Raw genomic sequence first — 288,358 nt, forward strand, 5'->3', positions numbered from 1 at the left:
GATATTCCAACGTGCTAACGTCTCTCTTGTCTGAGTAATGTAGCATCAGACATTTTTTTATCTTACCCCAATTTAATGGGGTGCGGTAAGACTCAAGGGCTGTGTCAGCTTCGCCAACTATCTTGTGTCTTATTGTATGCAGGATAGAAAAATATTTTGGGGTGTTCTTATTCTGTCCGTACATTAATAATATTCTATCTACCGATTTCCGCCATGAACTGAATTCTCCGTTTTTACCCGAAAGTTCTCTTAAACATTTTGCCACATCCGGAACTCTCTCGGATGCGTCCACGTTAACGCTAAAATCTACAGGATGTTCAACTTCTTCTTCAGTTTGTGGGTGTAGTATGGCCGAAACTGTTTCCGATATTAACGAAACGAGTTCTCTTTTTTGATTAGGAGTGAAAGTGGAAGGGATGTTAGGAGGGGAAACGTTAGTGCTGGATGAGTGCAGATTTAATCTCGACAATGTCGATGCTATTTGTTCTTCCTGACTCATTTTGATTCACTACCTTTCTTTTACGTTTGAAAGGTGAAAAATATGAACCTTTCCTTTATAATTTATTAATATTATTTCCAGTATATAAAAAATTTATTTTTAATAATTTCTTCCTTATATTATCTATTTATTAACCAATATTTTATTTAGACTAACTTACATTAATCCTAGCCACTGTCCTTAGATGGTTGATTGCTGGTTAATAGTAAGTTGATGAATGTTGTTGCACCCTTTTTTCTTCCTGAGTTGATGAATGTTGTTGCACCTTTTTTTTGTCTTTTTTGCTCTTAGCTTTATTTGTTGATTTCTTTATTTGATGATTTTAGCCTTTTAAGTTCGTTTAATTTTAGTATTCTTTAAAAATTTTTATTTTTTTTTTATTTTATTTTATTTTTTCTTTAAAAATGTAAAAATTTTTTTTTCTATTCTTATTGATTATGTTAATCTTCTGTTTGGCGGGTCCGTACGGACCGTCCTTTTCTTGAACACGTGTTGTGTTCTTACTACGGGGCCAAACCAGAATTTTTTTTGTTTTAGAAGCCGCGAATATAAATCAATGGACGATTTTTAACTTTCGCGGTCCCTGCTCGGGCGCCACATAAAATAAAACGATGTGTTTTCCTTTGCAGCACTATGTGCTTATGTTGAGCTTTATTACAAAACTGAAAACTTAATTCTATTGCAAGCCACCATCAAGCTTAGCTCGAGCCTTATAATAGCCTAGTCATCAGAATTAAGTTTGCGCGTGTAGCGCATTCCATTGAGCTAAGGTTGCAATAGGAGTCTCAACTGTAAGTTGACTCCTAATTGTGCAGACATTGTAGTCAGCGAATTTATATGAATTTATATTGTGTTAACTTCTATCCACAGGAGTGGAAGACAGCTTCCATCCTTCCCATCGCCAAGCCCAATAAACCTACTTCTCAAATAGAAAATTATAGACCCACATCCTTACTTCCTTGCATGTCCAAAATTCTGGAGAAAATAATATCTGTAAGAGTTATGTGGTTTGCCAAAGCAAACGCTTTTATAAAACCCCAACAATTTGGCTTCCAAAAAGGTTTAGGAGTAACTGACGCTCTGTTATTTTTCGAACACTATGCCTCTACGGCTTTGCCAAACCGAAATCACGTTTCTGTGCTAAGTTTAGACTTTGAAAAAGCATTTGACAGGATTGGACCTCACATGGTACTCAGGGAACTTAAAAAATGGAATGTTGGCGACAAACTATATAATATTGTTACAAAAGTAGTATTAAGTTGTATTTGTATTACTATATGCATCCCTGATTATGAACAATAGCTGTAGGTATATGGAATAGCATTTGTCTTGTTGTAGACATCTGGCGCCACAGCTGTCTGCTTGTCGAAACAATAGACATCTGGCGCCGCACTGTCTGCTTCTCTAGTTAAACAATTGCTGAGTCTGGCGCCGTATAGCCGTATGTTCTGGTAATTTCCAGACGCGATATTCTAGAAGGACACGTCGGCATCAGCGAGAAGTGCGTGGCTATATAAGCCGTGGCAGCGCCAACGTAATCAATCAGTGCTAAGAGTAAACTGCTATAGTGTAGACGAGTTGTGAAATAAAGAGTTGTTGAATTAAATTAAACAGTGTTGATTTTATTTGTCAATCCAGAGATACGAACCTAACAAAGTAAACTAGCAAGAGTAAATTCGTAACAATTGGTGTCAGAAGTGGGATTGTCAAATAATCCAAATTCAAGATGGTTAAATTCGGAGAATTGAGAATTCAGCAATTAAAAAAAGAACTGGAGGAGCGTAATTTGCCGATAAGCGGGCAAAAGGCGGATCTGCAGGCACGATTACGTGAAGCAATGGAAGCGGATGGAATTAATGTGGACGAGTTCGAATTTAATGGGCCAGAAACTTCTACAAAGGTAGAAGAAAAAGTAGAAGAACAACGAACATCATCAAGTGCAGACACGAACATGCTGTTAGTGGCTATTAAGCAAATAATAGCTGAAAATATATCACAAATAACAGAAAATGTAGTGCAAACAGAAAATCGTTTGGCACAGCAAATGACGCAAATAGCTGAAAATACATCACAGTTAGAGTCTCGCCTTACACAACAGATTACGGAAAATACTACGCAACTACAAAAACAAGTGCAAGAGAAATTTTCAAAATTTGAAGACGAATTAAGCACTTTAAAAAATGGCGAAGAAAATTTAAAATCAGAAGTTCTGCAATTAAGTAATCGTGTGCGAGAACTGCAACTACATGGCCCTGCACCATCAACAAATAATCAAAGATTGAAGGCACCCACATTCGATGGAAGTATTCCATTTCAAATTTTCAAACTTCAGTTTGAAAAGACAGCGATGGCCAATAACTGGAATACAGCGGACAAAGTGGCGTCCTTGTTTGTATCATTGAAAGGACCTGCGGCAGAAATTCTTCAGACTATTCCAGACTGTGAACGGGACAACTATGAGGCATTGATGAGTGCGATAGAAAGACGATATGGCAGTGAGCACCGGAAACAAATATACCAGATCGAACTGCAAAATAGGGGTCAGAAAATGAACGAGTCATTGCAAGAGTTCGCAACTGAAATAGAACGACTGGCTCATTTGGCAAATGCAGATGCACCTGTGGATTACATTGAGAGGGTAAAAATTCAATGTTTCATAAATGGAATTCGTGATGTGGACACCAAACGCGCCACATATGCATTGCCAAAAAGAACGTTCGCTGAAACGGTTTCGCACGCCCTCACACAGGAAACAGCTTCCCTACTAAGTAAACCAGCACACAAAGTACAGAGGGTTGAAATGGAACAACCGGCGCTGATGGAAGAAATGTTGAAGACTCTGAAGGCAATTGCTGCACCGCGAGTAAATACAACAGGAAGATGTTTCAACTGTGGAAAAGCGGGTCACTTTGCCCGAAATTGCAATATAAAGGTAAACCCATCAAAATGGAAACAACCAACAGATAACGCCCTCACACAGGAAACAGCTTCTCTACTAAGTAAACCAGCACACAAAGTACAAAGAGTTGAAATGGAACAACCAGCGCTGATGGAAGAAATATTGAAGACTCTGAAGACAATTGGCAAGTGTTTCAGCTGTGGAAAAGCGGGTCACTTTGCCCGAAATTGCAATATAAAAGTAAACCCATCAAAACGGAAACAACCAACAGATAACGAGGACGGAGCATCCACATCTCACAAGTCGTTAAACTAAAACGGAACAGTTCAAAGGGGCGTGAGCTGGTTCCCACAACTATTTGCCCCGCCATCTCGATATCACAAATAGGTCGCCATGACAACAATCTTACTATCAACGGTGTCGTAAATGGACGACTGTCAACGCTTGCTTTGGATACTGGTGCCACACATTCAATTATCCGACCGGATGTGGTAAGAGGAACGGTTGAAAGTAAGAGGGTGATTGTTGACGATAATCAGAGTATTCCACCAAAATCTGAGGCGATTGTATGGGCTAAAGTGAATGGAGGAGGTGGGACTGAAGAATTGTGGATTGTGGAACCAACAAAAATAGATACACCCATATTGGTAGGAAGAACGCTTGTGAAAACTAGAGAAGACGCTACCATTCCGGTGAGAGTAGTGAATGAATTCGACACGCCTATAAGTCTGAAGAAAGGAGCAGTAATTGGACAGTGCCAGAATATAAGTGCAATAGCACGATGCGAACGGTCACAACAGAAGCCTATTATTGAGCCACAGCAGATAAGTCCTACACTCCTAAACAATTTGCTGAACGAACTGCATGGAAATGAAAAATTAAAAGCAGAAAAACTATTAGAAAAATACGCATCCATATTTGTAAACGAAGGAAACAACACAGGAAGAACCGGCATTGTCAAACATCGCATAAATACCGGAGACGCTAAACCAATCCGACAAGCTCCGCGCAGGGTTCCACTAGCAAAACGTGAGGATGCTAACAAAATTATTGAAGACATGCACAAAAACGGTGTAATCGAACCTTAAATAAGTCCATGCAGCTCACCTATCGTCTTAGTTAAAAAGAAAGATGGTAGCACCCGTTTCTGCGTAGATTATAGGAAGTTAAATGATGTCACAAAGAAAGACAGTTATCCTCTACCGAGAATCGACGATACATTAGACACCTTGTCTGGAGCGAAATGGTTTTCTACATTAGATCTACAAAGTGGATATTGGCAAGTCGAGATCGATGAATGTGACCGTGAAAAGACCGCTTTCAGTATGGGCGACGGGTTGTGCGAATTCTCTGTGATGCCATTTGGGTTATGTAATGCGCCTGCAACGTTCGAGCGACTGATGGAACATGTGTTAAAAGGACTCAACTGGAAGACATGTTTGGTGTATCTTGATGACATTATCATCATGGGAAAAAGTTTTGATGATCATCTGAAAAATCTAGAGGAAGTCTTTCAGCGAATAGCATCAGCCGGATTACGCTTGAATCCCAAAAAGTGTTCATTATGGAAGAAGCAGGTCACATATCTCGGACATAAAGTGTCAACTGAGGGGATTCACACCGAGGAAGGAAAAATAAAAGCAGTTAAAGATTGGCCTCGACCCACCAACATTCATGAACTCCGCAGCTTCCTCGGCTTATGCACGTATTACCGCCGTTTTGTACCTGGATTTGCGAACGTGGCTAGAAGTTTACATGATTTAGCAAAGAAGAATCGCCCGTTTGTATGGCAGTTGGAACAAGAAAAAGCGTTTGAGCAGCTTAAAGAACTACTTTGTACGGCGCCGATGTTAGCTTATCCAATACCTGGAAAGAAATTCATCCTGGATACAGATGCGAGCGCTTATGGAATTGGAGGTGTCCTGTCTCAGCTCATCGACGGGCAAGAAAGAGTAATTGGGTATTACAGCAGAGTGCTCGGGAAACCAGAGAAAAACTACTGTGTGACGCGAAAAGAACTACTAGCTGTGGTGGAATGTGTAAAACATTTCCACAAGTATTTGTATGGACAGCGATTCTTGCTGAGGACTGATCATGCAGCATTAAAATGGTTATTACAGTTTAAGAATCCGGAAGGCCAAATTGCACGATGGATCGAAAGATTACAGAATTACGACTTCGAAACGGAACATCGAAAGGGGATTCACCACAAAAATGCGGATGCATTATCACGTCGCCCTTGTCCACTGGAATGTAAACATTGCTCCAAATCAGAAGGAAAAGAAGGTATAATCGACGTGCGATTACTGAATATAGAACCTGAAGATGATTGGACTCCTCACCGCATCAGAATCAATCAGCTGGAGGACCCTGATCTTGCAAAGCTGATAATAGCCAAAGAAAATGGGGTACGACCACCAAAGGAACAAATAAGTAGCGAGAGTCCAACGGCAAAAGCATATTGGGCCCAATGGAACAGCATAAACCTCGTTAATGGATACCTTCATCGTACCTGGGAAAGCGAAGATGGCAAGCAGTCTCGTCTGCTGATCATAGTACCGAAGTCCATGATCCCGAAAGTATTGAAAGAATATCACAATGGACCTAGTGGAGGGCACCTTGGAATTACAAAAACTATAGAGAAGATTAAACAACGGTTCTACTGGATCGGTTGTCGAGATTCCATAGCAGAATGGATAAGTAATTGCGTAGAGTGCATGGCAGCTAAAGGTCCTAAAGCCAAAAGTCGCGGTAGGCTGCAACAGTACAACGTGGGATCACCATTTGAACGAGTCGCAATGGATGTTGCAGGTCCGTTCCCAACCAGTACGGCCGGAAACAAATATCTACTGGTTGTCATGGACTATTTCAGTAAATGGCCAGAAGTATATGCCTTACCAAACCAGGAAGCGAAGACCGTAGCCGAAGCGTTTGTAGAAAATTGGATAACAAGGTTCGGAGTGCCCGTCGAATTACACTCAGATCAAGGCAGGAATTTCGAATCTTCCATGTTCCAAGAAGTCTGTACATTATTGGGCATCCACAAGACACGGACAACAGCGTTACACCCACAATCAGATGGGATGGTAGAGAGATTCAACCGAACGCTCGAAGAACATCTGCGGAAAATCGTTGATAAAGATCAACGGAATTGGGACAAGTGCATCCAGATGTTCCTGCTGGCGTATCGTTCAGCGAAGCACGAGACAACTGGTTACACGCCAGCAAAGATTATTTTCGGATCTGATCTGCGACTCCCTGCTGATCTTAAGTTTGGAACGAATCCTACAGCTGTAAGGAATGATGGAGATTATTGTTCTGCCTTAAAGGAAGAAATGAATGAATTGCATCTAATGGTAAGACAGCATACGCATCTGATGAGCAATAAGATGAAGGACCGGTTCGATCAAGCGGCAAATTTAAAAGGTTTTGAAGAAGGTGATCTGGTCCTGTTGTACAATCCACTTCGAAAGAAAGGCTTGTCCCCGAAACTGCAGACAGCCTGGGAAGGACCCTATATGGTGATGAAACGACTTAATGACGTGGTATACCGCATACAAAGAAATGGAAAAGCACGATGTAAAATGAAAGTAGTACATTTGGAGAGGCTCGCCCCATTTGGTTCAAGGGGATTTGTGCCTAATCGGGACGATTAGGCTTTAGTGGAGGGCAGTGTTACAAAAGTAGTATTAAGTTGTATTTGTATTACTATATGCATCCCTGATTATGAACAATAGCTGTAGGTATATGGAATAGCATTTGTCTTGTTGTAGACATCTGGCGCCACAGCTGTCTGCTTGTCGAAACAATAGACATCTGGCGCCGCACTGTCTGCTTGTCTAGTTAAACAATTGCTGAGTCTGGCGCCGTATAGCCGTATGTTCTGGTAATTTCCAGACGCGATATTCTAGAAGGACACGTCGGCATCAGCGAGAAGTGCGTGGCTATATAAGCCGTGGCAGCGCCAACGTAATCAATCAGTGCTAAGAGTAAACTGCTATAGTGTAGACGAGTTGTGAAATAAAGAGTTGTTGAATTAAATTAAACAGTGTTGATTTTATTTGTCAATCCAGAGATACGAACCTAACAAAGTAAACTAGCAAGAGTAAATTCGTAACAATATAATAAAATCGTCTTTTAACCACCGCAAATTTTTTGTTATTGCCAATAAGCATAAATCCGGCCTACACGATCTGTTTAATAGTATACCACAGGGATCACCTCTTTCTGTTGCGTTATTTACCATTGCGTTCAATGAAATAAGTACAATTATAAGATCAGCTCCACTAGTCAAACACTGCATCTATGCCGATGATGTTTTAATATTCTCTCAAACTCAAGATCTAAACCAAGTTAAACACATATTTTTAAATATATTGAATAAAATAAGTAATTGGTCAAAAATTTCAGGCGCTAATATATCGCCTAGCAAATGTAAAACTTTTCACATATGTCGGAAACAAAAGTGCTCCTTTCCTAATATATTCTTTTCAAACGTTGATCTCCCGCATACTAATAAATTAAGAATCTAAGGACTTATATTCGACAACAAATTAACTTTCAAAGAGCATTGTAAATATGTTAGAGTAAGTCTTTTTTCTAGATTGAATATAAATAAATTCTTATCTTCTAAATACTGCTTAGTACATACAAATACTCTTGTCAATATAACAAAAGCTTTAATATTACCTAAAATTGACTTCGAACTTTGTATTTACGGACATTGCGCTAATACAAACATTAAGATCTTGAACGCACCCTACCACGCCGAAGTCAGAAGAAGCATTCGCGCCTTCCCAATGTCACCAATTAAGGCAATTCCAGCTGAATTCTAGCTGGATTACAACATATATACTACCGGACCATGCGTAACACCATGATGCTTATACCGAGGCTACTTCACTACAGAAATGCATTAATTTTTTCGCAAATCAATTGTTCTATACGAAATCTTAAGACTAATCGTAAGCCGTTTACTATTATGCGTTGCTTAAGTCTAGTTCAACAGCTGAAAATCTTAACCACTTCATCACTTCTTAAAACTTCAGAGTATCCTCCAAGTGCGCTTCCAAATTCATTACTCATCAACATCCTACTTAAGTACCCAAAATATTCTACCAGCAGTAATGAATACAAACAAATGTTTAATGCGGTATTAGAGTCCTTAAATGATGATTGGAACTTGTATTATACGGACGGATCCAAGTCAGACACCAGCACAACGTTTGCTGTGACAAACCAGTTAGGTGTTACTATTATGCTCGGTTCCTTGCCATCCTACTGCTCAGTATTTACTGCCGAAGCAGCCGCAATATTTGAGGCAGTACAATTTGTTTCCCGAATGGGAAATAAATGCATTATATGTACCGACAGTAGATCTGCAATTGAAGTTATATTTAATACCAATAATGCATCTTTAATTTCCACTATTCGTAGCATGCTATTGCAAAGCAATAACTGTATAAAAATAATGTGGGTGCCTAGCCATATCGGAATTCATGGCAACGAAATTGCCGATAAAAAAGCTAAAGAAGCTTCCAAACAACCACTTCACTTCTTTAACTATTTCACCGATAAAGATATACGCAGACTTGTTGAAACATAAGTAAATGAAATCCAAGTAAGAGAACGGAGTAATCACGATCTTCTTCTTCTTTACTGGACCATAAATCTTTCGCAGAACTTTTCTCTTGAAAACTCGCAACGTCGACTCATCGGTTGTTGTCATCTTCCAAGCCTCTGCACCATATAGCAGGACGGGAATTATGAGCGACTTATAGAGTTTGGCTTTTGTTCGTCGAGAGAGGACTTTACTTTTCAATTGCCTACTCAGTCCGAAGTAGCACCTGTTGGCAAGAGTAATCCTGCGTTGGATTTCCAGGCTGACATTGTTGGTGGTGTTTACGCTGGTTCCAAGATAGACGAAATTATCTACAACTTCAAAGCTGTGACTGTCAACAGTGACGTGAGAGCCAAGTCGCGAGTGCGACGACTGTTTGTTTGATGACAGGAGATATTTCGTCTTGCCCTCGTTCACTGCCAGACCCATTTGCTTGAAATCGACGAATAGGTGGTGAGTGTCGATTCTCCTTTCACGGGTCTTTTCCAAGATTTGGCGCATGGTGAATATCTGGTCGGTGGTTGATTTACCAGGTCTAAAACCACACTGATAAGGTCCAATCAGTTTGTTGACGGTGGGCTTTAATCTTTCACACAATACGCTCGATAGAACCTTGTACGCGATGTTGAAGAGGCTTATCCCACGGTAGTTGGCGCAGATTGTGGGGTCTCCTTTTTTATGGATTGGGCATAGCACACTTAAATTCCAATCGTTGGGCATGCTTTCATCCGACCATATTTTGCAAAGAAGCTGATGCATGCTCCTTATCAGTTCTTCGCCGCCGTGTTTGAATAGCTCGGCCGGCAATCCATCGTCCCCTGCCGCTTTGTTATACTTCAGGCGGGCAACTGCTATTCGAACTTCTTCATGGCCGGGTAATGGAACGTCTGCTCCATCGTCGTGTTATGTGTTCACTGCCATTCAGCAGGCTGGAGAAATGTTCCCTCCATAATCTAAGTATGCTCTGGGCTAGATCACCTTTGGGTGTTCTACAGGAGTATGCTCTGGTCTTGAAACCTTCTGTAAGCCGCCGCATTTTTTCGTAGAATTTTCGAGCATTACCCCTGTCGGCCAGCTTATCAAGCTGTTCGTACTCACGCACTTCGGCCTCTTTCTTCTTCTGTCTGCAAATGCGTCTCGCTTCCCTCTTCAACTCTCGGTATCTATCCCATCCCGCACGTGTTGTGGTCGATCGTAACGGTGCGAGGTAGGCAGCCTGTTTTCTCTCCGCAACGACACGGCACTCCCGTCGTACCAGCTGTTCTTTTGCACTTTCCGAAAACCAATGGTTTCGGTTGCAGCTGTACGTAAGGAGTTTGAAATGCCGTCCCACAGTTCCCTTATACCGAGTTGTTGACGAGTGCTCTCAGAGAGCAGGAGTGCAAGCCGAGTGGAAAATATTTCGGCTGTCTGTTGTGATTGCAGCTTCTCGACGTCGAAGCTTCCTTGTGTTTGTTGGCGTGCGTTTTTTGCTGCACAGAGGCGGGTGCGAATTTTGGCTGCAACAATATAGTGGTCCGAGTCGATGTTAGGACCTCGGAGCGCACACACATCTAAAACACCGGAGACGTGTCTTCCGTCTATCACAACATGATCGATCTGGTTGATGGTTTTTCGATCCAGAGACAGCCAGGTAGCTTGATGTATCTTCTTATGCTGGAATCTAGTACAACAGATAACCATATTTCGGGCCCCGGCGAAGTCGATCAGCCTCAACCCATTTGGGGATGTTTCCTCGTGGAGGCTGAATTTACCGACCGTAGTGCCAAAGATACCTTCTTTGCCCACCCTGGCGTTGAAGTCGCCAAGCACGATTTTGACATCGTGGCGGGGGCATCTTTCATAAGTGCGCTCCAAGCACTCATAAAAAGCATCTTTGGTCACATCGTCCTTCTCTTCCGTCGGGGCTTGTGCGCAAATCAGCGATATGTTGAAGAACCTCGCTTTTAATCACGATCACCACTACAAAAAATTTAATCCTGCGAGAACAAAGCCTTTATACCCAGGAAAAGCGACTTGTAAAAATATAAGGACAGTTATAAAACTTCGAATAGGACACACAACTGCTACACATGCTCACATCTTAAATGGCGTAAATAAACCAAATTGCGTGTTCTGCGGATCAAATGATGTCACAGTTATACACCTCCTGGATACCTGCCCGGCACTTCAACGAATCAGAGCTAATGTTTTTTCAAACAAAAAACCTTCTTTATATCTAGAACGGAATGATGACAGTAACATAGAAATCATATCTAAATATATTTCGCTTTGCAAATTAAATATTTAGTTTAGTTACATACATGCACCCATTTACTTTTGCTTTGAAATTTATCTTTTTTATTGTATCTAAATTTACGTTATATAAATCGAGCTCAAATGAGAATATAATAGACTAAGATTTTATAACATAAGCTGAAGGCCCTGGCAGCCAGAGCTTTATATCTATAAGTGGAACGATTATTTATAATTATTTCTCTAGTCACCGACTAAATCTCGTACTGAGCAGTTGAGTTAGCGTCTTTCTCTGAGTTTATAGCTATTCATATAGCTCTCTTTTGGTGTTTTTTTTTGCATCCCGGTCTGCTTACTTAAGTAACGCGATTAATACTTATTTTAAGTGAGAAATATAATCCAATACTTATATAAGTGTATTATAATTTTTCCACTATGCCCCCGGTGGGCTTCCAGTTCGGGGACAACAGGTTTGCTGCGCTGGCCCAAGGTCCCCAACCAAAACGTAAAAAATCGTATCGCCAATAAAAAGTGATGACCCAAAGTATATTGTGATTAAATCCGATGAGAATACTAGACCCCTTTCGAAGGTTCGTGAGCAAAGATATAAACAAAATTAGTGAATTACGCGACGGCAGCTTATTACTGCTAGTGAAAAATAAGCAAGTAGCAGAAAAGTTTATAAAAACGAAATGTCTTTTCAACATTGGCGCTGTTAGCGCTAGCTATCATCAACATCTTAATTGTAACAAAGACACCATTTATGCACCGTTTTTAAACGATGTGCCTGAAAGCGAAATAATAGAAGGACTGAGGTCTTACGAAGTTTCCGCGGTTTATAAGTTCACTCGCAAAGTTGAAGGTGTTATAAAGCCTACTGGTGTTATGCTAATATCATTCAACAGTTATTCCCTTCCAAACAAAATAAACATGGCATGGAGGATGACCTCTGTGCGTCCGTACGTGCCTAATCCAATGCGCTGCAGGTCATGCCAGAAATTGGGTCATACGCAAAAACATTGTAAAGGTTCCCCAACATGCGAAATTTGCAATTTTCCTTCTCCACACGATAATGACTGCATCCGAGTTATGTGAGCGAATTGTTCTGGCGAGCATCGCTCTTCTGACTATACGTGTCCAAAGTATATGCAAACTAAAGAAATTTTAAAAATAAAGACACTAGAAAAGTGCAGTATGCACGAAGCTCTCAAAAAGTAATACTTCCCTCCCTTCCCTCACTGCTAGCTTTGCACATGTGCTTCAACCTACAAAAGAGGTATCCTCTGTAACCACCACACCAACAAAAACTTCAGCCATCAACAATTCCACAAAATCTAAAAATACTCATAGAACTGCCGACAATGACTTGCCTAGTACATCAAAACAAAACGCAGAGGTCACCTCTGCACCCAACTCATCAATAAACTCTTCAACTAGCAAAAATCACTCACCAAACGCCAACAATAAGCATATTTCCATCAATAAGCCTACATCGATCAGTTCTGACTACAACAACGTCTCACATTCAGCTAAAAATATCAGCGACAACTGTACTCAACAAGACTCTCTCTTAAATCCCAAACTTTTCAGTCCAACAACAGCCTCTTTCATATCTAACTTAAACAACTCCTTAAACTCGCTTAAAAAATATACTGACCTCAAAAATACTACTACCAACACTACTGTGCAATCTAATCCACCTAATCACGAAAATCTCTTTCCAACAACAAACATTTCCAACCAGAGATAAAGAGATGTTTAACTCCTCTCTCACTGGAAGTGAGAGAACAATTGCTAAACGTCAAAACCTACTGAACTTTGACAGCTAATCGAGTTCAGTAGGTTTTGACGTTTATCAATTGGAAACGAGCGATGGCCAGATTGAAATCTTACCAAAAAAATATGTAAACGGAGGGATTTGTTGCATCGTTTAAGACCACTTATAAAAATGAAAAACAATGAAAATTAAATAAATTTGTGAAATTTAAAGGTATTTGATGAAAGGTTTTGTAATTTGAGGCGTCATAGTATTGTTTTCAATGGACAATGATTAAAAACATTTAATGATTGAGAGCTAACAGGATTAAATTCTTTTATTGGGTATTGAAAGGTCAAAATTCAGTACTTGTAATATACATTAAAAAGATTTAAATAGTTTCTCCATATAATAAATAACCACTACATAGTAATTTTTATTCGTACCAAATGTTGGGTGTTTTAATTTAAAATGCCCAAAAATTCTTATTTTGTTCGATCTGGCCATAATGGAAAATGTTATAAAAAACGCTTATTTTGAGGCGCTCTCACACTGGAATAAGTTTAACAACCCTTTATCCCTGTTTCCAACGATAATCAATACTCTACTGAACATACTGAACAAATAGAAATTGACTCTGAATAAATACGCTTAGCTTTTACTCTCTTTTGAACTAGTACTCAATTGGTGATACTCAGCTTCAACTGACTGCTCATACGAGTTGAAATTCTAGCTCTCTTCTGTTACCCTCTTTCTTTTTTTCCTACATAGATCTTATGATTCCAATATTGCAATGGAATTTAAATGGCTACACTAATAATTACAATGAGCTTCAATTATTAATACAAGATCATGCCCCAGCCATTATACTCTTAAATGAAACTCACATCTCTTTCAACTTGTCGGCTTTTACTCCTAAGCAGTACATTGGCATCTTTCACGATCTTCCACATAAGAAGAGATATTCCGCACAAAATTAATGCCATTAAATCCAACTTGCTGTCTATGTCAATCGAAATTATCTTAGTTTAAAAAATCACCATTATCTGCACCTATATTGCACCAGACGAACAATTTACCAGTACAGACATCCTGCAATTAATCAACCAAGCTTCTACTCCTTTAATTTTCGCTGGTGATTTTAATGCATGGAGTCCACTATGGGGCTCTCCAATAGCCAACAAGAGGGGCAAATGCATTGAAGACGCTTTACTTTCCTCTAACTTAATATGTTAAATAACGGATCCGCGACACACTCTTCCACTCACTCCACTTTTTCCCATGTAGACCTTACAATGTGCACCGACACACTTGCTACAGAGTGCGAATGGAGTATACTCGATCACCTGCATGGAAGCGATCACTTCCACATTGTACTAAAATTGCACCTAGGTTCAACAACTAAAAACCACAAAATAAATAAGGTATTCAAAACTGATTACGGTGATTGGGAGAAGTTTCAGACACATTGCGAGATAAATGGCAATAATACCCCAATATCTGACAACCCTAACCAAGAAAGTGCGAGTTTAACAAAAATTATTCGTTCAGCAGCGAATGTTAGCATTCCTCATACAAAGCCAACAGCAAGTTCAAAGAGTGTTCCTTGGTGGAATAAAGAAATCGCTGAATTGCGAGCAAAAAAACAGACAGCTTGGTATGAATACAAACGGCTCGATTACTAGTCAACTTAACATCTTTCAGGAAAGCCAATGCTCTTTTCCGTCGTTCTGCGAAACAGGCCAAGCGTGAATGTTTTCAGGATTTCACAAGCAAAATAAATCCTTCGTCTAGTCCTAAGTTAATATGGAACGCTTTAAAAAAACTTTCTGGAGTGCCTAGAAATCTAACCATTCAATGCGTAAAGGGGCCAACAGGTTTGGTAACCAATCCGTCCGAAATTTCCGAGTTATTTGCGAACCACTATTCTGAAACAAGCTCAGATATTTTATTCAGCACACAGTTTCAAACCTCTAAAACCACAACACTGTCCGACACTTCCTACTCTGTCTACCCTCTTTCTTTTTCTGCTAAACAAATAGAAACCAGCATTTCACTGTCTGAATTCGAGTTCGTTGCATCTACCGTTAAGGGTAAGTCCCCGGGGCAAGATAAAATGTCTTATCCAATTATCAGACATATGCCGAAAGTCTCAAGCTCCGATTGGTAAAGCTTTATAACAAAATTTTCAATACTGGTGTCTACCCCCAATTTTTGAAAACGTCCTGTGTTATACCAATACTTAAACCACACAAATCCTCCGATGAACTTGCTAACTATAGGCCGATTTCGCTCCTTCCATGTATGGGCAAAATTTTGGAAATGATCGTGGCAAACCGCTTGATGTGGTATGCTCAGCGAAACAAGTTCATATCACCGAATCAAGTCGCCTACAAAAAAGGTCAAGGCACGTTAGATGCTTTAATCCAACTAGACTACTCCATTACTAACGCTTTGTCCAGCAAAACCCACGTGCCCGTACTATCTCTGGACTTTCACAGAGCTTTCGACAAAATTGGAGCCCATATTATTATTCGACAACTTAGAAAATGGAAAATAGGCCAGAATATGATACGTTTTATTACTAACTTTCTCACAAACAGAAAACTCAAAGTCAACTTAAATGGTTTTCTTTCAGATCTATGCTGACGATGTTCTAATCTACAAGTCTCTGACGTTAATTTAGCTCAATCCTTATTTACTAATAAACTCGCCAGAATTGAGACTTGGTCACTGGAGTCTGGTGCTTCACTTTCTTTAGACAAAACACATATCCTTCATGTATGTAGGAATCAAAATTGCAACGGTATTTCACTTACCCACAACCAAACTAACATCGAATGTAAAACACAGATGAAAATACTAGGGTTAATGTTTGACTCTAAGTATAACTTTAATGCTCACTGTAAATATGTCAGAAACTCGTTAATGACACGATTAAATACTGTTAAATATCTCTCGTCTAAGCATTCATTTATTCATCCGAACACACTAGTTAATGTTGTCAGAGCTTTGCTAACTTCAAAAATAGATTATGGGCTCCCCATCTATGGCAATTGCTCCAAAAGCAGTATCAACCTTTTAATTGCACCATACCATTGCGCAATACGGCGAAGTCTCCGGGCCTTTCCAACCTCGCCAATAAAAACGATAATAGCTGAATCTGGTTTACCAACTATTCAAAATAAAATTATAGATTCTTCGCTCCAAATTCTTGCGAAAACGGCTGGGAACACCAACCCATTACTAAATACAACTATCACCCATGCCACGAAAAACAGAAAAATTCCAAGAATACAATCGGCTATTTCGAGATGCTTAAGTTTCGCCTCAGAAAATAATATTTTACGTAACGCAACATGTAAATTCACAACACGACATCCTCCCTGGCTGATCAATGATAAAATCCTACAGAATAAGCTTATGTTTTTGTCCAAGCAAAACACACCAAACGAAGTCTTTCAACAAACCTATGCTGAACTGGAATCTAATTATACAAATAATGGCTGGAAGTTATTGTTTACGGATGGCTCCAAGTCCATCGATTCCACTTTGGTAGCAGTTGTCACTGCCACAGGAGAAATTATTTGCAATTGGCTTCTCCCCTCAACGAGGGGAAGGATCTGCTATCCTTCATGCAGTCAATCACGCAAAAAAGACTAAAGGAAAGATGCTCATCTGTACAGACAGCAAATCGTGTATGTCTGCAATAACGTCTCCTTCCAATCGCAATCCCATAATAGAAGTTATCAGGGACGCGGTCATTGGTGCCCCTCAGAAAGCCCAAGTAATGTGGATCCCTGGCCATGCTGGTATTACAGGCAACCACTTTGCAGACCTCGCTGCGAAAAATGTAGCATTAACATACTATGTCTCATCCAAGCAAGACATTTCTAACCTTATTAAGCACAAAAGGCATCAAAAAAACGCAAGCGAATGGAAAACATTTAATCATCACTACGCGGTCATAAACCCAGCCAGAAATCGAATAATCTACTCGTCAACAGTTCCAACTAGCGCAATGAAGACATATACTCGATTAAGGATTGGACACACTATCATAACACACGCCCACTTACTATCGGGTAAAAACCCCTCCATTTGCCCCCTTTGCGATGACACCGCTTCTATCAAACACTTACTCATACTCTGTCGGATGCTGCACTCAACAGCCCACAACTCTGGCAACATTGATCTCATAAAACTACTAAGTGAACCTTCAGAAAAAAAACGTTATTATTCTTATTTATTCTTAAAATCCAATGATTTGTTAAAACATATTTAAGCAACTTACATCTTTACTAACCCTTAGCAAATAGAATTTTTTACCTAGTTATAATTACAAGTCGGCTGAAGGCCTCGTAGCCAGTGCTGCGTTTATGTATTTATATAATAAAACTCTTTTTGTTATATGAATTATTATAAATAAAAATAAAATAAATTATTTCTCTTTTAAATAAATAAAATAAATAAAAATAGACAAAAAGATTATAATATGAATTTATAAAACTGTCATCGATGACAATTATTAACTCAAAATATGTGTTGCGTCATGCGACTCTAAATCTAAGAATATTTTTTTAAGAAATAAATTTGTTAAATTATTTGAATACATTCTAAAACGTTTTCCATCATGTAAAATACTTACAATTTTTGTAGCATATAACTATAACCATCATCTACTATCTATTAGAATAATCTATTACCATGAATTACCATGAATTTTTTTTTTTTTTTTTTTTTTAATATTTCATTTTATTTACAATCTGTCGTGTGACAATAAGCAAATTTTATTATATCTAAGATTCAATTTGATGCTAAAATTGCAATTTGTCCCTTAAATACATAAAGGCATTTGAAGTATAAGATTTGTACTATATATGTATCACAATTCACTTAATTTAGTATTATATATACTTTACAAAGTAATTAATTCAGTTAAACTTAAAATCTAAATGGTAAGTCTAAGGGATGTAGCCTTTGCAGTCGGCGAGTATCTTCACTGTTGTCCAGTAGGTTAATGGCATGTATGTTGGGGTGGCAGTTTAGGCGATTAAGATATCTTGAACTGAGTTTCTGAATCTCGCTCTTCACCATATTTATTTCAAGATCTTTGTGTAAGTTAATATTTCTGATGTACCATGGAGCGTTTGCAATCAACCTGAGTGTTTTCGACTGATATCTTTGTATTACTTCTACGTTTGATTTACTTGCAGTTCCCCAGATTTGTATTCCATATGCCCAAATCGGTTTTAGAATGCTTTTATATAGGATCACCTTATTTTTTAGACTAAGTTTTGATTTGGGACCCAGTAGCCAGTACATTTTTCTCGTCTTGATTTTTAACTGATCTCGTTTAATTTTTATATGTTGTTGCCATGTTAGTCTTCTGTCTAAGTGCATCCCGAGGTACTTAGTGCTAGTGCATTCTGGAATAATTGTTTGATTGAGATTGACGCTGGGGCAATCTCCTGCTTTCATGGTGAATGTAACATGCGCTGATTTTCTTTCATTTACCATAATGTTCCGATTTCGAAGCCAAGATTCAACTGCGTTCAGTTGTTTTTGAACAGTTTCAGACGCTTCGTTTGCAGAGAAAGCAGATGCAAGAATGGCGGTGTCGTCCGCATATGTGGCAACAGTTATATTTTCATCGTTTATTATTGGCATATCGGCAGTGAAAATCGTGTACAGCGTTGGGCCTAGCACGCTGCCTTGCGGAACGCCTGCTTTGACTTCGTATATGTCGGAAGTCTCATCATTAAATCTAACGTAAAAATGTCTGCAATCTAGGTATGACCGAAGAAATAGGTAGAATTGAGCTGGTAGTTTCATTTTTATTTTATATAACAACCCCTCATGCCAGACTCTATCGAAGGCTTGTTGAATGTCTAAGAAAACTGCCGAACAATACTGTTTCTCTTCGAGACATTTTAGTATGGTTTTTACGATTCTGTGGCACTGTTCAGGGGTTCCATGTAGTTGCCTGAATCCAAATTGATGGTCTGGGATAACGGATAAGGAATCCAAAACTGGCAACAATCGACGAAGAAATATTCTTTCGAATATTTTAGAGAATATTGTCAGCAAACTTATTGGTCTGTAAGAGGTTATTTCGTTCTCGGGCTTGTTTGGCTTCGGAATCATTATAATTTCGGCACATTTCCATTGCGTAGGAAAGTGACTTAGCCTAAAACCACAATTAAAGATTAAAACTAAGAATAGCAGGCATTTCTTTGGTAATTGTTTGATTGTCCATGCATCAATATTATCTGGGCCAGGCGATTTAGAAATTTTCAACTGTGATACTTCTGATTGTACTTCAGTCAGTTTAACGTAATATATTGGTTTATCCATTTGACATGGATTCTCAAGAAAAGTCTGAACATTTTGGCGCTGATGGTCAGTATTGAGAGCAAAAGGCTTGAAAGTGTTCGCAAGGTGGTTGCCAAAAGCGTCGGCTTTTCTTTTGTCAGATCTACACCAAGAGTTGTTTTCATCTTTTATCGGTACCTGTCGCTTTGGAGGACGTTTCAGGTATTTAGTAGCTTTCCACAGATTGTATTCATCGTTTTTATTTGGATCAGCATTCTTAAGAAATTCTGCAATAGATTCTTCTTTCAGCTCTGCCAACTTGGATTTTAATTCTTTAATTGCTTTGTTTAGCCTGGTTTTGTCAACCGGATTTCTGCTATTCTGCCAGATCCTTCGAAGTCGTCTTTTGTTTTGTACCATCTGCGTTACTTCATCTGAATATGGCACATTGTTGGTAGAGTATGGTTTCGATGAATTAAGAGGAGAAGCTAACGAAGCGGCTTGATGTATTTTTTGGGTGAAGTTTTCCACAGCGTCATCTAAGTCACGTTTTGTTGTTATTTCCATGTTTAGGTTTACGTGGGACTCCAGCCAAATTTGGAAAAATCGTATGTTCGACCTTTTAGTTAAAGAACGCTGCTTTCGGGATGTGACAACCACAGGCATATTCATATTGATAATGAGAGCAGAATGATCTGAGGTCAAATCTTCATTATTCGAAATTTCTAGATGATGTGGGTTTATGCCGGTATAAATTGCGAAGTCAATTAGATCCGGGATTTTGTTGGGATCAGTCGGCCAGTATGTGGGTCTGCCAGCTGATAAAACATTTAAGCTTTTTTGAGAAACACACCTGTACAGTTCGCGGCCTTTGGGATTCGTAAGGCGTGAACCCCACCATGGATGTTTGGCATTAAAATCACCTCCTGCTAAAAATCTGGGACCCATTTTGTCGAAAAACGATTTAAAAGTTTCTTTGCTTATATTGAATCGAGGTGGAAGATATAAAGAAGTTATTACAATCGCTCCACTGCCGGTGTGGATTTTCAAAGAAGCTGCTTGAATTGATGGTACTGAAACTGGCTCTAAAACGATGTGTTTTAGTGATGATTTTATAAGAATTGCCACCATGTGCTTTACCGTCGGGGTGGTTTGAAGTAATGAGATCGAATCCATTAATTTTAAAATAGGACTTAGCGGTAAAGTGGGTTTCTGAAACCAGTAATATATCTATATTGTTAGTTTTTATAAAATATTCAACTTCCAGTCTATGGCTGCTTAGTCCATTGGCATTCCAAATCGCTATTTTTAGACTTAATTGCATAGCTTAGTTAAGAGAGAAGACATCATATTTATTAGTGTTGTGGTTAGCTCAATTTGTTTGGCTATCAATTCTTCAAGTTTGTCAATTTTTTCATGGCGCACTGTGGTTGTAGTAGAACTAAGTTGTCCTCTTGTTACATCAGCATAGCTAACGTTTTTATGGTGAACTTGTGGTTCGGCATTTGTAAGTTTGACCAAGGAAGGCCTTGTCTTATTATTAAGCGAGTCTTTTTTTGACACTAACTCCTGATAAATTCTACAACCTTTGTAATTGGCGGTATGATTTTGAAGGCAATGAAAGCATTTCGGTGGAGTTTCTCTATCTTTTGAACAAAGAGACGAAGGATGGTCTAGTGCACACTTTACACATCTATAAGGCTTTTTGCAATATTGCTTGGTATGGCCGAACTCTTGACAGCGGTGGCATTGTACCAAATCGTTAAATTTTCTAGGTGGCTCAATCTTTACTACGGCATTGCATAAGCGATTTACGTCAAATACTTTTTTATTGTTTGTTGAAGGTTCAAGATCAACAAAGAATATTGACATCGGCAATTTTGAAATTTTGCTTTTTGCATTCACAATATTTCGTACAGTATGCCCGTTTTTTGCTAAGTCATGCTTGATATCCTCGATAGGAGTTGAAAAGTGAATATTTTTTATAACTATTCGATATGGTTTATCTTCTTTCAATTGATATGTATGAAAAGTTATATTATTGGTATCTAAATAGCTAACAAGTTTTCTGTAGCAATCACTGTTTGAGGTCATTACTCTCGCTTGTCCGTCCCTACCTGACTTGTAGGTGAAGTTTTCTTTACCAATAACAATTGAAAAGCTTTTCAACATTTTATTTATATCACTCACTTGAGGTACAAAAATTGGTGGTGGTTTGTGAGAAACTACAGCAGTTAACATTGAGTCCTCTTTTTCCTTAGAATTGTTTTTATTAGTTTGCACGTCCAAATCTAGCACAGAAAACCGGTTTGAGTTGTTTGACCCTTCACTCATCTTTTGTTGTTTTTTAGTTACTTTTGGAGAGTCAATGCTCATACGCTTTCTTGCTTTAGGTAGGTATGTGGTTTGCCAGCCTTCGCTGTCCACACACGTCCCGTCGCTGTCAGTGTCATCGATCATTAGATCAATGTGTTCTTTTTGTTTTGTTGTTTTTTTCTTCTATTTTAGTTCACACGCGTTCGGATTATTAATATTCGCTTGTTTTAGTTAATAAATCCAGAGCTTAGTACGTACGACTGCACTCACTAAGCACACATTAGGAACTGACCATGAATTTAAGATGCTGAATTGAATTAGAACTACATACTTACCCCTTTTTTGTATACATACTTACCTCTAGTCTAAGCCGTTAGGTTAAGATTTAGGCTAACTAATGAACTGTTGGAATAGAGATTATTATTGTATGTATTAAAGACTATAATCGCGAACGGACGTTCTTTCTTTTTAACCGGAATTTTTTAAAACCGAAATTAACACAGGCAATTAGCTTTTAGTTGCGCATACTAGTGAGTCCAACGTGTAGAAAAAACTTCAATCTTAAAAAAGCTTAGGATTTTTTCATGGCGCCCGAGCAGGGACTCAGTGCGTGGCTGTAAAAAATTTTCGAAGAAAGTAATACTTAGCGTATTAATTTAATTTCTAACGCGTGAGCAATTGCCTGTGAATTTTTAATTTATTTCGATTTCGGTCGAGTGCAAGTGATTAAAGTGACAACTAAAAATAAATGTCTGGACAAAGACATTAAAAATAAAAATAAAAATAAAATATATCTATATAGATATACATACATATACATATAAAAACTTCAAAAAAAATTTACATTAAAAATAGCAGTGGTTTGTGGAAAATATATCACTTGTATATACATACATAAGTATATAAAATAATTGCGGAGTGTACACATGCGACATACACTCAAGTGAATAAAAACGAAGTGGTAAAATCAAACATAAAGAAACTAAAATACAAATTAACCTAAACTAAAAATTGAAAAAAGATTGAGAGAAAAATTTTGTGAAGTGTGTGGTGAAAATATAATACATACATATGTACATGACATACGTGCGGTAAAATCACCAATAGTGCGCAAACACAAGAAAATAAAAGGAAAGAAGCAAAACCAAAAGGTGGTGAATTAGGTTAAACAGGCATATTTTTGCAAATACAGTGGAGTGTCGAAATACAAGCAGTGTTAAAATAAAGGCATTTACATTTTTTCTGCTCAGTGGTTACACAGTTAGTGCATGAGATTAATTGCGGTAAAGCAGATTTATTAAAAACGACCGCCAAAAATATAAAGTGCCGTTCCTAAACAAAATAAAAAGAGTGTCGCGAGTGCCGCTAAAAAGTGCCGGAAAAGAGATACAAACCCGTTGAAAGAAAAGTGCCGTAAAACTAAACCCGATAACTTTGGCCGTTAAAACGTTAAACAGCTATTTGGGGTAACATCACGCCGGTACCGAACGGGCTTGCGTCAACACCATCGTCCCTCTGCTGCTGCGTCAACGCCGATTCTCGCCGCTGCCAAGTCAACGTCAACACCATCGTCCCACCGCTGCTGCGTCAACGCGGATTCTCGCCGCTGCCAAGTCAACGTCAACAACACCGTCGTTGCTAACGTCGACGCCAGATCCGTCTCTTCGTGGGAATGAGCTGCAATTGCGTTCTCTGCAAAAGGGAAGTGAACGCAGGCAAACCGCCTATGCATTCACAACAGGTAACGAGTGCGAATCACTGAAAGTTGTGCGAATAAAGAAAAAAACGAAAAGTAAAAAAAAGAGCAAGTGCACACTTTCAGTTTTTGGCTCTCCCTCTTTTCACATTTTTTCACATACGTATATTTTCTTATTGCATATATTTATATTTTAATATTCACATACGTATATATACATACACATGTACATATGCATCTATGCATCTATGCATCTACATAAGTGAAAGAGGGATCGTGGGATTTGCGGTAGCGTTCTTAATTGAACATTAAGGTGCGACATTTTATATCTTGCATACAAAAAATTTTTAAAATTTTAAACGAAATAAAGTTTTACGGTTCTTTGGAAAATTTTCTCGCTTAAAAAAAAAACATTTTCAAGAACGTTCAATTGTGCTATTGCTTATTTTGCATACTTCATAGGTTTGGCTTTCGTATACTTGGGAATCGATATCATTTTTTCTCGTTCTCGTAACCGATTCCAAATATATTTGTTGCCAACCTTTATTGCTATTGGTCTGGCTTTCGTATATTTGGGAATCGCTATACATATATTTTTCTTTTTCGTTATCGATCCCTAATATATCTGTTGCCAACCTGTATAGTTTTTTTTTTCCGGAAATTTAATTTAACAAGCAAAAATGAGCAAGCCAAAGCCAACTATCGCCAACCTCTCTCCGAGTAAGGAGTTGATCGACTTAAAATCATTAAAGCGTCAAAGGACGGTGGCGAAAAGTAGCATTTTGCGAATAAAAACGGGTTTTCTAGAAAAAACGATGTCATTAGATCCAATCGAATTGAAATGTCGTCTTGACATACTAAACTCACATAGTGAGAAATTGATGAAATGCCAAGCTAAAATTGAAGAGATTGATGAAGACGACATGGCCCGAGGGGAGTTAGAGGACATAATTATAGAAACAAAATCTATAATTAAAACAATTTTGGCCAAAAATAGAACATCTATTGCTGAAACATCGTTCGTAACGTCTCACAGCTCAAGGCTCCCAAAAATGAATTTGCCGAAATTTCATGAGTTTGTTTGAGAGTTCGGTTCACAATGATCCAAACATCCCAGATATTGAAAAATTTAACCATCTGGTTAATTGTCTATCTGGGGAGGCTCTAGGCACGGTAAAAGCGTTTCAAATGTCGGATGAAAACTATCCGAAGGCGTTGGCAAGTCTCAAAAAGGTTTATGACAATAAATGTTTGATTTTTTTTAATACGATTTCAAAACTTTTTGAGCTGCCAACTATCCCTAAGCCATCAGCCCCTTCATTGCGCGCGATGATTGATGAGGTGTCGGCTGTATATGACTCATTGCTATCGCTGGGCGATGAGAAACAAATCACAAATGCGATAATTATTCACATAGTCATGACAAAAGTTGACTCTGCCACCCGATCAAAGTGGGAAGAACAGCTGGATTACGACAAGTTACCATTGTGGAAGGATTGTGAAGCTATCTTAAATAGACGGTACCAGCACCTATCAGCTGAAGGCGCATCATCTTCGAGGACGAGACCCATAGCAGCAGCCAGCGCGAACCACGTGAAGCAGCCTCACATGAATGGAACTAAATCTGCTTTAGTTGCAGCGAATACAAAGCAGCCATCATGCCAGCAGTGTAAATCGAAGGACCACTACCTAACAGCTTGCCCCACTTTTAAAACTCTCTCTGTTCAACAGAGATTTGAGTTTGTCAAATCGGTGCCCTTATGCATAAATTGTTTGCGTAAGGGACATACGGTATCCAAATGCAAAGCGGATCGATGTCGCGTGTGTAATCGGTCCCACCACACCTTACTGCACCAGTATCCTGTATCCTTCGCTGCTGAGCCTCATCCGCAACCAACAACAACTACACACGCAATGCATACAATAAGTGTGCCTGATCGGGTGATGTTGGCAACAGCAGTTATTCTGATGAGATCAAGTTGTGGAGAGTACCTGCCCGCAAGAGCCTTGCTGGACTCGGGAAATCAAGTCAACTTTATAACGGAGGATTTGGCCCAAAAACTGCGGATTCGACGCCAAAACAGGACCTTAAATATTATCGGGATTGGAAATTCAAGTACAAAAGTCGGGGCCAAATTAAGCGCATTTGTGAAGTCGCGCGTAAATAATTTTGAATTTTCGGCGGAATTCTGGGTAATGCGATGTATTTCGGCTAATCATCCAGACCATACCATTAATATTAATGGTTGGAAAATTCCGCACAATATTAAATTGGCGGATCCAGAATTCCAAAAATCTCAAAAGATCGATATGTTATTAGGGGCGGAAACCTTTTTCGATTTATTAGCGGCTGGTCAAAATAAAAGTGGCCCTAATCAACCAACGCTACAGAAAACTCTTTTGGGATGGATTGTTTCTGGCAAATATGTCAACAGTCTTAGTCCTCCTCACGAAGTAAATAGCACATTATGCCAAACTGAAGAAGACTTAACGTCAATAGATTCAGTAGTCCAAAAATTCTGGGCTCTGGAGGAACTTCCTTTAGAAACAATTGGCAACAAATTCACACCTGAACAAAATGAATGTGAACAATTTTTCGTCAGTACAACTGAAGTATTACCTTCAGGAAGGCTTCAAGTCAGAATGCCCTTTAAAGCTGACCGTAAGTTACTCGGTCACTCCTATGAAATCGCAGTTCGGCGGTTTCAGGCACTGGAGAGGAAAACATTGAAAGATCCAGAACTTCGTAAAATGTATCTGGACTTCATGAATGAGTATAAAGCGCTGGGTCACATGAGCCCAACAAATAATAAGATCCCGAGTGAACCACACTATTTCATTCCGCATCAGTGTGTTTTGAGGCCCGAAAGCACAACAACAAAATTACGAGTTGTCTTTGATGCGTCGAGTCGTACTTCTTCTCAAATTTCATTAAATGAACTTTTGATGGTAGGTCCAACCATCCAAGAAGAATTATATTCAACTCTTCTTCGTTTTCTCTTACACAAGTATGCACTAACAGCGGACATTACTAAAATGTACCGTCAAATAATTATGCATGAAGAAGACAGAAATTGTCAGCTTATTGTGTGGAGAGAGCATCCTTCTGAGCAAATTCAAATTTTTCGTCTTAACACCGTAACATACGGCACTGCGCCTGCTCCATTTCTCGCAACACGGTGCTTAGAAATGCTCAGTGATGCTAATAAAACTAAATACCCACTCGGTTCATTGGCCATTAAAAGAGACTTTTACGTTGATGACTTATTAACAGGACCTGAAAATTTTGAGTCTCTAGTTCTTATAAGAAGTGAAGTAATTAAAATATTAAACTCGCCCGGATTCACCTTAACAAAGTGGTTTTCGAACCACCCTAAATTTTTCGACAGTAATTATACTGAAAAGTCATTAAGCTTCAATGACAAAAACTCAACTAAAACACTAGGAATCCATTGGTTGCCGAAAGAGGATTTGTTTCGATTTGTTTTGGATGCCAATTTTCATGATCTGCGAGCTACTAAACGAAACATACTATCAGTCTCTGCTCGCCTTTTCGATCCTCTTGGATTATTAGCTCCACTAGTTACCAAAGCAAAAATCTTATTGCAAGAGCTTTGGATCCAAAAACTAGATTGGGATGAGTCGATTCCATTGCGCCTTGATACTAGCTGGCAGAATTTCAAAGCCAACCTACTGCAGCTGTCATCAATTAGCATTCCTCGATACGTAAATCTAGAGTCGAGTGCTATCTGCCAAATACATGGCTTCTCCGACGCTTCAATAAGAGCGTACGGATGCTGCATATATATACGAAGCCAATCTGCTAGTGGTGTCAAATGTATGCTGCTTACTGCAAAATCTAGAGTGGCTCCGCTGAAGACTAAGTCTCTTCCGCGTCTCGAGCTCTCGGCAGAACATCTTCTTGCCAAATTATGGTCACGAATTGCGCCAATGTTGAATCGAAAAATTGAAAAAATTATATTTTGGACATACTCTGAAATCGTATTGCATTGGGTAAAAACGCATCCATCGTCATTACAAACCTTTGTTGCAAATAGAGTGTCTGAAATCCAAGAATGGACTGACAATATAAATTGGCGACATGTGCCAACAAAACAAAATCCTGCGGATCAAGTGTCTCGGGGTTGCAACGTGGATGAATTGAATAATTCAATATGGTTTGGCGGTCCAGAGTTCCTCCTAGAAGACCCCGCTTTATGGCCAATTAACACTCACTTCCAGCTCTCCCCAGACGATGAAGCATTAGAGAAGAAGAAAAATACTTTCACACTAGCCATAAATGTGAAAGAGAATTCACTATTGAACCTTATCGAAAAAATCTCTTCTCATCAAAAATTGCTTCGTGTGGTTGCCTATCTATTACGGTGGATTAGACGACCAAAAATACCTACGGAGGGAAGGGACCTGACATCTGACGAATTACACTGGAGTTTTTTAAAAATTGTTCAGGTGATTCAACATTCGGAATTTGCGAATGAAATCCAAAAACTCACGAAAGACAATGGCGCCCGAGCAGGGACTGATAGTATGTTTCGTTTAGTAGCTCGCAGATCATGAAAATTGGCATCCAAAACAAATCGAAACAAATCCTCTTTCGGCAACCAATGGATTCCTAGTGTTTTAGTTGAGTTTTTGTCATCGAAGCCTTTCAACTGGCAACTTTCCCATTATTTGGGTTTGCAACTTCGGCTTATAATGAAAGCAGTGTGTACAGTTTCTTACGGTTCTACTGCATGCTTCTCTTGCATTGATCAGCCATATGCGTTCTCGAAGCAGCGCAACCAACGCTTTTGCCCCTGCGTGGTGATTTCGAAAGTGCAGGAACCGTAAATAATTAATAACGAAGTGCGAATTCTTATTTAGTAATAATGGGAATTTGGCATCGTATGGGAGAGGTGCATTTAAAAGGCGACCTCCTACTCGGATTAATTTGAATGAAAGGCACCACGCTACCCGCAAACTTGCAAAAACTGAATCCGTTTTTGCATGAGTACTCGGATATGTCGCTTTCATTCAAATTAATCCGAGTAGGAGGTCGCCTTTTAAATGCACCTCGAAGTTGAAGGATCATGATCCTGTCAAGGTGGCCGGTGTTGCGTCATGCGACTCTAAATCTAAGAATATTTTTTATGAAATAAATTTGTTAAATTATTTGAATACATTCTAAAACGTTTTCCATCATGTAAAATACTTACAATTTTTGTAGCATATAATTATAACCATCATCTACTACCTATGTATTAGAATAATCTATTACCATGAATTTAAGATGCTGAATTGAATTAGAACTACATACTTACCCCTTTTTTTGTATACATACTTACCTCTAGTCTAAGCCGTTAGGTTAAGATTTAGGCTAACTAATGAACTGTTGGAATAAAGACTATTATTGTATTAAAGACTATAATCGCAAACGGACGTTCTTTCTTTTTAACCGGAATTTTTTAAAACCGAAATTAACACCGGATTAGCTTTTAGTTGCGCATACTAGTGAGTCCAACGTGTAAAAAAAACTTCAATCTTAAAAAAGCTTAGGATTTTTTCAATATGAAAAAAAAAAAATAAATTAATTATTCAAAAAATTCACACGCAGCAAAATATATTTATAGTTTTCTACCTAGAATTAACGAGGCCCGCACCGGTTAAACATAATAGAGGGATTCTCCTGCTCTTGCAAAACCCTTGCACGGTGCACGAATTGCCAAATTTTCCTCTTCATGCAACGGCGCAACAACAAACACACGCAGAAAATTAATTGCAATGGCTGTAAAATATATCAGACCGAAACCCATGTTTATTTTCGTGCAATGACACGTAAAAATATAATTGCAACCATGTTTTAGCTTTCATTTTACATAAGACATATTTCGTCGTTAAATTGTTGAGAAAGGTAAGTTTTAAAAAGGTTTTAAAATTTCTACTTAAATTATAAAAATTTGTTACAGTTTTTTGTTAAAAATGTATGCAGAAGCTGCGCTAATTCACAATAGTCATTCTCAATAAATTGACCGAATCAGCCATTCATATATCACTAGATTCTGGAATGGGTGCTCTCTTAGCCCTGCATATTGCGGTATAGGATTTTTGAATTTTGTGTCATCGTGCAATCTTGTAAGAGTAAGAGAATCCCCCTAATGACAATTGGATAGAGCGTGAAGACATTGAATTTCGAATGGGCAATGGACTACTTTTTTCTCACTCACTGAACAAAAGTAATTAATAATTCGAATTATACTCAAGTGAAGAAAAGCAACCAGCTAACATGTTTGCAGGGTAAATTCTCCCTTATCATACATAAATTATATGCCAAAAATATTGGTACAATCGAGATATGCAATGATAAAAACTCCTGCAATTCAAATGAATTGCATAAAAAGAAAGTGGGTTTCTTCAATGTTGTTAATATTATTGGAAATCGAACAACACAGTAGAGTACTAATTATTTTTTGAAAGGCACTGTGCTACACATCATTTCCATATCCTTATATTGACATGTTACCTTTATAAATATAAATAGCGAGGTAAGTTCTGAAACAACTGAACGGATTTTAATAAAATTTAAAACACGTTTAGATCCAGCTTGAAAGATAGGATAGTTTATATCTCAATTATATTGAAAAAAAAAACAATATTCTATTATATATTTCTGAGCATAAGTATGTTCACAAAATTTAAAAAATACATAATACTCAGTAAAATGCCAAATGGAAATTCATTAGGGGTATTCTTTTGTTTTTTTCAAGATTGCAGATTGCAAAAATACTATACCTAAATATACAGGGGCACGAGAGCACTCATTGGAGAATCTAGTGATATATGAACGGCTGATTCGGTCAATTTATTGTGAATGACTATTATGCATGGCTATTGTCAATTGGCGCACCTTCTGCATACATTTTTAACAAAAAAAACTGTACAAATCTTTATAATTTAAAGAAAAATTATAAAATGTATTTAAAACTTACCTTCCTCAACAATTTAACGACGTAATATGTCTTTATGTAAAATGAACGCTAAAACAGGGTTGCAATTATATTTTTGCGTGACATTGCACGCAAATATACACGGGTTTTGGTCTGACATATTTTACAGCCATTGCAAATAATTTTCTGCGTGTGTTTTGTTGTGCCGGTACACCAAGAGGGAGTATATGCAATTCTTGCACCGTGCAAGGGTTTTGCAAGAGCAAGAGCATACCTCTATTATTTTTTCATTGACAAATACTTGTTTCAATAATTTTCAAAATAAAACTTAAATACCGTCCCTTGACTTTTTATATCGGCAATAATGTTTTCGCATTTAATCGCACATATTATTTTCAGTATATTGAATAGTTTATTATATTTTTTATAAAATATATCAATGCCACTTAAAATCCTTTTATTAAGAGCAGAGTATGTAAAGATGAAAGGAATATTTGTTTGATAACATCGGACAGCAATTTAACCGGGCCTTGCACCGTGCAAGGGTTTTGCAAGAGCAAGAGCATACCCCTATTAATTTTTCATTGACAAATATTTGTTTCAATAATTTTCAAAATAAAACTTTAATACCGTCCCTTGACTTTTTATATCGGCAATAATGTTTTCGCATTTAATCGCACATAATATTTTCAGTATATTGAATAGTTTATTATATTTTTTATAAAATATATCAATGCCACTTAAAATCCTTTTTATTAAGAGCAGAGTATGTAAAGATGAAAGGAATATTTGTTTGATAACATCGGACAGCAATTTAACCGGGCCTTTGGCTAAAATAAATTGCATATCTACATGCATTGGAATACACAATTATGTATGTTTACGTTGTACTTTATATTTACATATATAGGCTTTTTACTGTGTTGCGCATGTACACTTATAATTGTATACATATACATACATATGTGTGTATAATGGAATGAATATAATGGGGGAAACCATTCTCTATTACAATAAATGGAGAAATCATTCAGTATATGAAGCAGTAATGGTGCTACGTAGTATTCATGTATTTATTCAATTTAATTGAGTAATTTAAATTAAAGAAATGAAAAATAATAACATTTCTTGTAATAGAAACTTTTGCTTATCAAATGTGCCCGAGTAGAAGAGTTTGTACTAACGAAAGTGAAAGGTAATTGCTATGAAAACCCGTTTAAGGAGTCTTAATACTATTTGAAGTGTTATTAACTTCAGGCTGGTCTACATGTACAAAAATTACTGGGCAGAATTTTATTAAAAGGACTTTAGTCCTTTTGTGTGTGTATTAATATTATATTATATGTGCGTTAAAAACAACATCTCGCAAATATTAAGATAATGATTTTTTCCATCTGAAGGTCATAAAAAATAATTTTATAAACGGCTGTACAATAAATATACAAAGTACTGATCTATATGTATATAACCACACAGTAAATCTATGCAGAGCTGTAGGGGTTTTAGCTGATATTTCGTTATATTACCATAGATATTATGAAGCGACTGAAAATCACATTATCTGTGTTGCTCCACGTGCAACATTGATACATACATAATTTTAGATAACTTCACCGCATACACTGTATTGTGTATCTGAACGTAATCTCATTGTGTATGTATGAATAGGGGTATTCTTTTGCTCTTGCAAAACCCTTGCACGGTGCACGAATTGCAGATATTTCCTCTTGGTGCACCGGCACAACAACAAACAACCGAAGAAAATTATTTGCAATGGCTGTAAAACATGGTACAAGGGAGTAGGGAAAGTCCCATTCACCATAGAAAAAGAGCAATTCAAAGTCCTTAACCTACCCCCCAAGTGTACGTTCACATTAAAAACATCATGGCCACCTCTGGTGAATAAGGGTGGCGAGAGGTCAAAACGGGTTGCAGAAAGGGAAAATGCTATAATATTAAATTATAAATTTATAGCACTATATTTGTACATTTATAAATACTATTTTCAATTTTTGTTATAGAGTAAAGTTTTTAGCTGTTATCAAAAAAAATAATTATACCTTCATGATATAGATAAATATGCTGTATATTGGGTTGTCAAAAAAGTCTTATTCGGTATATCGGTATTTTCGCTAGTTGGCGCTGAAAGCGCATAGTTCTAGTTTTATTCGTCGCATCGGGCCATGCTATACCTTTTTGGAAAGATCATTTCACCGCTAACACGTGTTTGATTGATTGTCGTTTTTTTTAAGTCGTTCGTGAGTTATAGCGTCGCAAACATGGAGCAAAATAAAGAAAAAATACTGCATATTTTACAGTACTACTACGATAAAGGCAAAAATGCATCTCAAGCCGCCAATAAAATTTGTGCAGTTTATGGGCCCGATACAGTTTCCATTTCCACCGCACAACAATGGTTTCAACGTTTTCGTTCTGGTGTAGAGGTGGTCGAAGATGCGCCACGCTCCGGAAGGCCTGTCGTCGAAAATTGCGATAAAATCGCTGAATTGGTCGAAAGAGACCGGCATAGTAGTCATCAAACCGTTATAAACCATTTGAAGAAGCTTGGAGTCACTAAGAAGCTCGATGTGTGGGTGCCACACGGATTGATTCAATAAAAATACCGCAAGACTTTTTTGACAACCCAATATTTTTAAGCGTTAACTTATTCATGGACAAATTGGAAATTATATTCGATAATGAGTTGATAATAAGAGATAACTCTTGTGGAAAAGTTTTTTATTACATATCACAATAATTCGTAAAGTAAAACACAATTTTTTATTGTAAGATAAATGAAGAGATAATTATAATAGCCATGATTCTTAAAGAAATTACTTTTTGAATTTGCAATATCTATATAGTAGTAAAAATTAGTTTAAATTAGCTTACGCAACACTATTTTTCCATGCTCATTGCTAAGGAGCTACTGGCACAATAGTAGTTTTATGCAAACATACGTAGTTCTTCCCGATGTTCTATCGGTTTTGGTGAAGCTGGTTCCTCCCACTCTCCCAATTCGGCATCATAATATTGCGCAGCACGATATGGTCGCAATTCCAATGGTACTTGCTCTTCCATGTACAACCCAAATCCTCCAACCACGGTATGTCGAAGGGAACGACATCGGTAATACATTCGCGGACGATAAGTTCCATATGGAGTTCAGCAATAGGTTGGCCAGGACAGATAAGCTCAGTGAACTTGGCTTTCAATAGGAAGGTAGGATCGCAACGCTTGTCTTAACGACGGTATCCCCATCATTTTTCATCTTTGCGCATAGCACGATGAAACCAGTCAATTAATTCGCTCAACTGGTAACGCTTTGGTCTGCAAGGTGGGTGTTGAGTCTTTAGCATTATGTAAATTGAATTTTGCTCAAAACCTACCCAACAGATTGATAAACCTGAACAGCAGTATTGAAGCACGCCATTGAATTTAAAATTGTGTCTCTTTGAGTACTTCACAGCATCGTGTATCGCTTTTTCATCTCTTAAATCATATTAACGAGGCCATGTTTAGTAATTTCGTACTTTTATTGGAATAAAATCCCAGCAGATCTGTTATTTATCGTCCTAAGGGAAATTTGCAAACACTTCTTCAAGATTCCAATAACTAAATAAACCATCGTAAAGGATTGTACCATGAAATAAACTCAAACAAATTGTCTTGCAAAAACCTTCGTTACGATGGCAAAAATATAAATATGGCTGTGAATGAGCATAATCTGCTCCCCACTATTCGGCATGGTTGCTTATTTGTTCGTAACAATTTTCTCTCGTGAACATTTATTAACTTACCACAGTTAAAAAGAGGTATAAATAAAAAACTTAATTTCTCATGTATTTACTCATATTGTTCTGATCTTTAAGAATATATTAAAATAAAACGATTTTCTTTTGAAAATATATTAAAGTTTTATATATAACCAATATTTTTGGGACAACTTTTCCATAAATTTTAAGAAAATAACACAATGCAATCATTTTCCGGTTGAAAGTCGGCCATCTTGGATTTCAATAGAAACTCAACCCCGGACTCCCCTTGACGTTTCTACAGTGGCACCGCTCAGCTGTGGCTTTGTTTACATAACATCAGCTGATAGTTACTCTACTCCTCCTCTCCCGTGCTGTAAAATATGTCCAACCAAAACCCATGTTTATTTTCGTGCAATGACACGAATAAAAATAAGTGCAACCCTGTGCTAGCAGTCATTTTACTAAAATACATATTTTGACGTTAAATTGTTGAGAAAATTAAATTTTAAATAGATTTTATAATTTCTATTTATATGATAAAGATTTGTTACAATTTTTTTGTTAAGAATGAAAGCAGAAGGTGCGCCCATTCACAATAGCCATGCACAATAGTCATTTACAATAAAATGACCGAATCAGCCGTTCATATATCACTAGATTCTGCAATGGGTACTTTCGTGCCCTTGTATATTTCGGTATAGGATTTTTGCAAAATGCAACCTTGAAAAAGCAAGAGAATTTCCCTAATGTTTTCTAAATGTGATCTAATCTAATAAATTAAACTTATATTTATTGTTTTGTCCTAATAAACAAATCTTAGATTACTTCACAACACACACCCAACTGTAGTGTAAAAGAAATTCCGAAAATTGTGGATGTTAATCGGCGTTTGAATAGTGTTGTAAATAATCCTTACAAAAATATAACATTTGTTATAATTTTTTTATTTTTAATTTGTAATTCAAAATTCTGGATTATTTTTTTTTTTATTTTTAAGCCAAAACACAGATTGAAAAGAAAATTTAATACGAAGTATATATTAGGATTAAAATAGTTATAATTTGATTTAGAGTTAACAATTTTTCGCGTTAGCGAATTTCATGTTCCACCATTTTGAAGTAAACTCGCAAATGGCCATCATCTTCAATATGCTAAGCACTGATCCGCAAACCTTTAAAAATGGGATTGAAAATTAAATTTTCAATATTTGTATTAAATAAAAAAAATTAATTTTTCAATTTTACACTTTTTATCCCAACATCAAGTAATGAAAATGCAATTGTTAATCCCAAAATTATTGGATTAGAAAATTCGTATAAATATATTCAACAAATCATAATACTACAATGAATTAAACTTCATGGTTATATATTATATATTTATTTTTTGCAGATCTACATTTCAATGTTACCAACTACGTTACGTATATAAGATCTTACTGCGCTGACAAACTGTTTATGAAGGTTTTTCTGCGGCTGAAACAAATTTGTAGTTTTTTTTAGTAAATTACATCGCGTACTGTTGACACATATTCCAAGTACTTGCGATAAATTCGGTATAAAAAAAGATCTCTATGTAACCCTGCAAAGTGTGTTCAATAAGAAGAAAAAGCAAAAAGGAAACAATCGGTTAAGTGAAAATAAATGGTTTAAAGAGCCACTCCGCTGAAAGTCACATAGACTGCGTTCTTTCAGTGAGAGTGTACTTAAATCATATATCAATTTATAAAAATAAACTGCATAAAATATATTTTATTGCAAAAAATACTTTATTATCATGGATTTTAGATGATGATCGATAAGATTAATATCTTAATGTAGATCGGACATTATGAAATGATGTATGAATATTAAACACATTCAAATGTCGTAATTATGAGTAACCATTAATTGCATAACTTCTACAAAAGACAATAAAAGCGTTTTTTCTTGTGCGATTCACTATAGCAAATAATTTTCCGATAAAATCGCATAGAGTTTAAATTTCTTCAATTTTATATTACTTCAATCAGAATAGGTGCAGTGTAAAACATTCCACCCCATAGTATGGCCTCGGTCGCCGCTTGGCTGCCATTTGCACGGGCGGCGGCCATCGGTTGGGTTCCAATTGCTACACACCCATTACCGCCTCCACCCATACCAAAAGACCGTCGTAAAACTGACGATGAAAAGCTTTTGATTAATGTTTCTGGACGTCGTTTTGAAACATGGCGAAATACGCTTGAAAAGTATCCGGATACGTTACTGGGATCTAATGAACGTGAGTTCTTTTACGACGAGGATTGTAAAGAATATTTCTTTGATAGAGATCCAGATATTTTTCGTCATATACTCAACTATTATCGCACAGGAAAACTTCATTATCCCAAACATGAATGCCTCACGAGTTACGATGAAGAATTGGCATTCTTTGGTATTATGCCTGATGTAATTGGGGATTGTTGTTATGAAGATTACCGTGATCGAAAACGTGAAAATGCTGAACGATTGATGGATGACAAATTGTCAGAGAACGGTGATCAGAATTTGCAACAGTTAACAAATATACGTCAAAAAATGTGGCGCGCATTTGAAAATCCGCACACTTCAACAGCGGCGTTGGTGTTTTACTATGTAACTGGATTTTTTATCGCAGTCTCTGTAATGGCCAATGTTGTGGAGACAGTTCCATGTGGTCATAGACCCGGACGCGCCGGTACTTTGCCGTGTGGTGAACGTTATAAAATCGTATTTTTCTGCCTCGACACCGCCTGCGTTATGATATTTACCGCAGAATATTTGTTACGTCTATTTGCTGCACCCGACCGCTGCAAATTTGTGCGCAGCGTAATGAGTATTATTGATGTTGTTGCTATACTGCCATATTATATTGGATTGGGCATTACTGATAATGATGACGTGAGTGGAGCCTTTGTGACGTTACGAGTTTTCCGTGTTTTTCGAATTTTCAAATTCTCACGACATTCACAAGGCCTACGGATACTTGGCTACACATTAAAGTCGTGTGCTTCAGAATTGGGTTTTCTGGTATTCTCACTGGCAATGGCGATTATCATATTTGCAACGGTTATGTTTTATGCCGAAAAGAACGTCAACGGGACGAACTTCACATCTATTCCGGCTGCATTCTGGTACACTATAGTTACAATGACAACACTGGGGTAAGTAAGCATTAATCTTCATGGTATTTTATACATTTAAAAGTTTGCATTAACTAGTTAAAGTGTATTCCAAACTTCAAACGGAATACTTCCACAACAGGAAATTAGCGGTACCATATTTGTTTAGTATTGTTGTAATCCAATTGCCAGTTTCTTTGCGTTCATATACATGTTTATTTCTCAGCTCAGTTAGGAAAAAATGTTAATATCAATGCAAAATCAGCAGCTTTGGACTTTGAGGATTTAGCCATTTGATGTTGTGTTATAATTTTAATCGTGGTTATCCACTTCCTTTAGTGGTGAATGCTGTGGTTTCTACTATTTTCTTCTGCGCTTTATTCTAGTTATATGGCCGAAGCTTCCTAGACATTAATTTTCATTTGATCCAAAGATGTTTCTTAGGATCTGTTTTTCGAAGATTTGCTTTAGAGTAGCGTCCATGTTTCTGCCCCTAGCACAATGCTGATCGATCGGTTTTGTATAGGGACAGTTTACATTGCCTATTTAGTAGATTTGATTTGAACAGTTTCATTAGAGAAGCGTGTACCTATTGGCAGTTTGTATTCTATTTTCGATATTTAGGCTTCTTGAGTTATCGATGCTAAGTTCAAAGAGCATCGTCATATATATTTTGTTTTATTCATTCATTGATTTTATTTAGCTTATTTCATATTTTCGCGTAAAAAGAAGTGTATTGGCAATGCGGGCGGAAATAGTCAGCTGATATTCAATTCGTTTGAATTCTACAATTTGTAAACGAAATATTATATTACTATATAAATATACTAGCTGACCCCGCAGCCGTTTTCCTGCGTGAAATTATATGTTTTGAAATGAAAAGAAAGTTGAATTTATATTGTGTTGAAAATCACTTATTTGGGATTTTTATAATTTTTTTTTAACGTAGCGCAGCTTGGTGAACAAAATGTTTTTGGTTTCTTTTCTGGTGCGTAAATGTTCAGAGAAGATAGGTTTTGAACTCGTGAACACGCCACGTATATCTGGCCGTGTGAAAAACGCATTTCCAAATTTATCCCACACTCTTCTATCTAACGGGTGATTTTTTTGAGGTTAGGATTTTCATGCATTAGTATTTGACAGATCACGTGGGATTTCAGACATGGTGTCAAAGAGAAAGATGCTCAGTATGCTTTGACATTTCATCATGAATAGACTTACTAACGAGCAACGCTTGCAAATCATTGAATTTTATTACCAAAATCAGTGTTCGGTTCGAAAATTTTTTATCGACAAATTTTGTTCAGCGATGAGGCTCATTTCTGGTTGAATGGCTACGTAAATAAGCAAAATTGCCGCATTTGGGGTGAAGAGCAACCAGAAGCCGTTCAAGAACTGCCCATGCATCCCGAAAAATGCACTGTTTGGTGTGGTTTGTACGCTGGTGGAATCATTGGACCGTATTTTTTCAAAGATGCTGTTGGACGCAACGTTACGGTGAATGGCGATCGCTATCGTTCGATGCTAACAAACTTTTTGTTGCCAAAAATGGAAGAACTGAACTTGGTTGACATGTGGTTTCAACAAGATGGCGCTACATGCCACACAGCTCGCGATTCTATGGCCATTTTGAGGGAAAACTTCGGACAACAATTCATCTCAAGAAATGGACCCGTAAGTTGGCCACCAAGATCATGCGATTTAACGCCTTTAGACTATTTTTTGTGGGGCTACGTCAAGTCTAAAGTCTACAGAAATAAGCCAGCAACTATTCCAGCTTTGGAAGACAACATTTCCGAAGAAATTCGGGCTATTCCGGCCGAAATGCTCGAAAAAGTTGAAATTATCTTCAAAAAGTAAATGTCATGAACCAATCTAACGTTTCAAATAAAGAACCGATGAGATTTTGCAAATTTTATGCGTTTTTTTTTTTAAAAAAGTTATCAAGCTCTTAAAAAATCACCCTTTACTATCCTTGTGGCCTGTTGATTGTCATTTCAAATGCAAATTACCTGGAAACTGAATAGGTTTGAACTGAAATGGCAAATCGTTGGAACTCAAAAGAATTCGTAGAATCAAGCATTCTGCCCCCCTGTATTCGATAGCTGCGTCACAATCAGTCGGGTTCCATTGCACAGTTTCGGCGCATGAAGATTGCGAAACATAATAATGACAGATCCAACTTTGAGACGCAAATGATGCTGCAGCATACCAAGCCTCTCCAAAAAATTTAGAAATTCCACTGGATAATTCACAACTTCGTGTCATTGTCAAGACGATCGGAATTTGCCCACTTCCAATTCTTAACGAATAGAATGTAAAATCTCATCGGCAATGTAATTTTTTTCAAATCCCGTAATTGACGCGAATTTGAAGGCTGATATGTCGAAATGACCATCGCGAAAAGTGTGCGAACTTCAGTGGTATGCGAAGTAGTTATCGAATCGTCCATTGTTTGATTACATTTATTATCATGTTCCAGCAATTGTAATTGCTTGCATGCTTCTCAAAAAGTTACACACACTCTACCATTCACAGTGTGCAATGACTCAAATGAAATTGAACCACGTACATTTATCAATAGCAACCGAAGGTATTAGCAATCGGGTTTCGAACTCGTGAACACGTCACGTATATCGGGCCGTGTGAAAAACACATTTCCAGATTTATCCCACACTCTTCTAGCTACTATCCTTGTGTCCTGTTGATTGTCATTTCAAATGCAATTTACCTGGAAACTGAGTACGTTTGAACTGAAATGTGAAATCGTTAGAACTCAAAGGAATTCGCAGGATCAAGCATTCTGTCCCCTTGTATTTGATAGGTGCGTCACAATCAGTCGGGTTCTATTACACAGTTTCGGCGCATGAAAATGGGAAACATAATAACGACGGATCCTACTTTGAGACGCAAATGATGCGGTGGCATACCAAGCCTGTCCAAAGAATTTAGGAATACCACTGGATAATTCACGGCGTCGTCTTCATAGTCAAGACGATCAATCGATTTGTATGAGCGCAAGTCTCCCGGAATTTGACTTTGAATCTTCCAGTTGAAGTCAACAGCATCGGTATTTTTGGCAGCTAACATTGCGCGTGCTCTTAAGGAATCGTAGTTACGATAATTTGGCCAATGTCCGAACATTTGTGATGAGTTCATCTTTCGTGAATTGATAAAGGGAAGATGGAATTGATATCGAAGTATCAACCGAAATTGAACCATTTCCATTTTTTAGCGAAGACAATGTAAAATGACTTTGACCATGTCGATGCGTATATCGAAAAGTATGCGAACTTCATTTTCATTCCAGTGATTAACGTGTTCCAGTATTTGTAATTGCTGGCTTACTTCTCCAAAACTTGCACACATCGAACCATTCACAGTAAGCAATGACTCAAATAAAGTTGAACCACGTACATTAATCAATAGCAACCGAAGGTAGAAACAATCGTCGTTTTTCGCGTGGATTGTGTAAATTCGACCTAATGCATTAGTTAATAAGACACCTGGATGTCAATCTACTGGTTGGCCTTGATTTCTGTGTAACTATTCGACGATGCATTCCATGTACATATAATATCAAGGCATTTCCGAATAGAGCAATGTTCTCGCAAACGAATCACTGACGCAATTTGAGAAAAAATTCGTCAATGTCAATGTCAATGTTGTTGGAAGTGTTTCCGCTGGCTGTACTGTATTCTCTGGGTTGAAAAACACTCTTTAGCCATTCTCCAAATGAACTGCGAAACGCACAACTGTCGGAAAAGTCGATTGAGTTTTGAATGTGAACTGGACGATAGTGGCGAATATGGTACGATCCATATGTTGTCGACATCGATATTCACTACTCTAAGTTGAATGGTAAATGTCCTGCCATTGTCATCTGATGAGCTACGACGATAGAGTGGATATCCATCATTTCCAGTTTGCGGTTCCGAAAGAAAAGCACGTGGATAGTGTTTCGTGCATTTATTGCAAGTGGGATTGTGGTGTCCGCAAAGTCCATCAAACACCGTAGTTGTTGTTCGAAAAGTCTTGCTGTATTATCGTGATGATCGCTTGCTGATTGACAGCGATCCATAATTCCACACATATGTCATCGCATCCTGGGAGTTTCAGTTCATGTTTCTTGGGCTGCCATATGTTGATGGCAAAAAGAACGCCGATCGATATTAGCGCGATGTCTTCGTTGCTTCGTAACAAATTTCACTTCGTTTGAAACACACATAAAGTTTTCACTGAATAATTTTCAATAATTTTTCCGGAATAAAAAAGTAAGCGACCGAAATTGAACGATTCAAATAATTTACAAATCAAAATATTGAAAAACAAAACAAAAAAGAATTGTATGAAAAGTCACTTTTTGGAAATTTCCAATTTTTCGACTTTTCCTTATGAAAAGTATATGGTTTTTTTTATATCTAACCCTTTCCAGATCCACAGCGAGCAACTTCTGATTTCATGAAGATTGGTTCCGCCGTTTTTGAGCGTTAGCGTTACTAACAAACAAACAATCATTTTTACTTACATATGGTCATATGTATGTATGTATATTAGGGTGATTCAAAAAAAAAAATTTTTGTTTTTTTTTATTGGTACTCAGAAAAATGGGTTCCTAGACACCTCTAAGAAATCCTCTCCAAATATGAGTTTTTAATTGTAACGGGAAGGTCCTCCGCCTAACGGTTTTCTATTTTTTCTTATTATCAGATAGAAAAATTTATATCTCGCTTCCAACTACTTGAAAAAATATCTTGTTAATTAGGTTTTGTAGGAAATTGAATGCTCTAGAATATGGTCTCTTATGATTTTTTCGTAAACCCAACCGTTTAAAAGATATTAACGGTTGAAATTTGACTATTTTTGGAAAAATTCTTTATTTCTTATTAATTTTATAACTCAATGAAAAAAAAATTATTATGAATAGGTTTTTGGAGAGGATTTCTTAGAGGTGTCTAGGAACCTATTTTTCACAGAACCAAACGAAAAAAAAAAATTTTTTTTTTGATCCACCCTAATATGCATTGATGTTTGACGATGAATATCTCGTAAACGCTTAACTTAATCGAAAAATCATAGTAGACCATTTTTATAGAGCAGTAAATTTCCTACAAAACTATGTGTTTCATCATTCATAATAATTTTTTTTCATTGAGTTATAAAATTAATAAGAAATAAAGAATTTTTCCAAAAATAGTCAAATTTCAACCGTTAATATCTTTTAAACGGTTGGGTTTACGAAAAAATCATAAGAGACTATATTTTAGAGCATTCAATTTCCTACAAAACCTAATTAACAAGATATTTTTTCAAGTAGTTGGAAGCGAGATATAAATTTTTCTATCTGATAATAAGAAAAAATAGAAAACCGTTAGGCGGAGGACCTTCCCGTTACAATTAAAAACTCATATTTGGAGATGATTTCTTAGAGGTGTCTAGGAACCCATTTTTCCGAGTACCAATAAAAAAAAACAAAAAATTTTTTTTTTGAATCACCCTAATGTACATATGTATGTATGTATGTATATACAAAATAAAACGTTTGTATGGGAAAAAGAAAAGGGCTGTTTTTAGGGGCTTTCCGGCAACTTTCGTAATTTTTTCTTACATAAGAACCTTCTCCTTATAATAACAAATACAACAAAAAAAAAAATCAGCCAAATCGGTTCAGCCGTTTATGAGTGATGATCTTACAAAGAAAGTGGCATTGATTTTTATATATATAGATTTATTTTGTTCATTTGATGATATTAATACAAAAAATTATAACAAATGTTCATATTTGTATTAATTTTAACTTAAACAAACACACAAAATTTTATAAATTTTGTTTGTTTACATTTTTATCTGTCAAAATAAACTTTTTCGTTATTGCCAACTTCTTTTTTTTTGAAAAATCATAGCTAGTGTGTATAAAAAAACGATGACCTGGCTATGCCTCTAGTTCAACATACAAACAAGCTATTTGCCGTGTTTTATTTAACCATCACAAGCTTATAGCTAAATCATGGACAAATAAAACGCGCTTAGCTTATTCCATATATTCGCTTAAAAATGAATTGAGTTGGTATTGCGAACAAGAAAGATCAGTTGATATAGGTATAGTTGTTAGATATGGCTTAAATTGGTTACCTACCAGGTGCACAATGGACCTAAGTGCGGCTGCATGCGGTCCGGCGGCCAACCAACAAATCATATACATATGTATGTATAGTATATAAATTTGTGTTCAATGATATTTGAACACATTCAGCTTTTAATTAGTAGGATCAGGGACCGGTGTTGTATCTTTGGCAACATATCCAGCCTCCCTAATTTCTCCAAAGTGAGGGGGAACAAAATGCCATTTGATGCCTTTCTTTTCTATAATTCTTTTCAATTCTTTTCCAAAATCTTGCTGTTTCGACAAATTTTGTGCCTTCGTTAATTACAGAGGTGCTAGCGTTGACGTCCTCTTTACTTTTGTCTGCTATGCTTGTACTTTTTTAATTTTGTTATCTCTCCAAGTTTCGCATAGCTTTTCTTCTTTCTTCGTTTTTTTATACTCTTTACTCCCTCTTGCATTGTCTTCGTCATGTGTTCGATTATTTCAGCTTCTATGTATGGATGGAGTCATGTGTAGAAGTTCACGCAAGTGAGGAAAGTTCTCTGATCGCCATTCACTTGGGAGTGGCCAGAAACGATTCTTTTGCATATGACTCAAGCAGCTCACGACTTCCGGTCTTTGACCAAGTATCCTCTGGGTAGCCTAAGAACATCCGTTTGAAGGCGAGCTAACGTGAGAAGGCGAAACATCCCCTGCATAGGGTTGTGCGCTGGGTTTGGGACCCGCCACGTAAAAAAACACCCCCAATGAAAAGGAACAACAAGCCTCGGATGAGTGACCCCCCTTTTGATGACGACCATGGCAAACGAAAGAAGGACTACGAATTGAGGGCATGCACCTGGAATGTTCGCTCCCTTAATTTGGAAGGTGCCGCTGCCCAGCTGGTTGATGTCCCCGTGAAAATAAAGGCTGTCATCACCGCCGTCCAAGAAATGCGATGGACGGGACATGGAGAGATACGAGTAGGTCCTTGTGGCATTTACTACAGTGGCCATATAAAGGAACGCAAGATTGGTGTGGGATTCGCGGTGGGAGAAAGACTCCGTCGCCGAGTACTATTATTCACTCCGGTGAATGAACGTCTATCCACAATCCGCATCAAAGCGAGGTTCTTCAACATATCGCTGATTTGCGCCCACGCTCCGACGGATGAGAAGGACGATGTGACCAAAGATGCCTTTTATGAGTGCTTGGAGCGCACTTATGAGAGATGCCCCGCCACGATGTCGATACCGTGCTTGACGACTTAAACGCCATGGGGGACAAAGAAGGTATCTTTGGCACTACGGTCGGTAAATTCAGCCTCCACGACGAAACATCCCCAATTAGGTTGAGATGATCGACTTCGCCGGGGCCTGAAATATGGTTATATGTAGTACTAGATTCCAGCATAAGAAGATCCATCAAGCTACCCGGCTCGAAAAACTACCAACCAGATCGATAATGTTGTGATAGACGGAAGACACGTCTCCAGTGTTTTAGATGTGCGTGCACTTCGAGGTCCTAACATCGACTCGGACCACTATCTTGTTGCAGCCAAGATTCGCACCCGCCTCTGTGCAGCAAAAAACGCACGCCAACAAGCACAAGGAAAGTTCGACATCGAGAAGCTGCAATCACAACAGACAGCTGAACGATTTTCTAATCGGCTTGTACTCCTGCTCTCAGAAGCACTCGTCAGCAACTCGGTATAAGGAAATTGTGGGACGGTATTTCAAACTCCTTACATACAGCTGCAACCAAAACCATTGGTTTTTGGAAAGTGCAAAAGAACAGCTGGTACGACGAGGAGTGCCGTGTCGCAGCGGAGAGAAAACATATTGCCTACCTCGCAACGTTACGATCGAATACAACACGTGAGGGATGGGACTCTTGTAGAAACCCCAAAGGTGATCTAGTCACAGATGCTCAGAGCATACCTAAATTATGGAGGGAACACTTCTCCAGCTTGCTGAATGGCAGTGAACGCACAACGCCAGGAGAAGGCGACCCGATTCCCCAATCGATGACGATGGAGCCGACGTTCCATTACCCGACCATGAAGAAGTTCGAATAGCAATTGCCCGCCTGAAGAACAACAAAGCGGGAGGGGCTGACGTATTGCCGGCCGAGCTATTCAAAACCGGCGGCGAAGAGCTGATAAGGAGCATGCATAAGCTTTTTTGTAAAATATGGTCGGACGAAAGCATGCCCAACGATTAGAATTTAAGTGTGTTATGCCCAATCCATAAAAAAAGGAGACCCCACAATATGCGCCAACTACCGTGGGATAAGCCTCCTTAATTTCGCATATAAGGTTCTATCGAGCGTATTGTGTGAAAGATTAAAGCCCACCGTCAACAAACTGATTGGACCTTATCAGTGTGGTTTTAGACCTGGCAAATCAATAACCGACCAGATATTCACCGTGCGCCAAATCTTGGAAAAGACCATTGAAAGGAGAATCGACACACACCACCTCTTCGTCGATTTCAAAGCTGCTTTCGACAGTACGAAAAGAAGCTGCTTCTATGTCGCGATGTCTGAATTTAGTATCCCCGCAAAACTAATACGGCTGTGTAAACTGACGTTGAGCAACACCAAAAGCTCCGTCAAGATCGGGAACCACCACTCCAAGCAGTTCGATACCAAACGAGGTTTCAGGCAAGGCGACTCCCTATCGTGCGACTACTTCAACCTACTTCTGGAGAAAATAATTCGAGCTGCAGAACTTAATCGAGCAAGTACAATCTTTTATAAGAGCGGACAGCTGCTGGCGTATGCCGATGATGTTGATATCATTGGCCTGAACACCCGCGCCGTTAGTTCTGATTTCTCCAGACTGAACGAGGAAGCAAAGAAAATGGGTCTGGCAGTGAACGAGGGCAACACGAAATATCTCCTGTCATCAAACAAACAGTCGTCGCACTCGCGACTTGGCTCTCACGTCACTGTTGACAGTCATAACTTTGAAGTTGCAGATAATTTTGTCTATTTAGGAAGCAGTATTAACACCATCAACAATGTCGGCCTGGAAATCCAACGCAGGATTACTCTTGCCAACAGGTGCTACTTCGGACTGAGTAGGTAATTGAACAGTAAAGTCCTCTCTCGACGAACAAAAGCCAAACTCTATAAATCACTCATAATTCCCGTCCTGCTATATGGTGCAGAGGCTTGGACGATGTCAACAGCGGATGAGTCGACGTTGCGAGTTTTCGAGAGAAAAATTCTGCGAAAGATTTATGGTCCTTTGCGCGTTGGCCACGGCGAATATCGCATTCGATGGAACGATGAGCTGTACGAGATATACGACGACATTGACATAGTTCAGCGAATTAAAAGACAGCGGCTACGCTGGCTAGGTCATGTTGTCCGGATGGATGAAAACACTCCAGCTCTGAAAGTATTCGACGCAGTACCCGCCGGGGGAAGCAGAGGAAGAGGAAGACCTCCACTCCGTTGGAAGGACCAAGTGGAGAAGGACCTGGCTTCGCTTGGAATATCCAATTGGCGCCACGTAGCGAAAAGAAGAAACGACTGGCGCGCGGTTGTTAACTCGGCTATAATCGCGTAAGCGGTGTCTACGCCAATTAAGAAGAAGAAGAAGATGTATGGATGGTCTTCTTTAACGTTTTTTTTTCCATTACCTGGGGAAACATTTCGGTTATTAGCATCATCGTTGAATGTATTCTGCTTCTCGTTCTACACATTCTTCACTTTCCTTCGGTTCATTGTTTTCAGACATGAAGTCGGGTTCTTCTTCGATTCCAAAACTATTTTCGAGAACCGCTTAGTTTTTTCCTTTTTAAACGGAATTTCTCATACCCAATTTTTTGGTTTGCTAGCATGAAGTCGAGGATCTCAAGTGACTCAAGCATGTCTTCTTCGGCAGTATTTTTTTCCTTTTTTGCTATCTGAATAATATAGTAAATTTCTTTTGCTCCTGCTTTGATTACCGCCACCATTACGCGGAAGGGTGGGCTATTTACGTTTGCCCCTGTGTCCAATTATTCGGAAGATGACTCAATTTTGAGCTGATCCTTAGATCTCTTTCTATGCGGCTTCGAATGTCTGCTGCAATTTCTCGAGTTGTTGACAAAGTAGTTGTGCTTCGTCGCTACATTTCGTGTCATCTCTGTGTGGTTGCAGTGACATTTTTATAGCTCTACAATGTATTCTAAATATTCTTTTTGGTTCCGTGTTGTAAATTTCCTTTTCAAAGATATTTGTTTTTTTTTTTACTTTTTAAACTGCTGAAATACTCCTAGCTAAAGTATCGGTCGTTTTGTCTGTATTTTTAATAATACCACTACTTAAGATTTGCTTTAAGCTTTCTTGGCTCGTTTATACCAAATCCTTTGAATTGCTCTTTTACTTTTTGGGACTTATAATACTTGCGCTAAATCACTTTATACTCGAAGGATTAAGTGTTTTTGTTGCCTGTATGCTTTTTTGTACAGAACCAAATTTTTGGTTTATAAGACTAAATGGTAAAATTCAATAGAATTCTGTCAACAACAACAAAAACAACATACAAAAGATTTACATTAAGTGAGAATATATTCATGTTAATTTTATTCACTAAACAGTTTCTAGCGTTAATCTCAAAATATTGTCTCAAATTTGACACCCGATAGTTAGCAGGTCACAAAACTAAAAAAGCTGTCATTTTGAATATACTGAATAGTGATTATCATAGATATTAATCGATTGTCGTTTTTTTTAATTTTGTAAGCTCGAAAACGTTAAAAATAAATATCGTAAATATTATGAAACAAAGTCAACATATATTTCTTTTTTATTGGTAGTTATGTTTTTTAACTATGACACACGACATGGGTTTGTTTTAGCTATTATATCTATTTTATGTTATATGTGATGTGTGTTTTCTTTTAGCTGTAGAAATATATGACTAAGAAGTAAGGAAGAGTGGATTCGCGTGCAACCGAACATTTTATAGTATTGCAACTTTCAGGAATCAAATCAAGGGAAATACCTTAAGATGCAAAATGTCAACCGGAGGATCGAAATCCAAACAATTTTATATACATATACATACTATATATAACTGACAGACACATGAGGTTTGTTAGACAAATGAAAACCATTATATGTAGTATTTGGAAGTTGGGGTAGTATCGGCCAAATTTTATATATTTTTACCAATATCACAAACTGTTCACATGACACATACGAGTACTAAAAAATTAATCATATATATTAAAGTCAGTCGGATTTTCGAAAATTCTGATATTAGCTATATGGGGGGTAAGTCAAGTTTTCGCTCAGATTTATTTATTTTACGCACAAAGATACACCTTTATGAGTAAAATATGTATACTCATTACTAATTTTCATTGAGATATCTCACATATTGGCCGATATATGCGGTACAAAGTCATCCGGAAGATCGATTATGTTTATATTACATAGATATATGGGAAGTGAAGTATTGGATCGATTCAACCCATTTTTGACATTCAGACATACCATTATAATAGAAGGTTTATCCCTTAATTTCAGTTATATATCTCAGACATTGACCGATATTTTTTAACAAAAGTCAACTATAGGTACCGGGGTTTAAATATTCGGTACCAAAGGGCGTGAACAGTTTCTGTTGGATTGGAACAATTTTGATAATAAAGTGGCATACACTAAGGGCATTATTGGTGCAAAGTTTGATCCCGTTATATTAATTACTTGCTGACCAATCAAAGGGAATTTAAAATTGTGACATATGAGAAGTAGGCGTGGTTATTGTCCGATTTCGCTAATTTTCACAACGTGACATGAGTACAACATGTCATGTACCAATTTTTTTCGAAATCGGTTAGTTGGGATCCGAGATACGGGATTTCACCAAAAAGTGGGCGGGGCCGCGCCCATCGTCCAATTTTCACAGCGGCTTCTATGAAGCTTTCTCATACCATCCTGTCTGAAAATGTTTACGTCTCTGAGGCATTTAGTTATTGATTTAACGCGCTTTTAGTAGTTTTTAACAATACCGTTATATGGGGAGTGAACGGGGCTTTCAACCGATTTCGTCCATTTTCACAAAATTGGTAGAAGTTCTTATAATATTTGTGTTGAGCGAGGTTGGTTGTTGTAGCTTAAGTGGTTTAGGAGATGTATATAATAAACTTATTAGAGGGCGGAGCAAAGCCCCCAGCTACTGCGATTCCCTGTGCAAAATATGAGCTTTGTATCTTAATTTAGTGGTTAGTTGAGACACTTTATATGATTTCGGTTAATGGCGATTTGTTTGGGTGGAAGTGGTCCGATTACACCAGTCCAATTACAGCTTGCACGGGCAGACAGACATTCAATGGGATTTCAACTTTTCTAGTCACCCTGATCATTTATATATATGTAATTCTAAGGATGGAGTCATGTGTAGAAGTTCACGCAAGTGAGGAAAGTTCTCTGATCGCCATTCACTTGGGAGTGGCCAGAAACGATTCTTTTACATATGACTCAAGCAGCTCATGACTTCCGGTCTTTGACCAAGTATCCTCTGAATAGCCTAAGAACATCCGTCTCAAGGCGAGATAAAGTGAGAAAGCGAAACATCCTGCAAAAACAGCCTCGGATGAGAGACCCTCCTTTTGATGACGACCATGGCAAACGAATTAAGGACTAAGATTTGAGAACGTGCACCTGGAATGTTCGCTCCCTTAATTTGGAAGGTGCCGCTGCCCAGCTGGTTGATGTCCCCGTGAAAATAAAGGCTGTCATCACCGCCGTCCAAGAAATGCGATGGACGGGACATGGAGAGATACGAGTAGGTCCTTGTGGCATTTACTACAGTGGCCATATAAAGGAACGCAAGATTGGTGTGGGATTCGCGGTGGGAGAAAGACTCCATCGCCGAGTACTATTATTCACTCCGGTGAATGAACGTCTATCCACAATCCGCATCAAAGCGAGGTTCTTCAACATATCGCTGATTTGCGCCCACGCTCCGACGGATGAGAAGGACGATGTGACCAAAGATGCCTTTTATGAGTGCTTGGAGCGCACTTATGAGAGATGCCCCGCCACGATGTCGATACCGTGCTTGACGACTTAAACGCCATGGGGGACAAAGAAGGTATCTTTGGCACTACGGTCGGTAAATTCAGCCTCCACGACGAAACATCCCCAATTAGGTTGAGATGATCGACTTCGCCGGGGCCTGAAATATGGTTATATGTAGTACTAGATTCCAGCATAAGAAGATCCATCAAGCTACCCGGCTCGAAAAACTACCAACCAGATCGATAATGTTGTGATAGACGGAAGACACGTCTCCAGTGTTTTAGATGTGCGTGCGCTTCGAGGTCCTAACATCGACTCGGACCACTATCTTGTTGCAGCCAAGATTCGCACCCGCCTCTGTGCAGCAAAAAACGCACGCCAACAAGCACAAGGAAAGTTCGACATCGAGAAGCTGCAATCACAACAGACAGCTGAACGATTTTCTAATCGGCTTGTACTCCTGCTCTCAGAAGCACTCGTCAGCAACTCGGTATAAGGAAATTGTGGGACGGTATTTCAAACTCCTTACATACAGCTGCAACCAAAACCATTGGTTTTTGGAAAGTGCAAAAGAACAGCTGGTACGACGAGGAGTGCCGTGTCGCAGCGGAGAGAAAACATATTGCCTACCTCGCAACGTTACGATCGAATACAACACGTGAGGGATGGGACTCTTGTAGAAACCCCAAAGGTGATCTAGTCACAGATGCTCAGAGCATACCTAAATTATGGAGGGAACACTTCTCCAGCTTGCTGAATGGCAGTGAACGCACAACGCCAGGAGAAGGCGACCCGATTCCCCAATCGATGACGATGGAGCCGACGTTCCATTACCCGACCATGAAGAAGTTCGAATAGCAATTGCCCGCCTGAAGAACAACAAAGCGGGAGGGGCTGACGTATTGCCGGCCGAGCTATTCAAAACCGGCGGCGAAGAGCTGATAAGGAGCATGCATAAGCTTTTTTGTAAAATATGGTCGGACGAAAGCATGCCCAACGATTAGAATTTAAGTGTGTTATGCCCAATCCATAAAAAAAGGAGACCCCACAATATGCGCCAACTACCGTGGGATAAGCCTCCTTAATTTCGCATATAAGGTTCTATCGAGCGTATTGTGTGAAAGATTAAAGCCCACCGTCAACAAACTGATTGGACCTTATCAGTGTGGTTTTAGACCTGGCAAATCAATAACCGACCAGATATTCACCGTGCGCCAAATCTTGGAAAAGACCCTTGAAAGGAGAATCGACACACACCACCTCTTCGTCGATTTCAAAGCTGCTTTCGACAGTACGAAAAGAAGCTGCTTCTATGTCGCGATGTCTGAATTTAGTATCCCCGCAAAACTAATACGGCTGTGTAAACTGACGTTGAGCAACACCAAAAGCTCCGTCAAGATCGGGAACCACCACTCCAAGCAGTTCGATACCAAACGAGGTTTCAGGCAAGGCGACTCCCTATCGTGCGACTACTTCAACCTACTTCTGGAGAAAATAATTCGAGCTGCAGAACTTAATCGAGCAAGTACAATCTTTTATAAGAGCGGACAGCTGCTGGCGTATGCCGATGATGTTGATATCATTGGCCTGAACACCCGCGCCGTTAGTTCTGATTTCTCCAGACTGAACGAGGAAGCAAAGAAAATGGGTCTGGCAGTGAACGAGGGCAACACGAAATATCTCCTGTCATCAAACAAACAGTCGTCGCACTCGCGACTTGGCTCTCACGTCACTGTTGACAGTCATAACTTTGAAGTTGCAGATAATTTTGTCTATTTAGGAATTAACACCATCAACAATGTCGGCCTGGAAATCCAACGCAGGATTACTCTTGCCAACAGGTGCTACTTCGGACTGAGTAGGTAATTGAACAGTAAAGTCCTCTCTCGACGAACAAAAGCCAAACTCTATAAATCACTCATAATTCCCGTCCTGCTATATGGTGCAGAGGCTTGGACGATGTCAACAGCGGATGAGTCGACGTTGCGCGAGTTATATCGTCACATCAACCCTAAATAATAATTATAAATTACTAATAATAATTTTTCCCTTTAAATTTAAAATATTAAAGTCAGCAGAACAAAACATTGCAACAATTGTTTAATACTTATTTCCTGTTTACCAACTTTTATACAATTATTATTGTTTTAATTTTTGCTGTATTTTTCTTGACTCATCAAATTTCTTTTACTGACTTACCTTCATGTTAAATTAATCTATATATATATAGACGAAAGTCGTGTTAGTTACATCACTTATAACTCAAGAACGGCAGAACAGATTTGGCTGAAAATTGGTAGGGAGGTAGCTTAGAGCCAGGAGACGGACATAGGATACTTTTTATCTCTTTATGTCAAAATTTAATACAACTCATAAATACAAAAATTATATTTCAAATCATAAGCATTTGTTCAAAATTCATGTTTGTAGGAATCATTTCAATATTTCATTTCTTCAAAAAAAAAAATAAAATAAAAACAACCTTACATCTTCGTCTATATAAATATGTATGTATGTAAAAATGAATCGCCAAAATGTATGTACGCTCATAACTTTAATACGACTGAACGAAATTTGATAATTCTTTTTTTAGAATATTCGTTTAGGTTCAGGGATTATTCGAATAATTGCCGGAAAACCCCTAAAAACAATCCTTTTCTTTTTCTCATACAAACGAATGAATGTTTGTTCGTTAGTAACGCTAAGAGAACGGCTGAACCAATATTGATGAAATTTTAAGAGGTTGTTCGTTGTGGATTAAGGAAGGTTTAGAAATAAAAACATCTTATACTTTTCATGAAAAGTCGGCAAATTGGATAATTCCAAAAAGTAACTTTTTTCCAAAAACATTTTTTTTTTCAATTTCTGTTTTGTTTTTCAATATTTTGATTTGGAAACTATTTGAATAGTTCAGTCTCGATCGCTTGCTTTTTTATTCCAGCTATTCAAGAGAAAAATTATTACTATTACGATTTACGATGCTTTACGACAGGTTGTGAATTGAACAATTGAAAATTATTCAGCGAAAACTTCACGTGTGAAAGATCCAGTATTATATGAAGTGGTGGAAAGCAATATGGTTCAAAGTTATATGGTTCATGGATCGGATTGCGGACACTACAATCCCTTTTTGGTTTATATGTCTAACAATAAATGCACGAAACACTATCCGCTTGCTTTTCTTTCGGAATCGCAAACTGGAAATGATGGATATCCACTCCATCGTCGTAGCTCATCAGACGACCATACAACTTAGAGTAGTGAATATCGAAGTTGACAACATATGGATCGTACTATATTCTCCACTGTTGTCTAATTCACATTCTAAACTCATATCAATGTTTAGTATTGCAGTTTGGTGTAATCTATAAAATACGTTTGTAAGTACGTCACCAAGGGAAGCAACATGGCGCTTAATGGTCTTAAACGATACGGTCCATACGTGAACTGCAATAAAGCGCTTTGTAGGATATTTACTTTTGCAATTCATGAACGGTTTCCGATTGTTGTGTGTCTCGCAGTTAATATGGAGATTGGCCAAAGAGTTTATTTCAGCCCAGAGAATACATTACAGCCGGTGGTAACACCGCCAACAACAAAACTAACATTGACGAGTTTTTTTCTCAACTTTCGTCAGTGATCCGCTTACGAGAACATTGCTCTATTTGAAAATACCTTGCATTCATGGAATGCATCGTCGAAGAAATAGTTACGCTGAAAGCAAGACCGAACAGTAGATGGACATTCAGGTGTGTTCTCAACTAATGCATTAGGATGAATTTACACAACCCACCCAAAAAACGATGATTGCTTCTACCTTCGGTTGCTACTGATTAATGTACGCGGCGTATTGCGTACTGTGAATGGTATGGTGTGTGCAATTACAATTGCTGGAACACGATAATCAGTGGAAACAAATGTTGGACGATGCGATAGCTACTTCGAATGCCACTGAAGTTCCCACACTTTTCGCGATAATCATTTCACCATATCAGCCTTTAAATCCGCGTCAATTATGAGATACGAACAAAAATGACATTGTCGAAGACATTTTACATCGTATTCGCTAAAAATTGGAAATGGGTCAATTCCGGTTGATGCTTCCGGTGGTTTGATATCAATTCCATCTGCGGTTTATCAATTCACGAAAGATGAACTCATCACCAATCTTCGGACATTGGCCAAATTATCTTAACTTCCTTAAATGCACGCGCAATATTAACTGCCAAAAAATACAGATGTTCTTGACTTAAACTGGAAGATTCAAAGTCAAATTCCGCTCATACAAATCGACCGATCGTCTTTCCATTGAAGACGTCGCCGTGAATTATCCAGTGGAGTTTCCAAATTCTTTGGAGAGGCTTGGTATGCCACCGCATCATTTGCGTCTCAAAGTTTGATCTGTCGTTATTATGTTTTGCAATCTGCAAGCGCCGAAACTATGTAATGGAACCCGACTGATGGTGACGCAGCTATCGAATACAAAGGGCTGAATGCTTGATTCAACGAATTTCTTTGAGTTCCAACGATTTGCCATTTCAGTTTCCAGCGAAAATTGCATTTGAGATGACACTCAACAGGACACAAGGATAGTCGCATAGTGTGTGCAATAAGTTTGGAAATTCTATGTTTTTCACACGGCTAGATATACGTGGCGTGCACACGAGTTGGAAAGCCATCTTTTCTGTACACCGGAACAGAAACCAAAAAATTTTGTTTATCAAGCTGCGTTACATTGAAAAAAAAAATGAAATGATAAATTCAACTTTCTTTTCATTTCAAAACACATAATTTCACGCAGGACAACGGCTGCGGGGCCAGCTAGTTTAAAAATAAAGAGCATTACTGGTGTAACCTTCAAGAAGATAAAGTGTTTTAGTTGGTGCAATTACCGAAGGAACGTTATAATTTAAATGGCGCAGTCGGAAAGCCAACGGTTCGGGTTGAAACTTAACTAAAAGTGCTATCAAAATAATATCTTTGTTAATAATTAAATCCTTGGACCACATAAGGGACCGCCTGTTCAAAAAGTCGAAGGAATATCGGACGGAGAACACATATCAAGAGCATATTGGTATAAGGCTACAAGGAAAATAAGTGGAAATACTCGAGAACCGTTGGAAAAAGCACCTAAATTACTAATGCGTACAATTCTCATAGGGAAAAAAAAATTTTATTTTTGAAGAAAAGTTAACATATGTACATACATATATTGCGAAAATAGATGAAATTAAAAAAAAAATTTAAATAAAAATATATTAATTCAAAAGAAAAAATGTTCAACCATTTATTTATAAGCACTTGGAAAGATCATTAAAAAATATAATCTTTACAACTTAAAAGAAAATATAACATACATTGTCAAAATAAATAAAATTAAAAAGGGAGAAGTGGAAAAGTTAAATAAAAAATATATTACATATACATAATAAAAAAAATCGAATTAAATTATTTTTGTGTAGGCATTATTTGATTCCAAATTCCTATCAATCGGAACCAAATTATCTTATGAAAATAAAACAAGTTATTATTTTTGATGAGTAATAAATCTAGATATATTCCATATCCTAAAAGTTTTAAGATTTTTAAGTCAAGAAGCCTACCCGTTATATCTGAGGACATTACATTAAATTTTAATATGCTTTCAAATACAGAAGTTCCAAGTATATCAGGGACTCAAACGACAACTAATACATAGTAACAACATGAATAATTTCGACATTTTTAACTCACTTAGAATTCCAGATGCAATCAAGGACCTACCCAGATTTGATGGTAATCCAAGATAGCTCCACGAATTCATTAGTAATGTGGAAGAAATACTTCTTCACATTAGAGCAGCATATAACACTCCTCATGGACTAATCCTCTTGAGGGCCATAAGAAATATAATAGATGGTCAAGCCAACGAAGTCTTAAACATGTATGGCACATCCCTCAATTGGGATGAGATCAGAGGAAACTTGATATCGCATTATTCAGATAAAAGGACAGAAACATCCCTAATTAGAGATCTTCATTGTTTAAAACAATACGGCAAACCGATTGAAAAATATTACAGCGAAATAATGGAAATCCAATCAGCCTAATTTATCTATCCATGAGTCCGATACTAATGTAATTAATGCAAAGAGAAATCTATTTTCTGAAATGTGCCTAAACTCATTTTTGCCGGGTTTACGGTAACCTATGGGATCTACGATTAGAGCAATGAGACCAGAATCATTGCCGATTGATCGTAATTTGTTACTCCAAAATTCCCAAGTACTCCGCGAGAATTTTTTAAATTTTAAACCCAGCCAACGCTTCGATAATTTTTCGAGACAAACAATTTGGAGGCAATCACAGCCTCCACCAGAACCTATGGATACCGGTAGTGGACTTTCAAAATTTGAAAAGGGCACAAACAAATTTAAAACTAGCCCAAGCATTCAATTTAGTAGGATAATAAATTGGAATGAAATGAATAATATTAACGAATTTAGAAGTCTTCGAAAAGAAAGCTCTATCTCATGTCTTGACCACGCTATCAAGATAAACCTGGACCAATATGAAAATTACAATATTGACGATAATCAGGATTTTTTACAGTTAGCCTCAAGAAATAAACTGAATATATAGACTGCAATAAACATGGTAGTATTTTACCCTATATCAGTATAAGCTCTCCATTTGGCAGACAATTAAGATTTCTAATAGATACCGGAGCTTCTTCTTCATTTATAAACCCGGAATTTATAAATCTCTTAGATATAAAGAAATGTATTCCAATTACTATCTTACATAAATATATAATTGACAAGCAAGTGACATTACCTATTTTCAAAGAAATTAGGAAAACAGGAACTCTTACATTTTTAGTTTTTAAATTCCATGATTATTTTGACGGACTGTTCGGCTTAGATTTTCTGACAAAAATTAAAGCTAAAATTGATTTTGAAAATAAAATACTAATTACAAATAACTTTACAGTACCTCTTAAAATGAAACCAAATTTTTCCTCTCATAAATTCACAATAGAGGCAAATTCGAAACAAATCGTAAAAGTGCCAGTTGATTCTAAGGAAGGAGATATTATGATAAATACAATAACTTTGGACAACGGCTTATTTATTTCTCCAGGCATATACTTTGCGAAAGACTGGTTTAGTACAATAGAAGTAGTTAAACCCACGGGCAATGACCAAACAATTTTCCTAGAGCAACCCTTGAAAACAAGCCCGTTTGATTCAGAAAACTTCGTCGAACTTAATAACTTTAATATGCATTGAAATCAAACAGTGAAAGAATTGCAAATTTATCTGACTTACTCCGAATGGAACATCTGAATGGCGAAGAAAGGCACAAACTTTTGAAACTATGTACTAAATATAGTGATATCTTTTATAAAGAGGAGAGTTGACGTTTGCAAATGAAATAAAACACAGAATATTCCTATTCATACTAGGTCTTACAGGTATCCTTTCGTTCACAAAGAGGAAGTTCGGAGACAGATATCAGAGATGTTGGAGCAAGGGATTATTAGGCCGAGCCTTTCCCCATGAAGCTCTCCAGTATGGATTGTTCAAAAAAAGAAGGACGCATCGGGGAAGACAAAATGGAGACTGGTCATTGACTACAGGAAGCTGAACGAGAAAAACGTCTCGGACAGGTACCCACTCCCGAACATATCTGAGATCTTGGATAAACTGGGCAAATGCCTTTACTTTTCGACTTTGGACTTAGCAAGTGGCTTCCATTAAACTACGAATACGTAAGAATGCCTTTTGGCTTAAAAAACGCACCCTCAACTTTCCAGAGGGTTATGGATAATGTCCTAAATGATTTGGTTGGAAAAATCTGTCTAGTGTATTTAGATGACATTATTATATTTTCGACGTCCCTCCAGGAACATATTGAGAATCTAGAAAAAGTCCTTCTAAAGTTAAGATGTTCAAATTTTAAGGTCGAGATGGACAAATCAGAGTTTATGCGAAAAGAAATTGCTTTTTTAGGACACGTAGTTACGACGGAAGGCATAAAACCGCATCCGACAAAAATAGAAGCTATCCAGACCAATCCAATACCACGCACTAATCGTGAAATAAAATCGTTCATAGGCCTACTTAGTTATTATAGGAAGTTTATCCCGAACCTGGCAAGACTTGCAAAACCAATGACAGAATGCTTAAAAAAGGGCAGAAGCATAACATTAAATGCCAGATATCTAGCTTTCGAAACATGCAAGAACACTTTAATGAACGATCCAATACTGCAATACCCTGATTTCACAAAGCCATTTTTACTCACAACAGACGCAAGTAACATTGCGCTTGGAGCAGTCCTTTCTCAAGGTCACATAGGTAGTGAAAAACCTATTTGCTACGCAAGTAGGACTCTTTCTGAGAGTGAGATTAACTATTCCACTATTGAGAAAGAGCTTTTAGCCATAGTGTGGGCAACCAAATATTTCCGCCCATATCTCTTCGGTCGGTAATTACTAACCACAGACCACTTACATGGATAATGTATAGATCGTATACAAAAAAGGAAAATTTAACAGTAACGCAGATGCATTGAGCAGGATAAAATAAGACCATGATAAAACCGCTGATATAAATTTGTGTGATTCGGACGAACTGTCTACAATACATTCATGTAAGGAAAATGTGAATGATGGCATACGAATTTCAGGAAAACCTTTAAATGAATTCAACTTGCAACTTTTATTAGAAAGATCTGACAAAAAAACCAGTACGACTGTTGAAACCATCTTTAGCAACAAACAACGTAGAACTATAAGAGAAAAAGAGTTTTCTCAAGACACAATAGCTCAGATTTTCAAAAAATTTAAACTAACTGCCATCTTCTCCGATGAACCAACTTTCAGAACTATTCAACTGATATTCTCAAAATACTTTTCAAATGGAAAACAATTTCGTATCGTCCGATGCACTAAATTCCTATCAGATGTAACTGATAATGATAAACAAGTTGAACTAATGCGTACCTGTCATGAAAATAGGAACCATAGAGGAATTACCGAAATTTATGAATACTTAAAGAGACAACATTATTTTCCCCTTATGCAATCTATAATAAATAAAACTTTAAATAATTGTGAAATTTGCAATACACTCAAATACGACAGACACCCACCAAAATTAAAATTCCAAGTTACAGAAACACCAAACGAACCTCTTCAAATTTTGCACATTGACATATAAATATATAAAAATCACGTGTCACGTTGTTTGTTTGCGATGGACTCCTAAACTACTGAACCGATTTTAATGAAATTTTTAGCACTGTGTGCAGTTTGGTCCAACTTGAAAGATAGGATAGTTTATAACTCTCCTTATAGTCGCATTATTTATTTATTGCAAATTATTTGTTTATTATTAGCGAAGAGCTATCCACCAGTTGGTGGCGCTAACAGCGGTATTGAGTGCGGTTTGAAGTTTATATTATTTGTGGTAAAGTTATACGAGTCTATGACTTCCAAAAAAAAATAAAAATTGGGCGGGGCGAAGTTCGCCGGGTCAGCTAGTCTATATATATAACGGGTGATTTTTTTGAGGTTAGGATTTTCATGCATTAGTATTTGACAGATCACGTGGGATTTCAGACATGGTGTCAAAGAGAAAGATGCTCAGTATGCTTTGACATTTCATCATGAATAGACTTACTAACGAGCAACGCTTGCAAATCATTGAATTTTATTACCAAAATCAGTGTTCGGTTCGAAATGTGTTATTATCGACAAATTTTGTTCAGCGATGAGGCTCATTTCTGGTTGAATGGCTACGTAAATAAGCAAAATTGCCGCATTTGGGGTGAAGAGCAACCAGAAGCCGTTCAAGAACTGCCCATGCATCCCGAAAAATGCACTGTTTGGTGTGGTTTGTACGCTGGTGGAATCATTGGACCGTATTTTTTCAAAGATGCTGTTGGACGCAACGTTACGGTGAATGGCGATCGCTATCGTTCGATGCTAACAAACTTTTTGTTGCCAAAAATGGAAGAACTGAACTTGGTTGACATGTGGTTTCAACAAGATGGCGCTACATGCCACACAGCTCGCGATTCTATGGCCATTTTGAGGGAAAACTTCGGACAACAATTCATCTCAAGAAATGGACCCGTAAGTTGGCCACCAAGATCATGCGATTTAACGCCTTTAGACTATTTTTTGTGGGGCTACGTCAAGTCTAAAGTCTACAGAAATAAGCCAGCAACTATTCCAGCTTTGGAAGACAACATTTCCGAAGAAATTCGGGCTATTCCGGCCGAAATGCTCGAAAAAGTTGCCCAAAATTGGACTTTCCGAATGGACCACCTAAGACGCAGCCGCGGTCAACATTTAAATGAAATTATCTTCAAAAAGTAAATGTCATGAACCAATCTAACGTTTCAAATAAAGAACCGATGAGATTTTGCAAATTTTATGCATTTTTTTTTTTAAAAAAGTTATCAAGCTCTTAAAAAATCAGCCTTTATAAAAATAAGTCCGTATATGTACGTCGCCGAACTAATCATAAACGCGTCTTGCGATTTCAACCAAACTTACACACTACGTAGGCAGTGGTCCATATATGGTTTATATGAAGTTTGGTTGCAATCCGATAACGCATGTGTGTGCGGTGCGTATGTGAAGTGAGTGTGTTTTTGCCGCAGGCTTTTTTTGTACCGCATACAGCATTCATTAGTATTGAATACATTTTGGTCGTTTGTGTATTGGAGACCATCGCACGGAGTGATGCAAATAGCAATTTGCTTTTCTCTTTGGACGTCATTGGGGATTGATCTTATCATAATCGATTTTTGAAAATATTAATTTCTTCGCATTTTTTGGTGAGTATTTTGATAAAAATAAATTAATTTTCGTTCTAATCATCGTTTTAATTTGAATATTTTGTTAAACAAAATTTAAAAAAAAAAACAATTATTACTGAGATAAAAATCGATTGTTTTGCTAAACAAGTGTTCTGATTGTTACAAGTGACATAATCACAAATTTGATATTTTGTGAAAAAAATTAAAATTAAAAAATTGAGTGGTTTTTTTTTGCTTAATGTCCGATCAGTGAGCTAAAAATTACTTGGATTTTTTGGCCAATTTTTAATTGAATTTTGTCACATTTTCAGCAGATTTTCGTGTCTTTTCGTCACTTTGTGGTGCTTTTCGAGTGCAGACGATCTCGAACGTTTCATTTTCGCTTCCGAACGGTAAGATAAAAATTATTTCGATTTTTGGGCAATTTTTAATTGAATTTTAACACATTTTCAGCTTTTCGAGTCCAGAATTTGCTCGATTTCATCAATTTATTTTTAATTTAGTTTCTTCTAAAAATGCCACGAAGAGCAAGAGCTGACATTGGACGTCGGTCGCGTAGAACGCAAAATAGATCAAACGAAAGGGAAAATCAATTGCAAGAACAGCGAGAACTAGAGATTGCAAATACAAGGGAACGTGTTGCAAGATCGGGTTCAGATCGTAGACCGACAAGTATTAATCAAAATGTTCAAAGGCGTGCCGCACAAATCTACGTTAATGTTGTTTGTTGTTGTTGGTGCTGGATTTAGATATAATCACGCAATTGATTACAGTTTGCATAAGTTTGTGGTTATGCACATAGAATTATGATGCGACAAAATCAGGAAAATCATATTTTGAAATGTTGGAGACTCTTTCACCAATATGTCGTAGACATGTATGCGATCAGAAGAGTATATACATCTCCCCGATGCAATCAATAATGATGGAAATGTTGACAATGTTGGGCAAGTTGTTATATTACCAGCAAGTTACACAGGCAGTCCAAGGCACATGCATGAATATGCACAAGATGCCATTTGCTATGTTCGTTTGTATGGTCGACCAGATTTGTTTATTACATTTACATGTAATCCACAATGGGACGAAATCAAGCAATATTTATATGAAGGGCAATCTTCTACAGACCGTCATGACATAACTGGACGAGTATTTAGACGGAAGCTGAAGTCATTGATGGATTTTATTGTTAAATGTACTGTATTGGATGTATTCGGTGGAATGGCAAAAGAGAGGATTACCACATGACCATATTTTGGTATGGTTAGTCAACAAAATAACAAGCGATCAAATAGATGACATCATCTCAGCAGAAATTCCTGATCAGGAAATCGATCCAGGTTTATTTGATGTTTTCATAAAAAGTTTGATTCATAGACCATGTGGTGTTATAAAGGGTGATTTTTTAAGAGCTTGATAACTTTTTTAAAAAAAAAAATGCATAAAATTTGCAAAATCTCATCGGTTCTTTATTTGAAACGTTAGATTGGTTCATGACATTTACTTTTTGAAGATAATTTCATTTAAATGTTGACCGCGGCTGCGTCTTAGGTGGTCCATTCGGAAAGTCCAATTTTGGGCAACTTTTTCGAGCATTTCGGCCGGAATAGCCCGAATTTCTTCGGAAATGTTGTCTTCCAAAGCTGGAATAGTTGCTGGCTTATTTCTGTAGACTTTAGACTTGACGTAGCCCCACAAAAAATAGTCTAAAGGCGTTAAATCGCATGATCTTGGTGGCCAACTTACGGGTCCATTTCTTGAGATGAATTGTTGTCCGAAGTTTTCCCTCAAAATGGCCATAGAATCGCGAGCTGTGTGGCATGTAGCGCCATCTTGTTGAAACCACATGTCAACCAAGTTCAGTTCTTCCATTTTTGGCAACAAAAAGTTTGTTAGCATCGAACGATAGCGATCGCCATTCACCGTAACGTTGCGTCCAACAGCATCTTTGAAAAAATACGGTCCAATGATTCCACCAGCGTACAAACCACACCAAACAGTGCATTTTTCGGGATGCATGGGCAGTTCTTGAACGGCTTCTGGTTGCTCTTCACCCCAAATGCGGCAATTTTGCTTATTTACGTAGCCATTCAACCAGAAATGAGAAATGATATGTAGACCATAAATCGGACGTAAAGCGCGAAACACATTTCGAACCGAACACTGATTTTGGTAATAAAATTCAATGATTTGCAAGCGTTGCTCGTTAGTAAGTCTATTCATGATGAAATGTCAAAGCATACTGAGCATCTTTCTCTTTGACACCATGTCTGAAATCCCACGTGATCTGTCAAATACTAATGCATGAAAATCCTAACCTCAAAAAAATCACCCGTTAAATATTAATTGGCCATGTATGAAAGGTGGGAAATGCACGAAGCGGTATCCCAGAGATTTGATTTCCGAGGCAATTAATGGAAAAGACGGTTTCCCACTGTATCGTCGACGCTCAACAGATAATAATGGCAAATCAATAAATCTACGAGTCAATAATCTAGATATTACAGTTCATAATAGGTGGGTTGTCCCCTTTTCGCCAATACTATCAAAAGCATTCAAAGCTCATATCAATGTAGAATATTGCAATTCTGCTAAATCGATTTAATATATCTGCAAGTATGTAAATAAAGGCAGCGTCATGGCTGTGTTTGGTGTTGCAGAGAACCGAAATGATGAAATAACACAATATCAAATGGGAAGGTATATCCGTAGCAATGAGGTAGTTTGGAGAATATTATCGTTCCTAATTCATGATCGAAATCCGACAGTTATTCATTTGTCAGCACATGTGCAAAAGGGACAACGTGTATATTTCACAGTTGATACTGCACAGCAATTTGTAGAGCGACCACCATCAATTGTTTCGAATTGTGTTAAAATGATCAATTTGCTAAAACATTGCTTTATTCACAAGTACCAACATATTACACTTGTAATGCATCTGGAAAGAAGTGGAACAGACGTAAGCAAGGAAGACCAGTTCAAGGTTATGGTGGCATTTTTGAAAGTGATGTTATTGGACGTCTCTGCACAGTGCATCCCAGTCATGATGAATGTTTTTATTTGCGTCTATTGATTCATGTTCGTGGGCCTACATCTTTTTGGAGTTTGAAAAGAGGTAACGGTGTCACACTTTTCGTCAAGCATGTCAGGAATTGCATTTACTGGAAGATGATAATCACTGGGATGCGACACTTAGGGATGCATCAGCAACAGGTTCTCCTCATCAAATACGAACATTATTTGCTATTATTATTGCAACATGTTTTCCATCTGATCCACTGCAATTATGGGAAAATTTTAACGATTTTATGACCGAAGACATTTTGCATCGAATGCGCCGAATTGCAGGAAATAACTATTTAATGATTACACTTGAAATGTTTAATGAGGCATTGATTATCATTGAAGATATTTGTTTGGTAATTGCAAATAAAGCATTGACACAATTGGGTTTGGCAGCTCCACATCGACCAATGCATGATGCATTCAATCAAGAAATAAACCGTGAAAAATAATATGATTTGAATGAGTTGACCACATTTATAAACTTGAATTTGCGTAAACTGAATCCAGAACAGAGACACGCATGTCATACCATAATGGAATCAGTACGAAACGAAACTGGAGGAATGTTTTTTTTAGACGCTCCAGGAGGAACTGGAAAAACATTTCAGATTTCCTTGCTATTAGCGACTATAAGATCACGGAGTAATATAGCATTGGCACTTGCATCATCTGGAATAGCAGCGACGTTATTAGATGGTGGTCGGACAGCCCATTCTGCACTTAAATTACCACTGAATATGAATGTAAATGAAAACCCCACCTGTAATGTTTCCAAAAATTCGGGAATGGACAAAGTCTGCAACAATGCAAATTAAAAGTGTGGAATGAATGTACAATGACCCATAAGAAATCAGTGGAAGCGTTAGACAGGACATTGCAAGACTTGCGTAGTAATGATCAACAGATATTTGGTGGCGCTTTGATTCTGTTGACTGGTGATTTTCGTCAGACATTGCCTGTGATTCCCCGTCCAACACCAGCAGATGAATTAAAAGCATGTTCAAAGTCATCTTATTTATGGAGACATGTACAAATACTGAATTTGACTACAAATGTGCGAGTACAAATTCAAAACGATCCAACGGCCGACACATTTTCAAGGCAACTGTTGGCAATAGGCAATGTTCCACTTGCTGTTGATCGTGAAACTGGCTTAATCACTTTTGTAATATTGCATAGACCATGAAGAATTGCTGTCAAGTGTTTTTCCAAATATTGCAGAAAGTTATCGCAATCATAATTGGTTGGCTGAAAGAGCTATACTGGCCGCTAAAAATAAAGACGTTGGTCAAACGAATGCAGACATTTTAACCCATGTTCCTGGCGTGGTTGTAACATATCAATCAGTTGGCACGGTTACGAATCAAGACGACGCTGTTAATTATCCGACAGAATTTTTGAATTCATTGGATTTACCCGGATTTCCACCTCATCGTTTACAATTGAAAGTGGGTGCTTCCATTATTATGCTTCGAAATATAAATCAACCACGATTATGCAATGGAACAAGATTAGCGGTTAAAAAGGTCATGAACAATTTGATCGAAGCAACAATTTTAAAGGGGAAGTTTAAAACAAGATGTATTGATTCCACGCATTCCAATGCTTCCATCAGATTTACCTTTTGAATTCAAAAGACTACATTTTCCACTACTTCTTGCATTTGCTATTACAATAAATAAAGCGCAAGGGCAATCGTTGGAATTCTGTGGAATTGATTTAGAATATCCTTGCTTTTCACACGGCCAGTTATATGTTTCGTGCTTACGTGTTGGCAAGCCTTCAGTTCTCTTTATCTACACAACAGCTCATGGCAAAACCAAAAATGTTTCTACGAAAGAGCTCTAAGATAGTTTAAGTGATACATACTCTAAGATTGTAAGAAACTAGAATTAAAAGTTGAATAATAGGGAACAAAACCAACTGTATTAAAAACAAGTGTGTTTATTTTCTTATTTTGTTTTGCCGTGCGAAGCAGGCACCGGGCCCGCTAGTATACTATAAATACTCGTAGTAAATGTATTTTGACCATCATCGATAAATTTTCTAAACATTACCATCAAGAACAAGCGTTTGTGTGCTCAAAGCTTTAAAAACATTTATGAACCTTGCGGGAATACCTAAGAAAATTGTTTGTGATCAGGGTACCGAATTTACATCTAACATTTTTAAAGATTTTTGTAGACAATATGAAATTATACTTCATTTCACATCATTTCAACAATCCAGTAGCAGCTCTCCAGTAGAACGACTTCATTCAACCCTAACTGAAATATACAGAATTATAATGACAACCAGAAAATCCAAGAAAATGGAATTAGATCACGAAGAGATATTAGATGAGACGTCTATAACTTACAATAATACAATCCATTCATCTACCAAATTTACACCATATGAGTTATTCTTTGGAAGACCGTATAACTTATCAAGAGACATAAAATACGACAACAAACACGAATTTTTAGTTAAGTTAAATGAATTTAAAGAAAAACTATACCCCATTGTTAAAGAAAGAGTTATGAAAGCTAAATTAAAAAATATTAGTCGTCTTAATAAATCTAGGAAACCTCCAGAGTGTAGGAACAAAGAAGAGGATATATATAGAAAAGAATGTAGGAGAAACAAAATAACTGCACGATTCTCAAAACATAAAGTATTAAAAGATAATGACGTTACTTCACAAACTACTAAAGACAAAAAATTACACAAATCAAAAATTAAACTGAGACCACGAAAATAATAAACAATTATTTACTTTTAGAATAGCCTTTGCTTATGAACAAGTCTTGGAAATACAAAATTTTGACAAAGACCAGAAAATGATAGCCCTGAAGATTGGACACGCGAGAACGATTGAAAGTTATTTCAATTTCATTCATATAATAGACTTGGACAATTATAATTCGCAAACTTCAAAATTAATTACTACCGTAGACAAATTTAAAAAAATAGCCTTTTAAAAGATGCTGCTAAAATTTGTAAGCTGAAACTTAAGGGACTCGAAAACAAACTACAGACATTAAATCCATATAAACGTACAAAACAAGGACTATTCAACGGCTTAGGTTCTGTAATAAAATATGTAACTGGGAACATGGACGCAAATGACGCTACTCGTATGACTATAAATAAACAAACACAGGAACTCCAGGACACAACATTAAATTCAAAAATAATAGAGGAAAATAAAAAAAGTTTGAATATAACAATCAGGAAAGCATTACAAAATTTTTAGAAAAACTCTCAGCAGAAACTACTAATCATATTCTAAAAGAAGATAATGCGCTATTAGAAATCCAATACATGAATCAGCTTAATTATAATATAGACTTATTATTGAACCATATCTCTGACATAATAGAAGCTGTAATGCTCGCAAAGCTTGGTATAGTATCAAAGCTTATTCTTCATCCAGATGAATTGGATGAAATAAGACACCATTTTAAGCCCCAGATTATTGACTTAGTTTCGGACGGACACCTTTACGAACTTCTGGAACTCCAAGCATTTTATAATAATAGCAACCTAATTTTTAATATAAAACTACCAAGTTTGGCTAAAAGTACGAATTCGCTTTTCCATCTTATTCCTCTTCCTATGAATAATACGAAAGTAATTAAAACAAAACCATACGTAAGTTACAATAACCACGAGCTCCAGTACTCAACAGAGATTTGCCCAAAAATTGAGAACGTGTATTACTGCAAGAGGTCAAATGACTTCGAAAACACCAATAATTCAACTTGTATCGGTAGAATCTTGAATAATAAAAGACCAATATGTCCTGTGAACGATGTGGGGCCCACATCGAATATATTCCAACCGGAAGATAATTATATAATGATTATCAATGTAAAGCGACAACCGATAACCTCTGATTGTGGGCAAAACTTCACAATTGAAGGAACCTCCTTTCTCACTACACGAATTGTTCCGTCACGATAGCGGGAACAACATATAAAGACAACCCTTCAACCCTAAATTGTATTCATATTCATAAATTACTAATAATAATTTTTCCCTTTAAATTTAAAATATTAAAGTCAGCAGAACAAAACATTGCAACAATTGTGTACTAATTAATACTTACTTCCTGTTTACCAACTTTTATACAATTATTATTGTTTTAATTTTTACTGTATTTTTCTTGACTCATCAAATTTCTTTTACTTATTTGCCTTCATGTTAAATTAATTTAAAAATAAAGATCATTATTGGTGTAACCTTCAAGAAGATAAAGTGTTTTATTTGGTGCAATTAACGAAGGAACGTAATAATATAACTCGAGTTTTCGAGAGAAAAGCTCTGCGAAAGATTTATGGTCCTTTGCACCTTGGCCACGGCGAATATCGCATTCGACGGAACGATGAGCTGTACGAGATATACGACGACATTGACATAACTAGTTCAGCGAATTAAAAGACAGCGGCTACGCTGGCTAGGTCATGTTGTCCGGATGGATGAAAACACTCCAGCTCTGAAAGTATTCGACGCAGTACCCGCCGGGGGAAGCAGAGGAAGAGGAAGACCTCCACTCCGTTGGAAGGACCAAGTGGAGAAGGACATGGCTTCGCTTGGAATATCCAATTGGCGCCACGTAGCGAATAAAAAACGGCTGGCGCGCGGTTATTAACTCGGCTATAATCGCATAAGCGGTGTCTACGCCAATTAAGAAGAAGAAGAATTCTATATCTATCTCGATTAATTTTAGGTGATACGTACAACAGTTAGGTGAACAAAACTACAATACTTTGTAGCAACTGGTTGCAAAAGTATAAAAATATATTTTTGAGTTGCTCAGTAGATTTATAATTCTAAGTGTAGTTTTATATTCTTGCAACAGGTTCTTCTTGAGGCGTAGACACCGCTAACGCGAATATAGCCGAGTTTACAGTTCTTTTCGCTACGTGGCGCCAATTGGATATTCCAATCGAAGCTAGGTTCTTCTCCACCTAGTCCTTCCAACGGAGTGGGTATCTTCTTCTTCCTCGGCGGGTACTGCGTCGAATACTTTTAGAGCTGGAGTGTTTTCGTTCATTCGGACGACATGACCTAGCCAGCGTAGCCGCTGTCTTTTAATTCGCTGTACTATGTCAATGTCGTCGTATATCTCATACAGCTCATCGTTCCATCGAAAGCGATATTCGCCATGGCCAACGCACAAAAGACCATAAATCATTCGCCAAACCTCTCCGTCGAAAACTCGTAACGCCAACTCATCAGTTGTTGTCATCGTACAAGCCTCTGCACAATATAGCAGGGCAGGAATTATGAGTTGCTTATAGAGTTTGGTTTTTGTTCATCGAGAGAGGACTTGCGACTGTTGTTTGATGACAGGAGATATTTCGTCTTGCCTTCGTACACTGCTAGACCAATTAGCTTTGCTTCCATGTCCAGTCTGGAAACAGCAGAACTAACGCCGCGAGTGTTGAGGCCAATAATATCAATAACATTGGCGTACGCCGGCAGGTTAAGTGGTCCGAATGGATGAAAACACTCCAGCTGCGAGGGTATTCGACGTGGTACCTGACGTGGGAAGCAGAGAAAGAAGACGAAAGACCAGCGAAGAAGGATCTGGCTATACTTGGAATCTCAATTTGGCCTCAAACAGCGGGAAGGAAAAACAACTGTGACGCTGTTGTAAATTCGGCTATATCCGTGTAAGCGGTGTCTATTTAAACCGTTCTAGTTGGTTAAAATATGTGAAATTTTAGTGAAATAAAATGGAATTTTTTTTAATTATTTATCTTCGAGCAAGTTAGTATCACATATCTCATTTGAAAATGTTTTTATATAATTTTATGTAACGCGAACTTAAATATAGCAACACAATTTAGTTCTAAGTTAATAGTCTTTAATATTAGTCACGAATAATTAACTTTTTTATTGAAATTTTCTCGCACTTTCTTTGATTAATCAATGTTTAATCTTTCGCAACATTTTTATACCCTTACAACATGAAACTGAATGAAACTTGTTAAGTGCGTTCCTTATTATAACTGAATTTGCGAGTTAGTAGGTGGGCGTAATCGGAACTCAATGTACATATCTCCTTATCTGCTAAAGCTACAATATCCGAATTCGCCAAACACAAATATTATAGGCACTCCTACCAACAGTTTGAAAATGGATGAAATCCGTTCTCCGCTCACTCCCCATATAACGGTACTGTTAAAACTACTAAATACGGCGGCCACATTGCTTTTTACATCCGAAATGGTATGAGAGGCTTTTACGGGAGCCGGTGTGAAATTTGGACTATGAGGGTGTCCCCGCCCACATTTTGGCGAAATTCCATATCTCGGGACCCTACCATCCTATATATGTATATATATATATTATATTCCTATGTTACAGTCTGTTAAGCTAGCAGAAGGAAATGGCTACGCCGAGATCCTCAAGAATATCCGTAGCAAGGTTAACCTAAGATGAAAATCAAAGGGATCCGCAAAACAAGTGCTGGGGCTTTACAACTGGAGCTGGAGAAGGGACAATCCACAAAAGCCAGTTTCTGCGAAGCACTCAAGACGACTCTCCGAGAATTCGCAACCGTGGGTGACCTTAAATCAAAAGCCGCAATAAAGATTAGAGACCTCGACTCCCTTTCAACAAAAGAGAAAGTAGCAGAGGCTGTAAAAAAAGTGCTACAGGTCTCCATCGAAGACCTGAAGATAAGCATGGCAGCACCTAACACAAGCGAGCAGGTCAGGGCATATACTCGTACATATAACGCTCGATGAGGATAAGACTGCCATATTGATGCGACAGGCACGCATAAAAATCGGCCGGGTAAGCTGCAGGCTGAGACTGAAAGAAACCCCAAAAAGATGCTTTCGCTGCTTTGGACCAGGGCACTTAACCTGGGACTGCAAAGGGCCCGATAGAAGAGGATAAGGTGTTTGCATAAAATGCGGCCAACCAGGTTACAAAATGAAAGAGTGAACAAAGCCTCCATCATGCAGCCTCTGCGTGGAGGCTAAACAGTTGTCATATCCCGGGTTCCGCAAAATGTATGGTATATAGGTAATACCAAAACAAATGAATATCTTACAGGCCAATATGCATAGATGCAAGGCTGCTGATGCGCTACTCTCGCAAATGGTGATGGCGAACGCCTACGAGTTAATCATCATAAGTGAGCAATACAAAAAGAAAGAGAGAGGTACCTGCTGGAAGATAGCAGCTCGACTGCCGTTATATGGCTACCACCAGGGAATAACGCCATCACTGTAGACAAAGGGAAAGGCAATGGCTTTGTCTGGGCCAAAGGCGACCTTTTTACAGTAATTAGCTGCTACTTGCAGGACACAGCCAGGTCTATAGAAGGCCAACTAATTATCGCCGGAGACCTGAATTCCTAAGCCATAGAGTGGGGGACGCAAGCACGGACTCGAGAGGAAAGCGCATTCTAGAAATGGCTGCGCACCTAAGTCTAATAGTGCTCAACACGGGAAACGCAACCACACCAGACATTACTCTATCATCAGAACGCTTAGCAGGCTCAATAAAGAAATGGAAATTCCTGGAGGACTACACTGGCAGCGATCACCAGTACATTTCCTTCACTATCGATACAGGAACAAACGCTGACCAGCACAGGAAAAAGACTGCAACGCGGAAGTGGAAAATTTTAAAGATAAATACTTCGAAATTGATCTCCGCAATAGACGACCAAAACCCATCTAGCAGTTCCCCAGAAAACGCAAGAAAAATTGTCGAGCACACAATGCTTAATATAACAAGAGCCTGTAAAAAATCAATGCCTAAGGCCTCCCACAGCAAACATAAGGCAGCAGTCTACTGGTGGACTGAAAATATCGCCTAACTCAGACGCACATGCCTCCGCCTTCGCAGATCTTACACGAGATCCAGGCGCAGAGGAGCCACACCCGAAGAAGCCGGGCAATATAAAGCTTCAAAAAAGGAGCTGTAGCACGGAATCGACGACAGCAAAAAGAAAAAATGGGAGGAACTACGCGAGGATATAAAAAGAAACCCCTGGGGACTCGGATATAAATTAGTTATGAAGAAACTCGGCGCTCGAGCAAAACCACCTGTGAAAATGGATCACGCACTACTCCCCACACACGAAAGCAGGGCTAGTAATCCAGAACAAACACCAAGAGATGCGCAAATCCCCCCGTCCACCCTTGAAGTGCTGCAGCTAGCCACTGGCAAGCTCAAGGCCAACAAATCACCTGGCCCGGACGGGATCCCAGCAGAAATTCTCAAAATAATCCCCGCAGAGCGCCCAGCAGTACTACTGAACATGTTCACCGCCTGCCTTGAAAGCGGAATATTCCTTGAACCATGGAAAAAGCAACGGCTGGTGCTAATCAGTAAGGGAAAAGGGACCCCCATTCGCCCTCAGCATACCGTCCACTATGCATGCTTGATACAGCGGGAAAGCTATACGAAAGCCTAATAAAACCCAGACTCGAAGCGGCTATTAACGAAGCTGGAGTACTGTCCCCTAGACAACATGGCTTCAGACCCGGCAGATCAACTATAGAAGCCATAAAATGCGTCATTGAAAGCGTAGAAGCAGCGCAGCGTAGATGGCATAAATATAAGAGAATAGTGTTACTGGCGACTCTAGATGTCAGAAAAAAAGCCTTCAACAGTGCTAGATGGGTGGACATGATCGATGCTCTCGAAAAGATCTTCAAGATACGCGACTACCTCAGCAACAGAAAACTGCTGTATGAAACTAAAGAAGGGTCGCGAAAGATAGCGGTTACGTCAGGAGCAGCACAAGGATCCATTATAGGCCCAGACTTATAGAAAATTAGCTACGACGCTATATTAAAACTAGAAATGCCAGAGGAATCATATTTAATTGGCTACGCGGACGACATCGCGGCAGTAATTACAGCAAGGGATACAGAAGAAGCGCGAAGAAAGCTTAATCAGGTCATGATACGGACGCAAACATAGCTCGACACACACAACCTCCAGCTCGCTACGGAGAAAACAGAGCTGCTGCTGTTAACAAACAAGCACCTACCTCTCGAGATAAGCATGCACACAACTACGAATATTCTTAGGACACAGAGAGCAGTAAACTACCTAGGCGTAAGACTGGACCGCAGACTAACCTTCTGGGTACAAATCCAGTACGCCGCAGGAAGGGCAGCGAAGATAACCTCTCAACTGAGCCGATTAATGGCCAACATACGAGGCCCCAGCCAAGAAAAGAGAAAGCTCCTAATGTCGACGACAATCAGCGTCTTATTATACGGAGCCGAGATCTGGGCAGACGCACTTAAAAAGGAAAACCGGCGTAAGGTAATGGCCAGAGTGCACCGCATCGCAGCCCTCAGAGTTGCAGCAGCCTACCGGACAGTATCAGGCGATGCAATATTAGTTATAAGCGGTAATGCCCCAAGTAGCACATACCGCTGCTGTGACGATAGCACCGATGATGCGGAAGGCATCTTCCATCCCCTCACCCACAAAAAAAAATGTTACAGTGTGTAAATGGGCGAAATTGGACTACAATCACGCATACTTTCCATATGGCACAATTTAAATTCCATTTGATTTTTCCCACGTTCCAGTACACAAATCAGTAATTAATTAATGTAACGAGATAAAGCCAATTCCATTAAAGTAAGCTACCTTATGACCAAAAATTCAAATCCAACAAAAACTGTTAAAGCCCCAAGGTATCGAATATGCGGAGGCCAGTACCTATTTTGTCTTTTGACCGATAATATCAGTCAATGTATGGGATGTACAATTGAAACTCAGAGATAATCTTTTCCTGGCCATATAATTCTATGTATCAAAAATGGTTTGGATCGGGTCAGAACTTCTCTGACCTCCCATATATGTACTTAATATGAAGATTTTCGAACTTCTGGATGACACTTTACTGCATATACGAGTATCGGCCAATATTTGAGTTTTTTAAATGAAGTTTACAGAGATTGGGTGAAAACTTGACCTAACCCCCATATAACTAATATCAGGTTTTTCGAACATTCGACTGACTTTACTCTACACTATGTATGTGAGGTACTTTAATGAAACCCAGGCAATATTTTTTTAGTACCTGGCATGATAATAGTTAATAGATAAAGTCGGGTCAATACTACCCCAACTCCTATATATAACGTAAAATGATTTTTGTTTTTCTAACAAAACTTATGTTGAATATGTAGGTGTATAAGTTATATAAAGTAATGGTATATATAAAATTGCTTGGATTCCGATCCTGTGGCTGACGGTTTACGTCTTCTCGTATTTCTCTTTCTTTCCGGTGAGCTGCAAAAGTACAAAATGTTCGGGTATACACGCCTGAAGGCTATGACTCTTGCGAGTTGCAAGAATTTAAAACGTTTGGTAAAAGTGGTCATACACGACACACATGTGCGTTCGATTGGTATGTGTGCGATTGCGGTTTACTGGTGTGTGGGTTTGTGCGCATGCCGATCCATGTTCGCGAAAATGTTTGATTTTTTACGATCGGTGGTCACATATGTATGTCGTGTAAAACAAGAAGTTCTATGTTATGATGCAGTTTAAGAAATGTTTTTGTAATACAAAATGGTTTTATAAAAATTGGGCGTCTAACAACCGCAATGTTTATCTTCTATCCATTTTGATTGACAATATTATAAATATAACAATCAGCTGTTTACGAGAGTTTAAAATTCTCATAGCTGCCGTCTATCACCTACAAATTTGGATCTGATTAAGAGCGCAGTTAATCTGGATTAACACTGCCGTCTGTTAAAGATATAATTTTATTTTATATGTACATATGTATATGTATAAACACATACTAGTTAGAAATCTGCTTTGTAAGCATTGTCACACATGGGGTTGTTTTTAACTTTATGACTGAATGTATATTAGGTTGGCCGTTATTTCCCAAATTTATTTTTGAGTCTACAGCGCCCTCAAAATTTTTAGTAAATGCCCTAAAAAAATTATGAAACCCATATGAGCTCTTAATATTGATAATAACCCGCGCCGCAACGACGATTTATTTCCCATTAAATAACATGGGGTTTTCGTACTTTTTGCAATTAATTTTTTCTTTGCGAAACCAATTGATACATTGCTGCGGCACCGAGTTATTTTTGTAGAAAATTGAACGTTCTACAAAAAGTTTCTCTGAAAATTTTCAAAAAAATCACTTCCGTCAAAGTTATTCAAGGTCAAAGTTAAGCTAAAAATGTTTTTTTTTTAACAAAAAAATTATCATTATTTACATCAATATTGATTGTTTATTGCCGAAAAGCTTTTGGTATTGCTCAACGTCACTTTGTTTAGCCGTATTAATTTTGCGGGGATACCAAATTTCGTCGTCGCGGGATGAAGGCTGCTTCTTTTCGTGCTGTCAAAAGCAGTTTTGAAATCGACGAAGAGGTGGTGTGTGTCAATTCTCTTTTCATGGGTCTTTTCCAAAATTTGGCGCGTGGTGAATATCTGGTCGGTTGTTGATTTTCCGGGCTAAAGCCACATTGATAAAGTGCAATCAGTTTGTTGACGGTGGGCTTTAATCTTTCACACAATACGCTAGACAGATTGTAGAGTCTCCCTTTTAGTGAGTCGGGCAGAGCACACTTAAGTTCCAATCGTTGAACATGCTTTCGTCCGACCATATTTTAGAAAGAAGAAGAAGCTGATGCATGCTCTTTATCAGCTCTTCGCCGTCGTGTTTGAATAGCTCTTTCTTTTTCTGTCTGCAAATCTCGTCTCGATTCCCTCTTCAATTCTCGGTGTCTATCCCATCCCGCACATATTGTGAGGAAGGCAGTTTGTTTTCTCTTCGCTGCGACACGGCACTCCTCGTTGTACCACCTGTCCTTTTGCGGATAAAGCCAGATAGCTCGATGTATTTTCTTGTGCTGCAATCTAGTACTACAGATAACCATATTTCGGGCCCCTGCGAAGTCCGTGGAGGCTGAATTTATCGACTGTTGTGGCAAAGATACCTTCTTTGCTCACCCTGGCGTTAAATCGCCAAGCACGATTTTGACATCGTGGCATCTTCAGGTACGCTAACCGCAATTTGGTGAAAACCGTTATGTCTGTTAAAGCCAGTTAAAAAACCTGCGGTTAAAAATAATACTAAGCAGACATTGTGAAAACGGACCTTAAACTTATAAATATTATTTACTTGTATACTGCGGCGCACATACTAAGTGTTGCAACTTGGCACTAAAGCACATGATCATAACGGGTGATTTTTTTGAGGTTAGGATTTTCATGCATTAGTATTTGACAGATCACGTGGGATTTCAGACATGGTGTCAAAGAGAAAGATGCTCAGTATGCTTTGACATTTCATCATGAATAGACTTACTAACGAGCAACGCTTGCAAATCATTGAATTTTATTACCAAAATCAGTGTTCGGTTCGAAATGTGTTTATCGACAAATTTTGTTCAGCGATGAGGCTCATTTCTGGTTGAATGGCTACGTAAATAAGCAAAATTGCCGTATTTGGGGTGAAGAGCAACCAGAAGCCGTTCAAGAACTGCCCATGCATCCCGAAAAATGCACTGTTTGGTGTGGTTTGTACGCTGGTGGAATCATTGGACCGTATTTTTTCAAAGATGCTGTTGGACGCAACGTTACGGTGAATGGCGATCGCTATCGTTCGATGCTAACAAACTTTTTGTTGCCAAAAATGGAAGAACTGAACTTGGTTGACATGTGGTTTCAACAAGATGGCGCTACATGCCACACAGCTCGCGATTCTATGGCCATTTTGAGGGAAAACTTCGGACAACAATTCATCTCAAGAAATGGACCCGTAAGTTGGCCACCAAGATCATGCGATTTAACGCCTTTAGACTATTTTTTGTGGGGCTACGTCAAGTCTAAAGTCTACAGAAATAAGCCAGCAACTATTCCAGCTTTGGAAGACAACATTTCCGAAGAAATTCGGGCTATTCCGGCCGAAATGCTCGAAAAAGTTGCCCAAAATTGGACTTTCCGAATGGACCACCTAAGACGCAGCCGCGGTCAACATTTAAATGAAATTATCTTCAAAAAGTAAATGTCATGAACCAATCTAACGTTTCAAATAAAGAACCGATGAGATTTTGCAAATTTTATGCGTTTTTTTTTTTTAAAAAGTTATCAAGCTCTTAAAAAATCACCCTTTATTATGAACAGAAACCTCAAAATACTTAATATTTCTGACGTCAATAGAAAGTTTACAAAAGTACGATAAGTGATGGAAACATATTTTTAGTACTTGCTCAAGGATGTTATTGCAGAAGAATGACAAACATTTTCATCTCAATGCTGCGTTGTAAAAATATGTTTTCATCACTTATTGCTTATTGTTAGTTATTGATGTACATCTAAAAGAGTTCATTAATGTTCGTAAGAAAATTTTAGAAAAATATAGAAGGAAGGCTAAGGAAATACACATCAATTTTTATTAATCTTCAGCAAGGAACACAACTTAATAAAGTTTAGGAAAAATATTTAGACTTGAGAACATTATCTCTGTCTTGTCTAGGATTACTAAAGATTTTTTAATTAGGTCGTAGGGAACTTCCCACCTCGAGAAAGCTATATTCTCTTCTTCCCGAATAACTTTCGTGTATGTATATCGTAAGCTTTCATAAATTATTTGTAGCATATCACTACACTATACTATACTAGACAAAATAAAATGGTTAAAAAAAAAAACAATATTTCATATCTTTGCAGTTATGGTGACATGGTGCCTGAAACTATTGCTGGAAAAATCGTTGGTGGCGTTTGTTCTCTCAGTGGAGTTCTTGTGATCGCTTTACCTGTTCCCGTTATTGTTTCAAATTTTAGTAGAATATATCATCAGAACCAGAGAGCTGATAAGCGAAAAGCACAGCGGGTAAGAACATATATAATTAAAACGGTCTGAAGAAGAACTGAATTTCCTGAATTCATTTTATTATTTTAACAATCCGGAGATTCGCATGATGCTATATTAACCTGTTGCAAGAAAAATACTAGTTTTGTTCACATAACAGTTATTTGTAACACCTAAAACTTATCGATATGGATATTGATGAGACGAATTGAATTTCGAATGACTGTCCCTCCGAACCTATGTATGTACGTTGTTGTTGTTGTAGCGGCAGAATTCTGCCGAGTTGACATTCCTTGGCCGGATAAAAATCCGGGTCCGTTCCGGTTACGTAGACCCGACCGTCGTGGGAACGGTTGTACGTATGTCTACATCTGCAGTTCAAACGTTTCTAAAAACTGCGCGTATCCCCTCCCCACATATAACACAATTTGAAATCATATCAAATTCTTTCGTTAAATTTGACTAACAGACAAATAGTGTCTTTAAACCATCCCATGTTCAAAAATAGGACCTTAAACTTTCAAGTTCCCTGGTGCCGAATAAGTAGACCTCAGTGGTTATGGCTAAAGTTTTTCCGAAAATATCGGTTACTCTATAAAATACATTAATAAAGTCCAAAGAACATAGTTTCTTTGTAATAAAATTTACTTGCATAGAAAATGATTAACTTGGGGTCAAAATGTGTCGTAGCTCTCATATACCTTATATGTATAAGAATTTCCAAACTTCCGGAATTTTTTTTTTTAAATATATTTTAGGTTAGGTCGTAGAACCTCGTAGATCAACGAAGCTTTTTGAGCTTACAAGTAATTTGTTACGGTGGCTTGGGCAAAAAGCGTCCTATAAAGTTCTGCTTCCGCGCGTGTCCACGTTGGATAATGTCCAGTCAGAACCTTCTACGGTTCACTCCGCACTTCAGTTTCAGTGTTCGAACGCAAGAGGATTACGGAGTACCGATACTAGGGGGTCCTCTCCGTATCAAGCTTATCCGCTCTGCAAATACGGAAGAAGCGTGAAAGACGACATAATGGTGTGATAGCTTGAAGCTGGAGTTGATGGAAAACTCCCGGCAGAAGACTCCATCTCCTACCCTTCTTCTTAACTTCGATTCACTCCTTAAAAAAACTCACTGCTCATTTTCTCCAACGATTTTCTCTCAAGGATAAGCATCAAGAGGAGAGTATCGTCAGAGATTTTGAAACAGCGCCATCTTCGTGGTGGCACCATTTTCTTTACGTAGTGTCAATATATTCGCCCACTCCACCGCAACCGTTCAGTCACAAAGGAGACTATAGATGATATGCTTGAGATTAGCTTCGAACTCATATTTATCAAGAGTTCCAATCAGCCCCTTTGGCCGTGCGTCGTTGAAGGCTCCCGCAATATCATAAAAGGTCTTTATGTGTTTAACAATACCTGAAATGTGAATTGTAAATTGCGAATATTTAAATGCTCAGTTACACCAAAATTTAGAAATTTCTTGCTTGTTTTTAGTTAATTTAGATGGTGGATGTAAATGCATTTCAAAATATTGAAAACACGATGTTTTTAGGTTTTACTTGTATAACTTGTATCTCTATTCAATATTAAACTTGAAAACAACACATACATCATTATACTTTTTATCTACAGAAAGCCCGTTTGGCTAGGATAAGAATTGCTAAGGCATCTTCGGGTGCGGCATTTGTTAGTAAGAAGAAAGCTGCAGAAGCTCGTTGGGCCGCACAAGAGTCAGGAATTGAATTGGATGATAACTATAGGGATGAGGACATATTCGAACTGCAACACCATCATCTTTTGCGATGTCTTGAAAAAACAACTGTAAGTAACTTTATATTTACTATATGTTAAAACATATTCTCTGTATTCAGATATTATTTTTAAAGTTATAAAACACTACATGAGAATGATAAAACATTATTAGTAACCCGTTCGTAAAACTTATAATAGAATAATTATACTACTCATCAAATCTAATAGAAAAATTTGAGAGAGGGTACTTGAGGTGAGCCGATTTCGAATTTAAATTAAAAAAATTTCCATCACATACACATTTTGTGTTACAGAGTAAATATTTGACTTTCGCTACTGATTACTTCGCTGATAAGGAACCAACAGTATTCTCCCTTCATTGCCGGATCCCATATGTCTTTAATATCGGTGCTCATTGTTACGATGTCCTGGTGGAACCTTTCTCCTTGTTAAGCGATAACCGAACCCAAATGTTCGGGAAAGAAGATTAGATTTCAAGTGACACTCCATAGTAAATTTTGCAACAGTGCACGAGTAAATCTTTTACAAATTTTTCGTAAGTTCATATTTCTTTGTTTCCTAAAAACATAAATAAGGACTTAATGCTTTATAAAATGTCTCATCCTTTTGTACTTGGGCTCGCCAAGCTTAATATGTTAAGTATATTTATGCATCTCCGTCTTTAACTAAATTTTTCATCAATCCAAGCATAATGTGTAACGAAGGTATCAAAACTTTTTCTGATCAACGAAAGGTTCTCCTCTTTAGCCTTGCCTGGAATAAATAGATCTCTCTGAGGCCACCCTTTACTTTCTCATGGTTTGCTGTTGCTCTACTGTCCCGAAACACAGAAGCTTAATAAATCTATCCTAAAGTACTAGTTACAATCCTGTGACTTTTAAATCACCACATATTATATTTGCCATTTGTAAGCATATTAAATATAAATTATAGAGGGAACACTTCTCCAGCCTGCTGAATGGCAGTGAACGCACAACACCAAGAGAAGGCGAACCCGTTACCCCAATCGATGACGATGGAGCAGGCGTTCCATTGCCCGACCATGAAGAAGTTCGAATAGCAATTGCCCGCCTGAAGAACAACAAAGTGGCAGGGGCCGATGGATTGCCGGCCGAGCTATTCAAACACGGCGGCGAAGAACTGATTAGGAGCATGCATCAGCTTCTTTGCAAAATATGGTCGGATGAGAGCATGCCCAACGATTGGAATTTAAGTGTGCTATGCCCAATCCATAAAAAAGGAGACCCCACAATCTGCGCCAACTACCGTGGGATAATCCTCCTCAACATCGCGTACATGGTTCTATCGAGCGTATTGTGTGAAAGATTAAAGCCCACCGTCAACAAACTGATTGGACCTTATCAGTGTGGCTTCAGACCTGGTAAATCAACAACCGACCAGATATTCACCATGCGCCAAATCTTGGAAAAGACCCGTGAAAGGAGAATCGACACTCACCACCTATTCGTCGATTTCAAAGTTGCTTTCAACAGCATGAAAAGGAGCTGCCTTTATGCCGCGATGTCTGAATTTTGTATCTCCGCAAAACTAATACGGCTGTGTAAACTGACGTTGAGCAACACGAAAAGCGTTTTGGCTCCCACGTCACTGTTGACAGTCATAACTTTGAAGTTGTAGATAATTTCGTCTATTTAGGAACCAGCATTAACACCACCAACAATGTCAGACTGGAAATTCGGACTGAGTAGGCAACTGAAAAGTAAAGTCCTCTCTCGACGAACAAAAGCCAAACTCTATAAGTCGCTCATAATTCCCGTCCTGCTATATGGTGCAGAGGCTTGGACGATGACAACAACCGATGAGTCGACGTTGCGAGTTTTCGAGAGAAAAGTTCTGCGAAAGATTTATGGTCCTTTGCGCGTTGGCCACCGCGAATATCGCATTCGATGGAACGATGAGCTGTACGAGATATACGACGACATTGACATAGTTCAGCGAATTAAAACACAGCGGCTACGCTGGCTAGGTCATGTTGCCCGGATGGATGAAAACACTCCAGCTCTGAAAGTATTCGTCGCAGTACCCGCCGCGGGAAGCAGAGGAAGAGGAAGACCTCCACTCCGTTGGAAGGACCAAGTGGAGAAGGACCTGGCTTCGCTTGGAATATCCAATTGGCGCCACGTAGCGAAGAGAAGAAACGACTGGCGCGCTGTTGTTGACTCGGCTATAATCGCGTAAGCGGTGTCTACGCCAGTAAAGAAGAAGAAGCATAATAGTTTATTGAATTTAAAGTCTGTGACATACCATCGTATGTTTCTTTCATGTCGATTGCATGCGCAAAAGGAATAGAGGGCCTTTTGTTGTCATTATGAAGAAAAACCACCTTCAAACTTATTTTTGAAAATTCTATGAGTAAATTCCAGTCTTCCACTTTTATGCGCAAAGCTCGATCTTTTCATAACACCAATTGGACTAGCCCAAGCACAAATTGTATCTTGCATGGTGAAAAGAGAGGATAGCTCCTGGTTACGGGTTTCCAAGAATTCCAATAGCCATCGTTCACTCCTTTGCACCATATTGCAGGTAGGATAGGATGATGAGTGTCTTCTAGAGTTTGGTCTTTGATCGTCGAGAGAGCAATTTACTTATCAATTGCCTACTCAGACCTGTTGGAAAGAGTTATTCTGCGTTGGATATCGAAGTTATGACTGTCGACAGTGACCTGAAAGCCTAGTCGCGAGTGCGAGGGCTGTTTGTTTGATGACAGGAGCTATTTCGTCTTGCCTTCATTCTCTACTAGTCTCATTTGCATGGCTTCTTTATCCATTCTGGAAAAAGCAAAACTAACGGCGCAGATGTTGAGGTCAATGATATTAATATCATCGGCGCCAGAAGCTGTACACTGTTATAGAAGATTGTACTTGCTCGATTCACCTATACAGCTCGGATTATCTTCTCCAGGAGTAGATTGAAAAAGTCGCATCATAGACAGTCGCCTTTTCGAAACCTCCTTCGGTATCGAAAGGCTCATGGAGGTTTTTCGCCATCCTGACGTAGCTTTTGGTAGTGCTCAACGTCAGTTTACACAGCCGTATTAGTTTTGCGGAGATACAAAATTCAGATATAGCGACATAAGGGCAGATGGTCAGTTGTTGATTTTCCAGGCCACACTGATAAAGTCCAATCAGTTTGTTGACGGTGAACCTTAATCTTTCGCATTATATGCTCGTTAGAACCTTATACGCGATGCTTAGAAGACTTATCCCACGGTAGTTTGTTTTTGTGGATTGGAAAGAGCACACTTAAATTTCAATCGTTGGACATGCTGGTGCATGCTGCTTATCAATTCTTCGCCGGCGTATTTGAATAGCTCAGCCAGCAACCCACCGGGGCCCACCGTTCGTTTTTGTTCTTCGGACGAATAATTGCTATTCGATTCTCTTCATGGTCGGTGTACAAATGAGCATCCTCCCCCGGGCATCCACACACGCAACACTGACACGCACCTTCATCACACCCACGTCACAAACCAGCAAAACTTACATTCCACACCACACACCAGCTGATTCCACACACAAGCGCAAAGAAAAGGGGACCAAAAGGACAACTGCAACTCACTTCGCTTTTTTTCATTCTCCGCAGCAACAAGTACGCGTGGGCGCGCCATATTTTTTAATAACGTTTCATCATCCTCGACTTTTCATTTTATATATATTCAGTCGGAGTTGCGCGTGTGCGAACATCTTTAAACGGCGTGTGTGCCAAACCTCAGTTTTCCAACATTTATATATATATCCAGTCGGAGTTGCGCGTGTGCGAACATCTTTAAACCTCCAGTTTTCCAACATTTTTATATATCCAGTTTCATCCTAAGTCGGAATCCTCAGCCGACACTCATTTTGTAAAGTGTTTAAAATTGTACCTAAGATAAATACAAACGCAATATAATTATTTCCTTGTGCATATGCGTGCACTAGTGTAGATTCCATTTTTTTCATTTTGTTTCTAAGAAATTTGAGGTGCCTTGGAAAAAGTGAGGTTGTGGTTTTTTTTATGGTCCTTCGAGACAAAACGAACGGCACTTTGGTGAAACGGTACAATATATATATACATATCTATATATATATGCATATACATATATGTAAAACAACAACAAAAAGTTTTACATATGAAAGTGAAATTTAAATGGTGAATTCACACCAATCTACATATGAGAAAACAAAAAGTGTGGTGAAAGAACCAAGAAAAAAAAAAGGGTGCACAAGTGCAGTGAAATAATATATACATACATACTAAATCTAAAAGTAAAAGTGCACAAAATTGTGTGATACCCTAATTAATAAATAATATTAATAAAAGTCAACCAAAGTGGGTGCAAACTAAAACTAAATAAAATTCGGGCGCGAAATTATAACAAACAAATAAATAACAACAAAATACAAATAAAACAAAAGTGGAAAAAAAAAAAAAAAAAAGAACCATCAACACAGCAAGCGGAACGCCGGCGTTGGAAGGAATTCCCATCGAGACAAGCCAGGAAACGCACCACGGTTAAACCAAAATAAATTCCCAAAGTCCCTGAGGAAAATCAGGGTGAGTGTATCCATTTCACTTTTGATTCTATTTATTATATGTATATATGTATGTAGCGTTGCGCAAACGGTCAATTTAATAGAACCGCTAGAAATTAAACCCGTTTTATAAAAACGGTTTGGAAAAATTTCTAAATCGGCGGCAAATTTAAGTACCGGTAGAATCCAATACGGTACATAATATATATGTATATATGTATCCACAGTATATATATATATATATATATTTAAATATATTTAACTAAACAATAATTATTCCTTGCTTTTTACACTTACCTTCGTGTATACAATACACACAATTCCCACAGAGAAAAAATTCAATATTTTCAATTTATTTTCAAATTATTCTGGCAATACCGCTCCAGCTCATTAACTGTGAGAGGGACACTTGCCAATTATACGAACAATACCTCTTCAGCTTATTAAGCTGTGAGAGGAATTGCTTCCAAAAAGTAAGCAAAAATCGCAAGAAGAATACAGCATAAAAGGGAATAAGTACAAACATACATATATACATATCCTCAAGCGGATTATATACATTATATAACTAAAATTGATATATATACATACGTACCATATATACATATACATACATATATATTATACATTAGCGCTTTTGCGCATATTTCTGAACGCGAGTACACAATCGCGAAATATTTCGATATTGCCTTATATTCTCACATGCGTATACCTATAAAAATAGGATACAAATAATCAAGAGATATTGGGAAAATATATTTGGGTGCGGAAAATCAAAAGAATTTTGGTTCAGAAATTAAATATTGCAATCTAATTACATACCTTTGTACATACATACACACATATATTGAAAGTCCAATTTTGGCGATTTCTAGCATTTATCTTGTTCCTTGTCACACAAGAACAAGCATAATTGCACATATTTTATTTAACGCATACTATATGCACATAAAATCCACAAGTATGTACAAAGGATATTGACCCAGTTTCAGTGCGCACTGATACAAGGGCATACGAATAAATCCAAAAAAAAAAAAAAAAAAAAAAAAAAACTAAATAATAATATTTCGAAAATAAATAAAAAGAAAAAATTTCGACAAACGATATAAATACAATCGATACACGCATTATTGTATTCTTTTGCGGAAATAAAAGCTCTTATTTTTTGAAAAGAGCGTTCGGTAACATACTACATATTTTAATAATCCAATATTTCGGCAATATTAACTCTTATTTATTAAAAAGAGTATTCGGTGACACAAATTTCAATTATAATAAAATATACTTATATATTTTATTAAATACAATTTTCTGAATGGACACAGATTCAAAAGAATCAAAAGCAGAATTCTTAAAAATTCCCAAAATGGTTAATGATGACAAAAGTCCATGTACACCTGCAGAAGCTACACGCTCAAAGCAAGGTGTTACAAAGCAAAAAAGGGGGAAAGACATTTCGTATATTAAATTCATTTCTGAGAGTGATAGCTTAATTAAATACTGCACTCGATTTGCATCTTCACCGATTCAGGACAACTCTGAATCGGTACTAGAAATTAAAAATAAATCTATTGACAATTTTTGGACACGCCTCCAAGCTGCATACGACGCAATAGTAGAAACTGATGATTCAGATCTACCTGAAAATTTCAAATCCTCGGCTTACGCCAAATACGAAAACTGCTTAGACCGCTATGAAGACACAAAAGCAATGATATCAGATCAATTAAAGCTTATGAAGGCAATTGCACCTACTCCCCACAGTAGAGTAGAGTTACCACAATTGCAAGCCCAAGAGGCAAGTTCAGGCATTCATCTCAAAGTGCCAGCGTGTGATACGGAAATATTTCATGGAGGTTATGAACAATGGCCGTCCTTCCGGGACATGTTTACAGCCGTGTACATAAACCATCCCAAATTGTCACAAGCGCAAAAATTGTATCACCTCCGATACAAAACTAAAGGTCAAGCAGGCGTAATAGTCAAGCAGTTCGCATTGAATGACGACAATTTTAATTTAGCTTGGGAAGCTTTAAGACAAAGATATGAAATTGAGAGAATATTAGTTGACAAGCAAGTGACGATACTTATGAACTTGCCTAAAATTCAAAGAGAAACCAGTGAAGAGTTCATGAAACTAGAATCCACTGTTTCCAACTGTTTGTCGGTTCTATCGACACAAAACATTCCCACTCACAATTGGGATCCTATTCTGGTAAACATATGTACCGCCGCCTTGCCAGAAAAATCATTACTTTTGTGGGAGCAATCGCTCTCATCAAGAAGAAAATGCCCAACGTGGCAGCAGATGAAAGATTTCTTAACTACCCAATACGAAATTGCGGAAAGGGTAGACAAAAAAGTAGTCAGAACTAAAAACGTTCAACAAGACTTAAATCGAAGCTTCAATAGACCCCAAGCCGGAAGCAACAATAATTTAAACAGAAGCTTTTTCAAAGCACAATCGTTCACATCTGAACAAAGTAAATTCACGTCATGCGAACTATGTTCTGGAGGGCATAAGTTAAAAGCTTGCGAAAAATTTAAAAAAATGAATGTCACTGAAAGGAACAACTTTGTCAGGTCAAAAAGACTCTGTACAAACTGCTTGTCCCACTCACACAATCTTAATACTTGCGAAAGCAAATTTAATTGCGTATATTGCCACAAAAGGCATCACTCTATGTTACATCTCAATAACTTTCCCAACTCATCTCATAGCAGCGCTTTTTCAAAAAAAGCCACGGGTTTAGTTGCAACAGCAACTCCCGAAACAAAACCTCAAGAAAATTGCCAAGAGACACCATGTTGTTCAAAGGCATTAAAAACTCAAACGCTACACAGCGAAAATCATAGTAGAGTACTACTACCCACAGCAGTTGTCTCCATCGAACATCGAGGAGAACTGTTCAAACTAACAGCCCTAATAGACCAAGGATCGCAACGATCATTCATAGCGTCTAGGGCACAAAATAGGCTAAAACTGCCAACAAAACATGCCAACTATGAAATTACGGGAATGGGCGGACGAGTAGTACAAAACTCACATAAATATGCCCCATTACCCTAATTTCCCCCCAAGCGGATAAGCGCATTCAAGCAAATGCTATTGTCTTACCGCAACTAACTAACATGCTGCCAAGCTATCAAATAAATAGCAAGCAGTGGGATAAGATTTCACATCTCACTCTAGCAGATCCCAACTGCAACACCCCCGCTCAAATAGACCTTCTATTAGGCAGCGATCTCATATCGCAAATTATACTAGAAGGTGTTGAAAAAATTTCGAAAACACTACTGGCGCAAAATACCATTTTCGGATGGGTCCTAAGTGGACTAGTTGCGGAACCAGTCACAGCCATGACAACTCAAGTTGAGGAAATCTCCAACGAGTACCTCAATACACAATTGAGAAAGTTTTGGGAGGTAGAAGAACTCCCCCCCGTTCCAATTTCAACACCAGAAGATCAGTATTGTGAAGACTTTTACAAAGCCACAACTACTCGATCAGCTAATGGTCGGTATGTCGTACGACTACCAATAAAACAACAATTTCCAGACACACTCGCCTTAGGTCACTCTCGCACCTCTGCAATACAGCAGTTTCTAAGTATGGAGAAAAGCCTACTTAAAAAAGGTGAGCTTAAACAAGTTTATGATGGTGTCGTGGAAGAATACCTTCATTTAGATCACATGGAGGAAATAAGCCCATGTGAAAAAATCATAAAAGGCAAATATTACTCTTTCTACTTGCCACATCATGCAGTAGTAAAGCCTGAGAAGAAAACAACAAAAGTTCGAGTGGTCTTCAATGCATCACGATCCACGAGCTCAGGTAATTCCCTAAATGATATTCTATTTACGGGACCCACACTCCAACCAGATTTAATGCTCCTCATATTGAACTGGCGTATATACAAATACGTGTTCAATGGGGATGTCGAAAAGATGTATCGACAAATACTGGTTCATAAAGATGATCAAGATTTTCAGCGGATTATTTTCCGAAAATCCGCCAATAGTCCGCTACGCGACTTTAAATTGAAAACCGTTACCTTTGGCGTAAACTGTGCCCCTTATCTTGCCATTCGTACACTACACGAACTGGCAGAAGACACAAAGCCAGAATTTCCACTGGCAACACAAGTCTTAAAAACGCAAACGTATGTAGACGATATCCTGTCTGGAAGCCACAGTCTTCCACAAGCATACGAGACCTTATCACAGGTAATACATGCCCTCAATACCGCAGGGTTTCCTTTAAAAAAGATTACTGCCAATCACCCAAATATTTTAAAAAATATTCCTAAAGACCATTTGTTGGATACTAATTTCCTTATATTTGAAAAGGATAGTACAACAAAAACACTGGGCATCCAATGGAATGCGATATCGGACCAGTTTTCATACACGACTGAGTCCATATCCGCATTATCCGCCATTACAAAACGCCAAATTCTCTCCTCGGTGGCAAAACTTTTTGACCCCGCAGGATGGCTTTCGCCAATTATGATACAAGCGAAAATCTTGATCCAAGAATTATGGCTAGACGGAACCGACTGGGACGAACAAGTGAAACCTATTCGGTTAGAAAGATGGTCCCAGTTCGCTAATAACTTGAACGACATCTCAAAGATACAAGTTCCACGGTGGGTCAACTATTCCCCCGAATACAACGTGGAACTACACGGCTTCTGCGACGCCTCTGAAAAGGCATATTGTGCCACTATATATGTGCGTACACAAACCGATGTCGCAACTACAAGCCACTTATTAGCGGCAAAAGCAAAAGTTGCGCCTCTAAAAACGCTAAGTCTTCCACGACTTGAACTCTGTGGCGCTCTGCTACTAGCAAAGCTAGCTTCAATGGTGCAGACCCACTTACAAATGGCGAAATACAGACTATATTTATGGTCCGATTCCGAGATAGTTCTAGCCTGGTTAGGAAAACCACCACATGCGTGGAAAACTTATATTTCTAACCGAACGTCTGAAATACTTGACCTAGTAGGATCAGTCACTTGGCGTCACGTAGCCAGTGCCGACAATCCTGCTGATCTAGGTACAAGAGGATGCAAACCTCTGCATCTCGCCACCTCTACCCTCTGGTGGAATGGCCCCCAATGGTTAACAGAATCTCCCGATTCTTGGCCACAATCGCCCATGCGCAACGTACTCGCCCCAGAAAGTCGTAAAATCGACACTTATCATGCAACACTGGATGACATTGACATCCTTGAACGATTTTCATCGTTCCCCCGAGCCCTCCGGGTAGTTGCCTATATGCTCAAGTTTTTAGAGCGGCTTAAACTTAAAGTTAAAGGAGCAACTTATCTCCATTGCGATAAATTGACGCACCAAGACTTACAAAAAGCAAAGGTCGCTCTTATCGCATCAACCCAAACGCGCTATTTCAGCCGCGATATAGAATTACTAAGAGAATCGAAACCTATCGATAAAAAGAGCTCACTCTTAGTCCTAAACCCATTTCTAGATACGAAGGGTTTACTTCGTGCGAATGGTCGGCTTGCTAATTCAAGCCTAACGTACAATGAACGCCACCCTATAATCATACCAGAGAGGTGTCCGTTTGCCACTTTATTTATTAGATATATCCACATACTAATGCTCCACGCCGAACATCGCCTCATGCAACATATGGTCCGCCAAGAGCTGTACATACCCCGACTGAAGCCCCAAATAAAGAAATGCATTTTCATGTGCAAAATCTGCACTATGCATAAGCAGAAAATGCGATCGCAGATTATGGCAGCACTTCCACCTGAACGCTGCAATTTTGCTCTGCCTTTCACCACTACAGGTGTAGATTTTGCTGGGCCTTTTATGATAAAGGCATCCATGCTAAGGTCTCCTACCCTCATGAAAGGCTATGTGGCTGTTTTTGTCTGTTTCACGACAAAAGCAGTACACCTTGAGCTATGTACGAATCTGACGACGGAGGCTTTTCTTGCGGCTTTTGCTCGTTTCGTCGGACGACGAGGTTTTCCATCAAAGATCATGAGCGATAATGGTAAAACATTTATCGGAGCGCAAAGAGCTACCGAAAAACAGTTTGTGGACTTCACCAGACAAGTCTCACCGGAAATTGTCCAAAAATACGCTCCCCAAGGTATCAATTGGCAGTTTATCCCCCCAAGCGCCCCTCACATGGGCGGCTTATGGGAGTCAGCTGTAAAAAGCTTCAAATCTCATTTCAAGAAGCTAGCTGGCAACTATAAATTCAATTATGAAGAGTTCACGACACTCTTAACTAGAATTGAAGCCGTTCTTAACTCACGGCCTCTCGCTGCACTCTCGCAAGACCCCTCAGATTTTACTGCCCTCACGCCAGGGCATTTTCTTAAAGGAGCGCCCATTCTGGCCACACCTGAGCCAGGCATGGAGTCGCTTTCCTTATTAAACCGTTGGGAAAGAATTAAGATTCTCCATCACGACTTCAGTCGCCGATGGAAAGATGATTATTCAAAGGACCTCCACAGAAGGTACCGATGGAAAATCACCGAAAATGCGCCTAAGCTTGGAGATTGTGTCTTAATCAATGACGATTGTCTCCCCCCTACCGAATGGCGGCTTGGCCGCATAGAGAAGCTCTACCACGGCTCCGACGGTCATATTCGCGTAGTCGATCTCCGTACACAATCGGGAACGCTAACTAGACCGCTCGTTAAATTATGCTTTTTGCCAACCGCAGATAAAATCCAAACGTAACCGCAACCAATAAACAAAGAAATAAAGAAAAAAAAAAAAAAAATTTGTATGTATATGTATATATAATAGTAAACGCACCCACTATGTCGATCCCTACGACGACTCAATCCTGCCACATTACGTGCCACCACCGGCCATATGATTATATACACGTATATATATGATAATTAAAAAAAACCCTATTTCTTAACAGGTCAATATGGAAGCCGAGATGCCCAATACTCCAACGCCCTCTGTACGTTCGGCCGTGACTGTTCCGCGCCCTAAAGCTACCCCTGTAGCAGCGCCGCGAACAACCATAGTTCCCGCAGCCCACCGAGAGCTTCCGACAGCTCCGCGTAGAGACACGCAAGCCCGGTCTCCGGAACCAGCACCACTTCAGTGCGCGCTATGTCGCCGCCGACATCGATTGCCACATTGCGGTATATTCAAGGGGATGACGCCTCAGCAACGCCAGCAGGTCGCCCAGGCCCACGGGCATTGCTTAAACTGTCTGGCGCCTACCCATCTAACGCGCGAATGCACCACCGGGTATCAGTGCCAGGTGTGTATGGGTCACCATCACACCATGTTCCACCGCAATGCTGGACCCGACGTTGAGCGTCGTCATCCCCCTCGCGGCAGTACTGCCAGCCGACGACTCCCGCGACCGCAACCGCGAAGGCAAGCCTTCCCGTCGGAAGAGTCCCGCGCCTGGCGCCGTCATCATCATACCACCTCGCATCGGAGGCGCCATCCTAGGCCGCAGGCTCGTCGCAGGACAGGTCTCAGCAACGTTGTTGCAACACTGCAACAACTTCAGAGGTTACTAGGCTGAATACTCGCCTAGGGGGGCCAGGATGTACAAATGAGCATCCTCCCCCGGGCATCCACACACGCAACACTGACACGCACCTTCATCACACCCACGTCACAAACCAGCAAAACTTACATTCCACACCACACACCAGCTGATTCCACACACAAGCGCAAAGAAAAGGGGACCAAAAGGACAACTGCAACTCACTTCGCTTTTTTTCATTCTCCGCAGCAACAAGTACGCGTGGGCGCGCCATATTTTTTAATAACGTTTCATCATCCTCGACATCCAGTCAAAGGTACGCGTGTGCGATCCGTTTTTTGGAACAGCGGTTTCATCATCCTCCAGTTTTTTCATTTTATATATATTCAGTCGGAGTTGCGCGTGTGCGAACATCTTTAAACGGCGTGTGTGCCAAACCTCAGTTTTCCAACATTTATATATATATCCAGTCGGAGTTGCGCGTGTGCGAACATCTTTAAACCTCCAGTTTTCCAACATTTTTATATATCCAGTTTCATCCTAAGTCGGAATCCTCAGCCGACACTCATTTTGTAAAGTGTTTAAAATTGTACCTAAGATAAATACAAACGCAATATAATTATTTCCTTGTGCATATGCGTGCACTAGTGTAGATTCCATTTTTTTCATTTTGTTTCTAAGAAATTTGAGGTGCCTTGGAAAAAGTGAGATTGTGTGCTCCATCGTCATCTTTTGGGTTCACTACCTTCTGGTGTTAAGCTTTCACTACCATTGAGCTGGTTGGAGAAGTGTGCCCTCCATAATTTCAGTATGCTCTGGGCATCAGTCACTAGATCAGCTTGGAGATTCTAGAAGAGTAAGCTCCGGTCTTCAAAGCTCTGTTAGTCGCTGTATCTTTTCGTAGAATTTTCGGGAATTTCTCTTTCGGCCAACTTGTCAAGATCTTCGTACTCACGCATTTCGGCCTCTCTCTTTTTTTGTCCGCAAATGTGTCTCGCTTTTCCTTTAAGACCATGGTTTCTATCCCATCCCGCAGGTGTTGTGATCGATTGTAACGTTGCGAGATAGGCAGTCTGTATTCTCTCCTCTGCGACACGGCATTCCTCATCGCATCAGCTGATCTTTTGCATTTTCCGAAAACTAATGATCTCGTTTGCAGCTGTACGTAAAGAGCTTTAAATGCTATCCCACAGTTCCCTTATACCGAGTTGATGAATAGTGCTCTCAGAAAGCCGGAGTGCAAGCTGTCTGTTGTGATTACAGTTTTTTGCTACGCAAAAGCGGGTGCGATTCTTGGCTGCAACAAGATAGTGTCCGATTGATGTGGTTGGTGGATTTTTTATACGGAGACAGCCATGCAGCTCAATGAATTTTTCTAGTCCGGAATCTATTACTACAGATAACCATATTTCGGCCCTGGCGAAATTGATGAGATTCAACCCATTTAGGGCATGTTTCATCGTGAAGGCTGAATTTAAAAACCATTTTGCCAAAGAAACCTTCCTTGTCCACCCTGCTCTTAAAGTTGCAAAGCTCGATTTTGACATCGTGGCGGGGTCAGCTCTTAAAGGTGCGCTCTAAGCGCCCATAGAGGACATCTTTGGTCACATCGTCTTTCTCTTCCGTCGGGGCGTCGGATTGTGGCTAGACGTTCAACCACCGGGATGAATGCTAGAACTTGGCGACGACCACCACCAATCCCACACCGAATTTGCGCTACTTTATGTGCCCACTGTAGTAAAAACCACAAGGACCTACTCGTCTCTGTACTTGTTCCGTCCATCGCATTTCATGGGCTGCAGGTGATGTCAGCTTTTATTTTTACGAGGACATCAGCCAGCTGGGCAGCGGCACCTTCTCAATTAAGGGACCGGACTTTCCAAGTTGTTAGGAAAGTAAAAAGCGTGTTGACTTGGCGACATTGTCAAACGGAAGAAGAAAGTTTATTTAATAGTGAACTTAGCTCTTATTCATAATGACATTTGAAAGTCTAAGGAATATAAAGGGGGTTTCGTAAGATTATAAATGTAAAATTTAGTTCGTATAAAATAAGAAATAAATTTGAAACAGTAATACAATTTAGTTATGAGTAAGAGAAAATATTTTACTAATAATAAGATGAGAATAAATTTTTTTAAGTAAAATTCATCTGAATTTTGTTTCTGATGCAGACAATGCTTCCGTAAAAATATCGGTTATAATTTTATCGGTGCCAATATGGTATAACTTAATTTGCCCATCTTCAACCTTTTTTTTGATGAAGTTTGATTTGATGTCTACGTGCTTCGTTCTACTTCAATTCTTGTAATCGCAGAATAAGGTCATAAATGTCGAAGCTTCGGGCACTAACTCCTTTTCAAATCGCTTAAGCCAGATTGATTCTTGTGAAGCAGTTACCATTGACATTAATTGGCATAGCAGCATTCTGAAAAGAAAAAATATAGCCAGTTGTTGAGCGACGATCACTTACATCATTTTCAGAGCATTGCAAAAACCAACGATTTCATTAGAGCTACTCTTAAACACTAAGCCCTTTACAATAGTTGCCTTGAGATAGCGCATGACCCGCTTTACTGCAGTCCAATGTGCCTTCCATGGATTCGTGCTGTATCGGCTTAACAAGTTGACAGCAAAGCATATATCCGGCGCGTGACTTGAGCGGCAAAAAGCATACATTAAATAGCTTGCTCATAGGAAACAGTAGCCATTTCCATTTTTTCGTCATTATTAGTTGGGCTCCGCTGAAACGTCCAATTACATCGGCAATGTAGGAAGATTGGTCGATCTTCAGAGTTCCTTCTTTGAGATTTTGCGCTATACGCATACCAAACACCGATGATGCTGAACCCAGATCTTTCATTTTGAAAGTTTTAGAGAGCTTATTTTTTAGTTTGTTCAGCAGCTTTGTATCATTGGATGACATTATCCACGTAAACAGCGACGAATAACATTTTTTTGTCAGCCACAATAAAATATACGGATTGGTTGACGTTGCACTGCTGCAAGCTGAAACTAACTAGCATTGAATTGAGTTTTATGCTCCTGATACGACTAGATTGCTTCAGATTATATAACGATTTTCACATCTTGCAAACGCGACCGGATCCATCATCAAAACCACTCGGTTGAGTCATATAAATCTCTCTCTTAGGGTCGCCATGTAAAAAAGCACTTACAGCATCCATTTGATAAACAGTAAGATTATATTTCATCGCAGGAGCGAGTAAAAAACGAATTCATGTATATCGAACAACTGGTGCGAATGTCTGTTGAATCCTTTCACCACAAGCCTGGCTTTATAACGCACAGGATCTTCGCCTTCATTTACCTCTTTTTTGAAAACCCATTGTGCCGAGATGGCTTTCTTTCCCATAAGCAGGGCTGATAGTTCCCAAGTGATATAATCCTGAGATTAAATTTCTTCACACATTGACGATTGCCAAAGTTTATGTTGTTGCTTTTCCATCGCTTCCTTCACAGTGTTTGAATCTGATGTTACATATTCAGTTACGCAGAGATCATAATTTGGTCGTAACATATTCCGCAATCGCTCAGAGCGACGGACTCCTTCATGGTTCAAATCTGTTACTTCTTCTCGTTCCATTATTGATTCATGATTCTCTTCTGTTTGTAAATGGCTGTTACCTGAAGTTGCACCACTGCCATCTTCTGTGGGTAATTCTTCCACATATTCCACTTCTCAATTGGCAACAGAAGTTGGCTCTGGTAACCATAAATTAACCGTATCTGTCTTTGCATCTCTAGCTGGAGGATTTAAATGAATTTGGTTTTCAAACTAAGTACATCATAGCTAACAATTATATTTTTCGTTACAGGATCATACATTCTGTATGCCTTTGAATCAGTGCTGTAGCCTACGAGAATATATTATCGAGATTTAGATTTTAACTTACTGCGTTTTTCTTCGTGAACCATTGCCTTACAACCAAAGACTTTGATGTGTTTCAAGTTTGGTCTTTTTCCTGAGCACAACTCTTTCGGACTCAGATTATTACCTCCGCTTGGTGTACGATTCAGTAGATATGCCGTTGTTACAGTGGCCTCAACCCAGAATCTGTCCTCCACATTTGCACCTAGGAGCATGTATCTGATTTTTCTGTTAATGTTCTATTTAGCCTCTCTGCAACGCCATTCTGTTCGCGGATGTAGGGTGTCGTTTTCTGATAGATAATACCATATTTCGAAGGATATTTGTCAAACACTTCATTTACATATTCGCGCCCATTGTCCGTTTGGAGAACTTTTTTATATTTCGAACATTGATTCTCCAACTTTGCTTTGAATTTACAAATTCATTGAAAATAGCTGTTTTTAACTTAATTGGGATAACAAACACTTTTTTGGAATAGTCATCCAAAACCGTTAACAAATACCGCGCACCAGAAAAGGAGTTAACATTTAATGGGCCCATTGCATCACTATGCGTTAGTTCCCGAGGTTGTTGAGCACGCTGTCCTTTTGCACTGCTATAAGTTATAGTTGCAACGCCCATCGCTGCATTATCTTGTTGTACACAACTCAGACGATAAAGACCATTTATTTTGCCCGCAGTTCCAATTCTTCTTCTTCTTTACTGGCGTAGACATAGCCGATTATAGCCGATATTCGCGGTGGCCAACGCGCAAAGGACCATAAATCTTTCGCAGAACTTTTCTCTCGAAAACTCGCAACGTCGACTCATCGGTTGTTGTCATCGTCCAAGCCTCTGCACCATATAGCAGGACGGGAATTATGAGCGACTTATAGAGTTTGGCTTTTGTTCGTCGCTCGTGTTGTGGTCGATCGTAACGTTGCGAGGTAGGCAGCCTGTTTTCTCTCCGCTGCGACACGGCACTCCTCGTCGTACCAGCTGTTCTTTTGCACTTTCCGAAAACCAATGGTTTCGGTTGCAGCTGTACGTAAGGAGTTTGAAATGCCGTCCCACAGTTCCCTTATACCCAGTTGTTGACGAGTGCTCTCAGAGAGCAGGAGTGCAAGCCGAGTAGAAAACCGTTCGGCTGTCTGTTGTGATTGCAGCTTCTCGACGTCGAACTTTCCCTGTGTTTGTTGGCGTGCGTTTTTGCAATTAGTTGTTTGTTTAAAGAGGAGCTCTTTCCCATTGTCTGTCATTTGACTCACTGAAAGTAAATTTGCACATAAACTAGGAACGTACTCAGCATTTTTGATAGTTGCGTTAACATTCTTATGTTTGATAGCTTGAGAGAGTTACACATCGCCAGTGCATTCAACATCAATTTTGTTATTGTCAATTACTCTCTTGTTTATCGCGCGTTTTCTATTTGTCATGCATTCGTTGCTTTTTACCATATGTTGAGAACAGCCGGAGTCGACATACCAGTCTTCGTTGTTATGCATATTACGAATAGCATAAAGCGATGAAGCAAAAATGCGTTTCATTACCATTGAGTTTACATACTCTTGTATAGTCTCGTAGTCTGACAGCTTGAGTTGTACCAATTGCCCGCGCGACAAACCTTTACCTTCATAGGCGTCTGTAGTTTTATCTGCAAAGTGACCGAAAATATTTGCCTCTACCAATTTTTCATTAGTATCACGATCAGTCTCAGTTGCAGTGACAGGCAAACCATTCGGACCATTTTTCAGTGGCTCTTTATGACCTAATATGATTTTGCCTGGCATTTCCAAACTTACAAATTTTCATGACCGCGAAGTCGTTCGACGGGTACCGAAAAAACGTTCGACATTATTTAAATTGGAAAATAAATTCCATAGTAAAAGTCAATATATTTAATTAACACGCATAACCTTTTTTAAACGGATTTATTTATTGACTAGTTAAGGGGTTAGGGGTAGTTAGAATTTTCAAAAAATTACTTTTTTTTCCATTTTCGTTAAGTGTAATATCTCAAAAATTTTCTTTGAAAATTTCACGTTGATCCGATAATTAGTTTTTGAGTTATTCGACAAATAACAAAGAGAGCTCAGGCACTTCAAAGCGCTAATGTGAAACTTTAAACGCGTTTTTCTCAAAACTATGTTTTTTGAATCGGTGACAATTGTAACTCGAAAACCGCTCAGTAGATTTTAATGAAATTTATACAGCTTTTCGAATACATAATGAACTCGTGCCCGATCGAAGGATTTTAATTTTTTTCGAAAATTTCGATTTTTTAAGACCAATTAACTGTTGATTTGTTCGCAAAAATTTAGAAAAAAATTTCCTGAGGCCGCCATTTTGTTAATTTTGAAAAAAAAGAATCCTTCGATCAGGCCCGGGATTATCTATTTATAAAACTAATTTTTTTTGTTCGATTGTTTTTAGATGAATCTCCAAGGACTTATGCTTGTCACCGCAAGTACCTTTTATTGGAACAGGGTCAACACAAACAACTATAGCTTTGGAAATTAATTTTTTTTTTTTGAAATTTTGTAAAATAACATAATTTAATAGCAAAAAAAAAATACTGAAAACCCTAATTTTTTCATGCCTCTGACTACCCCTAACCCCTTAAATTTCCTTTTCCTCCTGTTAGGAAACTAAAATTATTTTACGAGAAAACTCGATTTTCGAGTAGAATGGGAATCGAGTTTACCATCCCCACTGGCAGCCATCGCGTGCACATATAATAACCTCCGCACAATAACCACCACAAAAAAAATGATTTTTTTTCCATGTTATTTATATGGAAAACAGAAAATTTGAAAGAGGCACCTCTTAATATTAATATTAAGAGCTCATCTTTTGAGTGACGTTGTTTTTCACATTTTCGAAAGTTTTGAGCCTGTTTTTCAGTTGAAAAAAAAGGTTGCCTCAGAATGACACACCCTAATGTACATATATGTTTGTGTATGTATGTAAACAAAAACCAATGTACCCTGCCAGTAGCTGTGTGATTTTATTTTGTATTTTTGAAGGAAAAAAATTTTCAAATGATTCTTACACGAATGTTGAACACATGCTTATGTTTTGAAATATAATTTTTTTTATTTATGAATTGTTGTGACCTTTAACATAAAACGATAGAAAGTAGCCTTTGCCCGTCCCGAGGTTCAAAGCTACCTCATCCCCAAATTTTAGCGGAATCGGTTTAGCTGTTCTTGAGTTATAAATATAGACATAAATTTCGAAATCGAGGGTGATTTTGCAAAAAAGCCGCCGTTAGGACCTTCTCCAGGACTAAAGGAATACCCATGCAAATCCGTGCTGTGGTTCGGGCGTAATGCGCGGATATACAAAAAAGGCGTTTCATTTTTATATGTATAAGATGAACTTAGCTCCTATTCATATTGACATCTGTAAGTCTAAGGAATATACAGGGTGTTTCAAAAGATTATAAATGTAAAATTTTGCTCTCAACACAAGTGCATTCATGAGGAGCGATGTTTTGCCTTCTCACCCATTCGTAAGCGGCTTGAGCCATATGTAAAAAACCCGTTTCTGGTCACTCCCTTAAGAATGACGCTTAGAGAACTTCCCTCACTTGCGTGAACTTCTACGCATGGCTCCATCCTCCATAATACAACTGACTTACTATAGTGACGGCGATGTAAAAGAAAACAATGTTAAAACAAGTAAAGAAGGGCTAAGTTCGGGTGCAACCGAACATTTTATACTCTTGAAACTTGAAAGAATCAAGGCCAGGGAAATACCTTAAGGTGTAAAACCAATCATATAGGGCAAAGTCAGTCGGATTTTCAGAATCCTCATATTGGTTATATAGGTGTTAGGCTAAGTTTTCGCTCAAATTTACCTATTTTAAGCACAAAGATACACTGTTATGATTAAAATATGCTCTGTTTTTTCATTACCACAACTCACATATTGGCCGATATATGCGGTACGAAGTGAACCGGAAGTTCGAAAACCTTTGCATTATGTATATGGGTGCTAACGGATGTTTTGGTCCTATTCAACCCATTTTTGACATTCAGACATACCATTATAAGAGAAAGTTTATCCCTTAATTTTAGTTATACATCTCAGACATTGACCGATATTTTCTAACAAAAGTCAACTATACGAGTAGGTCTAAATATTTGGTACCAAGAGGCGTGAACAGTTTTTGTTGGATTTGAACGATTTTGGTCATAAGGTGGCACACACCAATAGCATTATTTGTGCAAAGTCTTATCCCGTTATGTTTATTGCTTCTTGATATCTGTCTGGATAGTAAAATGATCAAATTTAAAATTGTGCTATATGGGAAGTACGCTTGCAAGTTCACACCAGCTCTCATAAAAGTCTCTCATACCATCTCGGTGGTAAAATGTAATGTCTCTGGCGTATGCAGTTATTAATTTATCGCGCTTTTAGTAGTTTTTTACATTACCGTTATATGAGGAGTGATCGGGGTTATCTTCCGAATCGGTAAAAGTTCTTAAAAGATTTGTACCCTTGCTACTACGATGTACCAAATACAGCTTTATATTTAGTACTTAGTTTTGGCACTTTATATGTTTTCCGTTAATGGCGATTTGTGGGCGTGGCAGTGGTATTACGTCCATCTACGAACTCGAAATTTTTTTTGTGCTTAGGAACCCACATTCCAAGTTTCATCGAGATATCTCAATTTTTACTGTATTTTAATGCATATAACTTGATTTGATTTTATCAAAAAAACTGTAACTCAAAAATCTTTCGTGTTAGGAAAATTTTTACTATAATTTTCGGTTTTAGCAATTCAAAATTAACAAGAAACAGCTTCCAACATCACAGTCGCAAATTTACCATAAACTCGTGTTATACTTGTATTTTGGCAATTCATTAGTCAGCTGTTAAGAACCAATATTTCAAAGGAATGGTGACGTAATTCTATTACGAGTAAAATTAGATTAGTCTCTCCAGATGACTTCATCCTTTATAAGCAGTTTGTCGACAATACTGCCGCCACCCCAGTTTATCAATATTATGTTTAAGAAAGTAAAACTTTCAAGCAATTCGCTAAAAGAAAATACATAGCTACATTTCCTCTAAACATAGGCAATGTCTTGTCACACTGACATTAGCATTGTTTTAACATAATTCTTCCCAATTTTTTCAACGAATTTATTTGTATATGTAAAAGTTAAGATATTTTGATGAATGGTCGGCGAAGCGCAGTCAGGTTTGAAAAGTCGAAATAAGTGGGAGTAGGTCCGCCCCCTAATATGTTTAACTTGCATATCTCGCAAACCACTAAAGCTTTTAGTCTTTATTATTATACCCTGAACATTGGGTATTATTATACCCAGAATCCAGCTTCCCCATAATATAATACATAAATGATCAGCATTAAGAGCTGTTCGTCTGTCTGTTTGTATGTACGCAAAGTAGTCCCTCAGTTTTTGAGATATCTATCTGAATTTTTCCGTTTCTTCCTTCTTTTTTTCTTCGTCTCTTTTTCAAGAGGCTGATATCGAAAAAACTAAATGATCGTTTGCATTGCTCATAAGGAAAATATGTTCATTTGATTAGATACATTCACGAAGTTTGGCATGTATTATTGTTCAAGGTAACGGTGTAATCTCTGAAGAAATTTTTCTGATCGGACTACTATAGTATATAGCTACATTGAACGGAAAGCTTTTGTACATGACATGATATGTTTTTGAAATTTGGCATATGTATATAATACGTATTACATCTACATAGCTGCTATGCAAACTTACCAATCAAAAATTTAATATTTATGAAGGTTATTCTGGCTTCGGTGCAACCGAATATATATATCTCAAAAGCAAATTTGCATATATATTTCTTGGCAAACTTAATATAGCCGGCTCAGGGTATAAATAGCAAATTACTAGTTTTATATTTTCTTCAAAAAAGAAAATAATGATAATACTTTTGAAGAAAGTTCAGAAATAGGTGTCTATTTTTTAATATTAGCGATTTAATATGAAGTTAATGGTAGAAGCGATAATCGAAATTCAAAAGCCATTACCATAGAAGCAATCGGACTAAGCTAACATGATCGATCAGCTGTAAATTTCGTTCGAGGATTTCGATACCAAAATGTTAAAAAAAAATATCTCGTAATATAAAAAAGTTGTCTATAAATATATGGTAGTGCGATTTGAACAATTTATAAAGTGGTCGTTGACCCCATAGGTTAGGTTTGGTAAGATGTTGAGCCACGCGTAGACCAGCCTTCCCTATTTGCGATACCAGATGGAGTTCCGTTACGAAGTCCATCACTAGTAGTCATCCTTGCACTCAGGTAGATCGTTCCATCGCGTTTTGATATTCTCTACAATGCTTTTGTCCACTATCTCATTGCCCTCAATGCCTTTGTGACCTAAAACCCAGTAGACACTCTCCATTGCTGCTCTGCTTTCCAAGACACTTCTGACCGATATGTGAAACGGAGCTGTTGTTTGGCTATCCACGTAGATGTTGACTCTGTAGTTGTCTGCTAATGAATGAGAGACTATCTCTGCGGTTCTGTCTGTACTATATTGGTGCGGTAGCTAAAAAGGCTGCTTAAATCTGGACAGCATATCCCCACTCCGTTCTTAGACTTCGAGCCATCCATATAAATGTTTAACGTGACGCGTAAAGCTATCACGCCAACCATCTTTTTCTATGTTTGCTCTGAACTCTTTCCATTGGCGTCCGGTAGGTAGATTTCCGTAAGTCTGTCCACCACACTAATCCACAGTAGAGCAGAATTGGTCGTTTATTCGCTGTGTAGTACTTTGTTGCCTGGGCATTTGCCTACATACATACAGTGGCGGACAAAATCTACATACACCCCCTGTTTTCTTTGATGTGAGAGTACAAAAACTTTTTAGAAAAATGTGTTGATACAGTTTTATTCTAATCTTCTTTCTAATAACAATAAACTTAAAAAATCCATTAATTTATATAAAACTACAAATTTATGGAACAAAAACTCAAAAATTGTGTTGACAAAAGTCTACATACAGTACAAAAATATCTTAGTTCAGTGGGAAAACTTTACAAAATGCAAGTTATTAAGACGTTTTAGTATTTAGTTGGGCCCCTATTGGCATCTATAACTGCTTGAAGACCCCGTAGCATTGATTTTGCTAAATTTGTCAACACTGCAGATGGAATGCTGTTCCAAGGTTCCAAAATGCGCTCTTTGAGTATAGCAGTGCTAGAAATTTGGTGGTTTCTAATTCTACGCTCCAAAATCTCCCAGACATGTTCAATAATATTCAAATTTGGCTTTGAGGTGGTGTATTTAATTGCCTGGAAGTATAATAAAGCAACTAGACCTTAACAATTTGCGCCGCATGCATCGGATCGTTATCTTGTTGAAATATCCAACCGGAACCGAGCCCTAAATTATTCGCCAAAGGCTTCAAATTATGCTCCAACAGAGACTTATACTTATAACCTTCCGTTTTACCTTCAATAAAGTCCAACTTTCTAACTCCAGAGGGCCCAACAGCTCCCCAAACCATTACGCTGCCGCCACCGAGCTTAACAATTGATACTACGTTCTTCGGTTCAAGCGTAGCGGTTTTTTGGCGAACTTTAAACGAAGTTTCCGGGTTTTTTCAGAAATAAAAAGTTTCTTCCGCGGTGTTCTACTGTGGAATCCGTTATTGTTTAGAGTTTTTTTTATTGTTCTTGGATGGATACTCTTTTGCGACGTAGTACTTGCTATGTGTTCTACTAAATTTGGAGCATTTATTTTTGGATTTTTGTCTACTTCTTGGAGAATCAGGCTGACGTCTCTACGAGATAGTTTTTTTGGGCGTCCACTGCGTGGTTTATTTTCGTTGGAACCATTATTTTTAAAGTTTTTTACAATTGTATGAACTGTTGCTCGACTTAATTTTAAAATTTTAGAAATTTCATCATAAGGTTTTTTTTCTTTTCTTTGTTTTATCACCAAATTCCTTACATCAATTGATATTTCATTTCGCGGAGCCATTATAGCTATGGAAGTGTTTAAACCACAGCTAAATTCAATAAATGTCCAACAATAAGTATATTGAAATAAAAGAAAAAGGCTAACGGGACCTTACTGTTAATATAACAATGTACAAAGTATGAGATTCGAACTGTATGTAGACTTTTGTCAAAGCAATTTTTCAGTTTTTCTTCCATAAATTTGTTCTTTTATGTTAAATAATGGATTTTTTATAGTTATTTGTTGTTATAATAAATATTAGAATAAAACTGCATAAATACATTTTTCGAAAAACTTTTTGTACTCTCATATCAATGAAAATAGGGGGTGTATGTAGACTTTTGTCCGCCACTGTATACTCGTACATATGTAAGGCATTTTTGGCCTTTGGCAGTTTGCTATTTGAGTTTGCTGTTTAAGACTAACCCAAGGAATAAGGTGCGGTTCTTGGGAGAGAGGTGTGTCTCATATATCGAATTGACCCTCCATGGAGAGCTTTTGGACTTTCTAATGAAAACAAGCAGATCTATATTTCTAGGTTCAATCCAATACATTTCTTGTGTTGTGCAATTCTGGGCGGTATTGAGAATGTTAATATAAATACTGCTACTGCTGTGTAGGCATTTCCCCCTTATCAAGATGCCAATGGCGCCTACATATGCTACTATTTTGGGGGCTTTGCTATCTAAGTCCTTCAACAGTTGATTTACCACTAATGTTCATAGGAGCGGAGATAGCTCTTCACTCTGCGGAGCTCCATTTTGTTCCTATTCTCCTAGAGATCAAGAAGCTTCTGACTCAAAGTTTTATAGCAGGATCAGTATCTTTGACTTAATAATTCAGAATGGATTTCATGCAAACGTTATTAAATACTCCAGAGATGTCTAGGAACACTCCACGGGTGTACTCCTTATACTCCAGGGCATTTTCGATACGCATTTACCTTTAGTGTATTGCACGTATCGTAGCGCTTTGGACAAGCTTCCAGAAGTCTCTGCGGCCCTGATATGTGCATCCAAGATTTTTTCTACTGTTTTCCGCAGGAAGGAAGTTAATCTTAATGGCCTGAACTCTTCCTAGTAGGTCGGGTTGTTTCTACCTGCCTCGAGTACTAAAATTGCATAGGCACATAGCTGAAATTCGGTGAAAGCGCCTTTTACAACATGGCTGGTTTATTCCATTCATATCGGGAGATTTAAAAGGATCGAATGAACGGATTGCCTGTTCTATCTTTTCTCCGCAATGATGTATTTGTTGACAGAATTATTCCGTTCACAGTTAAGCCTAAACGCGTCCACTCGCAACAACTCTTGCGAATTAGACTGGGCGAGGCGGAGCTTTTGGATAATAGTATTCTGAGCCTCGGCACCTTTTTCGTATTTTCAAAGATCCTCCTTCCTCCAGGATTGTCTTTTTGTCCTGCGAATGAACGTTTTGTAAAGTTGTATTAAGAGAATTTATGAAGACAGTTACGCTCCTTTCAAGCTCTTCTTGTTCTATGAATCAAAGTTTTGTAAAGCTGTATTAAGATCATTCTTGAGAAAGGTCACGCCTCTTTCAAGCTCATCTTGTGGGAGCTGACCCATATGGTATAATGGGCATTGTCATCAGCGCCCACCATTAACGCCTGCTTCCTCCTGCTGGATGTAGCCACCAGGCTTCGAAGCTCTCTCGCCCTCGTGTTGATTTTAGCAGATTGCAAGGAGTAAAGGTTCATCATAGACACCCTTTTCAGCTATAACCGGCAAGTTATCAGTGGAAATACCAAAGTTCATATGGAAGTATAGATTTTTGTCCACCAATATGTATGTAGTGTAGTTTTGTAACTTTGGCCCAGCGACTACGTTATCCGATGCTATACATTGTTCCTCAACTAAAGCCTCATCACATCCGCTCTTCTCTTGGTTGAGAAGAACCTTAGCTTAGGAGAGTATATTTTTATGAAGGTTCACCTGGAGTACCTTCAGTTCCCGGTTTTGGACCCTCACAATGCTGAGTAGGTACCTTCTCCACCTCCTATAGAGTAAGGGAGGTCGAAATGATCTCTTCTATGCCGAAATCCAAGGTGTTTTTGTTGCCCAATTTATAAAAGTATAGCGATTCGGAAACGCTGAATCCGAGGCAATGAACCAATTGCGTGTGGCGATGTGTCCAGCTGTTTTTCACGTCCTTTTTTTTTTAGTTTTAACTTACCCTCAAATCAGAGTTGGAACCCTCGGTCACCTGCAGGAGAGCACCAAAGGTCTTCTTCGTTACAGCTCACAGTGCTATTTTGGTTCGAGTCTTCATAGACCGTGGCACCGTGCACTATAATGTTGACTTGGTAGTAGTACTACAACAACCTGCTCCCGTTGCAGTGGAAGAGTGGCCGCTTTCAACACATCTTATTAAGTCACTGTACCCGCCAAAGGTAGCAGCCTCGTCTCCCACCTACGTAGAAACCTCAGCTCACTTCGTTACCTCGTAAATCCCCATATTATCTTTTGACTTTGGGGGTTTCTATTCCTAGCGTTTTATATATACTGTCAATTACCTCATTAGCGATGGCTGTTGCATTCCCCTAAGAAGTCTACCATTAGCGCTGGGGAAATATACCAGGCTTCGATGGATGAAGCTTGCCAGCAATATCATGATTCAGCCAGCTCGAGACTACGACATTACAAACATCGGCAACCATTGCTGAGTCGACATACATGAAAAGGTTGAATTTAAAAAGAAGACGTGCGTGCGCATCGTTGCGATTTTTTTTCAAGTGTTTTTTCTGCGGTTTTTTTTTCGGTGTTCTCTTTTGTACAGTTATTTGTTTACGCGATGTAGCTAGCGGCCGTTGAGTTGTTTGTGCGATCGGCGGGTGCATTTTTGTTGCTAAGGTTAGTGACCGCGAGTGTTTTTTGCGCGGGTACACACTTTTGTGTAATTTTGTGAAAAATCTCGGTGGAATTAGCGGTAAGTAATTTCTATTAGTAGATAATATACGGGCAACGTGGTCATCTACGTTGTTTTTGTTGTGGGAAGCATCGCACGGTTCCAGTGCAGCAACGTGTTGTTGGCATTACTGCTGACTGGACTGCCTGATGGTAGTACTGTGTTTAGCATCTGCTGTTCAGTTGACTCAGTGTCAGGAGGATCTGGACAGGATTGCCCAAGCGGTGCCAGTATCTCTACAGTGTTGGAGATTGCGACTCCTGTGCGGACCAACGGTCAAAACGGTGAACCGTTAAGCCCACGATGCGATTTGGTACAGCTCTACATCGGTCGACTCACGACCGTTACGAGAACTTTGTCCGTCCGGCGGCCAATAGAGTGGCCTTAGTCCGACCCCTGGTTGAAGTTGTAGGCTGAGCCCCGGCGAACACGCAGTAATCGACCGCTTTGGTGATCGCTGTTAAAGAGCGGGCCTGTGCGTGAGACGCATTCTTCAGTATGTTAGATGCACACACCTGGAGAGCAGTTGTTCCGGAATGCTCTCTGTCCATGAGCCATCTGCATCAGTGGTATACCGGAATATTAGTCTGACTGATAAGGAGTCTGGAAGCGAAATGGCTCCTAGACAGAGAAGCTACGGTAATGGATGATTCCACGTCGGGTGGCGAAGGAGAAGTGGCGGGACCTCCGTGAAGGTCCCCACCGCGGCGCAAAGTGCGTACGGGCTCGCCGCGTAGCGAGTGCATAGATGAGAGAGGTGAGAGTGCCAATGTGCCCACCGCTGAGAAAGCGGTTGCTCAACCGTCAAGTACGGTGAGCAAAGAAACGGGCGTCGGGCGTGCTAATGAGGGCGTTACGAAAGTGGGCCCTAGCGACGCGAGAGCCAATAAGGAGGGCAAGGGGATATTTCGTGGGGAGCGGTTGTAGTTGGGAGTGGGACGGTGTGCCATGTTGTGCCTGCTAAAAAGATAACGGGGCAACTAAACGGGTTGGTGATCAATGCCAAAGACTTCGATGCAGGGCCTGCGAATTGGCTGTTGGAGCTTGCCTCAAAATATAAAGCGCAACTGATGACGGTTATTACTGAGAATCCCCGTCTTCGCGGATAGGTAGACGTTCTTAGAGGAAGTTGTGGGAGCTCGGCGTCCTAGATGTCTGACGTAAGAATGGTCAGTCGTTCCTGGAAAGTGGCCCTTGATGGTAGCACTAATGTCGCCCTTGAAGGTACGGACAAGTTGATGTCCGCTATGTTGGAGGCGGGTAGGTGCTAGTGGTTTTCCTTCCAGGTGCGACAGGATAACCCCGTCGCTGGCTGCTTCCGGTGCATGGGTTTTGATCACAGGGTGGCTGAAGTTGGGGCTAGATCAAATGTCTGCCGAAGGTGCGGTCAAGAAGACCACAGAGCTACCGGCTGCATCAATGCACCCCATTGCCGCAACTATGCATTTAAGGGTAGGACAGCTTGGTATCTAATGATGTCAGCTGTCTGCCCGATTTACTGCGGCATTGTTGAGCACGCCCTTGCTAGACACTGATGGGAGGGAGCTTCCAGCTAAACTGTCACGGCTCTTATGCCGTAAAGTGTGAGTTGGGAGGTTGCATGGTTGAGGGTGGGTGTGGTATTGCCATACTCTAGGAGCCCTACGCCACCAATGGTGTGGTACGGGGTCTTTCTGGGGGTTTATAAGGTATTCATGGATCTTAGAGCTAACGCCGCAATTGTTGTGAATGAACCCAACACCGATTGCGGGGTTTGGGATTCTTCACAAATAGGTGTATGTGTAGCGATAGAAGGGGAGTTCGGTAGGATTATTGTCGCTAGTTTGTACTGTAAATATAGCGAGCCCTTAGAGTCTTCCCTGGGCTATATGATTAAGCTACCACTACTTGCAAGTAGCAGCTCATTTATCTTGGGGCTGGGTGCGAATGCCTCGTCCTCGATGTGACTTAGTAAGTTATTCCGGCATACGTCTGGATACCAAAGTCACAGTCGAGGATAGGCATAAAGGCATTGTGAATGAGCCGAGCGAATGGTACACGTTCGATAGGCCTGGGGGCGTGGGCGACATTGGCGTGATGCTTATGAATCAGGCAGCAGGAAGGGTGGGGGTTAGTGATTCAAATAATGGTTACCCCTCACACCCCTCCCTCGGCCTATGAGAGTCTATTGCAGCGATGACGTACCATTTGTATTGACTGGAACCAATAAGGACTCTCTGTTTGGGAACACATACTGGTTAGAAAGTTTGAAGTTTTAGTGGTGGACGAGCAAATTGTATGGAGTAGTTTTGGGGATAAATGATAGGGAATAGGAACGACCCCTGGGATCAGGTCTATAGCATCTGCCGGGGTCATAGGAGGGAGGATGTCACCTCTCTTCGCGTCGGCGACACTCGGAGAGAGTGTGCGGGGGCTGTGTTAGGTGCGTTTTTTCCAAGGTCGGAGGTCCAGATACCTCAAGCACAAAGATACATGTCCCTTCAATACCTCATTCGTTAGTTGACTGTCAACGCGGATAGACGTGCGTGCGCATCGTTGCGATATTCAGAGTGTATTTTCGGTGAGTTTTTTCTATTTCCTTTTGTGCGGTCGTTTGTTTACGCTGTTTAGCTGGCACCGTTATTGCCTGGCGCGTGTGCGTAGCGGTTCGTTGAAATTGTTGGTACGATCGTTGGGTGCGAGGTTTAGTGACCGCGAGTGTTTTTGTGCGGGTACACATTTTTGTGCGTATTTTGGCAATTCTGTGTACAAAATCGTTGTGTGGTAAGTAATTTAATTATTACTATATTTTATACGGACAACGTGGTCATCCACGTTGTTGTTATTGGCGGAAGCTTCGCACGGTTCCAGTGTAGCTCCGTGTTGTTGGTACTCTTGCTGACTGGACTGCCTGCCAGTAGTTCTGTGCTGAGCATCTGGTGGCTGGTTGGCTCGGTGTCAGGTGGGTCTGGACAGGATTGCCCAAAGGGTGCAAGCGTCTGTCCAGTGTTGGAGAGTGCGACTCTTGTGAGGACCAACGGTCATATCAGTGAACCGTTTAGCCCACGGTGCGATTCGGCTCAGCGCCACATCGGTCGACTCCGGACCGTTTCGGGGACTTTGTCCGGCCGGCGGCCAATTGAGTGGCCTTAACCCGACCAAAGGTTGGGGTTGTGGGCTGTGTCACTGCGGGTACGCTATAATCGACCGCTTGGGTGGTCGCTGATATTGAGCGGGCCTTTGCGTGGGTCGCACTTTTCAGCGCGTTCAGACGCTGACACCTGGAGAGCAGCTGCTCCAGTATCTTTCTGTCCGTGAGCATTCTGCGCTAGTGGTACGCCAGCGGATCAGTTCTACTGAGGGGTTAGTTTTGAAGTGAGATGCCTCCGGGACGGAAGAGGAGGACGAAGGCCCTCGCTGGAAGAGGAGAATCCGCCGCTTCGACAGTCGTGGATGATTCCACGTCGGGCGGCGAGGGTGAAGCGACGGGAGCGGTAAGATCTCCACCGAGAAGCAAGGCGCGGTTGGGGTCGCCGCGTAAAGATGAGGGAAGCGAGGGAGGGAGCAATAGTTGTGGCGGGAGTGCCAATGTGGCCTCCGCTGCGAAGGCGGTTACGCGTGCTGGGTCACCGCGTAACGTTGGGGGAAAGGAGGGAGAGAGCGGGTGTTGTGGTGGGAGTGCTATCGTGGCCACCACCGTGGAAGCGGTTGCGCGTCCGGGGTCGTCGCGTAATGAAGGAGGGAGCGTGGCTGCCGCAGTGAAAGCCAACCTGGCTAGTACGGGTAAAGGTGTCGGGAAAGAGGGCGCTATGAAAGCGGGCACTCGTGTCTCGAGTACCAAAAAAGAGGGGAAGCGGGAGATTTCACGGGGACCTGTCGTTGTTGGGGGTGGGGCAGTCAGTCATGTTGCGGCTGCCAAACGTATCACTGGGGAGCTCAACGAGCTGGTCTTTGAGGCCAAGTGTTTTGATAGGGGGACTGCGAAGGGGCTGGTGGAGCTTGCCTCAAAGTATGAGGCGCTCTTGATGACGGTTATTACCGAGAATGCCCAACTTCGCGGTCAAGTTGATGCCCTTAAGGGAAGTTGCGGGGGACATTCCTCGGCGCCGAGCAGGTCAATGCCGGCTCCGTCTGCACCGATGCCTGCGCCTCCAGCACCTGTGCTTGAGGCAATCGCACCGGTGACGCCGAAGCCTGTGGAGACCTGGTCGGTCGTGGTCAGGAGTAAGGGGCCCGCAACTTCCTCTAAGGAAGTTATAAATAAAGTAGTGAAGGAGGTGGGTCCCTCACTTGGTGTGAGGATCCACGAGGTTAGGCCGATCAAGGGTGGTGGGGCGGTTATTCGCACTCCCTCCGTCCTAGAGAAGGAGAGAGTGGCGAATAACAAAAAATTCGGGGAGGTGGGGTTGGACGTCTCTGTCAACAGGAAGTTGGGTCGTCGGGTGGTAGTCCAGGGGGTCCATACGGAGATCCCCCATGAAGAATTCATGGAGGAATTACTCCGGCTGAACCTCCAGGATTTCAGCGCGGCATCTCACCGTCCCTGGAAGGTGGCCGCTGATGGTAGCACCAATGTCGTCCTTGAGGGTACGGACAAATTGATGTCCGCCCTCTTGGAGGCAGGTCGGTGCTACATAAAGTGGTTCTCCTTCAGGGTGCGACCGGACAGCCCCGTCGCTGGATGCTTCCGTTGTATGGGATTTGACCATAGGGTGGCTGAGTGTAGGGCTAGATCAGATGTCTGTCGGAGGTGCGGTCAAGAAGGCCACAAAGCTGCCAGTTGCGTCAATGCACCGCATTGTCGCAATTGTGAGTTTAAGGGTAGGCCAGCTGGGCATCTGATGATGTCAGCTGTCTGCCCTATCTATTGTGGCATCGTTGAGCGCGCCCTCGCCAGACACTAATGGGGGGGATTATCCAGCTCAACTGTCAGGGCTCTTATGCCGTAATGTGTGAGTTGGGGGGTTGTATGGTAGAGGGTGGGTGCGGTATTGCTCTACTCCAGGAGCCCTACGCCACCAATGGTGTGGTTCGGGGTCTTCCTGGGGGTTTTAGGGTCTTCACTGATGTTAGAGCTAACGCCGCAATAGTTGTGAATAATCCACGCTACGATTGCTTAGTTGTGGATTCTTCACAACTAGGTATATGTGTAGCGATAGATGGGGAGTTCGGTAGGATGATTGATGCTAGTTTATACTGTAAATATAGCGAGCCCCTAGAGCCCTACCTGGGCTACATGGATAAGCTACTACTACTTGCGAGTAGTAGCCCATTTATCCTAGGGTTGGATGCGAATGCCTCGTCCTCGATGTGGTTTAGTAAGTTATCCCGGCATTCGTCTGGATACCAAAGCCACAGTCGAGGCGAGGCATTAAGCGAATGGGTGGTGGCTAATAGCCTCCACGTTCTGAATGAGCCGAGCGAATGGTATACGTTCGATGGGCCTGGGGGCGTGAGTGACATTGACGTGACGCTTATGAACGAGGCAGCAAGTAGGGCTTTTAGTGTTAGTTGGGAGGTTAGGGGAGGGTGGGGATTGAGTGACCATAATTTGCTTCAAATTGTGGTTACCCCTCGACCCCTCCCTCACCTTATGAGAGTCCATTGCGGCGATGGCGTACCTCTGGTACTGACTGGAGCCAATATGGACTCTTGGTTAGGGAAGCGGTATCCGATGTACCGCTTAGTGAGTTTGAGGAGTTGGGGGTTGACGAGCAAATTGCTCGTCTATACGGGGTAGTTTGGGGAGTAAATGATAGGGTATTTAGGAGGTGTGAAAGTCGTAAGATTAGTAAAATTAAATGGTGGGCGCGTGAGCTAACCTTGAAGAGGAGGACTGTTAGGCGTTTGAGGCGAAAGTTTCAACGTGCTCGACGGTCCAATTCTGATAGGCTGTCCCAGTTTAGGTACGAATTTAGTTGTGCGGATAGGGAATATAAGGAGATGTTGGTGAAAGTAAAGGAAGATGAGTGGAGGAGCTTCGTTAGGGAAAATAGGAACGACCCCTGGGGTCAGGTCTATAGGATCTGCAGGGGTCGTAGGAGGGAGGATATCACCTCTCTTCGCGTCGGTGACACTCTGTTATCGTCGTGGAGAGATTGTGCGGGGGTTTTGTTAGGTGCGTTCTTTTCTAGGTCGGAGGTGCAGGTTCCTCACGCACAAGAGGTGCCTGTCCCTCCATTAGATGATGGGGAGTTGGGGTACGCCTTTGGCCTGGTTAGGTCTAAACGGTCCCCAGGTTTTGATGGTTTGAACGGAGAGATGTGTAAAATCTTATGGAAGTTCATTCCGGAATACCTGGAGGCCATTTATAATAAGTGCGTCTGGGAGGGATACTTTCCACGCGAGTGGAAAAGTGCTAGGGTTGTTCCTCTCCTGAAGTCCCCTGATAAGGTCAGGAGCGATCCTCGATCTTATCGGGGCATCAGTCTCCTTCCAGTACTTGGAAAAGTGCTGGAAAGGGTCATGGTGGAACGGCTTCAGGAGCTAACGCGGGGTATGTGGTCGGATAGGCAGTTTGGGTTCAGGAAAGGACGCAGTATAGAGGATGCGTGGTTTTTTGTTCAGAATGTCGTTAGAGAGAATGTCAACAAGTATGTCCTTGGCATATTTGTTGACTTCAAGGGGGCATTTGACTACCTAAGCTGGGATCGAGTGTTGCAACGGCTGGAGGAGCTTGGCTGTCCGGAAATTACTCTTTGGCGGAGTTATTTTTCAGACAGAAAGGCCTCTCTTGTCGGCATGAATGGGAGTGTGGAGATTGGAGTTGTTCGAGGCTGCCCGCAGGGTTCCATCTGTGGTCCATATATTTGGAACCTTATGATGGACACTCTGCTTGGGCAGCTCGAGCCACTCTGTAAGTGTTGCGCGTATGCGGACGTCCTTCTTCTTATGGTTGAAGGTCGCTCGAGGTTTGAATTAGAACGGGCGGGAGGAGATCTCTTAGAGATCGTTAATTCTTGGGGTTTAGGTGTGGGGGTTGACATATCGATGGACAAAACGGTGGCAATGCTGCTGAAAGGTAGATTGTCGCCGTCTCGTCCACCGATTGTCCGTGTGAACGGGGTCAGCATCAGATATGTGACGCAAGTCAAGTATCTGGGGTTGACCATAAGTGAAAGGTTGTGTTTTACTCCACACTTTGCGAATGTGAAGGAGCGACTGCAGGCAACCATAGGCAAAATACGACGTATTTTGAGGAGCGATTGGGGTCTCGGACGTCGTGCTGTCCTCACCATATATCGTGGCTTGTTTGTGGCCTGTGCCACATATGGAGCCCCTGTATGGTGGGAGGCAGTCACGACTGTCTTGGGGTCTCAAAAACTCCTCTCAATACAGCGTTGTATGATGCTGGCTTGCTTGCCTGTATGTCGCACCGTCTCAACGGATGCGATGCAGGTGTTATTAGGTGCACCCCCTCTTGATCTGATTGTCATACAGAGAGCTGTTGCATTCAGGTTAATAAGGGGTTTGAGTGTGTCATTGCTGCGGAACGATTGGATTTCCGACGATGATGTGGAGAGGGAGGGATATCTAGGGAGCAAGAGGCTTCTAGATGATAGGGTTAGGTGTAGGTGGCAACAACGTTGGGACAATAGTCCTAACGGCCGAGTGACGTACGAGTACATTCGGGACGTTGGATTCGTTGAGGATAACCCAGACTTCAGATTCTGTCTGAGTCTGGGTTTTCTGCTTACGGGGCATGGGCCTCTGAATGCATTTTTGCATCAGAGGCACCTATCAGATACGTCAGGGTGTTTTTGTGGGGCGGGGTCAGAAAATTGGTCGCATTTAATTGCGGAGTGCCCGATGTACTCGGACATTAGGGATCTGGGTGGTATGGGGATTAGCTGGACTGATGGACGATTAGATGTTAGTGGTGTGATCTCCACTAGTCGGAATACCGAACAGTTAGGGTCGTTTGTGCGTGAATTATTTAAGCGGTGAAGGCGTTTAGCTGGAAGTTAGGGTTTTTAGTTTTTTGTGTGATTGGTGTGTGCAAGTGATGTATGTATGGGGTCCAACCCCTGGCCACCAGTCCAGAGCAGTATGGAAGCTCAACTGGTAGTAGTTTCGGCTACGAGGTCTGACCGGAGACTTAATTCTGGTACCACGGGGAGCAGGAGCCCTTGGAGGTAACTCCAACCTGCTCATGCGGACTGGCCCCTCGGGGAGTATCGTGGTGGTTGTGGTTGAAACCCAAATCGCGGGAAGAGCTGACTTTGTCAGTTGAATGTGGAGTTGCATTGCAACCGGGTGCCGGACCCAAAGCACGGCAGAGGTTTTAGATGGGCCTCGAACCCTACCAAGGTGGTTAGTGTGTCCATTCCACACTGCCAATTGGTACTGAAAATGCTTAGCATTCTCAGGGCGCTGATCAACGCATTGATTTGATCCGCTGTGCTTTTGAGCGCCGTGGAGTAAGGTTGTCGTCAGCAGGTACCCACGTAAAACACACCGGACGTTGTCCCTTCAATAAATGCCGGGAAGTTGGGTACGCCTTTGGCCTGAGTAAATGTAAACGGTCCCTGGTTTTGATGGTTTGAACGGAGAGATGTGTAAAAGCTTGTGGAATACTTGGACCGGAAAATCAGATACATATGTGCCGCAAGTCAAATATGAAGGTTTTGTTATGTGCACGCGCTCTTGACCTGAGTGTCATACAGCGTGCTGTTGCATTCATTAAGAAGGGGCTAGGGTGTGTCATTGCTGCGGAGTAATTGGATTTCCGACAAAGAGATGGAGAGAGAGGGGTATCTAGGGATCAGGAGGGTTAGGTGGTGGTGGCGAGTGACCTACGAGTACATTCTGGATACTGGGTTTGTTGAGGATAACCCAGACCTAAATGCATTTTTGCTTCAGAGGCGCCTATCTGATAGGTCGGGTTGTTTTTGTGGGGCGGTGGTAGAGGTGCATATATTGGCACAATGTCCGATGTGCTTGGTCATAAGAGATCTGGGTGGTACGGGGATTAGTTGGAATGATGGACGATTAGATGTTAGTGGTGTGATCTCTACTAGTCGAAATACCAAACAGTTAAGGTCGTTTGCGCGTGAGTTGTTTAAGCGGCGAAGGCCGACCCATACCCACCTAAAATGTTAACAAAAGGTTCATTGGCCCCGTACAATCTAATGTAAATATTATCTTACACCTGATAAAATTTAAAGAAAAGGGTAATTAGCCCCTTAAAGTGTAAACGAAGTTGCACTTGGAACAACCGATATCGGACCACTATAAGATATAACATACAAAGGCATATGTTAAAATTAAGTCCTTGTATGGAAATTTTTTTTATTTGACAAGACATCTTCACGAAATTTAGCTAGCAGCATTATAAATTGTAATTATAGTTTTCAGGTCGAACCACTGTAGTATATACTATAGTTGCCATACATACATATTAATCGACTATCAAGATAGAGATATTTTTATACTCTCAATAAGAAATGCTCCTGTGAAGGGTATTAGAACTGGTGCATAACATTATCTCAACATTCTTATATTATTAATTAACATTGACTACGCAAAATAGAATTATAAACACTATATCAGTCATGGGTCATGAGAGCAAATGTAAGGAATATAACGTATTGAAAGTTTTCATAAACTAACAGCCAAGTTTGTGTTCGAACGCTAAGAAATGAAAAATACGTGCATATGTATTTCATACAATAATTAAAATAGTTTACAAAGCGAAGAATACAAAGTTCTTAGGAAACAGTATGATTAACAGTAAACGCTCGTTCTTCCATGTTGTGAATAAATAATTTCTCAAGAAAATACATATGTACTTGTTTGTAAGCTAATATTTCAAGCAAATTCTCTCCTGTTTAATTTTACACTATACCGATTGATAATTCGGGTGGTGGAGCACGGTGTGGCTCGTTCCGTAGTTGTGGTTGGCCGTGGGGAAACGGACGGCGCAAATTATTCCACACAAATATTAAAAAAAAAAACAAAAGGTTTCTTATAATACAAATATTTTATAATAAAAAATTATAAACACATTTACCACGTCTGGATCGGTTGAGCTGTCGCAAAAGGAAGAGAGAGCGAAACTTTTTTCTAATTAATCTTTGGTTGCGTTCGAATTAAAACTTCGAAGAAGAGATTGCTCAGCCTATACAGACGTGGCAAAAAGAAATTTGGCGGGGGCGGCGTCAACACCGATAAAGCTCATTATCGCTAACTTCTGCAAGAAAGTACGAGTAAATCACTTTAATATCAATGAATACAAAGCAAAACTCAAGAATACTTCATTATTTCAAAGAAATCCACAGCAATCAGTGGAACAAATCTTTTGCCAAGAATCAACACAGCTACCTTATACAAGATCAGTTCCAAAGTAAATAGGACTTTTTGAATATAGCACCCCTGGTGGCACCATCTATATGTCGACAGGTGCGTTAGAATCTGCTATCTTTATCGATTGTACAGTGAGAATTTCATGACATTTAATTGATTGGAAGTGAAGTTATTGCGTTTTAAGTGTCAGTATGTTTATGTTATCGGTGTGAAAATGAGCTTCGAATAAAGAGCAAACATTAAATTTTGTTTTAAAATTGGTAAAACTTTTACCGAAATGTTTTAATTGATGAAACAAGTTTACGGCGATGATTGCCTATCCCGTTTTCAAAGAGGTCGTGAGGGCATAAATGACGATCAATATGTGGGTCAATCAAGATCCTTGATCACCGGAAATTCCATCGAAACTGTGCTTGAATTCACAAAAATCAGCCGAAATAATCATTGAAATTCATGGAAATGGAATTGAACATCTCCAAAGCATCGATTTATCGCCGACCAAAACTTGCTCTGAATCCAACATTCGAAAGACGATTATTTGACTAAAAATCACATTTTAACCATTAACCACTCCCCGTATTCACTTGATATGGCATTTCCCATGAAAGGAAAGTGTTATGCAGACGTAGAGACCATTCAAAAGGCTTTCACCGACATACTGGCGGCTATACCGGCCAACGAGCTAAAACACTCGTTCGACATGCTTTTGGACCGTGCAAAAAGCTGTATTGAAGCAGAAGGAGAATATTATTATTATTAGTATTGAATAAAATAAATTGATTTTGCCGAAAAAAACATTTCTTCTGTTTTTTTTTTTGAAAGTCCTGTTCCAAATTTTTATTTAGATGTTAATCGCTTAAAGAATACTTAATATTGAAATACTTTTAACAGATGAAATAATAAAAGCATGATAATTAACCCACTATGGTGTGATGGTGTGGTAGTTACTTAGGGTATCCAGTTACAGTTTACCTATGGTGCTCAATCGTCTACGTCAAACATTTTTGGCAACGTGAGCAACCGTAAGTGAGTTTTTGGCAAATAACACGAGAGAAGCTTAGGATCACGTCTAAGAGAGAGGAAACCTTGGTGTGTCTATTTCAATTTACTCGATTTAAAGGTTCACTAAGGTGTGAAGGTCCGCAGCGTCTGTCTGTTAAGAAGGCGTCTGCCTTGGAGCTCGTTATATAAACGTGGTGGAAATTTTTAAATTCCATACGGGCGCTGTTCGTTCACCTTGAGACCCGACATGTTAAAACAACACACAATGAAAAGGCCGATAAACTCTAAAAACATTAAACAATAACAAGCACAGTAAAGGACTGGAAGAAAAAACCAAAGCTGCAGTGACAAAACATAAACTTACAAAAACAAAATTTAGCAAACAGTTTCAACAGGCAAAACAAAAACAAAAAACATAGACAATCGGTCGCGAAACCCTTAAAACAAAACTTTAATAAAAACAAAGTTAAACAAATAAACGCGCGCGAAAACATAAATCACCTTATAAGAAAACAAAAACAAATATTCGGGCGCGAAGCTAAAATATATTAAAACATCAAAAAAAGGTGTACCTGGAAACGGCTACAAAACTTAAGGAGAAAAGGAGTGGAGAAAAGAAGAGAACCAAAACGCAGAAGGCATTAGAGCAAAATATGTGCATACATATACCCTGCAAAACATAACATGCAAAGGAATACCAAGTGAGCGTATTACGTCCTTTATATAAATTATTCAAATGTAATTTTTAATTCAAAATTACTTTATTTGCCGTCATCTCGGCTTAGTTGTCAAGTATAAAGTGAAACTTATAATTATCCCTAACTTAGCTCAAGCCACCAACCCGCATCGCGTTGTGGCTCCTCTGCAGACGTTTTGCTGACCTTGCGCCTCGTGCATTGTGTTAGTTTACTTTGATGTCTGGCCAATGTTCTCACGCAAAATGTGCTAACTTAGCGACATGTGCAGAGTGGTAGGCTCTTATTACGACGGGAATTAGGGTGTGTCGTTTCCCCGCGATAACTTTAGGGTGTGTCGTTTTCTCGCGATAAATCCTCCCCTTCTAAATGGGGAACGTCCTCGGTCCTCAAAGAAGCGGTTTCAATTGCAGTTTCAACGGACCTGGCTATGATAATCTCTCTCTTGGTCCTCCTTATCCTGAGAAGGACGTAAACAGTGAATGCCATGATTAATAAGACACCAAAGGCTGAGAAACCTGAAACGTGGCCATAATGGATTGATCGCTGCAGGTGATTGATCCTTTGAACATTCTCTAGATTCAGATGGTGAAGATAAGAAGCGCTTAATATTTCTGTGTGCTGCGTCAAGTTGATTGTAGAAGCCCATGGAGTTTCAGGTTTAAGAGGAAACGTAAAATTTTCGTTATAAAAAGTCGTGCCATTAATCTTTACGTTGTTTTTGAAGACCACGAGGTATGTTCCGTTGACCGTAATAGGGACCTCATTATTTTCCTCGATGACAGCCAATTGGTCATTGATGACAACAAGGCCGTCACTTATCGGTGAAATTGGTGTGAGGTTGTTAAATGTTGTACTGCAATTAGCGGTGTTGCGAGCCAGTAGCTGCAGAGCGCATGATGTAGTCGGAAATGGTAAGCAAAACGTTGGTGTTGTGTCGCTGCAGTTCTTTACGGCTACGGTATGGTTATAACACTTGGCTAAGATGGATTGTTCAAGGTGCAGGATTTGGTGGCCATGAGCTACTGGTAAAATAGTATTTTTCTTACATCTAAACATAGGAATCGGATATCTTATTAAAAAGTAAATTATGTTATTATACTGTAATATCTTAATTCTAGCTTCTGCCATAACATCGGCCACGGTAAGGTTAGTGAAGTGCTCATCTCCTGTTATGAAATTTATTTCGTTACTGTCTAAGAGAATGGGACTTAAGACCCCAATTTTGGCGAAAGTGACAGCTGTTATAATGTTATTTAATTCCGTAATAATTGCTCTGTTTCTAGCCAGAAGTATGTCATAAAGGTGACCAGTGTTTATTTCTCTTTCTTTTGTTAATTTCAGGATTTTATTTACTGTAATGGTAAGGTTATTGATTTCTTTCTGTACTTGAGTGTTTATGGTAAACTATCTGTCCTGCGAGTTAATTAACTGTTCTTCTGTGTTCATTAATCTATTGAAGTCGTCATGTTCAGGAGTTCCGGTAATGTATTTCAGGACTGTCCCTAGGGCATTCAGGCTTCTCGCCTGTCTGTGGTGAGCGTTCATCATTTGTATCAGTCGACTTATCTGGTTTATGTCCGCGTCTAGTAACTTCCTCATATGTGACTGAGGAAAGCGGTCTGTGGCATTAATTGTCTCGTCTCTCAGTAATTCGTAAAGTGTCAAGTTGGTAACATGCTTGATGTGTCCTGAATTCTCCCAAATTACAAGGTCCTCACCGACCACCGGAATGTACCTTGCATTGGTATAGTCGATTAACCTTCCTGTCGTTGCCGATATTGATATGGCCAAAGTTATGAAAATCCTAAAAACATATATGAAACTTTTTGTTAATTGTTTATCATTAGAAACACCTAGGTTCTAGATTAAGTTTAACGAAGGTTGTCCTTATGGACCCTCCTCCCTTTTATTAAAACTGTTGTACCCAAGTCCTTTTCCACCTCTTCCTCAGTATAAAGAGGCGTAAGCTTATTGCCTAGTCTCCTGTTATTTTTAACAAGTACTTTTTCTCCAACAGGGAACTCCCTATCCTGCCTGTTCTTATTATGAGTTGTTAGTTCTCTTTCCTGTGCGTTTCTTAAGCGGCATGGTATTTGGTTGTCATCTTTAATTGAACGAAATACGGTAAGGGGCTTCATCCCCGTTACTGTGTGAATGGACCTGTTATACTCAATCGTAGCTAAAAGGACAATTTCCTCAACATCATAAAGATTTTTGTCAAGTTTAAGTCATCATGCTATTTCCATTAGTGTGTTATGGAATCGCTCCACCTGACCATTTGATGTACTATGTAGTGGTGGAGCATTCGCAATGTCGATATTGAAGTGATTCTTTAATGTAGCATTGATGCTGTTTGAATTCAGCGACTTCTTATTGTCGCAATAAACTATTCGAGTACCGAAAAACATGTTGAGTAACTGAAGGAGCTGTGGTTTCACATCTACTATCGTTCTTGATTTCAACGACTGTACTATCGCAAATTTTGAAAACTTGTCGATGCACGTCAAGAAGAACTTGGATCCGGTAGAAAATATGTCGATGTGAAGAATTTCTCCACAATATGTTGGTATGGGCGTTTGAGCAATAAGCTGCTTCTTTGGGTGGCGATCATACTTCGCCCGCGAGCAAGTTCGACAATTTCCCACAAATTGTTTAACTTTTTTCTCCATTTTTGGAAAGAAATAATCCTCTAGAATTTGTTTTGTGTTCTCCTGCGCTGCTCGATGCGCTCTGTTATGTTCAGCAGCGATAATTTCCTGCTGCTCATTCGGATTCGTAATGTCGTTAACGAATTTCTCCGTATGTCTGAATTTAACTGTTGGAAACATTTCGACCAGTTCGTGTTGAAACTGTGCAAGTGCATGCAGATCGCAGTGTATTGCGTTTACTTCTCGGTAAGAAATGATATGCCTTGTCTTTTTCCAAAAATTATAAAAGTTTTTCTTTGAGGTTCTGTATCTACCTCCACAATAATCTGGTTGCGGAAGCAATTTACCGGTTTTTCCGATCTTTCAATTGTATGGGTTGATGATTCCTCGCTATGAATTGTCTCAACGCTCGTGTTATCTAAAGCATTTATATGTTGCCTAGATAGAGCGTCTGCCACCACATTTTCCTTTCCTGGTTTGTAGATTAGCTTTGCGTTGCATTCGTCTATGAAGGCTTTCCATCTTTTAATTTTCGAATTAGGATTCCTATACGAAACCGCAAAGGTCAGCGGCTGGTGGTCAGTATAAACATTAAGTTTTGTTACGCCATATAGGTAGTTTCTAAGAGCTTTCAATGCCCATACAATAGCTAACAATTCCCTTTCATTGGTAGCGTAATGCTCCTCGCTCCCGGACAAAGTGCGAGAAATCATGGTAATCGGTTTGCCCTCCTGAGAGAGGACGGCGCCTATAGCATATGCCGACGCGTCAGTAGTTAGGTCAAATGGTTTGTTAAAATCTGGATACGTCAGAGTTACATCCTCTGACGCTAAAATTTCTTTAATTGTTTCGAAGGTCTTTTTCTGTTCATCCGTCAAATCAATCCTGATTTTTTTTGATTGGGACGCAGTAACTCGACCGTTTTCGCCCCTCATGATGCTCGACAATGGTTTTGATATTCTAGTGAAATCCCTTATAAAACATCTATAATAACCCGCTAAACCTAGGAATGATCTGAGTCCCGTTAGAGTGGTGGGCTCAGGGAAACTTCGTATTGTGTCGACTTTGTCTGGACACGTTTTTATTCCTCCTTGTGAAACCAAGAACCCCAGGTATTCGACCTCAGTCCTAAAAAATTTGGATTTTTCAACCGACACTCTCATGTTGGCCCTAAATAATTCATTTAAAATTGATTCTATATCTTTCTGATGCTGCTGATTGTTTTCCGAAAAAATAATAACATCGTCTACATAAACAAAACAGCTTTTCCCAATATGCTCTCTTAATACGTCGTCTATGGCGCGTTGAAAGATGCTCGGCGCGTTTTTTAATCCAAAAGGTAACCGGCAAAATTCATACTTGCCATTCTTGACAGAGAAAGCTGTTTTTTCCCTATCACGCTCCAATAGTTTAATCTGATGGAAACCAGATTTTAAGTCCAAAGTGGTGAAGTATTTACTACCACCCAAATTGGAAAGAATTCCTGTTATGTCATTTATCACCGATAGTTTTTTCATTGAGCTTCCGAAAATCAATAACTAATCTCTGCTTCGTCTGTCCGTTTTCGTCTACCCCCTTTTTCTTTACCACCCATATAGGGTTGTTAAACGGTGATCTTGATGGCCGGATAACTCCATTTGCTAACAAGTCCTTGATTTCTTTGTCCACGAAATTGGCTACACTCAGTGGGTACGGGTATAATCTTGAGTAAACTGGTGTTTCGTCCTCCGTGCGAATTGTTGCTATCACTTTTGTATTGTATGGTAGTGCCTCATTGGGGTCAGCAAAAACCACATTCATCCTTTTGATCATCCTAGAAAAATCTTCCCTAACGTCTGTTGGTACTAGATTTGTTTGAAGCCTAAGATGGCTTACGTCATGACTGGAAATGAAGAAGATTTCCTCCTCACCAAAATCATGATTTATTGTGTTTGATTTAAGGTCAATGTTCGCATGGATCAAATGATGTTAAGTCCGGTAAGATGAAAAATTCTGCCACTACGCCAAATATTTTTATGTAGCATTTTTCCATGATAGAAGTAACCCCGTGAATAGATTTTACAGAGAATGTGTCCCTGAAATGTTGTGTCCTTAAAGCCGGTGTTGGTTTCATATAACTCCTCGACGCACCGGTATCGATAAGGAGTTTCACTTCCTTCCCCCCTAGGGACTTTGAAATCCAGGGTAGGAGGGACCTTCCCCTAAAAAATTAAGTTGATCTAAACTTACGTCATCCGTCGCTTGTTCGGCTTCTGCACCGTACAATGATTCACTCTGTAGCTCAACTTCCTCCTCCAGATGATTAACACGTTGGATCTTTGGTCCTGTGTAACGTCCAGAATTTGCTGGACCTTTTTGTTGATAGCCCTGTTGCGTTCTATTACTGTTTCCTTGATAAGCACCTCGGTCTCTGTCAAACGATTGGTGTTTAAAGGATGGATCAACGTCCATTGGTTCCGCTCTAACTAGTCTGTCGCTGTCACGTCCGTTATTTACCCTTTGATTTTCCGTAAAATGAGGTGCATGTCCGGGTTTGTACTGCCTATTACTATAGTAGTGTGGGCTCTTATGAGCTGAGGGTGGATCGTAAGTGTTTGTCCTATGGTTGTTCTGGCTTGCAATTATATTATTATTTTTTTTTAATGTGGTTGCCCTCGACGTTCCTGGCAGCAAAATTGGCCGCGAACGCATACCGCTCATGGTTTGAGTCTACCTCCTGTGCTAAAGCAAGAGCAGACGGAAGGTCAGACGGCCGTGAAGCGAAAAGAATATCGCATAAGGGCATCTGCCCTATATTTCTCGTTTATAATTTCTGCCACGCTACTCTCGTAAAACATTATAGTCTTATTAGCTAGTAACGTTAGCTTCTTTTCTACCTCATCGTAGAATTCCAGACAGGACCTAGAACCCTGTCTTAAGGTAGATAATTCCTGCTCTATAAGATATACGGGACGTTTGTCCGCGTACGTAAAATCTAAACGTGATATAATGGCATTAAAATTCAGAACTGTACTAAATGATGAGAGGACCACATCGGCAGCCCCTCTTATTTTGTTCCTCAAAATGGTAACTGCTTGGTAGTGTCGTTCACTGCCATCGTATCTTTTGAACAGTTCATAAGCGTTATGCGCCGCCTCGCGCCATGACACATATGTGCCTATGTGACCATGAAATTCGGGAAATGATTTGATCGCATCAAGCGTTATGTCACATGTCACTAGTGGATTTACAGATACCTTTAGATATTTTTCTACCTTTGGCCTGCTGCCCGTCACCTGGTTTTGGATTGCTCCTAACTTCCTATCGAACTCCAACCTTTGTGCTGCCAAAGCACTTCTAACTTCCGCCTTAATTAACTCGCTTATTTGTTCTGTGTTCATATTTGCTTTCTGACTTCCTAACTTTAAATTTCTAAAAGGGTCTTCCAGACCTTCACTCATTAAATTTTTGTTCTGTCACTTTCTTTTATTTTATTCATTATCATTCTATATTTATTCCAGGAAACGAGCATCTCACTTACCCTTCCATTGGATTTGAATAGATTAAGATTAGGTTCAGGTTCTTCCGGTTAGTTGATCGGGCCAAAGGTTGTCTCTTCTTTAAGTCCACGTTGAGTCCAAGTAGTTGATTGTTGTTGATTTTAAGTGAGCCAGCTGTCGTAGTTACACGAGTCGAGTTAAGAACTTTATATTTTTCTATTAAACTTTTCACTCGCGGGCCCCACGTTGGGCGCCAATTATTCAAATGTAATGTTTAATTCAAAATTACTTTATTTGCCGTCATCTCGGCTTAGTTGTCAAGTATAAAGTGAAACTTATAATTATCCCTAACTTAGCTCAAGCCACCAACCCGCATCGCGTTGTGGCTCCTCTGCAGACGTTTTGCTGACCTTGCGCCTCGTGCATTGTGTTAGTTTACTTTGATGTCTGGCCAATGTTCTCACGCAAAATGTGCTAACTTAGCGACATGTGCAGAGTGGTAGGCTCTTATTACGACGGGAAATAGGGTGTGTAGTTTCCTCCCGATAACTTTAGGGTGTGTCGTTTTCTCGCGATAACTTATATTTAACATATGCACATACATATGTATGTATGTATATACCTTAAATTACAGTCGTACTTACATATGTATATATCATTTTACCTGTAATGAAAATCCGGTTCAACGGCTAATAAAATTTTACCAAACACGGTAAAATACAGGTATAAATAAAGTTATACAAACATATATGAAAGAAATTACTTGCGAAAATTTTTCCGGAAAACCCAAAATATATATTTATGTACTCACATATAATATACTTATCTATAAAGCATATCAAACAGCCGTTCTTATAGAAACTATTTAGAAGCGCGTATTTGCTTATATATGTATGAACATATATGTATGTATACGAGAGAAAATATCTTCTTTCTATTCCGTTTTCGCGTTCTCTCAAATCTGTCTATGCTATACCCTACATACATTGGGTCAATTAAATATTACAAAATTATTAAAAAAGTAATATTTGATTGTGAAATTAAATAAACGATTTGGGGAAATTAACAATACAACAAATTGTTAAAACAAATACATAATATCTTAAAATCTAACAAAAAATATAAACAAAAACGCAGCTTTGCACAAAAAATAATTGAATATATATAGTACATATTCGTATACACATATTTACAAATTCAAAGTCCACATTGGCAATTAACCGGCAATACCTCTTGTTCTTTGGCAAACAAAAACAAGCAGGATTGCGTACAAAAACGAATTGATCTTTCTGACGAGCTCTCAATTGCTTAAGAATATAAGACAAAGCATAATCATAAGCCACAAACAATTCGTGCATACTTATGTAAACAGCGCATTGATCTCCTCAGCGAGCTCTCAATTGCACACAACATAAGTACCATCATAAGCACATACATACATATGTTCATACAGTTCCAAGTATTAGGGTGTACCCAAATACTAACATAAGGACGTAAAAGGTGTTTATAAAACTAAAATAAAATACAGAAATATTATTATTTTGCAATAAACAGAAAAGATAATAATAACACGAAACATATTCGTTGGTTAGCAACCTAAACTGAAAATAAAAACGTTTACCTAAAAAGTTTCAATTCAATTTCCATATTGAAATCAGTTTACTCTGAGAAAAATTTAATTCGTTTGAGAAATATTTTAATGCCCAATATATCAAAAATGGTTCATAATGATACACATCAAAATACACCTGCAGGAGCTACACGCTCAAAGCAGGTTGTTAAATTCATTTCACAAAGCGACAGTTTAATAAGATACTGCACCAGATTTGCCTCCTCACCGATTCATGAAAACTCTGAATCGTTATTAGAAATCAAAAATCAAAATCTTACAAATTTTTGGACTCGCTCCCAAGCGGTTCATGACGCCATTCTAGATTCTGACGATTCAGATACACACAATTTCAAATCCTCGGCTTATGCAATATACGAAAACTGCTTAGACCAGTACGAAGAAACAAAAGCGATGATCTTCGATCAATTAAAACTCTTAAAGCAATTGCACCTACTCCCCGCAGTGGAGTAGAGCTGCCACAAATAGAAAGTCAAAAGGCAAGTTCCGGCATCCACCTCGAGTTGCCGCCATGTGACACAGAAACATTCTATGAAGGTTATGAAGAATGGCCGTCCTTCCGGGATATGTTTACAGCCGTTTACATCAACCATCCAGAACTATCAAAAGCACAAAAATTGCTTCACCTCCGATGCAAGACAAAAGGTCAAGCAGGCGTCATAGTAAAACAGTTCGCTCTTAATGACGATAATTTCAATTTGGCTTGGGAAGCTCTAAAAGCTAGATATGAAAACGAAAGAATATTGGTCGATAAGCAAGTAATGACACTATTAAACATGCCTAAAATCAAGAAAGAAACAAGTGAAGAATTTGTAACACTTCAATCCACTGTTTCAAACTGTTTGTCGATTCTGTCGACACAAAATATTCCCACAGATAGCTGAGACCCAATTCTGGTAAACATTTGCACCGTCGCATTACCAGAAAAGTCGTTACTTCTATAGGAGCAATCGCTCTCATCACGGAAAAAGTGCCCAACGTGGCAACAGATGAAAGATTTTCTCACCACCCAATATGAAATTGCGGAAAGGTTAGAAGAAAAAGTAATCAAAAAAAAAAAGAACATTAAACACGACCAAAATAGAAGCTTAAATAGACCCCAAGTTAGAAGCAAAAACAAATCAAACATAATTTTTAACAAAACACAATCGTTCACATCCGAACAAAGAACACATACGTCATGCGAACTATGCACAAGAGGGCATAAGCTTAAAACTTGCGAAAAGTTTAAAAAATTAAACATTAACGAAAGAAACAACTTTGTAGGATCAAAAAGACTCTGTACAAACTGCTTGTCCCATACACATAGTCTTAAAAGTTGCAAAAGTAAATTTAACTGCTTATATTGTCAGAAAAGACACAATTCAATGCTTCATTACAGCAGATATCCAATCTCACTCCAGAGAAGCGCTTTTACAAAAAGAACGACGGGCATAGTTGCAAAAGCAAATTCCGCGGTTCACAATTTTAAAAATTGCCAAGAGACACCATGTTGCACAAAAGGTTCAAATGCTGCACAGCCAAACACAAAGTGGACTAGTTACTGAACTAGTTATCACCACATAAACTCAAGTTGAGAAAAAATCAAATCAATGCCTTAATTCACAATTAAGGAAATATCAAGACATTCGGAAACTTCCCCGAATATAAAACAAAACTAAAGTAGATCAGTATTGTGAGGACTTCTCTAAAGCCACATCTATGCGATCAAATAATGGCCAGTACGTCCCACGACTACCTTTAGAGCCACAATTGTGCAACATCCCACATATTGACAGAAAAAACAAAGTCAGAATTCAATCTGACAATAATAAACATTCAAATATTTGTCACTTTTCGACCCCCCAGGGTAGCCTTCGCCACTTATGATTACTGACGCAAGATTTATGTTACGAACAAATGAAGCCGAACTAAAATTTCGCAGATATAAATACAGCGATGAGTAAACTATTTCCCACATACCAAGCTAATACGGTTTTTGAATATCCATATTGCGCAACATATATGTGCGCATACAAAGCGATACCACGAACACAACCTAATTACTATTTCAATATGACAAAATGTAAATAATACGGCTTATGTCTTCAATTGTACATACTAGAAAGTCAAAAAATCGAGATATTTCGTTCAATATTGCTACATAGCTAAATTTTCAAATTATGAGTAAAAACTCAAAAGGAAAGCTAAGGGATCACCTTAGTCTCAATGTGATACAGTGGCGCACATAGACGTACCAAAAGCAAAGGTAGCTCTTATCGCACCTACATAAGCGCTCCCCACAAGGGTAGTTGGTTAACATTGCACTTTTAAAAAAAAGTGGATGGAAATTACCACAATACATTTTAAAATGAAGCCGTTCGCAATTCACGGCTACTCTTTCGCAAGATCCCTCTCATTTAAAAGCCCTAACCTCAGGGAAAGTTTTCAAAGGAGCACCATTCTGGCCACACTTGAGCCAGGCGTGGAGTACCTGTCCTTAATAAACCATAATCGATAATAAAAAAAAATTGCAACAATTGCAAATAAGATGGAAAAGACAATAATAAATAATCCGCGTATTAAACCGGTATGTCGTCCGCAAAATAAAGTTGCTTATCTCAAACGTATGTATATTAAAATTCATATCAAACGAAAGCCGTTTCTACACAAAGGTGTAAATATGATTAGAACCCCAACACCAAATATCCGACGGTCGCCATGCTACATCACTAGCAGTACGTCGACATACATATGTACATGAAATCGCATATACATACATTTAATACTAGGCAAAATATTCGCCTAGGGGGCCGAGGATGTTTAAATGAGCTAAGCCTCCCCCCACTCTACCCGGGAGAAACTGGCGCACCCTAAGGACGAACTCACATACACCACATCCGATGGCACCATACACTTACATCACCACACAACATCAACACAACTCACCACACATGTACCCATTCAACAAAAAGGATGGACATCGAGATGGAAGGCTCAATTCGACATTAACAATTCGCACGTCAACATTCGCTTATGCACTGCGCCGCTACTCTACCGCGATTAGACCTTTCGACCTCCATCCGCGAGAACTCGATCGCCAGCTCCAGAAAATCGGAACAGGATTCTCGCCGCCGTATTTGCTACTTATTTTTATTGGAATTAAATTGTGTAACATTTATATTATATTTCCGTTGGTGAGATTGTGAAAATACAAACAAAATTCATTTTTAATAAACATAAATTTCGTATACTTTTAATCAGGAGCCTTTACCAACTCCTCTTCGGATTCAAGAGTGTATCAAGGCCAAGTTTCACAACATTAGCCTAATTTGTGTGCATATTCAAGGAACGAGAAGTGCGACAAGCCAAAGATGAGTTTTACTCGCACCTAGAACAGCTATACGAGGGCTGCCCCTCCCTGTTTTCAAATACGTCTTGGTGACTTCAATGCCAAGAAGGTATAATTGTTCAAAAAATTGGAAAATTCAGTCTCTACGGTCAAGCTACTGAGAACGGTGTGAGCGGAACGGTTTTGACGAAACGTGGGAGTAAGTAGGTCACTTTGCTATCTCCCGGTGAAAGAACATTAAACAAAATCGATCACGTCGTGACGGCGGAAGGCATACTTCCAGTGTGGTTGACGTGCACACGATCCGAGTGGTCAAAACTGATTCGGACTACTGCCTTGTTGTGGCCAAGTTTTTATAACCACAGAAAGATAAGAATATAGCAATCTCACTCTTGCTATGTAAGAGCATTGGAATTGCATTGCCCACTCTATTCGTACCGCCCTGAAGAGGTCATTGATCGAAGACAAGAGAAAAAGGATGTATTTTCAAACGAAAGAACTGAAGCAGATTCTTAAGCTTGCGGAATGGTGACTGCAATGCTATCAATATCATGGGAACAGAACACGAATCTACAGTTGTCGACACAACGTCGTCGTACTACCATCTGAACAATACGAAGTTCGAATAGCCATTGCTCAACTTAAAACAGTCTACCAGCTGTGCTCCTCAAAAATGGGGACGAGGAGCTGGAATTGCGCATGAATCAACTTCTTTTTTTAAATACGGTCGGAAGAACGTAAGGTGTTAATGCCGGCTGCTATAATTACCGCGGTATCAGTTTTCTGAGTACTTTAATTGTAAGTGATTTTCTATTCTAGTGGGGTTAATTATATTTTAAATTATTTACGTTTAACTGTGAACATTTCAGAAAACTTTTTAGATCCTTTATAAATCGATCTTAATTACTTTTAAATTATAGAAACAACCGTTATGTGCATTAAACGCATGTACTCTTTAGCAACATATTTGCGATGATATTAAAATGTGCAAGTATTATATATATAAAAAAGCCTGGGAAAGATATGTGTGTATTTGAATAACAATTGAAGAGGGCTTTGAAATTTTAAAATACTTTTGAGTTCTTTAAGGGGCTATACCAGTGTGACGGATGAAAAATTAGCCGATTTTCGTGATTTTTTTTAAGAGAAAGTACGCAATTGAATATTTCGAACTTCTTTGAACGTGATAGAGTATATTTTCAGCTATATTTTATATTTTTTTTTGTTACAAAAATTTTCAAAATAACGGAGTTATGGGCTGTCTTCGGAGGGGCCAAAAAAAAAGTGTCTCAACTGCTGGCATGATTACGGTCGAATGAGTAGCTGAAACCAAAAAATTCAAAATGTTTATTAAACTTAAATATATTTTCTATAAAATGGACTACGTTCTTTGAAAAATATCAAAAATTAAGAAAATGACATAATTTTGAAAAAAAATCGTTTTTTATGAAAAAAATGATCGTTTTTTTAATGCCAAATTGAAAATTTTCAACCAATCAAAAAGATCGTAGTTCATTGTATGGCAAATGTATTAAAAAATTCTCAGTTTTAATTTGAAGTCGATCGGTCAATTTCTCGTTTAGTTATGATGTCAGCAATTCTGAAAAATGTCGTTTCGAGAAAAAAGCGTTTAAAGTTTCACTTACATATAACGGGTGGGCCATCTAACGTTTTAAATTTGAATTATCTACATTTCGACATTGGAAACGTCAAATACCATTTGGAAATTGACAGATATTCAGTAAAAAGTCTAAAATTTACGAAATGGGTCGCTATTCACTATTCTACAGTTCGCAGATTGGGCAGAAGATCGTTTGACCGAGGATGGTCAATTTTACCGAAAAATCATCTTTTCGGACGAGGCTCATTTCCACCTCGATGGTTACGTTAACAAGCAAAATTGTCGCATTTGGGCACAGAAAACCCGCACGTAATCGGCGAGAAGCCAATCACTGTATGGTGCGGATTTTGGTCTAGTGGAATCATCGGCCCATTTTTCTTCGAAAATGAAGAAGGAACCGTAACCATCAATGGTGAACGATATCGCGCAATGTTAACCGAATTTTTCTTCAAGCAAATTGAAGAGGAAGACTTGTACAACATTTGGTTCTAGCAGGACGGCGCTACGTGCCATACAGCAAACGCTACACTCAATCTTTTACGCCCAATCTTCGAAATTTAAAATTTTATATGGCCCACCCTGTATATGTTTGCACCTCCGAGTGGTCGCTCTTTAGAACGCTGCCATCCAAAAACTGTTGAAGATACGACCTTCCGGATTTCACAGGATATTTATGGAAATACAAGCTATCGAAAAAGCAAATAAACAAACATTTTTTTTTTTTTGAAAGTGTCACACTGGTATAATTGCCAAAACATTGGATAATGCATAATTTTCAAAAAATCATTTTATTAATTTGAAAGTATATGCTATACGTGCATGTACATATGTATATGGTCATATTTTCTTTTATTCAATTATTTTTGAACTAAAAAAAAATGTTGCTATTAATTTTATATATTATAAATGTGTGTATTTAATTTCCTATATAAAATTCACTTACAACTATAGCAACTATATATTATCGTAAGCATATTATATAATTTACGAGTAAATGTTTTCCTCTTTTTTCCGCTGTACACTTATTGCTGTGCCTCCGCTCGTTTTTAAATTCTCCATACATTGCTGCCAAAATATATGTATTGTATATACTAACAAATAAATGTTAAACAATAATAAAAGGATCGCGAATTTGTTGAGCTTGAAATACCGTACAATGGTCAACCGAAGCGTACTGGTTCTCCTTCGCCGATGGCTAGTCCTGCTCATTCAACGAATAGTGCTGTTGGCTTAATGCAATCATGTTGCGGCCGATGCTGTTCTCAACGTTATCAGGTACAATATGAAAATCACAACTGTTTTTTGTTTATATGTATGTACTATATGTTTCTATATATGTATAGAATTTGTTTGTATAAAAACATTTTATGTAAAGAAGTATGTATTAAGCATATTAGTTCTTGAAAGCACGTGAAACGATAAGCCAAAAGCTTTATTTTTCTTTAAGATTTTAATTTTTTTTCTTTATCTTCTAATCATACACCTTCGGTTGCAACTTTAAAATTAACGCTATCTGAACGAATCTCTTATTTCAATTTCGAATTCCAATTTAACTTTTCTAACGGTTGTTTGTAACACCTCAAGCTAATCAAGATATGTACTTCAAATTGATTAATAAAACGAGAAGAATTGAAAATTTTCTATCCGTATGCCAATGTAAGACATTACTAAATAAACGTTAAAATAGATTGATAAAACTGAATACACTTGGCATTTGGTATTGAAAGCTGAGATTAGCAAAATAGAAGTATTGACACCCTATTTATTGTATATTTGGTTTGGGAGATCTTAGTAGGGATATCTGTACTTTAAAGTTATTTTTAGCATGGCGTGACTTCCCAATAGTCTTAATGTACTTATTTCTTAAACTAATAAAAATAAATTAGGCAAAAATAGTGAAAATTTTCTTTCTAAATTTAATGACACTGTGTGAATGTAAATGAAATTGGATAATAACCACGCACATCTCGACATAAACGTTATGCTCAAAAGTACTTTACGTACATACACAACTCTCTAACAAAATGTCAAATGAATTAAATATTATACAGTGAAATCTCTACTTGCGGACACCTCCAATAAGAGGACCCTCTCTTAACCGGACAAAAATTCAGGAACCAAGTTTTACTTTGCGTTTTCTGAACAAATTCCACTCTAACAACCGGACCCTCTCGTGACCGGACGCGGACACTTTTTTTACTACTTTTTATTTTCATTACCTCTCGAAAGCGGACGCGGACCTCTCGACAAGGGACAAGAAACTTGGATTACTGAACGAAAGTGTAAAGAAAACAGAAAAAACCTTTGATGAGCGGACGCGAAACTCTTATTTGAGGACAACGAAGACCAATAATTGAAGTAAATGTAGAGTAACTAACCGAACAGCCGAAATCTATATACGAGTAATATGAGTACATACTCGTACACACACCATATGTTAAAATGTGAGGACAAGCGGTAACTTGTTAAGATGTAACGGGATCTATATGTAGCAATTTGCAGCTATTAACATGAAAAAATAAAAATTATGATTCATTTGATTTGTCTTTGCAAAACGTTTAAGTCGTGTTAACCGGGAAAATATGCCACAAAAAAAGAAAATACTTTCTATTAAAGAAAAAATGGAAATTTTAAATGTGTTGGAGAAAGAAAATTTATCTGTTCGTGCAATCGGAAAAAGGTTAGTGCTTTATAATAGTACAATTTTTTTTTACTTTTATTTGTTTGCTTTTAAAGATTCGATATTGGAAAATTCCAGGCTGCCACTATTGTGAAAAAAAGGAAGACATTAAAAGGATATGGTTGAGTGGTGATAACATAAATAAAAAGAAAAACTTCTTAAATAGTGATGGTTCAAAAATAGACAATTTGTGTTTTGAGTGGTTTGTCAAAGCCAGAAATCAAAATATACCAGTGTCGGGCCCTATTATAAAGGAAAAAGCAAAACAAATTGCGGGTCAATTAGGACTTCAAACTTTTTCGGCATCAAATGGATGGTTGGAAAAATGGCGGAAACGACATAATGTGACTTTCAAATGCATATGTGGGGAATCTGCTGAGGTTAATCCTGAGGATGTACATCAATTCAAACAAAAGCTACCAGACTTATTATTGGGCTACAGACCAGAAGATATATTTAACGCAGATGAAACTGGACTTTTTTTCCGGGCTTTGCCAAATAAGACTCTTGCCTTGAAGAACGAAAAATGCGTTGGCGGTAAGTTATCGAAGGAAAGATTAACAGTGCTATTGTGTGCCAATATGGCTGGAGATAAAGAAAAACCGTTGGTGATCGGAAAAGCAGCATGCCCACGCGCGTTTAAAAAATGCGATATAAAAAATCTGCCAGTTGAATGGAAGTCAAATCCCAAAGCTTGGATGTCTCGTGAAATTATGTGTGAGTGGCTACTAACTTTTGATAAAAAAATGGGCTCTCAGATGAGAAAAGTTTTACTATTTTTGGACAATGCCACAACTCACCCTCGAGATATTAAACTTAATAATATAAAGTTGATCTTTTTACCTGCTAATACAACATCCATTTGCCAGCCCCTCGATCAGGGAATTATACAGAATTTCAAATGTCACTACAGATGCAATATTATCAAACATATTTTAACAAGAACAGATGAAAGTTCAATGAACAAACTTTCAAAAACCTTTGACATTTTGGAGGCTATTTATTTTATTAAGACTGCATGGGACAACGTAACAATGGAAACAATTAAAAACTGTTTTTCTAAAGCTGGTTTCCAGAAAAGTTTGAACGAAATTTCTGACTTCGATGCAGAGGACGATATTGCCATATCTACGTTATCGGCTTTAATAAAGCTTTTAAATGAAAATGGGCAAGGGCAGCATTCCGATGACTTTTTGTTAATCGACGAAATTGTTACTACAGAAGATGATAATATTGACATTGTTATTGACGAAACGGTTACTGACGAATTATCTGACAGAGAAACTGAAGACCTCAATGAAGTATGCGCTCAGGATGCGAGTCAAATTAAATCATACACTGAAGCACTAAAACAGCTTCGTCGCATTAAAAAATTCGTTAGTGACGACGTTACTGGATTCCAGTACGCCAAAAACTTGGAAAGTCATCTTGAAAACTGTTTTATAAAACAGAAACAAGGAAAGTTGCGACAGACTTCGGTAAAGGAATTTTTAAAAGTCCAAACATAAATAAATATGTTCAATATATTATAACTATGAAACATCTCGCAATAAAAATGAAATATATAAATTAAATTACCAAGAAATCTAATTTATTTAAAAAGTAGTATGTGTATAAATTTTAGTAAAATTTTTATTCGCCCACTCCTACAAGCGGACCCCCCCCATAAGCGGACAAAAATTGCGGAACCGTCAATGTCCGCTTGTGGGAGGTTTCACTGTATAATCATATTGGGTGCGCAAAAACTCCGAATATTAAACCATATTTAGTATATAATATTAATCACTTTACATGACATCATTCTTAACTACTCCAGCTTCTTCGACTTTTACATAGATAACTCAAACAACACAGAAGATATTGAAATATAACATAGTTTAAATATTGGCACAACTGTATTCTACCTCTCATCTAAAAATAGTTGAAGTCGGACAATACCTTTCTCAAGTACTTCGATACCGTATATGAAGATCTCAGCGCCTGTATCTATTTCATCCCATAGATATCGTGTTTTTAAAAATGTAATCGATCTACATGTTTCCCAAATAATATATACAAGGTGCGCTTCAAAGTAAACAGGACTTAAAAAAAACAGAAAAAATGGGGTTTTCGGCAAAATCAATGTATGGTATTCAAAACAGTCTCCTTCTACTTCAATACAGCTTTTTGCACGGTCCAAAAGCATGTCGAACGAGTGTTTTAGCTCGTTGGCCGGTATAGCCGCCAGTATGTCGGTGAAAGCCTTTTGATTTGGTCTCTCATGGAAAAATTCAAAAATTTGTGTTTTTCTTATCGTGAACTACACATGGGAAAAATCTCCAATATTCTTAAAATTTTCCCTAATCGTAAACGAATTTTTTTCATGCGAATCAATGAAATTTGTTCACAAAATTGCTGGCTGGGAACAACTTTCAATAATATGTTAGCATACTTACCTTATTACCTATTTACTTGGTTTTTAAAACATTTTATATGAACAAAATACTTTTAGATAGAGTGTGTTCAAGCTGTACGGACGTGTTTTTTAATTCGCAAGGTGAATTCGGTCTTTACAAAAAGTAAAAAAAAATATTAAATTGAAAACAAACAAACAAATAGAAAACAGTGCAGAGTATATTATTAATAAACATAAACAAATAGTGCATGAAATAAAAATTAAAAACAAAAAGAAAAAATCAAACAAGCAATAAAGCAATAAAGCACGCTCAGCATCACCAGTAAAACCGCAGGCATTCCTTAAATACCCACTTCAGCTTTGTCGAGCCAAAAAAAAACAACTCCTGGCAAAAAAATGTAACGGCGATGATTAGTTATCGCAGCGATCAGCCGAAAGAGAGACTAAGCAAAGGACGCAGTCAGCAGAAGCAGCAGAAAACAGCAATCGGGCAACAACAAATGCGCTGACAGCAACCAGTATGCAGGTACCAGCAAGCACCCGGACAGCGAAGGAAAACAAAATGCAAGGTGAGAATGTACCAAGCAAAACAGGACCATCTGTTCAGACTGGTATTGATCGCTACATAAACGCAAAAAGGAAATTCAGTCCAGTCAAATCTGCGGTCAATACCGAAAAACTTCAACCAGGCACGCCAAATGGCAACAAGCCAGAAATTCTAAATGACAATAGAATTGTCTTATAGCCCTGACAGACGACAGCGCTGATATGCATTAGCGGGCTTAATTTACATTTACTTGCGCATTTGACCAATGTTAATGCAATTTTGTAATGCACAAGAATTTCGTGCATTTAGCTGAATTTACCAAATTTGAGTAGACAACACTGCTCAACAATAACCGATTTTTGCTATTTTTTGACAGATGTCGCTCGAAGTCTGCCACCTCCTTTGCGTATACAGCATCAGAGGTAAACAGTTTTATATTGCTAATTAAATTATGTGCAAGTATATAAACAAAAACAAATTTTAATATTTTTAAATGGCAGAAAATAAACAACGCACAGTTTGTTATCCATTTTTCCATTATTCTTAACTTTTTCCGCAATACAATCAGTTATTGCTTTTAATTTTACTCTCTTATCTTTTAACGTAGTTAATAATAAACGAATTTTTTCGTAAAATTTATATTGATTGGTGGATGGATCTTGCACATAATTTAATTAGCAATATAAAACTATTTGCCTCTGATGCTGTATACGCAAAGGAGGTGGCAGACTTCGAGCGACATCTGTCAATAAATAGCAAAAATCGGCCATTTTTGAGCAGTGTTGCCTACTCAAATTTCGTAAATTCAACCAAATGCACGGAATTCTTGTGCATTACAAACTTGCATTGACATGGGTCAAATGCGCAAATAAATGTAAATTAAGCCCGCTAATGCATATTAGCGCTGTCGTCTGTCAGGGCTATTATGGGCGCGCCTCTTTGCCGTAGTTTTATATTTCTTAAGTTTATTAAATGTAGGAATCCACGGCATTTGGATTTTTGCTGTAGAAACGTGTCAGCTGATTGCTCTCTCAAACCGTAGGGTTGCCAATATCGATATACTGTAGTAATTATAAAAGAATAATCAATATGTTTGAAATTTTCTTAAACTAACTCAAAATCAGAGTCGAATGCTATTATTTATAAATACAATACTATTCCTAATAGTTTGTTTTCAGTTTTGATATTTTGTATTATAAAAAATTGTAATTGAAAACATAGATGTGTGCAAAACTATATATGCGTATTGAACAATGGCAACATTGTTCAACTGAAAACAAACACTGATTTCTGCGTTTTTACCACGGGCTCAACTTTTAACACATTTTGCTCGCTAATTAAGAAAAAGGAAGGAAGAGAGTAGCGTTCCTGCTATAACAACGATGCAAAGGGTACCACCACAATATGAATGCCAAACCTCTTCCAATCTATTTGCGTGAGCAGAGCTCAAATGCTCTTGCCTCCAAAATAAGCAATTTAATAGGCACAAACAATTTTCATATTGGTCTCTTAAAAAAGGTTACGTAGATGAAACAAAAATACAAACATACAGTACACTAAAAAAACTTTCAAGGATGTTGGTAAATACTTGTCAAATAATAATTATTACTCTTACCAACTGAAGAGTTCAAAAAGCCTAGTAGTTGTCATAAAAGGTATAGAGCCTTCGATATACTGTAATGAAGTTAAAGAAGCTCTAGAAGAAGGTGGTTATAGTATTATATCAGTGGTAAACATTTTTAACAGGAACAAAGCCCCACAACCAATGTTCTAAATAGAATTGATGTTGGATTCTAACCAACTTAAGAAAAATAAAACGTATGTATCTGAATTACAATCTAAAATATCTGCTCCATCGCAGAATTACCGTTGAGGAACTACACAAAAAAATGGTGCAGTACAATGCCCAAACTGCCAAGAATATGGGCAAGCGAATCATATTGCACTTTACGCAGAGTCTGCGTGGTGTGTGGTAATTTACATCCCAGATCGAAACGTTCTCTTAAAAAAGAGGATTTAAATAAAAATGTAGTAGCTGTGTTAGAAATCACACTGCAAACTAAAGGGATATAAAAATCTAAAAAGGAAATTGTATGTCTGAACTCAAGCACGTCGTAATCAAACGATAAATATTTTTCCTGGCTGTACGTAAATTAAAAAAGCACTTAAACGCGAGGAAGAATTCAACACCGAAACGTATAAAGGGTGATTTTTTAAGAGCTTGATAACTTTTTAAAAAAAAAAAACGCATAAAATTTGCAAAATCTCATCGGTTCTTTATTTGAAACGTTAGATTGGTTCATGACATTTACTTTTTGAAGATAATTTCATTTAAATGTTGACCGCGGCTGCGTCTTAGGTGGTCCATTCGGAAAGTCCAATTTTGGGCAACTTTTTCGAGCATTTCGGCCGGAATAGCCCGAATTTCTTCGGAAATGTTGTCTTCCAAAGCTGGAATAGTTGCTGGCTTATTTCTGTAGACTTTAGACTTGACGTAGCCCCACAAAAAATAGTCTAAAGGCGTTAAATCGCATGATCTTGGTGGCCAACTTACGGGTCCATTTCTTGAGATGAATTGTTGTCCGAAGTTTTCCCTCAAAATGGCCATAGAATCGCGAGCTGTGTGGCATGTAGCGCCATCTTGTTGAAACCACATGTCAACCAAGTTCAGTTCTTCCATTTTTGGCAACAAAAAGTTTGTTAGCATCGAACGATAGCGATCGCCATTCACCGTAACGTTGCGTCCAACAGCATCTTTGAAAAAATACGGTCCAATGATTCCACCAGCGTACAAACCACACCAAACAGTGCATTTTTCGGGATGCATGGGCAGTTCTTGAACGGCTTCTGGTTGCTCTTCACCCCAAATGCGGCAATTTTGCTTATTTACGTAGCCATTCAACCAGAAATGAGCCTCATCGCTGAACAAAATTTGTCGATAAAAACGAAACGAAACACATTTCGAACCGAACACTGATTTTGGTAATAAAATTCAATGATTTGCAAGCGTTGCTCGTTAGTAAGTCTATTCATGATGAAATGTCAAAGCATACTGAGCATCTTTCTCTTTGACACCATGTCTGAAATCCCACGTGATCTGTCAAATACTAATGCATGAAAATCCTAACCTCAAAAAAATCACCCGTTATAAAGAAGTTGTGTCCAAATTCGAACAAGCGAAATTCCCTTTGGAAAGCTCAGAAGTCTATGAAGCCACCAATCAACTCCTACATGCCTATACAAAACTTGGGTGGAAATTGGGCTCGAAGTGAACTGGAAAAGGCTGATTGTTTTGCAATTCACTTAGAAAAGGTATATTAACCTAATTTGGCAAATAACATTTTTAAGCTGCCAATCTTACCCAATACAGCAAACGAGTCGCTAGAGTCTTTTAAGATTTCACCTTCTGAAATTATAAGAACCATAAAAGAGCTTAATCCAAAGAAGTTGCTGGGACATGATATTACTACCCTAAAAATGCTAGTTGAGTTACCAAATACGAGGGCTGCTATATATATTTCTGGCCTAACAATGAAAATAGGCATATTTTTCAACGAAAATGGTTTTTTTTTTTTCGTTGGATTTGGCTCGTCTTGGAAGACCCACACGGTGGATTGCTCTTTTGACGATCTTATAAACGTCTTTTAAAGCACCGCGATCGTATTTTTCAGCATTTATTTACACCAATCCACACGAGCCTTTTTTTGAGCGATTGTCAAATTGTGTGGGATCCAACGAGAACAAACCTTTTTTACGGCCAGGTGTTCATGCAATATCGAATGTATGCTGGTGGGAGAAATTCATAGGCATGCCTCTATCTGAAGGTATGTTACATGACGGTCTTGCATTATCAGTTCACGTACGGCATCGATGTTTTCTGGCACAACGGCTGTTTTCGGACGACCTTCACGGAATTCGTCTTTGAGCGAGCGTCGGCCACGATTGAATTCGTTGTACCAATTTTTCACAGTGCTATAGGATGGTGCTGCATAGGCATACAAAGATTTTAGTTCATCGATGCACTCTTCTCGTGATAATCCACGTCGAAAGTTGTGAAAAATGATCGCACGAAAATGTTCACGAGGTAATTCCATTTTTTGGCCGAGATGAATTTTTTAATTCTCTGTAAATAAAACAATTCACGATTAGATGACAAAACGTTTTGAGTGATGTTATGCTAAAAAATGTCAAACTTTCCAATGGAAATGTCAGATTGCACCTGGCAACACCTTAACACAGCCGTCTTCATGTAGACCAATCAGTCTTCTACCCTTCTTTTCTAAAATATCTGAAAAAGTGCAACTATCAAATATTTCTCCTTTCCTCTACGAAAATAATACAATACCAACCCACTAATTCTAGTTTCTTGCGAAACATAGCACGATAGAGCAACTAAATAGAATAACTAACGAAATAAGAAAAGCATTTGAGCACAGATAGTACTGTTCATAAATATTTTTATAATTGGCTCCGACTTTGATTAGGTGTGGCATGAAGGTCTTTAATATAAGGTTGAAGAAATTATACCTTTAGAATTGTATAAAAGATTTGAGTCTTATTTAAAAAATAGACAATTTAGTAGGACAATTAAAGTAGGAGCTTTCATATGTGATGAACGACAGATAAGGGCTGGTGTAACACAGGGCAATATTTTAGGCTCAGCTAGTAATGTATTGACATTAACTTTTGCGGATGAAACAGCAATTGTCATTAACAATTGTCACATATTAGCAAAGCTTTTAAGTTCTGTCGAAGAATGGTTAGCGAACTGTCATATAAGTTCACGCAAGTGAGTAAAGTCCTCATTGCCATTCACTTGGGAGTGGCCAGAAACGTTTCTTTACATATGACTCAAGCAGCACACGACTTCCGGTCCTATACCAAGTATCCTCTGTAAAGCCAAAGGACATCCGTTTGAAGCGTTGAGCGTTGAGTTTGAGACCCGCCACGTAAAAAACACTACCAATGAAAACTAATCTACAGGCTCGGATGAAAGATCCCCCTTTTCATGACGACCATGGCAAACGAATTAAGGATTACGATTTGAGGACATGCACCTGGAATGTCCGGTCCCTTATTTGGGAAGGTGCCGCTGCCCGGCTGGTTGATATCCTCTTTGAGTGAAGGCAGACAGCACCGCCGTGCAAGAAATCCGATGGACAGAACAATGACTGAGGTGAGTAAGTCCTTTTGGCATTTACTACATGTGTCTACAGGAGCGCAAAGTCAGTGTAGGATTCGTGGTGGGAGAGATACTCCGTCGTCCCGATGGTTGAACATCTAGCCACAATCCGCATCAAAGCGAGGTTCTTAAACATATCGCGGATTTGCGCCCATGCCCCGACGAAAGAGAAAGACGATGTTATCAAAGATGTCTTATATGAGCGCTTGGAGCACATCTATGAGAGCTGTCTCCGCCACGATATCAAAATCGTGTTTAGCTAATTTAACGCAAGGGTGGCCAATGCAGATATCACAACAGTAGGTAAATTCAGCCTCCACGAGGAATCATTCCCAAATGGGTTGAGGCTGATCGACTTCGCCGAGGCCCGAAACATGGTTATCTGCAGTACTAGATTCCACCAGAGTAAAATTCACAAAGCTACCTGTTGTGGTAGACGGAAGACACACCTCCAGCGTTTTAGACGTGCGTACGCTCCGAGGTCCTAACATCGACTTGGACCACTATCTTCTTACATCCAAGATTCGCACCCGCCTCTGTGCAACAACAACCGCAAGTCAAAAAACACAAGGAAGGTTCGAAGTCGAAAAGCTGCAATCACAATAGATAGCCGAACGATTTTCTACTCGACTTGCACTCCTGCTCTCTGAGAGCACTCGTCAACAACTCGGTATAAGGCAAATGTGGGACCGCATTTCAAGCTCCTTACGTACAGATGCAACTCATACCATTGATTTTTGGAAAAAGGTGATCTAGTAATCGATGTCAAGAGCATACTAAAGCATAACGCCAGGAGAGGGCGAACCCGATTCCGCAATCGATGACGATGGAGCAGACGTTCCATATTCGAATATCAATGACCCGTCTAAAGAAAAACAACGCGGCGATGGATTGCCGGCCGAGCTTTTTAAATACGGCGGCTAAGAATTGATAAGGAGCATGCATGAGCATTTTTGTAAGAAATGGTCGAACGAAAGCATGCCCAACTATTGAAACTTAAGTGAGCTCTGCCCAATGCACAAAAAGGGGACCCCACAATCTGCGCCAACTACCGTGGGATAAACCTCCTCAACATCGCTTATAAGGTTCTATCGAGCGTATTGTGTGAAAGATTAAAGCCCACCGTCAATAAATTGATTCGACCTAATCAGTGTAACTTTAGGCCTAGAAAATCAACAACTGGCCAGATATTCGTCATGCGCTAAATCTTGGAAAAGACCATTGAAAAGAGAACACATTACCTCTTCGTCGATTTCAAAGCTGCTTTCGACAGCACGAAAAGGAGCTGCCTTTATGCCGCGATGTCTGAATTTGGTATCCCCGAAAAACTAATACGGCTGTGTAAACTGACGTTGAGCAACACCAAAAGCTGCGTCAGGATCAGGAAGGACCTCTCCGCGCCGTTCGATACCAAACGAGGTTTCAGACAAGGCGACTTCTTATCGTGCGATTTGTTCAATCTGCTGCCGAAGAAAATAATTCGAGCTGCAGGGGTGAATCGATCAGGTACATTCTTCTATAAGAGTGTACAGATGCTTACCGCTCCATTAGTTCTGCTTTTTCCAGATTGGATAAGGAAACGAAGCAAATGGGTCTGGTAGTGAACGAGCTCAAGATGAAATAACTTCCGTCATCAAACAAACAGTCATTGCACTCGCGGCTTAGAAGATAATTGCGTATATGGAACCAGCAATAACGGCAACGGCAACGTCAGCATTTAAATCCAACCCAGAATAACTCTTGCCAACAAGTGCTACATCGGACTAAGTAGGCAAATCAGAATCAAAGAACAAAGAAAGAAAACATTTTATAAGTCATTTATCATCTCTGTCCTGCTATATGGAGCAGAGGCATGGACGATGATAACAACTGATGAATTGACGTTACTAGTTTTCGAGAGAAAGGTTATTTGAAAGTTGTATGGTCTTTTGCGTTTTGGCCGCGGCGAATATCGCATTCGATGGAATAATGAGCTGTATGCGAAATAAAAGACAGCGACAACGCTAGCTATTTCATATTGTCGAATGGACAAAAACACTCCAGCTCTGAAAGTATTCGACGCAGTAGCGACCGGGGGAAGCAGAGTGAGAGAAAGACCTCACCTCCTTTGGAAAGTCCTGGTGAAGATGAACCTGGCTTCGCTTGGAATTTCCAATTGGCGACACATTGCAAAAGGAAGAAATGACTGACGCCCTGTTGTTAACTCGGCTATAACCGTGTAAGCGGTGTCTACGCCAGTAAAAAAGAAGAAGAAACTTAGCCTTGACAAAAAAGTGCTTTTATGCAATGCGGATACATGGCATTCGACTATGCCGAACGACCTGTGCAAGTAATACGATGGTTCCAATTCTTAGAACAGTCGCGTTGGTACAGGCGTAATGAAAATATCCATTAAGATCTTGGTATTCCTATGGTAAAAAAAGAAGTAGAAGACAGCATAATGAAATATATATCTAAATTTCGAGATCTCCCGAACTCATTGGCTAATGCTTCAGTGCATTCCTGCGATCAAACTTACATTAAAAGAAGAGATATGCCTGCGTATTATATATATATTATATTGTTTGGCAATGAATTTTCCTTTCAATGGGATTATTGGCTTTCAACGAAAAGATTCCCCTCTAATTCATTCAGTCGGCGGCGAATTTGCTCAATGATTGAACGCATTTCGAATAACTGATCTTTGCAGCCTCTAGGGCGAAGAGAAATGTCAGTTAAATGCAGATGGTTTCGCAAGGAGAACAATCGATTAGCCGTAATATTATTTGCAAAAAAAGGCAGGTTATAACGACTGTCGTAGTACATCCAAACACGTGGACGTGGAAATTCTTTAAAAGCTTCCATAATAGCTTAACTCTGCGTCGATGCAGCGCCGCAGCGCGACTGAAGGCATAACAGAAAATATTATTCGGAATAACCTTGGGAGCCACGGTGCATGCTGCTTGGATCTCCATTTCAAAACGCTTGCGTTTCAGGCAAGGAAGCAAAAAAAGTCCCGGAGGGCCACATCTAGGCTGTAGGCCGGCTGCGGAAACGTTGGAATGTCCGCCTTGGTTAGGTAGCTGTTCACCAGAAAGGAGGTATGTTCCGGGGTTGTGGTGCAACTTCCAATTGGCTGCGATGTCTTGTCGGACCCGATGACCCTACGTTTGAGTCTCCTGAGGACTTCCACGTAAAACTTTGCGTTGACGGTTTGTCCAGGAGGAACAAGTTCATGGTTGACGATGCCTTTGATGTCAAAAAAGACAATTAGTCCTTCTCCAAAAAGGCCTAGCGCCACCGAAACACACCACTTTTACTAAAGCAACATCTGAGTAAGCCTACTTGATCATATCAAACGGCTCTGTCACAGATTTACCGAGTTTCACACGGAATTTAATCGCCTACATCGGCTCTAACGTACGCTGTATTTTCAGCTTGCACCACTTACATAAACGCGTCGTGCGAAAATGTTTGTTCTGACTCTCCAGGTGCTCAAAGACAACTGACTAGCCGCTCGTTCGTTAGCTAAGAACGCCCTCTACCGAATCCAGTCGATGCGTGAGAGCTCGCTCTAAAGTATAGTCGTGGCGGAAGTAAATCAGTGGTATTACTTTCCGGAAAAACGCTATATGTTGAGCCAGCACTGCATGGTTTAAAATTTAAATCTCCTATAAATTGAAAACAGAACATTATTAAAAAAAAAATTATAGTAAGTTGCTCCAACAAACAACTCGTCATTCAAATATTTTATGAAAAATTAATACGGAATCTTGTCGATGGTGTTGCTCTCTGCTGGTGGTGATATAAACTGTATTTTATCTTATTTAAAAGTTCACGGCATTCTAGTTTTCCACTTTATGTCCTTGTTTTTTGTGCATTGGATGACGGGGATCTCTTCAAAGTATATTTGATTCGTTCGCAAAATATCACTAGAATTGAGCCCTTCGGTATCAAAACCAACAAGTGCTTCTCTCAAAAATTTCGGCAACTCCAGTTCTTCAATAGCTTCAATATATTCATCAGCTTCCACAAGCAACTTCCTGAAGCAACTTCAAATGTATTGTCATTGTGGGTTATTACAACAGACTCCGTTATCGTCTTAAACATATCACCACCCACCTTCATTTCCTTATTTGCCTTCAATATCAAAATCTTTTTCTAAATATTTCAGTAATAATTTTTATTTTACGCCAAGTAGTTACTACTAAACAAATAACATAAAACGCAGAAAATATTAAAGAGATCGCTCACAATTGTAAAAAAAATATTCGTTGAATAATCTTGTCTCTTTTAAGCTACAGCTATTTTTTGCATCATGAGATATAGCTGGCGTATTTTTATTACTTTTGTTTAAGAATTAATAAATATACATATATAGGTTCAGGAATACTTAAAAATTTTTTCAGGAAAATTTACTCAAGAAACTCACTTTTAAGAAACACTTTATAAACACAATTTTGTAGCAAGAACATTCCTTCACGAAATAAAATATTTGGATATTTTGAATTTAACAATTAAGTATGTATATATAAAGAAATGTAAATGCACTCGCTACGGGCGAATGTACGAAGGAAATATACGGTGAGCTGGCGAGACAGTATCCCGATGAAAGTAAATGATCGTTCGTATTATGTTGAATGTAGCGCGCAGGATAGACCCGATAGTAGAGTAGAGTGGGTGTCGACGCGACGTAGTGTATACGAGGTTTGACAATTCAGTAATGACTGCCACGCTTGTGGTAAACCTGTGACCTTGAAATTGCCTTTCTCTTTTTCCGGCATCCCTCCCCTCTCCATTGATATATGTACCATCGCTCTAGCTTGTTTAGTTCGCCTGCTGCGTCAAGTTGAGTAAACGTGTGTTTGTAGTGCTCGTCACGAAAATGGAAAAACGAAATCAAGACCAACGCGTCGCGTTAAAATTTTGCGCCAGATTGGGCGAAACAGCGTCGGAAACGTACGCTAAAATTGTAAGAGTGTATGGTGATAGCGCTCTTAGTCGTGTCAAAGCTTGCAATGGTTGTCTCCGCGTGCCCCCCCGCCCGAGAAAAGCTCGCATGAGCAAGTCGAAGTTGAAAACGATGATTATTGCCTTTTTTGATAGCCGTGGAATCGTCCACAAAAAATTCGTTCCTCCGGGGAAAACTGTGAATCAAGTCTACTATTGCCAAGTACTCGAAAGATTGCGAAAACGAGTCAACAGGCTGCGCCCAGACATCGCTCGTAACTGGATCCTTCATCACGAAACGCGTCATGCCACACCGCCCTCAGCGTGTCCCAGTATTTGGCCTCTAAAGAGATCGCCGTGTTGCAACAGCCGCCTTATTCGCCCGACATGTCACTCTGTGACTTTTGTTTGCTTCCTAAAACAAAATCGGTGGTCAAAGGCACCCATTTTGAGTTGATTACGGACATCCAGGCGGCCGTGACGAAGGTACTCGGGGACATCCTAGTCGAAGCGTTCCAGAAATGTTACGAAGCATGGAAAACGCGCTGGAATCGCTGTATAGCTGCCCAAGGGGACTACTTTGAAGGGGATGGCAGAGTAGTAGAATAATTTTCAAATATACGGTTTTTATGGAATCAGTCTCATTACTTATTGTCATACCTCGTATGTTAACGTGCGAGTTGTGTAGAACGAAAATGTCTGCTATCCCGTGGTCCATTCTTTTTGTTTGTATAGGTATGGTGAATTGTCTTGTGTTATGCTATCATCGGCTGTGGTGTTTCGAGCTTTGTTTACCTAGGGTGCGCCAGTTTTTCCCGGGTAGAGTTGGTGGATGCCTAACTCATTTAAACATCCTGGGTCCCCTAGGCGAATATATTGCCTAGTATTCTGTATAAGCTGATATATGTAAATCGGCTTACTGTTGGTGGAGTAACCGAGGGCGCAGAATATTAGTTGTAAGAAGCGATTTTGGGTTTAATATAAATTTGTTTTTTATGTAAGTAGTGGCTCTGGAGGTAGTAATTTCCTTTTGCGTGTTTTAACGACTTATTATTATCGTAAAAAATTCTTTGCTTTTATTTATTTTGTTAGCGGTTATTTATAATTTCTTATTTTATCGGTTTGGTTCACCGGTATTTTATTATATACCTTTTCTGTATTACCCGCTTATAAAGGTTAGCAACTCCATGCCAGAATGGGTACTCCTTGGCCCTGGAGTTAGGGCTATGAAATTAGAGGGATTTTGTGAAAGAGTCGTAGAATAGAGAATTCTTCATAATTAGTTAATGCTTTGATTCCCATTAATCACCAATGCGAAGAGCGCTTATGTAGATGCGAATATTATTCGACCTTTTGGATAATTTTATTATAAGTAATATTTAAGTGCACTAATTTTGCAAGAAGTAGCCCGCCACCGCTCTAGGATTTGTTCCGAAATGTTTTATTTTTTATTATTGACGAAAGCCATCCTGCTGGTCCGGCTCGAAGGACCAGAGGAAAGACATTTCTGATACATAGGCTGCTATATATATCTCTGGCGTAAGCAACATTAAGTGTTGCCAGGTGCAATCTGATATTTCCATTGGAAATTTTGACATTTTTTAGCATAAGATCACTCAGAACGTTTTGTCATTTAATAGTGAATTGTTTTATTTACAGGGAATTAAAAAATTCTTCTCGGCCAAAAAATGGAATTACCTCGTGAACATTTTCGTGCGATCATTTTTCACAACTTTCGACGTGGATTATCACGAGAAGAGTGCATCGATGAACTAAAATCTTTGTATGCCTATGCAGCACCATCCTATAGCACTGTGAAAAACTGGTACAACGAATTCAATCGTGGCCGACGCTCGCTCAAAGACGAATTCCGTGAAGGTCGTCCAAAAACAGTCGTTGTGCCAGAAAACATCGATGCCGTACGTGAACTGATAATGCAAGACCGTCATGTAACATACCTTCAGATAGAGGCATGCCTATGAATTTCTCCCACCAGCATACATTCGATATTGCATGAAAACCATTCGATATTCATGAGAGTGCCAGGTTAATTAGATACTGCATTCGATTTGCATCTTCATCTATTGAAGACAACTCTGAAATAAAAAATAAATAGAAATAGAAATAAAAAATAAATGAATAGTAGAAGCTAACGATTCAGATCTACCCGAAAAATTTCAAAACCTCGGCTTACGCCAAAAACGAAAACTGCTTAGACCAGTATGAAGACACAAAAGCAATGACATCAGGTCAATTAAAACTTATAAAGTCAATTGCACCTACTCCCCACAGTAGAGTAGAGCTGTCATATTTGCAAGCCCAAGAGGAAAGTTCAGGCATTCATCTAAAAGTGCCAGCGTGTGATACGGAAATATTTCATGGAGGTTATGAACCATGGCCATCCATCCGGGACATGTTCGCAGCCGTGTACAGAAACCATAAAAAATTATCACAAGGGCAAAAATTGTATCACCTCCGATACAAAACTAAAGGTCAAGCAGGCGTAATAGTCAAGCAGTTCGCACTAAATAAATGACTATAATTTCAATTTAGCTTAGGAAGCTCTAAGATCAAGATATGGAAATGAGAGAATATTGGTCGACAACTTATGAACTTGCCTAAAATTCAAAAAGAAACTAGTGAAGAATCCATCAAACTGGAATCCACTGTTTCAAATTGTTTGTCGGTTCTATCGACGCAAAATATTCCCACACACAATTGGGATCCTATCCTGGTAAACATATGTACCGCCGCATTACCAGAAAAATTGTTACTTTTGTGGGAGCAATCGCTCTTATCAAGAATAAAATGACCAACATGGCAGCAAATGAAATACTTCTTAACTACTCAATATGGAATTGCAGAAAGGGAAGACAAAAAAATAGTCAAAACTAAAATCGTTCAACAAGACCTAAATCGAAGATTCAATAGACCCCAAGCCGGAAGCAACAATCGTTTAAATAGAAGTTTTTTCAAAACACAATCGTTCACATCTGAACAAAATAAGTACACGTCATGCGAACTATGCTATGTACAGGAGGTCATAAGCTATAAACTTGCGAGAAGTTTAAAAAATGTAATGTCAATGAAAGGAACAACTTTGTCAGATCAAAAAACTATGCTATGTACAGGAGGTCATAAGCTATAAACTTGCGAGAAGTTTAAAAAATTTAATGTCAATGAAAGGAACAACTTTGTCAGATCAAAAAATCTCTGTACAAACTGCTTGTCCCACTCACACAATCTTAATAATTGCGAAAGCAAATTCAATTACGTATATTGCCACAAAAGGCATCATTCTATATTGCATCTCAATAACTTTCCCAACACACCGCAAAGTTTCTCAAAAAATGCCACGGGTTTAGTTGCAACATCAACTCCTGAAACAAAAAATTACGAAATTTGCCAGATGCCGCTCAGTTCATTTTACGACATTAGCATCGATCAGTCCTACGATTTCACGTCCCGCTTCTATCCTCCGCCATCTTTTGCGAAATCCACTGAGTTTTAAATAGTTTAATTTAATTTAAAATCCATTGGTTAAATAACAACCTTTTTTTCGTAATTTCTTTTACTTGTGGTGAAATGAATAAACAAAAGGTGAGTGCACTCTTTTAACAGGTGTGAAAGTATATTCGTGCCATTATGTACGGAACTCTATTTCATTTTCATGGCCACCACGGGTAAGCTTATTGCAGTCCACATGCTGAACCCAATTTTCGACGGTTTTCAAACATAAACTGGATACTGCTGCAATTTGAGATTCGATATTTGTTCATCAATCGTCGCTGGCTTGTTGGCATAGACCATAGATTTGACGTAGCTCCACAGGACGGCTGCTCAGTCCAATTGCCGGATATTTTGGTGGTCAAGCGACTTCAGTTCTTGCGTAAATTTCAACTTGTAAAGATGTAGGCGAAGTTCGCCACAATGACGGCACAGAGATGTCGAACGCTTAAAAACGATGTGTGAGACTAATTTGGGTCACAAAATTTCATCGATTTATCTCCAGTAGTTTATGAGAAAATAATTTTACAATTTTATCGTCCTCTAAATTTGAATCTTAAATAACTTTAACAAAAAAAGAATTTTGACGAAATATTTATATCAGGGGGTATGCGTCTGGTCCCCCACCTAATGAACTGCTAATTTTAAAAATCGGTGATTTTTCGAAATTCCCCTGGATCACTTGACGTGGTTTGACCCAATTATGTGAAGAAACTGTTGGTCTAAGAGCCAGTGAATGGCAGAGTGCATGTATTTTACCAAAGATGATATTTTGTTCGGTGACCCTTCTATACATACCTTATATGAAATGGGGAACAGCTAAGCCCAGCGAAGGTAGCTATGACGTCACCCAGGTAAGACAGGTACGTAAGTCAGACAAATTTCGCAAGTATTTTAACAAAGCTGGCGTTTAGTCACTGCAAGTAATATGGTAAATATAACCAGAAAAATAAATGGAAGACGATTTTTTCGGTTGTAACCTCGTGGCAGACGTTTTTGAAAATTTGAAAAAAAAATTTATATATGTTATTTGTAATAGTATTATCAGTTTATTTTTCAAACGGCAGACGTTTTCTCCGGTTATAATACTCCGGCAGACGACAATATATATTGACAGTGTGATTATATGTACCTACTGTGAATACTTCTATATCGATAATTTAGAAATAGATATATTATGAAAAATATAAATATAATTTATAATAATGATTGGGGAAGATGGGTTGTTTATAAATCAAATATAATAACTATTATGACAACATTCACTTAATTGGTATTAATGAAAATATGTTTCGAGTTTTTACTGATATATTTTTATTTATAAATTTTCCATCGTATTAAGAATCGTCAATTTCGTCGTCGGAATCATTACTATTGTCATAATGTTCATCATCTTGGTCATCTTGTTCATCATCTTCGTTGTCGTCTGGAAAATTATGTATAAATGTTTCAACTGAACAATTTGAATATAAAATAGCATAAAGTATAATAAAATTACCTAGTATATCTTGAATAATATCACTAACTAAACATGGTAGCTGGTCTCCCTCAAACCACTTGAACACGTATGATGTATCTTGTTATTCCCAACCATATTCTAGTGCAGTGGTTCATAAACTTATTTTGTCTACCGCCCACTTTGAGAATAAATACATTTTTAGGGCCCCCCTTTTTTCACCTATTTAAAAACCACTATAACTTCAAATTAATTATTGTGACCTATATACATATGTATATTAACGGAGAATTCTAAACGAAACTTTTACTAGAACCAGCAACTTGAAACCTGAGCGCAGTAGGTAACATACAACGGCGCTTAGGTCTCAAGTTAACTCTTACTTTATAAAACTGAAATAATCGATCCATATATAAAAACTAATGTGAAGGATGAATCTGATGTTGTTTAATAAGTTTGTTAATATCAGGTTCAATTTACTCAAGAACAGTCGCAAGTCGCTACGTTCGGTAACAAGCAAGCGATTTCTATTTTTAGTAAGCAGTGTTGTCACAGCACTAAATCCACGTTCACACAAATATGACGATGGGAATGCTATCAAGAATCGTTGAATGATTGACCACAATCCAGGGTGCAATTGCGAGATCGGTTTTTGTAGCCAAAATTCTTGGTAACCATTTTCGAACTTGATTTTTATTTCCTCGTTTGTTGTCAATTCTATAAGTTCTTCTTCCAGCTGAGGTGACATTGCTGTGTTGACATTTGAACACGGATCCAACACCCAGTCTGGTATTTCCAAGTTCAAAATGTCCTGGCATCGTTCGGTGAAGTCAATATGGAAGTTTTCCAAATGTTGGCAGTAGGCAAACAATTCGTCGTTACTGCATGATAATGATAAATTCGGAAAATTGTGAAACTCACGTCTGCCCAGATTTTTTTTGTGTAGAAGCAGTTTGGCTGCGAAAGCAGCAACGACGTTTTTTGTTTCAATTAAGTTTAGTTTATCGCCTTGCAGTTGGAAATTCATGTCGTTGAACAATTTATACAGGTCTGTCATGTAAGCTATATCATTCTTTGATGTTATGAGATTGTCTTGAAATACTGTTGTAAGAAAGAATAAAGATCCTTTTTTTATTTTCCACATCAAAGATTTAAGGAGTTCAAAAGCTCAAAACGTGCGCTACATCAGCTACCTACCCGACGTCATTTCGCAAGTGATAAAATAAATTTTTCAAGAGCTCAAAGCATGCGCTACATCTGCCCGAACCTACCTACCCTACACCTTTGCGCAAATGATTATATTATGATAGCGAATGCCCACATACAGATTTGGCAATGGCAATAGCAATACGTTTGACAGTTAGTATTCTATAAATTCCATCCTGTCGAGATGCCCCGTTATGAAACGGAGCGACCGATTGACATGATTTTAATTTTTTTCTATATTCAATAAAATAGGACAGATAAATGAACGACGCGGAAAGAAATATAGCACCGAGTTTGAGCAATCTTTTAATTCATATTAGTTGATGTTCACAACAGGGATAATGGGATGCCCAACTTATTCCAGTGGGAAAGCGCCTCAAAATAAGCGTTTTTTATAACATTTTCCATTATGGCCAGATCGAACAAAATAAAAATGTTTGGGCATTTTCAATTAAAACACCCAAGATTTAGTACGAATAAAAACTACTATATAGGGGTTATTTATTATATGGAGAAACTACTTAAATCCTTTTAAAGTATATTAGAACAATTGACTTTTGAACTTTCAATACCCAATAAAAAGATTTAAGCTTTCTAGCTCCTAATCAATAAATGGTTTTAATAAATTTCCGTTGAAAATAATACTATGATGCATCACATTACAAAACGTTTCATCCAATACCTTTAAATTTCATACATTTATTTAATTTTCATTGTTTAACATTTTTTATAAGTGGTCTTGAACGATGTAACAAATCCCTCCGTTTTCATATTTTTTTGGTAAGATTTCAATCTGGCCATCGCTCGTTTCCAATTCTAAACGTCAAAACCTCCTCAATCCAGTCAAATGTCAAAGTTTAGGTGGTTTTGACGTTTAGCAATTGTTGTTGGACATCTCTTTATCTCTGGTTCACAAGTTGTTGTTGAGAGTCGAGAGCTCATGTAGTCGTTGTCTAAGAGGCCTCCTAGCTAAATAAAATTACAAATAACCCCCCAGGCCTCTACACAACGCCCCCATTTTCTTTCTGGGTCTCTTACCGCCCCCCTTGACACCTCCAGCGCCCAAAAGGGGGCGTTATCGCCCACTTTGGGAAACACTGTTCTAGTGGGTTTAACATCGTCGGATTTTTCTGTGAAGCATTTTTCCAGATGCTGGAAATGTAATGAGCCCTCAAGAATTGTTGGTAAAGTTCAGCTTTACATGGAGGTATTGAACTAGCATTGAAGTTTCCAACTTTTTATTAAAATTTTCATTTAAGTCGGATGCTTTGTAGCTATTGACAAATAGTTGAAAACGACTATCAACGTCTTTGGTTTTCTTGACGTTATACATCAGGCAAGTAAATTTTTGAATAACATTAAACAGATAGTCCAGCATATCCGGAGTTAAATCAGCGTTTCCTAAACTTTCAAAACCTTTTTGAGATTCAACATTCTTTTTAACAAGGTGAAAGGTCTTTTTTTACCTTTATTAAAATAAAGCACGGTTAAAGTCACACCCCGTGAAAGATTGAACCCCAATCGAGCTCTTTGTCGATAATTCACCGTGCAGTTCGTAAATTTTAGTAATATTAATAAATCTTTCATGGTTTCCAGTCCCAGTAAGCATCCAAATATGAGACAACAGATTTTTTAAGTGAACCATATTGCCAGGCATTATAATTAATTTATCAGAACCTCTAATGACGATATGACTCGTCTAGAATACTGCATACATGATAAATAATTTTACTATCGGCTTCCTCGTGTAAAGGACAGGATAAATCATCAACAAAACTCGATTCAACAATTTCATGATTCACTTTGTAGGAATAACAGTCGCGAAAGTTGAGATGTATTAATTTAGTCCCAAGGAACGGATTGACTTCACTGCTAGCCCAATGAACTGTGAAAAAATCTATTAAAGCCTCCTTTAACCTTCAAGCGGGCGCGCGGTCATTTGTAACGGGAGCGGGCGCGCGTAACCGAAAAGACGTTTGAGATGAATAAAAGAAATAAAGCACTAATTATTCAGTAATTATTTATTTATTTGTACTTAGATATATTATCATTGTCCTTAAAGTCTATTTTGTCAAAAAAAGTAATTAAAATTATTAAAAATGTAATGTGTAATAATAGTAACATAAACGTAAATGTACTAAGCGTCGTCGATTCGACTACGCGCGCCCGCTTGAAGGTTAATCGGATGTTTTTCAACTCCTTCAAGAAATCAGTTGGTCTAATTTGTTCAGGTCCTGAATTTATAAACTGCATTTGAACAGCCTCAAATCGTGAAGTTCTTTCATTGTCTTTAATAGATGGAGACCAATATTGGTCGAAAACAACATCAATTCTTTGTCCGGGATATTTTGTGATCATTTGCAAAAATTTTTTAGAAATATTACCAAATGTTTTTGGCACTTCTTTCATGGAATGTAAAATGAAAAAACCATCAACAACATAAACATTAGAAAACCGTGGCGGATTGTGCTCAATATTAGCTTCTAAAGCTTTAGCAAGTGCTGATTTGTCAGTTTTATATCTTACAGCATCTAAATGGCACAAAGCTAATGGCTCAGGTGTGATGGAGTGTGACAAAATTTTTATTACATCGATTTTATGATCCATTGATATCCCTAGCATGCGACCAAATAGATCTCGCTGTATTTTTATTTCTTGAGTTTCCACCCACTTTGATAGATTTACGTTTTTCAATTTGGCTAGCAAAATTATGTAGCGGTCTTTTCTTAATTGTTTTGTCGAATCGATTGACATTCGAGGAATACTCCGACAAAAATAATTCTCGTTGTTCACAGCCAATCTTTTTCACGTTCTTCGACTTGAATTATTGCTGCTTTACCAGATGCAATATTAAACAATTAATTCGTCGGCGACTCAAGATTAAAGGGATTCATGTATTGATCAAAAGTTTTTATAAATTTATCGAGTTGTTGTGAGCTTTTCTTTATATTTTGCGCTTTCAAATCTGCAGTGATATCTTGTTCTTTGCTCAATCCAACCTGTCCCAAAACATGAGAGACGATTGATGAGCGTATATCGTGGCTTCGAGCCCAATGTTGACGTGCTGAGATTGAATCCGTGAGGTGGATGATTGCGTTGATAGTTTGTTCGAGAGTTAAATCCTATATTATAATATTATATATGTATATTATTTCCTATAGCTTCCTCAGAAAATAAATGTACTTTATGATTTTTTTCTTTGGCACAAAAAACACACTTCAATTCCGACGACATACAACAATTACAACCATAAGAATTAAAATAAACTTTATAATATTAAATATTTTATTACGCTCAACGAAATGCTTCACGACTAAAGGTCCAAAATAAACTAAAAATATGTGACATCATAACCGTTACGCCGGGTCTGCTATTTAATTGTTATACTGCGTTTAGGCAGAGATTATAGTTTCAACAATGGCCATAGGGCGACCTTGAATAAAAAAACACGTGACATGAGAGTGAATGCGATAGCAGTAGTACTTCGAATTTTTTTTTTTTCAAATTTTCAAAAACGTCTGCCACGAGGTTACAACCGAAAAAATCGTCTGCCATTTATTTTTCTGGTTATATTTACCATATTATTTGCTGTGACCAAACGACAGCTTCGTTAAAATACTTGCGAACTTTGTCTGATTTACGTACCTGTCTTACCTGGGTGACGTCATAGCTACCTTCGCTGGGCTTAGCTGTTCCCCATTTCATATAAGGTATGTATAGAAGGGTCACCGAACAAAATATCATCGTTGGTAAAATACATGCACTCTGTCATTCACTGGCTCTTAGACTATAGGGCTATTCAGAATCTGGTGCAAATGGTCCTGCATATTTGCAATTGTAAATGAGCGAGCATATTTTTGCTTTTACACTAACAAAATGTACAGCGATGCACCTGCTACACCCTTGCAAAGAAGCAACACTAAAACGCCATTGTATTATTTGCAACACTAGTTTGCAAATTATCAACTGTTGTCAAAAATAAAAGCAAACAACGAAAAGAGATGGAGCAAACAGGTTTAAGCAAAAAAAGAATTAAACGTGAAAAAACCAAACAAAAAGTGGAGTGAAAAAGAAATCCAGAGTATACTGGATTTCTTGCAGGAAGCTCCAGAAGTAGAGGTAAGTGATTTAAATGATTAATTTCAACAATTTATGTAACAATAATTTTAATTTTAGCTCAAATTTTTTATAAAAAGTTCATTGAAGGCTTGATACAAAAAGTCTGATGCCGGGACGTCGAGTGTTAAAGGTAAACGTAATGAATGCGACAAAATTTTGTCTAATGTTTATATTTCAGGCAAAGTGTTGCAGATGTGCCTACACTTTAATCAACTTAAACATATTTTTGATAAAAAAGCCACAAGTGAATTACCATTTGAAGTGCTTGATAGTGGCAGTACGTCCATAATGAATGAAAGCGCGGCCAGCCAAATACTGGAAATCACTTTTTCTGATGTCGGCGAAGAAATTGCGTCTCCAATTGACATTGCCAATATTGAAAATCTACCACCAGGTAATGTAAGTGAAGTGATTGATTCTGAAAAAGCAAAAGATTTCGGTGAAAAAATGAAAAAACATGTCCCAAAATCATCTACTGCAAATCTTGTTGCTTTTCAAGTCGAGCGTAGGCAAATGTTTAAAATTAAAATGGAATGGGAAAAAGAGAAACATGAAAAAGATCACTCTTTGAATGAAAGAAGATTGCAAGCAGAAATTGAAAGAGGTAAAGCTGAAATAATATTCAAGAACCGTGAATTGGACTTAAAAATCTTAGAATTGGAAAAGGAGAAACGATTGAAAAAACTTCAAATTGAAAAGGAGGAGCGCTTGCAAAGGTTCGAAATTTAAATGAAATTTAAGTATTGCCCTCACCAGTAATTTTTCTGTACTTTATTTATCTCGATTTATTTATCTTAATTTATTTATCTCTGTACTTTATTTATCTTTGTATTTTAAAATATGTAGTTCCAATTACTGTTGAGATGAATACTTATTTAATACGGTTTTGATGTTTTACTATCTTCTATCATTCAAAGCGTTATCTTTTTCGTGTTTGTCTAGTACTAAATAACCATTATTTTGTATACAATAGTTTGATGTATAAATCTGTTTCATGTTTGTCTTATAATAAATGTATAAATATATGTAATTATAACTATTATATATGTAATTAAAAACTGAAAAATGAATTAAAATACATTTAAGAAAACTTTAATGCATATATGGCTTGTCTTTTATGTTGTGGAGAATACAGCAAACAAGAAACCAATCGCAGCATAATTTATGGTTTTTTTTTGTTAGATAAACACATCCTTAGCTGCTTAAGGCTTCCAAATCTTTCTTTTAAAAGCCCAAAACCGTGCTCTACTCTAACACGGTATTTACTGTGCCGTAAATTAAATGCAATTCGGGCATTTCTATCGAACTGTCTTGCGTTGCTTCTGTAAGGGGTTATTAACGTTGCAGATAAAGGGTATGCCGAGTCCCCAGCAATCTATTGCTGTAAAGAAAAATTCTCATCATTTTGTTGAAAGAGTTAGCTATTTTGATATATACGGGCATTATGCCAGCTCCCAGTTTGACCAACCACAACATGTCGAATTACTCGTTTATAGTCACACACTATTTGTGCTTTTATTGAATATATGTGATTTCTGGAGAAGTATGATGTATGGTCTTCAATTGGCGCTTTTGCTAATTTAATCTTGGTTCCATCAATATATCCACTACAAAACGGTAACTCATCAAAGGTATCCGATACTATTTTCGGTCGTTCAACCTCATCGGGCCAATATATATACTTAGATTGGTGACGCAAGAACACTCTAAATTCTTTTTGTTGTTACCGATATAGTTTCGCCATCTCCCCCTCCGAAAATTGTTGCTATTTTTCTAAATGCTGCGCTTTCTCCCGACGAACCCAATCGAAACAGTGTGATGATTGCTAATTGCAATTCGACAGAAAATTGCTTACATGAGTGCGCTTTGTTGGATTCTTCATCGTTATTTATTAAATCAACCAGCATATTATATTGGTCTCTATCTACTCTCAACATTTGGCGGAATCGGTCTTCGTCCAGTGTTGTCAAAATATTATTGCGCCAAATGTCTGACTTCGGTATTATGCTATAAACTCCTCGTCGACATTCCATAATAACAGATACTCGTATATTGTCAGCCAATTCATCTAACACTGCATCCACTGCGTCATCATCACTTTCGATTTCTAGAAGAAAATTGTTATATTATATTATATTATATATTATATTTCTTACCTTCAATGTCCATAATTTCTTCAGCGGCTTCATCAATTAAAGCGTCAGTTAATTTTTCTTTAAAACTTTTTTTTGGCATAATTTCCAATTTGTGCGACAATTTTGTTTACAAACAATATTTTTCTTCACCGATCAGCTGTGAATTAATGGTATTTGCAAGGGTTGCACAGAAATCACAAAAAAGACGTTCACTGTTGATGGTAAATATATGCAATTGCATAATTTTGCAAACTCAGATGCACCAGATTCTGAATTGCCCTTATGTGTACGAATTCTAGCAAGCAAAACACCCTTTCGAAAACCCAAAAGTCTTTTAAGCCACCAGTAGATTCCAACATGCCTCTAAGACAGTTGAATGGTAATTGGGCACATAGTGATAAAGAAAAGGCAAATTGCTTTGCAAATCACCTAGAAATGGTATTTCAACCTAATTGCCAAAAGAACAACTTTAAGTTGCCAACTTTGCCCAATACCGCTAACGAGTCGCTTGTGTCTATTAGGACTTCTACTTCTGAAGTTACTAGAATAATAAAAGTGCTAAATCCGATAAAAGTATCAGGACACGATTATATTACTCTAAAAATGATAATTGAGTTACCAAATATTGCGATAACGGTGCTCTCCTTGCTCTTTAATACAATTTTTGGTTTCGGATACTATCCAGTTTCGTGGAAAAAGTCGCAGACTATACTGATAGATAAAACTGGGAAGGACTTAACACAGCCGTCTTCCTACACAAATAAGTCTCTTACCCTGTATTTCTAAAATATTTGAAAAAGTGTTACTATCAAAGATGACTCTTTTCCTCCACGAAAATAATATAATACCAACGCACCGATTTGGGTTTCGTGCTAAACTTGGCACTGTAGAACAAGTAAATAGTAAATTACCAGCGAAATCAGGAAAGCATTCGAGAACAGAAGTAATGTTATTTTCCAGATGTAGCTCAGTTGTTCGATAAAGTTTGGCATGAAGGCTTTTTATGGAAAATCAAAAGCGTTTTATCTTCCGAATTGCATAAAACTTTGGAGTCATATTAAAGAAACAAAAAAATTACAGTTAAAGTAGCAGACTTCATATCAGAAGAACGAGCAATAAGGGCTGGTGTACCTCCGGATAGCGTGCTAGGCCCAACTCTGTACATAATTATGCAGCAGACATCCCAACAGCTATTAACATTTTGACATCTGCTTTTTTGGATGACACAGCTTTAGTAAGCCGTAACATATGCCCTATCAGAGCAACAAGAGTATTGAAGCAACACTTAACTTTTGTTGAAGAATGGCAGTTGGCCAGCCATAAATATTAACAAGCAAAAATGCAAGTATGGTACATTCTCGCTTAGACCAGATACGTGTCGGACAGTTAAAATAAACAATGTCCTAGTACCCCAAGCGAATGAGGTAACTTATCTAGGGATTCACCTGGCTCGTAGGCTCACTTGGAAACACTCAAAAAGAACTTGATATTTCTATGGGAAAGAAGGAGATATCCCTTGGTAAATTCCCGCAATCAAATGCGTTTGAAAAGAAGTGATCTACCAGCCTACTAGGGAGCAACGTTCTACCAAAAAAGCTCAACTTCTTTGATTTTAAATAGAATTAAAATTTTAATATTTATTGTTAGGCTTTACCAAGCAGATCCAATAAATTATGAAATATTGAAAAAAAGATAATTTTTTTAGTCGAAACATGAAGTTTAGTAGCGGTATTACTTAAAAAATAACAAAATCGGCCGTCTTTTTTTAAACAAAATACCTGAAAATATGCATTCAGCTTCATTGAAAACTGTGAGAATATAATATGTTCGGTTATACCCGAACTTAGCCTCTCCTTACTTGTTTTATATACATTTTAGCCATTATCTCAAGGTATTTCCCTGGCTGTGATCCTTGCAAATTGCGAAAGGCGATTTGTCACTGTTATTCAATAATTAAACAAGTAAAAAACGTCGTTTAAGTTTTTTTTGCAAAGACGGGATTTTTTTTTAATAACTGAAGACTTTTGCTACGTTTATACATGTTTGAAGTTGTTAATTTTAACTTTTCAGTGAAAAATGTACCCCTTTGTTGGCACTACAGCTGTTGTGCCGATACACTTTTTTCTTACACGCTTTGCGGTTAGCATAGTTAGGTGATGGTTCATCTGAAATCAAATAATATCATATCTCTAGTTCAGATCATAACGCCATACTTAAACGAAGGATTTGGCGAAATAAACATTTTTACGCAAGTCGTGATGATTTGGTTGAAAATATCGATTTTTGTGGGTCTAAAAATTCAGTATTTTCATTCCCAAAAAAACTCTTGTTTCAAAAAATATCCTTCGTTGGAGTATGAGATTTTGTAGTTTTCAAGTCTTCTTCTTCTTAATTGGCGTAGTCACCGCTTACGCGATTAGAGCCGAGTTAACAACAGCGCGTCAGTCGTTTCTTCTTTTCGTAAGGTGGCGCCAATTGGAGATTCCAAGTGAAGACAGCTTCTTCTCAACCTGATCTTTCCAACGGAGTGGAAGTTTTCATCTTCCTCTGCTTCCCTCGACGGGTACTGCGTCGAATAATTTCAGAGGTGGAGTGTTTTCGCCCATTCGGACAACATGACCAAGCCAGAACCTCTCTGTCGAAAACTCGTAACGTCGACTCATCAGATGTTGTCATCGTCCATGCCTCTGACCCATATAGCATAATGAGTGACTTATTGAGTTTGGTTTTTGTTCGTCGAGAGAGGACTTTACTTTTCAATTGCCTACCTGGTCCGAAGTAGCACCTGTTGGAAAGAGATATTCTTCATTGGATTTCTAGGCTGACATTGTTGTAAGTTTTAATACTGGTTCCAAGATATGCGAAATTATTTACGACTTTGAAGTTATGACTGTCAACAGTGACGTGGGAGACTAGTAGCGAGTTCGACGACTGTTTTTTGGTTGACAGGAGATATTTCGTCTTGACCTTGTTCACCACTACACCCATTCGCTTCGCTGCCTTATCTATTCTAGAGAAACCAGAATTAACGGCGCGGTTGAGGCCAATGATATCAATATCATCGGCGTACGCTAACAGTGGACACTCTTAGAAGATGTAATCCGGGATTTTCTCCGGAGGTAGGTTGAAAAAGTCACACAAAAGGAAGTCCTTTCTGAAACCTCGTTTGGTATCGAACGACTCGGAGAGGTCCTTCCCGATCCTGACGGAGCTTTTGGTAATGCTCAACGTCAGTTTTCACAGCCGTATTAGTTTTGCGGGGATACTAAAGTCAGACGTCGCGGCATAAAGACAGCTCCTTTTCGTGCTGTCAAAAGCAGCTTTGAAATCGACGAAGAAGTGGTGCGAGTCGATTCTCTTTTCACGAGCCTTTTCCAAGATTTAGCGCATGGTGAATATCTGGTCAGTTGTTGATTTGCCAGGCCTAAAGCCACACTGATAAGGTCCAATCAGTTTGTTGACGGTGGGCTTTAATCTTTCACACAATACGCTCGATAAGACCCTTTATGCGATGTTAGGAAGGCTTATCGTACGGTATTTGGCGCAGATTGGGGGTCTCAATTTTTGTGGATTAGGCAGAGCACACTTAAATTTAAACCGTGTTACATGCTTTCGTCCACCCATATTTTACAAAAAAGCTAATGCATGCTTATAAGTTTTTCGCCGCCGTATTTAAATAACTCGGAAAGCGCTCCATTGGTCCCTACCACTTTGTTGTTCTTCAGACGGGTAATTGCTTTTCGAAATTCGGCTCCATCGTCATAATTTGGGGAATCGGGTTCGAAGAAATTGCAAGCATTACCCTGTCGGTCAGCTTATCAAGCTCTTCATACTCACGCGTTTCGGCTTCCCTCTTTTTTTGTCTGCAAATACGTCTTGGTTCCCTCTTCAACTCTCGGTATCTATCCCATCCCGCACGTGTTGCGTTTGATCGTAACGTTGCGAGATAGGCAGTCTGTTTTCTCTCTACTGTGACACGGCACTCCTCATCACACCAACTGTTCTTTTCCGAAAACCAATGGTTTCGCTTGCAGCTGTATGTAAGCACCCTTGTAGCGAGATGCTGACGAATGCGTTAAGATCTCGGAGCGTACGCACGTCTACTGGAGGCGCGTTTTTGTCTATCATAACAAGATCGATCTGGTCTCTCGCACAACGAATGTAGTAAACGCTAAGGATCTACTTGTCTCAGTCCTTGTCCCGATCATCGCACTTCTTTTTTACGATGACATCAACCAATTGGACAGCAGCACCTTCCCAATTTCAGGAACCGGACATTGCAGGTCCCTGCCCGAGCCTCTTGTTTCGTTTTCATTGGGGACGCTTTTTACGTGGAGGATACTTGGTCCCAAACCAAGCGCACAACCCTGGGGAGAGATGGTTCACTCACTTTAGCTCGCCTTCAAACGAATGTTTTTTTGGCTACCCAGAGGATACGTGGTAAAGACCGGAAGTCGAGAGCTGCTTAAGCCTTATGTAAAATAATCGTTTCTGGCTACTCCCAAGTGAATGGCAATCAGAGAACTGTCGTCACTTGTGTGAGCTTCTAAAATTTTAGAAATCGCCTACTTCCTATATAAAAATTTTAAATTCCAATAAACAAAACTCTGAGATATAAGGTGTTATTTAAAATTCGATAAATTCCTTGTCTCTGACTTCAATTGAGGGGGGTCTAGTTAAGTTCTTTCAGTGGTTTACGTGGTTGCGTCTTCTCATTTAAAGATTTTTATGCTTTGTAATTTGAATTGTGGATAAAACATAGCGGTAACTTAATTTTTTTTGTTAAAGTTCAATCCAAATTATTTATTGCAGGCTTGCGGAAAGTACATGCCGGCTTCAGGCAATGCTCAAAACAGTGAAAACAACCAGCCAATGGACGGTACATACTTGGTGGAAGCTTCCTTTTAATGCGTAATATTCTTATTTACTGCAAGTTGTAAGATATATTTACTATTTCATAAAATATTAAAAATTAGATATAGAATATCACTTACATAAATATTTTAGTCGTAATCATTGCTTTGTAACTTATTGAAATTGGGAAACTGTATCTCAAAACTATATTTTATTTGTCTTAGCACAGCTACATGATATGATATTTATCATTCAAACACAGTTGGAAATAATTGTTTGCCATTATTTTGTAAAATAAAACTGTCCGTAAACAAAATGAGGATTTGAGTATATGCAACGGATACAATAATGACAATATTCAACGAAGAAGTTCCATTAAATTCTTTTGTGTGAAATCAAGTTTCTAGTGCCGAGGCATTCAGAATATTGGAAAAGGCATTCGGTGATTATTGTTTGTCGCGAGCACTTTTTCGAGGATTGGAAACAGCGTTGACACAAGTCGACACGACATAGATTTTGAAGAATAAATTAAGAATTTTAAAGTTATGAACAAATTATTACTATTTTTTTACTCATAGTATGTCAACGGTAACACAGTCAAAAGGGAACACAAACCTTTTTGTTAACGCAATTATGTACAGATATTTGGCACATTAAGAATAATGTAGTCATGAATTGAGTTTATGGCGCATAGTATGAGTGAACAAGATATCAAATATGATTGTTGTAATAGAGCGCACTCACCTTTTTAGTTCACCTTAACACTTAATGAAATAAAGAAACAGACGGGTTTATATGTATGTGGGATATGTACCCAATATATTTTAACTTAAAAAACGGTATTTTAAAAGATTGTAAACGCAGAAAACGAGATGTTCCAGTCAATAGTGACGTGATATGATCGCGGAAAATCGTACAGATCCCTGTTGATATCGAACGTCGTGTACATAAAACCGCTTAAACGAATCAAGTACGCGATCCTATTGTTTATCACTTTTATTCCCTTTTTGTGTGAGGAATCAGGTGGAGTTGTGAATCTGAGTCGATGCTGTGTGCTAATGTGGTTTGTATGTTAAGGTCGCGGTCATTTTCCCATCCTAGAATACAAGCCTTCACCGTTGCGATCGCTTGGGTCGTCTGATGACATTACGCTTGCGAGAGCTAAGATGACGCCCGACGTCGGGTCCGGCGGTAAGTATAGCAGCGCATGATGGGGACGCAAGCATATCTGACACTGTAAACGTGTCGTACACTCCTGCGTGAGATAAGTAGGCTACAGAAAATTCAGGCAATAACCTTGTGCCATGTGACCTGCTGGCGTTGCTTAGATGTCATTCCCTTGAAGATGATACAGTGTGGCAACACATGTCGGCGGTGACATAAAGCGCACGGCATTCGTTGGGGTTCCGGCGTCAGTGGTAGCGTGTCACTAGACGGAGCCGTTGGCACTACTCAGGGAGTTGCAGTGGCGATGGTTGTTCGCGGCGCTGCTACTAGTTTAGCTTTAATCAATATTTTTCTGTTGAAAAATATTATTTTAATAAGCTTTGTAATATATATTCATGGAGTCTAGTGTAGAAATTCACGCAAGTGAGGAAAGTTCTCTGATCGCCATTTACTTGGTAGTGGCCAGAAACGATTATTTTACACATGGGTCAAGCAGCTCACGACTTCCTATCTTTGACTAAGTATCCTCTGGGTAGCCTACGAACATCCGTTTGAAGGCGAGCTAAAGTAAGAAAGCGAAACATCCCCTACATAGGTTTGTGTGCTGGGTTTGGAACCCACCACGTAAAAAAACACCCCCGGTGAAAACTAGCAACCAGCCTCGGATGACAGATCTCCCTTTTAATAACGCAGATCTCACTTTTAATAACGACCGTGTCAAAGGAAATAAGGACTACGAATTGAAGGCATGCACTTGGAATGTTCGGTCTCTTAATTGGAAAGGTGCCGCTGCCCAGCTGGTTGATGTTCCCGTTAGAATGAAGGCTGACATCACCGCCGTCTGAGAAATGCGATGGAAGGGACAAGAACTGAGGCGACTAGGTCCTTGTGGCATTTACTAGAGTGGCCATATAAAGGAGCGTAAGTTTGGTGTGGGATTCGTGGTGGGAGAGAGACTCCGTCGCCGAGTACCATCATTCACTCAGGTGAATGAACGTCTAGCCAAAATCCGCATCAAAGCGACGTTCTTCAACATATATTTCCGATTTGTGCTCACGCCCCAACGGAAGAGAAGGACGATGTGAGCAAAAATGCCTTCTATGAGCGCCTGGAGCTCACATATGAGAGCTGCTCCCGCCACGATGTCAAAATCGTGCTTGGCGACTTTAACGCCAGGGTGGGCAAAGATGGCATCTTTGGCACTACGGCCGGAAAATTCAGTCTTCACGACGAAACATCCCCAATCGGGTTGAGGCTGATCGACTTCGCCGGGGCTCGAAATATGGTTATCTGTAGTACTAGATTCCAGCACAAGAACATACATAAAGCTGCCTGGCTGTCTCCGGATCCAAAAGCCAACCAGATCGATCATGTTGAATAGACGGAAGACACGTCACCAGTGTTCTAGACGTGCGTACGCTTCGAGAACCTAAAATCGACTTGGACCACTATCTTTTTGCAGCCAAGATTCGCACCCGCCACTGCGCAGCAAAAAACGCACGTCAACAAACACAAGGAAGGTTCGACGTCGAGAAGCTGCAATCGCAACAGACAACCGAACGATTTTTTACACCGCTTGCACTCCTGCTCTCTGAAAAGTGCTCTTAACTCGGTATAAGGGATCTGTGGAGCGGCATTTCAAACTCCTTATGTACAGCTGCAACCGAAACCATTGGTTTTCGGAAAATACAAAAGAAAACTGGTACGACGAGGAGTGACGAGTCGCAGCGGAAAGCAAACAGACTATGTAAGTTAAGACGCGTAGGGTTTCGGTTGTTAAATAGTACTCAGCTCCGGTTGCCCAGAGCCAGTGTTACCAACTCTCAAAAATATTTATCCCTAAATTTGTGTCAAAAACCCCTAAAATCGCCTTAATTATTGAGTTGTCCCCCTAAAAAATATTTACAGTAGACGCTCTTTTAAAACCGGACTTTTAGAGGTTTGGTTAAGAGATTTGTAACCAGAGGGCCAGAGCTCCTTTACTTATAGCATTCCTTATCCTAATTCATGTATGCACCACATGCTGAGTGCATACACACATCTTAACACTAATCTACTGTACATACCGAAGTATGTGCACATATCTTAAACATAAGTGTTCTCAACGGCAAACACAAATGCCGAAATGCGTGAGTATGAAGAGCTTGATAAGCTGGCCGACAGGGGTCTATGAAAAAATGCGGCAGCTTACATCATTTTCGGTTTCAAGACCCGAGCAAACTCTTGTAGGACCCCCAAAGGTGATCAAGTCACTGATGCTCAGAGCCTACTTAAATTATAAAGGGAGGACTTCTCCAGCCTGCTGAATAGCATTGAACGCACAACGCCAGGAGAACGCAATCCCGATTCCCCAATCGATGACGATGGAGCAGACGTTCCATTACCCGACCGTGAAGAAGTCCGAATAGCAATTATTCGTCTGATGAACAACAAAGCGGGTGGGTCGATGGATTACCGGCCAGCTATTCAAACATGATGCGATGTCTGAATTTGGTATCCCCGCAAAACTAATACGGCTCTGTAAGCTGATAATAAGCAACACGAAAAGCTCCGTCACAATCGGGAGGGACCCCTTCGAGCCGTTCGGTACCAAACGAGGTCTCAGACAAGGCGACTCCCTATCGTGCGACTTCTTCAACCTGCTTCTGGAGAAAATAGTTAGAGGTCCATCTTCTATAAGAGTGTACAACTGCTGGCGTATGCCGATGATATTGATATCACCGACCTCAACACCCGCGCCGTTAGTTCTGCTTTCTCCAGACTGGACAAGGAAGCAAAACAAATGGGTCTGGCAGTGAACGAGGGCAAGGCGAAATATCTCCTGTCATCAAACAAACAGTCGTCGCACTCGCGACTTGGCACTCACGTCACTGTTGACAGTCATAACTTTGAAGCTGTAGATAATTTCGTCCATCTTGGAGCCAGCGTAAGTCGACGTTGCGAGATTTCGAAAGAAAAGTTCTGCGAAAGATTTATGGTCCTTTGCGCATTGGCCACGGCGATTATCGCATTCGATGGAACGATGAGCTGTACGAGATATACAACGACATTGACATAGTTCAGCGAATTAAAAGACAGCGGCTACGTTGGCTAGGTCATGTTGTCCGGATGGACGAAAACACTCCAGCTCCGAAAGTATTCGACGCAGTACCTGCCGGGGGAAGCAGCGGAAGAGGAAGACCTCCACTCCGTTGGAAGGACCAAGTGGAGAAGGACATGGCTTCGCTTGGAATATCCAATTGGCGCCACGTAGCGAAAAGAAGAAACGACTGGCGCGCGGTTGTTAACTCGGCTATAATCGCGTAAGCGGTGTCTACGCCAATTAAGAAGAAGAAGTATTATTATTATTACAATAATAAGATTTTTCTTATCGTATTTAATATTTGTGAAATTTTTAAAGGTTTTAATATAATAATGGTACTCATTTAACGTCATAAATTTGCAATATTGTAAAACAGCTGTTAATTTTTACATGCATTTTATTTTAAGATAATCTTGCAAATATGCGAGACCGGTTTCAGTGGCAATCATAGCATTTTGCGCAATTCGCAATCAGCTGGAAGCGTCTATTTGGTGTTTTAAAAGAAATGGAAGTGGTAAGTAAATTCATAACAATTAATTATTGGCTTGTATTATTATAATTCAATTGATTATTTAATAGAAAAAAAAGATTAAGGCTAAAGGCACATTTCGTTGGTCTGAAAGCCAAACGAAAGACCTTTTGATAAATATAGTGGACGCAATAAAAGAGAATCCGGAACATTTTGAGGTAATATTGATTATTTTTTGTCATTTCATCATTTTACATTTTACGATCTGTTTTTAGAAACCAACAGCCCAAAGGTTTTACAACAAAATTGGCGAAAAAGCTCCACATTTAATGAATATTAAATGGGACATAATGAGGATTAAAATGAAGTATTTGAAAACGACTTTTTTATCTGCGCTCAAGTGGAAAAGCCAGACTGGTGCAGGCTTACTTGAAAGTGCTGATCCTCGTAGTGTGGAAGAATACATAAAAAGAATATGTCCTTTTTATGAAGACCTTCAGGTGATATTTGAACGTCGCATAAGTGTTCAGCCACCAGCGATTTATCAATCCACAGAGTTGGTGTCAGCGTTGGACGATACATATATGGAATATATTACCCCAGAGATAGACCCCGACACAAGTTCTTCGAGTCTGTTACCCAGTCCGTCTGTTATTATGTATCCGTCTGCAGATGAAGTAGTTAGTCCGTCCGCTAATTTTGCATGTACATCTACACCAAGAAGGAATATGAAAAGAGTTCAAATCCATTTTCATTACTTTTCGAAACCCAAAATAAGAAGTTGGAACTAGAAGCGAAAACATTGGAATTTGAAAAAGAGAGAGAGGAAAACAGTTTTTAATTGCAGAAATTACGGTTGGAGAAAGAAATAGAAAATGTCAGATTGGAACACGAACGATTGAAAAGCTGTATTCAAATTTAATACATTTGTTGTTTTTTTTTACTTAGTGAATATGGTCCACCTTGTTTTTTTTTTTACTATATCCGTATTAAGTAATTTCTAGTCAAATAATTTATGTTACTTGTTTATGTAAAGAAATTGAATTTTATTTGAAAAAATAAATAAGAAAAGAATTTTTTAAATTAAAATATTTATTGATTAAACAATTGTTCAAAGATTTTTCGTCACCTTATCTCCCCTTCATTGGTACGAGCATTTGGTTCCCATAACGACTCGTCAATACTGTGCTCCGATTCCTCAGGTTGGTAATCGAAATAATCGTCTTGTTGGAGTATAAAGATGTGTAACAATGCACAACAGAGAATCCATTTGTTAACTTTTCTCATACCATTTTCAGTTTTTATTTGGAGCCTTAAACCTTTTAAACTACCAAATCTTTCCTTCAGCATTCCAAAACAATGTTCAATTCTATATGTTCAATTCTATATCGACTCAATTCTATATCTTCTCAATTCTATTCTATATTACCTGAGTGTTTTGTTAAAAAAATTCCTTTGGCTTAGTGTTAAATTTCTAGAATTTTCTCTAAATGGCGTTATAACAGAACTCGATAATTTATATGCACTGTCACCTTCTCCAAAAAGTTTATGTGCTTCAATTGACAATTCGCTGTTATTAAATAGACGTGCATCATGGACGCTACCTGGAAAGCCTAACATCAAGTGCCTTATTTGTAATCTATGATCGCACACGGCTTGTGCCTTAACGGAGTAAATATGTTTTCGTGAAAAGTACGCTTCTGGGTCCTGTGACGGGTTTTTCGCCAATGGAATTTCGGTACCATCAACATATCCTATGCAGTTAGGTAACTCACTCGAGTTTCTAAAACGAGCTTTTTGCGTTCTTCCGTACTGACGAATTCTGACCTGAATGATACCACCATCACTGATTCCAAATAAACCTGCAATCTTCGGAAGAGTAGCTCCTTCACCGCTAGAACCTAAGCGATACAACACAATTGCCAGTTGCGTTTAAATACATACCATTGCCCTCACAAAATAATTCAATAACCATTAAATCATTTAACACTGCTACTTCCAATAGCTTCAAAAGATTTTGTTTATTACTGATTCTCGCCATTTTAGCTTTTTTATTACCTACAAATGAAAAAATGGCAGACTTATAGTAATATTGCTACAGCTGCCAAAAAGCGCTCATTTAACTTGTGTTGCCATATTACAAATTTACTATTTTTATATAATTGCGGAAGATGGAGTCATGTGTAGAAGTTCACGCAAGTGAGGAAAGTTCTCTGATCGCCATTCACTTGGGAGTGGCCAGAAACGCTTCTTTTACATATGACTCAAGCAGCTCACGACTTCCGATCTTTGACCAAGTATCCTCTGGGTAGCCTAAGAACATCCGTTTGAAGGCGAGCTAAAGTGAGAAAGCGAAACATCCCCTACATAGGGTTGTGCGCTGGGTTTGAGACCCACCACGTAAAAACAGTACCAATGAAAACTAAACGACAGCCTTGCTGTTGTTAACTCAGCTATAATCGCGTAAGCGGTGTCTACGCCAGTAAAGAAGAAGATATAATTCCGACGTAAAATGAGTAGAACTAATGTTGTTGTCCGTCCTTTGGTAGCAACGAACATGTTCAATTTTGAACATTCTCCCGGGCGACAAACTTAACTACAGTTTGTGATCGTGTCACAATGCGCCTTTCTGTGTTGAATTAATGATAGTTTGCTCATAACTATTTCATCAAATTCGCTATAAAGGTATCCTGCCGACTTTTCGACATCGGGCGAAGGTGTTCCTTTGATGTGACGCTTCTTTTCTTCCGCTTTTGTATTATCCTCTTCACTACATTAGTCTTTTGGTGATTGTTGTATTTGTTTGGTTGGTAGACATCCCATCCGTTTCTTCTTACTTGTCATACCTCCATCGTCAGCGTCTTTAATTGTTATGTCTTCATTTGGCTATTCGTCAGGCGGGTCAAGATCCATTGTTAAGTAACATTATAACCAGCCTCCTTCCTCCGAAGTGAGGACTACCGGGGAATAAAACGCCTCTTAAAGTCTTCTCTTCCCGTAGGTGATAAAATTCCGACCCGACTGTCGTGGGAACGGAGCTACCATACCGTACACAACGGAAGAGCTACCATTGGGTCGTGCTCTTCCGTTGTGTCATCAACTTCAATATCTCTTTCTGTAAGATCTTTTATTTCATCTTTCTTGAAGGTTATATCTTCCACGCGCAGCTTGTCCAAGGTGATGTCTTCTACGCGTAGCTTACCTTCTTTCGATATGTCATCAACGCATTGCTTTCGAAACGTATATCTTCTAATAAGTCATCAACGTAATGCTGTTCGGAACGTATATCTTCTACGCGCAGCTCAACTTTTCTATTTTTTAAATTGCTTTTTTGTTTCTTTAATCTTTTCAAAATGTGAGTGGCATTCCAAGATAAATCTTCTATCAACATTAAAATATGAATTGTTGTAATAGAGTACCAATTCGTGGATATTTTTTTCCATATTGCTCCATAACTTCTTGAGACGGTCATCGTAAAATTCGATGTCAGTTTCGTGTCTAGTATTTATATTTATTTTTGCCTTTGCAATTGTAGATCGAATTTATTCCGATCTTTTTTCAATTGCCTGCTCTATGAGGTCTATCATTTTATTAGTTGCTAGTTCCTTTTTGAACTCCCGCACTCGCTTTCTACTATCTTCAGCTCTCTTTCCTATATAGTCTAGATTTATTTCCTCAAATCTAATATCTTCTACGCGCAGTTTCTTCTCAAATGTTATATCTTCTACGCGTAGATCGCCTTTCCTTTGTAACATGTTCGCAGTGTTCGACATTTCAACTATTTTTTAATGAACTGTTTTTATTCTTAAAAAAAATCGTTGTAGGTAATTGTTTTGGTCGCCTGGTTGACCTTGAATATTTTTTTAAATAACAGTATTTACACAGCGTTTAGTTTCGTACTGCTACGGCTTATGTGCTCATATAAATATGCGGGAATATGGACCCAATTTCCTTATTCATTTGCCTGTGTAAGTAACAGGGCTTTTATATTGCCTTTATATACATATACAATAGGACTTTTACATATGTATATTGCCTGTATTTTACTCATACAGGTCTTACAATTTTGTCTCAAGCTACTTATCCGGCTCCAAGGGCCAACTATTTGAAACTCAACAAAGATTTAGTATTCCTTACCACTGGTGAGAAATCTTTCATTATAATTTTTATTTTTAAATTTGTAAACTATATACAATTTTTGTCTTCTTAGTTATCTAATTAAATATATATGTATGTACAGCACACCACATGGGGTTGTTTTCAGCTTTACAATGCCATACATGTGTGTGTGTGTGTTGTCATATATATTTATGTTGCATGGTTTGGGTTGTTTTCAAGTGCACATGTGCATTTGTAATCAATTGCCTAAACCTAAGTAAATATGTTTATTATATTTCTTGAGTGCATGCGTATTACATATACATATGTATGTATGTTGCATATAAATGCATATATTTTTATATGTTTATTAATGTATGTTTTGTATTGCCTCTGCCTTATCTAATATATGTACTTATGTAGACTGTATTATTGTTATTAAAATAGTAAGATTTTTCTTATCGCATTTAGTATTTGTGAAATATATAAAAGGTTTAAATATAATGTTGTTGTCCGTCCTTTGGTAGCAACGAACATGTTCAATTTTGGAGACTTGTTCTAATTTCTTCTAATATAGTTGTGTCGATTGTCCCACTGTCGGAGACTGGTCCGAAAAGCTCCGCATATTTATTTATCATTTTCTTAACATTATGTTCATAGGGGGTTTCTTGAATACTATTTACTTGTTTAGAGATGTTTTGTTTTTGTGTAATTTTTCCTATTTATGACTGCTCCCAGTTCTTTGAGGGTATCATAACATAAACAAATCAAAATTATTTGTAATACCTATACTTCCCAAGAATGGTCCACATAGTTTATGGGTTATATTTACTTCACCTGCGGCTGAGTAAACCTTAAAAGGACATTCAAGTTTCTTTGAATTTTTTGTAAGTTTTTCGGAAACACATTTTTTTATTATTTCTCGTATCTGTAAGGATTTGCTGATCAGTGCTCCGGTGTATTTAAGATAATAGCTCCGTGGAGGCTTTGATTTAAAAGAGTGACACACGAAGTACAAAAAATTTAATTCAAATATTAATTTTTTATTGGATCTTGATCTAACTTTTTTATACAGACCTTAATCTAAACCTCATATTTCTAATATAATTCTTCCGTTGACGTTTACATCAAGTAAATATAATACAAATCTTTCGTTTTGTTTATCTCACATATAAATAGAAATTTATATCATTTGAGGATGACTTCAATGTAATTTTCGCTAACGCGAAGCAATATCTGGTAATAAATCCAAGCGAGTCTATTACTTGTAGTGTAAGTTAATTTAATACCAAATTTAATCGTAATCCAGTCACGACGTCGTCAAATAATGAATGTTAAATTCTTTCGGAACATTTTCAATATAAAGTTTTGTCAATAACTGAATGTATTTTCCCGGCCTTGATCATTGCAATTTGAAAGAGTATAAAATGTTCATTTATTATCTGCGCAGAATTTTTAAGAAATTTAAAATAAAACAGAGCTGTGAAACTACCAAAAGGAGAGTTTGCTGTCAGGCGTCACATAAATCAGCACCCTGCCTTACCAATAACTTATCGACTGTACATACATAGTAGTTATACTGTATGATGATGCAAGAGTAGAGCAGAAGATGGTGCGTCGCATGCCCTTTATATTATATAATCATATATTTCATAATGTTTTGTTCAACATTCATCAAATGTTATTGCAAAATCGACAGCTAAAACCCAGGCACACACGTCAGAAAACACAAACTTGATAGTTGCCGTTTAAATATTTCATTGCTCTGTGCAATGCTTCAGGTATATTTGTTAGCTATTATGCACTCATCTCAAATTATGATTCAACTTTTTTTTTGTTCAGGAACAACTATCATTATAAAGTATGTATGTATGTAAACCCTGGCAGTAGTTATGTGATGTTATTTGTTTTTTTTTTTGAAGTAATAAAATATTCAAATAATTCTTACATGAATATTAATCACATGCTTATGTTTTGAAATATAATTTTATTTATTTATGAATTGTTGTGGCTTTTAACATAAAATTATAGAAATTTGCATATAATATAAATATGCATATGCATAAATATACATATAAATTGCGAAATCGAGGGTGAGGCCCCCATTAGGACCTTCTCGCGGACCAAAGGAAGACGCGTGCAAATTTTCACGTCTTTCCGTTCTGTAGTTCGGGCATAATGCGCGGACATACAAACAAGGCGTTTCATTCTTTTATATACGATTTTTTCAAATATGCATTATATTTCTTTTGTTTTTTTTTAGAAAAGCTAATGGGCTTGGATGCACCATCGCCCACATCGCCTGATGCAGTTGTAAGTTCTGAAAAATTTAGAACTGCAGAACACAAGCATCACAGTAATAATACCACACCAAAAGCGGGTCTTAGCGAACACCTGTACATTGCAATCAAAGCCGTTGCTAAATGTAGAAAAAATAAGACTTGCTGATGGCGTAGCAAGCCAGCTCCTGGCGACATCTTCGAAGCATATGATTCCGAACGATAATGTATCTGATATAACTAATATAAGCGTTATAAAGAAAGCTGGGTGGAGTCCTTTAACAGTGCAGGCTATCGCTACGAAGTTGCTTAATAAAGCAAAAAAGAAAAGTCCACTTGATCTGCAAAGTGCATTGATAGCAAAAACTTACCTACCAAATGCCGAAAATTCTAACACTTCCTTGATATCACCTCGAGTGGAAAATTCGGAAGGACTTAATGAAAAGACCAAAAAAATGTTGCAAAATTTGTTAAAGCCAGGACTCGAATATTCCTCAATTTCATCAGATTATAGTAATTCTGTTCTTCAGCGTCATAAAATGGAAAAGTATCTAAAAAAACAGCCAAAACATAAAAAAAGAATACTGCATAAGCAAAAACAGGGCGATGTTTTTTGAAAAATTTGGAGATAACAAAGGTTCTTGGAGATGAACTACCGGTACCACAACCATCGAGTACTAAAACCTTGAGCGATATCTCATTTATTAAGGAAAGCTTTCTTCCTGAAGCTTCAAAAGAAAAAACATGTGTTCCGAAAGCCAGCTTATCGGATATTTCTCCTCTGTTCTCTCAATGTAGCACTACTGATAATAGTTGTAGTGTTAAAAACACCGAAAATGATGCTGTCGATAATGTGAAGCTGTCTCTATATGCTACTTCTCTTGAAAAAAAAATCTTGTCGGGTGTTAAATTATCGACAGAGCTTGATAAAAATAAATTAAATATTTTTAAAAAAATTTCGAAACAAAAGTCACAAAAACCAGCATCACCGAATAGTCGCGTGCCTTCGACACAATTATCTGGAGGAAATGATGTTCAATTTATCAACCTTCCTTGCGGTACCACAATTACACCCATGCCTACTAATCTAAAATGTATGATAGCAAGCGTGCACAATGTGCACATTTCCGATCAATTAGAAAAAAAATCTAAGGTGTCGGTTAATTGCGAGCGAGGTGCTGCTGGCTTGGTCGAGAACATATCTGCTAATAGCATTACAGACATTATTATTCCAAACCATTACAAATTGGCGAAGTTACTAAACCTTAAAAACGTGGTCCGAAGCCAGGAAGCAAAAACTTACCAAAACAAACAATTGTAAGTCCTATTGGCTCAACTGATGTTTCACATACGAAGAAAATGAAAAAGTTAAAAGCTTCTAAATACGATCAACAGCATCCTCCTCATTTAGAAGCAAAAATTTCAATGGAACTAATTAATCCCGTCGATAATATGACTCGAACTTTATGTTGTGGCAGTGATGCCATTACCTCTAGTCTATCATTGAATATAAAGGGCATTCGGAAAGGACGGAAGAAAAACAAAACTAAAAATTTAATTTTGAATATGTCCATAACCGAGCCAAACGAATATAACGCTGAAACAGTCTTTCCAACTAAAGAAGAAGTCAATACTATTAACAAAAAACTTATGCGCTTGGACACAATTTTACAACCATTACGATCATTTAATGATGCCATGGTTGATCCGAATTCAAACTTCATCTCACAAGCCATTGCCTTATAAGTCCCCTACAAACAGGAAGAGGCTTTCTCCAGAGATTCCGCTCCAATTACATACAATTCCAAGCTTAATGCATGGTGCCAATCAGTCGAATATATTATTTCCGCGCCTACCACCAACATTTCGTTTACCTGTTCCTAATTTGCCACAGCAAAGCGCCGCGAAGCCAATAAATATAGGTAAGTGCGATTAGAGTCCAACAACGGATACTTTAACATGTACGTAGCTTACACAAAACTTTAAACATTTTGCAGCCTCACAATATGAAACAGTACAGATATTGATAACAATTTGCTATTTGATAGTGCCATGTTTACGCTTTCTATTTTATACTAAATATGAATATATTGGTTTTCCCGAAATTTTGAGTAAATTTTATTCCAATCTTGATAAGAACAACACTTAGTGGTACCACCATATTCTTATCACCAATTAAAGAAGGTTACGAGCCTTCTCAAATTGATAGAGAACACGTTCTTTAAGAATAACGCACACAGGCATTTCGACGACAATATTCCACGCAGGGAATTGAATCGGTAGTTGCCATTTCATGTTCGTTATGGAATACTCAACATTTGTTATAATATTTAGCAGTTGCATATTCTATTTAGCAAATTTCGAAGTTTAATGCATTGAATATTTTCAAAGAAAATATGTATTTTTTTACGAAGTTTTCAAAATAAACTATTTTACCAAATTTGTTCTTGTTCCGTTAGCACGCTCAAAAAGGTAGTTTTGGTTTTTTTTAGCAAAACGATTGCATGAAATGTCTAAGAATTTTCAGGATATATTATTGTATATACAGAAAGAATTTAAAAAAGTTTTAATTTTTATCTCTATTACGCTTCTATCTTTTTTTATATATAATTTTTAATTCTAAAATCGGGATTTAAAAGTTAAAATTTTATTTTAATTCAAAGTTATTGAACTTAAAAATCGCAATCCTGTTCAGAACAGTGCTTTCCAGATAATTTTGACTTCTCTTAACGAACACTTACACAGCGAAGCCTGTACGCTTTCAATGAAGGAACTCTACCAGCTTTTCTCAGAAATTTCTTCAGTTTTCGTAAAAAACTATTTTTGTAGGTGTATAAGGAGCACATTCCTTGAATACGTCGTGGACTTCCCGTCACTTGAACTGCACCTTCTCCTAAGCTATCACTTCAACGCTTACATAAGAAGTGGTAGTGTTGCCACATAGTCCAACCTAACCATCGCGATCTACCCTTCAGAAGACTGTGGTTTCCAATTCGTTTAGCCTCGGCTATAGCGTTTTGTCTTTATTCATAAATAAAAAAAAATAATATAACGGGGTACCTGTTGGTACACATACATATAATATTATAGTTTATTACAACACAAAATACGTATGTTTCAGGAAAGCACGTCAAAGTTGTTATAGTTTCGAACACGGTTTTACCACATTTATTGTTAAATGATATATGCCCATTTGCTCCTTTCATTACAATTTTTATTTTTAAATTTGTAAACTATATACAATTTTTGAGTTCTTAGTTATCTAATTAAATATATATGTATGTACAGCACACCACATGGGGTTGTTTTCAGCTTTACAATGCCATACAAGTTATCACAGCTAGCATAGCAGTTATCACAGGTAGCATAGCTAACGAAATATACAACAACAAAGTTGTCGTAGCTAGCAAAATACGAGTATACTGACGAGAATGTTGCTCAATAAAGTTAAATTCCAAAAATTACAACAACAGCACATTTCGTCGGCACTAAACCAGAGCGGAAGTCGTGCCACCGCAATGTAAGCCGTTTCTTGAACAAACTGAGGTTTACTGTTTCGCTATATTATTGCTTACGTTAGCATTATAAAGTATATAGAATTAAGTACTAGTAAGTAAGAATTCGTACATATGTAAGTTTATAGTAATAAGCAAAAATTTTGTATAAAAAGAAATGTATTGAATAAAATAATTTGGAGTTCAACTTGACAATTCAAATGAGCGTGTCTTTATTATTTGGTGGCAACTATTAACTGGCGCCCGAGACTTCAAATTTAAATTGTCTATATCGGTTGAAAAAAGCAGCGTTAGAAAACTCTAAATCGCGCATTGATAAAATTGTTGTTGCCCGCGAGCAGAAAAAAAAAAAACAGCGTTAGTGCACATGTGCATTTGTAATCAATTGCCTAAACCTAAGTAAATATGTTTATTATATTTTTTGAGTGCATGCGTATTACATATACATATGTATGTATGTTGCATATAAATGCATATATTTTTATATGTTTATTAATGTATGTTTTGTATTGCCTCTGCCTTATCTAATATATGTACTTATGTAGACTGTATTATTGTTATTAAAATAGTAAGATTTTTCTTATCGCATTTAGTATTTGTGAAATATATAAAAGGTTTAAATATAATGTTGTTGTCCGTCCTTTGGTAGCAACGAACATGTTCAATTTTGGAGACTTGTTCTAATTTCTTCTAATATAGTTTTGTCGATTGTCCCACTGTCGGAGACTGGTCCGAAAAGCTCCGCATATTTATTTATCATTTTCTTAACATTATGTTCATAGGGGGTTTCTTGAATACTATTTACTTGTTTAGAGATGTTTTGTTTTTGTGTAATTTTTCCTATTTATGACTGCTCCCAGTTCTTTGAGGGTATCATAACATAAACAAATCAAAATTATTTGTATTACCTATACTCCTCAAGAATGGTCCACATAGTTTATGGGTTATATTTACTTCACCTGCGGCTGAGTAAACCTTAAAAGGACATTCAAGTTTCTTTGAACTTTTTGTAAGTTTTTCGGAAACACATTTTTTTATTATTTCTCGTATCTGTAAGGATTTGCCGATCAGTGCTCCGGTGTATTTAAGATAATAGCTCCGTGGAGGCTTTGATTTAAAAGAGTGACACACGAAGTACAAAAAATTTAATTCAAATATTAATTTTTTATTGGATCTTGATCTAACTTTTTTATACAGACCTTAATCTAAACCTCATATTTCTAATATAATTCTTCCGTTGACGTTTACATCAAGTAAATATAATACAAATCTTTCGTTTTGTTTATCTCACATATAAATAGAAATTTATATCATTTGAGGATGACTTCAATGTAATTTTCGCTAACGCGAAGCAATATCTGGTAATAAATCCAAGCGAGTCTATTACTTGTAGTGTAAGTTAATTTAATACCAAATTTAATCGTAATCCAGTCACGACGTCGTCAAATAATGAATGTTAAATTCTTTCGGAACATTTTCAATATAAAGTTTTGTCAATAACTGAATGTATTTTCCCGGCCTTGATCATTGCAATTTGAAAGAGTATAAAATGTTCATTTATTATCTGCGCAGAATTTTTAAGAAATTTAAAATAAAACAGAGCTGTGAAACTACCAAAAGGAGAGTTTGCTGTCAGGCGTCACATAAATCAGCACCCTGCCTTACCAATAACTTATCGACTGTACATACATAGTAGTTATACTGTATGATGATGCAAGAGTAGAGCAGAAGATGGTGCGTCGCATGCCCTTTATATTATATAATCATATATTTCATAATGTTTTGTTCAACATTCATCAAATGTTATTGCAAAATCGACAGCTAAAACCCAGGCACACACGTCAGAAAACACAAACTTGATAGTTGCCGTTTAAATATTTCATTGCTCTGTGCAATGCTTCAGGTATATTTGTTAGCTATTATGCACTCATCTCAAATTATGATTCAACTTTTTTTTTGTTCAGGAACAACTATCATTATAATGTATGTATGTATGTAAACCCTGGCAGTAGTTATGTGATGTTATTTGTTTTTTTTTTTTGAAGTAATAAAATATTCAAATAATTCTTACATGAATATTAATCACATGCTTATGTTTTGAAATATAATTTTATTTATTTATGAATTGTTGTGGCTTTTAACATAAAATTATAGAAATTTGCATATAATATAAATATGCATATGCATAAATATACATATAAATTGCGAAATCGAGGGTGAGGCCCCCATTAGGACCTTCTCGCGGACCAAAGGAAGACGCGTGCAAATTTTCACGTCTTTCCGTTCTGTAGTTCGGGCATAATGCGCGGACATACAAACAAGGCGTTTCATTCTTTTATATACGATTTTTTCAAATATGCATTATATTTCTTTTGTTTTTTTTTAGAAAAGCTAATGGGCTTGGATGCACCATCGCCCACATCGCCTGATGCAGTTGTAAGTTCTGAAAAATTTAGAACTGCAGAACACAAGCATCACAGTAATAATACCACACCAAAAGCGGGTCTTAGCGAACACCTGTACATTGCAATCAAGCCGTAAATGTAGAAAAAATAAGACTTGCTGATGGCGTAGCAAGCCAGCTCCTGGCGACATCTTCGAAGCATATGATTCCGAACGATAATGTATCTGATATAACTAATATAAGCGTTACAAAGAAAGCTGGGTGGAGTCCTTTAACAGGCCATGTGCAGGCTATCGCTACGAAGTTGCTTAATAAAGCAAAAAAGAAAAGTCCACTTGATCTGCAAAGTGCATTGATAGCAAAAACTTACCTACCAAATGCCGAAAATTCTAACACTTCCTTGATATCACCTCGAGTGGAAAATTCGGAAGGACTTAATGAAAAGACCAAAAAAATGTTGCAAAATTTGTTAAAGCCAGGACTCGAATATTCCTCAATTTCATCAGATTATAGTAATTCTGTTCTTCAGCGTCATAAAATGGAAAAGTATCTAAAAAAACAGCCAAAACATAAAAAAAGAATACTGCATAAGCAAAAACAGGGCGATGTTTTTTGAAAAATTTGGAGATAACAAAGGTTCTTGGAGATGAACTACCGGTACCACAACCATCGAGTACTAAAACCTTGAGCGATATCTCATTTATTAAGGAAAGCTTTCTTCCTGAAGCTTCAAAAGAAAAAACATGTGTTCCGAAAGCCAGCTTATCGGATATTTCTCCTCTGTTCTCTCAATGTAGCACTACTGATAATAGTTGTAGTGTTAAAAACACCGAAAATGATGCTGTCGATAATGTGAAGCTGTCTCTATATGCTACTTCTCTTGAAAAAAAAATCTTGTCGGGTGTTAAATTATCGACAGAGCTTGATAAAAATAAATTAAATATTTTTAAAAAAATTTCGAAACAAAAGTCACAAAAACCAGCATCACCGAATAGTCGCGTGCCTTCGACACAATTATCTGGAGGAAATGATGTTCAATTTATCAACCTTCCTTGCGGTACCACAATTACACCCATGCCTACTAATCTAAAATGTATGATAGCAAGCGTGCACAATGTGCACATTTCCGATCAATTAGAAAAAAAATCTAAGGTGTCGGTTAATTGCGAGCGAGGTGCTGCTGGCTTGGTCGAGAACATATCTGCTAATAGCATTACAGACATTATTATTCCAAACCATTACAAATTGGCGAAGTTACTAAACCTTAAAAACGTGGTCGTAAGCCAGGAAGCAAAAACTTACCAAAACAAACAATTGTAAGTCCTATTGGCTCAACTGATGTTTCACATACGAAGAAAATGAAAAAGTTAAAAGCTTCTAAATACGATCAACAGCATCCTCCTCATTTAGAAGCAAAAATTTCAATGGAACTAATTAATCCCGTCGATAATATGACTCGAACTTTATGTTGTGGCAGTGATGCCATTACCTCTAGTCTATCATTGAATATAAAGGGCATTCGGAAAGGACGGAAGAAAAACAAAACTAAAAATTTAATTTTGAATATGTCCATAACCGAGCCAAACGAATATAACGCTGAAACAGTCTTTCCAACTAAAGAAGAAGTCAATACTATTAACAAAAAACTTATGCGCTTGGACACAATTTTACAACCATTACGATCATTTAATGATGCCATGGTTGATCCGAATTCAAACTTCATCTCACAAGCCATTGCCTTATAAGTCCCCTACAAACAGGAAGAGGCTTTCTCCACAGATTCCGCTCCAATTACATACAATTCCAAGCTTAATGCATGGTGCCAATCAGTCGAATATATTATTTCCGCGCCTACCACCAACATTTCGTTTACCTGTTCCTAATTTGCCACAGCAAAGCGCCGCGAAGCCAATAAATATAGGTAAGTGCGATTAGAGTCCAACAACGGATACTTTAACATGTACGTAGCTTACACAAAACTTTAAACATTTTGCAGCCTCACAATATGAAACAGTACAGATATTGATAACAATTTGCTATTTGATAGTGCCATGTTTACGCTTTCTATTTTATACTAAATATGAATATATTGGTTTTCCCGAAATTTTGAGTAAATTTTATTCCAATCTTGATAAGAACAACACTTAGTGGTACCACCATATTCTTATCACCAATTAAAGAAGGTTACGAGCCTTCTCAAATTGATAGAGAACACGTTCTTTAAGAATAACGCACACAGGCATTTCGACGACAATATTCCACGCAGGGAATTGAATCGGTAGTTGCCATTTCATGTTCGTTATGGAATACTCAACATTTGTTATAATATTTAGCAGTTGCATATTCTATTTAGCAAATTTCGAAGTTTAATGCATTGAATATTTTCAAAGAAAATATGTATTTTTTTACGAAGTTTTCAAAATAAACTATTTTACCAAATTTGTTCTTGTTCCGTTAGCACGCCCAAAAAGGTAGTTTTGGTTTTTTTTAGCAAAACGATTGCATGAAATGTCTAAGAATTTTCAGGATATATTATTGTATATACAGAAAGAATTTAAAAAAGTTTTAATTTTTATCTCTATTACGCTTCTATCTTTTTTTATATATAATTTTTAATTCTAAAATCGGGATTTAAAAGTTAAAATTTTATTTTAATTCAAAGTTATTGAACTTAAAAATCGCAATCCTGTTCGGAACAGTGCTTTCCAGATAATCTTGACTTCTCTTAACGAACACTTACACAGCGAAGCCTGTACGCTTTCAATGAAGGAACTCTACCAGCTTTTCTCAGAAATTTCTTCAGTTTTCGTAAAAAAATATTTTTGTAGGTGTATAAGGAGCACATTCCTTGAATACGTCGTGGACTTCCCGTCACTTGAACTGCACCTTCTCCTAAGCTATCACTTCAACGCTTACATAAGAAGTGGTAGTGTTGCCACATAGTCCAACCTAACCATCGCGATCTACCCTTCAGAAGACTGTGGTTTCCAATTCGTTTAGCCTCGGCTATAGCGTTTTGTCTTTATTCATAAATAAAAAAAAATAATATAACGGGGTACCTGTTGGTACACATACATATAATATTATAGTTTATTACAACACAAAATACGTATGTTTCAGGAAAGCACGTCAAAGTTGTTATAGTTTCGAACACGGTTTTACCACATTTATTGTTAAATGATATATGCCCATTTGCTCCTTTCATTACAATTTTTATTTTTAAATTTGTAAACTATATACAATTTTTGAGTTCTTAGTTATCTAATTAAATATATATGTATGTACAGCACACCACATGGGGTTGTTTTCAGCTTTACAATGCCATACAAGTTATCACAGCTAGCATAGCAGTTATCACAGGTAGCATAGCTAACGAAATATACAACAACAAAGTTGTCGTAGCTAGCAAAATACGAGTATACTGACAAGAATGTTGCTCAATAAAGTTAAATTCCAAAAATTACAACAACAGCACATTTCGTCGGCACTAAACCAGAGCGGAAGTCGTGCCACCGCAATGTAAGCCGTTTCTTGAACAAACTGAGGTTTACTGTTTCGCTATATTATTGCTTACGTTAGCATTATAAAGTATATAGAATTAAGTACTAGTAAGTAAGAATTCGTACATATGTAAGTTTATAGTAATAAGCAAAAATTTTGTATAAAAAGAAATGTATTGAATAAAATAATTTGGAGTTCAACTTGACAATTCAAATGAGCGTGTCTTTATTATTTGGTGGCAACTATTAACTGGCGCCCGAGACTTCAAATTTAAATTGTCTATATCGGTTGAAAAAAGCAGCGTTAGAAAACTCTAAATCGCGCATTGATAAAATTGTTGTTGCCCGCGAGCAGAAAAAAAAAAAACAGCGTTAGGAAACTACTGTTATCTAAACAAAGTGTTTAAAGTAACTCTAATCGCACATTAATAAAACTTCTGTTATCCGCGTGTAAATAACTAAGCAGCTTAACAAAACTGCTGTTATCTAAAAACGTGCTCAAAGAGACTCAAAACTGTGCATTAATAAAAACTATTGTTGCCCCTAAACAAGAAGGAATCAACGTAGAAAAGCTGCCATAACACCAAGTGCTCAAAGTGACTCTAATACGACAATAATAACTGTGCAACTGAGAAAATTATTCTCGCAGCATATTCAACTGTGCAGACAAAAGTGCAAAACCACCAAGACAACAATCAAAGCCTGAACTGTGACGTCATCCACTCCCAAGTAGCGGAGTAAAACACCTCAAAAAGGAACAAGTGGACCGCCCGAAATCAGGATGCAGAAGCTGATACTCCCGATACTGTTGTAAGAATTAAAATTAAGTTATTCACCTTTTTGTAATCAAATTTATGTATTGAGCAATTTAAAATAAATTGTATTAAGAGCAAGATTATAACAATTAGCAATAGAAAAAATTGTAAAAACTAGTGAGCCTCAGTATGGAGCAAGTACAAGAAGCCATCACACACTTGACAGGCGCTATAAACGCGCAAATCGAGCAAGCTAAGGTATTAAGCAATAGAATAAATCAATTAGAAGCTAGAATCAACCCACACAGCGAAAGCGCTAACCCGAATAACCTTATTCACTTAACAGAGGCAGACCTAGCCGAAATTAGCAGATTGCCTGATAGTGTAAAGAACCTACCGACATTCGAAGGAGACCCGATCCAATTTATCTCCTGGATCCACTATGTAGAATCTATTTTACAGGACTACGAAGTAGTCAGAACAAAGCCACTATATAGAGCCATCCTACGACATATTAGGCAGAAAATTAAAGGCCCTGCAGATACGGCCTTAATCTCTTACAACATATTCAACGATGATTGGGGAACAATCAAAAATTGTTTGTCACTACACTATGCAGACAAACGCGACCTTAGGACTCTAGAACACGAACTAGGAACCTTATCCCAAAAACACTTCAGCGTGGAGCAATTCTACGCAAGAGTCAATCACCAACTATCCCTGATAATAAACAAAATAAAGAGTCATGATTATTCAAGAGAAACAAATAATGTTCTACTGGAAACCTATAGGAATCGAGCCCTTGATATATTTATCAGAGGCCTAAACGGCGAATTGTCTAGAATGCTAGTCATTCAACGCCCCAGCAACCTACCTGAAGCATACGCTTCCTGCCTTGAAATTCAAAACGTTAACTTAAGAAACTATTCAATATATAAAAAAAATGGAAGTAGCTCTAATCAAATACAAAACCATCAAATGAATCCAAAACCAATATTTGTACCAAGGGTATTAAACCCTGCCGAAAAAAATTTAATCTATAATAAAAACATGCAAAATCAAGCACCGCCACCAACCAGACCAACCAATCCTAAACCACCAATCCCTATGGAGGTGGATCCTTCAATACACTCACGAAGAATAAACTATATGAATCGACCGAACAATACGCCTATAGTAAGGCCATCCAATTATTCTTCAAACATCCCTAGGAAATCCCAAAAACTATTTAATGTCCAAACAGAGGACGAGGAAATAAATTTTATGACAGACGCCTGTCTACCCTACCCTATTTAGAACTAACTTTAAAGAACGGGGATATCGCGAAGTTCCTTGTAGATACGGGAGCTAATAAAAACTTTGTTTCCGAAAAACTTTCAAAAAATTCAATGAAACTTGAGTGTCCTTTTAAGGTTCACTCAGCCACAGGTCAAGTAAATATAACCCATAAACTACGTGGACCATTTTTTAAAAGTATAGGTATTACAAGTAATTTTGATTTCTTTACATTACCCAATTTAAAATCCTTTGATGGCATCATTGGCGATGATACCCTCAAAGAATTGGGAGCAATCATAAATAGGAAAAATGACACAATAACCCTCAAGGATGTGGTACTGCCACTAAAACAAAATATCTCTAAACAAATAAATAATATTCAAGAAAACCCTATGAACATGAAGTTAAGGAAATGATAAATACATATTCGGAACTTTTCGGACCAGTCTCCGACAGTGGGACAATCGACACAACTGTATTAGCAGAAATTACAACAACAAGTGAAGAACCGATATATACAAAATCATATCCTTACCCAACCAACCTACGGGGCGAAGTAGAAAAACAAATAAAAGAACTTCTTAACAATGGTGTAATAAGGCCTTCAAAGAGTCCATATAACTCCCCATTGTGGATTGTTCCAAAAAAACCAGGTCCATCAGGAGAAAAAAAGTATAGAGTAGTTGTTGATTTTAAACGACTAAATGCAATAACTATACCTGATTCCTATCCAATACCTGATATAAACAACACGCTCGCTAGCTTAGGCGAATGTAAGTATTTTACTACACTCGACCTTACATCCGGATTCCACCAAATCAGGATGAAGGAAAAGGACATAGAAAAGACAGCTTTTTCTACAGCCAATGGTAAATATGAATTTACTAGGTTGCCATTCGGTCTTAAAAATGCCCCTTCCATTTTTCAGAGAATGATAAATGATGTTCTCAAAACACTTATAGGAAAAGCCTGCTACGTTTATATCGATGACATTATAATAATGGGAAAAACTAAAGAGGAACACTTACGAAATATTGAAGAGGTGTTCATGCTTTTGCACAAATCAAATTTAAAAGTCAATCTGGAAAAATCCAAATTTTTTAGAACAGAAGTAAATTTTCTAGGTCATATCGTTACCGGCGAAGGTATTTTGCCAGATCCTGACAAAATATCCGCTATTAAAAAAATTCCCGCACCTGCTAACCTTAAGGAATTAAAAGGTTTCCTGGGTTTAGCATCGTATTATAGGAGATTTATAAAAGATTTTGCAAAAATTGTTAAGCCACTTACCAATTTAACTAGAGGTGAAAATGCTCAAATAAAAGCAAGTCAATCCAAACGGATACAAATTTCACTAACAGAGGAAGGCTTGAAATCATTTAATGACATAAAATATTTGCTTACATCTTCTGAAATTCTGGTATTCCCAGACTTCAACAAACCCTTTATTCTAACGACAGATGCTTCCAATACTGCAATCGGAGCAGTCCTTTCACAAGGGATAATCGGTCAAGACAGACCCATAACTTACATCTCCAGATCACTCAATAAAACCGAAGAGAATTACTCGACAATAGAGAAAGAAATGCTCGCCATAGTATGGTCCCTCGACAAATTAAGGACTTACCTGTATGGAGCTAAAGAAATAAAAATTCTTACTGATCACCAGCCACTGACGTTTGCATTAAGCAACAGTAATAACAATGCCAAGTTAAAAAGGTGGAAAGCAAGGATAGAAGAATATAATTATAAACTAATTTATAAACCAGGAAAAACCAACGTAGTCGCCGATGCATTATCACGGCTGCCAATAGAAGTTAATACGCTAACATCCACAGATGAAAATTCACAACATAGCGCAGAAGAGGATAGCTCAAAGCTCATTCCTCACTGTGAAGCTCCAATTAACGTATTTAAAAATCAAGTTATATTTACAGAAGGAAAGGAGGAAATTACACACGAAGAACCTCATCCAAGCTTCCACAGACACCTTATTAAATGTGAAGTTTACAATAAAGAAAACCTAAGTAAAATCTTGAAAAGTGTTCTAAACCCAAACATAATCAATGGAATTAAAATCCAAGAGAAATACATTTCATTACTTCAACAAATATATCAAGAAAATTTCTCACAATTTCGTATCAGGATAACACAGAAAGTAGTTACCGATATCGCAGACGAAGATGTCAAATTTAAAATAATAGAACAAGAACACAAAAGAGCCCATCGCAATGGTAAAGAAAATAAAGACCATATATTGGAAAAATACTATTTTCCACAAATGACTAAACTTATTAAAAAATATACTAAATCATGTGAAATTTGCGGATGTAATAAGTACGACCGGCATCCACAAAAACCCAAGTTACAGGCAACACCCATACCTTCGTATCCAACAGAAATTCTGCATATCGACATTATAGAAATGTCCGGCGAAAAATATATCTCCTGCGTTGACAAATTCACTAAATTTGTAAAATTTTTTAGGATAAAAAATAAATCAGTACTACATATCAGGGATAAATTGATAAAGCTTCTACACTATTTCACTGTACCAAAGACTTTGGTCATGGACAATGAAGGCAGCTTTATAAGCCCAATAACTCTGAACTATTTAGAAGGGTTAGGAATTGAAATCTATTTAGCACCACCTCAGAAAAGCGAAGTCAATGGTGCGATAGAACGTGTGCATTCCACTATTATTGAAATAATCAGATGTCTCCAAGTGGAATATCCTGATTACTCTTTTAAAGAAATTGTCAACATTGCCGTTGACAGATATAATAACACGATACATTCAGTTACGAAAAGGAAACCAGCTGATATTTTCTTTGGAAGAACACAGAGAATCAACTACCAAGGTTTAACAAACTTTAAGGAAATAGTTAATTCTGACCTTCGAAATGAAATAGCCAGAAACCAAAAAAATACACTAAATTATCACAACAAAAATAGGTCAAAAATAAGGAATTACGAACCTGGTGATACTATATTTAAAAAGAACAAACAAATTAAAGGGAAAACGAAACCCATTTTTAAAAAAGAAACTGTCGCTAAAGACAATACCGTCACAATAACTACTAACAGTCTTCGACTAATACTACGCGTGAACAGACGTCATCGGTGAAAAATTCGCTTGCTCAATCGTTTCTCACGTTCTTGCTTAACTAAATTTTCGCTCGCTATAAGTGTGCTATTATCAAATAAACAAAAACAGAAATATTAAAAAAATCATGGCCCCGGGGCCGCCCGACCGAAGAGAAAACATGTTTTCTCTGTTAAGTGAAAGCCCAAAAAACAAGAAAAAAAGACATTATCAAAAAACTCCCATTGAATTCCCAGATCTTCCTATCGTGCAAACACAAAACCCAAAATACATAACACTTGCCGCCAAAAATACAGTAAAACCCATAACAGAGTACTCATGCTTTGTCGTCCATAGAGCAATTCAACTCATTAGTAAGGAAATAATCTCCATGGCTACACTACGCGATGGAAGTCTCCTCATGCTTGTCAAAAGCAAAGAGGTGGCTGATAAATTCTTGAAAACCAAACAGTTACCTGGAATCTGCGATATCACGTGTAAACTACATGAATCCCTAAATAACATCAAAGGCACAGTTTACGCGCCTTTCCTCAATAACATACCAGAGGAAGAGATTGTCAGTGAACTTAAAGCACAACACGTTACCTCAGTTTACAAATTCAACAGAATCATAGATGGTACACCAAAACCCACCGGTGTTGTTCTAATAACATTTGACCTATACACACTCCCCAGCAAACTTTCTATTTCTTGGAACACTGTGAAGGTACGAGAATACATCCCAAATCCAATGCGTTGTAAAAATTGCCAATTGTTAGGGCATACGGTGAAACACTGTAAGAATCAAACTATATGCGTTAATTGTAATTTTCCACCTCATTCTCCAAATAACTGTTCGCGATCACAATGTGCAAACTGTGGGGAGGAACACTCGGCTTCATCACCCACGTGTAAAAAATATCAAGAGCAAAAAGAAGTATTAAAAATAAAAACAAGAAACAAATGCACCATGCGCGAAGCTAAAATTTTGTATAAGCAACAAACTCCCATTACTAATTCCTTCAGTTACTCTTCAGTAACCGCCTCCTCTTTTACCTCCGTCAACGAAACCCAAATGCAAACCAGCAAAGACATCACAAACAAAAACAGCACAAAAAAAATTACAGATCAACCAAACAAAAAACCAACAAATGCTCCCACTCTATCCTTAATCCCCTCCTTCACTCCCAATAACCCAACAAATGAAAATAAAAATAAAAACGAAAACGAAAACAACGAAGTTAAAAAAACAACTTACATTCCAAACATTCTTTCGGCAAATTACCTGCCTTCCACCAGCCGTGGAAATTCTCACGAAATATACACAAAGGAATTGGACAAATCAATGAGAGAACTTAACTCTTAGTCAAGTCTCTCCGATTTTCTATTCCCTATTACGTACCACATCTGTTTCAATTTCTCTTCTCTCTATTCAATGACTATTAAAATATTGCAATGGAATATGAAAGGATACATTAACAACTATCAAGAACTTACTTTACTAATTAAAGAAAAAAACCCAGATGTTATTAGTATTCAGGAAACACACTTTCCATACAACACTAATAATATTATCATCCCAAAACCATATATTGGCTATTTTAAAAATCTAAATGTTAATTCAACAAATAAACAAGGAATTGGTTTCTTAGTAAAGCGACAAATTCCACACAAACACATACCGCTAAACTCAAACATTTTATCTGACGCTCTTCGACTAGACTTACATACAAAAATAACAATAATAAACACATACGTTCCCCCCTGTCAAAACTTTTCAGTAAATGACCTATTGAATCCCTTAATTCATTTTAAAACACCTTTAATTCTCAATGGCGACTTCAACGCATGGAGTACACTATGGGGATCTTCCTCAACCAACTCTCGTGGTAAAAAAATAGAAAACCTTTTAGAGAAAGCCAACCTCACTCTTCTTAACGATGGTTCGGCAACCCACTTTTCAACACATATGACATTTACAAATGTTGATCTAACCATGGTCTCACCGTTAATTTACCATAGATGCCATTGGGCAATCGATAAATTTCTCCACGGCAGTGACCACTATCCAATCGTCGTTAACATTAGTACACAATATAAATCCGAAAAAATCACACTTACACTGAAATATAAAACAGATGCTGCTAACTGGGTTAAATTTAAAAACGAACTATCTAATAAATCGATTAATTTCAATTATTCCAACATCCACCAAGGCGTTGCCATATTAACCAAAGCAATCCACAAAGCAGCAAATACATCAATACCACAAACAAAAGGCATACCCCATAAAAGAAACGTAGCTTGGTGGAGTAGCACACTCAATAAACTACGGGAGGACAAAAAAACTTTTTGGTTAAACTTCAAACGCAACATGACACTTAACAACCTTATCGCTTATAAAAAAGCAAACGCATTGTTTAAGAGAGAAGCAAAAGTAGCAAAACGAACAGCCCTCACAAAATTCACGTCCCAGATATCTCCAATATCTTCTCCAAAAAAAATCTGGGCTGACATAAAAAGCCTAACCGGCACACCCAAATCTCCACTTAAATTTTTAAAAGTCCACCAAACACTCCTCACATCATCTAAAGATATATCTGAAGCATTTGGCGAGAAATGGTCTAATTACTCAAACGACCAAAATTTCTCCTCGGAATACATTTCAAACAAAACTAACATATTAGCACTAAACTACCTTCCAGAGAATATTGCACCTTCGGCCAAACATCTCGAAGTCGATATTACTTACTCAGAATTTGAAGCCGCACTAAGTCAGACAAAAGGTAAAACACCAGGTTTCGACCGTATCTCCTACCCAATGATAAAAAATATGACAACTGATACAAAACACAAGCTCATTGAACTTTTTAATGATATACTGCAACACGGTAAATACCCCCATACGTGGACCACAGCAGTGATCATACCCATTCCTAAACCACAAAAACCCACTCACGACATAAACAGCTTCAGACCTATATCTCTTTTACCATGCATGAGCAAACTTTTTGAAAAGATTCTAGCGCGACGGATTATGTGGTTTTTAACCAAAAACGAGCTTATCTCCCACAATCAATCTGCATTTAAGCGGAAAAACGGAACGATGGACGCTCTTTTACAAATACATCATTTCGTGTCGGATGCTCTTTCGTCACGAAACCATGTCACTATTCTGGGGACTGATTTCGAAAAAGCTTTCGATCGCGTTGGAGTACATGCAATTCTTCACCAACTAAAACTCTGGAAGGTTGGACCTAGGGTCTTTAACTCGATAAAGGCTTTTATGGCCCACCGTTCGTTTAGAGTACGAGTTAACAACACTCTGTCAAAACCATTCCCACTTTTTAACGGCATCCCACAAGGTTCCCCTCTATCAGTGATCCTATTCATTATAGCATTCGATAAACTTAACTCAATTGTACTGCAGCATAAAAACTTGCATATATCTGTCTATGCAGACGATGCAATAATTTATACCAAAATAAAAGATACTAACAAAATAAAAAATACCTTTTCTAACGTCCTTCAGGACATACAAACCTGGGGAAGCTCGTCGGGTGCCTTGTTATCTATTAATAAATGCAAAGTATTACATATCTGCCGTAAGCATCATTGTACGGTTAATAATACACTATCTAATGATATTAACATAGAACTCGTAGATAATTTAAGAATTCTTGGAGTAATATTTGATAATAAGTTTAACTTTAATCAACATTGTATTATCTTAAGGACTAGCTTAGAATCTCGGTTAAATATCATTAAATTTCTTAGTTCAAAATTCTCAGAAATACATGTAAATACTCTTATTAATACAACCAGAGCTTTGATTCTCTCCAAGTTGGAGTACGGTCTCCCAATTTACGGATGGAGTGCCAATGCTAACATAAAAAAAATTCAAGCTCCATATCACGCTGCTATCCGCCGTAGCTTAAACGCTTTCCCCACTTCACCGACAAGATGTATTCTCGCAGAAGCGGGATTACCTTCAATAGAGGATAGCTTGTTTGAAACAACTGCAAAATTAATTCCAAAACTCAACACCACACCAAACCACCAATTAAATAAATGTTTCGCAAATGCAATCAAATCGAAGCGCTCTTATAAAGTGCTATCCACCATTCGTCGCTGTGCATCACTACATAAACAACTCAACCTACACCTACCTACATTAACAAAAAGAAAACCCAGTTTTCCACCATGGACATTGCAAGACACGTCGATAAACTTGAATCTTCATCTGCATAAGAAAAGCCACACTCAAAATAATGTTTTCCGCAAACTATTTTTGGAAGAAAGCTATAAACTAAACTCATACAACTGGTTATTTACCGATGCAACAAAATCGAATATCGCAACAGCCTTCGCCATCGTCGACATTAACAACACTATAATTTCAGGAGGCCTCCTTCCTGATTATTATTCCATATTTACCGCAGAGGCTTTAGCCATACTAAAGGCATGCTCGTTTGCACGGAACAACACAGGAAAATACGTAATATGTTCTGACAGTCTATCAACAATTTCTGCCGTAAAAAATCTAAACTGTCATAACAACTTAATTGTTCAAATTCGGAGTATAATTGTTGCAAAAAAAATTGTTCTCTTCTGGGTGCCAAGTCATCAAGGAATTATGGGAAACGAACTTGCAGATAAAACAGCCAATTTAATAGCCCAGTCTCCGTCCATCTATTTCACACCATCGTCCGAAAAGGACCTCCAACACTATATATCCCAATATCTACAACAAAAAAAAACGGCTGATTGGAAAAATTTCCACCACCGATATACCAAATTCAATGTTAATGGCCTCGGCGCCATATATCCTACAAACACGTCAAAATCAAAATGGTCAATTTATATACGCCTACGAATTGGACACACGAAACTTACACACGAACATTTGATCACCAACAAAACACCGAAAAGATGCGACTGCGGCAATACTCTAACAACCGAACATATCTTAGATCACTGTCCCAACTTCGCGAGAATCAGAGCAATTTTCTTTAATCAAATCAACCCTACAGACTGTTTAAATCATATTAACTTAAAAAAATATCAATCAAATTTACTTATTCATAGAACAACTTAGATTAATCAACCAATTGTAATAATATTAAACTTATTTATAAGATAGGCGTCAAAGGCCGCTGCAGCTAGTACGCCATACTATGTTAGATATAATATTTTATAATGTGTCTAATAAATAATAATAATAATAATAATAATAATAATAATAATAATAACTACTAAAGATAACAGAAAGATTCATAAATCACATTTAAAAAACTAACTGACATTTACTCTTTAAACTCTTACCTTACTGGACAACTGCAACAGTGGACACCTACGAATATGACAGCCCACTCGTGACGATCAAACAAAGACTAGGAAAGATTACAAAAGGGACATATAAAATTATCCACACTATCGACTTGGACGACTACGAAAAAATTACCAACGACGTTAGACTTACTATATACCAAGAAATTAGTAAAACAAATATTTTATTTCCACAACTAAAACATCAACTTTCCGAGATAGACAGCTTTCAGTAGCCAATAATTCTTAATCAGCGAGACGCTGATGCTTAAGAAGGGGGGAGTTATCACAGCTAGCATAGCAGTTATCACAGGTAGCATAGCTAACGAAATATACAACAACAAAGTTGTCGTAGCTAGCAAAATACGAGTATACTGACGAGAATGTTGCTCAATAAAGTTAAATTCCAAAAATTACAACAACAGCACATTTCGTCGGCACTAAACCAGAGCGGAAGTCGTGCCACCGCAATGTAAGCCGTTTCTTGAACAAACTGAGGTTTACTGTTTCGCTATATTATTGCTTACGTTAGCATTATAAAGTATATAGAATTAAGTACTAGTAAGTAAGAATTCGTACATATGTAAGTTTATAGTAATAAGCAAAAATTTTGTATAAAAAGAAATGTATTGAATAAAATAATTTGGAGTTCAACTTGACAATTCAAATGAGCGTGTCTTTATTATTTGGTGGCAACTATTAACTTACATGTGTGCGTGTGTGTTGTCATATATAAGTTAACACCAGAAATATTGCAAGTAAACCAATAACTGCCGACGTCAACTATCACCCAATAGGAAATATTCGAGACGTTTAGTCAGCAGAAACGAACAATTGGGAACAATATCCGCCATGCGCCGCATAAGCGAAACCAGAAACCAACATCCGCCATAACGTTAACCAAAAGTGCTGACGCAGGTAGATTTAGGCAATATTAAGAATATGTTTAATTGTAAATTAGAGTTAGTTGTTAAGTTGATTTCAACCAATAAAGGCCACTCTTGACCATAAAATATTAATTTTTTTGACTTTGTAATTAATAAGTCATTAACTGGCGTTCGAGCCTAAAATATACGGCACGAGAAGTTTCGGTAAAAAAGCACCATATGCAGTGCTAAACGGGAAGCAACTCGAAATAGTTATCCGGTACGGGAAGTTTCGGTAAAAAGGCATCATAAGTAATGCTAAATAAGGAGCAATCCCAACGAATAATTAAAACCTCAAAAAGGTAGTGCCAAAGAGAAAGCAGCTGAATTTAAATTCCTTACCCACGCTTGAGGAAGGAAGGGGAGCAACTTGGAGCAAGACGGTGATCCAGTAGTATCCAGAAGGAAAAAAGGACCAAATCATCATTGCCAGCCGCCATGAAGCTGATCATAATGTAAGAAATAGATTAAGATTGTGAAAATTTGTAGAAACCAAAATAAATTAAAAGAATTCAAAAGTTTAAAAGAGTGAATATATCTACATATACTTATGTATTTCCATTTAATATCCTTCAAAACAAAAATTGTTTTAAAATTGTGAAAGCTTTTAAAAGAATCAAGTGAATTGTTATACAAAAGGAAATATATTTTTCTCTTCCTCTCACGAAAATTAGTAAAAGTCAAATTTATATTAAGCAAATTTAACAATACAAAATCGTTCATAATATAAACAAATCAAATAAAATAAGGCTTGTACAGCCTATAAAAAAATATTTTTAGTAACATAATAACATTAATTATCTCTGCGATTCCGTAGCCAACTCAGGAGTTGACCGGACCCTCTAGAGTATAAATAACCCGTTCCTAGAAAGGATAACATAATTTTTTTTTTTTAAACAAAATAAATAACACAATCATATAAGGACCTCTCCAAAAATGTCTAACCCAAACAACCTGATTAGGCCATCATTAGGGAATGCTGCTCCCACTGCTACAGCAGGACCTTCGGCTCCGACCAACCAAATTTCGCCAGAATTGGTAAACATAATTAAAACTATGGTAGCCCAAGCCCTAGAAACGAATGGACCCAACTTAGTTCAAAGTGTCCTTAATAACACAACAAATCCCATAGTAACCGATCAGACAATAGACGTACAATTTCAGAATAACATGAGCGAGATGGATAAAATACCAGATGTAGTACGCTCATTACGAGAATTTTCAGGAAACGCTTCGGAGTTTACCTCCTGGAAAAAGAGTGTCGAGCGGATTTTGAGGATATACGAACCCTCAAAAGGCACTCCACGCTATTTCGGTATTTTAAATGTAATTAGAACCAAAATTATAGGGAAAGCAGATATAGCACTAGAGTCGTATAACACGCCTTTAGATTGGACGGCAATATCTCGTTGTCTAACTACCCATTATGCAGACAAAAGAGACATTGGTACTTTAGAGTATCAAATGACTTGTCTCATACAGGGAAGACTAACGATTAACGAATTTTACCAAAAAGTGTCTTCGCACCTATCATTAATCCTCAACAAAATTGGTTGTATGGAAGTAGGAGAGGAAGCAATACATCTTCTTACGGAAAACTACCGTGCTAAAGCCCTTGACACGTTTGTCAGAGGACTTTCGGGTGACCTTCCTAGGCTTCTCGGCATCAGAGAACCAAAAAGCCTACCAGAAGCTCTTCACCTTTGCCTGAAGTTAGAAAATCAAAACTTTAGAACAAATCACGCTAACAATCAATTTCCTAGACAACAATTCCAACAAAAGAATTTTTTCCCAAATCCTAATCGACAACTTCCTCAAACCAAATTCCATCCCGAGTTAGCTTTTATACCAAAACCAAATCAAATATTCAATCCTTATGGTCAACAACGGTATCCCCAAAATCCAATAAACCAACAACATGGTTTTCATAATCAAAACCCATTTAATCAACCACCAAATAATCCCCCTCCAAGACCACCAAAACCACCTCAACCAATGGACGTAGACGTTAGCTTAAGAACAAATGCTATCAATTACGCCAATAGACCAAATTCACTGTCAAACGACCATCAAATTTTTCAAACAAAAATGATCTGCAACCAAAAGTTCAAAGGAATTTTCATGTAAACTCAAACTTTGAACCTTACAGCGAACAAAATTATCAATACAACAATGACTACCAAAACAACGAATACAACTATGACTTTTCCGATACAACACAAACCGACGAAAACGAACAATCACTAGACCTGACAGATGTACATTTTTTAGATTAAACAGCTCTTCGTTACCTTATTTCAACTGCAAAACGAAGAGTGGAGAAATTTTAAAAATCCTAGTCGATACAGGTTCCAATAAAAACTATATTCAGTCAAATTTAGTACCAAATCCCAAAGAAAACTGTACAAATGAGCATCTCCCCCGGGCATTTACACACCCACCACACGATCACACAGTTCAACTCAACTTCACAACATTGACACGCACCTTCATCATATCCACGTCACAAACCAACAAAGCTTACTTTCCACACTACACACCAGCTGATTCCACACACAAAAAAGGGGACCAAAAGGACAACCGCATCTCACTTCGTTTTGCAACTTCAACCGCATCTTACTTCGTTTTTGCAATTTTAACCGCGACTACCACGCGTGGGCGAACCTTCTAGAACGGGCGTTTTCTCTAAACAGTGTGTCGGCGTTTTGAGTGTCCGGTTTTCTGTAAAGCCAACAGTGCTACGGCGGTTTTAAATATCCAGTTTTCTATAAAACCAACAGTTTTTCGGCGTTTAAATATCCAGTTTTTTCTACAATCAACAGTTTTCGGCCGTTTTAAATATCCAGTTATCTCTAAAACCAACAGTGCTTCGGCGTTTTAAATATCCAGTTTTCTCTACAATCAACAGTTTTTCGGCGTTTTAAATATCCAGTTTTCTCTACAACCAACAGTTTTTCGGCGGTTTAAATATCCAGTTTTCTCAAAAACCAACTTGCTCATCACCTATCATAAGGACACATCAAAAGCGGTGAGTTAGTGAAATTTACATGGTCCTTCGAGGCAAAAGGAACGGCACATTGGTGAAACGTTAAAAAACAAAAAAAAAAAAAAAAACGGTTTCCATATGAAAACAGTGCAGTGACACCGAGAAAAATATATAAGAACGAAGTGGCACAAAATCTACATATATACATGCATACATTCTTATATATAACATACAAAAAAGTGTGGTGAAAGAAAAAAAAAAAAAAAAAAAAAAAAAAAAAAAAATTATTTAAACCTGAAACCGGAAAGCAGTGCAATGGAATAATATCATAATGTGCAAAATTGTGATTACTCTAAATTAACAAATAACGCATTAATCAAAAGTGGGTGCAAACTAATAAAATAAATTAATAAAATACGGGCGCGAACTTTTAACAAATAAAATACAAATCCAAAATACAAATAAAACAAAAGTGAAGAAAAAACAAAAAAAAAAAAACGCCACAGGAGGATAGTGCAAAGCTAATAAATAAATAAAACATACTAAAAACAAATAAAAGAACAGAAAACGTTAACGCCGGCTGCACCGAAGCTAATCGTCACAGGGTCTCCGACGCTTCCTTCTAGATGTCACAAGCTGCTTGGTAGAAAACATACACAAGAAAGCGGAACGCCGGCGTAGGAAGGAAATCCCACCAGATAAGCAAGAAAGGATACACACCACCTTTCACCAGATTACTAAACCCAAAGTCCTTGAGGAAAAGCAGAGTGAGTGCATCAATTCCTTTTTGATTTCATTTATTATATGTATATATGTATGTAGAGGGGCACAAACGGTCAATATAAAAGAACCGAAAGAAATTAAACCCGTTTTATAAGAACGGGTTGTAAAAATTCTAAATCAGCGGCAAATTTAAGTACCGGTAGAATCCAATACGGTACATAATATATATGTATATATGTATCCACAGTATATATATATATATATATTTAAATATATTTAACTAAACAATAGTTATTCCTTGCTTTTTAGACTTACCTTCGTGTATACAATACACACAATTCCCACAGAGAAAAAATTCAATATTTTCAAATTATTCTGGCAATACCGCTCCAGCTCATTAACTGTGAGAGGCACACTTGCCAATTATACGAACAATACCTCTTCAGCTTATTAAGCTGTGAGAGGAATTGCTTCCAAAAAGTAAGCAAAAATCGCAAGAGTAATACAGCATAAAAGGGAATAAGTGCAAACATACATATATACATATCCTCAAGCGGATTATATACATTATATAACTAAAATTGGTACATATACATATGTACCATATATACATATACATACATATATATTCTACATTAGCGCTTTTGCGCATATCTCTGAACGCGAGTACACAATCGCGAAATATTTCGATATTGCCTTATATTCTCACATGCGTATACCTATAAAAATAGGATACAATTAATCAAGAGATATTCGGAAAATATATTTGGGTGCGGAAAATTAAAGAATATTGGGTCAGAAATTAAATATTGCAAACTAATTACTTACCTTTGTACATACATACACACATACATTGAAAGTCCAATTTTGGCGATTTCTAGCATTTATCTTGTTCCTTGTCACACAAGAACAAGCATAATTGCACATATTTATTTAACGCATACTATATGCACATAAAATCCACAAGTATGTACAAAGGATATTGACCTTGTTTTAGTGCGCGCTGCAACAAGGGTATACAAATAAATCCGTAATAAAAATTTTTCCGAAAAAGAAAAAGAAGTGAATACGAACGAAAAAAAAAAAGCGATAAACGCATTTTTTTTTTTTTTTTAAAAATCTTTTACTAAACTAACAGTTCTTATTTAATATTTTTAAAAAAAAAAAAAAAAAAGAGCTTTCGGTCACGTATATTTTACTTACAAATTTGTTCGGCAATATTAACTCTTATTTATTGAAAAGAGTTTTCGGTACCATATATCTCTATTATAATAAAATATATATACATATATATTTTATTAATTAAAATTTTCTGAATGAGCACTGACTCAAAAGAATCTAAGGCAGAATTCTTAAGAATTCCGACAATGACTAATGACGATAAAAGCCCATGTACGCCTGCTGAAGCTACACGCTCAAAGCAAGGTGCTACAAAGCAAAAAAGGGGGAAAGACATTTCGTATATTAAATTCATTTCCGAGAGTGACAGCTTAATTAAATACTGCACTCGATTTGCATCTTCTCCGATTCAGGACAACTCTGAATCGGTGCTAGAAATTAAAAATAAATCTATTGACAATTTTTGGACACGCCTCCAAGCGGCATACGACGCAGTAGTAGAAACTGATGATTCAGATCTACCTGAAAATTTCAAAACTTCGGCTTACGCCAAATACGAAAATTGCTTAGACCGCTATGAAGACACAAAAGCAATGATATCAGATCAATTAAAGCTTATGAAGGCAATTGCACCTACTCCCCACAGTAGAGTAGAGTTACCACAATTACAAGCCCAAGAGGCAAGTTCAGGCATTCATCTCAAAGTGCCAGCGTGTGATACGGAAATATTTCATGGAGGTTATGAACAATGGCCGTCCTTCCGGGACATGTTTACAGCCGTGTACATAAACCATCCAAAATTATCACAAGCGCAAAAATTGTATCACCTCCGATACAAAACTAAAGGTCAAGCAGGCGTAATAGTCAAGCAGTTCGCATTGAATGACGATAATTTTAATTTAGCTTGGGAAGCTTTAAGACAAAGATACGAAAATGAGAGAATATTAGTTGACAAGCAAATAACGATACTTATGAACTTGCCAAAAATTCAAAGAGAAACCAGTGAAGAATTCATGAAACTAGAATCCACTGTTTCAAATTGTTTGTCGGTTCTATCGACACAAAATATTCCCACTCACAATTGGGATCCTATTCTGGTAAACATATGTACCGCCGCATTACCAGAAAAATCATTACTTTTGTGGGAGCAATCGCTCTCATCAAGAAGAAAATGCCCAACGTGGCAGCAAATGAAAGATTTCTTAACTACCCAATACGAAATTGCGGAAAGGGTAGACAAAAAAGTAGTCAGAACTAAAAACGTTCAACAAGACTTAAATCGAAGCTTCAATAGACCCCAAGCCGGAAGCAACAATAATTTAAACAGAAGCTTCTTCAAAACACAGTCGTTCACATCTGAACAAAATAAATTCACGTCATGCGAACTATGTTCTGGAGGGCATAAGTTAAAAGCTTGCGAGAAATTTAAAAAGATGAATGTCACTGAAAGGAACAACTTTGTCAGGTCAAAAAGACTCTGTACAAACTGCTTGTCCCACTCACACAATCTTAATACTTGCGAAAGCAAATTTAATTGCGTATACTGCCACAAAAGGCATCATTCTATGTTACATCTCAATAACTTTCCCAACACATCTCATAGCAGCGCTTTTTCAAAAAAAGCCACGGGTTTAGTTGCCACAGCAACTCCCGAAACAAAACCTCAAGAAAATTGCCAAGAGACACCATGTTGTTCAAAGGCAATAAAAACTCAAACGCTACACAGCGAAAATCATAGTAGAGTACTACTACCTACAGCAGTTGTCTCCATCGAACATCGAGGAGAACTGTTCAAACTAAGAGCCCTAATAGACCAAGGATCGCAACGATCATTCATAGCGTCTAGGGCACAAAATAGGCTAAAACTGCCAACAAAACATGCCAACTATGAAATTACGGGAATGGGCGGACGAGTAGTACAAAACTCACATAAAATCTGCCCCATTATCCTAATTTCCCCCCAAGCGGATAAGCGCATTCAAGCAAATGCTATTGTCTTACCGCAACTGACAAACATGCTTCCAAGTTATCAAATAAATAGCAAGCAGTGGGATAAGATTTCACATCTCACTCTAGCAGATCCCAACTGCAACACCCCCGCTCAAATAGACCTTCTATTAGGCAGCGATCTCATATCGCAAATTATACTAGAAGATGTTGAAAAAATTTCGAAAACACTACTGGCGCAAAATACCATTTTCGGATGGGTCCTAAGTGGACTAGTTGCGGAACCAGTCACAGCCATGACAACTCAAGTTGAGGAAATCTCCAACGAGTACCTCAATACACAATTGAGAAAGTTTTGGGAGGTAGAAGAACTCCCCCCCGTTCCAATTTCAACACCAGAAGATCAGTATTGTGAAGACTTTTACAAAGCCACAACTACTCGATCAGCTAATGGTCGGTATGTCGTACGACTACCAATAAAACAACAATTTCCAGACACACTCGCCTTGGGTCACTCTCGCACCTCTGCAATACAGCAGTTTCTAAGTATGGAGAAAAACCTACTTAACAAAGGTGAGCTTAAACAAGTTTATGATGATGTCGTGGAAGAATACCTTCATTTAGATCACATGGAGGAAATAAGCCCATGTGAAAAAATCATAAAAGGCAAATATTACTCTTTCTACTTGCCACATCATGCAGTAGTAAAGCCTGAGAAGAAAACAACAAAAGTTCGAGTTGTATTCAATGCATCACGATCCACGAGCTCAGGTAATTCCCTAAATGATATTCTATTTACGGGACCCACATTGCAACCAGATTTAATGCTCCTCATATTGAGCTGGCGTATATACAAATACGTATTCAATGGGGATGTCGAAAAGATGTATCGACAAATACTGGTTCATAAAGATGATCAAGATTTTCAGCGGATTATATTCCGAAAATCTGCCAATAGTCCACTACGCGACTTTAAATTGAAAACAGTTACTTTTGGCGTAAACTGTGCCCCATATCTAGCCATTCGTACACTACACGAACTGGCAGAAGACACAAAGCCAGAATTTCCACTGGCGACACAAGTCTTAGAAACGCAAACGTATGTAGACGATATCCTGTCTGGAAGCCACAGTCTTCCACAAGCATACGAGACCTTATCACAGGTAATAAATGCCCTCAATACCGCAGGGTTTCCTTTAAAAAAAATTACTGCCAATCACCCAAATATTTTAAAAAATATTCCTAAAGACCATTTGTTGGATACTAATTTCCTTATATTTGAAAAGGATAGTACAACAAAAACACTAGGCATCCAATGGAATGCGATATCGGACCAGTTTTCATACACGACTGAGTCCATATCCGCATTATCCGCCAGTACCAAACGCCAAATTCTCTCCTCGGTGGCAAAACTTTTTGACCCCGCAGGATGGCTTTCGCCAATTATGATACAAGCGAAAATCTTGATCCAAGAATTATGGCTAGACGGAACCGACTGGGACGAACAAGTGAAACCTATTCGGTTAGAAAAATGGTCCCAGTTCGCTAATAACTTGAACGACATCTCGAAGATACAAATTCCACGGTGGGTAAACTATTCCGCCGAATACAAAGTGGAACTACACGGCTTTTGCGACGCCTCTGAAAAGGCATATTGTGCCACTATATATGTGTGTACACAAACCGATGTCGCAACTACAAGCCACTTATTAGCGGCAAAGGCAAAAGTTGCGCCTCTAAAAACCCTAAGTCTCCCACGACTTGAACTCTGTGGCGCTCTGCTACTAGCAAAGCTAGCTTCAATGGTGCAGACCCACTTAAAAATGGCGAAATACAGATTATATTTATGGTCCGATTCCGAGATAGTTCTAGCCTGGTTAGAAAAACCACCACATGCGTGGAAAACTTATATTTCTAACCGAACATCTGAAATACTTGACCTAGTAGGATCAGCCACTTGGCGTCACGTAGCCAGTGCTGACAATCCTGCTGATCTAGGTACAAGAGGATGCAAGCCTCTGCATCTTGCCACCTCCACCCTCTGGTGGAATGGCCCCCGATGGTTAACAGAATCTCCCGATTCTTGGCCACAATCGCCCATGCGCAACATACTTGCCCCAGAAAGTCGTAAAATCGACACATATCATGCAACACTGGATGACACTGACATCCTTGAACGATTTTCATCGTTCCCCCGAGCCCTCCGGGTAGTTGCCTATATGCTCAAGTTTTTAGAGCGGCTTAAACTTAAAGTTAAAGGAGCAACTGATCTCCATTGCGATAAATTGACGCACCAAGACTTACAAAAAGCAAAGGTCGCTCTTATCGCATCAACCCAAACGCGCTACTTCAGCCGCGATATAGAATTACTAAGAGAGTCGAAGCCTATCGATAAAAAGAGCTCACTCTCAGTCCTAAACCCATTTCTAGATACGAAGGGTTTACTTCGTGCGAATGGTCGGCTTGCTAATTCAAGCCTAACGTACAATGAACGCCACCCTATAATCATACCAGAGAGGTGTCCGTTTGCCACTTTATTTATTAGATATATCCACATACTAATGCTCCACGCCGAACATCGCCTCATGCAACATATGGTCCGCCAAGAGCTGTACATACCCCGACTGAAGCCCCAAATAAAGAAATGCATTTTCATGTGCAAAATCTGCACTATGCATAAGCAGAAAATGCGATCGCAGATTATGGCAGCACTTCCACCTGAACGCTGCAATTTTGCTTTGCCTTTCACCACTACAGGTGTAGATTTTGCTGGGCCTTTTATGTTAAAGGCATCCATGCTAAGGTCTCCTACCCTCATGAAAGGCTATGTGGCTGTTTTTGTCTGTTTCACGACAAAAGCAGTACACCTTGAGCTATGTACGAATCTGACGACGGAGGCTTTTCTTGCGGCTTTTGCTCGTTTCGTCGGACGACGAGGCTTTCCATCAAAAATCATGAGCGACAATGGTAAAACATTTATCGAAGCTCAAAGAGCTACCGAAAAACAGTTTGTGGACTTCACAAAACAAGTCTCACCCGAAAATTGTCCAAAAATACGCTCCTCAAGGTATCAATTGGCAGTTTATCCCCCCAAGCGCCCCTCACATGGGTGGCTTATGGGAGTCAGCCGTAAAAAGTTTCAAATCTCATTTCAAGAAGCTAGCTGGCAACTATAAATTCAATTATGAAGAGTTCACGACACTCTTAACTAGAATTGAAGCCGTTCTTAACTCACGGCCTCTCGCTGCACTCTCGCAAGATCCCTCAGATTTTACTGCCCTCACGCCAGGGCATTTTCTTAAGGGAGCGCCCATTCTGGCCACACCTGAGCCAGGCGTGGAGTCGCTTTCCTTATTAAACCGTTGGGAAAGAATTAAGATTCTCCATCACGACTTCAGTCGCCGATGGAAAGATGATTATTTAAAGGACCTCCACAGAAGGTACCGATGGAAAATCACAGAACATGCGCCTAAGCTTGGAGATTGTGTCTTAATCAATGACGATTGTCTCCCCCCTACCGAATGGCGGCTTGGCCGCATAGAGAAGCTCTACTACGGCTCCGACGGTCATATTCGCGTAGTCGATCTCCGTACACAATCGGGAACGCTAACTAGACCGCTCGTTAAATTATGCTTTTTGCCAACCGCAGATAAAATCGAAACGTAACCGCAATCAATAAACAAAGAGATAAATAAAAGAAAAATTTATGTATATGTATGTATAATAGTAAACGCACCCATTATAAATAAATAGCCACCAAAAACCCAAACCAAAGGGAAAGTCGATCCACACGACGACTCACTCCTGCCACATTACGTGCCACCACCGGCCATATGATTATATACACATATATATATGATAATTAAAAAAAAAAAAACCTATTTCTTAACAGGTTAATATGGAAGACGAGATGCCCACTACTCCAACGCCCTCCGTACGTTCGGCCGTAAATGTTCCGCGCCCTAAAGCTACCCCTGTAGCAGCGCCGCGAACAACCATCAATACCCCAGCCCACCGAGAAGCGCGTTAGAATACTGCGCGCTATGCCGCCGCCGACACCGATTGCCACATTGTGGCATATTCAAGGGGATGACGCCTCAGCAACGCCAGCAGGTCGCCCAGGCCCACGGGCATTGCTTAAATTGTCTGGCGCCTACCCACCGAACTCGCGAATGTACCACAGGGTATCAGTGCCAGGTGTGTATGGGTCACCATCACACAATGTTCCACCGCAATGCCGGACCCGACGTTGAGCGTCGTCATCCCCTTCGCGGCCGTACTGCCAGCCGCCGACTCCCGCGACCGCAACCGCGAAGGCACGCCTTCCCTGCGGAGGAGTACCGCGCCAGGCGCCAGCATCACCAGGCCACCCAGCATCGGAGGCGCCATCCTAGGCCGCAAGCGCGTCGGAGGACAGGCCTCAGCAACGTTGTTGCAACACTGCAACAACTTCAGAGGCTACTAGGCTGAATACTCGCCTAGGGGGGCCAGGATGTACAAATGAGCATCTCCCCCGGGCATTTACACACCCACCACACGATCACACAGTTCAACTCAACTTCACAACATTGACACGCACCTTCATCATATCCACGTCACAAACCAACAAAGCTTACTTTCCACACTACACACCAGCTGATTCCACACACAAAAAAGGGGACCAAAAGGACAACCGCATCTCACTTCGTTTTGCAACTTCAACCGCATCTTACTTCGTTTTTGCAATTTTAACCGCGACTACCACGCGTGGGCGAACCTTCTAGAACGGGCGTTTTCTCTAAACAGTGTGTCGGCGTTTTGAGTGTCCGGTTTTCTGTAAAGCCAACAGTGCTACGGCGGTTTTAAATATCCAGTTTTCTATAAAACCAACAGTTTTTCGGCGTTTAAATATCCAGTTTTTTCTACAATCAACAGTTTTCGGCCGTTTTAAATATCCAGTTATCTCTAAAACCAACAGTGCTTCGGCGTTTTAAATATCCAGTTTTCTCTACAATCAACAGTTTTTCGGCGTTTTAAATATCCAGTTTTCTCTACAACCAACAGTTTTTCGGCGGTTTAAATATCCAGTTTTCTCAAAAACCAACTTGCTCATCACCTATCATAAGGGCACATCAAAAGCGGTGAGTTAGTGAAATTTACAAAAACAATAACCCTTTTTACGCAAATTCAATCGGTGGAAAAATACACATTACCCATCACACTTTTCTAAATCTTTTTAATATTGAAGAATGCAAATTAAAATTTTTTTTGTTACCCACTCTTACAACTTTTCACGCAATTCTTGGAAATGATAGTTTAAAGGAACTATCAGCAATTATCCATACTAAAGAAAATTTTATGATCGTAGCAAACAAACGTAAAATTCAACTCCATCAATATAGAGCCCAAGATGTTCATACCATTCAAATCCGTGACGAACGTATGAATACTTCAGAAAAAAATGAAATTAAACAACTTGTACAAAAACACAGAAACTTATTTTCAGAACCTAATGAAAAACTACCGTACACAACTAAAGTAGTAGCGGAAATTAGAACAAATTCAGATACACCTGTCTACTCAAAATCATACCCATATCCTGCCAGTTTAAAACAAGAAGTAGAAAAACAAATAAATAAACTATTAGAGGACGGTATTATCAGAAAATCAAGATCGCCATACAATTCACCAATATGGGTTGTACCCAAAAAGGACGATGCATCAGGCGAAAAAAAATTCAGATTAGTTATTGATTACAGAAAACTAAACACAGTTACAACTGCTGACAGATACCCAATACCAGAGATAAATGAAGTACTATCACAATTAGGAGAAAATCGAATATTTTCATTAATCGACTTAAAAAGCGGTTTCCATCAAATTCCTCTTAAGGAATCTGACGTGGAGAAAACAGCCTTTTCAGTGAACAACGGAAAGTATGAGTTCACAAGATTACCTTTTGGACTGAAGAACGCCCCATCCATATCCCAACGTACATTAGACGATATTTTGAGACAATATATAGGAAAAATATGTTATGTCTATATAGACGACATAATAATATTTAGTAAAGATGAAAAATCTCATTCAGAGCATATTGACAAAATTTTTGATACACTCCGCAAAGCTAATATGAAAGTACAAGCAGACAAATGCGAATTCTATAAAAACCAAGTAGAATTTTTAGGATTCATAATTTCTTCTGCTGGTATTTCCGCAAACCCATCTAAAGTAAAAAGTATTGTAGATTTTTCATACCCCAAAACACTTAAAGACCTTAGATCATTTCTAGGACTTTCAGGATACTATAGACGTTACATAAAAGATTATGCAAAATTGGCTAAACCGCTCACAACTCTACTTCGTGGTGAAGAAGGTAGAATGTCAAAAAATGTTTCCAAAAAAATCCAAATCCAATTAAACAATGACGCTAAAGCAGCATTTAATAAAATAAAATCCACATTGACATCGAAAGACGTCATTTTACATTATCCCGATTATAAAAAAGAGTTCGATTTAACAACAGATGCTTCCAAATATGCCATAGGCGCTGTCTTAAAACAGAATGGAAAACCCATAACCTTTATATCTAGGACATTAAGTAAAACCGAAGAAAATTATGCAGTAAACGAAAAGGAAATGCTTGCCATAATTTGGGCACTAAATTCCTTTAGAAATTATCTGTATGGCACGGCAAAAGTAGTAATCCATACAGACCATCAACCTCTCACATACGCCTTAAGCAATAAAAACAATAATTCTAAATTAAAACGGTGGAAAGCCATAAGATATAAACCTGGTAAAGCCAACATAGTAGCAGATACACTTTCAAGACCATTCGAAATAAATTCTTTATCAGTAGCCACACATTCAGATGATAGCTCATCTCACAATCTAATTCCTGCCGTAGAAGTACCCATAAATGTTTTCAAAAACCAACTTTGGATCTCTTTAGGAGACGAAGATAGTTACCAATTTAAAATACCATTCCCTACATACCATAGACATGTAATAATTTAACAAACATTTTCCTCAGAAAACCTAATTTCACTTTTAAAACGTTACTTAAACCCTTCGGTGATAAATGGCATATTTACTTCCGAAGAAATAATGGGAATAATTCAACAAATATACCCAATCCATTTTTCCAATTATAAAATTCGATATACTCAGATGAAAGTTGAGGACATTACGAACGAGGACATTCAAAACGAAACAATATTAAAAGAACATAAACGCGCACACAGAAACCGAGACGAAAATTCAAAACAACTCATACAAAAGTTTTACTTTCCTAAGATGAGAGCAAAAATAGAAAATATAATAAAGCAATGCAAAATTTGTAAAGAGAACAAATACGACCGCCATCCTAATAAACCACAACTACACGAAACCCCAATTCCCGAATATCCTGGTGAAATAGTCCATATAGATATATACAATACAGAAAAAAACTGATACTCACTGCAGTGGATAAATTCTCGAAATATGCTCAAGTTAGGATAATAGAATCAAAAGCAATAGAAGATATCAGGGAACCATTGCGACAAATACTTTTCGCTTTCGGTGTACCCAAAACAATAGTCATAGACAACGAGAAATCTCTAAATTCATCTTCAATACAATTTATGGTCGAAGATCAACTTGATATTAGTATTTTTAAAACACCCCCTTACGCGAGCAAAGTTAACGGACAGGTAGAAAGATTTCATTCTACCCTATCTGAAATTATGCGTTGTCTTCAAACTCAACATACCCATCGCTCCTTTCAGGAACTCCTAGACCGTTGCACATACGAGTATAACTATTCCATAGACTCTGCTACAGGGAAACGACCAATAGAAACATTTTTTGGTAGACGCCTTTCAATAGACCCAGAGCAATACGAGAAAGCAAGACAAGAAAATATCATAACTTTTCAGAAAAGACAAGCAAAAGATTTAGAATTTCACAATGAAACACGAAAGCCAACGAAAACCTACTCTCCTGGAGAAATAATATATGTTAGAATAAACAAACGATTAGGATCTAAGCTCACAGCTAGATATAAAAAAGAAGTTGTGAAAGAAGATAAATCCAGTGTAGTAATCACAGAGAAAGGACGAACGGTGCACAAAAGCAACATTAAAACCTGGTTTTATTATTATTTTCGTAAATCTGGTGTACGCAGACTTTCAAATAATAGACTACACCAACTCGCAGTTAGCAACATTTAATACAGGACTAACTAAAATTCAAACAGGAACGTACAGAATAATTCATAAAGTCGACCTGGATGCATGCCAGAAAACATTGAATGAAATAAGCAGCATCATTAAGATAAAGATCACTGAAGAAAATCCCCTCCTTCCTATTCTCATTAACGAAATAAACTTGACACAGACTTATTTAAACAGACTTAAACCAAGGAGATTTAAAAAATCAATAGATGCACTAGGGACAGTCTGGAAATGGATCGCTGGAAATCCCGACCATGACGACCTAGTAATTCTAGAAAATCAACTTAATAATATAATAGAAAATAACAATAAACAAGTAATAATTAACAAAGTAATTTTTGACAGAATTAACAATATCACCACAATATCAAATAAAATAATAAAAACCTTACAAACGAACGAAGAAATACAACACCATTTGGCTGTTGAAATAAAATATAAATTAAAAATTATTAAAGAGGAAATAATTAATATAGATTACGCAATGCATTGGGCAAAGGCCGGCATCGTAAATTCATATATTTTGTCAAATGACGAACTTAGATTAATAAAATCTGTATTTGAAAATAATAATTTTACATTAAATAATATGGAAGACTCATTAGAACTAGCAAATGTAAAAGTCGCGTCAAACAATACAATGTTACTTTATATAGTCGGAATACCCTTAACAAATGAGGATATTTGCGACTCAATTTTAATAAAACCAATAAAAATGAAGAAAAATATTAATAAAATCCCCTATGAGGATATAGTTACTTGTAGTAATAACAAAATTTTTGGCGTTAAGAATAAATGTAAGGAATATAATAATATATGAATTTGCAACCGTAAGAACTTAATAGATATTAGTAACACCACTTGCGTCCCTCGACTACTTCGAAGCGAACCAGCGGAATGCACTATTATAAACAATCAACACATCCCATCAGTAGAGAACATCTCACCTGGTATCATACTACTAAATCAGTACAATGGCACAATAGAGATCGACAACCAAAAGATAAATCTTACTGGATCGTACGCAGTACAATATCACAATTCTACAGTTAGCATTGACGAACAAAAATATACCTTTAGCGAAACGTTAAGCACCAAACCACTACCCGCAATCCTGCAACCAAATCTCCCTTCAAATAGAGAAGAAGAAATCCTAAGTTTGGAAATGTTGAAAGAACTCCACATTAACAACACCAAACACCTAAAAGCACTACATATAACCCACAGAGCAGCTTTATTCACGAATTTATCGCTTTCAATCATCAGTCTGATATTCGTAGCGGTAATAGTCATCGCATTAGTTCTAAGGGAACTTTTCAAAAGCAAACTGGTAAAACGTTCAAGTTATAACGTAAACGTAAACGTGAGTGACCCTAAAGAGTTCACAACATCCGAAACACCACAGTTAACAGAGTCAATAACGCTAGTAAGCCAAATGCAGTAACCCATTAGAACAAACGGGGACGTTTGTTTTTGGGGGTGGAGGAGTTAACACCAGAAATATTGCAAGTAAACCAATAACTGCCGACGTCAATTATCACCCAATAGGAAATATTCGAGACGTTTAGTCAGCAGAAACAAACAATTGGGAACAATATCCGCCATGCGCCGCATAAGCGAAAGTAACCAGAAACCAACATCCGCCATAACGTTAACCAAAAGTGCTGACGCAGGTAGATTTAGGCAATATTAAGAATATGTTTAATTGTAAATTAGAGTTAGTTGTTAAGTTGATTTCAACCAATAAAGGTCACTCTTGACCATAAAATATTAATTTTTTTGACTTTGTAATTAATAAGTCATTAACTTATATTTATGTTGCATGGTTTGGGTTGTTTTCAAGTGCAAATGTGCATTTGTAATCAATTGCCCATACCTAAGTAAATATGTTTATTATATTTCTTGAGTGCATGCGTATTACATATACATATGCATGTATGTTGCATATAAATGCATATATTTTTATATGTTTATTAATGTATGTTATGTATTGCCTCTGCCTTATCTAATATATGTACTTAAGTAGACTGTATTATTGTTATTAACACGTTGACGGACACTTGCGTCTATAGCCGTCAAAGCGAAGTTCACTATGTGGCATGACGGCGACAGCCGTCTAAAACGAAACGGTCGTTTACAGACACTGACACATAGTGTCAATTTTCGAACTTTACTTGTTCCTACTGTCCGTCAATGTGTTAAAATAGTAAGATTTTTCTTATCGTATTTAGTATTTGTGAAATATATAAAAGGTTTAAATATAATGTTGTTGTCCGTCCTTTGGTAGCAACGAACATGTTCAATTTTGGAGACTTGTTCTAATTTCTTCTAATATAGTTTTGTCGATTGTCCCACTGTCGGAGACTGGTCCGAAAAGCTCCGCATATTTATTTATCATTTTCTTAACATTATGTTCATAGGGGGTTTCTTGAATACTATTTACTTGTTTAGAGATGTTTTGTTTTTGTGTAATTTTTCCTATTTATGACTGCTCCCAGTTCTTTGAGGGTATCATAACATAAACAAATCAAAATTATTTGTATTACCTATACTCCCCAAGAATGGTCCACATAGTTTATGGGTTATATTTACTTCACCTGCGGCTGAGTAAACCTTAAAAGGACATTCAAGTTTCTTTGAACTTTTTGTAAGTTTTTCGGAGACACATTTTTTTTATTATTTCTCGTATCTGTAAGGATTTGCTGATCAGTGCTCCGGTGTATTTAAGATAATAGCTCCGTGGAGGCTTTGATTTAAAAGAGTGACACACGAAGTACAAAAAATTTAATTCAAATATTAATTTTTTATTAGATCTTGATCTAACTTTTTTATACAGACCTTAATCTAAACCTCATATTTCTAATATAATTCTTCCGTTGACGTTTACATCAAGTAAATATAATAAAAATCTTTCGTTTTGTTTATCTCACATATAAATAGAAATTTATATCATTTGAGGATGACTTCAATGTAATTTTCGCTAACGCGAAGCAATATCTGGTAATAAATCCAAGCGAGTCTATTACTTGTAGTGTAAGTTAATTTAATACCAAATTTAATCGTAATCCACTCACGACGTCGTCAAATAATGAATGTTAAATTCTTTCGGAACATTTTCAATATAAAGTTTTGTCAATAACTGAATGTATTTTCCCGGCCTTGATCATTGCAATTTGAAAGAGTATAAAATGTTCATTTATTATCTGCGCAGAATTTTTAAGAAATTTAAAATTAAAACGAAGCTGTGAAACTACCAAAAGGAGAGTTTGTTGTCAGGCGTCACATAAATAAATCAGCACCCTGCCTTACCAATAACTTATCGACTGTACTAGTATAACTACTATACTGTATGATGATGCAAGAGTAGAGCAGAAGATGGTGCGTCGCATGCCCTTTATATTATATAATCATATATTTCATAATGTTTTGTTCAACATTCATCAAATGTTATTGCAAAATCGACAGCTAAAACCCAGGCACACACGTCAGAAAACACAAACTTGATAGTTGCCGTTTAAATATTTCATTGCTCTGTGCAATGCTTCAGGTATATTTGTTAGCTATTATGCACTCATCTCAAATTATGATTCAACTTTTTTTTGTTCAGGAACAACTATCATTATAATGTATGTATGTATGTAAACCCTGGCAGTAGTTATGTGATGTTATTTGTTTTTTTTTTTGAAGTAATAAAATATTCAAATAATTCTTACATGAATATTAATCACATGCTTATGTTTTGAAATATAATTTTATTTATTTATGAATTGTTGTGGCTTTTAACATAAAATTATAGAAATTTGCATATAATATAAATATGCATATGCATAAGTGATATTTTACACATTTATTTTTGTTCATCCACCCCCCCCCCCCCCCACCCAGCGGGGTTTGAAATTATTAATGGTAATATGACCCAGCAACGAAATCATAAAATGTATTGAATAAGATAATAACAATTCACCGGCAATTACCGCCCCCTAATGTACAGGGTGTCCCAAAATTATCGCAAGATATACGTTTGCCGGCATTTCAATAAATCTTCGTTGTTAATGAAGTTAAAACATTATTCCATACATATTTTGTATGATAGTTCGAACTGCGGCCGCAAAGCTTTCATTATTTTTGAAATCTTTTTCAATAATGAAGATATGTTGTTCTGTCGTGTAATGTTCATCACTTTATTGCATAAATGGTAGCAAATTTAAATTTTTCGTTAACTTTAGGACACCTATTTTCACCCATATCTCCGATAAATAAAGTCTTGTTTAAAATTATATGAACTTTTTAAACGCTGCACCCTGTATATACAAGTACATTTAAAGTTATAGCTGCTCAAGACAACGTGGTGGTTATTTATCCTTATCGCTGTTGTGTAGTTATGCAGACACACAATATCTATATATATAAAAGAAAGTGACGTTAGTTACTACGCTTATAACTGGAGAATGCCTGGACCGATTTCGGTGATTACCACCAATTCGGACAGGTCTCCGCCCAAACAAGAAGAATACTTAAGAAAATTCTGGAAAATTTTCCAAAAATAAATATGAAGAAAATAAATTTTCAAATACGATTTTAAAAAGGAAATAAAAACGAACATGATTTTAAATGCTGCATTGCCAGTAGATGGCGCAAGGAAAATACTTAAGAAAATTCTGGAAAATTTTTCGAAAAAAAAATTATGAAGAAAATAAATTTTCATATATGATTTTAAATCTATCTTATACATATATAAAAATGAATCGCATAACTCAACAACGCCTGGACAAATTTGGCCAATTCTTTTTTCTAAATGTTCGCTGAGGTTCAAAGATGGTTTTTACGGCAAAAAAAATTCGAATAATTGCCAGAAACCCCCTAAAAATAGCCCTTATCTTTTTTCCATACAAAAGAATGAATGTTTGTTTATTAGTAACGCTAAGGAACGACTGAACCAATCTTGTCTTGTTCTGTGTGGATCGGGTATGATTTAGAAATAAAAAACTTGTATGCTTTTCGTGAGGAAAAGTCGCAAAATCGGACAATTCCAAAAAGTTAATTTTTTCCATACAAATTTTTTTCCAATTTTTTTGTTTTGTTTTTCAATTATTTCAAATTTGTCGTTTGCTTCAAAATTTTTGAAAATATTTCAGTGAAAATGTTATGTGTGTTGCACGATGCGACGAAGAGGTCGCGCTAATATCGGTTGGCGTTCTTTTTGGCATACATAAGCAGCCCAATGCACATGACCGAGTACTCCCAGAATGCGATTACATACTTGCGGTATTATGGATCGCGGTCCCGATGTCACAGCAAGTCTTTTCAAGCAACAGCTTCGATGGACTTTATCTTGAAGCAACGTAGACATATGTGGTGCTGTTAGATGCTACATGTACTCTGGTAAGTGGCAAAAGAGAGGTTTGCCGCACGCACACATTCTTCTTTGGATGGAGGGTGGTGGTTAAACCGGATCAAATTGATGAAATCATTCAATCATGCGGAAATTCCTGATGCAAAGAAAGATCCAGCATTATACGAAGTAATGAAAACCAATAAGGTTCATAGACCTTGCGGACACCACAATCCCACTTCGGTTTGCATGTCTGACAATAAATGCACGAAACACTATCCACGTGCTTTTCTTCTGGAAACACAAACTGGAAATGATGGATTCCACTCTATCGGCGTCGCTCACCAGACGACAATGGCAGAACATTCAGCATTCAATTTAGAAGAGTGAATATCGACAACACATGGATCGTACTATATATTCTCCATTATTGTCTTATTCACATTCAAAACTCATATCAATGTTTTGTATTGCAGTTTGGTGAAATCGATAAAATACATTTGTAAGTACGTCACCAAAGGAAGCAACATGGCGGTTATTGGTCTTGAACGTTACGATCGATACGTGAACTGCAATAAAGTGCATTGTAAGATATTTACTTTTGCAATTCATGAACGTTTTCCGACTGTTGTGCGTCTCGCAGTTAATTTAGAGAATGGCCAAAGAGTGTATTTCAACCCCAGGGAATATAGAACAGTAATCATTTCGACATATCAGCCTACAAATCCGCGTCTATTAAGGGATACGAACAAAAATGACATTGCCGAAGATATTTTACATCGTCTTCGCTAAAGATTGGAATTGGATCAATTCCGGTTGATACTTCCGGTGGTTCGATATCAATTTCATCTGCCGTTTATCGATTCAAGAAAGATGAACTCATCACAAATGTTTATCCGAACATTGGCCAAATTATCGGAACTACGATACCTGAGTGCACGTGCAGTGATAGCTGCCAAAGATATCGATGTTGATGACTTAAACTAGAAGATTCAAAGTCAAATTTCGGGAGACTTGCGCTCTTACAAACGGATCGATCGTCTTGACAATGAAGACGACGCTGTGAATTATCCAGTGGAATTTCTAAATTCTTTGCAGAGGCTTGGTATGCCACTGCATCATTTGCGTCTCAAAGTTGGATCTGTCGTAACTGTGTTATGGTACCCGATTGATTGTGAGGCACTTATCGAATATAAGGGGGAATCTTCGAATTCATTTGAGTTCTATCGATTTACTATTTCAGTTCAAACGGATTCCGTTTCCAGTAAAAATTAAATTGGGATGACAAACATCAGGACACAAGGATAGTCGGTAGAAATGTGTGGCATAAATTTGCAACTGCTAAGTTTTTCACACGGCCAAAAATACATGGCGTGCTCACGAGTTGGAAAACTTTCTCTGTACATTTGCGCACCGGAACAGAAACCAAAAAATGCGTTACATTGAAAAAAAAAGAAATGACAAATTTAACTTTCCTTTCATTTCAAAACAAATAATTTCACGCAGGAAAACTGCTGCGGGGTCAGCTAGTGATAAATAAAACTCAAATTCAAATTTCATTTACTGAGACCAAAAAGAAACAAAAATACAAATTATTTACAAAAGTAGAAAGATCTTAATCTAAAGAAAAAAAAAACAATAAATGCTTGCTCCCGACATTTTTAAATGTATTCTGAGGGCTACGCTCAGTCTTAAAACTAACTTAAAACTTAAAACTAGCCCCTGTGCGAACTAGGTGTTGATTTTACATAAAAGTTTGAGCAGAAAGCTTCTGGATGATTAACATCATTTATTATATTTTCTTTACTAATACCAAGTGGAGACAAATACTTGCTGTTGACCCAAGTATGACTCCACTGCGACAAGATACCATCAGAAATCAATGGATTGTCACAATTTCGAACATGGTCGGAAAACCTTAATATTGCTCTTATTGCATATTTATTAAAAGGGAGTACTTTAGAATTTGAATAGATATATTTATTTGAGTGAGTATCTCTTTTTAAAGTGAATGAAGTTTTTGTTTAAACAAAATCTTATAATTTTACGTTCAAATATTTCAATTTTTTTCGTCAAAGAAGGCGAAAATAGAAATCAAATCGGCAAAGCGTACATTAAGACTGGACGGAGAGCCACTTTATAAATCAAAATTTTGGTTCTTGTGCTTAAACTTGTATTTTTCATTATCATTGATAAGGCATGAAAACGGTTATTACATTTTTTCACCATGTCGTTAGCATGAAAATTGAATTTAAATAAGTTGGTGAAGGTTACCCCAAGATATTTCACTTGATTCTGAAAACGAATATTATGACCATTAAGATTTAGAATCAGGTCTCTACTCTCCTTTACAACTCCTCTAGGTCCTTTACCTGAAGCATTTCTGATGCAGATAGGTACAGTCTTGGCCTCATTTATCTTAACCCCCCAATATTTGTAGAAATTATTAATTTTTTCTAGATGATTCTCTACCATTCGCAATGCCAAGGTAGGGAATTTGTTATGAGCATAAACTAAAGAATCATCAGCATACAGAATACTTAATGAATTATTGTGACTATGTGGAAAATCAAACATAAAAATATTGTAAAGCAAGGGAGCTAGAATAGAGCCTTGTCCACAATTGCAAACTCCAAGATCCGAGGAACAATCATTAATAAGCACAAAAAATTTCCTATCTGACAAAAAACTTCAAATAATCTTAATAACACCATGATCAAAACCAATCTGAACAAGCTTAAAAATAAGCCCTCTATGATAAACACGATCGAATGCTTTTTTCGATATCTAATGATACTGCTACAGTGCAAAGTTTATTCCATAAATTTACCAATACATCATTGGAGAATTTAAAAAGTGCATGTTGCGTGAAATGTGCCTTTTGGAAACCAAACTGATAAGACGGAATAAACTTTTCCGAGTGCAAATCATGAATTTTGGAATGAATGATTTTTTCAAGTAGCTTACCAATGTTCGATAGTAAGGAAATAGAATTCGGATTTTTGGCAACTTTCCATTTTAACGGAAAATATCCATTATTTAAGCAATTATTGAATATAATAAGTAGAAATTTGACAGCATTTTCTGGCAGTTTTTTTATTAAAGAATTCGAAATGCCATCTGGTCCTGCAGATGGCTTTGAATTCAGTGAAATAATTGTGTCTTTTAAAATATATTTATTTACCAAAAGCTTATTAGTATTTGTTGGAGGATCAAGCGATGCAAGACGTGGAGAAAAATCAACAATATTACCACCAAGAATTTGATCATGCGCATCCAGGGTTCTTTCCACACGACTGACTGAAGCACAATTAGGAGTTATCTCCGAATAAATACTTTCGTAATAAGATTTGAACACTAGAGCCTTTCCCTTATCCTCATAAATTTCCACATTACTAACCAACAACTTATCACAAAAAACATTCGGTTTCACCTTAGCCGCTCTATAAATTTTCCTAAAAGCATGAGGTCCTGGTGTAATAGTTTCAAGGAATTTATTGAACCTCTCTGCTTGCGCCTTACCAATCCAATCCTGACAGAAGCACTTTAATATAATAAATTTGAGACGAAGTTAATTTGTATTCCAGAGAAGTTCTATGTCCGGATGTATGATAAATTTTTTTTAATTTTTTTTGCCACATATGCTTAATAGCAATTAATTTCTTAATTTGATTTTTATAAAAAGGAGAAAATTCTATATGCTTTGTAATGCAGGAATTTTTAATCTTGACAATGCCTAAATGTTCAACAAACTTTTCCATGTAGTTATCTATTTCAATATTAGTAAGATTAATATCTGCTGGAGGAAGTCTTTCAGTCAAATCCTGATTGAAATCATTTGCAAAAGATGTCCAATCTGTTTTAATAATAAACTTCGCACAATTAAATAAAAGATCAACATTTGGAATTTCTATATGAAGAATAAGGGGAAGGTGGTCAGAAAAGGAGGAACCTAGGAAAACTTTAAAGTTTTTAATATTGAAATCTATTATATGTGAAGACAAAAGAAAATGGTCCAGATACGATTGACCTCCAGGGTAAGAAGGTTTTCTACCGCAAAATCTAATTAGATTTTGATCCGAGCTTTGTAATCAATCAGATAAGCTTGTCCCGTTAGAATTCGTTTGCGAGTCACCCCAATCAACACATTTTGCATTAAAATCACGTTCTAAAATTGACGCAAAAAAATTTGAACTGAAATTCGCAAGGACATTCAAATCTTATTGTAGATTATTAACTGACATATTAGAGGGAATATAAACATTACCAATTAATAAATCTGTTTTCCTTGAATTGATAATAACCTGAACTTTAATAAATAAACAAGAAAATTGAGCATAAGGACTATAAATTCTACAATGTGTTATGTTATTCCTTATCGCAATTAGCAAACCTTGTTTGGCATCATCTCTATATGTATATAGAAAAATGTTTTAAAGAAACGGGAATATCTGAGTTAAGACGAGTTTCCTGAATAAGAGCAATATCAATGCTTTCACTGTCCAGAAAGAATTGCAATTCGAGCACTCTCAACTTATTAATTAAAGAGCCAACGTTAAAAGTTACTAATTTTAATTGCTTAAAACCCATATTTTGTTCTTACTTCAAATAGTAACTGACAGCATTGATCTCTGAGATCGTCTTTAGATAAAGAATTACAGTTATCCAAGAATTTTTGTATCCTGTCTTCAATAGTATCCGTAACAGGTTCAAGTATTCGTTTAGCGACAGCAAGAAAGTCTTTTATTAATTTAGGTTTACGCATATTTGGTGATTGACTATATCGATTATTACTATCTACGTTGTAAAATTGGCTAGCAAATGATTTGCCTTTAGATACAAAAGAATGATTATTTAAAGCAGAATATACATTATTTTGCGCTTTTAAATTAATATTATTTGACAAATTATTATTCTTATTTTTAAATTCTGAATAACGTTTAAAAGCTGGACATCCGCTCCAATTAGCCGGATGACCCAAAGTATTGCAATTCACACAAAAGGCTTGAGAGCCATCATCTTTTTGGATCATACAGGCTCCTGCTTCATGATTTTCCTTACATTTCATGCAACGAAAAGCTCTATTGCAGTTTTTAGCGGCATGGCCTCATTGCTGGCAGATGCGACATTGAATGGTATTTGCGTTAACCTTGGGCTTTTCCCACGTAACCATTTGATATGCTATAGTTTTAATTTTAGCAATATCTTTCAGTTCAAAGCCTTGATTCAAAGTAACTAAGAAAAGTCCTGTATCAACGCCTTTTTTCTTTGAATAATTCGTTACAAATTTATTTACAGATGTCACTGTTGAAAGGCAAATTTCGTCCAATTCTTGCTTAATTTCATCAGCAGACATATTGTAATGTAACCCTCGTAAAATTACGCTTGCTACTTTTAATTGTTTTGGGGTCATTGAATAAGAATCAACTTTTTTTTCTTTCAGTCTTTTTTTTCTTTCAGTTGCGCCATCATTTGTAAATAGATATCCAAATCCTTAATAAGAAGTTTACTTTTATATTTGGATTTATTTATAACCTTGAATTCCACTTGGGGATATTTCAACTTGAGTTGATCAATTAAATTCTTCACATCTATGTACATATATTATAAAGAAAGATAGGTGGACAATATTCTGCGACTTTTTGTTGTTTAGCCGCTCTCTGTTGCGAAGTTGCTTTTGAGTGCTTATTCGCATTCAAATTTTCAGTACTTTTTTCTTCTGTGTTCTCAGTCGGAGCAATCACTTTTGGGTCTCTTAAAATTTTAAACTCCAGGCCGTTAAATATTGCAAAGCGATTTTGCGAATTCATTTCGCCCAACAAATTTCTCTTTACCATTGGATAAGCGCTTGGAAGCGCTGGAAATTAGTTTTGCTGATTGTTACTGTTGTTGGTAACATACAAAAAATTATTATTAGTGGGCAAGTATTCAGTAGTGGGTAATGTGTAGGCTCCATCAGCTTCATTACCCTCCATGCCGGCCGCACTATTAAAGCACCCACAAGTGCAATTACACTTTAATTTATTATTTATAACTATTTATATGTTATATTCAAAATGTTCACAGAACACTTATAACACAAGTATATAAGAAATGAGCGCAATCAAAATAAGTCAAAATGCCAACAATAGCACACGATATAGACCGCGAAACTTAAGACAACCTATCACGTTGACGAACGCCGTGAGACTCTTCATATGTTCAATAAACGTAATATTGATAGCCACTATTTCGAAACAGGAAATATCTCATTTTAGTGCTCCGTTTAACCGTGAATGAAATTTATAGAGGCTAAAGAGTCAATAATAACATACCTCCAAGACTTTTGGTGAGTATATTTAGAATTAAGTAAAATCGAATTTTTACCTGAACAATGTAAGACATTAAGGAATTTTTATGCTTACGTTGTTGTAGCCTCAAAATTGGTAGCCCTAATTTATGATAAATTATGATATTGTTACAAAAAGTAGTATTAAGTTTTATTTGTATTGCTATATGCATCCCTGATTATGAACAATAGCTGTAGGTATATGGAATAGCATTTGTCTTGTTGTAGACATCTGGCGCCACGGCTGTCTGCTTGTCGAAACAATAGACATCTGGCGCCGCACTGTCTGCTTGTCTAGGTAAACAATTGCTGAGTCTGGCGCCGCGACTGTCTGCTTACGTCTGGCGCCGTATAGCCGTATGTTCTGGTAATTTCCAGACGCGATATTCTAGAAGGACACGTCGGCATCAGCGAGAAGTGCGTGGCTATATAAGCCGTGGCAGCGCCAACGTAATCAATCAGTGCTAAGAGTAAACTGCTATAGTGTAGACGAGTTGTGAAATAAAGAGTTGTTGAATTAAATTAAACAGTGTTGATTTTATTTGTCAATCCAGAGATACGAACCTAATAAAGTAAACTAGCAAGAGTAAATTCGTAACAATTGGTGTCAGAAGTGGGATTGTCAAATAATCCAAATTCAAAATGGTTAAATTCGGAGAATTGAGAACAATTAAAAAAGGAACTGGAGGGGCGTAATTTACCGATAAGCGGGCAAAAGGCGGATCTGCAGGCACGATTACGTGAAGCAATGGAAGCGGATGGAATTAATGTCGACGAATTCGAATTTGATGGCCCAGAAACTTCTACAAAGGTAGAAGAAAAAGTAGAAGAACAACGAACATCATCAAGTGTGGACATGAACATGCTGTTAGTGGCTATTAAGCAAATGGCAGAGAATGCAGTGCAAACCGAAAATCGTCTGGCACAGCAAATGACGCAAATAGCTGAAAATACATCACAGTTAGAGTCTCGCCTTACACAACAGATTACGGAAAATACTACACAACTACAAAAACAAGTGCAAGAGAAATTTTCAAAATTTGAAGACGAATTAAGCACTTTAAAAAATGGCGAAGAAAATTTAAAATCAGAAGTTCTGCAATTAAGTAATCGTGTGCGAGAACTGCAACTACATGGCCCTGCACCATCAACAAATAATCAAAGATTGAAGGCACCCACATTCGATGGAAGTATTCCATTTCAAATTTTCAAACTTCAGTTTGAAAAGACAGCAACGGCCAATAACTGGAATGCAGCGGACAAAGTGGCGTCCTTGTTTGTATCATTGAAAGGACCGGCAGCAGAAATCCTTCAGACTATTCCAGACTGTGAACGGGACAACTATGAGGCATTGATGAGTGCGATAGAAAGACGTTATGGTAGTGAGCACCGGAAACAAATATACCAGATCGAACTGCAAAATAGGGGTCAGAAGATGAACGAGTCATTGCAAGAGTTCGCAACTGAAATAGAACGACTGGCTCATTTGGCAAATGCAGATGCACCTGTGGATTACATTGAGAGGGTAAAAATTCAATGTTTCATAAATGGAATTCGTGATGTGGACACCAAACGCGCAAACAGCGCCAAAAAGAACGTTTGCTGAAACGGTTTCGCACGCCCTCACACAGGAAACAGCTTCCCTACTAAGTAAACCAGCACCCAAAGTACAAAGGGTTGAAATGGAACAACCGGCGCTGATGGAGGAAATATTGAAGACTCTGAAGACAATTGCTGCACCGCGAGTAAATACAACAGGCAGATGTTTCAACTGTGGAAAAGCGGGTCACTTTGCCCGAAATTGCAATATAAAAGTAAACCCATCAAAACGGAAACAACCAACAGATAACGAGGACGGAGCATCCACATCTCACAAGTCGTTAAACTAAAACGGAACAGTTCAAAGGGGCGTGAGCTGGTTCCCACAACTATTTGCCCCATCATCTCGATATCACAAATAGGTCGCCATGACAACAATTTTACTATCAACGGTATCGTAAATGGACGACTGTCAACGCTTACTTTGGATACTGGTGCCACACATTCAATTATCCGACCGGATGTGGTAAGAGGAACGGTTGAACCATTAGTCGGTTGCAAGCTTCGAACGGCCACCGGAGAGGAAGCAGCTGTCGCGGGAAAAGTGTTTTGCGAAGTGATGATTGGTACCCTGGAAGTTAATCACACCTTCATCGTAGCAGAAATCACGGATGAAATTATAATGGGAGTAGATTTCATGATTGATCACGGGGTTACTTTGGATTTAAACAAGCAAATGCTGTTTTGCCAGAACATGGAGATGCCTATAAACACCGGATATGTGACCAACGTTGAAAGTAAGAGGGTGATTGTTGATGATAATCAGAGTATTCCACCAAAATCTGAGGCGATTGTATGGGCTAAAGTGAATGGAGGAGGTGGGACTGAAGAGTTGTGGATTGTGGAACCAACAAAAATAGATACACCCATATTGGTAGGAAGAACGCTTGTGAAAACTAGTGAAGACGCCACCATTCCGGTCAGAGTAGTGAATGAATTCAACACGCCTATAAGTCTGAAGAAAGGAGCCGTAATTGGACAGTGCCAGAATATAAGTGTAATAGCACGATGCGAACGGTCACAACAGAAACCTACTATTGAGCCACAGCAGATAAGTCCTACACTCCTAAATAATTTGCTGAACGAACTGCATGGAAATGAAAAATTAAAAGCAGAAAAACTATTAAAAAAATACGCATCCATATTTGCAAACGAAGGAAACACAGGAAGAACCGGCATTGTCAAACATCGCATAAATACTGGAGACGCTAAACCAATCCGACAAGCTCCGCGTAGGGTTCCACTAGCAAAACGTGAGGATGCTAACAAAATTATTGAAGACATGCACAAAAACGGTGTAATCGAACCTTCAATAAGTCCATGGAGCTCACCTATCGTCTTAGTTAAAAAGAAAGATGGTAGCACCCGTTTCTGCGTAGATTATAGGAAGTTGAATGATGTCACAAAGAAAGACAGTTATCCTCTACCAAGAATCGACGATACATTAGACACCTTGTCTGGAGCGAAATGGTTTTCTACATTAGATCTACAAAGTGGATATTGGCAAGTCGAGATTGATGAATGTGACCGTGAAAAGACCGCTTTCAGTATGGGCGACGGGTTATGGGAATTCTCTGTGATGCCATTTGGGTTATGTAATGCGCCTGCAACGTTCGAGCGACTGATGGAACATGTGTTAAAAGGACTCAACTGGAAGACATGTTTGGTGTATCTTGATGACATTATCATCATGGGAAAAAGTTTTGATGATCATCTGAAAAATCTAGAGGACGTCTTTCAGCGAATAGCATCAGCCGGATTACGCTTGAATCCCAAAAAGTGTTCATTATGGAAGAAGCAGGTCACATATCTCGGACATAAAGTGTCAACTGAGGGAATTCACACCGAGGAAGGAAAAATAAAAGCAGTGAAAGATTGGCCTCGACGCACCAACATTCATGAACTCCGCAGCTTCCTCGGCTTATGCACGTATTATCGCCGTTTCGTACCTGGATTTGCGAACGTGGCTAGAAGTTTACATGATTTAACAAAGAAGAATCGCCCGTTTGTATGGCAGTTGGAACAAGAAAAAGCGTTTGAGCAGCTTAAGGAACTACTTTGTACGGCGCCGATGTTGGCTTATCCAATACCTGGAAAGAAAATCATCCTGGATACAGATGCGAGCGCTTATGGAATTGGAGGTGTCCTGTCTCAGCTCATCGACGGACAAGAAAGAGTAATTGGGTATTACAGCAGAGTGCTCGGGAAACCAGAGAAAAACTACTGTGTGACGCGAAAAGAACTACTAGCTGTGGTGGAATGTGTAAAACATTTCCACAAGTATTTGTATGGACAACGATTCTTGCTGAGGACTGATCATGCAGCATTAAAATGGTTATTACAGTTTAAGAATCCGGAAGGCCAAATTGCACGATGGATCGAAAGATTACAGAATTACGACTTCGAAACGGAACATCGAAAGGGGATTCACCACAAAAATGCGGATGCATTATCACGTCGCCCTTGTCCACTGGAATGTAAACATTGCTCCAAATCAGAAGGAAAAGAAGGTATAATCGACGTGCGATTACTGAATATAGAACCTGAAGATGATTGGACTCCTCACCGCATCAGAATCAATCAGCTGGAGGACCCTGATCTTGCAAAGCTGATAATAGCCAAAGAAAATGGGGTACGACAACCAAAGGAACAAATAAGTAGCGAGAGTCCAACGGCAAAAGCATATTGGGCCCAATGGAACAGCATAAACCTCGTTAATGGATACCTTCATCGTACCTGGGAAAGCGAAGATGGCAAACATTCTCGTCTGCTGATCATAGTACCGAAGTCCATGATCCCGAAAGTATTGAAAGAATATCACAATGGACCTAGTGGAGGGCACCTTGGAATTACAAAAACTATAGAGAAGATTAAACAACGGTTCTACTGGATCGGTTGTCGAGATTCCATAGCAGAATGGATAAGTAATTGCGTAGAGTGCATGGCAGCTAAAGGTCCTAAAGCCAAAAGTCGCGGTAGGCTACAAGAGTACAACGTGGGATCACCATTTGAACGAGTCGCAATGGATGTTGCAGGTCCGTTCCCAACCAGTACGGCCGGAAACAAATATCTACTGGTTGTCATGGATTATTTCAGTAAATGGCCAGAAGTATATGCCTTACCAAACCAAGAAGCGAAGACAGTAGCCGAAGCGTTTGTAGAAAATTGGATAACAAGGTTCGGAGTGCCCGTCGAATTACACTCAGATCAAGGCAGGAATTTCGAATCTTCCATTTTCCAAGAAGTCTGTACATTATTGGGCATCCACAAGACACGGACAACAGCGTTACACCCACAATCAGATGGGATGGTAGAGAGATTCAATCGAACGCTCGAAGAACATCTGCGGAAAATCGTCGATAAAGATCAACGGAATTGGGACAAGTGCATCCAGATGTTCCTGCTGGCGTATCGTTCAGCGAAGCACGAGACAACTGGTTACACGCCAGCAAAGATTATTTTCGGATCTGATCTGCGACTCCCTGCTGATCTTAAGTTTGGAACGAATCCTACAGCTGTAAGAAATGATGGAGATTATTGTTCTGCCTTAAAGGAAGAAATGAATGAATTGCATCTAATGGTAAGACAGCATACGCATCTGATGAGCAATAAGATGAAGGACCGGTTCGATCAAGCGGCAAATTCAAAAGGTTTTGAAGAAGGTGATCTGGTCCTGTTGTACAATCCACTTCGAAAGAAAGGCTTGTCCCCGAAATTGCAGACAGCCTGGGAAGGACCCTATATGGTGATGAAACGACTTAATGACGTGGTATACCGCATACAAAGAAATGGGAAAGCACGATGTAAAATGAAAGTAGTACATTTGGAGAGGCTCGCCCCATTTGGTTCAAGAGGATTTGTGCCTAATCGGGACGATTAGGCTTTAGTGGAGGGCAGTGTTACAAAAAGTAGTATTAAGTTTTATTTGTATTGCTATATGCATCCCTGATTATGAACAATAGCTGTAGGTATATGGAATAGCATTTGTCTTGTTGTAGACATCTGGCGCCACGGCTGTCTGCTTGTCGAAACAATAGACATCTGGCGCCGCACTGTCTGCTTGTCTAGGTAAACAATTGCTGAGTCTGGCGCCGCGACTGTCTGCTTACGTCTGGCGCCGTATAGCCGTATGTTCTGGTAATTTCCAGACGCGATATTCTAGAAGGACACGTCGGCATCAGCGAGAAGTGCGTGGCTATATAAGCCGTGGCAGCGCCAACGTAATCAATCAGTGCTAAGAGTAAACTGCTATAGTGTAGACGAGTTGTGAAATAAAGAGTTGTTGAATTAAATTAAACAGTGTTGATTTTATTTGTCAATCCAGAGATACGAACCTAATAAAGTAAACTAGCAAGAGTAAATTCGTAACAATATATATTTTCGCCATATTACATATTGTTGTCAAAAAAGTCTTGCGGTATTTTCGCTAGTTGGCGCTAAAAGCGCATAGTTCTAGTTTTATTCGTCGCATCGGGTCATGCTATACCTTTTTGGAAAGCTCATTTCACGCGCTAACACGTGTTTGATTGATTGTCGTTTCTTTCAAGCCGTTCGTGAGTTATAGCGTCGCAAACATGGAGCAAAATAAAGAGAAAATACGGCATATTTTACAGTACTACTACGATAAAGGCAAAAATGCATCTGAAGCCGCCAATAAAATTTGTGCTGTTTATGGACCCGATACAGTTTCCATTTCCACCGCATAACGATGGTTTCAACGTTTTTGTTCTGGTGTAGAGGTGGTCGAAGGTGCGCCACGCTCCGGAAGGACTGTCGTCGAAAATTGCGATAAAATCGCTGAATTGGTCGAAAGAGACCGGCATAGTAGCAGCCGTATTAGAGTCGTCAATCAGTGGCACATGGTTGGAACCTTCTCTGTTCCAAGCAAGTGGAGAACGTAACTATTGCAACGTCCCACCATTCGTTCCCGAATCAATGAAACTTACTTCACCTGAAGTTATATCTGAAATGAGAAAAGCAGAGCGAGAATGTCCAAAAACTCCCAAGCCTCAGCACTCGACTACGGTCAGTGAAAAAATACTAAATACTCCTGAGCTTTGGAGTACGCCTGAAACTGGGTCTAAGTCGGTACCACCCACGCCAGGTGGTATGTCGTTGAATACATACGAGCTTCATTCACAAAATGATCGTGCTACTGAATCTCCTAAGTCAAATGCCGATAATCCAGTATTCGTTGGTAGTATGTATTCTAAACACGTTTCGTCTAGCATAGATTCAGCGAAATCTTCCGCAGCGACGTCTATTCTTAATGCCGAAGACCCCATAAAATTATCTGATGATTCCACTGAATACTCAACAATCATGTTGAACACTCTTTAAGTTCGACCAATTCTAAGGATTTACATTAAAATCAACTTCAATTACCAACAAAGTCTCTAAATTTTTCTCAAATCGAGGAATATGTACCTATTCGAAAGGATATAACAAAAAAAGTATCAGGTGATCTTTATTTAAGCTCAAAAGATCCAAAAATGTTCCAAAAGGACAATAAACTTCTCAAAACTACTAAAAACTCTCTCCCAACTGAACCAGAAAATTTTTCCCAAATAGATATTTATATTTAGCTCCGAAAAACATGGCGTCGGTAAATTGGCAGGAGGTGCGGATTTGATACCATTAATTTCAACTGGGTCGGCGTATTCAGCAAAAACTATACCGTCAACTAGCTTAACAGCAACTGTAGCAGCTCCATTTACTCTATCCAAAAAAGATATTTATTCAACCAATGCATTTGAAATTTCATTTTTATCAACAAATATAACAGACAATGAATTTCTGTGTGTAAGTAATGAACTTTAGAGAAAGAAGAAAGATCGCAAAAAGCTAAAAAAGTTGAGAGACGACAAAACCAAAAAGAAGAAGGATAAAAAGTCAAAATGTAAAGAGCGCACAGATCACCACGAAAATGTTGTAAATAGAAATGAAAAGAGTCATAAAGAGAAACAAAATTCTCTAAGGTGTGATGAAGAGCAGCAACTAGTGAATGAAGATTTACTGAAAAAGTTAAAAAAGGAAAAAAAGAAAAAAAATAAGCAGGTATGTCATATTATCATATTAGAGAGAGTATTTCGACTGAATTATAAAATGCCAACAAAACCAAGGTAAATCCTTTTTTTTGTGTATTTCATATGCGATTAGCCGTTCTTGAGTTATAAATATAGACCTATGTATGTAAATTGCGAAATCGAGGGTGATTTTGCAAAAAAAAACCGCCGTTAGGGCCTTCTTCAGGACGAAAGGAATATCCGTGCAAATCTTAACGTCTTTCTATTTAAGAAGATTATTTTAAATTTAAAGGCAGAAAGCGTATGCTTCGGTTAGGTTCTTGGGTCATTGAATGACTAGCATTCTGGACAATTCACCGCTTAGGCTTCTGATAAATATATCAAGAGCTCGGCTCCTATAATGTTCGCAACACTTAGTTTCACTTTGTATATGTGGGGGTATATTAACGTTGAATTATATATCCCTTTTTTTGATTTAAATTAAACGGGTTTCCATTATGGAAAATGAAATTTTATGTATGTATACATATATTGTATTATATTTTTCTTCCTTTTTGTAAATTTCAATATTTTCAATAAAATTACGCACAATGCAAGAATTTTTTAAATTATACACTGCTGCTTCTACTGCGCACACTCACACGCGATCGAATGGGATTCCAGCTTTTAACCAAAAATTTGAAATGTATTGTAAAATGACGATCAGCGGTCGAAAAGGGCGAAACGTTTGTATTACCGGAGTAGATCGTATCGGGTGCCACTCCGAACTAACCAATCCTTTTTGATCGGTTGGGTGGTGAAAACGATTATGGTGTGTAGTGTGGATGGTTTGTTGCGTGGGATTGCGTGGTATGATGATGTAAATTGTGCGATGAATGTTGTGTTGTGTGCTAAATGTTGTGTTGTGTGATGAATGTGAGTTATATGCTGAATGTTGTGTGGTGTGATGAATTTTGTGTTGAGGGGCGAGATGCCATGACATATAGGTTTCTAGTAGAACAGTATTTGTTTCTCTAAAATAATCCTGACTCTTTATTTTGTTTATTATCTGAGATAATTGGTGATTGGTTCTTGCGTAGAATTTTTCAACGCTGAAGTGTTTTTGGGATAAGGATCCCATTTCGTGTTCTAAAGTCCTTAGATCGCGTTTGTCTGCATAGTGCAGTGACAAACAGTTTTTGATTGTTCCCCAGTCATCATTAAATATATTATATGAGATTGAGGCCGTATCCGCAGGCTTTTCATTTGCTGCCTAATATGTCGTAAGATGGCTCTATACAGTGGCTTTGTTCTGACTACTTCGTAGTCCTGTAAAATAGATTCGACATTGTGGATCAAGGATACGAATTGGATCGGATGTTCTTCTTCACGCTGTCCGGTAATCTACTAATTTCTATTAAGTCTGAGTCAGTTAAGGGAATAAGGTTATTTGAAATAGAACTTTCGTTGTGGGAACTAATTCTACTTTCTAACTGATTTATCCTATTGCTCATTATTTTCAATTGTTCGATCTGTGCACTAACAGCACTTGTTATGTGTGTAGTGGCTTCCTGAGTTTATTCCATTTCTGAGGTTTACTACGATTTACAAAAATTTTATTCGACCGACTATATTTTTTGCTATTAACAATTTTTTAATATTTGTATATATAGGGTAACTATAAATATTATATAAATTTAAAATAAGCTCACAGGAGCACCAGCTTCTGCATTCTCTTTGAACTGTCCACTGGATCCTTTTTGAAGCGTTAGTCCTCTACTGGGGAGTAGGTGACATCACTTTAGGCGTTGATTTGGTGGCTTGTTTGTTTTGGTTGCCCACTTTATAGGTATTTTAATTCTTATTATTTAATTTATTGATATTTCTTTTGCATTTGCATTTGATAAAGCATTTAATTGTTTGCTTTATTGCTTATAAGAAGTTTTCGATTTATTATTAAGCAAAAATGAACTTGTATTGCCACATATTGTTTTTTTTTTAATATATTATTTTTATGTTCAACTAGTAAGATTTTATTAATTGTCTAAGTGGTTGGTTGATAATACTTGTGATAACGAAAGAGGGTAGATCATTCTTAATTTTTAACAATAATATTTACAGTTTTTTAAATATATGGTAAATATCTTAAAATTCACTTTAAATCTGCAAGAGGACAAGAGTCAAAATAGTTGCTACAATAATGTTTCCTGTAACATTTTTTATTATTAAATGTTAATCGTTGCATAATTGAATGTATTGAAATTACACTGAATAATAATAGTTGAACAATTCTCAACCAATGATTTATAATGTCATGCCGGGATATATCTATGTAGATACTTTTCGTTTTCATTAACAACAGTTGAACTTTTTATCAACAATGCAGATATTCCGCTATTTTGTATTTTAGATATTGGGTTTTCCTTGCCGATGTAATTGTCAATGTGATTTTCTGTTGCGATTTTACAAAAAGCCTTACCTGTTCCAATCCTACATCCGTCCTTGGTTCTAAGCTATCCCCCGTCAATTTTCAGCCAAATCGGGTCAGCCGTTCTTCAGTTATAAATAGTGTAAGTAACACGACTTTCTTTTATATATGTCGGATCTTAACTTATGGTAATCAGTGTAAAAGACTCAAATCAAACACATGTGCCACATGACAGTTCTCATTTCTGTATTCTAACGGTCGTTTGTTGGTACGCTTTATTCCATCTATTCGCCAGATGGTCAGAATAGTTCGATGCGAATATGAGAGAAAGACGTTGCGTGATATTAAAGGTTTGAAAGAAAGATACGCACTACGACTGTTGTGCGTGTATGCTTGAGCCACTGCGAAAGACAAAGACACAAGTATGTTCGTGCAACATTTTCTGGATGGCATTCTCGGTATGCTAAAAATGTTGGCGGCATTCTCAAGTTGACAGTGGCGTGAGCAAGTATATTCGCCGTATACAATCAGTGCAAAATATGGAAGTACCTAACGATAACCCAACATCAGAAGTGGGATCAGTGCCAACTCCTGCATTTTCTGAAAATCAGTGGCGTACCATTATGGAACTGCAAAATCGAAATTTTGTCGAGATGTGCAAAGCGATGCAAGCGTCAGTGCGTTCACAAAATCAAGTGGTTTTGCCAAAATTTAACCCAGGTGTAACTGGAGCTGATGCGACTCAATGGTGTGCAACGGCAAGCATTATTATGGACGAACAGCAGATTGATGGCAGCGTACTTAACATGATGCTGAGTAGTTGCATGCAGGGCAGTGCTTCAGCAAGGATTGCACAGATCTGCTATCCCGGCATTAATTGGGAGCAGTTTAAGGAGTTATTTATACAGCGTTTCGAGATTAAAGAAACGCCGGCAGCTATGTTCCTGAATCTGCTGAACAGCCGTCCAGCCCACAATGAGTGCCCTGCAGTGTACGCAAGCCATATGGTGACGTCATTGACCACAAAATGGCGCAATATGAACGCCGAGGAAATAGCTGTATCCACGGTACTTGCGCATATGGCCGATTTTGACAACCGTTTGCAGCGTATGGTGTTTTCGTCAAATGTACAAACTAGAAGTCAACTCCAGATGGAACTAAAAGCATTTACATTTGACGAAAAGCGGAGCGCTGGGAGCACTGATAGTAATAGCGGCGACTACAAGCGAACCAAAAAGTGTGTTTAATTGGAATAACGAGTTGGAAGATATTAGAAAAAATATTATTGCTATCCTTATAAATGACCCTGTACTTGTCATTTTTGATCCACAACATCCAATAGAGTTACACACAGATGCAAGCTCTTACGGTTATGGTGCAATGTTAATGCATCGAATCAATGCATGTAATAGAGTATTTTAGTAAAACTACTACCCCTGCAGAGTCTAGATACCATTCATACGAATTAGAAACCTTGGCCGTGGTAAAATCCGTTAAACAGTTCCGTCATTATTTAATTGGTCGTACGTTTGTAGTGTATACTGATTGTAATTCTCTTAAATCATCGCGGACAAAGATTGATCTAACACCAAGAGTGCATTGTTGGTGGGCGTATTTGCAGTCGTTTGAGTTCAAAATCGAATATAGGGATGGTAAGCGCATGGCGCATGTGGATTTTTTATCGAGAAATCACATTCAGGAAGCCACCAAAGTTGAAAAGTCTTTAGTCCCTGAAAAGCGTGTAAACTTGGCAGAAATCTCAAGTGACTGGCTTGCTGCTAAACAGCGCCAGGATTCTGAAATTACTGATATCATTAACAAACTTAACTCTAAAGAATTGACAGATGATGTTGCACAGACTTATAAGTTGAGGAAAGGTGTCTTGTTTCGTAAAGTTCAGAGAAATGGAAGAACCCGTTGTTTGCCAGTAGTACCCCATGTATTTCGATGGTCAGTAATAAATCAAGTGCACGAGTCCATCATGCATTTGGGATGGAAAAAGACTCTTGACAAGACTTACCAATATTATCGGTTTGCTAAGATGAATAAATATGTTAGGAAGTTTGTCGATAGCTGCATTACATGTAAAACCGTGAAGGGTTCATTTGGAAAGATACAAGCCGAGTTACATTCAATTCCAAAAGTGAATGTGCCATGGCACACGGTGCATATCGACATTACTGGAAAATTAAGTGGGAAAAATGATCTTAAGGAATACGTGATAGTACAAATTGATGCCTTAACAAAATTTGTTTATTTGTTCCATACCTTAAGATTAGATTCTGACAGTTGTATTCAGGCAATGAAATCGTCTATTTCTTTGTTCGGAATACCACAGCGTATAATAGCTGATCAGGGTAGATCTTTTACTAGTGGGAAATTTTAGAATTTTGTACATCACAAAAGATTAAGCTTCATCTTATAGCTACAGGAGGAAGCCGTGCAAACGGTCAAGTTGAACGTGTGATGAGTACACTTAAGAATCTACTGTCAGCGGTCGAATTGAGTCACCGATCTTGGCAGGATGCTTTAGGTGAGGTACAACTTGCCTTGAATTGCACAATTAGTAATACAACCAAGGCAAGTCCCCTAGAGTTGCTTATCGGCAAGGAGGCTCGTCCTTTGGGTTTGATTCCACCGTACGATACAGAGATGGAGGTAGATAAAATTAATGCTAGAGATAGGGCAATTAAAAATATGAACAATCAAGCTAGCTACGACAAAATAAGGTTCGAAAAAAATAAAGCAGCAGTTGAACGACATAAAATTTGAGATTTTGTTTTACTGAAAAATGAAGAACGGCATCAAACTAAATTGGATGCAAAGTTTAAAGGACCATTTTTGGTTAGTGAAGTTCGAGAAGGAGATAGATATATCTTGAAGTCATTACATAATAAGAGAACTTATAAATATTGTCATGCAGATTTAAAAGATATGCCAGATGGTTAGATTCCCAGTGAATTCGAGTGCCCGCCTGAGACTTGTTGAAATGGTTATAATATATCCGTGCGAGAGGATATGGTATGCGAAAACAAAATGTCCATATAGAGTATGAAATGGTTGAAATGAAGTTGCAATAGACTTCGATAAGAAAATGTTTGTGAATGGCGGATGTGTTTAAGAATTCAAATGGAAATAACCTGGCGGATGCAAAGTTTATGCATGGTTGATATATGACAATATTTGACTGAAATGTATGAGTTAGAGCTATGATTTTGAGATTTGAGATATCTGCGTCATTGAGCAAGCACAAGTGAAAGACGAAAGTTGGAACATGGCGTGTGGCGCTCTTGACGGGACTATGCTCTTAATCACAAGGAAATCATAGTGGCAATAACTAGAGTCGAATTTTGAATTGCTGAAAAGCAAATGGAGTGAATTAAATGTTAAAATGAATTTGATTATGTAATGACAATAAGAATTGGAATTTGTTTACAATGTTGTGTAAAATGTAAAATAATAAAAGATTAGTAAATAAGAGAAAATGTTAAGCGTAAGGTAATATATTGGATGAACATGTAAATCATATTTGAAATTGATGAGTAAAATAAAACACAAGCTATAATCACAGATTTATAAGTCATATTTGTAATATTACGATTACAGTACACGAGGACGTGTAATTGTCAGAATGGCCGTGTCGGATCTTAACTTATGGTAATCAGTGTAAAAGACTCAAATCAAACACATGTGTCACATGACAATTCTCATTTCTATATTCTAACGGTCGTTTGTTGGTACGCTTTATTCCATCTATTCGCCAGATGGTCAGAATAGTTCGATGCGAATATGAGAGAAAGACGTTGCGTGAGATTAAAGGTTCGAAAGAAAGATACGCACTACGACTGTTGTGCGTGTATGCTTGAGCCACTGCGAAAGACAAAGACACAAGTATGTTCGTGCAACATTTTCTGGATGGCATTCTCGGTATGCTAAAAATGTTGGCGGCATTCTCAAATTGACAGTGGCGTGAGCAAGTATATTCGCCGTATACAATCAGTGCAAAATATGGAAGTACCTAACGATAACCCAACATATATATAGATTTATCGTATTTGTTTCTATCAATATTTAAATTTAACACCGTGTTAAGGCCCTTACTAATCTTTTTAATTAAACGGATTTAATTGATATCGGTTTTTGTGCACCTACGAAGCATATATGGCAAAACTATAGTATACCGTCCCAGGATTTCGGGAATAACATGGGTATGATCGGATAGATGTTTATTTACGTTCACTAATTCATTTGAACACATTTTTTTACATTATTTAGTGCAGAAATAGTTGTATACCAATATTAAACGTATTGTTCAAATCTATGTATTTAACAAAGACTGAAGTTGCAGTCTGTCAAATAATCAGTTTTACCTTATCGACATCTTTTGTAAATGAACTAAAAAGAATAAAGAAAATAGAGTATACCCAAAAAAAAAAGGATTTTTACAGTTGTCTATCGCAAAAAATCTTTTTATTACCCGCCAATGGGGTGTGTCAAGTGTTTTCGCGTAAAATACATTTTTGCGTTGGCGGCCTTGGGACGCATTTCGAAACAATAACCCTGATCGCAGGAGCGGTGTTAGGGTAGGGCGTGGTTGGGCGACCGCCCAGGGCGCCAGGCAAAAGAAGCGCCGCAGGCGCCCCCCAGCTCATGCTAATAGTTCGAGGTCTGCTTAGTCGTAAATTCCCTAAATTAAGCGGATTTTTTTATGTTAGCAACACTTGAATGGAACGCACTATTCAATCTGTTCAATCGGAGTTCATTTTACGGGGAATCCAAAATCATAGAAAAACACATTGTCTATCTCCTTTTAACTTTCTATCTAAAAAGTTGTATGGTGTAAAAGAATATACTTATTTGTTTTTTTTTGTCGGATTATTTAATTAGGTAAGTACTTTTATCTATCTATAATTATTATAATAAAGAGGTAACATTTGTTTGTTTAATTGTTTGGCGTGGGGTGGCGGAGAAATAAGTGGCTTCTAAAAAATGTAATATTGGTTATACATATTATTATAATTGCAATACCTATAATTTTTTGTAGAAAATGTGTACGTTATTTTATTTTATATTTTCTACTGAAATATCTCAGAAAGTATATCATTTACGACATCTTGTCAAAAAAAATATTTGTTGTTTGTAATTATGTACATATATTATTTGTCGATTGGCGTACGTTTTACGTACACCTATGTGTACACCAAAATACGACGTTTCGGGTACTTAAAATTTTAGCCTATGCCAAGCTAATACAAAAAAGTTCGAAGTCTTTTGAAAAAAAAAAACCAATAATAACTAAATTATTTTTGCATAAAAAACCTAATATACGATTTAAATCTGTTTAAAGTTGTTTGATTTGTAAATTTTATTATATTTATCTATTTTTAGAAATTATTGGTCCTAAAGGTTTAATTTGTTGCAGATTTTATTGATTTACAAAAATTGATTAGTACAAAATGTCTGAAAACGTTGAGAAAAAAAAGAAGCCATCTGGGTCAGAATATAGAAAACGGAAAGCAGAAAAAGAGAAGGAATTTCAGAGAACAAAAAAGTTCATGAATATAGATAAATATATCACAACAAAAAATGAAGACCTGAATATGCCATCTACATCTGGAATACAAATTAATGTATCGGTAGCGGAGCCTCTATCTGACAAGTCAAATCAGATAACTGAAGATTGTGTTGAAGAGATTGTGGACAAAGTTTCCCAAAGTGAGATGATAAGCTGTGGTACAATTACAAATGCTGCTCCGGATGACTCCATTGGTAATGTACAACCAATACAAATTCTAGATGACGTTAGTACTGTTGTCGCCAATATATCGGATCCTGCCACTTGGCCAGTCACTCGAAATGGCAAAATCATTGATCATATAATTACTAGTGGCCCAGTGCAAACTCACATTGATAATTATCCGAAGAATGACAGAGGCCGACATTTCTCTAATTCCCATTTCACAAAAAATCTTGCAAACAATGAAACAATTCAGCAGCGTTGGTTAATTTACTCCGTTTCTAAGGATCGACTTTATTGTTTTTGTTGTAGACTATTTGATAGTAGCTCAACGTCGAACTTAGTATCTGAAGAGTATAACAACTGGAAACACTTGTCTGAAATGTTAAATTTTTTTTTTACCTTTCTTGGATTGATGCTGAACTACGATTAAAAATAGGAAAAACAATTGACTGCCAAGAGCAACACTTGATTAGAAAGGAAACTACAAAATGGAATAATGTTTTGTCTAGATTGATGCATATCAAAAAACGGAATGTTCTTTGGCTTAGTAGTACAACTACTAGCCAAATTTGATCTAGTCATGCAGGAGCACTTGCGATTAGCTATGAAGGGTGATATTTCAGACCACTACTGTGGAAAAGACATTAAAAATGAATTAATAGAGCTAATGGGTGAAAAATGGAAGTCAGAAATCATATTACACACAAAGAAATCAAAATATTATTCTATTATAGCTGACTGTACTCCTGACATTAGTCATGTAGAACAACTTTCGCTGACATTACGATTTGTTGATTTATCAGACGATAATGAAAAAATGTCAGTAAAAGACCATTTCTTGGAATTTATACCTGTCAATGAGTCAACTGGTGAAAGACTGACTGAAGTTATTATTAATGTTTTAAATAAATACGGACTAGAATTGAACGATTGCAGGGGTCAGGGTTATGACAACGGGGCGAATATGAAAGGAAAAAATCTTGGGGTTCAAAGGAGAATTCTCGACATAAACCCCTTAGCTATTTATGTGCCTTGTGGCTGTCTAGCACTATGCGATGTCGCTAAGTCATCCGTAGGATCAGTCACTTTGTTTGGGGTACTTCAGAGGTTGTTCACATTGTTTTCAGCTTCTGTTCATCGATGGAAAATTCTAACCGATCACTTGGGACTATATACTATAAAAAAAGCTCAGTGACACACGTTGGGAAGCAAGAATAAGTAGTGTTAAAGCAGTCCGTTATCAAATTAGTACTATCCATGATGCTTTGATTACTTTGGCTCTTGAAACTCAGAAAACTGATGTTCAAGTGTCTCATGAGGCTACTACTCTGGCCGAACAGCTAAACGATTTCAGCTTCATAGTTTCATTGGTTGTTTGGTAATGACATACTTTATCAAATAAATATTGTAAGTAAATCTCTACAGTCGACAGATATGGATTTTGGTAAATGTACAAAAATGTTGAAATACAGGCTTTAAAAGCGCTATTTTAACTGCGAAGGAGTTGGTCGAAGGGCTAGAAATTGAACCTGTATTTCGAGCTACAACAAGAATTTGACGTGTTAAGCGTCAAGCTAGTGAAATTGCACGCGATGACCCTATAACTTCTCCAGAAAAAAAATTGAGGTTGAATTTTTCAACTGTCTTTGGGATACTACATTAATTTCAGTCAATGAAAGGTTCGAACAGTTAAATGAGTACTCGGAATCTTGGTCTTTTTTGTACAATATTAAACAGATTCCAGAAAAACCCGACTTTGTCAAGCTCTGTAGTGATCTCCAATTAAAATTAACTGTAGAATCTAAAGCAGACATACAGTGGCTCAAAGTTATAATGGAACAGTATGATTAAAATACTTTTATCTTAAATACAAAAAATTTAAATTGAAAAACGACAATATTTTTTTTTGTTTTTAAAATTCTGTTTAATGTTGATACATATCAACCCAAAAAACTTTAAAATATTTCATATTTACCACGAAAAATATAACTATAATAACAGATACACAGAATTCAGGCTCAAAGTACGAGGGCTGTCCGATAAATAACCGACCTAACCATGATGCACGCGACTTTTTCAACATTTTTTTTTTTTTTTTCTACATAGTCTCCTTGTAACTCCACACACTTCTCCCAGCGATGCTCCCATCTCTGCAACCCTTCCAAATAGTACTTGGCGTCTTTGTCTGCAAAATACGAGTTCACGAAAGAGATTGCCTCCTCATTTGACGAAAATCTCTGGCTGCCGAGCGCAGTTTTAAGTTGAGGAAACAAAAAAAAGTCGCTTGGTGCTAGATCCGGTGAATAAGGTGGATGGTCAAGCAGTTCGAACCGCAATTCATGGATTTTCGCCATGGCGACTGTTGAGGTGTGAGATGGTGGGTTGTCTTGGTGGAACAAGACTTTCTTTTTTTGCAAATGTGGCCGCTTTTTCGAAATTTCTTCCTTTAGCTTGTCCAATAATGATGCGTAGTATGCTCCTGTTATAGTTTTTCCTTTTTCAAGATAGTCGATAAAAATAATTCCAAGGCTGTCCCAAAAAACACTCGCCATCACTTTCCCAGCCGAATACACAGCTTTAGGTTTTTTTGGGGCTGGTTCCCCCTTTTCAATCCACTGTATAGATTGGATTTTTGTTTCGGGCGTATAATGATGAATCCAAGTTTCGTCTACAGTTATCAATCGGCGCCAAAACTCGGTCTTATTGCCTCTAAACTGAGCCAACAAAGCGCTGGAAATGTTCATGCGCGCACGTTTGTGGTCTAGCGTAAGCAAACGCGGCACCCAACGCGCGGACAGCTTTCTCATGCCCAAATCTTGGTTTAATATGTGACAAACAGTTTCTTTTGACATCTTCATAATCTCAGCTATTTCCCTAACTTTAATCCGGCGGTCGTCTAGTACCAATTGATGAACTTTAGCGATGTTATCGTTAGTGGTTACAGTTTTTGGACGCCCAGGACGTTCATCATCTTCCAAGCTCCTGCGACCACGTTTAAATTCAGCTGCCCAAAATTTTACGGTGGTAAACGATAGTGCAGAGTCACCGTACACAGAGTCAAACTCATCTTTGATTTGTGAAGGCGTATTGCCTTTCAAAAATAAAAATTTAATTACAGCTCGATATTCAATTGAAGCATCGCCTCGAATAACGTTGTAAGTGCTATCATAGCCGAAGGCACTTACAACGTTATTCGAGGCGATGATTCAATTTTTTCCGTTTTGGGGAAATCACCGAAATAGACTCACAAAAACGACTGTCAACAGATAATTGCGCAAGATAAATTTCTGAAGTTTTGGCGAGTAGCTATTATAATATGCACAATTTGAAGTAGAAACTTTTTTTTCAGATGTGCCGCTAGCTTCACGTTGAGGTCGGTTATTTATCGGACAGCCCTCGTAATAATGGAACACTTATAAATAAGTACAAATAAATAAGGTAAAAAATTAAATATTGATTTTTTAATATTTAGTGGGCAGTCCTTTTTGTTGTAAAACAGCTTTCAAGCGATTTGGCATAGATTCCACCAATTCACGGCAGAAGGAAGGTGGTAAATTGTCCCACTCCTCTTTCAAGGCTGCTATCAACTCTGGTCTCTTCGTAATGTGGCGACTATTTAATTTCTGTTCCAAATAATGCCACACATGCTCGATTACATTCAAATCGGGGGATTGCGGCGGAGTTTCAAGCACGTGAGGGCAATTGTACAGCAGTCAGCTTCGCACGACGTAGGCCTTGTGCTTTGGATCATTATCCTGATAAAATATAAAATCTTTTTCTATGTCCAATTTTCGAGCACTTTGCTTCGCACTCGCTTTCAAAATGTTCAAATAAGCCATCTTATCCATATTCCCTTCTATTATATGCATTATTCCTGGTCCATTAGCAGATATCGCGCCCCATACCATTACCGACCCCATGCCATGCTTCACAGTTGGCCGTAGGTTAATTTGTTTGAGCTCTGTGTTAGGCTTTCTCCAAACATATGACTGCCCATATGACCGAAATATGTTGAATTTACTCTCGTCTGTGTATAAAACATTTTTACAGAAGGAAAAATTTTTGCGAATATGCTGTCTGGCAAAGCTGATCCGTTTCTGCTTGTTGATCTTGCTTACAAAAGGTTTTTTCCTCGCAACTCTTCCATTATAATTGTTTTTCCGCAGCACATTCCGCACAGTTTTTGGATCTGAACTTTTCCCTAAATACTTCTCCGCTAAGGAAGCTATTTTTGGAGCACTTGTATGAGGATCTTTCTTAATTTGTACTAAAAGTCAACGCTCATCGGCCTCAGAAAAAATTTTTCGTTTACTCGGCTTTGCTCTATTGCTGAAGTTACCATTATTTTTGTACCTTTTTATTAATATTAAATACTGTTGTCGGAGCTCCATTCACAATTTCGCTTATATCACGGATAGATTTCCCCGATTTTGATAACCGGATGACAGTTTCCCGTTGTTCAACCGTGGTCTGTTTACCCTGTGAAGCCATCTTACTTATAGCACTTAAACACAGAACTAGTTTAACTTGAATACCGAATTCTTGGGATTCCCCTTACTTGTTCTGTTCTAACTGGTAAGAAATTGAAGTTAGTTGCGATTTCTGCAATGCATAAGTAGAGTTGCCATATAGTGTTCCATTATTACTTTGGAGTTAAAATATATGTTTTTACGAAAAAGTAGTAAATTAAAATATAACAAATGTGAAACTTACAATCTTTTTTATTAATTACTTAAGCATATGATATATACATTTTAAAATAAAATACAAAATATTTTTACTAAATCTTTACGACCAATTATGCTGATCGAAACTTCTGCCTTTTTACTGTTCCATTATTACTTTGAGCCACTGTAGATGGTTGTATTTTTGTTTTAAATTTCATCAAAGATTGCAACTTACAAGAACTGTATCCAAATGTATGGATAGCATTGCGAATATTATTAACGATACCTGTAATGGTTGCTAGTGGGGAGCGGAGCTTTTCAAAACTGAAGCTGATAAAAACCTATCTTCGATTAACAATTTCTCAATCTAGATTGACAAACTTAGCAACTTTGTCAATTGAAAACGAAATTGCTGAAAACATCGACTTTGACAACCTTGTAAAAGAGTTCGCTGATAGAAAGGCCAGAAAAGTAAAATTTTATTAGTGTCTTTGTAATAAATGGTTATTTTTTTAATAAATAATTATTTCTTTTAATAAATGGTTATTTCATTAAATGTTTTCCCTTTTTTCGAATGGGTTTGAATTGCAGTTGCAGGGCGCTGGTAGTGTTAAAACCGGCACTGCCTGATGGGTCCAACACTGGGATGTTTCAAGTTTTTTTCGCGTAAAACTCCGTTTTGTTAATCTTTCTATTCCATTTTTGTTAGTTTGGTAAAATATATTAGTATAGTATCACTGATTATTTAACAGTTTGTAGCTTTTTCGTTATTGTGGATATAAAAGTGCAAAATATTAGTGTAATATTAATTTTAAATCGAAAAAATGCGTACTTCAAATAGTGGTAATTTTCAACTTTAAATGCAAATATCTCGACCACTATTGGTTTCCTGCTATAAGACTATAACTGTATATATTCTTGATCTGGAAAACCTCCTCTATCCGCCCATATCCATTTTATTCCCGAAATCCTAGGACGGTATTCTATTGACCCTCAAAGATACATACTATATATTTATATATGAAAATTAAAAATCAAAGGTGGAATTGATACACTCACTCAGATTTCCTTCAAGGATTTTGGGAGTTAAATTTGAGAAAAAAGTGTTTTCGTTTGTTCCTATTGTTGTCAGTTCCTTCCTATTCTGCTGTTTTTGTCTTGTTGGTTTTTATGGTTTTATTTTAACTTTTGTTTTATTTTGTATTTAGTTTAAGTGGTTTTATTTATTACATTTCGCGCCCGTTTTTTGTTTTGTTAGTGAAACTTGGGTTGTTGTGTTTTCGCTTTATGTAACGGGTGGGCCATCTAACGTTTTATATTTGAATTATCTATATTTCGACATTGGAAACGTCAAATACCATTCGGAAAGCGATAGATATTCAGTAAAAAGTCTAAAATTCACGAAATGGGTCGCTATTCACTATTCTACAGTTCGCAGATTGGGCAGAAGATCGTTTGACCGCGGATGGTCATTTTTACCGAAAAATCATCTTTTCGGACGAGGCTCATTTCCACCTCGATGGTAACGTTAACAAGCAGAATTCTCGCATTTGGGGCAAAGAAAACCCGCACGTAATCGTCGAGAAGCCAATGCACCCAGCACGAATCACTGTATGGTCGGATTTTGGTCTAGTGGAATCATCGGCCCATTTTTCTTCGAAAATGAAGAAGGAACCGTAACCATCAATGGTGAGCAATATCGCGCAATGTAAACCGAATTTTTCTTCAAGTAAATTGAAGAGGAAGACTTGGACAACATTTGGTTCTAGCAGGACGACGCTACGTGCCATACAGCAAACGCTACACTCAATCTTTTACGCCCAATCTTCGAAATTCAAAATTTTATATGGTCCACAATATATATACTCGTACAAGTACATACATATGTGGTTAATTTTTTTATATGAACTTTTCACTTTCTTTCCTTTTTTGTTATTTTATTTGTATGCACTTCACTGGGTACTATGTTTGTCTGTTTATTTAACTATTAAAGTGTACTTAAATTTTTAAGCTATTGCATAGATTTTATCGCGGCTTCTGAGCGCGGGGACCGAATTCAGAAATTCCGTAACGGAAATATACCTAACGCTAAAATGTCGCACACAGGTGGCGCTGTGTGGCGTGAAAAACAAATTGCGGTGACGAAAAATGCTGCATACAGGATGACTCATTAGGAAAAATTGCCATCGTCGCCGAAAGACGCTTGTAGGCAAAGGCATGCTCGGGGAGATGTTACGGCGTCTGTTAAACTATGGCATAGTTAAGCTATTGCATAGCTTCTATCGCGGGCCTTGAGCGCGGAGACCGAATCCAGAAATTCCGTAACGAAAAAAACCTCACGCTCCACGACACATGCATATGTATGTACATATTATATTTCTTTGGGACATTTGTCTGTATGTTTACGAAAGCAGATGCGAGCCGTATACATATGTACATACATTCATAATAACAAATGTCGCACGCTTCTTTCGCATCTCCGTTGTCAGGGTCAACCAATTTTTTGTTAGTGACATATTCACATGTGTACGCATATGTATGTATGCATGCTTGTGCATTATTTATTCGGAAGTATGTACATATAAGTATATATGAATGTATGAACAAGCAGATAAATGCGCGCACATGTAGGTAATATGTATAAGTGATAAAATCATGATTTGATTTTCTGAACGCGCTCATGCGTATACATTAGAGTGTGCCATTCTGAGGCAACCTTTTTTTTCAACTGAAAAACAGGCTCAAAACTTTCGAAAATGTGTAAAAAAAAGTCACTCAAAAGATGAGCTCTTAATATTAATATTAAGAGGTGCCTATTTCAAATTTTCTGTTTTCCATATAAATTACACGGAAAAAAAATCATTTTTTTTTGTGGTGGTTATTGTGCGGAGGTTTTATATGTGCCCCGATGGCTGCCAGTAGGGATGGTAAACTCGATCCCGATTCTACTCGAGAATCGAGTTTTCTCGTAAAATAATCGATAATTTTTGATGCTTTTTATTTCGGTTTTAATTTGCTGATTGTAAACAAAAACCAGCTGTTAATAGCAGATTTTCCAATAAGAAAATCCATTTATGCCATTCGCTTAGTTTTATTTATTTTTTGTGCTGCCATTTAGTAAAATTCCAACGACTTTCTAACACTGGAAATAAGCAAATAACCACATAATCTGTAAACAAGGGCCTAGGTTGGTCAACTTTGGTTATTTTGTCATACCGCATTTTGTTGTTGTTCACTTAATCACATAACCACATAACCCGATAACCATCTTATCGTGAACAGCCTAACATATGTATTTGCATACATTGCGAAAGCAAAAATTTAAGCATGAAAATATCACATTGCTGTTGTTGGGAGTATCATAAGGAGCATGCATACATATATTTATAACTCTTCATATTCTTGGGTATGTGAGACAGAGAATACAATCAAAAATGTCTTTATGTTATCTGTGTGATATGCTGTTTACAATGCTTAGGACACGACACGACAGAACGACAGTGAACTGAAAATGGCGTTGTGCATACTACTACATGAACAAGACAACACAGCTCTCCATTTTGCATGTACACCAGTGATCTGCAGTGAATACTTGGCTTATGAATACACTCTCATATTCATGTATCACCCCCAATGTTCACTCACACTTGCTCTCACTAAAAATATTATCTTCTCACAATCACATGGCTTGCTTGTGTAATAATGAGTGTGAATATGTCTCGCAATCACTTATCGCTCACACTTGGCTTGGCGTGCTTCTCTGTACACAATTGTTGGAGCTTTTCGTTGCATACCATTAGATGAGTTGAAAGGCTCATGAATACATTCACTAATAAGTGGCTCACTGCTTATTCATGAATACATTCACAAATTCCGTGCCTATTCAAAATGTATTTTATACCTACGCGGAGGAGCTTAAAAGGAACGAAACGAGCGATTGTAGTGACTAAAAAACTGAAACTTCTTTATTTCTTATCCTTTTATTCAATTATTTTCTCAAGCTTTATCTTACATTCTAGAAATTGGAGAGCTTAGGTAGATGATTCCCTGAAGTTTTTACCTACGCGGAGGGGTTTTAAAAGGAACGAAACGCGCGATTGTAGTGACTACAAAACTGAAACTTCTTTGTTTATTATCCTTTTATTCAGTTATTTCTTAAACCTAGATGCAAGCTTTATCTTACATTCTAGGAAGTGAAGAGCTTAGGTAGATGAGTCCCTGAAGTTTATACCTACGTGGAGGGGTTTTAAAAGGAACGAGTGAGTCTAGTGACTTCGTAAAAACTACAAAACTGAAACTTCTCTGTTTCTTATCCTTTTATTCAGTTTTCTTTTAAAATAGCACAATAAATCACATTAAAACATAGTACAATTACTAAGAGAAACATATATACAAGAAATGTGGGTGGGTTTTGTGTCAATATGTTTTGTACTTCCTTCAATTTTTCGATTAAAAACGATATGCGGAGTAGTTCATATAGACATTCCAACAATAGTCAGCTTTAAACGTAACATATCAACATATATCGACAGTATATGGCTTGCTAATTTAAGCATTTACCACAAAGTAGCACTATTTTTCTATCCTCCAGCAAAAGCTATGAGAGATGTCGATTCCATCTTCACCAATTACTTCAACATCAAATACGTCTTCACCTGCAAATGACCTGAACTTCTTTTTTTCCAAATATTTCACACATGGGCGCGCAGGAACGTATCGAAGATGAGTTAGATCGATATTTTACAGAAAGAGTACAATTTGATAATGACTTTGACGCAATTCAATGGTGGAAGCAACATAAAACTAACTTTCCACGCATATCAAAACTTGCACTTAAAATATTGTTACAAAAGTAGTATTAAGTTGTATTTGTATTACTATATGCATCCCTGATTATGAACAATAGCTGTAGGTATATGGAATAGCATTTGTCTTGTTGTAGACATCTGGCGCCACGGCTGTCTGTTTGAGAAACAATAGACATCTGGCGCCGCACTGTCCGCTTGTCGAAACAATAGACATCTGGCGCCACAGCCGTCTGCTTGAACAATTGCAGAGTCTGGCGCCGCGACTGTCTGCTTGCGTCTGGCGCCGTATAGCCGTATGTTCTGGTAATTTCCAGACGCGATATTCTAGAAGGACACGTCGGCATCAGCGAGAAGTGCGTGGCTATATAAGCCGTGGCAGCGCCAACGTAATCAATCAGTGCTAAGAGTAAACTGCTATAGTGTAGACGAGTTGTGAAATAAAGAGTTGTTGAATTAAATTAAACAGTGTTGATTTTATTTGTCAATCCAGAGATACGAACCTAACAAAGTAAACTAGCAAGAGTAAATTCGTAACAATTGGTGTCAGAAGTGGGATTGTCAAATAATCCAAATTCAAGATGGTTAAATTCAGAGAATTGAGAATTCAGCAATTAAAAAAGGAACTGGAGGAGCGTAATTTGCCGATAAGCGGACAAAAGGCGGATCTGCAGGCACGATTACGTGAAGCAATGGAAGCGGATGGAATTAATGTGGACGAGTTCGAATTTGTTGGGCCAGAAACTTCTACAAAGGTAGAAGAAAAAGTAGAAGAACAACGAACATCATCAAGTGCAGACACGAACATGCTGTTAGTGGCTTTTAAGCAAATAATAGCTGAAAATATATCACAAATAACAGAGAATGCAGTGCAAACAGAAAATCGTCTGGCACAGCAAATAGCTGAAAATACATCGCAGTTAAAGTCTTGCCTTACACAACAAATGACTGAAAATAATACGCAGTTAGAAAAGCGTTTGGTACAACAGATTACAGAAAATACTACACAAGTACAAAAACAAGTGCAAGAGAAATTTTCAAAATTTGAAGAGGAATTAAGCACGTTAAAAAATGAAGAAGAAAATTTAAAATCAGAATTTCTTCAACTGAGTAATCGTATGCGAGAACTGCAACTACATGGCCCTGCACCATCAACAAATAATCAAAGATTGAAGGCACCCACATTCGATGGAAGTATTCCATTTCAAATTTTCAAACTTCAGTTTGAAAAGACAGCAATGGCCAATAACTGGAATGCAGCGGACAAAGTGGCGTCCTTGTTTGTATCATTGAAAGGACCTGCGGCAGAAATCCTTCAGACTATTCCAGACTGTGAACGGGACAACTATGAGGCATTGATGAGTGCGATAGAAAGACGATATGGCAGTGAGCACCGGAAACAAATATACCAGATCGAACTGCAAAATAGGGGTCAGAAGATGAACGAGTCATTGCAAGAGTTCGCAACTGAAATCGAACGACTGGCTCATTTGGCAAATGCAGATGCACCTGTGGATTACATTGAGAGGGTAAAAATTCAATGTTTCATAAATGGAATTCGTGATGTGGACACCAAACGCGCCACATATGCATTGCCAAAAAGAACGTTTGCTGAAACGGTTTCGCACGCCCTCACACAGGAAACAGCTTCCCTACTAAGTAAACCAGCACCCAAAGTACAAAGGGTTGAAATGGAACAACCGGCGCTGATGGAGGAAATATTGAAGACTCTGAAGACAATTGCTGCACCGCGAGTAAATACAACAGGCAGATGTTTCAACTGTGGAAAAGCGGGTCACTTTGCCCGAAATTGCAATATAAAAGTAAACCCATCAAAACGGAAACAACCAACAGATAACGAGGACGGAGCATCCACATCTCACAAGTCGTTAAACTAAAACGGAACAGTTCAAAGGGGCGTGAGCTGGTTCCCACAACTATTTGCCCCGCCATCTCGATATCACAAATAGGTCGCCATGACAACAATCTTACTATCAACGGCATCGTAAATGGACGACTGTCAACGCTTACTTTGGATACTGGTGCCACACATTCAATTATCCGACCGGATGTGGTAAGAGGAACGGTTGAACCATTAGTCGGTTGCAAGCTTCGAACGGCCACCGGGGAGGAAGCAGCTGTCGCGGGAAAAGTGTTTTGCAAAGTGATGATTGGTACCCTGGAAGTTAATCACATCTTCATCGTAGCAGAAATCACGGATGAAATTATAATGGGAGTAGATTTCATGATTGATCACGGGGTTACTTTGGATTTAAACAAGCAAATGCTGTTTTGCCAGAACATGGAGATGCCTATAAACACCGGATATGTGACCAACGTTGAAAGTAAGAGGGTGATTGTTGATGATAATCAGAGTATTCCACCAAAATCTGAGGCGATTGTATGGGCCAAAGTGAATGGAGGAGGTGGGACTGAAGAGTTGTGGATTGTGGAACCAACAAAAATAGATACACCCATATTGGTAGGAAGAACGCTTGTGAAAACTAGTGAAGACGCCATCATTCCGGTCAGAGTAGTGAATGAATTCAACACGCCTATAAGTCTGAAGAAAGGAGCCGTAATTGGACAGTGCCAGAATATAAGTGCAATAGCACGATGCGAACGGTCACAACAGAAACCTACTATTGAGCCACAGCAGATAAGTCCTACACTCCTAAATAATTTGCTGAACGAACTGCATGGAAATGAAAAATTAAAAGCAGAAAAACTATTAGAAAAATACGCATCCATATTTGCAAACGAAGGAAACACAGGAAGAACCGGAATGTCAAGCATCGCATAAATACTGGAGACGCTAAACCAATCCGACAAGCTCCGCGTAGGGTTCCACTAGCAAAACGAGAGGACGCTAACAAAATTATTGCAGACATGCACAAAAACGGTGTAATCGAACCTTCAATAAGTCCATGGAGCTCACCTATCGTCTTAGTTAAAAAGAAAGATGGTAGCACCCGTTTCTGCGTAGATTATAGGAAGTTGAATGATGTCACAAAGAAAGACAGTTATCCTCTACCAAGAATCGACGATACATTAGACACCTTGTCTGGAGCGAAATGGTTTTCTACATTAGATCTACAAAGTGGATATTGGCAAGTCGAGATTGATGAATGTGACCGTGAAAAGACCGCTTTCAGTATGGGCGACGGGTTATGGGAATTCTCTGTGATGCCATTTGGGTTATGTAATGCGCCTGCAACGTTCGAGCGACTGATGGAACATGTGTTAAAAGGACTCAACTGGAAGACATGTTTGGTGTATCTTGATGACATTATCATCATGGGAAAAAGTTTTGATGATCATCTGAAAAATCTAGAGGACGTCTTTCAGCGAATAGCATCAGCCGGATTACGCTTGAATCCCAAAAAGTGTTCATTATGGAAGAAGCAGGTCACATATCTCGGACATAAAGTGTCAACTGAGGGAATTCACACCGAGGAAGGAAAAATAAAAGCAGTGAAAGATTGGCCTCGACCCACCAACATTCATGAACTCCGCAGCTTCCTCGGCTTATGCACGTATTATCGCCGTTTCGTACCTGGATTTGCGAACGTGGCTAGAAGTTTACATGATTTAACAAAGAAGAATCGCCCGTTTGTATGGCAGTTGGAACAAGAAAAAGCGTTTGAGCAGCTTAAGGAACTACTTTGTACGGCGCCGATGTTGGCTTATCCAATACCTGGAAAGAAATTCATCCTGGATACAGATGCGAGCGCTTATGGAATTGGAGGTGTCCTGTCTCAGCTCATCGACGGACAAGAAAGAGTAATTGGGTATTACAGCAGAGTGCTCGGGAAACCAGAGAAAAACTACTGTGTGACGCGAAAAGAACTACTAGCTGTGGTGGAATGTGTAAAACATTTCCACAAGTATTTGTATGGACAACGATTCTTGCTGAGGACTGATCATGCAGCATTAAAATAGTTATTACAGTTTAAGAATCCGGAAGGCCAAATTGCACGATGGATCGAAAGATTACAGAATTACGACTTCGAAACGGAACATCGAAAGGGGATTCACCACAAAAATGCCGATGCATTATCACGTCGCCCTTGTCCACTGGAATGTAAACATTGCTCCAAATCAGAAGGAAAAGAAGGTATAATCGACGTGCGATTACTGAATATAGAACCTGAAGATGATTGGACTCCTCACCGCATCAGAATCAATCAGCTGGAGGACCCTGATCTTGCAAAGCTGGTAATGGCCAAAGAAAATGGGGTACGACCACCAAAGGAACAAATAAGTAGCGAGAGTCCAACTGCAAAAGCATATTGGGCCCAATGGAACAGCATAAACCTCGTTAATGGATACCTTCATCGTACCTGGGAAAGCGAAGATGGCAAACATTCTCGTCTGCTGATCATAGTACCGAAGTCCATGATCCCGAAAGTATTGAAAGAATATCACAATGGACCTAGTGGAGGGCACCTTGGAATTACAAAAACTATAGAGAAGATTAAACAACGGTTCTACTGGATCGGTTGTCGAGATTCCATAGCAGAATGGATAAGTAATTGCGTAGAGTGCATGGCAGCTAAAGGTCCTAAAGCCAAAAGTCGCGGTAGGCTACAACAGTACAACGTGGGATCACCATTTGAACGAGTCGCAATGGATATTGCAGGTCCGTTCCCAACCAGTACGGCCGGAAACAAATATCTACTGGTTGTCATGGACTATTTCAGTAAATGGCCAGAAGTATATGCCTTACCAAACCAGGAAGCGAAGACCGTAGCCGAAGCGTTTGTAGAAAATTGGATAACAAGGTTCGGAGTGCCCGTCGAATTACACTCAGATCAAGGCAGAAATTTCGAATCTTCCATTTTCCAAGAAGTCTGTACATTATTGGGCATCCACAAGACACGGACAACAGCGTTACACCCACAATCAGATGGGATGGTAGAGAGATTCAACCGAACGCTCGAAGAACATCTGCGGAAAATCGTTGATAAAGACCAACGGAATTGGGACAAGCGCATCCAGATGTTCCTGCTGGCGTATCGTTCAGCGAAACACGAGACAACTGGTTACACGCCGGCAAAGATTATTTTCGGATCTGATCTGCGACTCCCTGCTGATCTTAAGTTTGGAACGAATCCTACAGCTGTAAGAAATGATGGAGATTATTGTTCTGCCTTAAAGGAAGAAATGAATGAATTGCATCTAATGGTAAGACAACATACGCATCTGATGAGCAATAAGATGAAGGACCGGTTCGATCAAGCGGCAAATTCAAAAGGTTTTGAAGAAGGTGATCTGGTCCTGTTGTACAATCCACTTCGAAAGAAAGGCTTGTCCCCGAAACTGCAGACAGCCTGGGAAGGACCCTATATGGTGATGAAACGACTTAATGACGTGGTATACCGCATACAAAGAAATGGAAAAGCACGATGTAAAATGAAACTAGTACATTTGGAGAGGCTCGCCCCATTTGGTTCAAGAGGATTTGTGCCTAATCGGGACGATTAGGCTTTAGTGGAGGGCAGTGTTACAAAAGTAGTATTAAGTTGTATTTGTATTACTATATGCATCCCTGATTATGAACAATAGCTGTAGGTATATGGAATAGCATTTGTCTTGTTGTAGACATCTGGCGCCACGGCTGTCTGCTTGAGAAACAATAGACATCTGGCGCCACAGCCGTCTGCTTGAACAATTGCTGAGTCTGGCGCCGCGACTGTCTGCTTGCGTCTGGCGCCGTATAGCCGTATGTTCTGGTAATTTCCAGACGCGATATTCTAGAAGGACACGTCGGCATCAGCGAGAAGTGCGTGGCTATATAAGCCGTGGCAGCGCCAACGTAATCAATCAGTGCTAAGAGTAAACTGCTATAGTGTAGACGAGTTGTGAAATAAAGAGTTGTTGAATTAAATTAAACAGTGTTGATTTTATTTGTCAATCCAGAGATACGAACCTAACAAAGTAAACTAGCAAGAGTAAATTCGTAACAATATTAACTATACCTGCAAGTAGTGCGGCGTCTGAAAGTGTATTTTTCTTGGCAGGCAATTTAATAACTGATAAAAGAAATCGACTTGCACCCAAACCGTAGATAATATAATATTCCTGAATTCTATATTAAAGACTAACTAATATGACAATAAGACCTTAGAAACTTAAAAAACAAAAATATACAATGATATTGAAAAGTAATTTTGTGCAATACCTCAATCTTAATATATATGTATTTAGATTTTTATGTATGTACATAAATTTTGAAGTAAATATTATGCTTAGTATTTTTACTTTTTACCGAGATTATCTGAAATGTGTTATTTTGGTAATAATTCATTTAATTTTTATACCATTAAACTGACGTGATTTTTATTTTTAATTTTAATTCCATTGAAAGGAACTGAATTATCATTTTATAAAATAAAATGTAATATTATAAGTGATAACATAATAATGTAAGTATGTATATGTGATTTTTTTTAATAATAGAGAAAATTAACACAAAATATGAAAATCCAGTTTTTTATTTCATTATATCTAGTCATTATTAGAACCAGTTACAAAATCCTTGTTGTTATACAATAATATAATAGTAACTCTTACTAATTTCGTAATGGATTTCTTAGCCTTTGGTTCATAGCGTTACGGCTCAAGTGGCTTGCGCACAATTGAGCTTCTTCGTATATTCACAAGTGTTTTGTATTCATGAATGTCAGAGAATCCTAAGCAAAGATTCATAAGTATTGTGAGCTCATAAGCAAACACTTGTGAATATATGCTTCATACAAGCTAAGCAGCTCACAAGCCAAAACTCTCTCTCTCGTATTTGTAAGTGAGCAGTATTCACACTTATACTCATTCCGTGAATAATTCATACTAAATTTTCCGCAAGTGGCTCAAAGTTGTGTTTAACTCATTCACTGCAGATCACTGATGTACACAATTTCGTTGTGGCCATACTAATACCTTGCAGTTCAATGAAATTTTAATATTTTGTTCAAAGTGAAATTTTTTATGCAAAAAATAAGTAAATAGGTAAATTTATTTGTTTTAAATTATCAATTGTTATTACAAATGTTAAAATAGAGTTATAATAGAGCTATTTTATGCTTTTATTTGTAAAATAACGTCAAGTTTGTAAGATTTTACATATTAGTGGCATCACCACTCTTCCTCATCTCTCTATCTTCCATTCTACTGTCAACTCTACTGTCATCCTACTATCGTTGGCATATATAGGAGAATATTGAAGTTAGCGAGAACGACAACTGTCGTTGTAGTCGTGTCGTCGTCAAAATAACAGTGTCCATATGAATGTGTGTATTTTAATATTTGACAGATGTCGTTTGTCGTTTGTCGTCTGTCGTCGTATTGTGTTCAGCACTTGAGAGGTGTGTTTTGTACACATTTTTCGCTGTCAAAAGTGAAACAATATATAAACAAGCAAAACGAAATTCTTCGTTAGGGGCCATCCATAAATTACGTCACACGAATTTAAGGACTTTTTAACCCCTCCCCCCGTCCTTGTCACAAGTTGTCACATTTTGAACTAGTGCCCCCCTTTCGTGACGTCACACATTTTTCAATTTTATGGATTTATCAAAAAATAAAAAATAAACCAGGTTATTCTATTTATTCTTATATTTATTGAATAATCTTTAATAAAATCAACATTTAGTTAAATATTAAAGTACAGACACAACGAATGACTAGTCAAAAAATAACAGGTATTTACTTAATTATGCTAATTAAAAATACAAAACTTAATCATCTTGTGTTCATGGACTTTTGACCCACTCCTTTATATCATTTATTACTGCTAAATCAGGCACTTCATTTTCGTTCTGAATTTGGATGTCAGGAGCATCTTTCGTATCAACATCGTCTTCTTCCATCCATAAAGCATCGTCATCATTCATTAAACAGAAAATCTCTCGGGCACGTCTAGCCGCAATTCTTTGAGGACGAATTTTCGCGATAGGTAACAGCTCTTGTTTTTTATGTGATTGTTTGTGTTGATTGGTGGCTTTATATGAAAAAATATAGACCACATATGCTATACAATCTTTTATATAAGTATGACTCGACACTAGGGCAATAAATATCATATGGAACTTGTTTCAGATGGGATGATGCTTGGAGATTTAATAATATCTGTAGTAATAATGGAGCAAACTTAGCGTTGTCATCACTGCCTGTGTCTCCATAACCTTCTGATGTCTGTTTAATTAACACAGGTGGTGGTAAAAATCCTTCTTTTAATAATTTCCAAAGACTAGAACATCTTACACCGCAACATGCAATAGTTTCTCATTTAACTATTTGTAAAAAATATTGTGACTCACGTACATGATTAGCATACCAAGTAGCATTATTTTTCAACATATATTCAATATCCAGTGCAGTAACGGTTGGTGCAACACATTCAGCGACGAGTGGAAAATTATCAATGACTAACTTGCTCCAAATGTCAGCCAACACATTGCCCGCACTTTCGATGTTTCGTTTTTCTAGATCTAAGTCAGCAGTTCGATTACTTGAATCAAGATGTGACCCAAAATCATCATGATTTAATAGTACACCAGTAAGATCGCGACTGAGAGGTGCCATGCGTCGTTCAACTCTGTTAAATACACTCCTTGCTGGGGCATTTGTAGCTATATAAATTGCATCTAAATGAAAATATTTAAAAAGTTGTAAAGCTGAAACTATAACGCGGGAAACAATTTTGTAACTTTGATTAAAATTAAAATATAAAATAAAATAAAGTACGATTCGCAGAAGAGCCCCAATGTTTACAAATTTATTGTAACGCACCCTAGACACGGCGAGTATACCTCAGCAAGTTATACTTGCAAGAAGCAGGGGCAGTAAAAAGCTTCGTTACAACTTAAATATTAAAAAACAAAGATTGTGTTTATAAATGTTTAATATTTTTTGTTTACCTATAAATTTTACGTTTGTACATCACAAATTTTGAAATGTGATGTCACAAAGCTTATGGCCCCTTGTCACACAATGTCACTTCTGAATGATACCCTCCCCCCCCTTCAATGTGTGACGTAATTTATGGATGGCCCCTTAGGAGTGTAATCATGGGCATGCATACATACATATATTTCTGTCTCTTCATATTCTCTGCTTCGGCATATATGCCATGTTATCATATAACGTAAATACATATGTACATATATTTTTTTTTAAGGTATTGCATAGCTTCTATCGCGGGCTTCTGAGCGCGGGGACCGAATCCAGAAATTCCGTAACGGAAATACTTAACACTCAAAATGTCGCACACATGTGGCGCTGTATGGCGTGAAAAACAAATTACTGTGACGAAAAATGTTGCATACCCCAAAGGCGCTACCGTAAAGGAAGTGTGTGGATAACTCATTAGGAAAAACATTTTCCGTGATATGTTGCACACAGGTGGCGCTGTTTATCTTGAAATAATAAATTGTTGCCCCGCAAAATGTGGCATACCACAAAGGCGGTAGTGTCTGGATGCAGGATGACTCATGAGCAAAATATTTTCTGTAAAATGAACCGATTTAGAAGAATGAGATGTCGATGGAAAGCTTATCGCTTGAAGATTTTTATTTTTAAGCTGTTGCATAGCTTCTTTCGCGGGCCTTGAGCGCGGGGACCGAATCCAGAAATTCCGTAACGAAAAAACCTCACGCTCTATGGCACATGCATATGTACATATATTATTTTTTTGGCATACTGTTTCAAAAGGTGGGGTAGCTATTTACCAAAATGAAAATGATATTACTAATATTATGACTCCGAATATTGAAATAAATATTGCACACGTATACGATGTTAATGTTAGGCGCTCAGTTGTTGTAGATATTTGTGCGTGCTTATGCAAACTTAGAAATGGTCTACAAATAGTTATGGTAGCAATTTACATTTCTCCGAATCCAAAATTGGACGAGGTAGAACATTTTATTCATCGCACTTTACTGGAGTACACTGAAGAAGGGTCGAAAATACTTAGTACAAATGGTAATAAATTTCCACTTATCTTGGCTGGCGATTTCAACATTAACTTCGCTGATAAAAAATCAGAGCGGTTAACAACTTTTCTATCAAAAACATAGAATTTGAAAATGAATAATGATCCACAAGAGTCCACAACACAATATGGGACCACCATTGACGCGGTATTTTCTAGGTATTTAGAGGATATTAAGTCGCAAACTTATGTTTCTTATTTCAGTTATCATAAACCTATAGTTTCAATGATAAATATTCCTGAATAACCAACAGCTACTGTAAGATAATATGTTTGTTTTCTTATCGGTCACCACGCTCAAAAAGTGTAACTTGAATTAATATCAAAAAAAAACAAATACTGCATGAATAAAATAAATAAATAAAATTATAATTGCTACAAAATGCTATACAATAGCTTTACCGCGACAGTCCCCGAGTGCCACACGTCTTTTTTATTTCATGAATCTATTTTTAAATTATAAACGCAACACTGCTTTACTTTAGCTGGCTGCACTTTTCATTTTGACTTCGTTTTTTTTTTTTATAATTTAATTTTTACTTTTTTTGCTTTTCGTATATGTATGTATATACATTTTTTTTTCACTGACATGTGTTATTATTTTTATGTTTTGTGTCACTGCACTTCATCTTTGCTTATTATTTTCGTAATAAAAGTGCCTTTTTGTATGGCTAGAAGGACTATGTAATAGAGCACACTCATCTTTTTAGTTCACCTAACACTTAATCAAATAAAGAAAAAGACGAGTTTATATGTATGTACGTGGGTATATTATTGAGGGCATGCACCCTATAGATTTTTATTTAAATAAAAAGGTATTTTATAAGTTTACTAGAGGGCCCGCTTACGTTTTACTGTGGCTGATACATAGATAGTACTACTAACACCATCTATATGATTTCTATTAGTTAGATTATAAGTATTAGTTAAGGAATAATCGGATTTTTGATGAAGCAACAAAAATGAATCAAAAAGCATTTCGTGCGTTAAGAAAGAATTGGTTTTTGGGGTAAAAATACTATTGAATTTGGGCTGTGCATCAGTGAAATCAATCGAGTCCAATCGATTGTCAGCCTGGTGGACTGCATATTAAGAAACGGTTTTCAAGCATGCAAGGACAAAAAATCGGCTGGCAAGGTTATGGCATCAGTCTTTTGGGATGCCCGTGGTATATTATTCATCGAATGATAAATGAGCCAGTTTTAATTCATTGCATTGTGTATTTGATTGCAGTTCTATTCTACCATTCCCAATATTTAGCAATTTTATTATTTTTCAGGAAGGATCAGTTTGAAATTGTACCATATACATATGTATTCATCGTTCCCGTTTAAATATTGTATTGCTCTGTGCAATGCTTCGAAAATATTTCTGTATATCTCAAATTTTTTATCAACACTTCAGTTATGCCGCTATTTTTTTATGCCTGACCTTTTGCAATTTTAAATTGCCTGTCAAGATACCCCCTCCAATAGTTAGCAGGTATGAAAAAAATGTTATAGCTACCCATAGATGTATTGAATCACCCAATTTATTACTTAAGAACGAATAACTCTGTCCACAATATAAAAACTTGATCCACAGATGTCGCCTCTTACTTTGGAATCGTTTTCTTTAATGCACGTTTACGCCAATTTAAAGTTTGAATATTGGATACTGCGATGGTAGCGCCATCTATCGGTCAAACATTCCAAAATTAATAATTGATTAAAAATTAAAAAATAATTAAAAAAACATTTTCCAGTGGACCAAATTGTAAATCTAAACCATTCTCGAATCTCCTTGAACATACACACAAAATTTCATCAAAATCGGGCCATCCGTTTAGGAGCAGTTCAAATGCAAACACACGGTCAGAAGATTTATATATACATATAAAGATAAACATAGAAAAAGGAAGATGTGTTAGTCAATGGTGACGTGATATGATGTCAAAAACGTGTACAGAACGCTATTGGTATCGAAAATCACACTGGTTAAACGAGTCGAGTCCGTGATCATTGTCCATCCCTTTTATTTCCTTTTTGTGTGAGGAACAAGCCCTGCCAGCCACGAGCGGTTAAAAAACCAGTGAAACAGTAGATAGTAAAGTAGTGAAAAAGAGGTAGATTGCCGCGTGAAGATTCTAACCACTTTTCCCCTCACACGTAAGTATACATGTAATCATACATCTCTGTTGCGCTCATTCAGCAGTGTTATATAAAAAAGTATATCTGTCCTGCTCTAATATCCCCAATCGATGGCTGATGCAGGGTTGTATTTTCTCTTTTTAAACAGCTGATGCATGGTTGCATTTTTTGATTCCCACCTTTAAAATTTCAAACAAAATTTTTTAATTTTTAAAATTTTTACTTTATTTTATTTTTTACATATTTACATAAAATTTATTATAATTTATATAAATAAAAATATATTTAATTTAAAAAAATAATTAATATCTGAAAAAAGATTTATTAAAGAATATCTAAAAAAATAAAATATATTAAATACAAATAGAATTTACTCTGAAAGCAAAGATTAATTAAATAAAAATAGTGATAAAATTTGAGAAGAAAGAATAATTAAATAAAAATAAGAATAACATCTGAAAAAAGTTAAATATTATTTGATTTAAAATATAAAACAAACATTCGTATTCACATATTATATTGGATTGTGCAGGCCGCCTTAAACGCATAAAATACATATGTTCATATGTATGTTTTTATTTTTGCATGTTATAATAGACTCCGCAGTCCAATTTCAAAGTACACACACTTTTTTCTCATGCTTACTTAACAATTGATATTTGCTGCCTCTGATGATATAGCTGCTGCTACTATTTCCAATTCAGTTCTGATTTCCAATGCTATAAAAATAAATTAAGTAATTATTTGCAAATTATTTAAAAAAAATCACATCAAATTCCCTTACCTTCTTGTTGTACGAGCTTCCTTTGCGATGGTACGATGACGAATAACATGCGTCTTTTAATCGTTTTTTTATTACGCTTTTTGGGATTTTCTTTTGGCGCTATTGACAATTATGTTTTCTCCTTCGCACTCATTCAAATAAATCAAGAAATGAAAGACACTTTTTTTCATCGCATTTAGGTAAACAAAAAATAACCCGAAAATGTGCGTTGATGTTAGTGCATAGAGAAAAAATGTGTAGTTGTATTGAAATATTTGAGAAAAATGCTTAGCCGTGCTTGGCAAGGCAGTCCACATCATACACTTCTCACGAGAGTACCACACGTTGACACCTACACACAAGTACACCAAACTAAATCACACCATCTTCCCTACCAACCACGGCTAACCACTTTTCTCAAATATTTCAATATAATCTAATCTAATCTTTTTTTCACTACTGTACTACCTACTGTTTCACTGGTTTTTTAACCGCTCGTGGCTGGCAGGGTCTAAGTGGTGATACGGTGAGTGTAGTGAAGGTTGCGTATCAGTGTTGTGAAGCTGACTTGTCTAATTGTAATTGTGGAATAACGAACGTTGAATTTTTCAAAACGTCAAAAGGTATTTTCCTGGCTTTGATTCTTGCAAATGGTGAAAGTATGTATAAACATGTCGATTATGCCCGAACTTAGCCGTTTTTTCCTTTCTTTAATCGTTATTTTTTGTATCGGTGCTGCATAAAAGTGTATATGTAAATTATTTTCTTTTGATTAAACGTGTACACAGCTTCAAAACAGAAGTCATCGAAAAATATATAATATGCATGTTGTCGAGGTACTCGACGAATATTTGCCGGTGTGCCATAGTAGAGTCATTAGGATTTGATAGCAATTCAAATTTGTGTATTTGAGTAAGGCCCGAATTCACATTGATTAGTTAACCGATACAAATGACTTAACTAACTACTTTTTATTAACTATACTTAGTTAACTATTAGTTAAGCTCCCAATCTCTGTTGTCTGTAAACTTTCAGCAACCCTTCTCGTGCTCAGCTGTGAAATTTCAAGCTCTTGCACATTTGTCCAATTAAATGTAAAACTTTATTGTAAAATATCTGGAGTATCATTGGTATTTTGTACTATTGAATCAATTGAAATTTATTTTAATAGTGTTTTGGCTAATTTTAATTTATTTCGTCGAATCATTTTCAAATTGTTTTGTAAATATTGTCTTATAAATATTTTTGCCATTGCTCTTTTTTTGATTTTTATTTAATATTGTTTTTTGTCAATATGACTTCCAATTTCCCGAATTGTTATGTGAAAGGCGAGTCGGAACGCTTTGTTTCTTGCTGGCTTTGTAGTCGGCTTGTCCATCTTGAATGTGATGTGCTGAAAAGCAGGATATTCTTGATGTAAGGGCTTGTGCTGGTCTTGCATAAAATGCAGAACGACAGAAATTTTATTATTTAAAGTCTTTAGGCAGGCGTACAATAATTTCAAGGAAATTGGCCGCGACCTTAAAGCCATTGCCGAAAAATTTAGACATTATGAAATGTTGTTTCAATTTTTTAAATGATTAAGAAGATAATCCAAAACCTTCCTCTCAATGTAAACGTCCGTCTGATGCAGAGACTTCAAGCTTTTAAACTTTAAAAGAAAACTAGTTTAGTTATTGATTATTCAAAATATTATAAATTGTGTCGACAGTTTGCTGAACTTAACAAAATACTTATGTTATATATTATTGCAAAATGTGCCAAACTTACTTACTACTAACTTATATGTTAACTTATATGTTAAAAAACGTTTTGTTATGTTTAATAAAAAAATATATTTTGGGAGCTATGCTCCTTTATTGAATTCCACTTAAGAACTGACATTTACAATTAATTATACTTAACTCTAGACCTATGTTTGCCGCTGCAACGGGTACGGAGTTTGCTGACGCTGCGCTTCCCACAGGTTGGCACTTCGTTGACGTTGCGCTTCCCATAGGTTGCCACTACACGTGTCGCAGTCTCAGCGATTTAGTGGTATCATATTATTTTACTTTGTATCATATGATATTACTGCATCATATGATACTTTTGAATGTATGGGGTGCTAACTAGTCCCCCCTTGAAATTCAAACGTCCTCGTTTGAATCTTTAGGTGTATTAAAAATTTGGTTGAGTCCTTCTATTGCCGGTTGTGAGAGTTTGATGGGTTCATCTTCTTTTTGTTTGATCAGAAGTTTCTTCCCGGAAATTAGGGCGATGAATATTAAAAGGATGATTAGCGTGATGCTGGTTCCGTGTTTTACTCTGTTTGCTGCTTCTAACAGACTTACTTCTTTTGTATTGTTGAAGTTAAGCTGTTTCAGCATCTCCAGCGAGGGGAATTCTTCTACATTGTGTAGTGCGGATGACGGTTGAAGGATGGCTGGTAGTGGTTTACTTGCTGTTCTTTCTTCGTTATAGAATTTTTTTCCATTGATAACGATTGTTACGTTGGTATACAAAATTATGAAGGTCCCGTTTAAAAATGTAGGTTCGTTGTTTATTGAAATTTCTCCGTTGTATTTATTTAGAAATATTATTCCTGGTCCCATTTCCTCTATGGTTGGAATATGTTGGTTGTTGACCTCCGTGCAGTTTGGCAAACGACTTTTTAGAAGATTATTTATACAAGTATCATTACTTAAATCTATTACATTATTGCTTAAGCATATTTGTAAGGAATTGTATTTTTTACAATAATTTTCTATTCCATAAATTCCCTTTTCACAGTTTAGAATTGTATTGAAATTGATTTTATTGATTCTCCCGTTATTTTTTACTGCTCTAATATCTAAAGTTTTACAATTTTGGTTATCTACGGTTGGGAGGCTAACAATATAAATTATAATTTTGCCATTGGTTGCAATTTTTATTTCGGAAAATTCGAGTGCTTCGTCTAAATTAACATATGGAATATTGTCATTGTCTATTACTTTTTTCACAATATTTATTTCTTCATTTGATAAGATAAAAGAATTTATTATATTGGCTTTTGCCCAATGTATTTCGTAGTCTTCATGGTCTGGACTTCCTGCAATCCATTTCCATGCGCTACCCAGGAAATTTATTGATCTTTTAATTTTTTGCTCTACTTTTAGATTGTTAAGTTGGGCTCTTATCTGTGTTATTCAGTGGGATATGAAGGGGTAATTAGGGTTTTTGCGGATAGTTTCAATTTTAATAGTCGCTTCTATGTGGTCTAGTGTGTCCGTATATTTTTCTATGTCAATTTCATGTATTATCCTAAATGTTCCTGTTTGTAGTCTAGCCGTTCCCTTTTCTATTGTTATTAATTGGGAGTTTGAGTAGTCGAGGATCTGTACTTCCGCCAGGCATAGCGGTAGTAATATTCTGGAAAAAAATGTCAGTACATATTTAGTTACGTATTCTACCTTTGTGAATTATTTGTCTTATCTTTGTTATGGTATTCGATATCCTTTCTTTGTTTCTCAGCTAATTTTTCTAAGTTGCTTTGTCTAGTTCTTTCTATGTCTTCGGGGGTAAATGTAACATTCCTATGAAAAAATAGGTCTACTGGTTTTTTAAGTGTAGTGGAATGAACTGAATGATTATACTCGGATACTGCTCTTTCTAAAAGTTCTTCAAAATTTCTGTGTCCACCGTTTTCTTTTATGCAGCGCATTATTTCAATTAATGTAGAGTGGAATCTTTCCACCTGTCTGTTAGCTTGGCTTTTGTATGGAGGAGTAGTGTAAACTTCTATTCCTAACTCGTCTTTCATCATAAATTTTAAAGAGGCTGAATTTAAAGATGGCTCATTGTCGATAACTATTAATTTTGGTACTCCGAAGAAAAATATAATATCTCTTAAAGGTTTCCTGACGTCTTCTATTGCTCTGCTATTTAGGCTTTTTGTTACTGCGTATTTTGTAAATTTGTCTAAAGCTCTCATTACTATTTTTCCTTCTGTTAAAAATATATCGATATGAACTGTGTGTCCTGGATATGTTGGTAATGGAGTTTCTGCAATTTTCGGTTGATTGGGATGTCTCTCGTATTTATTTTCTTTACAAACGGTGCAGTTGGCTATTATTCGTTTTATTTTATTTAACATACCGGGAAAATATTTTGTTTCGAGAATTTGTGTTTTATTTTCTGTGGCATTCCTATGTGCTCTTAAATGTTCTTTTAATATGACGTTCTCCTGCTCTTGTTCGTCACTAATATCTTCAACTAGTTTTTGGGTATATCGGCTTTTAATGCTACTAAAATGAATAGGATAGATATTTTGCATCATACCCATTATCCTTTCTTCGGTATGAATTCCATTTATAACGGATGGGTTAAGGTATCGTTTCATGTATGAAATCAATGACTGTTCGTTGTACTCTGGCTCTGTAATTGTATGTCTATGCACTGTTGGAAAAATTATTTTAAATTGATATGAAGATATTTCGTCAATCTTGAAAAAAATTTGATTTTTGAAAACATTGATTGGAACTTCTGTACAAGGGATTAAATTATGGCTTGAGCTTTCATCGCTATGAATCGTAGGTGTGAGTGAATTTATTTGTATTGGTATCCTTGAAAGTGCGTCTGCAACTACATTTGTTTTACCAGGTTTGTAAGTTAGTTCGTAGTTATACTCTTCTAAAATGGCTTTCCATCGCTTCATTTTACTATTAGTATTCTTATGGCTTAAGGCATAGGTAAGAGGTTGATGATCGGTGATAATTTTAACTTTTTTTGAACCGTAGAGGTAATTTCTAAGTGAATTAAGTGACCATATTATACCAAGCATTTCTTTCTCGTTGGTGGCATAATGTTCTTCGGCTTTACTTAAAGTTCTCGATATGAAAGTAATTGGTCTACCGTCTTGCGATAGGACGGCACCTAATGCGAAATCTGAGGCATCGGTCGTTAATTCAAAATCTTTATCGAAATTTGGATGCGTTAAAACTATATCCTTGGATACTACAGTATTTTTTATTTTATTAAATGCTTCTAAAGCCTCGTTGTCTAATTCTATTTCTACCTTTTTCGAGTTCAGTTTGGAGACATGGCCGGCTTCTCCTCTTAACAGTGCTGTTAATGGTTTAGCTATTTTTGCGTAATCCTGGATAAATCGTCGGTAATAACCTGACATACCTAGGAAGGATCTTAATTCTTTGAGAGTTTGTGGAACTGGAAATTTGGCTACCGCTTCTACTTTTTCGGGGTTGGTTTTTATCCCATTTGAACTGATTACATATCCTAAAAATTCTACCTCTTCTTTAGCAAATGTACATTTGTCTAATTGGATTTTCATATTAGCATTTTCTAGGGTTTGAAATACTAATTCTATGTTTTTAAAATGTTCTTCTTCGTTCTTGCCGAATATTATTACATCATCGATGTAAACGTAGCATCTTACTCCTATATGTTGACGAAGGATATCGTCTAGTGCTCTTTGGAATGTGGCCGGAGCATTTTTTAAACCGAAAGGTAAGCGGAGGAATTCATATTTTCCGTTGTTTACGGAAATGCTGTTTTTTCAATGTCTGACTCGCGATGTGGAATCTGATGGAACCCACTTTTTAAATCAATAACAGTAAATAGTTTATTGTTTCCCAGATTTGCAAGGACTTCGTTAATTTCTGGTATGGGATATTTATCGGGAATCGTAACTGAATTGAGTTTACGATAATCTACGACCATTCGGAATTTTTTTTCGCCAGAGGCATCTGCCTTTTTGTTAACTATCCAAATTGGGGAGTTATATGGAGATTTCGATCTCCTTATTATTCCGTTGCCTAAGAGTTCTTCAATTGGCGTTCGATTTCGTATTTTAATGCCATGGGATACGGGTATGGCTTGGAATAGACAGGGGTTTCGGTTGTTGTCCGGATTTCACCTTTAACGAGGGTGGTATAGGTAAGTTTTTCATCAGGATCGGAAAAAAGGTTTGGACATTTATCGATAATATTATTAATTTTGTTTTGTTGTTGTAATGAGAGATGTGGAGTATTGATTGCCACATTATTCACCTCGTGGGATATTCGTTGCTTTAACGTTATATTTATACTTTGACAAATTGTCATCAAATTTTTGTCGGTATGAATAATTGCTTTTAATTCTTTAAGTGTGTCGTTGCCTATTATGCCGTGGAACGACCCTAGAGTTGGTAATATAAAAAATTTTATTTTCCCTACGGTTGGTCCGAAAATGTCGACGAAGGTATGGTGAGTAATTTCAATTGTTCCGGCAACTGATTTCACCGTAAAGGGCTTTTCGTTCAGAATTGGATTCCTAATTCTAGTGGATTGGATGTAATTCTTATTGGATCCGGTATCGATAAGAAAATCTATTGTGTCTCCGCGCCTTGTCCTAAATTCGTAATAAGGCAGCGAAGACGGCGCTAATCTAAAAAATTAATGGTATCAGGCTCGTTTTTTCCTGCATTGTCGTAATTGCTATCGTAGAAATTGTCGTCGTATATCCCGTCGGGGTCTGATTCTACTGCGTTAGTAAAAAAATTTCGTTGTATTTTGCTTGGAGGGTGAGTTAGTTGTGCAGAAATCGGACGTTTCGGTGGTCGATTGTCCTGGAATGTATTGGGCCTATTCTGATAATTGATTTGTCTTGAACGTATTGATTGGTCTACTTCCATTGGGGTCGGTGGTTTAGGTGGTAAATTCGGTCTGTTATTAAAGGAGGTATTTTCTCTGGTAATATGGGGGTTGTTCGAGTAATTGTTGAACCTCGGCATGAATCCTTGGTTATTTTGCATATAGTTGGGAGAGTGTTGGTGATATCGATTTGATTGACGACCAAATGCTTGTTGGTCGAAATTTCGTCTGGGGGAATGGGAATACGTTAATTCGGGGTAAAAAGGTTCGTTGTTATTGAAATTATTAAAATTGTTATTTCGGGGAGGTCGTGGTGGTGGTTGAATATTGGGTTTGTGTGTATTGTTCGCGTGGTTTATTCTATATGTCATGTTGTCAAGTTTTTGACATAAATGCAATGCTTGTGGCAAGGTCGTCGGTTCTCTCATGCTGAGAAGACGAGGTAAATCGCCATTTAGTCCTCTAATAAATGTGTCAAGAGCTTTGTCCCTATATGAGTTTGTCATAGTTCGTATGGACTCGTCACTTAACTCGAGACATGAAATTTTATCTAATATACGTGAAAGGTGTTGATAAACTCTTTGATAGAAGATCGGAATGTCGTCATAGCGTTGGACCAGAGTGGTCATCTGATATTCGAGGGTACCTATGTCCCTTTTATCTGAATAATGCATCATAAGGCATTTTCTAATTTGGCTCCAATCAAGTGGAGTATTATATGATTCTAGTGCGGTGTCGGCATCACCAGTTACTTTATGCCTGATCGTATGAAGTATTGCAAAATATTTAGGAGTATTCTTGATTCCCTCGTAGGCTTTAAAAATCCTGTCTACGCTCTTCCTCCAGGAGTTAAATTCTCCTGGTCGTCCTGAGAATTCCCTAAGGCATTTCACCATGTCCGGAATTTTGTCTAGTTCATTTATGTTATTCGCGTTCAGTGTCACGCTATGGTCGGGTTCTGTAAAGTCTGTTACGGTCTGCGTACTCATTCGTTCGAGTACTTCACGGACTATTGCCGTTATTAAAGTTGGGTTAGGGGTGGGAGGGTTTGGAGGATGGATGGAAGGATTTGGAGGATGGGTGGTTTGCCCATAATCTAGCCTCATTTGATTTAGCTGCTCAATTAGCTCTTCGGCTGTATCCGGCATTATAATAATCTTTTCTTTTAAGTTAATTAGTTTTTTTTCTTTAAAAAATTCCTTTGCAATAGTACTTTCTTTGACAATATTTGAACCTTTTCGTAAAGTTTACGTTAATTTAAGGCTTTTTTTTGTGTCGGATAATTAATTTTTTTCAATTCAAGTTCCGTATTCTTAATAATAAAATTCTTTATAATTTCTTTGTTTTCTTTTCTGTGTCGAATAATTATTTTCTTTCAATTCAAATTCCGTATTCTTTATAATAGTCTTAAAATATAATATTTTATAAATCTTACATTAGGTGTTTCCAGCTTTCCATAGGATGCACATGCATGCACAGAGGCGGGCGCGATTCTTGGCTGCAACAATATAGTGGTTCGAGTCGATGTTAGGACTTCGGAGCGCACGCACATCTAAAGCACTGGAGACGTGTCTTTCGTCTATCACAATGATCGATTTGGCTGGTGGTATTTCGATCCGGAGACCGCCAGGTAGCTTGATAAATCTTCTTATGCTGGAATCTAGTACTACAGATAACCATATTTTGGGCCCCGGCGAAGTAGATCAGCCTCATTTGGGATGTTTCGTCGTGGAGGCTGAATTTACCGACGCTCATAAAGTCATCTTTGGTCACATCGTCCAGGACATCAACCAGCTGGGCAGCGGCACCTTCCCAATTAAGGGACCGGACATTCCAGGTGCATGCCCTCAATTCGTAGTCCTCATTTCGTTTTATATGGTCGTCATTAAAAGGGGGGTCTCTCATCCGAGGCTGGTTGTTACTATTCATTGGGGGTGTTTTTTACGTGGCGGGTCCCAAACCCTGCGCACAACCCTATGTATGGGACATTTCGCCTTCTGGCTTTAGCTCGCCTTCAAACGGATGTTCTCCGGCTACCCATAAGATACTTGGTCAAAGACCGGAAGTCGTGAGCTGCTTGAGCCATATGTAAAAGAATCGTTTCTGGCCACTGCCAAGTGAATGGCGATCAGAGAACTTAATTAAAACGGGTTTTTAATAAAGACTATACATACATACTTATAAGCCCTAAAACCTTTTATCATTGCAATGGAAAATTTATTTCAGATGGTATTTGTTTCCTGGGTTTAAGTGTTTTTAATAATTTTTATTTGCTTGATAAATGTGTAATTATGGCATGTGTATTATCTGTCAACACGGAATACTTTTGTTATTGTGCATGTAATGAAATTTGTGTAAAATATAAAATGCTTATTTTAAGCAAATATCTAAATAATTACTGAAAAATAAATAGTATGTAGAAACAATGTGGTGAAGTGTAAATGTAAGATCAAGATAAAGTGTACGGACGTGTTTTTGAATTCGCTCCGTGATTCTGATTTTTTGCAAAAAGTAAACAAACAATAATACTAAATAAAAATAAACAAACAAATAAAAAACAGTGCATACAAACTTTTAATAATAAACAGTGCACCAAACAAATATATAAAAACAAAAGACAAAACAAAAAATAACAAACAATAATGAGTGCTTCGCAGCCTCACATGCAAAACCGTAGGCATTCCTTAAATGCCTACTTTAGCTTTGTCGAGCCAACAAAAACAACGCCTGGCAAAAACAAACGTAACGGCGATGATGAGTCATCGCAACGATCAGATGAAAGAGAGACTAAGCAAGCGCAGTCAGCAGAAGCAGCAGTAAACAGCAATCGGGCAACAACAAATCAACTGACAGCAGCCACTATGCAGGTACCAGCAAGCACCCGGACAGCGAAGGAAAAGAAAATGCAAGGTGAGAATGTACCAAGCAAAAAAGGGCCATCAGTTCAGACTGGTATTGATCGCTATATTAATGTAAAAAGGAAATTGAGTCCTATTAAAACAGCGGTCAATACCAAAAAATTTCAAGCAGGCACACCAAACAGTAAAAAGCCAGAAATTCTTAATGGCAACAGATTTGCCTTATTAAGCAAAGAGCCTAACGAAGCAAAGGGTACCACCACGGTCGTGAATGCCAAACCCCCTCCAATCTATTTGCGTGAGCGTAGCTCAAATGGGCTTGTTTCCAAATTGAGCAATATAATAGGCACAAACAATTTTCACATTGTGCCTTTGAAAAAAGGTAACATAGATGAAACTAAAATTCAAACATACACTGAAAAAAGTTTCATGGATATTGTAAAATTCCTATCAGATAATAACAAGAATTACTACTCTTACCAACTGAAGAGCTCAAAAGGCCTAGTTGTTGTAATAAAAGGTATAGAGTCTTCGGTAGACTCTAACGACGTTAAAGAAGCACTAGAAGAAGGTGGTTTTAGCATTAAATCAGTAGTAAATATTTTTAACAGGAACAAAGTCCCACAACCTATGTTCAAAATAGAATTGATGCCAGATTCTAACAAATTAAAGAAAAATGAAATACACCCGATTTACAATTTAAAATATCTTCTCCATCGCAGAATCACCGTTGAGGAACCACACAAGAGAAATGGTCCAGTACAATGTACAAACTGCCAAGAGTATGGACACACGAAAGCATATTGCACTCTACGAAGTGTCTGTGTAGTATGTGGTGATCTACATCCCACTTCAAAATGTACTCTTAAAAAAGAGGATTTAAATAAAAGATGCAGCAATTGTGGAGGAAATCATACTGCTAACTACAGGGGTTGCCCTGTTTACAAAGATTTAAAATCGAAATTGTCACAGGGTATCCAAGCACGTCGTAATCAAATGATGAATATTCCATCTAATGAAAATACTAAAATCCCCGTCCATATCTCGAAACCAGAAAATCTTAAAGACAATGCTACACAAGGGAGTTATGCAAACGTTGTGAAAGGCAATACTACACAAGTGCAATTGCCCCAAAACCAACCAAATGGAAGCGTTGAAACTATGATTTTAAACCTTACCCAATGTATGACACAATTTATGGCTTCAATGCAAAATATGATTCAAGAGATAATCAAATCTCAAAACCAAATGTTGCAAACTTTTTTAAGTAAAAAATGAATGTATTGAACATTTGTTTATGGAATGCTAATGGTGTTAACCAACATAAATTGGAACTTATTAGATTTCTGGATGAAAATAGTATCGATGTAATGCTATTGTCCGAAACTCATCTTACGAACAAAAACAATTTCTTTATACCGGGATTTAGACTCTATGTTACAAACCACCCAGATGGAAAGGCACATGGAGGAACAGCAGTGTTGGTTAGAAAACGGTTAAATCACCACACATCAGAATCTTATGCCACAGCGCAATTACAAGCTACAACAATAACTATAAAAAATCGCTGCGGGGACTTAAATCTGACGGCCATATACTGCCCACCTCGATTTAAAATTACAGACATACAATTCAAAGACTTTTTTGAATCACTAGGCCATAGATTTATAGCAGGTGGAGATTACAATGCAAAGCACACGTATTGGGGCTCACGGCTAATTAATCCGAAAGGACGACAGTTGTACTACACTATTATGAATAAGCATAAAAAGCTGGATATAATATCTCCTGGTAAGCCGACATACTGGCCCAGTGATAGAAGAAAAATACCAGACTTAATAGATTTTGCTGTAGTCAAAAATATAGATAGATCTCTTATGACAGCTGATACATGTACAGACTTGTCATCTGATCATTCTCCTGTACTAATAAAGTTATACGAACAGCCCATGATATTTGAGCCGAAAGTTTCTCTAACATCACATAAAACTAACTGGTTGAAATATAGAAAGTATATCAGCACCCACATCAATATTGATTGCAAAATAAATACAGGAAGAGAGATTGATGAAAATATGAGAGAAATTAATGACGTAATAACTAATGCAGCTGTATTGGCAACACCAAAAAGAAACAACAAACCTGTTGGTTTTAGAAAGATCACCAATAATGAAATAGAGAAACTTGTAAATGAGAAAAGGCGAGCTTGGCGGGAATGGCAGTTAAATCGATCCCCTTCAACTCTGCTTCAACTGAAATCTGCTGTACGAAAGTTAAAAAAAGCGCTTAAACGCGAAGAGGAACACAGCACTGAAAATTATATAAAGAATCTGTGTCCAAATTCTCGCAAGCAAAACTCTCTTTGGAAAGCACAAAAGTCTTTCAAGCCACCAGTAGATTCCAACATGCCTCTAAGACAGTTGAATGGTAATTAGGCACGTAGTGATGAGGATAAGGCAATTTGCTTTGCAAATCACCTAGAAAAGGTATTTCAATTCAATGCCCATAGAACAACTTTAAGTTGCCAACCTTTTCCAATACCGCTAACGAGTCGCTTGTGTATAAGGACTTTTAATTCTAAAGTTACTAGAATAATAAAAAAAACTTAACCCAAAAAAGTCACCAGGACATGATAATATTACCCCAAAAATGCGAATTGAGTTACCAAGTATTGCCGTAGGAATACTCTCTTTGCTCTTCAATGCAATTCTTAATCTCGAATGCTATCCTAATTCATGGAAAAAGTCGCAGATTATCTTGATAGATAAACCTTGAAAAGATTTAACACAGCCGTCTTCATACAGACCAATCAGTCTTCTACCCTGTCTTTCAAAGATATTTGAAAAATTGTTACTATCAAAGATGACTCCTTTCCTCCACGAAAATAATATAATACCAACGCACCAATTTGGGTTTCGTGAAAAACATAGCACGATTGAGCAAGTAAATAGAATTACTAACGAAATAAGAAAAGCATTTGAGCACAGAGAGTACTGTTCGGCTATATTTCTAGACGTGGCTCAGGCGTTTGATAAGGTATGGCATGAGGGCCTTTTATACAAGATTAAAAATATTCTACCTCCAGAATTATATAAAACATTGGAATCTTATTTAAAAAATAGAAAATTTATCGTAAAAGTGGGAGATTTCATATCTGATGAAAGACACATAAGGGCTGGTGTACCCCAGGGCAGTGTTCTAGGCCCAACACTATACATCATTTATACAGCAGATCTTCCAACAGCTAACAATGTATTAACTTCTACTTTTGCGGACGACACAGCTATAGTGAGCCGTAACAAATGCCACATAATAGCATCAAGAATATTAGACGAGCACTTAAGGTTTGTCGAAGAATGGCTAGCCAACTGGCGTATAAAGGTAAATGAACAAAAGTGTAAGCATGTTACATTTTCGCTTAGACCAAAAATGTGTCCGGCAGTAAAAATGAACAATATTTTAGTACCCCAAGCGAATGAAGTAACTTATCTTGGTATTCACCTAGATAGAAGACTTACGTGGAGAAAACATATATCTAGTAAAATAACTTGCATGAAGATAAGAGCTGCAAATTTAAATTGGCTATTAAATAAAAACTCCAAACTTAGCCTAGACAACAAAGTGCTTTTATATAATGCGGTCATAAAGCCGATTTGGATGTATGGCATTCAACTGTGGGGTACGACCTGTGCAACTAATATAGACATAATACAAAGGTTCCAATCAAAAATGCTTAGATCAATCACGTGTTCACCATGGTACATGCGTAATGAAAATATCCATAAAGACCTTGGTATTTCTATGGTAAGGAAAGAAGTAGAAGACAGCAGAAATAAATATATATCTAAACTCCGTGATCACCCAAACCCTTTGGCTAATGCTTTGGTACATTCCTACGATCAAACACGCCTTAAAAGAAGAGATATGCCCGCGTACTGAGGAGCAATGTATCACCAAAACAGCTCAATCACTTGCTTGAGCCTGTCTAGTTTTTAAATAGGTTTAAGATTTTATTACTTATTGTTAGGCTTTCAAAACAAAAAGCAGATTCAATAAATAAAAAGATATTGAAACAAAAAAAAAAAAAAAAAAAAAGATAAAATTTGCAAAATTTTCAACTTTAAATGCAAATATATCGACAACTATAATTTTGCGGCGGCAATAATTATTTATTTTCTTAATCCGGAGCATGAGCTCTATCCAACCATACCACTTTTAACCCTAAAATCGTGGTATGGTATACTTAAGTTTCCTCGATAATCTGCAAAGAGAGTACCTGTATAGCAATATTTAATAACTCAGTTAGCATTTTTGGCGTAATATTATCATGTCCTGTTGACTCTTTTGAACTCTTAAAAGACTCGAGCGACTCGTTAGGTTTGCTGTGTAAGCAGGACAGCTTAAAGTTGTTTTTGGGGCAATTAGGTTGAAATACCTTTTGCAAAACAATTAACTTTTTCCTCGTCACTTCGAGCCTGTATAAATGAGCATCCTCCCCCGACATCAACATACATACCTCACTAGCACACAACATCGATTCAGCCTCACAGCACGCAACCTTCACCACACTCTCCATATCACTGCTTACAATCCACATTCCACACTACTCATGAGAGCACCACACATCGGCACCCACTCACAAGTACGCCAACCAACCACACCGCCCACATCACACCATCTGACCCGATGAAGGGAGTGTCCAATAAGGTACTGGTGTTTGTCCCCGTATTGGGGACTGCGTTTATTGGGCCAACCAGCGGTCGTAGTATCTAATTTTAAATCCACGCATCGATTCGGCGCAGAGCCACATCGGTTGACTCAGGACCGTTATGGGGACACTGCTCCGGCCGGAGTAACCTGTTCCAGTCACTTGAGTGGGGTTGTGGGCTGTACTACAGCGATATCACTTTAATTGACCGCTTGGATGGTCGGTGCTACTGATCCGGTCGGCGCACTGGGAGTTCTTGGATATCCTGGTAGCGATGTCTCCGCTGGTAGGAAGAAAAGGGTGATGTGAGCTGGCTCTGCCGAGGTGTTAGCAGCGTGGCGTATCAGTAAACAGCCACTTCGGTCCCTGGTCAGGGAGTGTGCAGTTGTGCAGAAGTAGTAGCCTGCGTTGCCCCGGGCGATCGCCGGGACTGAAAAGCGAAGGACATACCTTAGGGAACTGAGGTAGGAGCATTGTCTCCGAGGGTACACCCGTTTCTGTCTTTTTCGGCTCACCCCCTACACACGACGTGCTGGAAGAAACAAATAAATAAAAAATTTGAGAAAATATAACAAAACCAACATCAGCATCGTACATGACTGCACGATGAGCAACGGCACTCAAGGCCTTGGTAGCATGTTTTTAGAAACGGATTTATCCACGAAAACGCTGACCGTTAGAGAATCTAGCGAAGCTGACCCCTTCAAACGTGCACCAAGATTGATGCGATCACCAAAAACAGACGCTCACTGTTGAAAGGCCTAAAAGAGCGAGGTCGTCGCCACTGACGCTGTAAGACAGGACGCCTCTATAGGAACCAATGCAACCGAAGGGTGACATTATGTCTGAACTATGAGACATGATCAAGAGGCTAACAAAAGCAATAAAACTGCATCAACGATCAATTAATAATCAGATCTGTGAACCTTGATGAGACTCCACGCACGCGCCTAAAGCGAATACAACAGAGTCAATGAAAGCAGACGAAATACTCCCCTTAGGCTCACAGGAGCAGACTGACGACCGAAAAGGCACCGAGATGATGAGCATCTGACGCGGAAGACCCCGCCAAAAAAGTAAGCCAGCCAAGAGGAAGTTCGAAAGGGAACCACCGCGCACAAGAGGAATGAAGGAAACATTCCTACAAACGAACGGGAGGAAGAGGAAAAGGGAAATGAATGGACTTAGGTGAAACGAAAAACACAAAAACCGATTAGGAAGAAGGTTTTTGCCCAACGTCCGAGGCCCGATGCAATTATCATTGCACGTACTTAAACATTTTGTACAGCGATATGCTTAGAGCCGCCAAAAAGGAAGATGCTTTAAAAGAGCTTGGATAGGACGTTTCCGCAATCCGGAAGACAGTAAAAGGCGAAATACTACTAGAAATGAAGAAGGACACGAGAGCATATGAAAGGGAGATATGCAAGGTTCTTGGCGACCAGGCACAAATAAGAGCCCTAACCCACGAGAACATAGCGTTAGCAATACGATCACAAAATGCGATCAAAACCAGGCTATAGTGTGTGAGCAGTATAACAACATAGACGCTGGCACATGGATCTCCGACAAGGAAAATAAAGCTGTCATATGGGCATGTGCGGGCAACGCCTTCCAAGATAAGCCGCTCCTGGGCAGATCTTACTATACGCGAGTAAAAATATGGGGCATTTATTTCTACAGCTGCGATATTCCCCCCAGTGTGTTGCAAGGAGATTACTAAAGCAGTCTCGATGAACTAGTCCGAGACGCCCTCACTACCACGCCAAACGTGATAGCAGGCGATTTCAATGCATGGACAATTGAATGGGGTAGTAGCTACAAAAACAAGCGGGGTAATGTTCTACTCAAAGCGTTTTCTATGATAGACGCCGTGCTGCTCAATACCGGTGGTAAAAATACTTTTGAAAAGAATGGACGCGGATCGATAATAGATATTATATTCGCCTGCAGCACGTTGGTTCGATCTGCAAATTGAAAAGCGTGCAACTTTTATACACATAGCGATCACCGGCGCACATTGAAAAGGCCTGTGGTAATGCGGCTGCACTGACTGCGGTTCTGTCGATAATCATGGCAAACATTGGTTGGACTTGCCAAAGTAGGAAAGATCTGCTGGCTAAAGTTAACTAGTCAATGCTTATGTACGCAGTTGCGATATGAGGGACAGCCCTGCGTCAAAAAATATGTGGCAATAAGCCAAACGATATGCCCAGGTTATGTGCTCTTAGAGTTGCCTGTGCGTTAAGACCGGTGTCGCTATCGTATGTGGTCTTATGCCACCGTTTGTAACGGTTTCTGCTTTAAATAGAGTCTACTCTGAAACAAAAGTCATGAATAGGCGCCTTACGGCCGACGACAGAAATTTAGCCACAACGACGAAATACAATGTTCCTTCTGCTGAAATGCCGCGGAAAACTCAGAGCACATCTTTTTCTCCATATCAAGGTATGTAGTGGAGAGAACCACAATAGAAAAGCTGACAAATGAAAGGATGACGCCCAACAACGTAGTGAGTCACATACTGAGATCACAGCTGGTGTGGGCTAAAATGAAAGAGTGGGCCGTAATAGCGCTTCGAGAATTCAGAATGAAAGAAAGGCAGCGGAGAACATAAGACCATATGAATAACCTTAGAGGTAGGATGTGAGGAGACATTTATCACCCAGCTTGGTCCTGAAAAGTAGTGCTTAACGGCGGTCCAGCAAGTCCAAATACAAGCTACAGCAACCGGATTTATGGGTTTAGAACGTAGGCATATTGCTTCGCAAGTCCAGCATAGTTATTTATTACTATCTGGACGTGGAACAATGATTCGACTGGATCATAGTAGGTGGACAAAAGTCAATGTAAACAATCAAATAATTGACAGTACTCTGATTATAACAACCCTTGATATGTCACAATTTTAGGTACGAATTGCGCAAAATATTCTAATACGGTTAGGTACAACAAGTTTAATCGAAGTGATACAGTGTTATCATTTTTATGTTTTCAATTTAAATAAAAAATACAATTTAAATAGTGATTTAACAAGGTTTGGAGAGGAAAACACGACTGTTGATGAAATGGAATTTAATTTAGAAGGTATGTATGTAAGTATATTTTATGTAATTTAATACTTGTTTTGCGTTTAGCTAATACGTTGTACGGGGTTTTGAAAACTCATATAAAAATGTTTGTGCTCTTTTTATTTTCAAGTTTTTAACGTATACAATCCACATATATCCAAGCTAATTTTTGAATATTGTATAACGGTTAAGGTTGCTTAAGCTATACAATGACTTTTGATCGAGTACCACATCTTTCCCCCATAAATTTTAATTATTTTTTTCTCCGATCGAGTTTGCTCTATTTCAAAAATGGAGTTATTTGAAGAATAGCGAAAATGTAAAATAGAACGAAATTCCTGATTAGTTAATAATGTTTTGACAAAGTTTAGTGCTACAGATGTAACGCCTGATACACAGAAGGAGATAAAGTTAAAAATTTCGAGTGTTTCGTCAAAATTTTCAAAAAAATGGACTGAAGCATATATGATGATTGAACGTTTTTTAAACAAAAATCGCAGTTGGTTAAAAAGATCAGATTTACAAATTCACCTACAAATAAAACATCCCTGTCCAACCTCATCAACTGGAAGCAATCGACCTCAAGGTAGACAAAAAAAATTTGAAGAGTCGTCTTTTAAAACGAAGGGTTGAAGACTTACTAGAATCGCAAAGAGCCATCGAGTTGACCGTAGCCGCTGAAGTAGCAAATCACTTGGAGGGTAATAGAAACATAGTTACTTCGATTAAAGAAAGTTTGAAAACTACAGAAAAAAAGAAGTCTGGTAATACTACATGCGAAGGCAGGCAATTGACAAGTGATGAGGCATTAGCTTATTATGAGGATTCTAAGTGCTCAAGTTACTCCTACAAACAGACGCGAAAATGGTCATTGAAGGCGGGACATAAAGTTTTTCTATCCTATTTTTGTTTAAGTAAGTCTAAAAATTTGTGTTACCCTGCAGATGAGCATATCTTGGTAATAGAAACGCGGACCGAAATTAAACTTCAAGCCATTTTGGATAAAACCGCTAAACGTTTGAAGCGCAAAGTGAACTTTTCAAAGAAAATATATCTTTTAAGTCGTCATTCACACTAATTAGCAAATGGGGATGTGACGGAAGCTCCGGCCATAGCGCTTATCGTTTGGACATAAAAGGCAAGCTAAAAGCGAAAAGGCTAGTTTAAAAACCAGATGGGACTTATAGTAGACACACCGAAACCTGGATATGGGAACTCTAATGATGGAAATTTTAGCATTTTATTGAGAACGCTATCCTCCGGCTACGATATTGATTGCAATAAATTCGAAAATCTTTGTTCCAAAACCAGAACACTTTATCTTAATTTATATTCGTGGTACTATATACCAGTCTTCTTCTTCTTAATTGGCGTAGACACCGCTTACGCGATTATAGCCGTGTCAACAACAGCGCGCCAGTCGTTTCTTCTCTTCGCAACGTGGCGCCAATTGGATATTCCAAGCGAAGCCAGGTCCTTCTCCACTTGGTCCTTCCAACGGAGTGGAGGTCTTCCTCTTCCTCTGCTTCCCCCGGCGGGTACAGCGTCGAATACTTTCAGAGCTGGAGTGTTTTCGTCCATTCGGACAACATGACCTAGCCAGCGTAGCCGCTGTCTTTTAATTCGCTGAACTATGTCAATGTCGTCGTATATCTCGTACAGCTCATCGGTCCATCGAATGTGATATTCGCCGTTGCCAACGCGCAAAGGACCATAAGTCTTTCGCAGAACTTTTCTCTCGAAAACTCGCAACGTCGACTCATCAGATGTTGTCATCGTCCAAGCCTCTGCACCATACAGCAGGACGGGTATTATGAGTGACTTATAGAGTTTGGTTTTTGTTCGTCGAGAGAGGACTCTGCTTCTCAATTGCCTACTTAGTCCAAAGTAGTACCTGTTGGCAAGAGTTATCCTGCGTTGGATTTCTAGGCTGACATTGTTGGTGGTGTTTACGCTGGTTCCAAGATAGACGAAATTATCTACAACTTCAAAGTTATGATTGTCAACAGTGACGTGAGTGCCAAGTCGCGAGTGCGACGACTGTTTGTTTGATGACAGGAGATATTTCGTCTTGCCCTCGTTCACTGCCAGACCCATTTGTTTTGCTTCCTTATTCAGTCTAGAGAAAGCAGAACTAACGGCGCGGGTGTTGAGACCGATGATATCAATATCATCGGCATACGCCAGCAGCTGTACACTCTTATAAAAGATTGTACCTGCTCGATTAAGTTCTGCAGCTCGAACTATTTTCTCCAGCAGCAGATTGAAGAAATCGCACGATAGGGAGTCGCCTTGTCTGAAACCTCGTTTGGTATCGAACGGCTCGGAGAGGTCCTTCCCGATCCTGACGGAGCTTTTGGTCCCACTCAACGTCAGTTTACACAGCCGTATTAGTTTTGCGGGGATACCAAATTCAGACATTGCGGCATAAAGGCAGCTCCTTTTCGTACTGGCGAAAGCAGCTTTGAAATCGACGAATAGGTGGTGAGTGTCGATTCTCCTTTCACGGGTCTTTTCCAAGATTTGGCGCATGGTGAATATCTGGTCAGTTGTTGATTTACCAGGTCTAAAGCCACACTGATAAGGTCCAATCAGTTTGTTGACGGTGGGCTTTAATCTTTCACACAATACGCTCTGTTCACATGAGCAAGAGCATCCTGCAACATCACAACACCTCATCACACGTCACATCACATCACATCACATCACGTCACGTCACAACACCTCATCACACAACAGTTCAGCACACACCACAACACACACACACATCAAACACAGTACCTGACACCGCTCACTATTACAACACAACAACCACACGATCATTAGCGAGACGACTCGGATTAATTTAATATTCACCACCCAAACTATCAAAAGGGATAGATCCGAACGGGATCAGTCTCTTTTCCGTTCCATCCGCACAGCACGAAAGTCGTCCGTGATCTTCAGTTTTTTCAACTTTATCAACCGCAATAATCACCGCAATTTCTTTCTTTTCCTCAACTCGAAAAGTGCCGTGAAATATCGAGTTCGCCAACAGTGTCCAACATTGGAATTTCGATACATACAATAAATAAGAATAAACGATTCTATTGTGATACTACAGTGAAATAAATATTTTATAACGTGCGAAAATCAGTGCTTTATTTTCCAACGCATAGGTATACTATAGAAAGTAAGTATACCAGTGGCATACGGCATCAAATGGTCCTTCGAGCCTTTCAGAAAGGCACCTATGCAAAATATAAAACAAAAAATTTAAAAAACTTCCTGGTGAAAGTGCGCAAGTGCAGTGAAGCTCAAAATTCAGAAAATAAAATATAACAAAACATTTAAGTGAACATAATATCACAAAGTTAAAGTGAACAAACACATACATATGTTACAGTGAAAAAAAAAAAAAAAAAGAGAGGAAACATCTCAGAATCACGGAAAACAGAAAGTAACGTGAAAATATAAGTACGTAAAAGAAATTTAAATATAGAAAGTGACGTGCAAAGATACATAAAAGAAATTGAAACATAAAGTGAAAAAAAAACCCACTAACATCAAAACGGGCGCGGCAATAACACGACAAAGTTTGTCAAACATAAAATCTAAAATCGGAAACGGGCGCGAAATAAACCAAAGACCAAAACAACAAAACTAACCCATACTAACATTAAAACCGGGCCCGGTAAAATTACAAAGTGCAACAAACATACAAACATTATTCTAAAATAGCAAACATATGTTAATACACAAATCACAATTACCATAAATTCACGGGAGACTACAACAACAAACAACAAAGAGAAAGACAGCAAATCAGCAGGGACAGCGTTGGACATACATACATAAAAGAGAAAGGAACTGGAATAAGCGAAAAAAGGGTATAAGTTCAATGACCCAAAACCCTTGGCGGAAAATAAAGTGAGTCCGTTCCATATATACATAATTTGTTATATACAAATATATAAAATCCATTTTTTATGCACATATATATGTATGTATGTTAAGGTACAGTTTGATGGTATTTCGGGACACCGTTAACTGTTCTTAACAGTTCGATATACATATGTATATCTACAAAAAATAATAACTGCAAAAAAGTACAAGTACCCGCTTTTTGCTTAACTTGTGTCGTTAGGCACCCGATTATAATTTCAAAAAAAAAAAAAAAAAAAAAATTCTTAAGTCAAGTATATCTTGCAATAATTCTTGCGATACCCCTTGGGCTGTAAATAAAAGCAACAAGCAGGATCGCTCAAACACTAAGCAAAAGCGGAAGATACGAAAAGAAAACGAAATATATACATACATATATAAAAAAGAAAACATACATATATATGAGCATATTCCCCGAAAATTGCAATTCTTCCATTTTAATATACATATGTACATATTTATATGCATACACTATCATGGTACATACATAAATTAAATAACGCCAAGGTTCAACGACCTGCCTTTTTGCTTAATTCGTGTTACCAAACACACCACAAAATAAAATACCAAAAACAAAAAAAAAAAACAGCAACAAATTTCCTAAGTCAAGTATAACTTGCAATAATTCTTGCGATACCCCTTGGGCTAAAGAAACAAAAAAAAAAGCAACAAGCAGGATCGCTTTAAACATAAGCAAAGGCAAAGAGAGAACCACAAAAGGTAATAAGCAAAATTTATGTATGTGCACATATTTACCTTTACATTTGCATGTCTCCCGCCGAAATTTATACCGCAATCACACTCACCTTTATGCTCATCCGTACTCAATCTCTCACTAAAGAGATCCTGATAAAAACAATTGATACATATATACGTACATATGGGAACAAATACTTATAATTTTTCAATATAACACATTATATACATATATAATTATTTTCCGCGCTCTCATCGACCGGTTACAGATACATACATATATACATTTATGTGCATTTAGCATTGTTGCTATATTGGACATACTTTTATAAACATATACAAATATATACATATATATACAACAATTGTAACAAAAGTTAAAGAAACGTATGCAAATAAATATACAAATATTCTTGCTTATTACGGCTGTCCTTTCGCGTTCTTAACAGATACAGAAAGTAAAAACAAAACAAAAATACAAATTAAGCGCGAGTGAAGCGGAGATAAATTAATTTGATACACGGTAAAAAATAAAATAAAATAAAAAATAAAACGAAAACAAAAAAAAAAAAAAAACAGACATATTTAACAAAAATAATTACATACGAATACATACATATATGTATGAAACAAATAATTAATCGTTTTATGCGGTGAATACGCGTTCGCAAAGTCATAATCTGTTTCATTTATAATAAAATTTATTATATTTACAAAAAAAAAAAATTTTTTTTACACATTTTTTTCACAATACCAATTTTATAATTGTATTTCAAACGAAATATTTACAACCATTTTTTATAAAAATTTTTTAATAATTCCAATTTTACAATTTTACTTCAAACGAAATATTTACAAAGAATTGTTTATATATTTTATTATAATACTACCAATTTTACAATTAAAGTATTTCAGACGAAACATTTTTAAGCTCAAAGCTTCGAATTTAATTTAATAAATGCAATCTGATAAATCTAAGGAGGTTAAACCAAGAACTCCTCAATTATTGGAAATTCCAAAAATGGCTGATGATGATAAATCACAAAGCACGCCTGCAGAAGCTACACGCTCGAAGCAGAGTATAAAACAAAAAAGATCAAAAGATCAGACAATATCTAGATTCATCACTGAAAGTGACAGTTTTATAAGATATTGTACCCGATTCCAAGCTTCCCCTATTACTGACATCACAGAATCAGTTTTAAATATAAAACTAGAAAGTGTGAACAATCTCTGGGCTCGCCTTCTGGCAGCGTACGATACAGTACTAGACACTGACGACGCAGAACTCCCAGAAAACGCAAAAGCTTCGGCGACAGCCAAATGTGATAACTGCCGCGATCAGTATGAGTTAACAAAGGGAATGATAAATGAACAAATAAGTTTAGTAAGGCCAAGTAGAGCCACTACTCCCCCTCCCAGAGTAGTTACAACACCAAAAGAAGACCTAGATAAAGGCATGTATCTAAAGGTACCAGCTTGTGATACTGAAGTTTTCAATGGATGTTATGACCAGTGGCCGTCCTTCCGGGACATGTTCACTGCCGTTTATATAAACCATCCTAAACTTTCACAAGCACAAAAGTTATACCATCTAAGGTACAAAACAAAAGGGGAAGCAGGCAGTATCGTCAAGCGATTCGCTTTAAATGACGAAAATTTTAAGCTGGCTTGGGAAGCACTAGTCGAAAGATACGAAAATGGAAGGGTTATGATAGAAAACCCAATAAAAACATTATTACATCTACCAAAAATTCAAAAAGAAACCAGCCAGGAATTTCAAAATTTATACTCGACAGTGACTAATTGCATATCAGTGTTAAAAACACAAAATATCTCCACAGAATCGTGGGACCCCATCATAGTAACTATTTGTGCAGAAACACTCCCTGACGCTGCGTTACTACGATGGGAACAATCACTTGTGGAAAGAAAAAAATGCCCACATGGGAGCAAATGAAAGCATTCCTCACTGCTCAATACGAGATAGCTGAGCGAATTGACAACAAAAATATAAATCTAAAAAGTCATCAAAATGACTCAAGTAAAAACTTGTTCAAACCTCAAGCCAGCAACAATATGCAATACAATAGACACGTTAATAAAAGTCACACTTTCGTGTCAAACCAAACTAATAAATGGCAACCAGCATGTGAAATTTGTAAAGGAGGTCATAACATAAGATCTTGCGAGAAATTTAAAAAATTATCCGTATCTGACAGAAACAATCTTGTCAGACAACATAAACTTTGCATCAACTGTCTGTCGAATGCTCATACGACAAAAGACTGTGAAAGCAAATTTAGTTGTGTGTACTGTCAACGAAGACATCACTCATTGCTTCATATTACAAATTTTCAAAATATGAAGCAAAATCAATTTCATAAAACCACCGGGTTAGTCACTACAACCAAAAGTGATAATCGCGAAATCTTAAACCCCGAAAAAAGGGAAGAACAACCATGTTGCTCTAAAGCAGCAAAAATTCAAGCGCTTCATTCAGGAAATGAAAGCAAAATACTTTTACCCACTGCGGTCATCACCATAGCACATAAGGGTGATTTATTCAAACTAAGAGCACTAATAGATCAAGGATCTCAAAGATCCTTTATATCATCAAAAGCTCAAAATCGGCTCAAATTGCCAATAAAACATTCAAATTTCCAAATCTCGGGAATGGGCGGAAGAATTATCCAAAATTCGAACAAAATATGCCCAATTACGATAGTATCTCCAAATGCGGATATTAGAATAGATGCGCAAGCCATCGTTCTACCGCAACTTACCAATTTGCTTCCAAGCTACGAAGTAAATAAAATACACTGGGAAAAATGCTCACATCTTAAATTAGCAGATCCCAATTGTCATACCCCATCACAAATCGACATATTATTAGTCAGTGACTTAATACCTCAAATAATTCTTGAAGGTATTGAGAAAATCTCCAATAAATTGTTAGCCCAAAATACAATCTTTGTGTGGATTATAAGTGGCCAAGTCCCTGAAAAAATCAATTCTTTCACCACACAAGTGGAAAATATCTCAAACGAGTTTTTAAACAATCAACTTAAAAAATTCTGGGAAATAGAAGAATTACCCCAAATTACCCAGCTTTCAGAAGAAGACCAGGCATGCGAAGCCTATTACAAATCCACAACAACAAGAAACGAACATGGTCGTTATGTTGTGCGATTACCTTTCAAACCAACTTTCCCTGAAACCATAGCTCTAGGCCACTCTAGAGTATCAGCAGTCCAGCAATTTCTAAGCCTGGAAAAAAGCCTGATAAAGAAAAGCGAGCTTAAATCGGCAGACGATAATGTGATGGACGAATATCTTGACCTCAATCATATGGAAGAAACTGTACCATATGAAAAAGTATCTAAAGGTAGATATTTATCTTTTTATCTGCCACATCACGGGGTAATACGTCCTGATAAACTCACAACAAAAGTACGAGTGGTTTTCAATGCCTCAAAGTGTACGAGCTCAGGCAAATCACTTAACGACGTACTATATACTGGCCCAACCTTACAACCTGATCTCATGCTGCTAATACTAAATTGGCGCATGTTTAAATACGTTTTTAATGGGGATGTAGAGAAAATGTACAGACAAATTCTAGTACATAAAAATGACAAAGTTTTCCAGCGTATAGTCTTCGGCAAATCAAGTAATAGTCCAATCAGCGACTATAAACTTAAAACCGTCACCTTTGGCATCAATTGCGCACCCTATTTGGCGATCAGGACACTACATGAAGTGGCAAAAACAAATGCAACAAATTTGCCTCTAGCATCTTCTGTGTTGCAAACACAAACATACGTGGACGACATACTATCAGGTAGCCACAGTATCTCATTAGCGTGCGAATCACTATCTCAAGTGATCAAAGCACTAAATTCAGCGGGATTCCCCTTAAAGAAAATTACAGCAAATCATCCCGAAATAATAAAAAACATAAAAAAGGAAGACTTATTAGATACAAATTTCCTTAAATTTGAAACGGCCAGTACAACAAAAACCCTAGGGATTCAATGGAATGCGATAACAGATGAATTCTCATATACTATTGAGTCAATATCTGCAATGTCCGCTAGTACAAAACGCCAAATACTTTCCTCGGTGGCAAAACTTTTCGACCCCGCAGGATGGCTTTCGCCAATAATGATACAAGCAAAAATCCTCATTCAAGAATTGTGGCAAGATGGCACTGAATGGGATGAACAGGTAAAACCTGTACGTTTAACAAAATGGGTACAATTTGCTAACAATTTGCTAACAATTTGCATACTATAGCAGAAATTCGAATCCCTCGATGGGTAAATTTCACCCCTAACATTAACACAGAATTACACGGTTTCTGTGATGCCTCTGAAAAGGCTTATTGCGCAACAGTTTACGTACGCACACAGTACGATAACAAAATATCTGCACACCTCTTGGTAGCCAAAGCCAAAGTTGCACCTTTGAAGACACTCAGTCTGCCACGGCTTGAACTGAATGGTGCTCTTCTGTTAGCAAAATTAATTTCAATAGTTCAAACCCACCTGAAATTAACCGATCATAAAACATATCTTTGGTCAGACGCAGAGATAGTTTTGGCATGGTTAGAAAAACCACCCTATTGCTGGAAGACCTATGTATCTAACCGAATATCTCAAATCTTGTTGTAGTTGTAGTTGGCCCAGCAAAATGGCAACATGTTGCAAGTGCAGATAACCCAGCGGATCTTGGGACAAGAGGTTGCAAGCCACTGCACCTCACCAGCACTACACTCTGGTGGAATGGTCCAACATGGCTAACAGAATCACAAGAATTCTGGCCAAAGTCTCCCGCTCGTAATATAATACCGCCGGAAAGTCGGAAAATTGAAAATTTTCATATCACTCCAGAAGAGGATGATATTCTCCACCGATTTTCGTCATTTGCTAGAGCACTAAGAGTAGTCGCTTACCTGCACAAATTCATTCAAAGACTTAAACTAAAAATGAAAGGAGCACCAAACGATCCTTGCGTGCAGCTAACGCATTCCGACTTGCAACATGCCAAGGTCAGTCTAATATTATATACCCAAACTTTCTATTTCAGTCGAGAGAAAGCAAAGTTGCTCGAAAAGCGACCTCTCGAAAAGGGAAGCTCACTTCTCGTCTTAAATCCATTCTTAGATTCTAAGGGATTAATAAGGGCAAATGGAAGATTGGCGAACTCCAGCATTAGTTATAACGAACGACATCCCATCATTATTCCAGAGAAATCCCGTTTTACTTACCTATTTCTAGCATATCTGCACCATCTTACACTGCATGGTGAGCATCGATTAATGCAACAAATGGTCCGTCAAGAATTTTATATACCGCGACTAAAGCCACAAATAAAAAGGACGATTTTCATGTGTAAACCATGTACCATGTACAAACACAAAATGCGTACGCAGATCATGGCAGCTTTACCACCTGAGCGCTGCAACTATGCTCTACCCTTTACCATCACTGGGGTTGATTTTGCTGGACCTTTCCAGATAAAGGCCTCCATGTTAAGGTCTTCTTCATTTAGAAAAGGGTATGTGGCTG

General features: G+C 37.9%; 2 protein-coding genes and 1 pseudogene across 22 annotated transcripts; all 3 read left to right on the forward strand.

Annotated features, from left to right (window-relative positions):
• Positions 1-31,221: 31,221 nt before the first annotated feature.
• Positions 31,222-195,656, forward strand: LOC105232901 (potassium voltage-gated channel protein Shal). 21 transcript variants are annotated; one of them, XR_007423237.1, is made up of 9 exons: positions 31,259-31,475; positions 35,431-37,198; positions 77,835-77,997; positions 79,609-79,797; positions 132,381-132,533; positions 164,203-164,350; positions 175,348-177,285; positions 181,265-184,642; positions 195,542-195,656. XR_007423237.1 is itself a non-coding variant. In XM_049460360.1 (7 exons), exons 2-6 carry the CDS (start codon positions 36,084-36,086, stop codon positions 164,320-164,322), a joined length of 1,740 nt encoding a protein of 579 aa, XP_049316317.1. In that variant the 5' UTR covers positions 31,259-31,475; positions 35,431-36,083; the 3' UTR covers positions 164,323-164,350; positions 164,498-164,825. The 21 variants fall into 21 exon arrangements, 13 of the variants coding, with proteins under 13 accessions (XP_049316314.1, XP_049316320.1, XP_049316317.1 ...); XR_007423236.1 differs by lacking the exon at positions 195,542-195,656 and having other exon boundaries at positions 181,265-190,828; XR_007423233.1 differs by lacking the exons at positions 132,381-132,533; positions 164,203-164,350; positions 175,348-177,285; positions 181,265-184,642; positions 195,542-195,656 and adding exons at positions 80,683-84,303; positions 91,204-92,443 and having other exon boundaries at positions 31,254-31,475; positions 35,431-35,666; positions 35,826-37,198.
• LOC125779556 (tigger transposable element-derived protein 6-like) lies at positions 132,540-135,523 on the forward strand (annotated as a pseudogene).
• Positions 168,925-171,446, forward strand: LOC125779486 (uncharacterized). Its single transcript, XM_049460847.1, has 3 exons — positions 168,925-169,031; positions 169,097-169,204; positions 169,262-171,446. The coding sequence occupies exons 1-3, from the start codon at positions 169,023-169,025 to the stop codon at positions 169,775-169,777; spliced, it is 633 nt and encodes a 210-aa protein (XP_049316804.1). The 5' UTR covers positions 168,925-169,022; the 3' UTR covers positions 169,778-171,446.
• Positions 195,657-288,358: the final 92,702 nt, after the last annotated feature.

This window comes from Bactrocera dorsalis, chromosome 6, assembly GCF_023373825.1.
Source record: "Bactrocera dorsalis isolate Fly_Bdor chromosome 6, ASM2337382v1, whole genome shotgun sequence".
In the NCBI taxonomy this organism is placed as follows: domain Eukaryota; kingdom Metazoa; phylum Arthropoda; class Insecta; order Diptera; family Tephritidae; genus Bactrocera; species Bactrocera dorsalis.

Bases quoted from the DNA above. Each gene is read 5' to 3' on its own strand.
- LOC125779486 (XM_049460847.1), top strand. The intron at 169,205-169,261 runs GTAATATTGATT...ATCTGTTTTTAG, and splicing joins AGAATCCGGAACATTTTGAG to AAACCAACAGCCCAAAGGTT.
- LOC105232901 (XM_049460356.1), top strand. From the start codon at position 187,228: ATGATAAATACATATTCGGAACTTTTCGGACCAGTCTCCGACAGTGGG.